This window comes from Crinia signifera, chromosome 4 (assembly GCF_055691185.1).
Source record: "Crinia signifera chromosome 4, ASM5569118v1, whole genome shotgun sequence".
NCBI classification, from domain to species: domain Eukaryota; kingdom Metazoa; phylum Chordata; class Amphibia; order Anura; family Myobatrachidae; genus Crinia; species Crinia signifera.
The window spans coordinates 337,073,422-337,361,779 of record NC_139220.1 but is presented as its reverse complement, the minus strand read 5'-3'; the positions used below and the strand labels follow the sequence as shown (position 1 = coordinate 337,361,779).

General features: G+C 50.0%; 5 protein-coding genes and 1 long non-coding RNA gene across 21 annotated transcripts in view; 2 read left to right on the top strand and 4 right to left on the bottom strand.

Annotated features, from left to right (window-relative positions):
- Positions 1-8,773: 8,773 nt before the first annotated feature.
- Positions 8,774-23,875, top strand: PPP1R35 (protein phosphatase 1 regulatory subunit 35). The gene is made up of 5 exons (XM_083180082.1): positions 8,774-8,934; positions 13,554-13,734; positions 13,877-14,087; positions 14,163-14,275; positions 23,604-23,875. Exons 2-5 carry the CDS (start codon positions 13,555-13,557, stop codon positions 23,775-23,777), a joined length of 678 nt encoding a protein of 225 aa, XP_083036208.1. The 5' UTR covers positions 8,774-8,934; position 13,554; the 3' UTR covers positions 23,778-23,875.
- A 4,672-nt stretch (positions 23,876-28,547) lies between these two features.
- Positions 28,548-32,232, top strand: LOC146072900 (uncharacterized). 6 transcript variants are annotated; one of them, XR_014473262.1, is made up of 4 exons: positions 28,548-28,653; positions 30,633-30,772; positions 31,934-32,026; positions 32,107-32,232. It is a non-coding gene; the product is annotated as an uncharacterized LOC146072900 (long non-coding RNA). The 6 variants fall into 6 exon arrangements; XR_014473261.1 differs by lacking the exon at positions 28,548-28,653 and adding an exon at positions 29,125-29,261; XR_014473264.1 differs by lacking the exon at positions 28,548-28,653 and adding an exon at positions 29,263-29,281.
- Positions 32,233-60,267: 28,035 nt separating this feature from the next.
- On the bottom strand, positions 60,268-74,506 carry MEPCE (methylphosphate capping enzyme). 2 transcript variants are annotated; one of them, XM_083185849.1, is made up of 5 exons: positions 74,405-74,506; positions 72,663-74,143; positions 71,324-71,542; positions 70,974-71,100; positions 60,268-60,512 (listed from the first exon to the last, which is right to left on the bottom strand). In XM_083185849.1, exons 2-5 carry the CDS (start codon positions 73,971-73,973, stop codon positions 60,421-60,423), a joined length of 1,749 nt encoding a protein of 582 aa, XP_083041975.1. In that variant the 5' UTR covers positions 73,974-74,143; positions 74,405-74,506; the 3' UTR covers positions 60,268-60,420. The 2 variants fall into 2 exon arrangements, with proteins under 2 accessions (XP_083041975.1, XP_083041974.1); XM_083185848.1 differs by lacking the exon at positions 74,405-74,506 and having other exon boundaries at positions 72,663-74,238.
- Positions 74,507-101,030: 26,524 nt separating this feature from the next.
- On the bottom strand, positions 101,031-185,766 carry TFR2 (transferrin receptor 2). Of its 3 annotated transcripts, none has more exons than XM_083185846.1 (19): positions 185,661-185,766; positions 173,226-173,266; positions 149,494-149,668; positions 148,555-148,741; positions 145,475-145,615; positions 145,286-145,397; positions 140,001-140,123; positions 139,849-139,926; positions 135,131-135,270; positions 125,621-125,796; positions 125,417-125,536; positions 118,967-119,049; positions 118,826-118,889; positions 112,081-112,148; positions 105,811-105,878; positions 103,940-104,024; positions 103,264-103,491; positions 101,937-102,077; positions 101,031-101,795 (listed from the first exon to the last, which is right to left on the bottom strand). In XM_083185846.1, the coding sequence occupies exons 2-19, from the start codon at positions 173,256-173,258 to the stop codon at positions 101,568-101,570; spliced, it is 2,250 nt and encodes a 749-aa protein (XP_083041972.1). In that variant the 5' UTR covers positions 173,259-173,266; positions 185,661-185,766; the 3' UTR covers positions 101,031-101,567. The 3 variants fall into 3 exon arrangements, with proteins under 3 accessions (XP_083041972.1, XP_083041971.1, XP_083041973.1); XM_083185845.1 differs by lacking the exon at positions 185,661-185,766 and adding an exon at positions 185,613-185,650; XM_083185847.1 differs by lacking the exon at positions 185,661-185,766 and adding an exon at positions 178,775-178,842.
- A 10,090-nt stretch (positions 185,767-195,856) lies between these two features.
- ACTL6B (actin like 6B) lies at positions 195,857-258,170 on the bottom strand. 3 transcript variants are annotated; one of them, XM_083185842.1, is made up of 14 exons: positions 258,039-258,170; positions 254,340-254,416; positions 243,720-243,882; positions 238,456-238,556; positions 228,175-228,272; positions 222,189-222,283; positions 222,009-222,115; positions 221,694-221,783; positions 206,321-206,382; positions 200,447-200,561; positions 199,189-199,269; positions 198,328-198,423; positions 197,558-197,661; positions 195,857-197,246 (listed from the first exon to the last, which is right to left on the bottom strand). In XM_083185842.1, exons 1-14 carry the CDS (start codon positions 258,061-258,063, stop codon positions 197,126-197,128), a joined length of 1,335 nt encoding a protein of 444 aa, XP_083041968.1. In that variant the 5' UTR covers positions 258,064-258,170; the 3' UTR covers positions 195,857-197,125. The 3 variants fall into 3 exon arrangements, with proteins under 3 accessions (XP_083041968.1, XP_083041969.1, XP_083041970.1); XM_083185843.1 differs by having other exon boundaries at positions 197,558-197,644; XM_083185844.1 differs by lacking the exons at positions 254,340-254,416; positions 258,039-258,170 and having other exon boundaries at positions 243,686-243,809.
- A 29,568-nt stretch (positions 258,171-287,738) lies between these two features.
- GIGYF1 (GRB10 interacting GYF protein 1) overlaps positions 287,739-288,358 on the bottom strand; it is a 53,818-nt gene continuing 53,198 nt past the window's right edge. For all 6 annotated transcript variants that reach the window (XM_083185836.1, XM_083185838.1, XM_083185840.1 and 3 more), the window contains one exon: positions 287,739-288,358. This exon is cut by the window's right edge and continues 2,811 nt beyond it. The gene's annotated coding sequence lies outside the window, so the exon portion shown is untranslated.

Genomic DNA, 288,358 nt, shown 5'->3' with positions numbered 1-288,358 from the left:
ATTACATCTGTATAACAGATGTTCCCAGACACTAATGCCCAACACATTACATCTGTATGGCAGGTGTTCCCAGACACTAAGGCCCAACACATTACATCTGTATAACAGGTGTTCCCAGACACTAAGGCCTAACACATTACATCTGTATGGCAGGTGTTCCCAGACACTAAGGCCCAAAACATTACATCTGTATAACAGGTGTTCCCAGACACTAAGGCCCAACACATTACATCTGTATAAAAGGTGTTCCCAGACACTAAGGCCCAACACATTACATCTCTATGGCAGGTGTTCCCAGACACTAAGGCCCAACACATTACATCTGTATAACAGGTGTTCCCAGACACTAAGGCACGACACATTACATCTGTATAACAGGTGTTCCCAGACACTAAGGCCCAACACAATACATCTGTATAACAGGTGTTCCCAGACACTAAGGCACAACACATTACATCTCTATGGCAGGTGTTCCCAGACACTAAGGCCCAACACATTACATCTGTATGGCAGGTGTTCCCAGATACTAAGGCCCGACACATTACATCTGTATGGCAGGTGTTCCCAGACACTAAGGCCCAACACATTACATCTGTATGGCAGGTGTTCCCAGACACTAAGGCCCAACACATTACATCTGTATAACAGGTGTTCCCAGACACTAAGGCCCGACACATTACATCTGTATAGCAGGTGTTCCCAGACACTAAGGCCCAACACATTACATCTGTATAACAGGTGTTCCCAGACACTAAGGACCGACACATTACATCTGTATAACAGGTGTTCCCAGACACTAAGGCCCAACACATTACATCTGTATAACAGGTGTTCCCAGACACTAAGGCCCGACACATTACATCTGTATAACAGGTGTTCCCAGACACTAAGGCCCAACACATTACATCTGTATGGCAGGTGTTCCCAGACACTAAGGCCTAACACATTACATCTGTATAACAGGTGTTCCCAGACACTAAGGCCCAACACAATACATCTGTATAACAGGTGTTCCCAGACACTAAGGCCCAACACATTACATCTGTATAACAGGTGTTCCCAGACACTAAGGCCCGACACATTACATCTGTATGGCAGGTGTTCCCAGACACTAAGGCCTAACACATTACATCTGTATAACAGGTGTTCCCAGACACTAAGGCCCAACACAATACATCTGTATAACAGGTGTTCCCAGACACTAAGGCCCAACACATTACATCTGTATAACAGGTGTTCCCAGACACTAAGGCCCAACACATTACATCTGTATAACAGGTGTTCCCAGACACTAAGGCCTAACACATTACATCTGTATGGCAGGTGTTCCCAGACACTAAGGCCCAACACATTACATCTGTATGGCAGGTGTTCCCAGACACTAAGGCCCGACACATTACATCTGTATAACAGGTGTTCCCAGACACTAAGGCCCAACACATTACATCTGTATAACAGGTGTTCCCAGACACTAAGGCCCGACACATTACATCTGTATGGCAGGTGTTCCCAGACACTAAGGCCTAACACATTACATCTGTATGGCAGGTGTTCCCAGACACTAAGGCCCAACACAATACATCTGTATAACAGGTGTTCCCAGACACTAAGGCCCAACACAATACATCTGTATAACAGGTGTTCCCAGACACTAAGGCCCAACACATTACATCTGTATAACAGGTGTTCCCAGACACTAAGGCCCGACACATTACATCTGTATGGCAGGTGTTCCCAGACACTAAGGCCCAACACATTACATCTGTATAACAGGTGTTCCCAGACACTAAGGCCCGACACATTACATCTGTATGGCAGGTGTTCCCAGACACTAAGGCCTAACACATTACATCTGTATGGCAGGTGTTCCCAGACACTAAGGCCCAACACAATACATCTGTATAACAGGTGTTCCCAGACACTAAGGCCCAACACAATACATCTGTATAACAGGTGTTCCCAGACACTAAGGCCCAACACATTACATCTGTATAACAGGTGTTCCCAGACACTAAGGCCCGACACATTACATCTGTAGGGCAGGTGTTCCCAGACACTAAGGCCCAACACATTACATCTGTATAACAGGTGTTCCCAGACACTAAGGCCCGACACATTACATCTGTATGGCAGGTGTTCCCAGACACTAAGGCCTAACACATTACATCTGTATGGCAGGTGTTCCCAGACACTAAGGCCCAACACAATACATCTGTATAACAGGTGTTCCCAGACACTAAGGCCCAACACAATACATCTGTATAACAGGTGTTCCCAGACACTAAGGCCCAACACAATACATCTGTATAACAGGTGTTTCCAGACACTAAGGCATAACACATTACATCTGTATGGCAGGTGTTCCCAGACACTAAGGCCCAACACATTACATCTGTATAACAGGTGTTCCCAGACACTAAGGCCCAACACATTACATCTGTATAACAGGTGTTCCCAGACACTAAGGCCCAACACATTACATCTGTATAACAGGTGTTCCCAGACACTAAGGCCCAACACAATACATCTGTATAACAGGTGTTTCCAGACACTAAGGCATAACACATTACATCTGTATGGCAGGTGTTCCCAGACACTAAGGCCCAACACAATACATCTGTATAACAGGTGTTCCCAGACACTAAGGCCCAACACATTACGTCTGTATAGCAGGTGTTCCCAGACACTAAGGCCCGACACATTACATCTGTATGGCAGGTGTTCCCAGACACTAAGGCCCAACACAATACATCTGTATAACAGGTGTTCCCAGACACTAAGGCCCAACACAATACATCTGTATAACAGGTGTTCCCAGACACTAAGGCCCAACACAATACATCTGTATAACAGGTGTTTCCAGACACTAAGGCATAACACATTACATCTGTATGGCAGGTGTTCCCAGACACTAAGGCCCAACACATTACATCTGTATAACAGGTGTTCCCAGACACTAAGGCACAACACATTACATCTGTATAACAGGTGTTCCCAGACACTAAGGCCCAACACATTACATCTGTATAACAGGTGTTCCCAGACACTAAGGCCCAACACATTACATCTGTATAACAGGTGTTCCCAGACACTAAGGCCCAACACAATACATCTGTATGGCAGGTGTTCCCAGACACTAAGGCCCAACACATTACATCTGTATAACAGGTGTTCCCAGACACTAAGGCCCAACACAATACATCTGTATAACAGGTGTTCCCAGACACTAAGGCCCAACACATTACATCTGTATAGCAGGTGTTCCCAGACACTAAGGCCCGACACATTACATCTGTATGGCAGGTGTTCCCAGACACTAAGGCCCAACACATTACATCTGTATAACAGGTGTTCCCAGACACTAAGGCCCAACACATTACATCTGTATAACAGGTGTTCCCAGACACTAAGGCCCAACACAATACATCTGTATGGCAGGTGTTCCCAGACACTAAGGCCCAACACATTACATCTGTATAGCAGGTGTTCCCAGACACTAAGGCCCGACACATTACATCTGTATGGCAGGTGTTCCCAGACACTAAGGCCCAACACATTACATCTGTATAACAGGTGTTCCCAGACACTAAGGCCCGACACATTACATCTGTATGGCAGGTGTTCCCAGACACTAAGGCCCGACACATTACATCTGTATGGCAGGTGTTCCCAGACACTAAGGCCCAACACATTACATCTGTATAACAGGTGTTGCCAGACACTAAGGCCCAACACATTACATCTGTATAACAGGTGTTCCCAGACACTAAGGCCCAACACATTACATCTGTATAACAGGTGTTCCCAGACACTAAGGCCCAACACATTACATCTGTATGGCAGGTGTTCCCAGAAACTAAGGCCCAACACAATACATCTGTATGGCAGGTGTTCCCAGACACTAAGGCCCAACACATTACATCTGTATAAAAGGTGTTCCCAGACACTAAGGCCCAACACATTACATCTGTATGGCAGGTGTTCCCAGATACTAAGGCCCGACACATTACATCTGTATGGCAGTTGTTCCCAGACACTAAGGCCCAACACATTACATCTGTATAAAAGGTGTTCCCAGACACTAAGGCCCAACACATTACATCTGTATGGCAGGTGTTCCCAGATACTAAGGCCCGACACATTACATCCGTATGGCAGTTGTTCCCAGACACTAAGGCCCAACACATTACATCTGTATATCAGGTGTTCCCAGACACTAAGGCCCAACACATTACATCTGTATATCAGGTGTTCCCAGACACTAAGGCCCAACACATTACATCTTTATGGCAGGTGTTCCCAGACACTAAGGCCCAAAACATTACATCTGTATAACAGGTGTTCCCAGACACTATGGCCCAACACATTACATCTGTATAACAGGTGTTCCCAGACACTAAGGCCCAACACATTACATCTGTATGGCAGGTGTTCCCAGACACTAAGGCCCAACACAATACATCTGTATGGCAGGTGTTCCCAGACACTAAGGCCCAACACATTACATCTGTATAAAAGGTGTTCCCAGACACTAAGGCCCAACACATTACATCTGTATGGCAGGTGTTCCCAGATACTAAGGCCCGACACATTACATCTGTATAGCAGTTGTTCCCAGACACTAAGGCCCAACACATTACATCTGTATAAAAGGTGTTCCCAGACACTAAGGCCCAACACATTACATCTGTATGGCAGGTGTTCCCAGATACTAAGGCCCGACACATTACATCTGTATGGCAGTTGTTCCCAGACACTAAGGCCCAACACATTACATCTGTATATCAGGTGTTCCCAGACACTAAGGCCCAACACATTACATCTGTATATCAGGTGTTCCCAGACACTAAGGCCCAACACATTACATCTTTATGGCAGGTGTTCCCAGACACTAAGGCCCAAAACATTACATCTGTATAACAGGTGTTCCCAGACACTAAGGCCCAACACATTACATCTGTATAACAGATGTTCCCAGACACTAATGCCCAACACATTACATCTGTATGGCAGGTGTTCCCAGACACTAAGGCCCAACACATTACATCTGTATGGCAGGTGTTCCCAGACACTAAGGTCCAACACATTACATTTGTATAACAGGTGTTCCCAGACACTAAGGCCTAACACATTACATCTGTATAACAGGCGTTCCCAGACACTAAGGCATAACACATTACATCTGTATAACAGATGTTCCCAGACACTAAGGCCCAACACATTACATCTGTATAACAGGTGTTCCCAGACACTAGGGCCCAACACATTACATATGTTATTTTGTAAGGGAAAAGGGAAGTGGTAGATGGATCAGTGCACAGGTAACAGTAGTGACTGGGTATGATAAAAAAACAGTATAATTCAGATAATTCACAATTCAGGAATGGTCAAGAGGTCTGTGAAACAGATTCTCACCAAATAAATCGCGTGGAGGTGCACCCTAGAGAGTAATTATATGCAAACGAGGAGGAGAAAAGACTCTCTCTTTTTTGGGGCACTCTTAAATTGTGATTACAAAACCGTAATCAATTGGAACTTTGGTAACAATATATTGTAAAATATATTCTATGGTATGAAACAACACAAGCTAATCGATGGTATGGAGTCTTACGCCAAATTACAGAAAAAATTACAGAAAAGTTCTGATGTGGGAACAGTGTCAGTTGTATGTGGATAAATGTAGGTACTAGTGACACGTGGGAGAGTGGGGTAGATGAGTCCCACCCAGGGTATGGTAGACTTAAAACTTAGCTTTTAATAGGTTTAATGTTTAAAATTTATACTAGACAAAAAACGTGAGAATTACGTTGACACACAAACATAGAACATATATAAATTCACACCGATATATCAGTGCCCACCGGGCATGGGTTCTCCTAGTTCAGTAACACACCACACTATAGGTAGGAGAGGGTAAATTGATGGATAGAAAAAGTTTCTCTGTATATGTCGACTCGAATAAACTATCCTGAGTATTATGCTTAGGTCTGTCCTAAAGCATCTGAGTCAACACATTGTATCCAAAAGGAACAGAAGGAACAGCGGCGCAACTCCGGACTAACAAAGATGAGTGAAATACACTCACAGTAAGGGCAGCAGAGAACTACATTGATTGGTCTATAAACTACATGTGACCCTACACAAGCTGATGATTGGTTAATGGATGGACATCAACAGGGTATATATATAGACCCAGAAGGACAAACGGCTTGTTCTCCTGATGAAGCATTTGTGAAACAGCTGTTGAGAATATGTTAGGCAGGGAGTAGGGATGTTTGGTGTATTATACTTGCAAATGTAAAACGAGTGCTATGTGTACATAGTTACATAGTTACATAGTAGGTAAGGCTGAAAAAAGACTTGCGTCCATCTAGTTCAACCTGGTATAGATATCCATTGCTGATTTGGTTGGTTCTGGTATTTTACAGACAAATTATATTTCTTATTTGTACCCATGGATGTTTTTCTCCAGTAAATGTTTGTCCAACTTTGCCTTGAACGCATTTAATGAGCCAGCCGTTACCACCTCTCTGGGAAGAGAGTTCCAGAGTTTGACTGTTCTGACCGTAAAGAAATTCTTTCTACTAGCTGAATGAAATATTTTTTCTTCTAATCTATACTCATGCCCTCGCGTCCTAGATTCCTTTCTAGTAGAAAATAGGGTGTGTGACAGTTCCTTATATTGGCCCTTGATATACTTGTACATGTTGAGCATGTCCCCCCTTAAACGTCTCTTTTCTAATGTAAATAGTCCCAAATTGCTTAATCTCTCCCCGTAGCTTAAATTCTCCATTCCCCTAATAAGCTTTGTTGCTCGCCTTTGGACTTTTTCTAATTCTATGATGTCCTTTTTATAGTGTGGGGCCCAGAACTGTACTCCGTACTCTAGGTGAGGTCTCACCAATGCTTTATATAGTGGCATAATTACCCTTGAGTCCCTAGTTTCCATTCCCCTCTTAATACATGCCAGAATTTTGTTCGCCTTTTTTGTAGCTACATTACAATGGGCACTACATCCTAGATTGCTGTCTATTTGGACTCCTAGATCCTTTTCAAGTATGGAATTACCCAGTTCCTCTCCACTAAGGTTGTAACTTGCACACTGGTTGTGTCTCCCAAGGTGCATAACCTTACATTTATCTACATTGAACCTCATCTTCCATTTTTTTGCCCACTCATCTAGAATTGCAAGATCATTTTGAAGCATGGTGACATCTTCTGGTGATTTGATGACTTTGCTAAGTTTTGTATCGTCCGCAAAGATGGATACATTGCTGAGTAACCCTATCCCAATATCGTTAATAAAAATGTTAAACAAAATGGGCCCCAAAACCGAACCCTGGGGCACTCCACTTAGTACCGGTATCATATCTGATACGGCACCATTCACAACCACTCTTTGTTCTCTATTACATAGCCAATTCCCTACCCATCTGCAGATATTTTCACCCAATCCTAGGTTCTCCATTTTATTAATCAATCTCTTGTGTGGGACAGTATCAAATGCTTTAGCAAAATCTAGGAAAATCACATCTACAGCATTTCCATTATCGAGGTTTTTGCTAACCTCTTCATAGTATGGTGGCCTCAACCCAGCTAGTGCTGTCTCAACTCTAAACACTGCAGACCCAGTGAGCAGGCTGCAGAGAGTACAAAATAAGAGAAGCACTATTAGAAATATATCTATCTCATAAGTATATGCTTAGTACTGCAGTAGAGAAACAAACTTGGGCAATTTCCAAAGTGGCCACTAGATGGCGATATAGGCCCTCTTTTCATGTTTGATCACACTGATACAGTGTATAAAACCAATTTAGGTACAAAATACATGAAATTTATGGCTGCAGTGAGACTTATGAATATAGAGGAGGAAGTAGGAGCCACGTATCTTTATGATAAAGAGTGTTGAACAAACATATAGACCAGAGATAAAAAGAAAGTAAAAAATAAAACTATTTTCAGATCAACACCTACACATGAAACATTCCCCATCCCCTGCTGCCTTGCCTATTTTAATCTATTAAGCACGATTTCTTCTCTTTCCAAAGCACAAGTGCTACAAGCACTTAATTAATGTTGTATGTCAAGTGTATGTGAACCTTTAAGTTCTCCAAAAATTTCACCGCTAGAGGGAGCATCTTACTCATGTAAATCCACCCAAGTGAGTGGACACAGGATTTGTGGAAACTTGTTTTAATAACGTTCAAATAAAGATTATTAAGTTTTAAAGTGTGTCAGATTATTTACAATTATATGGTGTGCATCCATAGAGCAAAACCTTTTCTCTTCTTCTGTTATGTACCTGACGTGATATTTGCCTGGATAGCACCCGCGCCGCTACAATAAGGCGACAACTTTGGAATCCCCATAACAAGTGATACACAGGGGACCATACAGAGTGCGGAAAATCCCTAACCCAGTTCCCCCATCCCTAACTTCCAAGTCCAGGAACAGAGCATTGTGTCCTACTGGAGAGGGGCATGCTGGGAGGTATGTACCCATACATAATACAGCTGCCATGGTGACAGACATTGCTGTATCCTATTCCCTGACACAGTGGCAAACAGGTACACATCAGCACACTAGTCCAGTCCCCAGCCGCCAATTTCCTTGACTCCGGACTCCGGAACAAAAAGAAGGCTACAGGGAAATGGCCGCCGCGCTGGAGACACGGCCGCCGGTAACAGTGCTGCCTCAGATAAGACGTATGCAGCGCGGTGATTGGTCGGTGGATCCCCAAGTTGTAAGGTAGGAGCTGCGCGTGCGCCGTGACGCATGGAGCAGCAGTATGGCCGCGGCGCGGCTGTGTAGGCGGAAGCTGCTGAAGCTGCTCTGCAGGAGTACAAAGATGGCGGCGCCGTAACCATGGATCCGCCCGCTGAGCGATCCCAGCGCTGTCACAGCAACGGCCCCGGGCAGCCAGGCGGAGGACGGGTGAGAATGGTGACCCCCCTTCCCCCCCAACCCTGATATGTGATAATAACTACCTCATTGGGTTACGACCTGCCCCTCTCCCCACCCCCGGGGGCTCACTCACCTGTCCCCCACCCCCACTGTCCCCAACCACCAGGTGCTCACCTGCCCCCCCCCTCCCCCAACACCACCCCCTCTGCCACCGGGTGCTCACTAACATACCCCCACGCCGTCTGCATACCTCCCAATATGACCAGGAGAGACACAATGCTCGCCTGGCCCTCACTCCCCCTCTGTCACCGGGCGCTCACCTGGCCCTCACTCCCCCCTGCCACTGGGCGCTCACCTGGCCCTCACTCCCCCTCTGTCACCGGGCGCTCACCTGGCCCTCACTCCCCCCTGCCACTGGGCGCTCACCTGGCCCTCACTCCCCCTCTGTCACTGGGTGCTTACCTGGCCCTCACTCCCCCTCTGTCACCGGGCGCTCACCTGGCCCTCACTCCTCCTCTGTCACCGGGCGCTCACCTGGCCCTCACTCCTCCTCTGTCACCGGGCGCTCACCTGGCCCTCACTCCTCCTCTGTCACCGGGCGCTCACCTGGCCCTCACTCCTCCTCTGTCACCGGGCGCTCACCTGGCCCTCACTCCCACATGTGACCGGGCGCTCACCTGGCCCTCCCTCCCCCCTGCCACTGGGCGCTCACCTGGCCCTCCCTCCCCCCTGCCACTGGGCGCTCACCTGGCCCTCACTCCCCCTCTGCCACCGGGTGCTCACTAACGTACCCCCACGCCGTCTGCATACCTCCCAATATGACCAGGAGAGACACAATGCTCGCCTGGTCCTCACTCCCCCTCTGTCACCGGGCGCTCACCTGGCCCTCACTCCTCCTCTGTCACCGGGCGCTCACCTGGCCCTCACTCCTCCTCTGTCACCGGGCGCTCACCTGGCCCTCACTCCTCCTCTGTCACCGGGCGCTCACCTGGCCCTCACTCCCCCCTGCCACTGGGCGCTCACCTGGCCCTCCCTCCCCCCTGCCACTGGGCGCTCACCTGGCCCTCACTCCCCCTCTGCCACCGGGTGCTCACTAACGTACCCCCACGCCGTCTGCATACCTCCCAATATGACCAGGAGAGACACAATGCTCGCCTGGCCCTCACTCCCCCTCTGTCACCGGGCGCTCACCTGGCCCTCACTCCCCCCTGCCACTGGGCGCTCACCTGGCCCTCCCTCCCCCTCTGTCACCGGGCGCTCACCTGGCCCTCCCTCCCCCATGCCACTGGGCGCTCACCTGGCCCTCCCTCCCCCCTGCCACTGGGCGCTCACCTGGCCCTCACTCCCCCTCTGTCATCGGGTGCTTACCTGGCCCTCACTCCCCCTCTGTCACTGGGCGCTCACCTGGCCCTCCCTCCCCCCTGCCACCGGGCGCTCACCTGGCCCTACCTCCCCCCTGCCACCGGGCGCTCACCTGGCCCTCCCTCCCCCCTGCCACTGGGCGCTCACCTGGCCCTCACTCCCCCTCTGTCACCGGGCACTCACTCCCCCTGTGTCACCGGGCGCTCACTCCCCCTCTGTCACCGGGCGCTCACTCCCCCTCTGTCACCGGGCGCTCACTCCCCCTCTGTCACCGGGCGCTCACTCCCCCTCTGTCACCGGGCGCTCACTCCCCCTCTGTCACCGGGCGCTCACTCCCCCTCTGTCACCGGGCGCTCACTCCCCCTCTGTCACCGGGCGCTCACTCCCCCTCTGTCACCGGGCGCTCACTCCCCCTCTGTCACCGGGCGCTCACTCCCCCTCTGTCACCGGGCGCTCACTCCCCCTCTGTCACCGGGCGCTCACTCCCCCTCTGTCACCGGGCGCTCACTCCCCCTCTGTCACCTGGCCCTCCCTCCCCCCTGCCACCGGGTGCTCACCTGGCCCTCACTCCCCCTCTGTCACCGGGTGCTCACCTGGCCCTCACTCCCCCTCTGTCACCGGGTGCTCACCTGGCCCTCACTCCCCCTCTGTCACCGGGCGCTCACCTGGCCCTCACTCCCCCTCTGTCACCGGGCGCTCACCTGGCCCTCCCTCCCCCTCTGCCACTGGGCGCTCACCTGGCCCTCCCTCCCCCCTGCCACTGGGCGCTCACCTGGCCCTCACTCCTCCTCTGTCACCGGGTGCTCACCTGGCCCTCACTCCCCCTCTGCCACCGGGTGCTCACTAACGTACCCCCACGCCGTCTGCATACCTCCCAATATGACCAGGAGAGACACAATGCTCGCCTGGCCCTCACTCCCCCTCTGTCACCGGGCGCTCACCTGGCCCTCACTCCCCCCTGCCACTGGGCGCTCACCTGGCCCTCCCTCCCCCTCTGTCACCGGGCGCTCACCTGGCCCTCACTCCCCCATGCCACTGGGCGCTCACCTGGCCCTCCCTCCCCCCTGCCACTGGGCGCTCACCTGGCCCTCACTCCCCCTCTGTCATCGGGTGCTTACCTGGCCCTCACTCCCCCTCTGTCACTGGGCGCTCACCTGGCCCTCCCTCCCCCCTGCCACCGGGCGCTCACCTGGCCCTACCTCCCCCCTGCCACCGGGCGCTCACCTGGCCCTCCCTCCCCCCTGCCACTGGGCGCTCACCTGGCCCTCACTCCCCCTCTGTCACCGGGCGCTCACTCCCCCTCTGTCACCGGGCGCTCACTCCCCCTCTGTCACCGGGCGCTCACTCCCCCTCTGTCACCGGGCGCTCACTCCCCCTCTGTCACCGGGCGCTCACTCCACCTCTGTCACCGGGCGCTCACTCCCCCTCTGTCACCGGGCGCTCACTCCCCCTCTGTCACCGGGCGCTCACTCCCCCTCTGTCACCGGGCGCTCACTCCCCCTCTGTCACCGGGCGCTCACTCCCCCTCTGTCACCGGGCGCTCACTCCCCCTCTGTCACCGGGCGCTCACTCCCCCTCTGTCACCGGGCGCTCACTCCCCCTCTGTCACCGGGCGCTCACTCCCCCTCTGTCACCGGGCGCTCACTCCCCCTCTGTCACCGGGCGCTCACTCCCCCTCTGTCACCTGGCCCTCCCTCCCCCCTGCCACCGGGTGCTCACCTGGCCCTCACTCCCCCCCTGCCACTGGGCACTCACCTGGCCCTCACTCCCCCTCTGTCACCGGGTGCTCACCTGGCCCTCACTCCCCCTCTGTCACCGGGTGCTCACCTGGCCCTCACTCCCCCTCTGTCACCGGGCGCTCACCTGGCCCTCACTCCCCCTCTGTCACCGGGCGCTCACCTGGCCCTCCCTCCCCCTCTGCCACTGGGCGCTCACCTGGCCCTCCCTCCCCCCTGCCACTGGGCGCTCACCTGGCCCTCACTCCTCCTCTGTCACCGGGTGCTCACCTGGCCCTCACTCCCCCTCTGCCACCGGGTGCTCACTAACGTACCCCCACGCCGTCTGCATACCTCCCAATATGACCAGGAGAGACACAATGCTCGCCTGGCCCTCACTCCCCCTCTGTCACCGGGCGCTCACCTGGCCCTCACTCCCCCCTGCCACTGGGCGCTCACCTGGCCCTCCCTCCCCCTCTGTCACCGGGCGCTCACCTGGCCCTCACTCCCCCATGCCACTGGGCGCTCACCTGGCCCTCCCTCCCCCCTGCCACTGGGCGCTCACCTGGCCCTCACTCCCCCTCTGTCATCGGGTGCTTACCTGGCCCTCACTCCCCCTCTGTCACTGGGCGCTCACCTGGCCCTCCCTCCCCCCTGCCACCGGGCGCTCACCTGGCCCTACCTCCCCCCTGCCACCGGGCGCTCACCTGGCCCTCCCTCCCCCCTGCCACTGGGCGCTCACCTGGCCCTCACTCCCCCTCTGTCACCGGGCGCTCACTCCCCCTCTGTCACCGGGCGCTCACTCCCCCTCTGTCACCGGGCGCTCACTCCCCCTCTGTCACCGGGCGCTCACTCCCCCTCTGTCACCGGGCGCTCACTCCCCCTCTGTCACCGGGCGCTCACTCCACCTCTGTCACCGGGCGCTCACTCCCCCTCTGTCACCGGGCGCTCACTCCCCCTCTGTCACCGGGCGCTCACTCCCCCTCTGTCACCGGGCGCTCACTCCCCCTCTGTCACCGGGCGCTCACTCCCCCTCTGTCACCTGGCCCTCCCTCCCCCCTGCCACCGGGTGCTCACCTGGCCCTCACTCCCCCCCTGCCACTGGGCACTCACCTGGCCCTCACTCCCCCTCTGTCACCGGGTGCTCACCTGGCCCTCACTCCCCCTCTGTCACCGGGTGCTCACCTGGCCCTCACTCCCCCCTGCCACCGGGTGCTCACCTGGCCCTCCCTCCCCCCTGCCACTGGGCGCTCACCTGGCCCTCACTCCCCCTCTGTCACCGGGTGCTCACCTGGCCCTCACTCCCCCTCTGTCACCGGGCGCTCACTCCCCCTCTGTCACCGGGCGCTCACCTGGCCCTCCCTCCCCCCTGCCACTGGGCGCTCACCTGGCCCTCACACCTGGACAGCTGGGGTCAGGGAATGATGGGGTAACGTACAAGCCAATGATGGGACAATGTAGAAGCCAATGGTTACTGCACTTTTTCTTTTGGCCTCACCCTGTATAACACAAGTATGTACTAAACTGTATATAAGTGATGTCTCTCAGCTTGCTGTCTCTTGTCTATTCCAGGATGTCTCAGGGCTGTGAGGAAGAGAGTGCTCTACCGGCTGACACTGCCCCCCTGCCATCCACTGTGGCCCCTGATCAGGCAGAGGCCCATCCGCTATTGGACATCTCCCTGACCCCTGACAAGGGTGGGGGCATCCTGCGCAGGCAGACCTCTGAGCGTAGCAGGAGGACCCACAGACAGGTGAGACAATCGGTATAACATGGGATTGGCTGGGCTGACTGTCCCTCATGTCTGCTATACGGACATGTACATTGTCCCTATCATGTATATTTATAGAGGTGTGAATCCACCCACAATGCCAGAATCTGGTGTCTGCCCTCAGGTGCGCTTTGATGTCGATGATAAGGCTCCAGGCCGACCAGAGACGGCACTTCCTGGCGGACTGGCAGCACCCAGAATGCACAGCAGCGCTGCACTCAGACAATGGGTGCAGAGAGAAGCCCGGCAGGAGTTTGATGCGGGGACTGCAGTGCAGAGCGAGCTGGGCCGATCATTCGCAGCGAGACGCAGTCTGGAGAACGAGGCAGCTAGAGGTAAGAGGTGGTGATGTCTCCTCGGGGCATATGGGAGGAAGCTGGATGTTTCCCTAACACAGCTTTGTGCTGCAGCACTCAACGTATCCAGGGTGCAGAATCTGTATCAGGGTCTGGTCAGCGTGGAGCCACCTACGGAACATCTGCAGAGACTGACTGCACAACAGAGAAGACTGGAGCATCAGGAGGTGAGGTCGCCATGTTCTACCGCCTGCTATTGGTGTGGCCTGGCATGTGTCCGCTACAGAACCATGTAGCCATATGGGAGTCCCAATAGTCTTATCTTGTATGTATATGGCGCCACAAGGGATCTGCAGTGCCATATTACAGAGTACATAACCCAAGCACATAACCATAGCTGCATCAGCAGGCGGCACTGACATAAGTATCAGGGGGCGGAGAACGAGGGATCCGCAGTGCCCCATTACACAATATATAACCCAGGTGACAGTGACTGACAGCTGTATACTATAGAGGACAAGTACAGGGTATATAACCATAGCTGCATCAGCAGAGGGCACTGACATAAGTATCAGGGGCAGAGAACAGGGGATCTGCAGCGCCCTATTACAGAGTATATAACCCAGGAGACAGTGACTTACAGCTGAATACAATAGAGGACAAGTACAGGGCACATAACCATAGCTGCATCAGCAGGCGGTACTGACATAAGTAGCAGGGGGCAGAGAACAAGGGATCCGCAGTGCCCTATTACAGAGTATATAACCCAGGAGACAGTGACTTACAGCTGAATACAATAGAGGACAAGTACAGGGCACATAACCATAGCTGCATCAGCAGGGGACACTGACATAAATATCAGGGGGCAGAGAACAAGGGATCCGCAGCGCCCTATTACACAGTATATAACACAGGAGACAGTGACTTACAGCTGTATACAATAGAGGACAAGTACAGGGCTCATAACCATAGCTGCATCAGCAGGGGATACTGACATAAGTATCAGAAGGCAGAGAACAAGGGATCCGCAGCGCCCTATTACATAGTATATAACCCAGGAGACAGTGACTTACAGCTGAATACAATAGAGGACAAGTACAGGGCACATAACCATAGCTGCATCAGCAGGCGGTACTGACATAAGTATCAGGGGGCAGAGAACAAGGGATCCGCAGCACCCTATTACTGAGTATATAACCCAGGAGACAGTGACTTACAATAGAGGACAAGTACAGGGCACATAACCATAGCTGCATCAGCGGAGGACACTGACATAAGTATCAGAAGGCAGAGAACAAGGGATCCGCAGCAAGTACAGGGCACATAACCATAGCTGCATCAGCGGAGGACACTGACATAAGTATCAGAAGGCAGAGAACAAGGGATCCGCAGCACCCTATTACACAGTATATAACACAGGAGACAGAGACTTACAGCTGTATACAATAGAGGACAAGTACAGGGCACATAACCATAGCTGCATCAGCAGGCGGTACTGACATAAGTATCCGCAGCACCCTATTACACAGTATATAACACAGGAGACCGTGACTTACAGCTGAATACAATAGAGGACAAGTACAGGGCACATAACCATAGCTGCATCAGCAGGCGGTACTGACATAAGTAGCAGGGGGCAGAGAACAAGGGATCCGCAGCGCCCTATTACAGAGTATATAACCCAGGAGACAGTGACTTACAGCTGTATACAATAGAGGACAAGTACAGGGCACATAACCATAGCTGCATCAGCAGAGGACACTGACATAAGTATCAGGGGGCGGAGAACAAGGAATCCGCAGCGCCCTATTACAGAGATATAACCCAGGAGACAGTGACTTACAGCTGAATACAATAGAGGACAAGTACAGGGCACATAACCATAGTTGCATCAGCAGAGGGCACTGACATAAATATCAGGGGGCAGAGAACAAGGGATCCGCAGCACTCTATTACAGAGTATATAACCCAGGAGACAGTGACTTACAGCTGTATACAATAGAGGACAAGTACTGGGCACATAACCATAGCTGCATCAGCAGGGGATACTGACATAAGTATCAGGAGGCAGAGAACAAGGGATCCGCAGCGCCCTATTACATAGTATATAACCCAGGAGACAGTGACTTACAGCTGAATACAATAGAGGACAGGTACAGGGCACATAACCATAGCTGCATCAGCAGGCGGTACTGACATAAGTATCAGGGGGCAGAGAACAAGGGATCCGCAGCGCCCTATTACACAGTATATAACCCAGGAGACAGTGACTTACAGCTGTATACAATAGAGGACAAGTACAGGGCACATAACCATAGCTGCATCAGCAGAGGACACTGACATAAGTATCAGGGGGGCAGAGAACAAGGGATCCGCAGCGTCCTATTACAGAGTATATAACCCAGGAGACAGTGACTTACAGCTGTATACAATAGAGGACAAGTACAGGGCACATAACCATAGCTGCATCAGCAGGCGGTACTGACATAAGTATCAGGGGGCAGAGAACAAGGGATCCGCAGCACCCTATTACTGAGTATATAACCCAGGAGACAGTGACTTACAGCTGAATACAATAGAGGACAAGTATAGGGCACATAACCATAGCTGCATCAGCAGAGGACACTGACATAAGTATCAGGGGCAGAGAACAAGGGATCCGCAGCACCCTATTACACAGTATATAACCCAGGAGACAGTGACTTGCAGCTGAATACAATAGAGGACAAGTACAGGGTACATAACCACAGCTGCATCAGCAGGCGGCACTGACATAAGTATCAGGGGGCAGAGAACAAGGGATCCGCAACACCCTATTACACAGTATATAACACAGGAGACAGAGACTTACAGCTGAATACAATAGAGGACAAGTACAGGGCACATAACCATAGCTGCATCAGCAGGCGGTACTGACATAAGTATCCGCAGCACCCTATTACACAGTATATAACACAGGAGACAGTGACTTACAGCTGAATACAATAGAGGACAAGTACAGGGCACATAACCATAGCTGCATCAGCAGGCGGTACTGACATAAATATCAGGGGGCAGAGAACAAGGGATCCGCAGCACTCTATTACAGAGTATATAACCCAGGAGACAGTGACTTACAGCTGAATACAATAGAGGACAAGTACAGGGCACATAACCATAGCTGCATCAGCAGAGGGCACTGACATAAGTATCAGGGGCAGAGAACAAGGGATCCGCAGCACCCTATTACACAGTATATAACACAGGAGACAGAGACTTACAGCTGAATACAATAGAGGACAAGTACAGGGCACATAACCATAGCTGCATCAGCAGGCGGTACTGACATAAGTATCCGCAGCACCCTATTACACAGTATATAACACAGGAGACACTGACTTACAGCTGAATACAATAGAGGACAAGTACAGGGCACATAACCATAGCTGCATCAGCAGGCGGTACTGACATAAGTAGCAGGGGGCAGAGAACAAGGGATCCGCAGCGCCCTATTACAGAGTATATATCCCAGGAGACAGTGACTTACAGCTGTATACAATAGAGGACAAGTACAGGGCACATAACCATAGCTGCATCAGCAGAGGGCACTGACATAAATATCAGGGGGCAGAGAACAAGGGATCCGCAGCACTCTATTACAGAGTATATAACCCAGGAGACAGTGACTTACAGCTGTATACAATAGAGGACAAGTACAGGGCACATAACCATAGCTGCATCAGCAGGCGGTACTGACATAAGTATCAGGAGGCAGAGAACAAGGGATCCGCAGCGCCCTATTACATAGTATATAACCCAGGAGACAGTGACTTACAGCTGAATACAATAGAGGACAGGTACAGGGCACATAACCATAGCTGCATCAGCAGGCGGTACTGCAGCAGGCGGTACTGACATAAGTATCAGGGGGCAGAGAACAAGGGATCCGCAGCGCCCTATTACACAGTATATAACCCAGGAGACAGTGACTTACAGCTGTATACAATAGAGGACAAGTACAGGGCACATAACCATAGCTGCATCAGCAGAGGACACTGCCATAAGTATCAGGGGGGCAGAGAACAAGGGATCCGCAGCGCCCTATTACACAGTATATAACCCAGGAGACAGTGACTTACAGCTGTATACAATAGAGGACAAGTACAGGGCACATAACCATAGCTGCATCAGCAGGCGGTACTGACATAAGTATCAGGGGGCAGAGAACAAGTGATCCGCAGCACCCTATTACAGAGTATATAACCCAGGAGACAGTGACTTACAGCTGTATACAATAGAGGACAAGTACAGGGCACATAACCATAGCTGCATCAGCAGAGGACACTGACATAAGTATCAGGGGGGCAGAGAACAAGGGATCCGCAGCGTCCTATTACAGAGTATATAACCCAGGAGACAGTGACTTACAGCTGTATACAATAGAGGACAAGTACAGGGCACATAACCATAGCTGCATCAGCAGGCGGTACTGACATAAGTATCAGGGGGCAGAGAACAAGGGATCCGCAGCACCCTATTACTGAGTATATAACCCAGGAGACAGTGACTTACAGCTGAATACAATAGAGGACAAGTACAGGGTACATAACCACAGCTACATCAGCAGGCGGCACTGACATAAGTATCAGGGGGCAGAGAACAAGGGATCCGCAACACCCTATTACACAGTATATAACACAGGAGACAGAGACTTACAGCTGAATACAATAGAGGACAAGTACAGGGCACATAACCATAGCTGCATCAGCAGGCGGTACTGACATAAGTATCCGCAGCACCCTATTACACAGTATATAACCCAGGAGACAGTGACTTACAGCTGAATACAATAGAGGACAAGTACAGGGCACATAACCATAGCTGCATCAGCAGGCGGTACTGACATAAGTAGCAGGGGGCAGAGAACAAGGGATCCGCAGCGCCCTATTACAGAGTATAGAACCCAGGAGACAGTGACTTACAGCTGTATACAATAGAGAACAAGTACAGGGCACATAACCATAGCTGCATCAGCAGAGGGCACTGACATAAATATCAGGGGGCAGAGAACAAGGGATCCGCAGCACTCTATTACAGAGTATATAACCCAGGAGACAGTGACTTACAGCTGTATACAATAGAGGACAAGTACAGGGTACATAACCACAGCTGCATCAGCAGGCGGCACTGACATAAGTATCAGGGGGCAGAGAACAAGGGATCCGCAACACCCTATTACACAGTATATAACACAGGAGACAGAGACTTACAGCTGAATACAATAGAGGACAAGTACAGGGCACATAACCATAGCTGCATCAGCAGGCGGTACTGACATAAGTAGCAGGGGGCGGAGAACAAGGGATCCGCAGCGCCCTATTACAGAGATATAACCCAGGAGACAGTGACTTACAGCTGAATACAATAGAGGACAAGTACAGGGCACATAACCATAGCTGCATCAGCAGAGGGCACTGACATAAATATCAGGGGGCAGAGAACAAGGGATCCGCAGCACTCTATTACAGAGTATATAACCCAGGAGACAGTGACTTACAGCTGTATACAATAGAGGACAAGTACAGGGCACATAACCATAGCTGCATCAGCAGGGGATACTGACATAAGTATCAGGGGGCAGAGAACAAGGGATCCGCAGCGCCCTATTACATAGTATATAACCCAGGAGACAGTGACTTACAGCTGAATACAATAGAGGACAGGTACAGGGCACATAACCATAGCTGCATCAGCAGGCGGTACTGCAGCAGGCGGTACTGACATAAGTATCAGGGGGCAGAGAACAAGGGATCCGCAGCGCCCTATTACACAGTATATAACCCAGGAGACAGTGACTTACAGCTGTATACAATAGAGGACAAGTACAGGGCACATAACCATAGCTGCATCAGCAGAGGACACTGCCATAAGTATCAGGGGGGCAGAGAACAAGGGATCCGCAGCGCCCTATTACACAGTATATAACCCAGGAGACAGTGACTTACAGCTGTATACAATAGAGGACAAGTACAGGGCACATAACCATAGCTGCATCAGCAGGCGGTACTGACATAAGTATCAGGGGGCAGAGAACAAGGGATCCGCAGCACCCTATTACTGAGTATATAACCCAGGAGACAGTGACTTACAGCTGAATACAATAGAGGACAAGTACAGGGTACATAACCACAGCTGCATCAGCAGGCGGCACTGACATAAGTATCAGGGGGCAGAGAACAAGGGATCCGCAACACCCTATTACACAGTATATAACACAGGAGACAGAGACTTACAGCTGAATACAATAGAGGACAAGTACAGGGCACATAACCATAGCTGCATCAGCAGGCGGTACTGACATAAGTATCCGCAGCACCCTATTACACAGTATATAACCCAGGAGACAGTGACTTACAGCTGAATACAATAGAGGACAAGTACAGGGCACATAACCATAGCTGCATCAGCAGGCGGTACTGACATAAGTAGCAGGGGGCAGAGAACAAGGGATCCGCAGCGCCCTATTACAGAGTATAGAACCCAGGAGACAGTGACTTACAGCTGTATACAATAGAGGACAAGTACAGGGTACATAACCACAGCTGCATCAGCAGGCGGCACTGACATAAGTATCAGGGGGCAGAGAACAAGGGATCCGCAACACCCTATTACACAGTATATAACACAGGAGACAGAGACTTACAGCTGAATACAATAGAGGACAAGTACAGGGCACATAACCATAGCTGCATCAGCAGGCGGTACTGACATAAGTAGCAGGGGGCGGAGAACAAGGGATCCGCAGCGCCCTATTACAGAGATATAACCCAGGAGACAGTGACTTACAGCTGAATACAATAGAGGACAAGTACAGGGCACATAACCATAGCTGCATCAGCAGAGGGCACTGACATAAATATCAGGGGGCAGAGAACAAGGGATCCGCAGCACTCTATTACAGAGTATATAACCCAGGAGACAGTGACTTACAGCTGTATACAATAGAGGACAAGTACAGGGCACATAACCATAGCTGCATCAGCAGGGGATACTGACATAAGTATCAGGGGGCAGAGAACAAGGGATCCGCAGCGCCCTATTTCACAGTATATAACCCAGGAGACAGTGACTTACAGCTGTATACAATAGAGGACAAGTACAGGGCACATAACCATATCTGTATCAGCAGGCGGCACTGACATAAGTATCAGGGGGCAGAGAACAAGGGATCCGCAGCACCCTATTACTGAGTATATAACCCAGGAGACAGTGACTTACAGCTGTATACAATAGAGGACAAGTACAGGGCACATAACCATAGCTGCATCAGCAGAGGACACTGCCATAAGTATCAGGGGGGCAGAGAACAAGGGATCCGCAGCGCCCTATTACACAGTATATAACCCAGGAGACAGTGACTTACAGCTGTATACTATAGAGGACAAGTACAGGGCACATAACCATAGCTGCATCAGCAGGCGGTACTGACATAAGTATCAGGGGGCAGAGAACAAGGGATCCGCAGCGCCCTATTACAGAGTATATAACCCAGGAGACAGTGACTTACAGCTGTATACAATAGAGGACAAGTACAGGGCACATAACCATAGCTGCATCAGCAGAGGACACTGACATAAGTATCAGGGGGGCAGAGAACAAGGGATCCGCAGTGCCCTATTACAGAGTATATAACCCAGGAGTCAGTGACTTACAGCTGTATACAATAGAGGACAAGTACAGGGCACATAACCATAGCTGCATCAGCAGGGGACACTGACATAAGTATCAGGGGGCAGAGAACAAGGGATCCGCAGCACCCTATTACAGAGTATATAACCCAGGAGACAGTGACTTACAGCTGTATACAATAGAGGACAAGTACAGGTCACATAACCATAGCTGCATCAGCAGAGGACACTGACATAAGTATCAGGGGGCAGAGAACAAGGGATCCGCAACACCCTATTACACAGTATATAACACAGGAGACAGAGACTTACAGCTGAATACAATAGAGGACAAGTACAGGGCACATAACCATAGCTGCATCAGCAGAGGACACTGACATAAGTATCAGGGGGCAGAGAACAAGGGATCCGCAACACCCTATTACACAGTATATAACCCAGGAGACAGTGACTTACAGCTGAATACAATAGAGGACAAGTACAGGGCACATAACCATAGCTGCATCAGCAGGTGGCACTGACATAAGTATCAGGGGGCAGAGAACAAGGGATCCGCAACACCCTATTACACAGTATATAACCCAGGAGACAGTGACTTACAGCTGAATACAATAGAGGACAAGTACAGGGCACATAACCATAGCTGCATCAGCAGGCGGCACTGACATAAGTATCAGGGGGCGGAGAACAAGGGATCCGCAGCACCCTATTACAGAGTATATAACCCAGGAGACAGTGACTTACAGCTGTATACAATAGAGGACAAGTACAGGGCACATAACCATAGCTGCATCAGCAGGGGACACTGACATAAGTATCAGGGGGCAGAGAACAAGGGATCCGCAGCACCCTATTACAGAGTATATAACCCAGGAGACAGTGACTTACAGCTGTATACAATAGAGGACAAGTACAGGTCACATAACCATAGCTGCATCAGCAGAGGACACTGACATAAGTATCAGGGGGCAGAGAACAAGGGATCCGCAACACCCTATTACACAGTATATAACACAGGAGACAGAGACTTACAGCTGAATACAATAGAGGACAAGTACAGGGCACATAACCATAGCTGCATCAGCAGAGGACACTGACATAAGTATCAGGGGGCAGAGAACAAGGGATCCGCAACACCCTATTACACAGTATATAACCCAGGAGACAGTGACTTACAGCTGAATACAATAGAGGACAAGTACAGGGCACATAACCATAGCTGCATCAGCAGGTGGCACTGACATAAGTATCAGGGGCAGAGAACAAGGGATCCGCAACACCCTATTACACAGTATATAACCCAGGAGACAGTGACTTACAGCTGAATACAATAGAGGACAAGTACAGGGCACATAACCATAGCTGCATCAGCAGGCGGCACTGACATAAGTATCAGGGGGCGGAGAACAAGGGATCCGCAGCACCCTATTACAGAGTATATAACCCAGGAGACAGTGACTTACAGCTGTATACAATAGAGGACAAGTACAGGGCACATAACCATAGCTGCATCAGCAGGGGACACTAACATAAGTATCCGGGCGGAGATGCGATGGAGGAGAGACAGGCAGAGATGTGTGGGGCAAGAGACGGGCGGAGATGCGATGGAGGAGAGACGGGCGGTGATGCGAGGGAGGAAAGACGGGCGGAGATGTGGGGGGGAGAGCAAGTAAAGGCTGTGGGGAAGATCTGCGTAGCATCAGCATAGAGGTGATATTGGAAGTGGAGCTCACTCAGAGAGAGAGAGAATAGGAGAGGAGCAGGGACTGAGTGTTGGGGGACCCCTGCAGTTGGGGGGAGGAGATGTATATCATTGTTGTGTAGGTTTGGGTGTCTCTGGAGCCAGCTGCATATCACACAGGCCTCATGTTCTCCTTCTCCACCGCAGGTGCCACAGATAGAGGGTCCTGACCTCTTCGCCTTCTCAGACCCCTGCCAAAGGTTCACAGAGACCCCGTACCTTGGTGTAGATGGACTGCCAGCATTTACCCTGGAGCCACGGACTCGACCACCACATTCAGTGTTTGACATGTTCCACAAGCTGGGGGAGTGGGCGTCTTAGCAACGGCCCCGGTATACACCCTTGTTGCTGCGCTTTCCTGTAAAGTTTTCTCTGAACTCTTGTTTTTTTACACAATAAATGTCCTAGGAGGAGTATAACCCGGAGAAAGTTTCATTCATGGTCGCTGTGCACAGTCCTGTCCGTGAGAGGGCGGAGCAGACGTGGGGTGTGGCCTATTCATTCATAGTCGCGGTGCACAGTTCTGTCCGTGAGAGGGCGGAGCAGACGGGGGTGTGGCCTATTCATAGTCGCGGTGCGCAGTTCTGTCTGTGAGAGGGCGGAGCATACGTGGGGTGTGGCCTATTCATTCATAGTCGCGGTGCACAGTCCTGTCCGTGAGAGGGCGTAGCAGACGGGGGGTGTGGCCTATTCATAGTCGCGGTGCACAGTCCTGTCCGTGAGAGGGCGGAGCAGACGTGTGGTGTGGCCTATTCATTCATAGTCACGGTGCACAGTCCTGTCTGTGAGAGGGCGGAGCAGACGGGGGTGTGGCCTATTCATAGTCGCGGTGCACAGTCCTGTCCGTGAGAGGGCGGGGCAGACGTGGGGTGTGGCTTATCCCAGATCTTGTGTGCATCACGTGTGTTGTCATCAGAGGACGTGCCATAGCACTTCAGGTACTGGGCTCTGTGTATTGGGATCACTGCTTCTTACTCTACCTGAGCAGCTACACCAAGGGGAACAGTGTCACATGATGTGCGAGCACGTGCACCTCATCCCGAGTGGGCTGGTGCTGTCATTCGCGTGTGGAAGGCCAGAAGATGTGGTGGGAGTGAGCGTGGTGACTGCACAGAACAGCCGACTCCGGAGGTGGGGGACAGGCGTGTCCGGGGGGTGCTTTATATGATCACTGTCCCCTAGTCAGAGAACATACCATGGGAGCATTTCTGGAAGTGTGTAAGCAGCGCAGCAAGCGCACGTGTACTGTATGTGCGCATGTTATCACTGACTGGCGCTATAAGGCATCCTCAGCGCCAGTCAGTACACGGGGGAACACGTAGCCAGTGATGAGAAGCCACACGAGGGTGGCGGGAAGTCCGAACCTCCCGGTGCTGGTGGGGGAAGGGGTTACAGCTGGTGTTTTGGCGTCAGGTGGCGGTATGGATGCTGATAGTGACGAGGGGGTGAGTTTCAGAGCAGGGATTATCAGGATGACGTGAGTGTGGCGTGTATGTGTGAGGGGTCCACACTATTCTGTGGTGGGGCGGTGAATGACATTAGGATCCCCATTAAGCATAGCCTGAAGGAAGGCGAAGCAGGTGGCATGAAGGCTGGGACCAGAGAGGTTGGGAATGGCCATGTGCAGGGACTATGCATTTATTTCTGTGCACACAAGGCGACGACATCAGGCCCTTCTGGACAACATGATGGGGATCTCATCCGGCTCAGCCCCTATACATGAGGTTCCAGCAATATGTTTGTGGGATGGGATATGTGTCACAGGAGCGGGACCTGCTGCCTGCGGGACACATTAGGGGGCACATAACAGAGCAGAGGGAATGTAACATTCTGCACATAGGTAACGGGACTCTTCCCAGCATAAAATACTGTACTCGGCTGTGGGAAGTTTAGAGGGCAGCCTTGTGACCCTGTAATCATCAGTACACACTCCTGGACAGTGGGTGGAGCTGGTGTCCCACTGGCCTGGGATGCACTGGCTGTAGTGCAAGCTACTGAGCAGCAGGTGGTGCTGGTGTCCTTCTGGCCTTTATTTATTTATTTATTTGCAGTTTCTTATATAGCGCAGCAGATTCCGTTACAGTGTCTTATATAGCACAGCAGATTCCGTTACAGTGTCTTATATAGCGCAGCAGATTCCGTTACAGTGTCTTATATAGCGCAGCAGATTCCGTTACAGTGTCTTATATAGCGCAGCAGATTCCGTTACAGTGTCTTATATAGCGCAGCAGATTCCGTTACAGCGTCTTATATAGCGCAGCAGATTCCGTTACAGCGTCTTATATAGCGCAGCAGATTCCGTTACAGTGTCTTATATAGCGCAGCAGATTCTGTTACAGTGTCTTATATAGCGCAGCAGATTCCGTTAGTGTCTTATATAGCGCAGCAGATTCCGTTACAGCGTCTTATATAGCGCAGCAGATTCCGTTACAGCGTCTTATATAGCGCAGCAGATTCCGTTACAGTGTCTTATATAGCGCAGCAGATTCCGTTACAGTGTCTTATATAGCGCAGCAGATTCCGTTACAGTGTCTTATATAGCGCAGCAGATTCCGTTACAGCGTCTTATATAGCGCAGCAGATTCCGTTACAGTGTCTTATATAGCGCAGCAGATTCCGTTACAGTGTCTTATATAGCGCAGCAGATTCCGTTACAGTGTCTTATATAGCGCAGCCGGCTCCGTTACAGTGTCTTATATAGCGCAGCAGATTCCGTTACAGTGTCTTATATAGCGCAGCAGATGCCGTTACAGCGTCTTATATAGCGCAGCAGATTCCGTTACAGCGTCTTATATAGCACAGCAGATTCCGTTACAGTGTCTTATATAGCGCAGCAGGTTCCGTTACAGTGTCATATATAGCGCAGCAGGCTCCGTTACAGTGTCTTATATAGCGCAGCAGATTCCGTTACAGTGTCTTATATAGCAGCAGATTCCGTTACAGCGTCTTATATAGCGCAGCAGATTCCGTTACAGTGTCTTATATAGCGCAGCAGGCTCCGTTACAGTGTCTTATATAGCGCAGCAGATTCCGTTACAGTGTCTTATATAGCGCAGCAGATTCCGTTACAGTGTCTTATATAGTGCAGCAGATTCCGTTACAGCGTCTTATATAGCGCAGCAGATTCCGTTACAGCGTCTTATATATCGCAGCAGATTCCGTTACAGTTTCTTATATAGCGCAGCTAGGGATGCCAATCCCGGGGCATTTTTTCAATCCCGGGATTGAAAAATGCTCAATCCCGGGATTCCCGGGATCCCGGGATTGGCATCCAAACCAAAAAGCCCATTATTAGCATTGGACCCACCCCGGCCGACCCGCACATCTACTTACATAAGGGAGCGGGCGGGCGGGCGGCCGGGAGTGGGTTTGGAGGTGCACGGTGCCTCCCGGCAAGTGCACCTCCATCGAAGACAGCAGGCAGGTGGGCGGAGGCAGGCGGGCGGCGGAGAAGAGGCGGGCAGGCGGAGGCAGGCCGGCGGGTAGGCGGGTGGTCACTGGTGACGTGTGGCCTACGCAGCGTGACCTCTACTGTCACGCTACGCAGGCCGCACGCCGGGTCAGTTTATGGGAACAGCCGGGCAGCGTCTGAGCGAGTGCTCAGACGCTGCCCAGGCAATTAGACTGCGCATGCGCAGTCTAATCCCGAAATCCCGGGATTGGATTCCCGGACTTTTTTAGGCCAAATCCCGGGATCCCGCCGATCCCGGGATTGGCCACACTACGCGCAGCAGATTCCGTTGTGCTTTACAATAGTAGACAGTGATAAAACAAACTGGGTAACAACAGACAGACTTGGAGGTAGGAGGGCCCTGCTGCAAGCTTACAATCTATAGGTATATAGGAGGGAAACACAAGGACAGGCACCAGTAATAGCATAGCAGTCCCACCAAGTTACAAGTCCAGAAGGGAAGCAATATAATACATAAGTGCCTCAGAGGGTTATGCGTGCAGAACTTAAATATGATAGGCTTGCCTGAAGAGGTGAGTTTTCAGGGAACGCTTGAAAGTTTGGCCTTTGATGTACAGTAGAGGTGGCCAACCAATCAGAGGCAATGAGAAAAAATATATATTAGTCAGGATGGGGGTGAGACAAGCACATTGAAATGCACAATTGATGTAATATTCCCAATATAAAACCTTTTCTGTAATTATTTTTATTAGTGGGACTTTATGAGATTATGTTGAGCACACAGTAGCGCCCAGGCAGAGGAGGCAAGCGGCAGTGCCGCGGGGGCCGGCACACAGCGGAGTAGCACCCAGTTGGAGGAGGAATGCAGTAGTGCCATGGGTGCGGGAGCCACATCTCATTAACCCCTTGAGTGGTATGCCCGGAAATTTTCCAGGCTCAGCTGTGCTGCTGCAGCGGGCTGTTCCAGAAAATTTTCGGGCATACCACAAATATGAAATAGGTGCGCACCACCTATTGAGCCCCCCGTTACATCCCCCCCCCCCCATCACCTGTGCTCTGGCGATCGTACACCAGAGCTCTTCTAACCCCTGCCGCTATGCCAGCTGCCTGCCGCCATTCATTTTGCAGCAATGACGTAGGCTCAGGGATGTTTGGGGGGACGCCTGTGTGATGACTGACAGCCGGCTGGGGCAGTGGCGGCAGGGGAGCTCAGGTGTACTAACGCCGGAGCGAAGGTGAGGGGGGGTAGGTTTTTCTGGGGCAGGATAAACCTGCCCTGGTAGGTTTGCCCTGCCCCAGCAAAACCCACCACTCAAGGGGTTAAGGAAACAGCCACATGCAGCTCATGCAGCTACTGGAATGGGAAGGTGGGCAAGTCTCCCACTTGCTTCCTGGCCTGTAATGTACTCGCAGGTGGCGCTGGTGTCCTCCTGGCCTGTAACGTACTGGCTGTAGTATAAGTTTCTGGGCGACAGGTGGCGCTGGTGTCCTCCAGGCCTGTAATGTACATGCTGTAGTACACGTCGCCGGGCGGTAGGTGGCGATGGTGTCCTCGTCTGTAGACACCCAGCGCGAATCAGCAGTACATGGTCCCGGGCGGCAGGTGGCGCTGGTGTCCTCTATTGCACTGATGAATGGGCTGCAGTACATGCTCTCAGGCGGCAGGTGGCGCTGGTGTCCTCCTAGCCTGTAACGTACTGGCTGTAGTATAAGTCTCTGGGCGACAGGTGGCGCTGGTGTCCTCCTGGCCTGTAATGTACATGCTGTAGTACACGTCGCCGGGCGGTAGGTGGCGATGGTGTCCTCGCCTGTAGACACCCAGCGCGAATCAGCAGTACATGGTCCCGGGCGGCAGGTGGCGCTGGTGTCCTCTATTGCACTGATGAATGGGCTGCAGTACATGCTCTCAGGCGGCAGGGGGCGCTGGTCCTGTCCACTAGTATACGGGCTGTAGTACACGATCTCAGGTGGCAGGTGGCGATGGTGTCCTCCAGGCCAGTGATGTATGGCTGTAGTACACGCTGCGGGCGGCAGGTGGTGCTGGTGTCCTACAGGCCAGTGATGTACATGCTGTAGTACAAGTTCCCGGGCAGCAGGTGGCGCTGGTGTCCTACCAGTGATTTATGGCCTGTAGTACAAGTTCCCGGGCAGCAGGTGGTGCTAGTGTCCTGACCAGTGATTTATGGCCTGTAGTACACGTCGCCGGGTGGTAGGTGGCGATGGTGTCCTCCTTGCTGGTAGACACCCGGCGCGAAGACACCAGCACCACCTTCTGACTGGGAGCGTGTACTGCATCACGTACATCAATGGCCGGGAGTATGAGGACACAAACTGCCGCTCGGATTTTTTCTGCCCCCCATACATCAGCAGCAGTACATGGTCCTGGGCGGCAGGTGACGCTGGTGTCCTCTAGGTCACGAATATGTGGGATGTAGTACAGGCTCCCGGGCGGCAGGTGGCGCTGGTGTCCTCCTGGCCTTTGATGTATGGCTGTAGTACACGCTGCGGGCAGCAGGTGGCGCTGGTGTCCTCCTGGCCTGTGATGTATGGCTGTAGAACAAGTTCCCGGGCGGCAGGTGGCGCTAGTGTCCTGACCAGTGATTTATGGCCTGTAGTACACGTTGCCGGGCAGCAGGTGGCGATGGTGTCCTCCTTGCCTGTAGACACCCGTGCGATGACACCAGCACCACCTGCTGACTGGGCGCGTGTACTGCATCACGTACATCATTCAATGGCCGGGAGTATGAGGACACAAACTGCCGCTCGGATATTTTCTGCCCCCCATACATTAGCAGTACATGGTCCCGGGCGGCAGGTGGCGCTGGTGTCCTCTAGGTCACGGATGTATGGGCTGTAGTACACAGTCCCGGGCGGCAGGTGGCGATGGTGTCCTCCTGGCCTGTGACGTATGGGCTGTAGTACACGCTGCGGGCGGCAGGTGGCGCTGGTGTCCTACAGGCCTGTGATGTATGGCCGTAGTACAAGTTCCCGGGCAGCAGGTGGCGCTAGTGTCCTGACCAGTGATTTATGGCCTGTAGTACAAGTTCCCGAGCAGCAGGTGGTGCTAGTGTCCTGACCAGTGATTTATGGCCTGTAGTACACGTCGCCGGCTGGTAGGTGGCGATGGTGTCCTCCTTGTCACGGATATATGGGATGTAGTACAGGCTCCCGGGCGGCAGGTGGCGCTGGTGTCCTCCTGGCCTGTGATGTATGGCTGTAGCACACGCTGCGGGCGGCAGGTGGCGCTGGTGTCCTACAGGCCAGTGATTTATTATGGCCTGTAGTACACGTCGCCGGGCGGCAGGTGGCGATGGTGTACTCCTTGCCTGTAGACACCCGAAGCAAAGACACCAACACCACCTGCTGACTGGGAGCGTGTACTGCATGACGTACATCGAAGGCCGGGAGTATAAGGACACAAACTGTCGCTCGGATTTTTTCTGCCCCCCATACATTAGCAGTACATGGCCCCGGGCGGCAGGTGACGCTGGTGTCCTCTAGGTCACGGATGTATGGGCTGTAGTACACAGTCCCAGGCGGCAGGTGGCGCTAATGTCCTACAGGTCTGTCACGTATGGCTGTAGTACACGCTGCGGGCGGCAGGTGGCGCTGGTGTCCTACAGGCCAGTGGTGTATGTGCTGCAGTATACGCTCTCGGGCGGCAGGTGGCGCTGGTGTACTCTAGCTCACGGATGTAGGGGCTGTAATACACGCTCCTGGGCGGCAGGTGGCGCTGGAGACCTGACGTTTTTCTCTCTTTATAGGTTCTGCCCTCAGTTATTATGGCGGCATAGCGCCGTGCGTCATGACGTAGCTACACGCGGCACAGAACGCTCTGGCGGGAAGAATGGATGTGGCCGAGTACCAGAGGCTACGGGGTGATCACGTGGAGAAGATCCGGGAGGTGAGACACGTGATGCAGCGCGAGGGAGGGCAGGCACTGGGCACCTCACACCTCCTGCTACCTCTGTGTGATATATACTGGTGTCCTGTGTCATACAGAATGTAGTGTGATATATATATATATATATATGTGTGTGTGTGTCCTGTGTGATATATGGTGTAATACTCTGTGTATACTTACGGATATAGGAGGTTATTCTGGTTTATGTGAATCCAGCTTTGCGATATGTTCAACCAGATGCTGCCCGCATTACTGCCCGCCCCCTCGCCCGCATTACTGCCCGCCCCCTCGCCCGCCCCCTCGCCCGCATTACTGCCCGCCCCCTCGCCCGCATTACTGCCCGCCCCCTCGCCCGCCAAGTTTCCCCGCACGCCCGCCAATGGATGTTTTGCAGCTTGCATGCAGGGAGGAAATCATTCGCTGGTCGCCGAAACCTCTGTGGTGCACACATATGCCAGTGCCCTGTGCGGGAAGCCTGCGGGCATCTGCAGTCAGTGACCCACCTGCGTCATGGGCGCAGTTACATGGGGACACCAATGAAATGCTGGGCATTCCCATGGGTGCAGCCCCACGCCCGCACATATAAGATTATGTGCAGTCGCTCCCCTCAGACGAGCTGTCGGTTACAATAAGGGCCATAATGTACAGGGCCCAGGGCCGGTTGTGTCCTTTATTCCCAGCACGGTTCCCATGGTAGATGTGGCGTCACCTGCGCAGGACTGTTGAGACACACACACACACACAGTTCTGGGCACCAGCTGCTGTGCGCGGCTTCGGCCATTTTACACTTATTACATGACTCCTGATCACGCACACACGGTATATGTGCAACTGCCCTCCCCACTGGCTGTGTGTGGGGTCAGGTGTGTGCCCACTATCAGCCTGCCCCTCCCTACTAGGTGAGGCCGTTGTCACCTGAGCCTCTGTCACCAGGTCACGTGATCTGCACAGCTCCTGAGGCTGTTACCCCATGCTGAGATATATATATATATATATATATATATATATATATATATATATATATATATATATACTGGGTCCGTAGGGAAGCGCTGCAGACCCCACATTAGTATAGCGAAACACCGAGATCCTGTGATTGGCTGCCGGTGTCACCTCATTATTCCACGACCTCACTTGCCGCGGTATTGTGTCTTTCATCAGGATCTACAGGAGGCCACAGAGCTCCTGCACCAGCTGAACCAGAACCTGGCGGTGTGGGGGGAGAGAACCGGAGACATGGACATCCTTGCACAGGTAGGTCTGCCCCTCCCCCTGCGGGGTGAGCCAGAGCGGCGTGTATGGGTGACTCTTACATCGATGTTTCCTCTCTCTAGGTTTGGACGCAGTTTCAGCAGCAGCTGGCTATGTTATCTGCAGCGTTGGAGGACTCAGCTGTGTGATACCCGCTGCTCGCAGCATTACTATGGCAATAAATGGTGACCCGGAGGTCTGTACGGAGAGGGGTGCCCTGTCTTTTGTGCTTATAATACACAGCTCAGACAGATTTCCCTGATTCTGTGTGACAGACGTGGGGCATAATAATCAGCAATAACACATAGCTGTTACCTGTACGTGGTGCACGGTGTCCTCTGTGTGACAGACGTGGTGCATAATAATCAGCAATAACACATAGCTGTTACCTGTACGAGGTGCACGGAGTCCTCTGTGTGACTGACGTGGGGCATAAAAATCAGCAATAACACATAGCTGTTACCTGTACGAGGTGCACGGAGTCCTCTGTGTGACAGACGTGGTGCATAATAATCAGCAATAACACATAGCTGTTACCTGTACGAGGTGCACGGAGTCCTCTGTGTGACAGTTGTGGGGCATAATAATCAGTAATAACACATAGCTGTTACCTGTACGAGGTGCACGGAGACCTCTGTGTGACTGACGTGGGGCATAATAATCAGCAATAACACATCGCTGTTACCTGTACGAGGTGCACGGAGTCCTCTGTGTGACAGATGTGGGGCATAATAATCAGCAATAACACATAGCTGTTACCTGTACAAGGTGCACGGAGTCCTCTGTGTGACTGACGTGGGGCATAATAATCAGCAATAACACATAGCTGTTACCTGTACGAGGTGCATGGAGTCCTCTGTGTGACTGACGTGGGGCATAATAATCAGCAATAACACATAGCTGTTACCTGTACGAGGTGCACGGAGTCCTCTGTGTGACTGACGTGGGGCATAATAATCAGCAATAACACATAGCTGTTACCTGTACGAGGTGCACGGAGTCCTCTGTGTGACTGACGTGGGGCATAATAATCAGCAATAACACATAGCTGTTACCTGTACGAGGTGCACGGAGTCCTCTGTGTGACTGACGTGGGGCAAAAAAATCAGCAATAACACATAGCTGTTACCTGTACGAGGTGCACGGAGTCCTCTGTGTGACAGACGTGGGGCATAATAATCAGCAATAACACATAGCTGTTACCTGTACGAGGTGCACGGTGTCCTCTGTGTGACAGACGTGGGGCATAATAATCAGCAATAACACATAGCTGTTACCTGTACAAGGTGCACGGAGTCCTCTGTGTGACTGACGTGGGGCATAATAATCAGCAATAACACATAGCTGTTACCTGTACGAGGTGCACGGAGTCCTCTGTGTGACAGACGTGGGGCATAATAATCAGCAATAACACATAGCTGTTACCTGTACGAGGTGCACGGAGTCCTCTGTGTGACTGACGTGGGGCATAATAATCAGCAATAACACATAGCTGTTACCTGTACGAGGTGCACGGAGTCCTCTGTGTGACTGACGTGGGGCATAATAATCAGCAATAACACATAGCTGTTACCTGTACGAGCTGCACGGAGTCCTCTGTGTGACTGACGTGGTGCATAATAATCAGCAATAACACATAGCTGTTACCTGTACGTGGTGCACGGAGTCCTCTGTGTGACAGACGTGGGGCATAATAATCAGCAATAACACATAGCTGTTACCTGTACGAGGTGCACGGAGTCCTCTGTGTGACAGACGTGGGGCATAATAATCAGCAATAACACATAGCTGTTACCTGTACGTGGTGCACGGAGTCCTCTGTGTGACAGACGTGGGGCATAATAATCAGCAATAACACATAGCTGTTACCTGTACGAGGTGCACGGAGTCCTCTGTGTGACAGACGTGGGGCATAATAATCAGTAATAACACATAGCTGTTACCTGTACGAGGTGGACGGAGTCCTCTGTGTGACTGACGTGGGGCATAATAATCAGCAATAACATAGCTGTTACCTTACGAGGTGCACGGTGTCCTCTGTGTGACAGACGTGGGGCATAATAATCAGCAATAACACATAGCTGTTACCTGTACGAGGTGCACGGAGTCCTCTGTGTGACTGACGTGGGGCATAATAATCAGCAATAACACATAGCTGTTACCTGTACGAGGTGCACGGAGTCCTCTGTGTGACAGACGTGGGGTATAATAATCAGCAATAACACATAGCTGTTACCTGTACGAGCTGCACGGAGTCCTCTGTGTGACAGACGTGGGGCATAATAATCAGCAATAACACATAGCTGTTACCTGTACGAGGTGCACGGAGTCCCCTGTGTGACAGACGTGGGGCATAATAATCAGCAATAACACATAGCTGTTACCTGTACGAGGTGCACGGAGTCCTCTGTGTGACTGACGTGGGGCATAATAATCAGCAATAACACATAGCTGTTACCTGTACGAGGTGCACGGAGTCCCCTGTGTGACAGACGTGGGGCATAATAATCAGCAATAACACATAGCTGTTACCTGTACGAGGTGCACGGAGTCCTCTGTGTGACTGACGTGGGGCATAATAATCAGCAATAACACATAGCTGTTACCTGTACGAGGTGCACGGAGTCCTCTGTGTGACAGACGTGGGGCATAATAATCAGCAATAACACATAGCTGTTACCTGTACGAGGTGCACGGAGTCCTCTGTGTGACTGACGTGGGGCATAATAATCAGCAATAACACATAGCTGTTACCTGTACGAGGTGCACGGAGTCCTCTGTGTGACTGACGTGGGGCATAATAATCAGCAATAACACATAGCTGTTACCTGTACGAGGTGCACGGAGTCCTCTGTGTGACTGACGTGGGGCATAAAAATCAGCAATAACACATAGCTGTTACCTGTACGAGGTGCACGGAGTCCTCTGTGTGACAGACGTGGGGCATAATAATCAGCAATAACACATAGCTGTTACCTGTACGAGCTGCACGGAGTCCTCTGTGTGACTGACGTGGGGCATAAAAATCAGCAATAACACATAGCTGTTACCTGTACGAGGTGCACGGAGTCCTCTGTGTGACTGACGTGGGGCATAATAATCAGCAATAACACATAGCTGTTACCTGTACGAGGTGCACGGAGTCCTCTGTGTGACTGACGTGGGGCATAATAATCAGCAATAACACATAGCTGTTACCTGTACGAGCTGCACGGAGTCCTCTGTGTGACAGACGTGGGGCATAATAATCAGCAATAACACATAGCTGTTACCTGTACGAGGTGCACGGAGTCCCCTGTGTGACAGACATGGGGCATAATAATCAGCAATAACACATAGCTGTTACCTGTACGAGGTGCACGGAGTCCTCTGTGTGACTGACGTGGGGCATAATAATCAGCAATAACACATAGCTGTTACCTGTACGAGGTGCACGGAGTCCTCTGTGTGACAGACGTGGGGCATAATAATCAGCAATAACACATAGCTGTTACCTGTACGAGGTGCACGGAGTCCTCTGTGTGACTGACGTGGGGCATAATAATCAGCAATAACACATAGCTGTTACCTGTACGAGGTGCACGGAGTCCTCTGTGTGACTGACGTGGGGCATAATAATCAGCAATAACACATAGCTGTTACCTGTACGAGGTGCACGGAGTCCTCTGTGTGACTGACGTGGGGCATAAAAATCAGCAATAACACATAGCTGTTACCTGTACGAGGTGCACGGAGTCCTCTGTGTGACAGACGTGGGGCATAATAATCAGCAATAACACATAGCTGTTACCTGTACGAGGTGCACGGAGTCCTCTGTGTGACTGACGTGGGGCATAAAAATCAGCAATAACACATAGCTGTTACCTGTACGAGGTGCACGGAGTCCTCTGTGTGACTGACGTGGTGCATAATAATCAGCAATAACACATAGCTGTTACCTGTACGAGGTGCACGGAGTCCTCTGTGTGACTGACGTGGGGCATAATAATCAGCAATAACACATAGCTGTTACCTGTACGAGGTGCACGGAGTCCTCTGTGTGACTGACGTGGGGCATAAAAATCAGCAATAACACATAGCTGTTACCTGTACGAGGTGCACGGAGTCCTCTGTGTGACAGACGTGGGGCATAATAATCAGCAATAACACATAGCTGTTACCTGTACGAGGTGCACGGAGTCCTCTGTGTGACTGACGTGGGGCATAATAATCAGCAATAACACATAGCTGTTACCTGTACGAGGTGCACGGAGTCCTCTGTGTGACTGACGTGGGGCATAATAATCAGCAATAACACATAGCTGTTACCTGTACGAGCTGCACGGAGTCCTCTGTGTGACTGACATGGGGCATAATAATCATCCTAACCCACCGCTCTATGCTCCTCACTCACTGTCTCCTCAGTGCCACCCCTGTCCGTCTGTCCCTCCCCTATAGAGTGTAAGCTCTCATCCTAACCCACCGCTCTATGCTCCTCGCTCACTGTCTCCTCTGTCACCCCTGTCTGTCTGTCCCACCCCTATAGAGTGTAAGCTCTCATCCTAACCCACCGGTCTATGCTCCTCGCTCACGGTCTCCTCTGTCACCCCTGTCTGTCTGTCCCTCCCCTATAGAGTGTAAGCTCTCATCCTAACCCACCGCTCTATGCTCCTCGCTCACTGTCTCCTCTGTGTCACCCCTGTCTGTCTGTCCCTCCCCAATAGTGTAAGCTCTCATCCTAACCCACCACTCTATGCTCCTCGCTCACTGTCTCCTCTGTATCACCCCCGTCTGTCCCTCCCCTATAGAGTGTAAGCTGTCACCCTAACCCACCGCTCTATGCTCCTCACTCACTGTCTCCTCTGTGTCACCGCTGTCTGTCTGTCCCTCCCCTATAGAGTGTAAGCTCTCATCCTAACCCACCACTCTATGCTCCTCACTCACTGTCTCCTCTGTCACCCCTGTCTGTCTGTCCCTCCCCTATACAGTGTAAGCTCTCATCCTAACCCACCACTCTATGCTCCTCACTCACTGTCTCCTCTGTGTCACCCCTGTCTGTCCCTATAGAGTGTAAGCTGTCATCCTAAACCACCGCTCTATGCTCCTCGCTCACTGTCCCCTCTGTGTCACCCCTGTCTGTCTGTCCCTCCCCTATAGAGTGTAAGCTGTCACCCTAACCCACCACTCTATGCTCCTCGCTCACTGTCTCCTCTGTGTCACCCCTGTCTGTCTGTCCCTCCCCTATAGAGTGTAAGCGCTCATCCTAACCCACCGCTCTATGCTCCTCGCTCACTGTCTCCTCTGTGTCACCGCTGTCTGTCTGTCCCTCCCCTATAGAGTGTAAGCTCTCATCCTAACCCCCTGCTCTATGCTCCTCGCTCACTGTCTCCTCTGTGTCACCCCTGTCTGTCTGTCCCTCCCCTATACAGTGTAAGCTCTCATCCTAACCCACCGCTCTATGCTCCTCGCTCACTGTCTCCTCTGTGTCACCGCTGTCTGTCTGTCCCTCCCCTATAGAGTGTAAGCTCTCATCCTAACCCACCGCTCTATGCTCCTCACTCACTGTCTCCTCTGTGTCACCCCTGTCTGTCCCTCCCCTATAGAGTGTAAGCTCTCATCCTAACCCACCGCTCTATGCTCCTCACTCACTGTCTCCTCTGTGTCACCCCTGTCTGTCTGTCCCTCCCCTATAGAGTGTAAGCTCTCATCCTAACCCACCGCTCTATGCTCCTCACTCACTGTCTCCTCTGTGTCACCCCTGTCTGTCCCTCCCCTATACAGTGTAAGCTGTCACCCTAACCCACCGCTCTATGCTCCTCACTCACTGTCTCCTCTGTGTCACCCCTGTCTGTCCCTCCCCTATAGAGTGTAAGCTCTCACCCTAACCCACCGCTCTATGCTCCTCACTCACTGTCTCCTCTGTGTCACCCCTGTCTGTCTGTCCCTCCCCTATAGAGTGTAAGCTGTGATCCTAACCCACCGCTCTATGCTCCTCGCTCACTGTCTCCTCTGTGTCACCCCTGTCTGTCTGTCCCTCCCCTATAGAGTGTAAGCTGTGATCCTAACCCACCGCTCTATGCTCCTCACTCACTGTCTCCTCTGTGTCACCCCTGTCTGTCCCTCCCCTATAGAGTGTAAGCTCTCACCCTAACCCACCGCTCTATACTCCTCACTCACTGCCTCCTCTGTGTCACCCCTGTCTGTCTGTCCCTCCCCTATAGAGTGTAAGCTGTCATCCTAACCCACCGCTCTATGTTCCTCACTCACTGTCTCCTCTGTGTCACCCCTGTCTGTCTGTCCCTCCCCTATAGAGTGTAAGCTGTCATCCTAACCCACCGCTCTATGTTCCTCACTCACTGTCTCCTCTGTGTCACCCCTGTCTGTCTGTCCCTCCCCTATACAGTGTAAGCTCTCTTTCTAACCCACCGCTCTATGCTCCTCGCTCACTGTCTCCTCTGTGTCACCGCTGTCTGTCTGTCCCTCCCCTATAGAGTGTAAGCTCTCATCCTAACCCACCGCTCTATGCTCCTCACTCACTGTCTCCTCTGTGTCACCCCTGTCTGTCCCTCCCCTATAGAGTGTAAGCTCTCACCCTAACCCACCGCTCTATGCTCCTCACTCACTGTCTCCTCTGTGTCACCCCTGTCTGTCCCTCCCCTATAGAGTGTAAGCTCTCACCCTAACCCACCGCTCTATGCTCCTCACTCACTGCCTCCTCTGTGTCACCGCTGTCTGTCTGTCCCTCCCCTATAGAGTGTAAGCTCTCATCCTAACCCACCGCTCTATGCTCCTCGCTCACTGTCTCCTCTGTGTCACCCCTGTCTGTCTGTCCCTCCCCTATAGAGTGTAAGCTGTGATCCTAACCCACCGCTCTATGCTCCTCACTCACTGTCTCCTCTGTGTCACCCCTGTCTGTCTGTCCCTCCCCTATAGTGTAAGCTGTCATCCTAACCCACCACTCTATGCTCCTCGCTCACTGTCTCCTCTGTGTCACCCCTGTCTGTCTGTCCCTCCCCTATAGAGTGTAAGCTCTCATCCTAACCCACCGCTCTATGCTCCTCGCTCACTGTCTCCTCTGTGTCACCCCTGTGTGTCTCTCCCCTATAGAGTGTAAGCTCTCATCCTAACCCACCGCTCTATGCTCCTCACTCACTGTCTCCTCTGTGTCACCCCTGTCTGTCTCTGCCCTATAGAGTGTAAGCTCTCATCCTAACCCACCGCTCTATGCTCCTCGCTCACTGTCTCCTCTGTGTCACCCCTGTCTGTCTGTCCCTCCCCTATAGAGTGTAAGCTGTCACCCTAACCCAACGCTCTATGCTCCTCGCTCACTGTCTCCTCTGTGTCACCCCTGTCTGTCTGTCCCTCCCCTATAGAGTGTAAGCTCTCACCCTAACCCACCGCTCTATGCTCCTCGCTCACTGTCTCCTCTGTGTCACCCCTGTCTGTCTGTCCCTCCCCTATAGTGTAAGCTCTCATCCTAACCCACCGCTCTATGCTCCTCACTCACTGTCTCCTCTGTGTCACCCCTGTCTGTCTGTCCCTCCCCTATAGAGTGTAAGCTCTCACCCTAACCCACCGCTCTATGCTCCTCACTCACTGCCTCCTCTGTGTCACCACTGTCTATCTGTCCCTCCCCTATAGAGTGTAAGCTGTCATCCTAACCCACCGCTCTATGTTCCTCACTCACTGTCTCCTCTGTGTCACCCCTGTCTGTCTGTCCCTCCCCTATAGAGTGTAAGCTCTCATCCTAACCCACCGCTCTATGCTCCTCACTCACTGTCTCCTCTGTGTCACCCCTGTCTGTCCCTCCCCTATACAGTGTAAGCTCTCATCCTAACCCACCGCTCTATGCTCCTCGCTCACTGTCTCCTCTGTGTCACCCCTGTCTGTCCCTATAGAGTGTAAGCTCTCATCCTAAACCACCGCTCTATGCTCCTCGCTCACTGTCCCCTCTGTGTCACCGCTGTCTGTCTGTCCCTCCCCTATAGAGTGTAAGCTGTCATCCTAACCCACCGCTCTATGCTCCTCACTCACTGTCTCCTCTGTGTCACCCCTGTCTGTCTGTCCCTCCCCTATAGAGTGTAAGCTGTCATCCTAACCCACCGCTCTATGCTCCTCGCTCACTGTCTCCTCTGTGTCACCCCTGTCTGTCCCTCCCTTATAGAGTGTAAGCTCTCATCCTAACCCACCGCTCTATGCTCCTCACTCACTGTCTCCTCTGTGTCACCCCTGTCTGTCTGTCCCTCCCCTATAGAGTGTAAGCTCTCATCCTAACCCACCGCTCTATGCTCCTCACTCACTGTCTCCTCTGTGTCACCCCTGTCTGTCTGTCCCTCCCCTATAGAGTGTAAGCTCTCATCCTAACCCACCGCTCTATGCTCCTCACTCACTGTCTCCTCTGTGTCACCCCTGTCTGTCTGTCCCTCCCCTATAGAGTGTAAGCTGTCACCCTAACCCACCGCTCTATGCTCCTCGCTCACTGTCTCCTCTGTGTCACCCCTGTCTGTCCCTCCCCTATAGAGTGTAAGCTGTCACCCTAACCCACCGCTCTATGCTCCTCGCTCACTGTCTCCTCTGTGTCACCGCTGTCTGTCTGTCCCTCCCCTATAGAGTGTAAGCTCTCATCCTAACCCACCGCTCTATGCTCCTCACTCACTGTCTCCTCTGTATCACCCCTGTCTGTCCCTCCACTATAGAGTGTAAGCTCTCATCCTAACCCACCGCTCTATGCTCCTCGCTCACTGTCTCCTCTGTGTCACCCCTGTCTGTCCCTCCCCTATAGAGTGTAAGCTCTCACCCTAACCCACCGCTCTATGCTCCTCACTCACTGTCTCCTCTGTGTCACCCCTGTCTGTCCCTCCCCTATAGAGTGTAAGCTCTCACCCTAACCCACCGCTCTATGCTCCTCACTCACTGTCTCCTCTGTGTCACCCCTGTCTGTCCCTCCCCTATAGAGTGTAAGCTCTCATCCTAACCCACCGCTCTATGCTCCTCACTCACTGTCTCCTCTGTGTCACCCCTGTCTGTCCCTCCCCTATAGAGTGTAAGCTGTCACCCTAACCCACCGCTCTATGCTCCTCGCTCACTGTCTCCTCTGTGTCACCGCTGTCTGTCTGTCCCTCCCCTATAGAGTGTAAGCTCTCATCCTAACCCACCGCTCTATGCTCCTCACTCACTGTCTCCTCTGTGTCACCCCTGTCTGTCCCTCCCCTATAGTGTAAGCTCTCATCCTAACCCACCGCTCTATGCTCCTCGCTCACTGTCTCCTCTGTATCACCCCTGTCTGTCCCTCCCCTATAGAGTGTAAGCTCTCACCCTAACCCACCGCTCTATGCTCCTCACTCACTGCCTCCTCTGTGTCACCACTGTCTATCTGTCCCTCCCCTATAGAGTGTAAGCTGTCATCCTAACCCACCGCTCTATGTTCCTCACTCACTGTCTCCTCTGTGTCACCCCTGTCTGTCTGTCCCTCCCCTATAGAGTGTAAGCTCTCATCCTAACCCACCGCTCTATGCTCCTCACTCACTGTCTCCTCTGTGTCACCTCTGTCTGTCCCTCCCCTATAGAGTGTAAGCTCTCATCCTAACCCACCGCTCTATGCTCCTCACTCACTGTCTCCTCTGTGTCACCCCTGTCTGTCCCTCCCCTATACAGTGTAAGCTCTCATCCTAACCCACCGCTCTATGCTCCTCGCTCACTGTCTCCTCTGTGTCACCCCTGTCTGTCCCTATAGAGTGTAAGCTCTCATCCTAAACCACCGCTCTATGCTCCTCGCTCACTGTCCCCTCTGTGTCACCGCTGTCTGTCTGTCCCTCCCCTATAGAGTGTAAGCTCTCATCCTAACCCACCGCTCTATGCTCCTCACTCACTGTCTCCTCTGTGTCACCCCTGTCTGTCTGTCCCTCCCCTATAGAGTGTAAGCTGTCATCCTAACCCACCGCTCTATGCTCCTCACTCACTGTCTCCTCTGTGTCACCCCTGTCTGTCTGTCCCTCCCCTATAGAGTGTAAGCTGTCATCCTAACCCACCGCTCTATGCTCCTCGCTCACTGTCTCCTCTGTGTCACCCCTGTCTGTCCCTCCCTTATAGAGTGTAAGCTGTCATCCTAACCCACCGCTCTATGCTCCTCACTCACTGTCTCCTCTGTGTCACCCCTGTCTGTCTGTCTGTCCCTCCCCTATAGAGTGTAAGCTCTCATCCTAACCCACCGCTCTATGCTCCTCACTCACTGTCTCCTCTGTGTCACCCCTGTCTGTCTGTCCCTCCCCTATAGAGTGTAAGCTCTCATCCTAACCCACCGCTCTATGCTCCTCGCTCACTGTCTCCTCTGTGTCACCCCTGTCTGTCTGTCCCTCCCCTATAGAGTGTAAGCTCTCATCCTAACCCACCGCTCTATGCTCCTCACTCACTGTCTCCTCTGTGTCACCCCTGTCTGTCTGTCCCTCCCCTATAGAGTGTAAGCTCTCATCCTAACCCACCGCTCTATGCTCCTCGCTCACTGTCTCCTCTGTGTCACCCCTGTCTGTCTGTCCCTCCCCTATAGAGTGTAAGCTGTGATCCTAACCCACCGCTCTATGCTCCTCGCTCACTGTCTCCTCTGTGTCACCCCTGTCTGTCCCTCCCCTATAGAGTGTAAGCTCTCATCCTAACCCACCGCTCTATGCTCCTCGCTCACTGTCTCCTCTGTGTCACCTCTGTCTGTCCCTCCCCTATAGAGTGTAAGCTCTCATCCTAACCCACCGCTCTATGCTCCTCACTCACTGTCTCCTCTGTGTCACCCCTGTGTGTCCCTCCCCTATAGAGTGTAAGCTGTGATCCTAAACCACCGCTCTATGCTCCTCGCTCACTGTCCCCTCTGTGTCACCCCTGTCTGTCTGTCCCTCCCCTATAGAGTGTAAGCTGTCATCCTAACCCACCACTCTATGCTCCTCGCTCACTGTCTCCTCTGTGTCACCCCTGTCTGTCTGTCCCTCCCCTATAGAGTGTAAGCTCTCATCCTAACCCACCTCGCTATGCTCCTCCCACACTGTCTCCTCTGTGTCACCCCTGTCTGTCTGTCCCTCCCCTATAGAGTGTAAGCTGTCACCCTAACCCACCGCTCTATGCTCCTCACTCACTGTCTCCTCTGTGTCACCCCTGTCTGTCCCTCCACTATATAGTGTAAGCTCTCATCCTAACCCACCGCTCTATGCTCCTCGCTCACTGTCTCCTCTGTGTCACCCCTGTCTGTCTGTCCCTCCACTATAGTGTAAGCTGTCACCCTAACCCACCGCTCTATGCTCCTCACTCACTGTCTCCTCTGTGTCACCCCTGTCTGTCCCTCCCCTATAGAGTGTAAGCTCTCATCCTAACCCACCGCTCTATGCTCCTCGCTCACTGTCTCCTCTGTATCACCCCTGTCTGTCCCTCCCCTATAGAGTGTAAGCTGTCATCCTAACCCACCGCTCTATGCTCCTCGCTCACTGTCTCCTCTGTGTCACCCCTGTCTGTCTGTCCCTCCCCTATAGAGTGTAAGCTCTCATCCTAACCCAACGCTCTATGCTCCTCACTCACTGTCTCCTCTGTGTCACCCCTGTCTGTCCCTCCCCTATAGTGTAAGCTCTCATCCTAACCCACCGCTCTATGCTCCTCGCTCACTGTCTCCTCTGTGTCACCCCTGTCTGTCCCTCCACTATAGAGTGTAAGCTGTCATCCTAACCCACCTCGCTATGCTCCTCGCACACTGTCTCCTCTGTGTCACCCCTGTCTGTCTGTCCCTCCCCTATAGAGTGTAAGCTGTCACCCTAACCCCCCGCTCTATGCTCCTCACTCACTGTCTCCTCTGTGTCACCCCTGTCTGTCTGTCCCTCCCCTATAGAGTGTAAGCTCTCATCCTAACCCACTGCTCTATGCTCCTCGCTCACTGTCTCCTCTGTATCACCCCTGTCTGTCCCTCCCCTATAGAGTGTAAGCTGTCACCCTAACCCACCGCTCTATGCTCCTCACTCACTGTCTCCTCTGTGTCACCCCTGTCTGTCCCTCCCCTATAGAGTGTAAGCTCTCATCCTAACCCACCACTCTATGCTCCTCGCTCACAGTCTCCTCTGTCACCCCTGTCTGTCTGTCCCTCCCCTATAGAGTGTAAGCTCTCATCCTAACCCACCGCTCTATGCTCCTCACTCACTGTCTCCTCTGTGTCACCCTGTCTGTCTGTCCCTATAGAGTGTAAGCTCTCATCTTATCCCACCGCTCTATGCTCCTCGCTGACTGCCTCCTCTGTCTCACCCCTGTCTGTCTGTCCCTCCCCAATGGTGTAAGCTCTCATCCTAACCCACCACTCTATGCTCCTCGCTCACTGTCTCCTCTGTATCACCCCTGTCTGTCCCTCCCCTATAGAGTGTAAGCTGTCACCCTAACCCACCACTCTATGCTCCTCGCTCACTGTCTCCTCTGTGTCACCCCTGTCTGTCCCTCCACTATAGAGTGTAAGCTGTCATCCTAACCCACCGCTCTATGCTCCTCGCTCACTGTCTCCTCTGTGTCACCCCTGTCTGTCCCTCCCCTATAGAGTGTAAGCTGTCACCCTAACCCACCACTCTATGCTCCTCGCTCACTGTCTCCTCTGTGTCACCCCTGTCTGTCCCTCCACTATAGAGTGTAAGCTGTCATCCTAAACCACCGCTCTATGCTCCTCGCTCACTGTCTCCTCTGTGTCACCCCTGTCTGTCCCTCCCCTATAGAGTGTAAGCTCTCATCCTAACCCACCGCTCTATGCTCCTCGCTCACTGTCTCCTCTGTGTCACCCCTGTCTGTCCCTCCCCTATAGAGTGTAAACTCTCATCCTAACCCACCGCTCTATGCTCCTCGCTCACTGTCTCCTCTGTGTCACCCCTGTCTGTCCCTCCACTATAGAGTGTAAGCTCTCATCCTAACCCACCGCTCTATGCTCCTCACTCACTGTCTCATCTGTGTCACCCCTGTCTGTCCCTCCCCTATAGAGTGTAAGCTGTCACCCTAACCCACCGCTCTATGCTCCTCACTCACTGTCTCCTCTGTGTCACCCCTGTCTGTCTGTCCCTCCCCTATAGAGTGTAAGCTCTCATCCTAACCCACCGCTCTATGCTCCTCGCTCACTGTCTCCTCTGTGTCACCCCTGTCTGTCCCTCCCCTATAGAGTGTAAGCTCTCATCCTAACCCACCGCTCTATGCTCCTCGCTCACTGTCTCCTCTGTGTCACCCCTGTCCGTCTGTCCCCTATAGAGTGTAAGCTCTCATCCTAACCCACCGCTCTATGCTCCTCACTCACTGTCTCCTCTGTGTCACCCCTGTCTGTCCCTCCACTATAGAGTGTAAGCTCTCATCCTAACCCACCGCTCTATGTTCCTCGCTTCCTCGCTCACTGTCTCCTCTGTGTCACCCCTGTCTGTCCCTCCACTATAGAGTGTAAGCTCTCTTCCTAACCCACCGCTCTATGCTCCTCACTCACTGTCTCCTCTGTGTTACCCCTGTCTGTCCCTCCACTATAGAGTGTAAGCTCTCATCCTAACCCACCGCTCTATGCTCCTCACTCACTGTCTCCTCTGTGTCACCCCTGTCTGTCCCTCCCCTATAGAGTGAAAGCTGTCACCCTAACCCACCGCTCTATGCTCCTCGCTCACTGTCTCCTCTGTATCACCCCTGTCTGTCCCTCCCCTATAGAGTGAAAGCTCTCATCCTAACCCACCGCTCTATGCTCCTCGCTCACTGTCTCCTCTGTGTCACCCGTCTGTCCCTCCCCTATAGAGTGTAAGCTGTCATCCTAAACCACCGCTCTATGCTCCTCACTCACTGTCTCCTCTGTGTTACCCCTGTCTGTCTGTCCCTCCCCTATAAAATGTAAGCTCTCATCCTAACCCAACGCTCTATGCTCCTCACTCACTGTCTCCTCTATGTCACCCCTGTCTGTCTGTCCCTCCCCTATAGAGTGTAAGCTGTCATCCTAACCCACCGCTCTATGCTCCTCGCTCACTGTCTCCTCTGTGTCACCCCTGTCTGTCCCTCCCCTATAGAGTGTAAGCTCTCATCCTAACCCACCGCTCTATGCTCCTCGCTCACTGTCTCCTCTGTGTCACCCCTGTCTGTCCCTCCCCTATAGAGTGTAAGCTCTCATCCTAACCCACCGCTCTATGCTCCTCACTCACTGTCTCCTCTGTGTCACCCCTGTCTGTCCCTCCCCTATAGAGTGTAAGCTGTCATCCTAACCCACCGCTCTATGCTCCTCGCTCACTGTCTCCTCTGTGTCACCCCTGTCTGTCTGTCCCTCCCCTATAGAGTGTAAGCTCTCATCCTAACCCACCACTCTATGCTCCTCGCTCACTGTCTCCTCTGTGTCACCCCTGTCTGTCTGTCCCTCCCCAATAGTGTAAGCTCTCATCCTAACCCACCACTCTATGCTCCTCACTCACTGTCTCCTCTGTGTCACCCTGTCTGTCTGTCCCTATAGAGTGTAAGCTCTCATCTTATCCCACCGCTCTATGCTCCTCGCTGACTGCCTCCTCTGTCTCACCCCTGTCTGTCTGTCCCTCCCCAATGGTGTAAGCTCTCATCCTAACCCACCACTCTATGCTCCTCGCTCACTGTCTCCTCTGTATCACCCCTGTCTGTCCCTCCCCTATAGAGTGTAAGCTGTCACCCTAACCCACCACTCTATGCTCCTCGCTCACTGTCTCCTCTGTGTCACCCCTGTCTGTCCCTCCACTATAGAGTGTAAGCTGTCATCCTAACCCACCGCTCTATGCTCCTCGCTCACTGTCTCCTCTGTGTCACCCCTGTCTGTCCCTCCCCTATAGAGTGTAAGCTGTCACCCTAACCCACCACTCTATGCTCCTCGCTCACTGTCTCCTCTGTGTCACCCCTGTCTGTCCCTCCACTATAGAGTGTAAGCTGTCATCCTAAACCACCGCTCTATGCTCCTCGCTCACTGTCTCCTCTGTGTCACCCCTGTCTGTCCCTCCCCTATAGAGTGTAAGCTCTCATCCTAACCCACCGCTCTATGCTCCTCGCTCACTGTCTCCTCTGTGTCACCCCTGTCTGTCCCTCCCCTATAGAGTGTAAACTCTCATCCTAACCCACCGCTCTATGCTCCTCGCTCACTGTCTCCTCTGTGTCACCCCTGTCTGTCCCTCCACTATAGAGTGTAAGCTCTCATCCTAACCCACCGCTCTATGCTCCTCACTCACTGTCTCATCTGTGTCACCCCTGTCTGTCCCTCCCCTATAGAGTGTAAGCTGTCACCCTAACCCACCGCTCTATGCTCCTCACTCACTGTCTCCTCTGTGTCACCCCTGTCTGTCTGTCCCTCCCCTATAGAGTGTAAGCTCTCATCCTAACCCACCGCTCTATGCTCCTCGCTCACTGTCTCCTCTGTGTCACCCCTGTCTGTCCCTCCCCTATAGAGTGTAAGCTCTCATCCTAACCCACCGCTCTATGCTCCTCGCTCACTGTCTCCTCTGTGTCACCCCTGTCCGTCTGTCCCCTATAGAGTGTAAGCTCTCATCCTAACCCACCGCTCTATGCTCCTCACTCACTGTCTCCTCTGTGTCACCCCTGTCTGTCCCTCCACTATAGAGTGTAAGCTCTCATCCTAACCCACCGCTCTATGTTCCTCGCTTCCTCGCTCACTGTCTCCTCTGTGTCACCCCTGTCTGTCCCTCCACTATAGAGTGTAAGCTCTCTTCCTAACCCACCGCTCTATGCTCCTCACTCACTGTCTCCTCTGTGTTACCCCTGTCTGTCCCTCCACTATAGAGTGTAAGCTCTCATCCTAACCCACCGCTCTATGCTCCTCACTCACTGTCTCCTCTGTGTCACCCCTGTCTGTCCCTCCCCTATAGAGTGAAAGCTGTCACCCTAACCCACCGCTCTATGCTCCTCGCTCACTGTCTCCTCTGTATCACCCCTGTCTGTCCCTCCCCTATAGAGTGAAAGCTCTCATCCTAACCCACCGCTCTATGCTCCTCGCTCACTGTCTCCTCTGTGTCACCCGTCTGTCCCTCCCCTATAGAGTGTAAGCTGTCATCCTAAACCACCGCTCTATGCTCCTCACTCACTGTCTCCTCTGTGTTACCCCTGTCTGTCTGTCCCTCCCCTATAAAATGTAAGCTCTCATCCTAACCCAACGCTCTATGCTCCTCACTCACTGTCTCCTCTATGTCACCCCTGTCTGTCTGTCCCTCCCCTATAGAGTGTAAGCTGTCATCCTAACCCACCGCTCTATGCTCCTCGCTCACTGTCTCCTCTGTGTCACCCCTGTCTGTCCCTCCCCTATAGAGTGTAAGCTCTCATCCTAACCCACCGCTCTATGCTCCTCGCTCACTGTCTCCTCTGTGTCACCCCTGTCTGTCTGTCCCTCCCCTATAGTGTAAGCTCTCATCCTAACCCACCGCTCTATGCTCCTCGCTCACTGTCTCCTCTGTGTCACCCGTCTGTCCCTCCCCTATAGAGTGTAAGCTGTCATCCTAAACCACCGCTCTATGCTCCTCAATCACTGTCTCCTCTGTGTTACCCCTGTCTGTCTGTCCCTCCCCTATAGAATGTAAGCTCTCATCCTAACCCAACGCTCTATGCTCCTCACTCACTGTCTCCTCTATGTCACCCCTGTCTGTCTGTCCCTCCCCTATAGAGTGTAAGCTGTCATCCTAACCCACCGCTCTATGCTCCTCGCTCACTGTCTCCTCTGTGTCACCCCTGTCTGTCCCTCCCCTATAGAGTGTAAGCTCTCATCCTAACCCACCGCTCTATGCTCCTCGCTCACTGTCTCCTCTGTGTCACCCCTGTCTGTCTGTCCCTCCCCTATAGTGTAAGCTCTCATCCTAACCCACCGCTCTATGCTCCTCGCTCACTGTCTCCTCTGTGTCACCCGTCTGTCCCTCCCCTATAGAGTGTAAGCTGTCATCCTAAACCACCGCTCTATGCTCCTCACTCACTGTCTCCTCTGTGTTACCCCTGTCTGTCTGTCCCTCCCCTATAGTGTAAGCTCTCATCCTAACCCACCGCTCTATGCTCCTCGCTCACTGTCTCCTCTGTATCACCCTTGTCTGTCCCTCCCCTATAGAGTGTAAGCTGTCACCCTAACCCACCGCTCTATGCTCCACACTCACTGTCTCCTCTGTGTCACCCCTGTCTGTCCCTCCCCTATAGAGTGTAAGCTCTCATCCTAACCCACCGCTCTATGCTCCTCGCTCACTGTCCCCTCTGTGTCACCCCTGTCTGTCTGTTCCTCCCCTATAGAGTGTAAGCTGTCACCCTAACCCACCGCTCTATGCTCCTCACTCACTGTCTCCTCTGTGTCACCCCTGTCTGTCTGTCCCTCCCCTATAGAGTGTAAGCTCTCATCCTAACCCACCGCTCTATGCTCCTCGCTCACTGTCTCCTCTGTATCACCCCTGTCCGTCTGTCCCCTATAGAGTGTAAGCTCTCATCCTAACCCACCGCTCTATGCTCCTCGCTCACTGTCTCCTCTGTATCACCCCTGTCCGTCTGTCCCCTATAGAGTGTAAGCTCTCATCCTAACCCACCGCTCTATGCTCCTCGCACACTGTCTCCTCTGTGTCACCCCTGTCTGTCTGTCTGTCCCTCCCCTATAGAGTGTAAGCTCTCATCCTAACCCACCTCGCTATGCTCCTCGCACACTGTCTCCTCTGTGTCACCCCTGTCTGTCCCTCCCCTATAGAGTGTAAGCTGTCACCCTAACCCCCCGCTCTATGCTCCTCGCTCACTGTCTCCTCTGTGTCACCCCTGTCTGTCCCTCCCCTATAGAGTGTAAGCTCTCATCCTAACCCACCGCTCTATGCTCCTCGCTCACTGTCTCCTCTGTGTCACCCCTGTCTGTCTGTCCCTCCCCTATAGAGTGTATGCTGTCATCCTAACCCACCGCTCTATGCTCCTCGCTCACTGTCACCCCTGTCTGTCCCTCCCCTATAGATTGTAAGCTCTCATCCTAACCCCCCGCTCTATGCTTACCGCTCACTGTCTCCCCTGTCTGTGTCTCCCCTATAGAGTTTAAGCTCTCATCCTAACCCACCGCTCGATGCTCCTCACTCACTGTCTCCTCTGTGTCACCCCTGTCTGTCTGTCCCTCTCCTATAGTGTAAGCTCTCATCCTAACTTACCGCTCTATGCTCCTCGCTCACTGTCTCCTCTGTCACCCCTGTCTGTCCCTCCCCTATAGAGTGTAAGCTGTCATCCTAACCCACCGCTCTATGCTCCTCGCTCACTGTCTCCTCTGTCACCCCTGTCTGTCCCTCCCCTATAGAGTGTAAGCTCTCATCCTAACCCACCGCTCTATGCTCCTCGCTCACTGTCTCCTCTGTGTCACCCCTGTCTGTCTGTCCCTCCCCTATAGAGTGTAAGCTCTCATCCTAACCCACCGCTCTATGCTCCTCGCTCACTGTCTCCTCTGTGTCACCCCTGTCTGTCCCTCCCCTATAGAGTGTAAGCTGTCACCCTAACCCACCGCTCTATGCTCCTCACTCACTGTCTCCTCTGTATAACCCCTGCCTGTCCCTCCCCTATAGAGTGTAAGCTGTCACCCTAACCCACCGCTCTATGTTCCTCACTCACTGTCTCCTCTGTGTCACCCCTGTCTGTCTGTCCCTCCCCTATAGAGTGTAAGCTGTCACCCTAACCCACCGCTCTATGCTCCTCGCTCACTGTCTCCTCTGTGTCACCCCTGTCTGTCTGTCCCTCCCCTATAGAGTGTAAGCTGTCATCCTAACCCACCGCTCTATGCTCCTCGCTCACTGTCTCCTCTGTGTCACCCCTGTCTGTCTGTCCCTCCCCTATAGAGTGTAAGCTCTCATCCTAACCCACCGCTCTATGCTCCTCGCTCACTGTCTCCTCTGTGTCACCCCTGTCTGTCTGTCCCTCCCCTATAGAGTGTAAGCTGTCACCCTAACCCACCGCTCTATGCTCCTCACTCACTGTCTCCTCTGTGTCACCCCTGTCTGTCTGTCCGTCCCTCCCCTATAGAGTGTAAGCTCTCATCCTAACCCACTGCTCTATGCTCCTCGCTCACTGTCTCCTCTGTCACCCCTGTCTGTCTGTCCCCTATAGAGTGTAAGCTCTCATCCTAACCCACCGCTCTATGCTCCTCGCTCACTGTCTCCTCTGTATCACCCCTGTCTGTCCCTCCCCTATAGAGTGTAAGCTGTCACCCTAACCCACCGCTCTATGCTCCTCGCTCACTGTCTCCTCTGTGTCACCCCTGTCTGTCTGTCCCTCCCCTGTAGAGTGTAAGCTCTCATCCTAACCCACCGCTCTATGCTCCTCGCTCACTGTCTCCTCTGTGTCACCCCTGTCTGTCCCTCCCCTATAGAGTGTAAGCTCTCATCCTAACCCACCGCTCTATGCTCCTCGCTCACTGTCTCCTCTTTCACCCCTGTCTGTCTGTCTGTCCCTCCCCTATAGAGTGTAAGCTCTCATCCTAACCCACCGCTCTATGCTCCTCGCTCACCCCTGTCTGTCTGTCTGTCCCTCCCCTATAGAGTGTAAGCTCTCATCCTAACCCACCGCTCTATGCTCCTCGCTCACTGTCTCCTCTGTATCACCCCTGTCTGTCCCTCCCCTATAGAGTGTAAGCTCTCATCCTAACCCACCGCTCTATGCTCCTCGCTCACTGTCTCCTCTTTCACCCCTGTCTGTCTGTCTGTCCCTCCCCTATAGAGTGTAAGCTCTCATCCTAACCCACCGCTCTATGCTCCTCGCTCACCCCTGTCTGTCTGTCTGTCCCTCCCCTATAGAGTGTAAGCTCTCATCCTAACCCACCGCTCTATGCTCCTCGCTCACTGTCTCCTCTGTATCACCCCTGTCCGTCTGTCCCCTATAGAGTGTAAGATCTCATCCTAACCCACCTCGCTATGCTCCTCGCACACTGTCTCCTCTGTTTCACCCCTGTCTGTCTGTCCGTCCCTCCCTCCCCTATAGAGTGTAAGCTCTCATCCTAACCCACCGCTCTATGCTCCTCACTCACTGTCTCCCCTCTGTGTCACCCGTCTGTCTGTCCCTCCCCTATAGAGTGTAAGCTGTCATTCTAACCCACCGCTCTATGCTCCTCACTCACTGTCTCCTCTGTGTCACCCCTTTCTGTCTGTCCCTCCCCTATAGAGTGTAAGCTGTCATCCTAACCCACCGCTCTATGCTCCTCACTCACTGTCTCCTCTGTGTCACCCCGTCTGTCTGTCCCTCCCCTATAGAGTGTAAGCTCTCATCCTAACCCACCGCTCTATGCTCCTCGCTCACTGTCTCCTCTGTATCACCCCTGTCTGTCCCTCCCCTATAGAGTGTAAGCTCTCATCCTAACCCACCGCTCTATGCTCCTCACTCACTGTCTCCTCTGTGTCACCCCTGTCTGTCTGTCCCTCCCCTATAGAGTGTAAGCTGTCATCCTAACTTACCGCTCTATGCTCCTCGCTCACTGTCTCCTCTGTCACCCCTGTCTGTCCCTCCCCTATAGAGTGTAAGCTGTCATCCTAACCCACCGCTCTATGCTCCTCGCTCACTGTCTCCTCTGTCACCCCTGTCTGTCCCTCCCCTATAGAGTGTAAGCTCTCATCCTAACCCACCGCTCTATGCTCCTCGCTCACTGTCTCCTCTGTGTCACCCCTGTCTGTCTGTCCCTCCCCTATAGAGTGTAAGCTCTCATCCTAACCCACCGCTCTATGCTCCTCGCTCACTGTCTCCTCTGTGTCACCCCTGTCTGTCCCTCCCCTATAGAGTGTAAGCTGTCACCCTAACCCACCGCTCTATGCTCCTCACTCACTGTCTCCTCTGTATAACCCCTGCCTGTCCCTCCCCTATAGAGTGTAAGCTGTCACCCTAACCCACCGCTCTATGTTCCTCACTCACTGTCTCCTCTGTGTCACCCCTGTCTGTCTGTCCCTCCCCTATAGAGTGTAAGCTGTCACCCTAACCCACCGCTCTATGCTCCTCGCTCACTGTCTCCTCTGTGTCACCCCTGTCTGTCTGTCCCTCCCCTATAGAGTGTAAGCTGTCATCCTAACCCACCGCTCTATGCTCCTCGCTCACTGTCTCCTCTGTGTCACCCCTGTCTGTCTGTCCCTCCCCTATAGAGTGTAAGCTCTCATCCTAACCCACCGCTCTATGCTCCTCGCTCACTGTCTCCTCTGTGTCACCCCTGTCTGTCTGTCCCTCCCCTATAGAGTGTAAGCTGTCACCCTAACCCACCGCTCTATGCTCCTCACTCACTGTCTCCTCTGTGTCACCCCTGTCTGTCTGTCCGTCCCTCCCCTATAGAGTGTAAGCTCTCATCCTAACCCACTGCTCTATGCTCCTCGCTCACTGTCTCCTCTGTCACCCCTGTCTGTCTGTCCCCTATAGAGTGTAAGCTCTCATCCTAACCCACCGCTCTATGCTCCTCGCTCACTGTCTCCTCTGTATCACCCCTGTCTGTCCCTCCCCTATAGAGTGTAAGCTGTCACCCTAACCCACCGCTCTATGCTCCTCGCTCACTGTCTCCTCTGTGTCACCCCTGTCTGTCTGTCCCTCCCCTGTAGAGTGTAAGCTCTCATCCTAACCCACCGCTCTATGCTCCTCGCTCACTGTCTCCTCTGTGTCACCCCTGTCTGTCCCTCCCCTATAGAGTGTAAGCTCTCATCCTAACCCACCGCTCTATGCTCCTCGCTCACTGTCTCCTCTTTCACCCCTGTCTGTCTGTCTGTCCCTCCCCTATAGAGTGTAAGCTCTCATCCTAACCCACCGCTCTATGCTCCTCGCTCACCCCTGTCTGTCTGTCTGTCCCTCCCCTATAGAGTGTAAGCTCTCATCCTAACCCACCGCTCTATGCTCCTCGCTCACTGTCTCCTCTGTATCACCCCTGTCTGTCCCTCCCCTATAGAGTGTAAGCTCTCATCCTAACCCACCGCTCTATGCTCCTCGCTCACTGTCTCCTCTTTCACCCCTGTCTGTCTGTCTGTCCCTCCCCTATAGAGTGTAAGCTCTCATCCTAACCCACCGCTCTATGCTCCTCGCTCACCCCTGTCTGTCTGTCTGTCCCTCCCCTATAGAGTGTAAGCTCTCATCCTAACCCACCGCTCTATGCTCCTCGCTCACTGTCTCCTCTGTATCACCCCTGTCCGTCTGTCCCCTATAGAGTGTAAGCTCTCATCCTAACCCACCTCGCTATGCTCCTCGCACACTGTCTCCTCTGTTTCACCCCTGTCTGTCTGTCCGTCCCTCCCTCCCCTATAGAGTGTAAGCTCTCATCCTAACCCACCGCTCTATGCTCCTCACTCACTGTCTCCCCTCTGTGTCACCCGTCTGTCTGTCCCTCCCCTATAGAGTGTAAGCTGTCATTCTAACCCACCGCTCTATGCTCCTCACTCACTGTCTCCTCTGTGTCACCCCTTTCTGTCTGTCCCTCCCCTATAGAGTGTAAGCTGTCATCCTAACCCACCGCTCTATGCTCCTCACTCACTGTCTCCTCTGTGTCACCCCGTCTGTCTGTCCCTCCCCTATAGAGTGTAAGCTCTCATCCTAACCCACCGCTCTATGCTCCTCGCTCACTGTCTCCTCTGTATCACCCCTGTCTGTCCCTCCCCTATAGAGTGTAAGCTCTCATCCTAACCCACCGCTCTATGCTCCTCGCTCACAGACAGGGGTGACACAGAGGAGACAGTGAGCGAGGAGTATAGAGCGGTGGGTTAGGATGAGAGCTTACACTCTATAGGGGAGGGACAGACAGGGGTGACACAGAGGAGACAGTGAGCGAGGAGTATAGAGTGGTGGGTTAGGATGAGAGCTTACACTCTATAGGGGAGGGACAGACAGACAGGGGTGACACAGAGGAGACAGTGAGCAAGGAGCATAGAGCGGTGGGTTAGGATGAGAGCTTACACTCTATAGGGGAGGGACAGACAGACGGGTGACACAGAGGAGACAGTGAGTGAGGAGCATAGAGCGGTGGGTTAGGATGAGAGCTTACACTCTATAGGGGAGGGACGGACAGACAGACAGGGGAGACACAGAGGAGACAGTGTGCGAGGAGCATAGAGCGGTGGGTTAGGATGAGAGCTTACACTCTATAGGGGACAGACGGACAGGGGTGATACAGAGGAGACAGTGAGTGAGGAGCATAGAGCGGTGGGTTAGGATGAGCGCTTACACTGTATAGGGGAGGGACAGACAGACAGGGGTGACACAGAGGAGACAGTGAGCGAGGAGCATAGAGTGGTGGGTTAGGATGACAGCTTACACTCTATAGGGCAGAGACACACAGGGGTGACACAGAGGGGAGACAGTGAGTGAGGAGCATAGAGCGGTGGGTTAGGATGAGAGCTTACACTCTATAGGGGAGGGACAGACAGGGGTGACACAGAGGAGACAGTGAGCGAGGAGCATAGAGCAGTGGGTTAGGATGAGAGCTTACACTCTATAGGGGAGGGACAGACAGACAGACAGGGGTGACACAGAGGAGACAGTGAGCGAGGAGCATAGAGCGGTGGGTTAGGGTGACAGCTTACACTCTATAGGGGAGAGACACACAGGGGTGACACAGAGGGGAGACAGTGAGTGAGGCGCATAGAGCGGTGGGTTAGGATGAGAGCTTACACTCTATAGGGGAGGGACAGACAGGGGTGATACAGAGGAGACAGTGAGCGAGGAGCATAGAGCGGTGGGTTAGGATGAGAGCTTACACTCTATAGGGGAGGGACAGACAGACAGACAGGGGTGACACAGAGGAGACAGTCTGTCTGTCCCTCCCCTATAGAGTGTAAGCTCTCATCCTAACCCACCGCTCTATGCTCCTCACTCACTGTCTACCCTCTGTGTCACCCCTGTGTGTCTCTCCCCTATAGAGTGTAAGCGGTCCTCCTAACCCACCACTCTATGCTCCTCGCTCACTGTCTCCTCTGTGTCACCCCTGTCTGTCTGTCCCTCCCCTATACAGTGTAAGCTCTCATCCTAACCCACCACTCTATGCTCCTCGCTCACTGTCTCCTCTGTATCACCCCTGTCCGTCTGTCCCCCATAGAGTGTAAGCTCTCATCCTAACCCACCTCGCTATGCTCCTCGCACACTGTCTCCTCTGTGTCACCCCTGTCTGTCTGTCCGTCCCTCCCCTATAGAGTGTAAGCTCTCATCCTAACCCACCGCTCTATGCTCCTCACTCACTGTCTCCTCTGTGTCACCCGTCTGTCTGTCCCTCCCCTATAGAGTGTAAGCTCTCATCCTAACCCACCGCTCTATGCTCCTCGCTCACTGTCTCCACTGTGTCACCCCTGTCTGTCTGTCTGTCCCTCCCCTATAGAGTGTAAGCTCTCATCCTAACCCCCCGCTCTATGCTCCTCACTCACTGTCTACCCTCTGTGTCACCCCTGTCTGTCCCTCCCCTATAGTGTAAGCTCTCATCCTAACCCACCGCTCTATGCTCCTCGCTCACTGTCTCCTCTGTCACCCCTGTCTGTCTGTCCCTCCCCTATAGTGTAAGCTCTCATCCTAACCCACCGCTCTATGCTCTGCACTCACTGTCTCCTCTGTGTCACCCCTGTCTGTCTCTCCCCTATAGAGTGTAAGCTGTCATCCTAACCCACCACTCTATGCTCCTCGCTCACTGTCTCCTCTGTGTCACCCCTGTCTGTCTGTCCCTCCCCTATACAGTGTAAGCTCTCATCCTAACCCACCGCTCTATGCTCCTCGCTCACTGTCTCCTCTGTATCACCCCTGTCTGTCCCTCCCCTATAGAGTGTAAGCTCTCATCCTAACCCACCGCTCTATGCTCCTCGCTCACTGTCTCCTCTGTATCACCCCTGTCTGTCCCTCCCCTATAGAGTGTAAGCTCTCATCCTAACCCACCGCTCTATGCTCCTCGCTCACTGTCTCCTCTGTGTCACCCCTTTCTGTCTGTCCCTCCCCTATAGAGTGTAAGCTCTCATCCTAACCCACCGCTCTATGCTCCTCACTCACTGTCTCCTCTGTGTCACCCCTGTCTGTCCCTCCCCTATAGAGTGTAAGCTCTCATCCTAACCCACCGCTCTATACTCCTCGCTCACTGTCTCCTCTGTGTTACCCCTGTCTGTCCTTTCCCTATAGAGTGTAAGCTGTCATCCTAACCCCCCGCTCTATGCTCCTCGCTCACTGTCTCCTGTGTCACCCCTGTCTGTCTGTCCCTCCCCTATAGAGTGTAAGCTGTCATCCTAACCCACCGCTCTATGCTCCTCGCTCACTGTCTCCTCTGTGTCACCCCTGTCCGTCTGTCCCCTATAGAGTGTAAGCTCTCATCCTAACCCACCGCTCTATGCTCCTCGCTCAGTCTCCTCTGTGTCACCCCTGTCTGTCTGTCCCTATAGAGTGTAAGCTCTCATCCTAACCCCCCGCTCTATGCTCCTCGCTGACTGCCTCCTCTGTGTCACCCCTGTCTGTCTGTCCCTCCCCTATAGAGTGTAAGCTGTCATCCTAACCCACCGCTCTATGCTCCTCGCTCACTGTCTCCTCTGTGTCACCCCTGTCCGTCTGTCCCCTATAGAGTGTAAGCTCTCATCCTAACCCACCTCGCTATGCTCCTCGCACACTGTCTCCTCTGTGTCACCCGTCTGTCTGTCCCTCCCCTATAGAGTGTAAGCTCTCATCCTAACCCACCGCTCTATGCTCCTCACTCACTGTCTCCTCTGTGTCACCCCTGTCTGTCCCTCCCCTATAGAGTGTAAGCTCTCATCCTAACCCACCGCTCTATGCTCCTCGCTGACTGTCTCCTCTGTGTCACCCTGTCTGTCTGTCCCTATAGAGTGTAAGCTGTCATCCTAACCCACCGCTCTATGCTCCTCACTCACTGTCTCCTCTGTGTCACCCCTGTCTGTCTGTCCCTCCCCTATAGAGTGTAAGCTGTCATCCTAACCCCCCGCTCTATGCTCCTCGCTCACTGTCTCCTCTGTGTCACCCCTGTCTGTCTGTCCCTCCCCTATAGAGTGTAAGCTCTCATCCTAACCCACCGCTCTATGCTCCTCGCTGACTGTCTCCTCTGTGTCACCCCTGTCTGTCTGTCCCTATAGAGTGTAAGCTCTCATCCTAACCCCCCGCTCTATGCTCCTCGCTGACTGCCTCCTCTGTGTCACCCCTGTCTGTCTGTCCCTCCCCTATAGAGTGTAAGCTGTCATCCTCACTGTCTCCTCTGTACATGGTGACACAATTGTGCTCCAGAAATACAGAACATTGCATTCTTGTGTTATACGTACTGGTAGAGCATATTGTCACTGTGCACCAGCCAGTAATATGCACAGCTCCCTGCAGTTGGATTGCTATAGGCCAGGCTTAATTCATAGACATGCCGTAATCACAGTTTTATATGGTCTTCCCCTCTGGGGGGAGTCATTGTGTCATAGGTCCTGCGTCACTACTGCAGTGTACAATGGACAGTCTGCGTAGCCATAGAGCATCCTCGCAGTGACCGTTCCTTGTTACACATAAGTGTATACCCCAGTGGGCGTCTTGTCGGAGGCATGTGTGTAGTACAAACATGAATTAGTCCTTCAGACAACACACTACTTACAGATACACGTTGCACATCAATAACAGCAAAGGATTGAAGGGCTCCCCCCCCCCCCACACACACCTTGTGTGCACACAGTCCTGCAACCTGTATTATACCACACCTCTGCCCCCGACTAGCCGCTTATAGGCCTAGGAAATGATCAGGCCTCAGTTGCAGACAGGAGACTGGACATACTGGGAATGCACTATAGCTGCAAGTGCTCCAGACTGTGGGGGTGATTCGGTTTAACTCCCAAATGTGCATAGTCGCCGAGCCCTACGCAAGCTTTGGGAATAGGGCTCAGCATAAAAGCACTGGGTGTTCCCAAGGGTATGCGGGCAGGCAGATACCTGCGGTTGGGCGGCTGACATCACTGACGTCTATTTAGGAAAGCAGGATAAATCATTCGATAAGCCGCGATCGTCTAATGACTTTCCCTGCTCGTGGAGGTGTGCGAGGGGATGTCACCGAGGAGGCCAGGCGGCGCCTCAGGCGCTCTATAAGCTGCGATCATCTAATGACTTTCCCTGCTAGTGGAGGTGTGTGAGGGGATGTCACCGAGGAGGACGGGCGGCGCCTCAGGCGCTCTATAAACTGCGATCATCTAATGACTTTCCCTGCTAGTGGAGGTGTGCGAGGGGATGTTACCGAGGAGGCCGGGCGGCGCCTCAGGCGCTCTATAAGCAGCGATCATCTAATGACTTTCCCTGCTAGTGGAGGTGTGTGAGGGGATGTCACCGAGGAGGCCGGGCGGCGCCTAAGGCGCTCTATAAGCTGCGATCATCTAATGACTTTCCCTGCTAGTGGAGGTGTGTGAGGGGATGTCACCGAGGAGGACGGGCGGCGCCTCAGGCGCTCTATAAGCAGCGATCATCTAATGACTTTCCCTGCTAGTGGAGGTGTGCGAGGGGATGTTACCGAGGAGGCCGGGCGGCGCCTCAGGCGCTCTATAAGCAGCGATCATCTAATGACTTTCCCTGCTAGTGGAGGTGTGCGAGGGGATGTTACGAGGAGGACGGGCGGCGCCTCAGGCGCTCTATAAGCAGCGATCATCTAATGACTTTCCCTGCTAGTGGAGGTGTGTGAGGGGATGTTACGAGGAGGACGGGCGGCGCCTCAGGCGCTCTATAAGCTGCGATCATCTAATGACTTTCCCTGCTAGTGGAGGTGTGTGAGTGGATGTCACCGAGGAGGCCGGGCGGCGCCTCAGGCGCTCTATAAGCTGCGATCATCTAATGACTTTCCCTGCTAGTGGAGGTGTGTGAGGGGATGTTACCGAGGAGGCCGGGCGGCGCCTCAGGCGCTCTATAAGCTGCGATCATCTAATGACTTTCCCTGCTAGTGGAGGTGTGTGAGGGGATGTTACGAGGAGGGCGGGCGGCGCCTCAGGCGCTCTATAAGCAGCGATCATCTAATGACTTTCCCTGCTAGTGGAGGTGTGTGAGGGGATGTCACCGAGGAGGCCGGGCGGCGCCTCAGGCGCTCTATAAGCTGCGATCATCTAATGACTTTCCCTGCTAGTGGAGGTGTGTGAGGGGATGTTACGAGGAGGGCGGGCGGCGCCTCAGGCGCTCTATAAGCAGCGATCATCTAATGACTTTCCCTGCTAGTGGAGGTGTGTGAGGGGATGTCACCGAGGAGGCCGGGCGGCGCCTCAGGCGCTCTATAAGCTGCCATGATTGTACCCGAATCAGAAGGGTTAGGGCAGTGGCACTGGGGAGCGCTAGGTAAACGCCACACACACAGAAAATCATTGAGACATAGCCAGCATCAAATAAGGTTATATTTTGCAAATGTACCTAAAACAGGCAAGGTTTGAACCCCAAGAAAAATGCACTTTTCTTAAAAAATAAACTATTTTCTCCCACCCACCAAAATAAAAAATAAAAAGAGGAGCTTAGAAAATCCCATTCTTCTCTTAACCCTGCGTGGAAGCGGCGCTGGGGTGTGTGGCTGGCGGCTCCACCCTGGTGCCGGACTTGTGGAAAGCATAGATGAATCTCTGGAACCCTGCAACGGGGGGAGACAAAAGAGCAGCCGTTAAATATCAGTGAAAGGTGTATCCGGAGGCAGGGTACACATGTCTGTACGCTTAGAGACACAAGATACAGTTAGGAGGAGAATATATATATATATATATATATATACATACATACACATACACAGAGCAGGCATAACTATACTTGCCTACCTGCCCCTCTCCAGGAGGACACAATGCTCTGTTCCTGGGCTTCCCTGGTAATGTAGGATTGCCAGCACCTGTGGGGACACTTTTCTTATCAGTTACCCAGCTCCCCACAGGTGCTGGCAATCATACATTATCCATACCTCCCAGCATGCCCCTCTCCAGGAGGACACAATGCTCTGTTCCTGGGCTTCCCTGGTAATGTATGATTGCCAGCACCTGTGGTGACACCTTTCTTATCAGTTACCCAGCTCCCCACAGGTGCTGGCAATCATACATTATCCATACCTCCCAGCATGCCCCTCTCCAGGAGGACACAATGCTCTGTTCCTGGGCTTCCCTGGTAATGTATGACTGCCAGCACCTGTGGTAACACCTTTCTTATCAGTTACCTAGCTCCCCACAGGTGCTGGTAATCCTACATTATCCATACCTCCCAGCATGCCCCTCTCCAGGAGGACACAATGCTCTGTTCCTGGGCTTCCCTGGTAATGTATGATTGCCAGCACCTGTGGTGACACCTTTCTTATCAGTTCCCTAGCTCCCACAGGTGCTGGCAATCATACATTATCCATACCTCCCAGCATGCCCCTCTCCAGGAGGACACAATGCTCTGTTCCTGGGCTTCCCTGGTAATGTATGATTGCCAGCACCTGTGGTGACACCTTTCTTATCAGTTACCTAGCTCCCCACAGGTGCTGGCAATCATACATTATCCATATCTCCCAGCATGCCCCTCTCCAGGAGGACACAATGCTCTGCTCCTGGGCTTCCCTGGTAATTTATGATTGATAAGAAAGGTGTCACCAGAGGTGCTGGCAGTTACCTAGCTCCCCACAGGTGCTAGCAATCATACATTACATGCACCTATGGTAGCTACACCCCTGTATATAACACATGTAACTGACAGGGAAGGTGGCCCCTCTCAGCTCTGGTCCCATAGCAGCTGCACCTATGGTAGCTACACCCGTGTATATAACACATGTAACTGACAGGGAAGGTGGCCCCTCTCGTCTCTGGGCCCCATAGCAGCTGCACTCTTTATATAAACACATGTAACTTACAGGGCAGAAATCGGCCCTGGCATTTTGAGCACACAGGCCCATGTGCAGTAGGCGGAACCCTTGGGCAGCAAAACTGGCGTGGCCTCATGGAAAGGAGGCATGATATCACACTGCCCATTACACATTATGGAACACACCGTAATGTCCATTACACAAAATGCTGCACACTATATTATTTACAGTTTCTTATATAGCGCATACATATTCCACAGCACTTTACAGGGTATAGATGAACATTCACACATGGTGGGGATAGAACCCACGACATCAGCGCTGTGAGACAGTAATGCTATAACCATTACACCGTCCGTACTGCCCCGTATATATAACACATGGTGGGGATAGAACCCATGACCTCAGTGCTGTGAGGCAGTAATGTAACCATTACACCATCCGTACTGCCCGTATATATAACACATGGTGGGGATAGAACCCATGACCTCAGCGCTGTGAGACAGTAATGCTATAACCATTACACCATCCGTACTGCCCCGTATATATAACACATGGTGGGGATAGAACCCATGACCTCAGCGCTGTGAGACAGTAATGCTATAACCATTACACCATCCGTACTGCCCCGTATATATAACACATGGTGGGGATAGAACCCATGACCTCAGTGCTGTGAGGCAGTAATGCTAACCATTACACCATTCGTACTGCCCCATATATATAACACATGGTGGGGATAGAACCCATGACCTCAGCGCTGTGAGACAGTAATGCTATAACCATTACACCATCTGTACTGCCCCGTATATATAACACATGGTGGGGATAGAACCCACGACATCAGCGCTGTGAGGCAGTAATGTAACCATTACACCATCCGTACTGCCCCGTATATATAACACATGGTGGGGATAGAACCCATGACCTCAGTGCTGTGAGGCAGTAATGTAACCATTACACCGTCCGTACTGCCCGTATATATAACACATGGTGGGGATAGAACCCATGACCTCAGCGCTGTGAGGCAGTAATGCTAACCATTACACCATCCGTACTGCCCCGTATATATAACACATGGTGGGGATAGAACCCATGACCTCAGCGCTGTGAGGCAGTAATGCTAACCATTACACCGTCCGTACTGCCCCGTATATATAACACATGGTGGGGATAGAACCCATGACCTCAGCGCTGTGAGGCAGTAATGCTAACCATTACACCATCCGTACTGCCCCGTATATATAACACATAGTGGGGATAGAACCCATGACCTCAGCGCTGTGAGGCAGTAATGTAACCATTACACCATCCGTACTGCCCCGTATATATAACACATGGTGGGGATAGAACCCATGACCTCAGCGCTGCGAGGCAGTAATGTAACCATTACACCATCCGTACTGCCCCGTATATATAACACATGGTGGGGATAGAACCCATGACCTCAGCGCTGCGAGGCAGTAATGTAACCATTACACCATCCGTACTGCCCCGTATATACTGTATAACACATGGTGGGGATAGAACCCATGATCTCAGCGCTGTGAGGCAGTAATGTAACCATTAGACCATCCGTACTGCCCTGTATATATAACACATGGTGGGAATAGAACCCATGACCTCAGTGCTGTGAGGTAGTAATGCTATAACCATTACACCATATGTGATGCCCATTACACAAAATGCTGCACACCATAATGCCCATTACACAAAATGCTGCACACCATGATGTCCATTACACAAAATGCTGCACACCATAATGCCCATTAAACAAAATGCTGCACACCGTGATGCCCATTACGCATTATTTGACACACCGTGATGCCCATTACACATTGTGCCACACACCGTAATGACTATTACACATTATGCCATTCCTTCGCCCTGTGAGAGCCATGTCCCCATTCCCCTGTGACAGAGAAAGGAGGAGAGGGGATGTGACAGCATAACAGGAATCACTGACAGGAGGGAAGGGGAAATATAGAGGGAATGAGAGAGAGGGTGAAGGAAGTGATCAAAGGGTTTAAAAGGGCTGTGACAGCCTAACAGCCATCGCTTTATACTTCATAATCCCATACCCCTTTGTCCCAGTAGAGGTAGCATTGAATAACCTTGCTGCTCCCTTCCAGATTCCCATTCAGCACAACCACCTTGAGTAGCTGCACATCTCCTGCACACTGCGCCTCCTCAGGTGCACTACCACACACTCAGCCGGGTCTCCCGCCGCAATAGTGCCGGTTATGGGTGATCTCAGGGCCCGGGACGTCAAAGGTCACCGCCTGGTCTCCAGAAGGTGAGGAGAAGCAGCTACCGCCTCGAGAGCAAGGGTCATACACACAGGGCAGAGACTGCTACCCTGGCTGAACTGGCACAAAATCAGCCCACAAGGCCATCGGCACACTGGCATTTGCCAGATGGCCAGTCCGGCCCTGACTGCACCTATGGTAGCTACACCCCTGTATATAACACATGTAACTGACAGGGAAGGTGGCCCCTCTCAGCTCTGGCCCCATAGCAGCTGCACTCCCTGCACCTATGGTAGCTACACCCCTGTATATAACACATGTAGCTGACAGGGAAGGTGGCCTCTCTCAGCTCAGGCCCCATAGCAGCTGCACTCCCTGCACCTATGGTAGCTACACCCCTGTATATAACACATGTAACTGTGACAGTGAAGGTGGCCACTCACAGCTCTGGGCCCATAGCAGCTGCACTCCCTGCACCTATGGTAGCTACACCCCTGTATATAACACATGTAACTGACAGGGAAGGTGGCCCCTCTCAGCTCTGGCCCCATAGCAGCTGCACTCCCTGCACCTATGGTAGCTACACCCCTGTATATAACACATGTAACTGTGACAGGGAAGGTGGCCACTCACAGCTCTGGGCCCATAGCAGCTGCACTCCCTGCACCTATGGTAGCTACACCCCTGTATATAACACATGTAACTGACAGGGAAGGTGGCACCTCTCAGCTCTGGCCCCATAGCAGCTGCACAGTGGCGTAACTATAGCACCGCAGCCCCCACGGTCGCAGGGGGGGGGGGGGCTGCAGTGCTATAGTAATCCCCCCGCCCCCCATCCCCCGCATGCTTACCTGTCCGCGCGTCCCGGCTCCCCTCCTGGCTTCAAGCAATGCTATGGAGACGGACCACGATAAAGCAGACTGTTCTCTGAAACTGTCTGCGGTATGGGGGCGGCCATTTTATTGTGGTCCGTCTGCATAGAATTTATTGAAGCCAGGAGGGGAGCTGGGACGCGCGGCCGAACAGGTAAGCATGCGGCACGCCGGGCGGGGGCGCCCCAAACAAAGCTATGCCGCTGCAGCTGCACCCCCTGTACTTATGGTAGCTACACCCCTGTATAGAACACATGTAACTGACAGGGAAGGTGGCCCCTCTCAGTTTTGAGCCCCATAGCAGCTGCACCCCCTGCACCTATGGAAGTTACACCCCTGTATATAACATGTAACTGACAGGGAAGGTGGCCCCTCTCAGCTCTGGGCCCCATAGCAGCTGCACTCCCTGCACCTATGGTAGTTACACCCTGTATATAACACATGTAACTGACAGGGAAGGTGGCTCCTCTCAGCTCTGGGCCTCATAGCAGCTGCACCCCCTGCACCTATGGTAGCTACACCCTGTATATAACACATGTAACTGACAGGGAAGGTGGCCCCTCTCAGCTCTGGCCCCATAGCAGCTGCACCCCCTGCACCTATGGTAGCTACACCCCTGTATATAACACATGTAACTGTGACAGGGAAGGTGGCCCCTCTCAGCTCTGGGCCCCATAGCAGCTGCACTCCCTGCACCTATGGTAGCTACACATCTGTATATAACACATGTAACTGTGACAGGGAAGGTGGCCCCTCTCAGCTCTGGGCCTCATAGCAGCTGCACCCCCTGCACCTATGGTAGCTACACCCTGTATATAACACATGTAACTGACAGGGAAGGTGGCCCCTCTCAGCTCTGGCCCCATAGCAGCTGCACCCCCTTCACCTATGGTAGCTACACCCTGTATATAACACATGTAACTGTGACAGGGAAGGTGGCCCCTCTCAGCTCTGGCACCATAGCAGCTGCACTCCCTGCACCTATGGTAGCTGCACCCTGTATATAACACATGTAACTGTGACAGGGAAGTGGCCCCTCTCAGCTCTGGGCCCCATAGCAGCTGCACCCCCTGCTCCTATGGTAGCTACACCCCTGTATATAACACATGTAACTGACAGGGAAGGTGGCCCCTCTCAGCTCTGGGCCCCATAGCAGCTGCACTCCCTGCACCTATGGTAGCTACACCTCTGTATATAACACATGTAACTGTGACAGGGAAGGTGGCCCCTCTCAGCTCTGGCACCATAGCAGCTGCACTCCCTGCACCTATGGTAGCTACACCCTGTATATAACCCATGTATCTGTGACAGGGAAGGTGGCCCCTCTCAGCTCTGGCCCCATAGCAGCTGCACCCCCTGCACGTATGGTAGCTACACCCCTGTATATAACCCATGTAACTGTGACAGGGAAGGTGGCCCCTCTCAGTTCTGGGCCCCATAGCAGCTGCACCCCCTGCACCTATGGTAGCCACGCCTCTGTATATAACACATGTAACTGTGACAGGGAAGGTGGCCCCTCTCTCTGGGCCCCATAGCAGCACTACTCCCTGCACCTATGGTAGTTACACCCCTGTATATAACACATGTAACTGTGACAGGGAAGGTGGCCCCTCTCAGCTCTGGGCCCCATAGCAGCTGCACTCCCTGCACCTATGGTAGCTACAACCTGTATATAACACATATAACTGTGACAGGGAAGGTGGCCCCTCTCAGCTCTGGGCCCCATAGCAGCTGCACCCCTGCACCTATGGTAGTTACACCCCTGTATATAACACATGTCACTGACAGGGAAGGTGTCCCCTCTCAGCTCTGGGCCCAATAGCAGCTGCACTCCCTGCACCTATGGCAGTTACACCCCTGTATATAACACATGTAACTGTGACAGGGAAGGTGGCCCCTCTCAGCTCCGGCACCATAGCAGCTGCAACCCCTGCTCCTATGGTAGCTACACCCCTGTATATAACAGATGTAACTGACAGGGAAGGTGGCCCCTCTCAGCTCTGGGCCCCATAGCAGCTGCACTCCCTGCACCTATGGTAGCTACATCTCTGTATATAACACATGTAACTGTGACAGGGAAGGTGGCCCCTCTCAGCTCTGGCACCATAGCAGCTACACTCCCTGCACCTATGGTAGCTACACCCCTGTATATAACCCATGTTACTGTGACAGGGAAGGTGGCCCCTATCAGTTCTGGCCCCATAGCAGCTGCACCCCCTGCACCTATGGTAGCCACGCCTCTGTATATAACACATGTAACTGTGACAGGGAAGGTGGCCCCTCTCAGCTCTGGGCCCCATAGCAGCTGCACATCCTGCACCTATGGTAGCTACACCCCTGTATATAACACATGTAACTGACAGGGAAGGTGGCCCCTCTCAGCTCTGGGCCCCATATCAGCTGCACTCCCTGCACCTATGGTAGTTACACCCTGTATATAACACATGTAACTGTGACAGGGAAGGTGGCCCCTTTCAGCTCTGGGCCCCATAGCAGCTGCACATCCTGCACCTATGGTAGTTACACCCTGTATATAACACATGTAACTGACAGGGAAGGTGGCTCCTCTCAGCTCTGGCCCCATAGCAGCTGCACCCCCTGCACCTATGGTAGTTACACCCCTGTATATAACACATGTAACTGTGACAGGGAAGGTGGCCCCTCTCAGCTCTGGGCCTCATAGCAGCTGCACTCCCTGCACCTATGGTAGCTACACCCTGTATATAACACATGTAACTGACAGGGAAGGTGACCCCGCTCAGCTCTGGCCCCATAGCAGCTGCACCCCCTGCACCTATGGTAGCTACACCCTGTATATAACACATGTAACTGACAGGGAAGGTGGCCCCTCTCAGCTCCGGCACCATAGCAGCTGCACCCCCTGCTCCTATGGTAGCTACACCCCTGTATATAACCCATGTTACTGTGACAGGGAAGGTGGCCCCTATCAGCTCTGGCCCCATAGCAGCTGCACCACCTGCACCTATGGTAGCCACGCCTCTGTATATAACACATGTAACTGTGACAGGGAAGGTGGCCCCTCTCAGCTCTGGGCCCCATAGCAGCTGCACATCCTGCACCTATGGTAGCTACACCCCTGTATATAACACATGTAACTGACAGGGAAGGTGGCCCCTCTCAGCTCTGGGCCCCATAGCAGCTGCACTCCCTGCACCTATGGTAGCTACATCTCTGTATATAACACATGTGACAGGGAAGGTGGCCCCTCTCAGCTCTGGCACCATAGCAGCTGCTCTCCCTGCACCTATGGTAGCTACACCCCTGTGTATAACCCATGTTACTGTGACAGGGAAGGTGGCCCCTATCAGCTCTGGCCCCATAGCAGCTGCACCCCCTGCACCTATGGTAGCCACGCCTCTGTATATAACACATGTAACTGTGACAGGGAAGGTGGCCCCTCTCTCTGGGCCCCATAGCAGCACTACTCCCTGCACCTATGGTAGTTACACCCCTGTATATAACACATGTAACTGTGACAGGGAAGGTGGCCCCTCAGCTCTGGGCCCCATAGCAGCTGCACTCCCTGCACCTATGGTAGCTACACCTCTGTATATAACACATGTAACTGTGACAGGGAAGGTGGCCCCTCTCAGCTCTGGGCCCCATAGCAGCTGCACTCCCTGCACCTATGGTAGCTACACCCCTGTATATAACACATGTAACTGACAGGGAAGGTGGCCCCTCTCAGCTCTGGGCCCCATAGCAGCTGCACATCCTGCACCTATGGTAGCTACACCCTGTATATAACACATGTAACTGACAGGGAAGGTGGCCCCTCTCAGCTCTGGCCCCATAGCAGCTGCACCTATGGTAGCTACACCCTGTATATAACACATGTAACTGTGACAGGGAAGGTGGCCCCTCTCAGCTCCGGCACCATAGCAGCTGCACCCCCTGCTCCTATGGTAGTTACACCCCTGTATATAACACATGTAACTGTGACAGGGAAGGTGGCCCCCTCTCAGCTCTGGCCCCATAGCAGCTGCACTCCCTGCACCTATGGTAGCTACACCCCTGTATATAACACATGTAACTGACAGGGAAGGTGGCCCCTCTCAGCTCTGGGCCCCATAGCAGCTGCACCCTTGGGTATAACATTAGAGTGTGTGGCCTTCTATAGCAATGCTGCACATAAAAGATATCTGGGTGTAATTTATGTGGTTACAGCTAGTCTGCATGTCCGAACATGTCCTGAGATAGGGACTGTAATACATAAACCATACAGCGGACTTGTATCACACTAGCATAGCAGAGCTGGGACTGGCAGATTATAGGGACAGTCCTGTTACTTCCATCCCTGACCACCAGGTGGAGCTGTTCCACTATAGCAGATACATTATATAAATATCTGAGGAATGAGAAACAGATGGGGCGGGAGATATACAGAGGGTTTACACACGGATATATAGCTGTCACGTGCACGCATTGCCTGAGCTAGAAGATCACCAACAATATGTCTGCCCCCGAGTTCTAGAGACAGCTATGCCAACAGTGTGAAATAGCAAATAAAGCATTTGTCCTACACCTTATGCCAAGAGTCTAGGCTTATTTATAGTAATCATCCCCGGAGGCACCTGCAGTCATCCTGCCCCAACAAGACACGCAGCCGGGGATAATTACTCTACTTCCACTGGGGTATTCTCCACAGCGGCCAAAATAAACACAGTCTGTCATATGTCAGAAATCCATCCTGGCCGCAAGTGTGCTATGCGCGCAAGGAGGTTACCCAGCGTGCACCTGTGCTATGCGCGCTAGGAGGTTACCCAGCGTGCACCTGTGCTATGCGCGCTAGGAGGTTACCCAGCGTGCACCTGTGCTATGCACGCTAGGAGGTTACCCAGCGTGCACCTGTGCTATGCACGCTAGGTTACCCAGCGTGCACCTGTGCTATGCGCGCTAGGAGGTTACCCAGCGTGCAAGTGTGCTATGCGCGCTAGGAGGTTACCCAGCGTGCAAGTGTGCTATGCGCGCTAGGAGGTTACCCAGCATGCAAGTGTGGTATGCGCGCTAGGTTACCCAGCAAACAAGAGTTATCTACACACACACACAGTAACAGATCCCAGCTCAACTGCCGACAGAGAACCCAAAATACGGGCACATACACAGACACTGGCATGGGGTGTGGACCAATAGATGTACAGTAAATGGATAGGGCAGGTAGCAGGTGGACCACACTAACCAGACAGAGATAAAATACTGAGATGGGCGTTCTATTGAAGGCGAGATGTTGCTCATAGCAACCAGATTATATCTATTCTCGTCTAGGTGCTAAACAAGAAGTAGAATCTGCCTGGGTGCGATGCCCAACATCCCGTATTATACCCCTTTCACACCCAAATCCCGGATCCGACCAGCATTTTGAACACCGATTCAAGACAGGTCGGATCTGGGATTTTCACTGCGGTGCCTACCCGCAGTGTAAACGGGGGGCGGTGCTTGGAGATGACAATATCCAAGCAGCGAGACAGCCGATCGTCGCACTGGGGGCAAGCCCAGCACCACAGTAAGCACCCCCCCCCCTCCACAAGGTAAATGGATGCTGCACACAGGAATCCATTCACCTCCTCCCTTCCCCCGCTGCTGTCTGCAGAGTACAGCAACCGAAGCTGTGTGCGTCCCCCACCCAACCTCCATACGGACCGCTGCGGACCGGAGATGGGTTTCCCCCATTGCTGTAAACAAGAGCCAGGTCGGATGACCCGGTGTACCCGTTTACACTGCCCTCTACCCAGATCCTGCCCATATTCTACCCTGGTCAGGACCTGGGTAGAAGTCCCGTGTAAAGGGACATGGGTTAACCCCTTTTACACCGCCACTGACCCGGGTCCATGATGGAAAAACCCAGGTTTTTCGGTGGTGTTAAAGGGGTATTAGTAAATTTACCCCTGAGTATCTGGAACCCACCTGCACCCAGAACCATGTGCGCTTCTCCATAAAGCATCAGTAAAACCTGAAGCAACCCATATCTCTCCAGCTAGTGTGACACTACAAATCCCAGCATGCCTTACCAGTTTAAGCATTAACTAGTAGCAAAACTGTTGACAGGGCATGATGGGATTTGTAGTTTAAGGCTGATATACAGATCATACACATATGAACTCTGGGATGGCCAGGCATATTAGGGTTACCTTTAGAGGAGCTGCACGGAGCAGCCAGCACCTCGTAGCTGGAGAAGCCCACTTCGGAAGACACAAGGTAGGTGGTGAACTGGTCTGGCTTCAGGGAAATCCTACAGTAGTTCTTATAGATGGACTCCTGCAATAGATGTGGTCATTAGAGATCATCTCCCTCCAAGCCATCCTCTGGGAACACAGACTATCATTACCGAGAAGATAACCTGTAATAGTGCAGCCGAGTGACCACTCACCAGGCCGCAACAGGCCCAGAAGGGAGCATGGTCCAACCTGGCTGCACTGAAGGATAACAGAACACAAGTCTCCCCCACCCCGCCACAGACCATTCAGCCCCCCCTACTTACCGTCAGCTTCTTCCTCTTGCCGTACGATGACCAAGACTGGGGCTCTAGGACCAGGATACCCCCTGGTGTCAGGTGTCTGTAGATTCTCTTGAACAATCTCTTCAGCCCGTCGTCGCCCCAGTTCAGGTGGACCCACTTGGTGACGCTGAGGCACAGGATGACATCATACTCCGGTTTCTGCACTTCCACTAGCTCGTCTCTGTCCACCACATAGTTACCCTGCGGAAGAGACCATATTAGTGAGGCTATAAGGCTACCCCTCTGCCCACTCACACAGATTCGCATTGATGATGCGGTACTTGTTTCCTAGCACGGCCACCACGATTTATATCGTGGTGGTCGTGTCGGGAAAAATCGCGTCGGGTGCATACCAAAACGCACACGACGCGATGTACCCGATTTCTCCATAGGCTTCAATGTTAAATTATTTTAACATTGAAACTGAGTACATTTAAAATAGAAAAAAAAAGGTAAATGGCCCAATATGGGCCATTTCTCATTGGCTATGGCCCCGGCATGTGTGTAAAAAATAATGGCCCCCCATTGTGGCCGCCGCCACCCCCACGATTGACGCGAACCCGAAGCGTGGCGAGCGCAGCGAGCCCGCGAGGGGCGGCGGTGCGCGTCCTCCGACCTTTTCATTCCCCTACTATCCACGTCGGCGTGTAGTTGAGAATATATAGTGTGGCGAGCGTAGCGAGCCACCGAGCCCGAAGAGTGGCGAGCGCAGCGAGCCCCGCGAGGGGACGCGGACACCTGTCAAGCCCGCGAGGGACTCCCCTCGTGGGCTTGACAGGTATCCGCTGCGCTCGCCACGCTTCGGGCTCGGTGGCTCGCTACACTTTATATTCTCAACTCCACGCCGACGTGGATAGTAGGGGAATGAAAAAGTCGGAGGACGCGCACCGCCGCCCCTCGCGGGCACGCTGCGCTCGCCACGCTTCGGGTTCGCGTTAAACGTGGGGGTGGCGGTCACAATGGGGGGCCATTATTTTTTACACACATATGCCGGGGCCATACCCAATAAGAAATGGTCCATATTGGGCCATATCCCATTTTTTCATATGTTAAATGCACTCATTTTCAATGCTAAAATATTTTAACATTGAAGCCTATGGACAAATCGGGTCCATCGCATAGGCTTCAATGTTAAGCTATTTTAACATTGAAGCCTATGGAGAAATCGGGGGCATCGCGTCGGACGCGCATAGGCTTCTATGTTAAAATATTTTAACATTGAAGCCTATGGGGAAATCGTGGGCATCGTGTGCCTTAAAGTTAAGGCACACGATGCCCGCGATTGTGGCCGTGCTAGGAAACAAGTAACGATGATGCTTACCTGTACAAAGACCACATTGTGTGGGAAGGCGTGCCTCTCTTCTTCATTCTCCTTTCCCACCTCTGGTGGCAGAATCGGTGCTGCTATAGGGCCTCGCGTGGCAGCTAGCCCAGCTGGGAAACTACAGCCTCCTCGTTTACAGGGCTCTGACAGGTAATGTCTAATGTTTTGCCGGGCAGCATTTATTAGAGACTTATCAATGTCCATTCCCACTATGCGCGAAGGGCCAAGTTTCTGCGCCACACACAGAGTCAGGTGTCCTACATTGCAGCCAATGTCCAGCACCGCCTTTCCTCTGAACCACTCTGGCCGCAGCGCCCGTAGACGCGGGTCCTCTGACTGGGCCGGGTTGCGGTACCCATAATAGCGACAGTAATTCCCAAATTGGAAGCGGTTTTTAGGCCTAGTCATCCCACCAGACTGGAATCCAGAACACTGCAGTTTAGAGGCCGCTGACCCACTGTGGATCTTACTGACGGCCACCACGCTCGCCAAGCTCTTGCCCTTCTCAGGGCTCCCTTGCCTGCCTTCCGATTTGCTGGATGTCCTCCTCCTCTTACGGTGCCTTGATGCACACGCGCCACCGGCGGATGCTGCTGAACCATCTAACCTTTCACTTTCTAAGGCGGGCAATGGCACAACTTCATCCCGACAATTAATGGCAGTGTTGAGCTCATAAGGCCGCAGCTCCTCGGGGACAGGCTCCACCTCTTGCACAGGAACAGAGGGTGCCTTGGCAGGCCCATCTGTTGAAGGGTGATGACGGTGTCGGTGTCTCTTCCGTCCACTTTTGAGTGGGGAAAGGAGGAGCTCCACATCGCCAAACCCGGTGTTTAGACTTAACGGGTCAGTGATGTCCTTGGGTATCAAGATCTCTACAGGATCGCGGCTCCTGGACGGGAGGGGGGAGGATTGGGGGGTCTCAGCATTGAGCGTGCGGTTCACATCCTCATCCAGCAGGCTATTCAGGTTAAGGGGGTCGAATATATTGCCCCCTAGGAGGAAGTTGGAGGGTAAGACAGGGTCACAATCAGAGTTGACCCGCCTCCTGCGCTTCAACGGCGCCGGGTGCTTGAAGCTCACATTAAAGCTGTTGCGCCTCTTTCCTTGGAATCCATTGCGTGAAACGCGTGGTGGGTGTTGATCTGCCCCCTCTGATGCAGCCCTGGGGTGTGGTTCCAGCTGCTGCGGGGGAGGAGGTGGCGGCGCAGGGGGTGGAGCCAGTGGAAGCTTGTCATCACCCTTGCTCCCGGCATCTGCGGCTTGCTGCAGGGTCTCAGAGGAGGACGCCATCTCTACCACAACCTGCATGGGTGCATCGGGGGACAACGTGCTGGGGGCCTGGGATACGTGTCAGACATTCCAAGCGTACCACACTCCTGAGAGGCAGACCTGGCAGGGTGGGGCTTACAGAGGCCACTCCCTACACCTGGAAGACACGCCCCCGAGAATCCCGATTTCAACCGTCAGATGGGCTGAGTCTGCGGAAGAGAATGAAGAAGTTAGTCCTGAGTGACAGTTGTGGGTGTGTAAGCTGTCACTAAGGGGCCGCCCGTGTCCTCCCCTCCCAACACCCTCTCACCAGTGGGGGGAAATGGCGGGGGAGCGCCGCCACTTATATCCCTCCACCAGCCCCGCCTTCGCAAGCCGGACGCGCCGAACAGCCAATCCCGGCCCGCCCTTCCCACCTCTGCCTTGCGCATGCGCGCCCACTATCTGGACACTCCCACAGCCCTGCACACCTGAAAGTCTAGCAGAGAGAGCGGCTCTATGTGTGACTGCGCGTCGTGCGCGCCAATATATAGGAGTCTTGCGCCCCGCCCCCTGTCCAGCCCCGCCCGCGGCCTCACAGTGGTGCACGCCCCCGGGCCTGGCTGGGACCTGACACGTGACGGTGATAGAAGTGGAGCATCATCCAATGGCGGCGTAAGATGGGAGGACCCGCCCAAGCCGCTCGTCCAATCACAGGAGTAAACAATGAGGAAGCTGTCCAGAGCGGCGCCTGAAAAGATATACACGGTAACTCTCACCGTCAGGCGCCTGCCGGTTACCGCTTGTCGGGAACGAAGTTGTACGTACATGTATAAGGCGGTGTCGGGCACGTACACGTTAGTCCAACACAAACACGCGCATACTGTTATAATCGTGCCAGGCATAGCAACGGGCACTATGTGTGTGAGTGGAGGCCTCAGTTGTGCCAGGAGCATGCCGGGATATGTAGTTTCCGTCCCCTCCCTCCCTCCGTACGTTCTGGTGTCGTCGCTGCTTTATCTTCATCACCGTCAGGGCTCGTAAAATGGCGTCGGCAGCGATAGCTCCCAGGCCCGGGTCGTAGAGACTGTGCGGTCCGGGATCTGCCCACTGCCCCCATATACACACGTATATACCCCCCACGCTGCCCTATGCTCCCATATACCACCTTGTGTCTGTGTGTCATATACCTCTCACTGCCCAGTACTCCTATATAACCCATGCCCATATATTCTATTCCCTTCACGCTGGCCAGTGCCCCCATATAACCCATTTCCGTGTTCTGTCCTCTCACGCTGCCCAATGCCTCTATATACCCCCGACCATGTGCTATATCCCCTGCTCAGTGCCACCATATACCAAACTGCCTGTGCATTACATACCCCTCACTAATCACTACCCAATGCCCCATATAACATCTGCCCATGTGGTGTTACCCCTCACTACCCAACGCCCCCCATAAACTCCTGCCTGTGTGTTACCTCCCCTCACACTGCCCCATATATACCCCCTGCCTTGTGTTATATCCCCGCACACTGCCCCATATATACCCCCTGCCTTCGTGTTATATCCCCGCACACTGCCCCATATATACCCCCTGCCTGTGTGTTATATATACCCTCACACTGCCCCATATATACCCCCTGCCTGTGTGTTATATATACCCTCACACTGCCCCATATAACATCAGCCCATGTGTTGTTACCCTCACTACCCAACGCCCCCCATAAACTCCTGCCTGTGTTATATCCCATCACACTGCCCCATATATCCCCTGCCTGTGTGTTACCTCCCCTCATACTGCCCCCATATATCCCCTGTCTGTGTGTTATATCCCTTCACACTCCCCCATATTCCCCCTGTCTGTGTGTTACTCCCCTCACACTACCCCCATATTCCATCTGCCTGTGTGTTATATCCCCTCAAACTGCCCCATATACCCCCTGTCTGTGTGTTACCTCCCCTCACACTGCCCCCATATACCCTCTGCCTGTGTGTTCTATCCCCTCACACTACCCCCATATCCCCTTACACTGCCTCATATACCCCCTGTCTGTGTGTTACCTCCCCTCACACCACCCCCATATACCCTCTACCTGTGTGTTCTATCCCCTCACACTACCCCCATATGCCCTCACATTGCCCCATATACCCCGTCTGTGTGTTACCTCCCCTCACTGCCCCCATATACCCCCTGTCTGTGTGTTACCTCCCCTCACACTGCCCCCATATACCCTCTGCCTGTGTGTTCTATCCCCTCACACTACCCCCATATGCCCTCACATTGCCCCATATACCCCGTCTGTGTGTTACCTCCCCTCACTGCCCCCATATACCCCCTGTCTGTGTGTTCCCTTCCCTCACACTGGGCCTTATTCTAGTTCATTCTTTCTGACGAAATCCTTCTTAGATGGACAAAACCTGTGCACTGCAGGTGGGGCAGATGTAACTTGTGCAGAGAGCATTAGATTTGGATGGGGTTTTACTTCAAAGTGAGATCTATATTGCAGTGTAAAAATAAAGCAGCCAGTATTTACCCTGCACAGAAACAAAATAACTCACCCAAATCTAATTGTATCTGCACATGTAACATCTGCCCCCTGCAGTGCAAATGGTTTTGTCCATCTAAGAAGGATTTTGTCAGAAAGAGTGAACTAGAATAAGGCCCATAGCCCCCATACATACTTGCCTACCTGATCCTCTCCATGCAGGAGAAAATGTTCTGTTCCTGGACTTCACTGGTAATGGATGACTGCCATCACCTGTGGGGAGCTAGGTAATTGAGAAGAAAGGTGTCACCACAGGTGCTGGCCATTATACATTACCAGGGAAGTCCAGGTACAGAGCATTTTCTCATGAAGAGGGTCAGGTAGGCAAGTATGCCCCCATATCCCCTCACACTGCCCCCATATACCCCCTGCCTTTGTGTTATATCTCCTCACACTGCCCCATATACCCTCTGTCTGTGTGTTATATCCCCTCACACTGCCCCCATATACCCTCTGCCTGTGTGTTATATCCCCTCACACTGCCCCCATATACCCCCTGCCTGTGTTATATCCCCTCACACTGCCCCCATATACCCTCTGCCTGTGTTATATCCCCTCACACTGCCCCCATATACCCTCTGCCTGTGTGTTATATCCCCTCACACTGCCCCCATATACCCCCTGCCTGTGTGTTATATCCCCTCACACTGCCCCCATATACCCCCTGCCTGTGTGTTATATCCCCTCACAGTGCCCCCATATACCCCCTGCCTGTGTGTTATATCCCCTCACAGTGCCCCCATATACCCCCTGCCTGTGTGTTATATCCCCTCACACTGCCCCCATATACCCTCTGCCTGTGTGTTATATCCCATCACACTGCCCCCATATACCCCCTGTCTGTGTGTTATATCCCCTCACACTGCCCCCATATACCCCCTGCCTGTGTGTTATATATATCCCCTCACACTGCCCCATATACCCTCTGCCTGTGTGTTATATCCCCTCACACTGCCCCATATACCCTCTGCCTGTGTGTTATATCCCCTAACACTGCCCCATATACCCCCTGCCTGTGTGTTATATCCCCTCACACTGCCCCATATACCCCCTGCCTGTGTGTTATATCCCCTCACACTGCCCCATATACCCTCTGCCTGTGTGTTATATCCCATCACACTGCCCCCATATACCCCGTCTGTGTGTTATATCCCATCACACTGCCCCCATATACCCCGTCTGTGTGTTATATCCCATCACACTGCCCCCATATACCCCCTGCCTGTGTGTTATATCCCCTCACACTGCCCCCATATACCCCCTGCCTGTGTGTTATATCCCCTCACACTGCCCCCATATACCCCCTGCCTGTGTGTTATATCCCCTCACACTGCCCCCTTATACCCTCTGCCTGTGTGTTATATCCCATCACACTGCCCCCATATACCCCCTGCCTGTGTGTTATATCCCCTCACACTGCCCCATATACCCTCTGCCTGTGTGTTATATCCCCTCACACTGCCCCATATACCCTCTGCCTGTGTGTTATATCCCCTCACACTGCCCCATATACCCCCTGCCTGTGTGTTATATCCCCTCACACTGCCCCATATACCCCCTGCCTGTGTGTTACATTCCCTCACACTGCCCCCATATACCCTCTGCCTGTGTGTTACATTCCCTCACACTGCCCCCATATACCCTCTGCCTGTGTGTTATATCCCCTCACACTACCTCTATATATCCCCTGTCTGTGTTCTATCCCCTCACACTGCCCCCATATACCCCCTGCCTGTGTATTATATCCCCTCACACTGCCCCATATACCCCCTGCATGTGTGTTACATCCCCTCACACTGCCCCCATATACCCTCTGCCTGTGTGTTATATCCCCTCACACTGCCCCCATATACCCCGTCTGTGTGTTATATCCCCTCACACTGCCCCCATATACCCCGTCTGTGTGTTATATCCCCTCACACTGCCCCCATATACCCCCTGCCTGTGTGTTATATTCCCTCACACTACCCCATATACCCCGTCTGTGTGTTATATCCCCTCACACTGCCCCTTATACCCCCTGCCTGTGTGTTATATCCCCTCACACTGCCCCCATATACCCCCTGCATGTGTGTTCTATCCCCTCACACTACCCCCATATACCCTCTGTCTGTGTGTTATATCCCCTCACACTGCCCCCATATACCCTCTGCCTGTGTGTTATATCCCCTCACACTACCCCATATACCCTCTGCCTGTGTGTTATATCCCCTCACACTGCCCCCATATACCCCCTGCATGTGTGTTCTATCCCCTCACACTACCCCCATATACCCTCTGCCTGTGTGTTCTATCCCCTCACACTGCCCCCATATACCCTCTGCCTGTGTGTTATATCCCCTCACACTACCCCCATATACCCTCTGCCTGTGTATTATATCCCCTCACACTACCCCCATATACCCTCTGCCTGTGTGTTCTATCCCCTCACACTACCCCCATATACCCTCTGCCTGTGTGTTATATTCCCTCATACTACCCCATATACCCTCTGCCTGTGTGTTATATCCCCTCACACTACCCCATATACCCTCTGCCTGTGTGTTATATCCCCTCACACTGCCCCATATACCCTCTGCCTGTGTGTTACATCCCCTCACGCTACCCCATATACCCTCTGCATGTGTGTTACATTCCCTCACACTGCCCCATATACCCCCTGCATGTGTGTTACATCCCCTCACACTGCCCCCATATACCCCCTGCCTGTGTGTTATATCCCCTCACACTGCCCCATATACCCTCTGCATGTGTGTTACATCCCCTCACACTACCCCATATACCCTCTGCCTGTGTGTTACATCCCCTCACACTGCCCCCATATACCCCCTGCCTGTGTTATATATATCCCCTCACACTACCCCATATACCCTCTGCTTGTGTGTTCTATCCCCTCACACTACCCCCATATACCCTCTGCCTGTGTGTTCTATCCCCTCACACTACCCCCATATACCCTCTGCCTGTGTGTTCTATCCCCTCACACTACCCCCATATACCCTCTGCCTGTGTGTTCTATCCCCTCACACTACCCCCATATACCCTCTGCATGTGTGTTCTATCCCCTCACACTACCCCCATATACTCTCTGCCTGTGTGTTCTATTCCCTCACACTACCCCCATATGCCTGTGTGTTCTATCCCCTCACACTGCCCCCATATACCCTCTGCCTGTGTGTTCTATCCCCTCACAATACCCCCATATACCCTAAGCCTGTGTGTTATATTCCCTCACACTACCCCCATATGCCTGTGTTATATATGCTGCCCACTTCCTCCATATACCATTCTGCCTGTGTATATGTCCTCAATGCCCCACTAGGGCGTGGCGAGAGAACAGAATAATGTGCAGCGAGCCAAGCGGGGGGACACGGTACACTGTTGACCCAATGCTTGTGTGGACCTTCCACCCCTGTCGACCCAATAACCGTAAACCTTGCTCCTGACTGCTATTCCTGTGTGCCATCTAAACCCAGCAGTGACCCCTAGGACCATAGAGTCACCAGGATAGAGTGTCGGTAGCCTATATACCAATGCTTCTCACCCCCAGCAGGTCATGTCTGAGGAAGCAGGTGGGAGAATTACTGACCCAGCAGTGACCCTCAGGACCATAGAGTCACCAGGATAGAGTGTCGGTAGCCTATATACCAATGCTTCTCACCCCCAGCAGGTCATGTCTGAGGAAGCAGGTGGGAGAATTACTGACCCAGCAGTGACCCTCAGGACCATAGAGTCACCAGGATAGAGTGTCGGTAGCCTATATACCAATGCTTCTCACCCCCAGCAGGTCATGTCTGAGGAAGCAGGTGGGAGAATTACTGACCCAGCAGTGACCCTCAGGACCATAGAGTCACCAGGATAGAGTGTCGGTAGCCTATATACCAATGCTTCTCACCCCCAGCAGGTCATGTCTGAGGAAGCAGGTGGGAGAATTACTGACCCAGCAGTGACCCTCAGGACCATAGAGTCACCAGGATAGCGTGTCGGTAGCCTATATACCAATGCTTCTCACCCCCAGCAGGTCATGTCTGAGGAAGCAGGTGGGAGAATTACTGACCCAGCAGTGACCCTCAGGACCATAGAGTCACCAGGATAGAGTGTCGGTAGCCTATATACCAATGCTTCTCACCCCCAGCAGGTCATGTCTGAGGAAGCAGGTGGGAGAATTACTGACCCAGCAGTGACCCTCAGGACCATAGAGTCACCAGGATAGAGTGTCGGTAGCCTATATACCAATGCTTCTCACCCCCCGCAGGTCATGTCTGAGGAAGCAGGTGGGAGAATTACTGACCCAGCAGTGACCCTCAGGACCATAGAGTCACCAGGATAGAGTGTCGGTAGCCTATATACCAATGCTTCTCACCCCCAGCAGGTCATGTCTGAGGAAGCAGGTGGGAGAATTACTGACCCAGCAGTGACCCTCAGGACCATAGAGTCACCAGGATAGAGTGTCGGTAGCCTATATACCAATGCTTCTCACCCCCAGCAGGTCATGTCTGAGGAAGCAGGTGGGAGAATTACTGACCCAGCAGTGACCCTCAGGACCATAGAGTCACCAGGATAGCGTGTCGGTAGCCTATATACCAATGCTTCTCACCCCCCGCAGGTCATGTCTGAGGAAGCAGGTGGGAGAATTACTGACCCAGCAGTGACCCTCAGGACCATAGAGTCACCAGGATAGAGTGTCGGTAGCCTATATACCAATGCTTCTCACCCCCAGCAGGTCATGTCTGAGGAAGCAGGTGGGAGAATTACTGACCCAGCAGTGACCCTCAGGACCATAGAGTCACCAGGATAGAGTGTCGGTAGCCTATATACCAATGCTTCTCACCCCCAGCAGGTCATGTCTGAGGAAGCAGGTGGGAGAATTACTGACCCAGCAGTGACCCTCAGGACCATAGAGTCACCAGGATAGAGTGTCGGTAGCCTATATACCAATGCTTCTCACCCCCAGCAGGTCATGTCTGAAGAAGCAGGTGGGAGAATTACTGACCCAGCAGTGACCCTCAGGACCATAGAGTCACCAGGATAGAGTGTCGGTAGCCTATATACCAATGCTTCTCACCCCCAGCAGGTCATGTCTGAGGAAGCAGGTGGGAGAATTACTGACCCAGCAGTGACCCCTAGGACCATAGAGTCACCAGGATAGAGTGTCGGTAGCCTATATACCAATGCTTCTCACCCCCAGCAGGTCATGTCTGAGGAAGCAGGTGGGAGAATTACTGACCCAGCAGTGACCCTCAGGACCATAGAGTCACCAGGATAGAGTGTCGGTAGCCTATATACCAATGCTTCTCACCCCCCGCAGGTCATGTCTGAGGAAGCAGGTGGGAGAATTACTGAATACTGACCCAGCAGTGACCCTCAGGACCATAGAGTCACCAGGATAGAGTGTCGGTAGCCTATATACCAATGCTTCTCACCCCCAGCAGGTCATGTCTGAGGAAGCAGGTGGGAGAATTACTAACCCAGTGCGATCACAGAATTCCAGAAAACATGAGCTGTTGGGGGCTCATTAGCTAGTACTCTATCAGGAATTGCTGTTCACGAGCAGGGCCCCACAGTTCTGACTGGATGTGTTATCCTCCGAACTGCACAAGGCCTCTGGATATACGTTCCATACACTGGGGAAGGTACAGTCTGAGAGGCATTGCTAATGCTAACCATTCCAAACAGGATTCTGTGTGGAGTTTGCATGTTCTCCCAGTGCTTGTGTCAGTCTGCTCTGGGTGATCTGGTCTCCCACACAACAAAGATGCAGGAAGGCATATTAACAACAAACCTAGCCCCAGTGCATATGTGTGATAGGGAATGTAGAGTGTAAGCTCCCCAGGGGCAGGGGCTGATGTGACTGAGCAGATACTCTCTGTACAGCGCTGCGGAATATGTGTGCGCTATATACGTGTCTTGGTAAATAAATACCAGCTTTGTGGCACTCTGTAACGGCATGCTGTTCTGTTCTGTATATTGTCCTGCTTCCTGCTATGAGGACATCTTGTGGCCACACCTGATATTACAGGGATTTGGCTCCCACATTTCTGTGCACATTGCAGAAAACAGGGATATGTACCACACTGGTATTCCCATACTCTCCCAGTTTAGCATATAGGAAGGGGTTAATAGGAGGCATGTATTCCAGTATTATTGCCCATAGATCATTTAGGGTCAATGCTTTTTACAAAGTGTTTATTCTAGTGAATATTTATTGACCCTATACTATCTTGACTTATATATTTGCGGTCTGCCATACACATTGTGGTATCTTACACCACAGTGTCTAATCACTGTCTCTTATTTATGAGTGAACTCTGATTGGTATATAAAATAATTATATATCTTACAAACAGTGATCGTTTATATTTCTTGTTGTGTACATGTTTTGTGTGTCGTGTTTCGTTATGACTAATTTGCCAAAATGAGTCTTTTTAAACATATATAATTAAATATTAAGTTTTAAATAAGTGTGCCCCTAGACAAAGAGAGTGCTTTCTTCTATACCTTCAATTACTCTCAGTGGAGCGCCTCCACATCATTTATCAGTGCCCGGGCACTCAAATGCTAATATTGTGGATTCATCACAATTTCTGTTGACGATTGATAATCCTAATCAAGTTGGTACTAGCGCATTTCAGCCCTCTGCTGATGCCAGACAGCCTGCTGCTACAGCCCTCTGCTGATGCCAGACAGCCTGCTCCCTCTGCTGATGCCAGACAGCCTGCTGTGTGCACTACGGCCCTCTCCTGGTACAAGACAGCCTGCTGCGTGCACTACAGCCCTCTCCTGGTACCAGACTGCCTGGTGCGTACACTACGGCCCTCTCCTGGTACCAGACTGCCTGGTGCGTACACTACGGCCCTCTCCTGGTACCAGACTGCCTGGTGCATACACTACGGCCCTCTCCTGGTACCAGACTGCCTGGTGCGTTGAATATTGTCTTCTCCCGCTGTAATCTAGGTGCATATACAACTGCTCTCTCCTGCTGTACCACAGGCACATTTCTTCTTCATCTATCCTGGTGACGCAGCTGACCTTGGGATGTAGTAGGGTCCGATAGGAGCCAGGCACCTATGCTAAACATTTGAAGAGAAGCCAGCTCCTCCCCACTGCATCCCATCATGCTTCAGTTCGTTTTAGGTGCCCACAGGAGTGGGTGCTATGCCGAACAGAATCCTCACACTGACAGCGCAGCAGGAGCGCGTCCTGTGTGCAGAGACACTGTCTGGTCTCTGCACAGCGCTTTCAGCTCTACAGTGGTAAAAGCTGCCTGGGCTCAGGGGGACTCCGGGTCCGGCTCCCCACAGGGGGGATCGTAAGTGAAGGATCTCTCAATATGGCGGCCACCATTTTCACGAGTTTGCAGGCTGGACTCCATGCAGGAGGGCACAGCCTGTTACAGGAGCCCGGACACGGGCGATCCCTGGCCGAGGGGGAGGCACTAGGGAAATGGTCTCTTCCTCTCACTGTTTGGCGCCTTTGGGAAGCACTGTGCTGCGGAGCTGAGGGCTATATTCCTGCAGAGTGACAAGCTTCTCCTGGGCATCGCTACCCCACTGACCAGGAGGGTCCACCGGCAGACAGAAAAATGCTCTGGTACTTTGACTCAGTACTGTTGCCTGACTTTTTGCACTGTGATAATTGTCATGACAGAAAGGCATTCTGCTGTTATGGGGGAGGGAGCAATGGCCTTGTTAAACCCCTGCAGATGGGATTGATTTAACACCTGAACAGATGGCTCAAGGGGATATTTGCCCTGTTTGTGAGGCTGTACCCAGGTGAGCACAGGCTCAGAGGGGGGGGGGGGGGGGGGATCAGCCAGAGCCTGTGTGGGCTGCTGCCTTAGGCAAGTCTGTCACTGCGTTAGTGCAAACCTTAAACAGGCAGATGGTTGACTTGGTGAGGTCCCCTAGACCATTGTCCTCCTCTCAGCAGTCCACTGGTTCCATACCCTTATCACAGGGGGAGCCGGCCCTCTGCAAGGTCATGCAGGACATTGCGCAGGGTATTCAGAATTTTACTGCTCTCATGGAGCAGTTTTCTAGAGAGCCTGGAGAGTCTTCTAGGCATTCTGTGACATCTCTACCTATTCTCAATGTGGATTCTGAGGAGGAGGGAGAGTTTGGCCCTGAAATGTACTGAAAGCGGAATTGGACGTTTCTGTACCAGGAATTGAAGGTCTTATTATGGCTGTAAAGCAGGCTTTACATTTATCTGAGGGAGATAAAGCTCCTGTTCAGGGAATTTTTAAGAGACAGCGAAGAGACTCAGTCACCTTTCCCTCGGATGAGGGCATGCAGGATTTGTTAGGAGGGGCTTGGAAGACGCCCGATAAAAAGATCCTATTACCCAAAAGGTACTTGAGTTTATAGCCTATGCCAGAGGGGCATATTAAGTTGTGGGAGAAGGTCCCCTTAGTAGATGCTCCAGTCGCAAGGCTGTCAAAGGCAACGGTTTTACCGGTGCAAGGTGGTGCTGCATATAAAGACCCGGTGGATAAAAAACTGGAAGGGTGCTTGAAAGAGACTTTTGGAGGTGTGCATGCTCGTAAAGTGTTGTGGCTCAAGGCCTGCGAGGCTGATATTGAGTCCAAGAAAGCCCTTGAGGCCTTGACTTTCAAAGGGGAATTGCTTCTTGGATCTGAATTGGAGGCAATTATTAAGCAGGCAACAGGTGGGAAGAGTACTTTTCTTCCTACGCCAGCAGCAAAACAGGGTTCATCCAGATTTGCGGCATTTCGTTCCTTTAAGCATTCCTTTCGGGTAGGGCCATCATCAAGGGGTCAGTCCGGTAGAGGACGGTTTGCTGCAGGAAAGGGTAAAGCTCCAAAATCCCGCTTCGGAGCCTTTACTAAGAAACAGGCTTCTAAGGGGGAGGAGAAGCCCTCAGCATGACGGGCCGGAGAATCCCCAATCTGCGATCAGAGTAGAAGGTCGCCTCTTGCAGTATCGGGACACTTGGACCTTGTTAGGTCAGGATCCTTGGGTCCTCAAGGTTGTGTCCCAGGGGTACAAGATAAACCTGAAGCGCGTTCCTCCAAAAAGGTTTTTACCTACTCCGTTGCCCAGAGAAACTCTCCTCAGATCTGCCCTTTTGGGGAGCGGTGAGATCTCTTCGGGAAAAGGGAGTGGTAGTTCCGCTACCGCAAGAGGAAAGGAAGAAGGGTTTTTATTCTATTATTTTGTTGGTACCAAAGCCGGACAATACATTCCGACCTATTCCAAATCTGAAGTCTCTAAATCTCCACTTATGGGTGGATCATTTCAAGATGGAGTCCCTGAAGATGGTGTTACTGAGCCTGGAAGCAGGGGAATTTCTGGCATCTATAGACATTCAAGACGCGTATTTACACGTTCCCATTTATGGAGAACATCAATCCTTACTGCGTTTTGCGATCAGAGATTTACACCTGCAGTTTCGGGCACTTCCCTTTGAGCTGGCCATGACCCCAAGGGTGTTCACAAAAATTATGGCAGCTACCCTTCGGATGCAGGGTATAGTGGTCATTCCATATTTGGACGATCTGCTATTCAAGGCAGAGTCGGTGGATAAATTGCAACAAAATCTATTAGTGGCCATTCAGATTTTACAGGACCACGGGTGGATCCTGAATTTGCAAAAGTCCCACTTCGAATCGACTCAGAGACTGCCGTTCCTGGGGGTTTTCCTGGATACTCATCTACATCGGGTATTCCTTCCGGAAGTAAAGGCCAAGGACATTTGTCAGCTGGTTTGGTCGATTCTGAGGTCACCGGGCCCATCAGTTTGGCATTGCCTAAAGTTATTGGGCAAGATGGTGGCAACTTTCGAGATGTTGCAGTTCGCAAGGTTCCACTCTAGTCCATTTCAATGGAACATTCTGGCATGTTGGTTAGGAGACACAAAGACCATGAAGTCAGAGAAAGTGATATTTTCCAGGGAAACCAGAATGGCTTTGCTTTGGTGGACGCATGTGGACTCGCTACAGTGGGGTCGCTCTCTCCAGTCGTGGGATTGGCTGGTGGTCACCACCGATGCCAGTCTCAAGGGCTGGGGAGCAGTAGTATTGGACTTGAGCTTGCAAGGCCTATGGTCAGTAGAGGAATCGGTGCTCTCGATCAATGTGCTGGAGTTGCGGGCTGTGTGGCAGACTCTGTCTCAGGCAGAAGGGAGACTGAGCGGTTTTTCTATTCGCATCCAGTCGGACAATGCCACGGCTGTGGCATATTTGAACCACCAAGGTGGCACGCGCAGTCAGTTGGCAATGATGGAGGTGTCCAGAATTTTTCAGTGGGTAGAGATTCCAGGAGTCCGGAATGTGGAGGCGGACTTTCTGAGCAAGGAGAAGCTTCTGGAAGGAGAATTGGCATTACATCCCCAAGTCTTTCAGGAGATTGTGGCTTGATGGGGGCTCCCGGATGTGGATTTGATGGCATCCAGACAAAATTGTCTAGTTCCCAAATTTTGTGCACAGACCAGGGATCCTCTGGCTTGGGCGGTGGATGCCATGATGATTCCTTGGCAGTTCGACTTGTTCTATGTGTTCCAACTGTTTCTGGTGAATGCAGGTGTGCTGTAGACGGTGTGATCACAGGGGATAGCCGTGATTCTGGTAGCTCCGGATTGGCCAAGGAGATCTTGGTATTCCAACATTCAGAGGTTGTCAACACAGTCGTGGCGTCTTCCTCTGCGTCCAAACCTCCTCCGTCAAGGTCCATTTTATCATCAGGACCTTGCTCGTCTGAGTTTGATGGCCTGGCTTTTGAGGCCGCTATCTTAAGGAAGAAGGGGTTTTCAGATGCGGTCATTTCAACCATGATCAGTGCTAGAAAACTGGTGTCTTCAAAGAATTATGAGATTTTGGAAGATCTACATTAGATTGTGTGAACGTCAGAGGGTTTAAGGTCTCTAGATTATTGGAATTTTTGCAAGATGGATTTTCATCGAGGCTGAGTCTTCAGTCCTTTAAAGGTCCAGGTTTCGGCCTTGTTGATTTACTTTCAAAAGAAAGTGGCTTCGATTCCGGGGGAACAGACTTTTTTGCAAGGGGTTACTAGATCAAAACCTGCTTATAAGCAGCTGGTGGAACTATGGGATTTATCCTTTGTGTTGTCGGTTTTACAGAAGCCTCCATATGAACCCTTAAGGTTGGCTGACCTGAAATTTCTGACTTGGAAATTTTTCTTTTTTGTTGGTAATTGCCTCAGCTAGGCGTGTTTCAGAATTAGGAGCATTGTCTTGTAAGTCTCCATTTTTTTAATGATGACAGGGCTGTGCTTAGAACAGTTCCTACGTTTTTGCCAAAAGTTGTTTCTTTGTTTCACTTAAAACAAGAAATTGTTCTTCTGGTGTTCAGTCCTCCGGAAGAGACCAGGAAAAGGGATAGACTGAAAAATTTGGATGTTGTGCGCACCTTGCGCACAGAGTGAAGAGTCTCCGAAGAACGGATTCTATATTGGTGCTGTATGATGTGCACAAAAAGGACTGGCCTGTTTCTAAACACACCATTGCTGGGTGGTTGAGGTCAGTAATTGCTTTTGCCTATACTAAGGTTGGCAGACCAGTGCCCTCCAGGATCAATGCTCATACCACCAGGTTGGTTGCTGTCTCCATGGAGCTACAGCTGAGCAAGTATGCAGGGCTGCCACTTGGTCATCTGTTCACACTTTCAAATGTTAGAGGTTTCATGAGTTCGCGCAGGAGGACGATTCATTCGGGCAAGCAGTGATGAGAACTGCAGACCTGAGCTCAAAGGACCAGCTCTTGAACGTCCCAAGGTTAGCTGCATCACCAGGATAGATGAAGAAGAAGAAGAAAAAGGGATTTTTGTGGGGGCGTGGCCACGGCGGAGATGTGAGCAGACGCAATCCACCACTGCTCCCCGCTCAAAATATCCTGGCTGCCGATCCTGAGATCGCACAGCGGTACATGGCCACCTGCGGTGGTGGGGGAGTCCTCCTGGTCATCTTGGATACCAGATATTGCTGCCCGCTGCTGTGGTGTCCGATCCGCCGCGCTCCGGGGAGAGGAACGGGTGCCGTCGCTCCAGCATCAAGGGGGCGCTGAACAACGGAGCTCCTACAGACTCCCATTCCGCCCGGCTCTTTACGCTGGTGGCTTCTCACGCTGCCGCTCCACACTCCTGCAGGGCCCCACTGCATCCTGCTACCCAGCATCGGAGTTGCTTAGGTGGGGGAGAGGCCATGGCTATCTTGGTTGGGGCGGCATCAGCCGGCACCGCTCCAGGCCTGTACTGACCGGCGGTGGGGTCCACCTGCACGCCGCTGTGGTGGAGGGGGAGTGTGACGGCTGTGCCCGTCCCCTACCAGTGCCCCTGCAGGAGATGCTGAGGTTGCAGAGGGCGGCCTGCCTATACTTATTACACCTCTGGCCTTTAACGTCTCTGGGCTAGTTCACACTCTGGTCATCTATTCCGATACGGACATGCCTGCAATAAAACTCAATTGCTGTCCTGATCCTGAACACCGCATCTGTGATGGGATTGGCTGGAAGACCCTTTTTCTTTCAATTCTGGAACAGATAAGATCCTGGCCTTGGCTTTCTAAATATTCTAGATGTCTGACTTTATTCTCGAATAACCGTAAACAAGTGTATTATGTTGGCCATTCTTTTTCGGGGCTCTGAAAATTGGCCGGATAAATTACTCATGTTTTCCTTTAATTTAGGATACTGTTTCTAATTACTTTTGCCCTTTTGTTATTTGTCTTAATGTTATGTGGTTGCACGCACTTTTATCTCTCCTTTTTCCTCTCTGCGGTTCGATTTTTCTAATCTAGTGCTACCCCTATGTTTTCATAATATTTGGTGATGACTATACAGGTAGTCGCCCCTGATCGTCCACGCGACTACTATCCGGCTAAGTTTGGGGGGGAAGGTTACTCTCTATAAGGGTAGGTATGAGTAGATTAGACTTAGTAAGTGTAGTTAGTGGGATAGGGGTTAATGGGTAAGGGCGCCAGGTATGCCTGGGTGGGGGTAGGTTATACAGGGTGGGGGGTTATGGGGAGGTCTGTTTTGGGCCTTTTGGGGAATTTATTTTGTTCGTATCAAGTAGGTTTATTTTGGGTCCTAGCATGTTCCTGGCAGATGGCAATTTATTGTTTATTTCTCCTAAACTTTGGGTTTGCAATATATTTTTAAATACTATTACTGTACAACTATGCTCCTATACCTCCTGTTGTCTTGGTTGCCTCGATGGCACCTTCAGGCAATTATGTTTTATATATATATATATATATATATATGCAAATCAGCACTTTCTCACTCATCCTACTTAATTCTACTACTCTTGCTCTATGTTCACTACGTCTATGTCGGGACTCTAGCTTGTTTTTCTCTGTTTGATAACCTAATAAAAATTACTTAATAAAAAAAAAAAGGGATTTTTGTAAGAACTTACCATTCGAATACCTTTCTCTGGTTCTATCCTGGTGAGGCAGCGATCCCTCCCTTACGCTCAGTAAGTAATACCGTTTTCATGGGTTGTCATGTTAATTGGTTATGTTAATTGATTGTGCATATAATTTTGTTCAGGCGATGTACTGTTATTGTATTCTAGTGTGCTCTGGAAGTTGAACAGAAGCATGATGGGATGCAGTGGGGAGGAGCTTGCCTCTCTTCAAATGTTTAGCATAGGTGCCTGGCTCCTGTCGGACCCTACTACACCCCAAGGTCAGCTGCATCACAAAGATAGAATCAGAGAAAGGGATTCGAATGGTAAATTCTTACAAAAATCCCTTTATGCTACTGCTCTCTCCTGCTGTAACCCAGGCACATATACTACTGCTCTCTCCTGGTGTAACCCAGGCACATACACTACCGCTCTCTCCCGCTGTAACCCAGGCACATATACTACTGCTCTCTACCAGTGTAACCCAGGCACATATACTACTGCTCTCTCCCAGTGTAACCCAGGCACATATACTACCGCTCTCTCCCAGTGTAACCCAGGCACATACACTACCGCTCTCTCCCGGGATAACCCAGGCACATATACTACTGCTCTCTCCTGCTGTAACCCAGGCACATATACTACTGCTCTCTCCCAGTGTAACCCAGGCACATATACTACCGCTCTCTCCCGGGATAACCCAGGCACATATACTACTGCTCTCTCCTAGTGTAACCCAGGCACATATACTACTGCTCTCTCCCAGTGTAACCCAGGCACATATACTACCGCTCTCTCCCGGGATAACCCAGGCACATATACTACTGCTCTCTTCTAGTGTAACCCAGGCACATATGCTACTGCTCTCTCCCAGTGTAACCCAGGCACATACACTACCGCTCTCTCCCGGGATAACCCAGGCACATATACTACTGCTCTCTCCTAGTGTAACCCAGGCACATATACTACTGCTCTCTCCCAGTGTAACCCAGGCACATATACTACCGCTCTCTCCCGGGATAACCCAGGCACATATACTACTGCTCTCTCCTGCTGTAACCCAGGCACATATACTACCGCTCTCTCCTGGTATAACCCAGGCACATATACTACCGCTCTCTCCTGCTGTAACCCAGGTACATATACTACTGCTCTCTCCCAGTGTAACCCAGGCACATATACTACTGCTCTCTCCCACTGTAACCCAGGCACATATGCTACTGCTCTCTCCCAGTGTAACCCAGGCACATATACTACCGCTCTCTCCCGATGTAACCCAGGCACATATACTATTGCTCTCTCCTGCTGTAACCCAGGCACATATACTACTGCTCTCTCCTGGTATAACCCAGGCACATATACTACTCTCTCCTGGTATAACCCAGGCACATATACTACTGCTCTCTCCTGCTGTAACCCAGGTACATATACTACTGCTCTCTCCCAGTGTAACCCAGGCACATGTACTACTGCTCTCTCCCACTGTAACCCAGGCACATATACTACTGCTCTCTCCTGCTGTAACCCAGGCACATATACTACTGCTCTCTCCTGCTGTAACCCAGGCACATATACTACTGCTCTCTCCTGCTGTAACCCAGGCACATATACTACTGCTCTCTCCCACTGTAACCCAGGCACATATACTACTGCTCTCTCCTGCTGTAACCCAGGCACATATGCTACTGCTCTCTCCTGGTATAACCCAGGCACATATACTACCGCTCTCTCCTGCTGTAACCCAGGCACATATACTACTGCTCTCTCCTGCTGTAACCCAGGCACATATACTACTGCTCTCTCCCTGTGTAACCCAGGCACATATACTACTGCTCTCTCCTGCTGTAACCCAGGCACATATACTACCTGCTCTCTCCCTGTGTAACCCAGGCACATATACTACTGCTCTCTCCTGCTGTAACCCAGGCACATATACTACTGCTCTCTCCTGTGTAACCCAGGCACATATACTACTGCTCTCTCCCAGTGTAACCCAGGCACATATACTACTGCCTCCCACTGTAACCCAGGCACATATACTACCGCCCTCTCCCGATGTAACCCAGGCACATATACTACCGCTCTCTCCCGATGTAACCCAGGCACATATACTACCGCTCTCTCCTGCTGTAACCCAGGCACATATACTACTGCTCTCTCCCAGTGTAACCCAGGCACATATACTACCGCTCTCTCCCGATGTAACCCAGGCACATATACTACTGCTCCCTCCTGCTGTAACCAGGCACATATACTACTGCTCTCTGCTGGTGTAACCCAGGCACATATACTACCGCTCTCTCCCGGTGTAACCCAGGCACATATACTACCGCTCTCTCCCAGTATAACCCAGGCACATATACTACTGCTCTCTCCCAGTGTAACCCAGGCACATACACTACCGCTCTCTCCCAGTGTAACCCAGGCACATATACTACTGCTCTCTCCTGCTGTAACCCAGGCACATATACTACTGCTCTCTCCTGTGTAACCCAGGCACATATACTACTGCTCTCTCCCGGTGTAACCCAGGCACATATACTACTGCTCTCTCCTGTGTAACCCAGGCACATATACTACTGCTCTCTCCCGGTGTAACCCAGGTACATACTACTGCTCTCTCCTGTGTAACCCAGGCACATATACTACTGCTCTCTCCCGGTGTAACCCAGGCACATTTACTACTGCTCTCTCCCGGTGTAACCCAGGCACATATACTACTGCTCTCTCCCAGTGTAACCCAGGCACATATACTACCGCTCTCTCCCGGTATAACCAAGGCACATATACTACTGCTCTCTCCCAGTGTAACCCAGGCACATATACTACTGCTCTCTCCCGGTGTAACCCAGGCACATATACTACCGCTCTCTCCCGGTGTAACCCAGGCACATATACTACTGCTCTCTCCTGCTGTAACCCAGGCACATATACTACTGCTCTCTCCCAGTGTAACCCAGGCACATATACTACCGCTCTCTCCTGCTGTAACCCAGGCACATATACTACTGCTCTCTCCCAGTGTAACCCAGGCACATATACTACCGCTCTCGCCCGGGATAACCCAGGCACATATACTACCGCTCTCTCCCGCTGTAACCCAGGCACATATACTACCGCTCTCTCCCGCTGTAACCCAGGCACATATACTACCGCTCTCTCCCGCTGTAACCCAGGCACATACTACTGCTCTCTCCTAGTGTACACCAGGCACATATACTACTGCTCTCTCCCACTGTAACCCAGGCACATATACTACCGCTCTCTCCCAGTGTAACCCAGACACATACACTACCGCTCTCTCCCGGTATAACCCAGGCACATATACTACCGCTCTCTCCCGATGTAACCCAGGCACATATACTACCGCTCTCTCCTGCTGTAACCCAGGCACATATACTACTGCTCTCTCCCAGTGTAACCCAGACACATACACTACCGCTCTCTCCCGGTATAACCCAGGCACATATACTACCGCTCTCTCCCGATGTAACCCAGGCACATATACTACCGCTCTCTCCTGCTGTAACCCAGGCACATATACTACTGCTCTCTCCCAGTGTAACCCAGGCACATATACTACCGCTCTCTCCCGATGTAACCCAGGCACATATACTACTGCTCCCTCCTGCTGTAACCAGGCACATATACTACTGCTCTCTGCTGGTGTAACCCAGGCACATATACTACCGCTCTCTCCCGGTGTAACCCAGGCACATATACTACCGCTCTCTCCCAGTATAACCCAGGCACATATACTACTGCTCTCTCCCAGTGTAACCCAGGCACATACACTACCGCTCTCTCCCAGTGTAACCCAGGCACATATACTACTGCTCTCTCCTGCTGTAACCCAGGCACATATACTACTGCTCTCTCCTGTGTAACCCAGGCACATATACTACTGCTCTCTCCCGGTGTAACCCAGGCACATATACTACTGCTCTCTCCTGTGTAACCCAGGCACATATACTACTGCTCTCTCCCGGTGTAACCCAGGTACATACTACTGCTCTCTCCTGTGTAACCCAGGCACATATACTACTGCTCTCTCCCGGTGTAACCCAGGCACATATACTACTGCTCTCTCCCAGTGTAACCCAGGCACATATACTACCGCTCTCTCCCGGTATAACCAAGGCACATATACTACCGCTCTCTCCCAGTGTAACCCAGGCACATATACTACTGCTCTCTCCCGGTGTAACCCAGGCACATATACTACCGCTCTCTCCCGGTGTAACCCAGGCACATATACTACTGCTCTCTCCTGCTGTAACCCAGGCACATATACTACTGCTCTCTCCCAGTGTAACCCAGGCACATATACTACCGCTCTCTCCTGCTGTAACCCAGGCACATATACTACCGCTCTCTCCCAGTGTAACCCAGGCACATATACTACCGCTCTCGCCCGGGATAACCCAGGCACATATACTACCGCTCTCTCCCGCTGTAACCCAGGCACATATACTACCGCTCTCTCCCGCTGTAACCCAGGCACATATACTACCGCTCTCTCCCGCTGTAACCCAGGCACATACTACTGCTCTCTCCTAGTGTACACCAGGCACATATACTACTGCTCTCTCCCACTGTAACCCAGGCACATATACTACTGCTCTCTCCCAGTGTAACCCAGACACATACACTACCGCTCTCTCCCGGTATAACCCAGGCACATATACTACTGCTCTCTCCTAGTGTACACCAGGCACATATACTACCGCTCTCTCCCAGTATAACCCAGGCACCTATACTACTGCTCTCTCCTGCTGTAACCCAGGCACATATACCACCGCTCTCTCCTAGTGTACACCAGGCACATATACTACTGCTCTCTCCCAGTGTAACCCAGGCACATATACTACTGCTCTCTCCCAGTGTAACCCAGGCACATATACTACCGCTCTCTCCCGGTATAACCCAGGCAAATATACTACTGCTCTCTCCCGCTGTAACCCAGGCACATATACTACTGCTCTCTCCCGGTGTAACCCAGGCACATATACTACCGCTCTCTCCTAGTGTACACCAGGCACATATACTACTGCTCTCTCCCAGTGTAACCCAGGCACATACACTACCGCTCTATCCTAGTGTACACCAGGCACATATACTACTGCTCTCTCCCAGTGTAACCCAGGCACATACACTACCACTCTCTCCCGGTATAACCAAGGCACATATACTACTGCTCTCTCCCAGTGTAACCCAGGCACATATACTACCGCTCTCGCCCGGGATAACCCAGGCACATTTACTACCGCTCTCTCCCGCTGTAACCCAGGCACATATACTACTGCTCTCTCCTGGTGTAACCCAGGCACATACACTACCGCTCTCTCCCGTTATAACCCAGGCACATATACTACTGCTCTCTCCTAGTGTACACCAGGCACATATACTACCGCTCTCTCCCGGTATAACCCAGGCACATATACTACTGCTCTCTCCTAGTTTACACCAGGCACATATACTACCGCTCTCTCCCGCTGTAACCCAGGCACATATACTACTGCTCTCTCCTGCTGTAACCCAGGCACATATACTACTGCTCTCTCCTGCTGTAACCCAGGCACATATACTACTGCTCTCTCCTGCTGTAACCCAGGCTCATATACTACTGCTCTCTCCCGATGTAACCCAGACACATATACTACTGCTCTCTCCTGCTGTAACCCAGGCTCATATACTACCGCTCTCTCCCGCTGTAACCCAGGCACATATACTACTGCTCTCTCCTGCTGTAACCCAGGCACATATACTACTGCTCTCTCCTAGTGAACACCAGGCACATATACTACCGCTCTCCCGCTGTAACCCAGGCACATATACTACTGCTCTCTCCTGGTGTAACCCAGGCACATATACTACCGCTCTCTCCTAGTCTACACCAGGCACATATACTACTGCTCTCTCCTGCTGTAACCCAGGCACATATACTACTGCTCTTTCCTGCAGTAACCCAGGTACATATACTACTGCTTTCTCTAGGTGTAACCCAGGCACATATACTACCACTCTCGCCCGGGATAACCCAGGCACATATACTACCACTCTCTCCCGCTGTAACCTTGGCACATATACTACCGCTCTCTCCCGGTATAACCCAGGCACATACACTACCGCTCTCTCCCGCTGTAACCCAGGCACATATACTACCGCTCTCTCCCACTGTAACCTTGGCACATGTACTACCGCTCTCTCCTGGTATAACCCAGGCACATATACTACTGCTCTCTCCTGCTGTAACCCAGGCACATATACTACCGCTCTCTCCTAGTGCATACCAGGCACATATACTACTGCTCTCTCCTGCTGTAACCCAGGCACATACACTACCGCTCTCTCCCGCTGTAACCCAGGCACATATACTACCGCTCTCTCCCGCTGTAACCTAGGCACATATACTACTGCTCTCTCCCAGTGTAACCCAGGCACATATACTACTGCTCTCTCCCAGTGTAACCCAGGCACATATACTACCGCTCTCTCCCGGTATAACCCAGGCACATATACTACTGCTCTCTCCCGCTGTAACCCAGGCACATATACTACTGCTCTCTCCCGGTGTAACCCAGGCACATATACTACCGCTCTCTCCTAGTGTACACCAGGCACATATACTACTGCTCTCTCCCAGTGTAACCCAGGCACATACACTACCGCTCTATCCTAGTGTACACCAGGCACATATACTACTGCTCTCTCCCAGTGTAACCCAGGCACATACACTACCGCTCTCTCCCGGTATATCCAAGGCACATATACTACTGCTCTCTCCCAGTGTAACCCAGGCACATATACTACCGCTCTCGCCCGGGATAACCCAGGCACATATACTACCGCTCTCTCCCGCTGTAACCCAGGCACATATACTACTGCTCTCTCCTGGTGTAACCCAGGCACATACACTACCGCTCTCTCCCGTTATAACCCAGGCACATATACTACTGCTCTCTCCTAGTGTACACCAGGCACATATACTACCGCTCTCTCCCGGTATAACCCAGGCACATATACTACTGCTCTCTCCAAGTTTACACCAGGCACATATACTACCGCTCTCTCCCGCTGTAACCCAGGCACATATACTACTGCTCTCTCCTGCTGTAACCCAGGCACATATACTACTGCTCTCTCCTAGTGAACACCAGGCACATATACTACCGCTCTCCCGCTGTAACCCAGGCACATATACTACTGCTCTCTCCTGGTGTAACCCAGGCACATATACTACCGCTCTCTCCTAGTCTACACCAGGCACATATACTACTGCTCTCTCCTGCTGTAACCCAGGCACATATACTACTGCTCTTTCCTGCAGTAACCCAGGTACATATACTACTGCTTTCTCTAGGTGTAACCCAGGCACATATACTACCACTCTCGCCCGGGATAACCCAGGCACATATACTACCACTCTCTCCCGCTGTAACCTTGGCACATATACTACCGCTCTCTCCCGGTATAACCCAGGCACATACACTACCACTCTCTCCCGCTGTAACCCAGGCACATATACTACCGCTCTCTCCCACTGTAACCTTGGCACATGTACTACCGCTCTCTCCTGGTATAACCCAGGCACATATACTACTGCTCTCTCCTGCTGTAACCCAGGCACATATACTACCGCTCTCTCCTAGTGCATACCAGGCACATTTACTACTGCTCTCTCCTGCTGTAACCCAGGCACATACACTACCGCTCTCTCCCGCTGTAACCCAGGCACATATACTACTGCTCTCTCCCGCTGTAACCTAGGCACATATACTACTGCTCTCTCCCAGTGTAACCCAGGCACATACACTACCGCTCTCTCCTAGTGTACACCAGGCACATATACTACTGCTCTCTCTAGGTGTAACCCAGTCACATATACTACTGCTCTCTCCTGCAGTAACCCAGGCACATATACTACCGCTCTCCCCTGCTGTAACCCAGGCACATATACTACTGCTCTCTCCCGGTGTAACCCAGGCACATATACTACTGCTCTCTCCCGGTGTAACCCAGGCACACGTACTACTGCTCTCTCCTGGTGTAACCCAAGCACATATACTACTGCTCTCTCCTGGTGTAACCCAGGCACATATACTACTGCTCCCTCGTGCTGTAACCCAGGCACATGTACTACTGCTCCCTCCTGCTGTAACCCGGGCACATGTACTACTGCTCTCTCCTGCTGTAACCCAGGCACATATACTACTGCTCTCTCCTGCTGTAACCCAGGCACATATACTACTGCTCTCTCCTGCTGTAACCCAGGCACATATACTACTGCTCTCTCCTGCTGTAACCCAGGCACATATACTACCGCTCTTTTCCGCTGTAACCCAGGCACATATACTACCGCTCTCTCCCGCTGTAACCCAGGCACATGTACTACCGCTCTCTCCCGCTGTAACCCAGGCACATATACTACCGCTCTCTCCCGGTGTAACCCAGGCACATATACTACCGCTCTCTCCCGGTGTAACCAGGCACATATACTACCGTTCTCTCTCCCGCTGTAACCTAGGCACATATACTACCGCTCTCTCCCGCTGTAACCTAGGCACATACACTACTGCTCTCTCCAGGTATAACCCAGGCACATATACTACTGCTCTCTCCTGGTGTAACCCAGGCACATATACTACTGCTCTCTCCTGCTGTAACCCAGGCACATATACTACCGCTCTCTCCCGCTGTAACCTAGGAACATATAGTACTGCTCTCTCCCAGTGTAACCCAGGCACATACACTACTGCTCTCTCCAGGTATAACCCAGGCACATATACTACCACTCTCTCCCAGGAACATATACTACCGCTTTCTCCCGCTGTAACCTAGGCACATATACTACTGCTCTCTCCCAGGAACATATACTACCGCTCTCTCCCGCTGTAACCTAGGCACATATACTACTGCTCTCTCCCAGTGTAACTCAGGCACATATACTACCGCTCTCTCCCGGTATAACCCAGGCACATATACTACCGCTCTCTCCCGCTGTAACCTAGGAACATATAGTACTGCTCTCTCCCAGTGTAACCCAGGCACATACACTACTGCTCTCTCCAGGTATAACCCAGGCACATATACTACCGCTCTCTCCCAGGAACATATACTACCGCTTTCTCCCGCTGTAACCTAGGCACATATACTACTGCTCTCTCCCAGGAACATATACTACCGCTCTCTCCCGCTGTAACCTAGGCACATATACTACTGCTCTCTCCCAGTGTAACTCAGGCACATATACTACCGCTCTCTCCCGGTATAACCCAGGCACATATACTACCGCTCTCTCCCGCTGTAACCTAGGAACATATACTACTGCTCTCTCCCAGTATAACCCAGGCACATATACTACCGCTCTCTCCCAGGCACATTTACTACTGCTCTCTCCCGCTGTAACCCAGGCACATATACTACTGCTCTCTCCTGCTGTAACCCAGGCACATTTACTACTGCTCTCTCCTGCTGTAACCCAGGCACATATACTACTGTTCTCTCCCGCTGTAACCCAAGCACATATACTACCGCTCTCTCCCGGTGTAACCCAGGCACATATACTACCGCTCTCTCCCGCTGTAACCTAGGCACATATACTACTGCTCTCTCCCAGTGTAACCCAGGCACATATACTACCGCTCTCTCCCGGTATAACCCAGGCACATATACTACCGCTCTCTCCCGCTGTAACCTAGGAACATATTCTACTGCTCTCTCCCAGTATAACCCAGGCACATATACTACCGCTCTCTCCCAGGCACATATACTACTGCTCTCTCCCGCTGTAACCCAGGCACATATACTACTGCTCTCTCCTGCTGTAATCCAGGCACATATACTACTGCTCTCTCCTGCTGTAATCCAGGCACATATACTACTGCTCTCTCCCGGTGTAACCCAGGCACATATACTACTGCTCTCTCCCGGTGTAACCAGGCACATGTACTACCGCTCTCTCCCGGTATACCCCAAGCACATATAATACCGCTCTCTCCCGGTATAACCCAGGCACATATACTACCGCTCTCTCCCGCTGTAACCTAGGCACATATACTACTGCTCTCTCCCGCTGTAACCCAGGCACATATACTACTGCTCTCTCCTGCTGTAACCCAGGCACATATACTACTGCTCTCTCCCGCTGTAACCCAGGCACATATACTACTGCTCTCTCCTGCTGTAACCCAGGCACATTTACTACTGCTCTCTCCTGCTGTAACCCAGGCACATATACTACTGTTCTCTCCCGCTGTAACCCAGGCACATACAGTATACTACTGCTCCCTCCTGCTGCAACCCAGGCACATATACTACTGCTCTCTCCTGCTGTAACCCAGGCACATATACTACTGCTCTCTCCTGCTGTAACCCAGGCACATATACTACTGCTCTCTCCTGCTGTAACCCAGGCACATATACTACCGCTCTCTCCCGATGTAACCCAGGCACATATACTACCGCTCTCTCCCAGTGTAACCCAGGCACATATACTACTGCTCTCTCCTGCTGTAACCCAGGCACATATACTACCGCTCTCTCCTGGTGTAACCCAGGCACATCTACTACCGCTCTCTCCCGGTGTAACCCAGGCACATATACTACCGCTCTCTCCCGTTGTAACCCAGGCACATATAATACCGCTCTCTCCCGTTGTAACCCAGGCACATATAATACCGCTCTCTCCTGGTGTAACCCAGTCACATATACTACTGCTCTCTCCCGATGTAACCCAGGCACATATAATACCGCTCTCTCCTGGTGTAACCCAGGCACATATACTACTGCTCTCTCCCAGTGTAACCCAGGCACATATACTACCGCTCTCTCCCAGTGTAACCCAAGCACATATACTACCGCTCTCTCCCGGTGTAACCCAGGCACATATACTACCGCTCTCTCCCGGTGTAACCCAGGCACATATACTACTGCTCTCTCCCGGTGTAACCCAGGCACATATACTACTGTTCTCTCCCCGGTGTAACCCAGGCACATATACTACCGCTCTCTCCCGTTGTAACCCAGGCACATATACTACTGCTCTCTCCCGGTGTAACCCAGGCACATATACTACCGCTCTCTCCCGTTGTAACCCAGGCACATATACTGCCTGGTAAACATTTTAATACAGGCTGGATTACAGCAATTTTTGTTGTGTAAAAATGGAGATCTCAAAATGCCTTAGCTTTCAGAATCATCTTTTAATTCAAAACTTAGTTTTCAGGTACAAAAATATGATGGAGACATTCCCAGTCTGTATATAGCCATTTGTGGTGCATATCTTGCCTTTCCTGATTATACAACAACATACAGTTCTACTGAGCACTGTCAGTGATAAACCGTGATATAGATCTAATGTCCTATATTTAGGACCCACAGTGTGCGCACATCTAACAAGTGGCCATTGGAGTTAGTAGAAGCAGCGAATTAGCCCCAAACGACGCCGGCTGGTGAAGTTCTAACAGTAATTTATAACGAGCACTGTCGCTGATAGGAATTACTTCATCATATCCTGGCCCTTGTTATACAGTGGACCAGATGTGACCAGGCGCGTTTCACAATAAAGCGTTAATACAACATTTATAGCGAGCTCGGTCAGGGATGATTTCACATAGAGACATAGAAGCCATCTGACTAATGAAAGGGGCATTGGAAGTGTCCGAAGGAGATCATTCACCCCCAGCCATTGGACGGAGGCTTGCTGTATATCAATATGGTTTAGAAGCCTCTGTGAATGTCCCACACCTCCCCGCTCAAGGCGTTCGCAGCCCCAACCAGCGTCCACGTGAAGAGGGCAATTTGCTTGCGTAGTTCTGCATCGTTAATTGTTTCCTGATTAAGGTGGTCGATCAGGGCCTGTAGAGTATGTGGTCCTCTGCCTACAAGGATGTGACGGTAGGGGTAACTGATAGCAGAGACGTACTGGGAGAGAAAGTAGAACTCCACCTACGGAAGAGGGAGACAATGACAACTACAGACCATGATTTGTCCGTTATTAGGAAGACGACGCTCTAGCAACAGAGAGAAAATAGCACACAGAGCATGGAAGGTCGTCGTAAGCAAACAGTGGTAACCGGCCATTCTCACCCTCATAATCCGCACATTGAAAAACTGGATCAGCTTCTCGCTGTGGAGGTCTGATTGCGAGATGGCCTTCTTCAGTCTCTCCGTCGCTCTCACATAGTCACCCCGGGCAGAGTTCAGCCACTGCAAGGTGAGTCCCCGGGACTGAGACACAGAAGCATTAGTACAGTTAGAGAACTTTCCTAATTCCACCTTCTACGTCTACGCAATTGGAGCTTCATTCTGTAGTCACACATCTTTATTTGAGTAAGGATTTATTGTGCCATGTTTTATGTTACTAGTACTCTACCCTGTCTTCTTCATCAGTGTTTGCATTCTGTTTGAGTCGTCAGCCAAAGCCCACACACTCTGCTGGAACCTGAATGTCAGCTTGACCACACACCCTTAGCTGGAATGCTCAGTTGCAATCATTACCCTCACATACAGTCCTCATCCCCGATTGACCGTTACCCTCAGCTAAAGTCATTAACACCCAGCTTGAACCCTCACTGAATATCTCACCTTCAGCTTGAACTCTCAGTTGCTACCTGAAGCCTTGCTTGGAGCTCTTATTCGCAGATGGAACTCTACCCTCACCTGTAGACTTCGCCTTCAGCTTGAACCCTCAGTTGCTACCTGAAGCCTCACTTAGAGCTCTTATTCGCAGACGGAATTCTACTCTCACCGGTAGACTTCACCTTCAGCTTGAACCCTCGGTTGCAAACCGAAGCCTTGCTTGGAGCTCTTATTCCCAGATGGAACTCTACCCACAGCTGGAGCCCTCATATTTAGCTTGAACCCTTTGTTGCAACCCTTACCCTCAGCAGTAGACTTCATCTTCAGCTTGAACCCTCGGTTGCTAACCGAAGCCTTGCTTGGAGCTCTTATTCCCAGATGGAACTCTACCCACAGCTGGAGCCCTCACATTTAGCTTGAACTCTGTTGCAACCCTTACCCTCATCTGTAGACTTCACCTTGAACTCTCATATGCAACAATTACCCTCATCTGGATCCCCCTAACAACGCTTACCCTCAGCTGGAGCCTTCACCCACATCTTGAACACTCACTGGAACCCTTACCCTCAACTGACTGTAAACTTCACCTTCAGCTTGAATCCTTAGTTGTAACCCTTATGCTCACCTCAAGCCCTTATCCCCAGACAGAACCTTTACCCTCAACTGGAGCCCTCATCCCAATCTTGAACCCTGAGCTGGAGCCATCATCTAGATTCCTCATGTTTAGCTGGAGCCCACACTGTTAGATTGAGACCTCGCCTTCTGATGGAACCATTACCACCAACTTGCTACCTTACAACCAATGCAAGCAGTTACCTGATGCTGGAGGCCTTACCTTCAGCTTGTTATTGTACATTTTCAGTCGCACCAGATGATTAAGTAAGACATTACTGTATGCTGACAAGTCCAAAGGCAGAATATGATCATGAGAAAGTCTGATCAAGGAAAACCCAGCTACTTCTGCCAGGCTGAGAGCCACTGCTGGTAGCCGGCCATTCACAAGAGTATTCAGATTCTCATATGTATCCAGCTTAGTGTCCAAGTATTGGTATGTCCTGGAGTCCTGAAATCAATTGCATAAGTGTGATGCAGGAGAACAATGTTACTTTCTCTGGGATACAATACTGTATATACAGGAGTACTTACATAGGCCTCTATGGAAACAGGATAGGTTGGTGCAGTGTATGGTATAATGTAGTGACACGTGTGTGTGTGTGTGTGTGTGGGGACAGTACAGAGATACAGGACAGGATGGAGGTGTAGTGACAGAGCTGTGTGTGTTTGTGGGGTCAGTACAGGAATAGTAGAGAGATTCAGGGCAGGGAGGTGGTGTAGTGACAGATCTGTGTGTGTGTGGGGACAGTACAGGAATAGTAGAGAGATACAGGACAGGAATGAGGAGTAGTGACAGCTGTGTGTGTGTGTGGGGGGGGGGGTCTGTAAAGAAGTAGCAGAGAGATACAGGAATGGTACTATTATGTAATATATAATAAACTATGTAGTGTATTTACCCCAACAAATGAGAACTCCAGTGCAGGAACTCCGGCAAATGCATTGAAAGCGAATGCGCCGCTGTCCACGACAAGAGGAGCCATACTAAGGACATAAGAGGGGCCCAATTAATAAAGATTTCATATACAAAGGTGGAACGTGAACAACCACCCAGGATCGCACTGTAATGTGTGATCCTATCAGACCGTAGAATACCACACACAGTGCTGCAGCGAGTACCACACACAGTGCTGCAGCGAGTACCACACACAGTGCTGCAGCGAGTACCACACACAGTGCTGCAGAGAGTACCACACACAGTGCGGCAGAGAGTACCACACACAGGGCGGCAGAGAGTACCACACACACAATGCTGCAGAGAGCATCAGACACAGTGCACAGTGCTGCAGAGGGCGTCAGACACAGTGCTGCAGAGAGCGTCAGACACAGTGCTGCAGAGAGCGGGAGACACAGTGCTGCAGAGGGCGTCAGACACCGTGCTGCAGAGGGCGTCAGACACCGTGCTGCAGAGGGCGTCAGACACCGTGCTGCAGAGGGCGTCAGACACAGTGCTGCAGAGGGCGTCAGACACAGTGCTGCAGAGGGCGTCAGACACAGTGCTGCAGAGGGCGTCAGACACAGTGCTGCAGAGTGCGTCAGGCACAGTGCTGCAGAGTGCGTCAGGCACAGTGCTGCAGAGTGCGTCAGGCACAGTGCTGCAGAGTGCGTCAGGCACAGTGCTGCAGGCCCTCTGCAGACAGGCACAGTGCTGCAGGCCCTCTGCAGACAGGCACAGTGCTGCAGAGAGCAGCAGACACAGTGCTGCAGAGAGCAGCAGACACAGTGCTGCAGACAGGGCAGTCTTAACAGCAGTGTGAGCCCCTGGGCAAAGCAATGCACTGGGGCCCTTAGCATTCCCCAGCCCTAGGAGGGGAGAATGGGTATCAGCAGCAGCTTTGATGTCCCACGGGTGGCAGGGGGTGCTCTATCTTCCATTTAACATGTAGGACCTGGAGCAGTAACTTCCGCACAGGTGGTGGGAGGGAGAACACTAATGTGTGGAAGGGGGCACTGAGCTGAATGAAGGGTCCCTTGTAAATGACTTCCAGGGAGGTAGGGGGTGTTTTATACACAGGGGACGGTTGGATAATAGAGTGGGCTTAATATTCGTCATTTTCCGGTGGAAGGGCAGCTTGTTTGACTGCAGATATCGCCATTATCTGGAAATAGATTTCTTAGCCTTCAGTAGTATAAAAACCTAGAGTCCCAACTTTCAGGAGGTGCTGGGAACTTGGGGATCAGAGATCAGGACTGAGCCAGAGCAATCCATTGACAAACATATAACACTGTACACCAGATGTTTGGAGCTGGAGCAGGGACCGGCTGCTGGAAGGCTGATATCTCAGGTTCTGGGCATGATAGAGACAAGCTGCTAGTGCCGACATAAAGGGGAGATGATGTCATCTCCAAGCGGTGGCTTGGGAACCGCCTGCGCCTGGTGGGGGGGTGCTGGTGTAAAAGGGACCAAATGCTCGGTCGCACACGGCTTGAAGCTGGGTCCAAAACCCCGGGTGCGACTCTGCGTTTTGGTATAAGGGGTATTATAGTGCTTTCACATCACAAATACTGGGTCGGACCCGGGGTTATTTGTGCGGGATATTAGTACCATTGCCATTGTGAGATCCGCTCCTTACAGGTCTGCTAATCAGGACTTTCCGTAGTGATCAGGAATATTGGGCGTTACGGTAACCCCTACCTTACATAACCAGTCAGTGCCAGCGTGAATGGGCTATCATATTACTCTGGCAATGTGTCCTATATACTGTCAGCAGGATATATGGTGTACTGTGTGCTTGGTGCAGTGGGGTCTGGTAGGTGATTGGTTACTTACACGTCTGTCTGATATGTAGATTTCATATAATCATAGATGGTCTCCTGACTGCGGCAAGGATTGTCTACCTGTGAGCAGGGGACAGATACGTCAGCTATACAGACATGGGTCCTATAGAGAAAGTGACATATACTGTGAACAGAGACATACAGAGAGAGGTGGGGGGTGGGTACTGTGTACAGAGACATACAGAGAGGGGCGGGGGCGGGCACTGTGTACAGAGAGAGGTGGGGGCGGGTACTGTGTACAGAGACATACAGAGAGGGGCGGGGGCGGGCACTGTGTACAGAGACATACAGAGAGAGGTGGGGGCGGGTACTGTGTACAGAGACATACAGAGAGAGGCAGGGGGCGGGTACTGTGTACAGAGAGAGGTGGGGGCGGGTACTGTGTACAGAGACATACAGAGAGAGGTGGGGGCGGGTACTGACCGGACTGCGCTTCGCATATTTGATGAGAACGGTAACGGTTGCATTAACGGTATTTATTCTTATTGTATTGATTGGCTGATTGTGTCTTGTATCTGTTTTCTTTCCCCCTAGCTGAGCCTGTTTAGTATTCATTGTTAGTATATTGTATCACTTGTTATACCTGTTTATTCTTATTTCTGTAACCCCCTTTTGTCCATTAGGGACTTAAATACAACCTTTTTACGGAGTTCTTATCTCCTTATTTCTATACAGTGGTCGTGTCTGTTTATTCGCATAATAGCGACAAGGTATATTACGGACACTGTCCGATAAGGTATATTCGCAGATTAGAGACAAAGTACTGCGAATCTCTGATTAAGGTATTGGTTCTTGGTGTACATAATACAATAAAAGGTACGCTACGCTGCGCTACGCTTTGTTCGCACGTAGTTAGGTATAAAGGGTACGTTGGTTGCGGACTTATTACGTAACCAGCGCTTTTCACTTATTGTCTCTCTGGTCATATTTAATCGCCATTAACAGTACAGAGACATAAAGAGAGAGGTGGGGGCGGGTACTGTGTACAGAGACATACAGAGAGAGGCGGGGGTGGGTACTGCGTACAGAGACATACAGAGAGAGGTGGGGGCGGGTACTGTGTACAGAGAGAGGTGGGGGCGGGTACTGTGTACAGAGAGAGGTGGGGGCGGGTACTGTGTACAGAGACATACAGAGAGAGGTGGGGGCGGGTACTGTGTACAGAGAGAGGTGGGGGCGGGTACTGTGTACAGAGACATACAGAGAGAGGCGGGGGGTGGGTACTGTGTAGAGAGACATACAGAGAGAGGTTGGGAGAGAGGTGGGGGGTGGGTACTGTGTACAGAGAGAGGCGGGGGGCGGGTACTGTGTACAGAGAGAGGCGGGGGGTGGGTACTGTGTACAGAGACATACAGAGAGAGGTGGGGGCGGGTACTGTGTACAGAGACATACAGAGAGAGGTGGGGCGGGTACTGTGTACAGACACATACACAGAGAGGCGGGGGGTGGGTACTGTGTACAGAGACATAGAGAGGCGGGGGGGCGGGTACTGTGTACAGAGACATACAGAGAGAGGTGGGGGCGGGTACTGTGTACAGATACATGCAAAGAGAGGTGGGGGCGGGTACTGTGTACAGATACATGCAGAGAGAGGTGGGGGCGGGTACTGTGTACAGAGAGAGGTGGGGACGGGTACTGTGTACAGAGACATACAGAGAGAGGTGGGGGCGGGTACTGTGTACAGAGACATACAGAGAGAGGTGGGGGCGGGTACTGTGTACAGAGAGAGGTGGGGGCGGGTACTGTGTACAGAGAGAGGTGGGGGCGGGTACTGTGTACAGAGACATACAGAGAGAGGTGGGGGCAGGTACTATGTACAGAGACATACAGAGAGAGGTGGGGGAGGGTACTGTGTACAGAGACATACAGAGAGAGGTGGGGGCGGGTACTGTGTACAGAGACATACAGAGAGAGGTGGGGGGTGGGTACTGTGTACAGAGACTTACAGAGAGAGGCGGGTACTATGTATAGAGACATACAGAGAGAGGTGGGGGCGGGTACTGTGTACAGAGAGAGGTGGGGGCGGGTACTGTGTACAGAGAGAGGCGGGGGGCGGGTACTGTGTACAGAGACATACAGAGAGATGCGGGTACTATGTACAGAGACATACAGAGAGAGGTGGGGGCAGGTACTGTGTACAGAGACATACAGAGAGAGGTGGGGGCGGGTACTGTGTACAGAGACATACAGAGAGAGGTGGGGCGGGTACTGTGTACAGAGAGAGGTGGGGGCGGGTACTGTGTACAGAGACATACAGAGAGAGGTGGGGGCGGGTACTGTGTACAGAGAGGTGGGGGCGGGTACTGTGTACAGAGACATACAGAGAGAGGTGAGGGCGGGTACTATGTACAGAGAGAGGTGGGGGCGGGTACTGTGTACAGAGACATACAGAGAGAGGTGGGGGCGGGTACTATGTACAGAGACATACAGAGAGCGGTGGGGGCGGGTACTGTGTACAGAGACATACAGAAAGAGGCGGGGGGCGGGTACTGTGTACAGAGACATTGAGAGGCGGGGGGTGGGTACTGTGTACAGAGACATACAGAGAGAGGTGGGGGGTGGGTACTGTGTGCAGAGAGAGGTGGGGGCGGGTACTGTGTACAGAGACATACAGAGAGAGGTGGGGGCGGGTACTATGTACAGAGACATACAGAGAGAGGTGGGGGCAGGTACTGTGTACAGAGACATACAGAGAGGCGGGGGCGGGTAATGTGTACAGAGACATACAGAGAGAGGCGGGGGGTGGGTACTGTGTACAGAGACATACAGAGAGAGAGGTGGGGGTGGGTACTGTGTACAGAGAGAGGCGGGGGGCGGGTACTGTGTACAGAGACATACAGAGAGAGAGGCGGGGGGCGGGTAACTGTGTACAGAGACATACAGAGAGAGGTGGGGGATGGGTACTGTGTACAGAGAGGGGTGGGGGCGGGGTACTGTGTAAAGAGAGAGGCGGGTACTTTGTACAGAGACATACAGAGAGAGGCGGGTACTATGTACAGAGACATACAGAGAGAGGCGGGGCGGGTACTGTGTACAGAGACATACAGAGAGAGGCGGGTACTATGTACAGAGACATACAGAGAGAGGCGGGGGCGGGTACTTTGTACAGAGACATACAGAGAGAGGCGGGTACTATGTACAGAGACATACAGAGAGAGGTAGGGGTGGGTACTGTGTACAGAGACATACAGAAAGAGGTGTGAGGCGGGTACTGTTGTACAGAGACATAGAGAAGTGAGGGGCGGGCACTGTGTACAGAGACATACAGAGAGAGGTGGGGGCGGTACTGTGTACAGAGACATACAGAGAGAGGTGGTGGCGGGTACTGTTTTACAGAGACATACAGAGAGAGTGGGGGGGCGGGCACTGTGTACAGAGACATACAGAGAGAGGTGGGGCGGGTACTGTGTACAGAGACATACAGAGAGAGGTGGGGGCGGGTACTGTGTACAGAGACATACAGAGAGAGGTGTGGGGCAGGTACTGTGTACAGAGACATACAGAGAGAGGTGGGGGCGGGTACTGTGTACAGAGACATACAGAGAGAGGTGTGGGGCGGGTACTGTGTACAGAGACATACAGAGAGAGGCGGGGGTACTGTGTACAGAGACATACAGAGAGAGAGAGGTGGGGGCGGGTACTGTGTACAGAGAGAGTGGGGGGGCAGGACAGAGAGGTGGGGGCGGGTACTGTGTACAGAGACATACAGAGAGAGGTGGGGGCGGGTACTGTGTACAGAGAGAGGTGGGGGCGGGTACTGTGTACAGAGACATACAGAGAGAGGTGGGGCGGGTACGGTGTACAGAGAGAGGTGGGGGCGGGTACTGTGTACAGAGACATACAGAGAGAGGTGGGGGCGGGTACTGTGTACAGAGAGTGGTGGGGTAGGTACTGTGTACAGACACATACAAAGAGAGGTGGGGGCGGGTACTGTGTACAGAGACATACAGAGAGAGGTGGGGGCGTGTACTGTTTACAGAGACATACAGAGAGAGGTGGGGTGGGTACTGTGTACAGAGACATACAGAGAGAGGTGGGGTGGGTACTGTGTACAGAGACATACAGAGAGGTGGGGGGCAGGGTACTGTGTACAGAGACATACAGAGAGAGGTGGGGGCGGGTACTCTGTACAGAGACATACAGAGAGAGGTGGGGGCGGGTACTGTGTACAGAGAGAGGTGGGGGCGGGTACTGTGTACAGAGACATACAGAGAAAGGTGGGGGCGGGTACTGTGTACAGAGACATACAGCGAGAGGTGTGGGGCGGGTACTGTGTACAGAGAGAGGCGGGGGGGGGGTGGTACTGTGTACAGAGACCTACAGAGAGAGAGAGAGAGGTGGGGGGCGGGTACTGTGTACAGAGAGAGGTGGGGGGCAGGACAAAGGTGGGGGCGGGTACTGTGTACAGAGACACACAGAGAGAGGCGGGCGGGGGGTTTCTGTAATACAGATACATACAGAGAGAGGCAGAGGGCAGGTACTGTGTTCAGAGACATACAGAGAGAGGTGGGGGCAGGTACTGTGTACAGAGACATACAGAGAGAGGTGGGTACTGTGTACAGAGAGAGGCGGGGGTAGGTACTGTGTACAGAGACATACAGAGAGAGGTGGGGGCGGGTACTGTGTACAGAGACATACAGAGAGAGAGGTGGGGGTGTGTACTGTGTACAGAGACATACAGAGAGAGGTGGGGGCGGGTACTGTGTACAGAGGGAGGCAGGGGGCAGGTACTGTGTACAGAGACATACAGAGAGAGGTGGGGGTGGGTACTGTGTACAGAGACATACAGAGAGAGGTGGGGGCGGGTACTGTGTACAGAGACATACAGAGAGAGGTGGGGGCGGGCACTGTGTACAGAGAGAGGTGGGGCGGGTACTGTGTACAGAGACATACAGAGAGAGGTGGGGGCAGGTACTGTGTACAGAGACATATAGAGAGAGGTGGGGGCAGGTACTGTGTACAGAGACATATAGAGAGAGGTGGGGGCAGGTACTGTGTACAGAGACATACAGAGAGAGGTGGGGGCAGGTACTGTGTACAGAGACATACAGAGAGAGGTGGGGGCAGGTACTGTGTAAAGAGACATACAGAGAGAGGAGGGGGCAGGTACTGTGTACAGAGACATACAGAGAGAGGTGGGGGCGGGCACTGTGTACAGAGAGAGGTGGGGCTGGTACTGTGTACAGAGACATACAGAGAGAGGTGGGGGCAGGTACTGTGTACAGAGACATACAGAGAGAGGTGGGGGCAGATACTGTGTACAGAGACATACAGAGAGAGGTGGGGGGTGGGTACTGTGTACAGAGACATACAGAGAGAGGTGGGGGCGGGCACTGTGTACAGAGACATACAGAGAGCGGTGGGGGCAGGTACTGTGTACAGAGACATACAGAGAGAGGTGGGGGCGGGCACTGTGTACAGAGACATACAGAGAGCGGTGGGGGCGGGCACTGTGTACAGACAGAGGTGGGGGCAGATACTGTGTACAGAGACATACAGAGAGAGGTGGGGGCAGATACTGTGTACAGAGACATACAGAGAGAGGTGGGGGCGGGCACTGTGTACAGAGAGAGGTGGGGGCAGGTACTGTGTACAGAGACATACAGAGAGAGGTGGGGGCAGGTACTGTGTACAGAGACATACAGAGAGAGGTGGGGGCAGATACTGTGTACAGAGACATACAGAGAGAGGTGGGGGCAGGTACTGTGTACAGAGACATACAGAGAGAGGTGGGGGCGGGCACTGTGTACAGAGAGAGGTGGGGCGGGTACTGTGTACAGAGACATACAGAGAGAGGTGGGGGCAGGTACTGTGTACAGAGACATACAGAGAGAGGTGGGGGCGTGTACTGTGTACAGAGACATACAGAGAGAGGTGGGGGCAGGTACTGTGTACAGAGACATACAGAGAGAGGTGGGGGCGGGTACTGTGTACAGAGAGAGGTGGGGCGGGTACTGTGTACAGAGACATACAGAGAGAGGTGGGGCGGGTACTGTGTACAGAGACATACAGAGAGAGGTGGGGGCAGCTACTGTGTCCCTCTGTACATGTACATATAGGAGCCCATTTGGGCAGGATCTTACCACCCAAGAATGCATTTCAATATGAGATCCTATCGGCGGGATATATGAATTGGCACATGCAGGGGCAGAGCCTCCCCATTGTGAGAAGGGGCGGATATAATATACAGGGGGTGGAGCCTGTATACAGACCTATAGTGAGAAGGAGCCCAATACAGTGTATACAGGGGGCAGATACTCACCTGCTTTATTATATTTTCAATTAGGTTCTTGAACAGAGGGCTGGATTTTGCTGCAAATTTTTCATCACCTGGAAAAGAGATGAATATATAAACAAAATACACCACTGTCCCGGCCTATGAGATGATGTCCCTGTACCACTATCCCGACTAGGAGATGATGTCACTGCACCACTATCCCTGCCCAGGAGATAATTCCGGGCCACTATTCCGGGACAAGAGATGATGTCACTGCACCACTATCCCGGCCTAGGAGATAATGTCACTGCACCACTATCCCAGCCCTGGAAATTATGTCACTATACCAATATCACAGCCCAGGAGAAAATGACACTACATCACTATCCTAGCCCTGAAGAAGAAGATACTACAACACTATCCCAGCCCAATAGAAGATGACACTACAGCACTATCCCAGCCCAGGAAAAGATGACACTACGGCACTATGACTTCCCCTGAGAGGATGACACTACACCACTATCCCATACCAGGAGAACATGACACTATACCACAATCCAAGCCCAGGAGAAGATAACACTACACCACTATCCCAGCCCAGGAGAAGATGACATTACACCACTATTGGTGTAATGGGCTGGTCAGTGCTGGCGTAGCTGAAGTCTGTAGTCTCGCAGCTTGACTCCGGGTGATGGCATTCGCAAAGGCGGTGACAATTCCTCCACCAAGGTCATTTCCCAAGACCACATCTGTTGGGATGCCACCCATCACGGCAACCTCCCGCAGTTCTCGTCCAGCTCCCCAGTCCAGGTAGACTCTGGCCATGGGCACTTCACGCTCTTGCCCATCTGCCACGGTAACTCTGGCCGTGTGACCCTGCAGTACAGCAGCAGGATCAATAAGGTGGGGGCTCACAATGGTGATTGAGGCCCCAGAGTCTCTTAGGCCCTCGCCCTGCAGGGGCCCCACTTGGACCGTCTCGGTAGGCACGTCTTCCTGGGTTAGGCAAGCAAGCCGGGCGCCAGCACTTGGATTTGGTGCACAAGTCTGGGGTGCTGGGGGTGCAGGACAGTTCATCCTTAGATGTTCGATCTTCCCACAGCCATAGCACTTCTTGTCCAGCCATGGCTCCGGTGGCCTCTAATAAGTGGCAGGGGTGCTGCGGGGCGGTGGCTGGCCAAAAGTACCCGGGCTGGATGATGCTTGCTTTGGGTGGTGATGAGCCGAGGAGGGTTGTCCCCTGAAAGTACAGTCTTTTGGGGCTAGCTGCTCGTGGGTGCTGCTAGGATTCTTTGGCAAGTCCCGAAACTTTTTCCTGTAGGACTCAGGAGTTATGAAAAAATGTTTGAGGAGGGCCTTGGTGACATCATAGTTCCCACAGTCCTCATTGGCCACTCCTCGATAGGCCTCCAAGGCCTCTCCATGCAGGGTGGGCACCAGGTGTTGTACCCACTCCTGTTTGGGCAAATCATGGAGTTTACAAGTCCTCTCAAAAACTTGCAAATGTCCATCAATGTCCCCATCGCTGTCTGCAAACTTGGCAAACTGGATGCGTCCCGTCCTGGGGGCAGCAGCGGGCAATGGTTCTCAGGGTACCACATCCGAATGATGAGCATGCGTTCTGGCTCCATTGCCCTTTCCCCAAGCTCCGCTAGCCGATCTGCCAGGCTATCAGTTCCGCCGTTTTTTTTTTCTCAGTACGGATCTCACCATAGACAAATAGAAACCATCTTTAAAAAAAATTGCCGAATTATTTTAGATGATCCAATTTTGGGGACAGTAATGCCCGAAAAAAACAAGGTTTATATATAGAAGGGCGCCCTCCCTAAAAAATCTTCTTGTCAAAAGTGCCCTACCAGACAAACAAGGTGGTAGTGAGAGGAATAAGGGATTCCATAGATGTGGATCATGCCTTATGTGTAAAATCACTAGTAAAAATCCGTACGAAAGAAAAACTACATTGTTCGAAGTAAATGGAACTCAATACAAAATCAATCAATTTATAACTTGCCACTCGCGTAACGTCATATATCTTTTAGAGTGTGAATGTAATCTCATATACATTGGAAAAACGACCTTAAACTCAGGTCAGCGGAGCACGTATATAACGTACGGAAAGGTCTCATGACACACCCACTTTCGGAACATTTTGCAAAAAAACATCAAAAATGTGAAGGGGCCATTAAAAGATTTTTAGGTATACAACAAGTGACAAACAATTGGAAAAATAGAGACTTAGAAATTAAATTGGCTCAGAACGAAATGAAATGGATTTCCCTTTCTCCTAATGGCCACAATGCAGACTTTGAGTTCAAATGGTTTTTAGAAGACTAATATTTATTAGTTTTTATGGATTACTTCTTTTAAAATACTGCTTTTTAACATTATTCGTATGAATTTTATTTATATTTTGTCCTTTCTTTCTCTTTTTTATATTCATGGATATTCATCTATACTTCTTAAAGAAATCAGGGGGGCTGGCATTCCCGGTACTTAGGGATGGACATTACCGGAATACAAAGTACGGTATAGACGGTAAGAGGAATGTCAGTCCCCTCTGAAATAAATATCTATACAAAGAATTTAGCTGGAAATATAAAGGAAGATTTGCCAGTAAGTTTGCCCTGACTAAAGATGGCCGAAAAATCTTCGATTTGGAATGCCAGAGTGAATGCTGAGCAAGTCCCGGCCAAAAATGGATAATTATCATATCCCGGCGAATTAATTAAGAAGTTCCATATACTTAAGGTGCCTTTTCAGATCGCTTCGCAAATAACAGAAACCGGAAGCGGAAGTGACGTGACGCCATTTGGAACGCAAACCGGAAGTGCCGTGTGTAACGCACGGCACTTCCGGCCCGCGAAAATCGCGGAAAAATGATTGGCTGTTGAGCCAGCTTGAACCCAGGAAGTAGGTATAAAAATAGCTCCTGGGCTCATAGTAATTATACCCAGCTTGAAAAAGAAGACATCATTAGAGTCTTCGAAACGCGTTGCTGATGACCACAAGCCACTGTACTTTCTAATCAAAGCACCTTGGCACCAGACACTTTACTGCAACTGCACTTTATTGGAGACGCACAAAGCACTTTATTTGGACTCTGGAGGCAATCGGACGTAAGCTCACTGCAGTGGTGCCGCAGACTTGTTCCATCCTAAGTATAGCCCACCGCAGTGCATCTACATGGTGAGATACCCATTTATTGCCAGACTGTTTTACATCATCTGAGACCAGAGTGACTTCACGTTTCCATAGAAGTATTGCATCATTGATGTATTTTCTTTCCCCCCCCTGGACTTTTAATGCTTTTATGTGTATATTGTATCACAATAAATCCTGTTGAAAAATTGGATTTGTGTTCAGTAACATCTTTCAGGCTTAGTGCGCCACACTCCAAATAACCTTGCTGTTTAGAATTCTATCCGTGGGAGGTGGTGTACCCCCACACTATATTGGAGTAGGCTGCACTAAAACCTGATCTATTGCGCTCTACCAACCACAACACTTTTTTTCTTTGAGGCTATCCGTTCCGCCCACCAGGGGACAGGGGGGTCCTGGCCATGCTAGGGAATGGTGGGAAATGTGGCTGCCACCAGAGAGGGCGGGGCTTAGGGGTCTCACCAGGTCCACATGAAAGTCCTCTGCGGGGCGATCGCTGTCATCGTTTCTTCTTTCTCCTGATTCGATTCCGCCCAGCTCTCGAGTGCCACCCTCATGTCGCTCACGGTTGCTTTATAAGGGATCTCCACACCCTTTTCCTGGCACACAATCTCGAGGTCATCCTTCGACATTCCATTGAAGTCTGCCATCTTGCGTGTTCTCCTTGGCGCAGTTACTCCTCCCTGAGTAACTCGGCTTCTCCAATCGGGTGACTGAAAAGCCATCTGGGATATCCCACCGCTTGCCAACCAATTTCTGTGACCGGACGCCTACCCTTACACTCTGGCTGCACCCTTGGTCTCATAGGGGATTCCCTGTTACCATCAGCAACTGCCCGTTACTGACTCCACCCACTACACAGTGGGCGGGTTTATCGCTGCCAACACCAGACTCCTCCTACGTGGCGTCTGGAACACGGATACTGACTCAGGCCCAAACGCTTGCACCTGAGTACTACCTGCTGTAGGGTGTGCGCCGACACGCTGCTGACACACCCCTGACTGGCGTCGCTTGGTTCTCCACTGGTCATGGACCAGGCCTCTGCTTTAGTAGCTGGCAGGGTGGAGACTGGGAGGACGCTGGATACTGGTACCCAGAACAGCCGGAGAATGGAATTATAGCAATAATTCTGTTGGTCGCAAGATGAAAGTAGTCGTCTTGAGCTAATAGATGGTTTATTTGCTCAAAGTAGAAGCTCTTAAAAGAGCCCTCTCCTAGGTCCCTAGGAGGTACAGCATACAGGTAATGTTACACCATTCAGATCAGGTAGATTGTACCTTTAACTCAGGGCTGAGCTGCTGAGCCCTCCTTTTATGCTAGTCCAGCACACAGTACGACAGGGGGTAAGCCCACCCTGTGGTCTTTAACCAATCAACTTAAGTGCATGAGACGTGCATGCACTGGGCACAGGCACGGTCAGCATTGTACCCTATGGACAGAGGGAAGTGGTTACTCCTCTGAGCCACAGCCCAGCTGGGGGGCCAGATACCACCCAGGTGCCGGGCTGTCTGGCTAGGGGGGAAGTTTCCCTCCAAAACGTACTTCTAGGATTTGGTCTGGAGAACAGCTGAACAGCTCTGGCCCAGACGTGAGCTCCAGAGATGGGCAGCCCGGATCCCCTGCCCGGGTCTCCTGCCTGCCGACGGAGAGCCCCATGGAGCTCCAAGGAACCACTCAGCTTGTTGGAAAGCTGCAGCTCCAAGCCTGGAGGCTGCCTGGGAAAGTATTCCGTTTTTGGGTTATAGTTTGGAGGTGGCCCCCTCTCCACCCCCCCGGCGCCCGGGGCAGTGCGACACAGTCACCGCATTCTGCCTCCAGCGCGCCAGAGGTTAACAGCGTGTTTCGCCGTAGCCGCCGGAACTGACCCGCCGGCGGCAGCGTGGGTGAGTCCCGGGTCCCCCTGGCAGCCACCGCACGCCGGGGACCAGGGAATCCAGACTCCCAGCGCCAGACGACTCTTGCCGGGGAAGGGGGGCACAGAGGGTGTCCGCGGCCGTCGGTAGGGTACCGGGGCCGCAGCGCCCAACACAGATAAAGCAGTAGTAAGTCCTTTTGAATTTGGCACCAAGTGCCGTTGTTTGTCCGGCGGCCGGGATGTCCATCCTAACAGGCTGATTGTTACATCACAGGCGCCACGTAGCCCTGGTGCGATATCCGGGCTGGAGCGGATGTGACAGGAGGTGTGTGAGGCACCTCCTGTATTACCCTCAGGCATGCCTAGCGTTTCCACCGGACACTTCCAGCATTCTGCTAGGCACACGGCATTTCCCCAGACCCTCCCAGTGTTTCCCCCAGACACTACCAGCGTTTCCCCCAGACCCTCCCAGTGTTTCCCCCGGACCCTCCCAGCGTTTCCCCCGGACCCTCCCAGCGTTTCCCCTGGACCCTCCCAGCGTTTCCCAGGGTTTCTCCCGGACACTCCCAGCGTTTCCCCCGGACACTCCCAGGGTTTCTCCCGGACACTCCCAGCGTTTCCCAGGGTTTCTCCCGGACCCTCCCAGCGTTTCCCCCGGACCCTCCCAGCGTTTCCCAGGGTTTCTCCCGGACCCTCCCAGCGTTTCCCAGCGTTTCCCCCGGACACTCCCAGGGTTTCTCCCGGACACTCCCAGAGTTTCTCCCGGACACTCCCAGCAGTATCCCCGGACACTCCCAGCGTTTCCCCCTGGACACTCCCAGCGTTATCCCCGGACACTCCCAGCGTTATCCCCGGACACTCCCAGCGTTTCCCCCTGGAAACTCCCAGCGTTTCCCCCTGGACACTCCCAGCGTTATCCCCGGACACTCCCAGCGTTATCCCCGGACACTCCCAGCGTTATCCCCCGGACACTCCCAGCGTTATCCCTGGACACTCTCAGCGTTTCCACCGGACACTTCCAGCGTTATCCCCGGACACTCCCAGCGTTTCCACCGGACACTTCCAGCGTTATCCCCGGACACTCCCAGCGTTATCCCCGGACACTCCCAGCGGTTTCCTAGGCACACTGCATTTCCCTGGATACTCCCAGCGGTTTCCTAGGCACACTGCATTTCCCTGGACACTCCCAGCGGTTTCCTAGGCACACTGCATCTCCCTGGATACTCCCAACGGTTTCCTAGGCACACTGCATTTCCCTGGACACTCCCAGCGGTTTCCTAGGCACCCTGCATTTCCCCAGACCCTCCCAGCGTTTCCCCGGACCCTCCCAGCGTTTCCCCGGACCCTCCCAGGGTTTCCCCCGGATACTCCCAGGGTTTCTCCCGGACACTCCCAGAGTTTCCCCCGGACACTCCCAGCAGTATCCCCGGACACTCCCAGCGTTTCCCCCAGACCCTCCCAGCGTTTTGGCCCAGACACTCCCAGGGTTTCTCCCGGACACTCCCAGAGTTTCTCCCCGGACACTCCCAGCAGTATCCCCGGACACTCCCAGCGTTTACCCCTGGACACTCCCAGCGTTATCCCCGGACACTCCCAGCGTTTCCACCGGACACTCCCAGCGTTATCCCCGGACACTCCCAGCGTTATCCCCGGACACTCCCAGCGTTTCCACCGGACACTCCCAGCGTTTCCACCGGACACTCCCAGCGTTATCCCTTAGCCTCAGTGACAGACTTGTATGTGGAATTCCCTGCCGACTTCTAGGAGCAGAATTACCAAGAACTGGGGTGTCCAGACTCATATAGGCAGCGACTTTGAGGTGCAGCATGCTGAGGTACCCCTGGAAGATACAGACCGTGTGATTACTGGATTGTATGAGGCAGTAGCAGGGAATTGTACAATAGGTCCGTCCGTTACCTCCAGCCATTCTGTAGCTCCAATACTTCCGAAATCTCCCCCGTCCCAGCTCACAAACAAAATGCTGCGCCGTGGCTGAAAACCTGAAACACACACACAAGTTTCTGTGTCCTGTGCCGGTACAGACAACCCAGGGGCTCATTCACTAACACTGCACTACAGTATAGGGAAGGGTTATTTACATTGCCGTGTGCATTCCTCCCACAGGAGCTAGGTGGGAGATGCTCAGTGATAATCAGTAAGTACTCTCACTGTGGAACTGACACCCCCCCCCCCCCCCCCCAACACACACACACACACACAGCTCTGTCACTCTGCTGTTCCTGTACTGACCCCCACCCAAACACACACAGCTCTGTCACTCTGCTATTCCTGTACTGCCCCCCACCCAAACACACACAGCTCTGAGACTGTCACACTGTGGTTCCTGTACTGACCCCCACCCCAAACACTCACAGCTCTGTCACTCTGCTGTTCCTGTTGTTGCCAGATAGGTAATTGTTTGCATAAATTATAACTTAGAATCAGAGATATTGTTTTCATTAAACATATTATTGATGAAAGGTGATTTTAACCTTAGTGAAGAGTCTAGATAGAAAGATATAGTATAGTGAGGAATAGATATGAATGTATTAGGTAGTGTTTGAATATGTCTGTACTGTATATAGATGCACATTTGTGTCTTACTGCAAGGTTATGGATTATTATGTAGGTATATGTCTACTGTATGCCTGATTTACAGCAAATAAATAATTAGAACCTGGTAGAATAAAGTCAACAGGTCATCTGGTTGTTAGGCCACATAATATGCAAACAGATCCTGGTATGTGCAGGGGGATGTTTAGATACAACGTTACAGATCACAATCAAAGATCTGCATACCTTAAGAAGTGTAGAAGCCAGCTGACCTACTGTACTGTCCAGTTATAGGGCAGGCCAGAGGCAATGACAACATGATAACAAACTACTACCAACAGGTTATAATTGTTCATGCCAATACCCTAGGCAAAACAGATCATTGTCACATCAACACAACCAAAGGGAAGCCTCTGAAGATTAAAGAAATACTACGTTTTATGATCTTAAATACCCTACATGCTCACTACCTTGGGGCAGAATGAGCAGGGCATGTTTTATGACACTGTGGAATCTGGCAAACCCTATAATTATCTCCCACACTGGGCACAATGGGAATAGGCCAGTTTGAATGGGCAAAATATGGGATAAAAGGAATGAGCTTATGGGTAGAAGTCAGTCAGCAGAGGGACATCAGGAGGAGAGACATCAGGAGGAGAGGAGAAGGATGAGAGTAAGAAGGGGAAGATGAATAAAGCTTGGTGGAGATGTCATACCTAAGGAATGGAACAATGAACTTGCAAGTATTCAATTAGTGTTAGTAATTGTCTAAGTTTGTTAATTTGTTTTATGTTCAATATTTTATAAGGAAGTATAAATATAATTATAATTAGCATATATATCACTACTGTGCACAACTTATTCTGTATGATTTGTGTTTTTCCTGTAAATAAAATATCTTTAATCAGAGCGGCAAAACCAAGTTTGAACTCACTTTGGAATCATAATTTCATAATTCCTATATATGAGAATTGCATGTATGTACCAGCAGCCTAGGTTGTAAGTCTGACGCAATATATTTGCAGATATATAGGATAAATGTGTATTATAGAGTATACATAATTTATTATTATTGAAGAGTCCCCTTTTCAATAATTGGCACCCCAGGTATTAATATAATATAAGATTCCCAGTCCACATTTGGCATTGCAGTGTGCATCTCATCACTGCAATTATGCAGAACTATTTTATTCCAACATTTACCTTTCATCACAAGATCAGTTCAAAAATTCCATCAACCCTTTCACCACAGCGACTATTGTTTGTCTTTCAGAATCAGTGTACACACCTGTTGCAGTGTGCATCTCATCGCTGCAATTATGCAGAACTATTTTATTCCAACATTTACCTTTCATCACAAGATCAGTTCACATATCTGGTGTATATAATATATTGTCACAATAAACCTTGTAAATATTTTAATTCTTTTAAATGTTTTAATTAATATTTATACTTCCTTCGAAACTTCAAACAAATTAAATATCTAATAAGGATGGTGTACCCCTTATAACTAATTGGGCAAAATTGTAAATTGGGATGAATTAACTCTCTTAATACAGACATCAAGTCTAAGAGAATTACTTATAGGAAAAAAAAAAAAAAAAGGGATCATTTGCATTTGCAGTATATGCACATGGCTGCATATTACATGATACTGGATGAATTAGATATGTACAAAGCCATTCCTAAATGATATTTAATATCTGTTTGAAGCAAAATTATATTCATTTATTGTATTGTTAGGATGTTGCCATAAACACAACAAATAATTTTAATAGCATTGTTTGTCACAATATAAGGTTAAATAGCGAAAGCCTTCAGATGGGTTTAGATGGTGCAAGATTATTTTAGTTTTAAGTTATATCAAATAGTTATTAAAGCATATAGGAACATGTTAGGATAGGGTGGAGACCTGACCCTGTATGGTAAGTTATTCAGTGAGGAAATAATGTAGGAGTAGATCTTATCTACCCCAGACATTTGTATACCACTGCCCGAAGACAATTAAGGCCTATTATCAACAAGGAAGGAATTAAAGAAAAAAATACTTTGTTTTATATACCTGCTGTATTCAACATCATAGCCTGTTTGGGCAAAGCAACAAAGATGGCATAAAGACATGGACACTTGTTATGACTGCGACATTGGATAAACGTAAAAGACGCACAAGTATAAGACTGTATAACAACCATTATTGAGGGTCACCGCAAGAACAGAGTGTCGCAAACTGTGGTGAAGAAGCAAATCAAAACCACAGCACTCAAAGTACACCGCCCTCTGCACCAAACATCAAAATGACAAGCAAAGTGGCAGCTTCAATGAAGAATTCTACTTCTATTGCCTCCATACTGCAAATGTAAGGCGTCTCCAATGACAAGCAAACCACGCAGATGACAGTCCTCTTACAGCAAATCGCTGAAGACAACAGTACTATCAAACATATCTACAACCGAGTTACTTTATGGCATGGTATCTAAATGTCTGTAGTGAAATACTGTAGTTTTCCTCAGTAATGCTGAATAACCACCTCAGTGATGGTCCCATTAAGCTAGAATAAAGTAATATAAGGTTAGGTTAGCTAAATATACTTTAGAGGTTTTCTTTTAAATGTACAATTACATTGGTGATCATGGTTATACTTATGGTTAAAATTGTGGTTGAAGGTAATAAATTGATTAAATGTTTTAAAAGGTATTACAAACAATTACGTTAGTTTACTGTGTGACCAATCAAAATAACTTCTCATGGTCACAAGCGGGGGACTGTTGCCAGATAGGTAATTGTTTGCATAAATTATAACTTAGAATCAGAGATATTGTTTTCATTAAACATATTATTGATGAAAGGTGATTTTAACCTTAGTGAAGAGTCTAGATAGAAAGATATAGTATAGTGAGGAATAGATATGAATGTATTAGGTAGTGTTTGAATATGTCTGTACTGTATATAGATGCACATTTGTGTCTTACTGCAAGGTTATGGATTATTATGTAGGTATATGTCTACTGTATGCCTGATTTACAGCAAATAAATAATTAGAACCTGGTAGAATAAAGTCAACAGGTCATCTGGTTGTTAGGCCACATAATATGCAAACAGATCCTGGTATGTGCAGGGGGATGTTTAGATACAACGTTACAGATCACAATCAAAGATCTGCATACCTTAAGAAGTGTAGAAGCCAGCTGACCTACTGTACTGTCCAGTTATAGGGCAGGCCAGAGGCAATGACAACATGATAACAAACTACTACCAACAGGTTATAATTGTTCATGCCAATACCCTAGGCAAAACAGATCATTGTCACATCAACACAACCAAAGGGAAGCCTCTGAAGATTAAAGAAATACTACGTTTTATGATCTTAAATACCCTACATGCTCACTACCTTGGGGCAGAATGAGCAGGGCATGTTTTATGACACTGTGGAATCTGGCAAACCCTATAATTATCTCCCACACTGGGCACAATGGGAATAGGCCAGTTTGAATGGGCAAAATATGGGATAAAAGGAATGAGCTTATGGGTAGAAGTCAGTCAGCAGAGGGACATCAGGAGGAGAGACATCAGGAGGAGAGGAGAAGGATGAGAGTAAGAAGGGGAAGATGAATAAAGCTTGGTGGAGATGTCATACCTAAGGAATGGAACAATGAACTTGCAAGTATTCAATTAGTGTTAGTAATTGTCTAAGTTTGTTAATTTGTTTTATGTTCAATGTTTTATAAGGAAGTATAAATATAATTATAATTAGCATATATATCACTACTGTGCACAACTTATTCTGTATGATTTGTGTTTTTCCTGTAAATAAAATATCTTTAATCAGAGCGGCAAAACCAAGTTTGAACTCACTTTGGAATCATAATTTCATAATTCCTATATATGAGAATTGCATGTATGTACCAGCAGCCTAGGTTGTAAGTCTGACGCAATATATTTGCAGATATATAGGATAAATGTGTATTATAGAGTATACATAATTTATTATTATTGAAGAGTCCCCTTTTCAATAATTGGCACCCCAGGTATTAATATAATATAAGATTCCCAGTCCACACTGTACTGATCCCCACCCCACACACACACAGCTCTGTCACACTGTGGTTCCTGTACTGACCCCCACCCCAAACACTCACAGCTCTGTCACTCTGCTGTTCCTGTACTGATCCCCACCCCACACACACACAGCTCTGTCACACTGTGGTTCCTGTACTGACCCCCACCCCAAACACACACAGCTCTGTCACTCTGCTATTCCCTGTACTGCCCCCCACCCAAACACTCACAGCTCTGTCACACTGTGGTTCCTGTACTGACCCCCACCCCAAACACACACAGCTCTGTCACTCTGCTGTTCCTGTACTGACCCCCCACCCCAAACACACACCGCTCTGTCACTCTGCTGTTCCTGTACTGACCCCCACCCCAAACACTCACAGCTCTGTCACTCTGCTGTTCCTGTACTGACCCCCACCCCACACACACAGCTGTCACTCTGCTGTTCCTGTACTGATCCCCACCCCAAAAACACACAGCTCTGTCACCCTGCTGTTCCTGTACTGACCCCCACCCCAAACACACACAGCTCTGTCACTCTGCTGTTCCTGTACTGACCCCCACCCCAAACACACACAGCTCTGTTACTCTGCTGTTCCTGTACTGACCCCCACCCCACACACACAGCTGTCTTACTGCTATTCCTGTACTGACCCCCACCCCAAACACACACAGCTCTGTCACTCTGCTGTTCCTGTACTGACCCCCACCCCAAACACACACAGCTCTGTCACTCTGCTGTTCCTGTACTGACCCCCACCCCAAACACACACAGCTCTGTCACTACTCCTCCATCCTGTCCTGTATCTCTCTACTATTCCTTTACTGATCCCACACATAGCTCTGTCACTACACCTCCATCCTGTCCTGCATCTCTGCTATTCCTGTACTGACCACACACACACACACACACACACACACACACACACACAGCTCTGTCACTACACCTCCATCCTGTCCTGTATCCCCCTGCTATTCCTGTACTGACCCCCCCCCACCACACACACACACACACAACTGTCACTACACCTCCATCCTGTCCTGTATCTCTCTACTATTCCTGTACTCTCCCCACACACACACAGCTCTGTCACTACACCTCCATCCTGTCCTGTATCTCTACTATTCCTGTACTGTCCACACACAGCTCTGTCACTACACCTCCATCCTGTCCTGTATCTCTCTACTATTCCTGTACTGACCCCATACACACATCTCTGTCACTACACCTCCATCCTGTCCTGTGTCTCTCTACTATTCCTTTACTGTCCCCCCCACACACACAGGTCTGTCACTACACCTCCATCCTGTCCTGTATCTCTCTACTATTCCTGTACTGACCCCCCACCCACACACACAGCTCTGTCACTACACCTCCATCATGTCCAGTATCTCTCTACTATTCCTGTACTGACCCCACACACACAGCACTGTCACTACACCTCCATCATGTCCAGTATCTCTCTACTATTCCTGTACTGACCCCACACACACAGCTCTGTCACTACACCTCCATCCTGTCCTGTATCTCTCTAATATTCCTTACTGTCCCCACATACACATCTCTGTCAAAACACCTCCATCCTGTCCTGTATCTCTCTCTGCTATTCCTGTACTGAGCCCACACATACACAGCACTGTCACTACACCTCCATCCTGCCCTGTATCTCTCTACTATTCCTGTACTGCCCCCCCCCCCCCACACACACACACACACATACATACACAGCACTGTCACTACACCTTTTATACATTTACCATTGTAGACCATCATGGACATTGTACGTGCCAGCTCCAGTAGGATTGCAGTTCCGACCCCAGATTTTGCAGCGCCGGGACCCCAGGAATCTCGTTGTGCCCCCACAATAATATAGTGCTCTGCAAAGATAGAGGCAGCGTAGGGATTACAGGAGAGCACATATCTGGGGGAACACTCAGGGATCAGTAGGGATTGAGGCTTACCAGGTTCGAAGTGTCCCGTTATACTGCCGAACACGTTATGGAGCTCCACACTGCGCGGCACGTTCCTCACTTCCAGCTCAACCTTCAGATCTGGGGTCTTCAGGTCGGGGCCCAAGCCATAAGAAGGGAACGAGGGGCCCCTCCACTCTGAGGAACATTCTGTGCCCGAGAGTTTACTGCAGCAGATAACATAAGTGTCTTATTCTGGTGGATTTAGGGGTGAGGGCGCCACCTAGGCATAAGTGTACCCCCCTCCACACACACACACACACACGTACACCCCCCAGTGTGTGCTTGTCCTACCCATTTACACTCTATTCAGAATGACGTACAGGGGGTATGCAGACCTGATCGCTGGGCTGCTTGCAGATAATCCCGCCCTGTGCCAGCTTGCAGTAAGCTTGTGAAAATATCACGGTTCTGCAATTAGCTGCACACCCGACAACCGCACACCATGGAATGATTTCCCAGTGTGTGGGCCGATTTGGGATGATTTCACCCGATACCGAAGGTCCCGTTCGCATCGGGTCGGACCCTACAGATTGCTGCAGGTTCAATCTATCAGTTCGGACCCATCAGCCAGTGGTGTAACTATGGGGCCGCAGACCCTGCGGTGTCTTGCAGGAGCCAGCGGAGTCTGTGGCAGGTGCACAGTGCACAGTGAAAGCATTCCACCTGTCAGTGCTATGTAAGTTCCCCGCTAGCAGCCGCAGCACTTCTCCCTATGGTGGCAGCTGTCACACAGCCACGGGCGCTCAGTGCCGTGCTGGGCTGCTGTGGCGGTGACTGAATCTGGCTGTGAGTGGGAGGCTGCAGACAGGGTCCCAGCCGGGGCTGCTAGCATGGACTTCCCCTCCCTCGTCTGCCCGCCCCATTGCCCGTCACTGCCTGCCGCCTGCCACCCACCGTATCTCCCACCTGCAGCCTATTGGAAGAGGTTAGAAAATACTTGGTATTTTTTATGATTTATATGTAATTTTTATTGAAGTATGATACAGTGATGTAGGGGGGACAGGGGGACCGAGTGGTGCAGGGGGGACATAGAATTGCAAAAAACTGGAGATGGATGATGACCTGAGGGCAGAGACTCAATCATTTATACACAACTCGATAAAATTCATACTTCAGCACAATTATTTTTTGTTTCTTGACACATTTTATTTACAGGTAATGGGTACCGCCATGGGGACCAGATTTGCGCCCAGCTATGCCAACCTATACATGGGGGACTTTGAGGAACTCCATGTGTGGGGAGGCGGCTCAGGTGCGAGCCTGGTCTTCTATGGCAGGTACATTGATGACTTATTTATAATTTGGGATGGGGATTTACACTCAGCACAGTTCTTTGCTAATTCACTTAACACTAATTCTTATAATTTACAGTTCACCTTTACTTCCCACCCTTCACACATTACATTCTTGAATGTGGATCTAAAAATTATAAACAATCAAATTGTCACAACGAATCACATCAAAGAAGTGGGAACTAATGCATACTTGCATTTTAAAAGCCAGCATCATCCACCTTGGAAAAAGAATATTCCTAAGGGGCAATACATTCGCCTCCGTAGGAATTGCTCAACCATAGAACACTTCAAGGAACAAGCCACTGAGATGACCAAGTCATTCATAAGCAGAGGCTACCCTCAGGGCCTCCTGGATAATGCCTTAAAGGAAGTCCTAGAAATTGACAGAAGGGACTTATTATTCAAAAAACCCAAGATCACCCTAAAACACGACCTCAGGATAAGGAAATAGTGTATGTTGCCAAATACAATAGCTACTGCCTTGAAATAAAAAAGATAATCAAGAAAAACTTTAACATCCTGAAACTGGATCCCTGTTTAGCAGAAAGCCTCCCTCCGAAACCCAGTTTTGTTTTAAAAAAAAGTACATCCTTGAAACAACTGCTGGCCTCTAGCCATTTGAAAATAGAACATAGGGAAAAGACGACAGGATCAACTTGGTTAACTATCAAGCCGAAAGGTTGTTACAAATGTGGTGGCACAAAATGCCTAACCTGACCCCATATAAGAACTACAAATAACTTATCAATACCAACTACAGGAAAAATGCACAATCTAGCGACATTTGTAAATTGCAACACTACTTATGTAATTTATGTTCTATCCTGCGACTGTGAAAAACTGTATGTTGGACGTACAGTACTATTGGAAAATTATGAGCACGTTTCCTAGAACACAGACGCAACATACTTAACAAACCTATGACACATAGCATCTCTAGACCAGGGATGCCGACCCTCCCGGAATTTGCGGGAGTCTCCCGAAAATCGGGTCCTTCCTCCCGGCCCCCGGAAGGGTGGGCAACCCTCCCGGAATCAGGGGGACCCCCACTGAGCCCCCCGATCGCGGCATTTATATGCCGCAATCCGCGGGTCTCAGGGGAGGGGGCGGAGCTAAAACGGCACAATCGTGACGTTTTAGCCCCGCCCCCTCCATGGATAGCAGTTATTTCTGCTATTTGCTGTAATGGGGGCGGGGCTTAATGACGTCACAGTTAAGCCCCGCCCCCAAAACTCGTATTGCGAGATTCCTCTCCGGGCTTCTCCCGGAGAGGATTTTTTTAAAGTCGGCAACCCTGGTATAAATACCAGGTCAGTGACCAGTCTCCCACCATCCATGTTACCTTTGAGAAAGCTTTTTATAGCGAAACGCGTTAAAAAGGTGGACACCAACTCTACAGCAGAAGCGGACTACAAGCTCCAGCAATCACTTGTGATTCTCCATCTGCCCGAACCAGCCTGAACGGACCGGATATACCATCAGTTTGTTATACCGACACCCAGTGGCAAGCCCCACTTTTCCAAGTGGACTCTCCATTATAGGGGGCTTTGGACAGCAAAAGGGAAATTCCTAATTCCATCAGGATCCATTCCTCCCTAAAATCAAGCAAGGTCGACGGTTACTATAATTCACTCTGTTTACAGAGGCGGTCCTAATATTAATCTATCAGGCACCCTAGGAACGGACAGATTATTGAGCCTATCCGAGTTCTGCTTTTCTGCTTAATGCATTCTTTTAAATAATTCATTGTACCGTGTGTGGCCATGTGGCCTATTCAATTGTTATATTTTGCAATTTAAATTCTTACTATAAATTGTGAAGTCAATCCAACCAGTTTACAAGTTTTTATTTAGCGCTGCATACCCTGTTCCCTGGGGGAATGGAGGTGTGACGGGGAGATTAGGATGGAGTGAGAGGTGACGTGGATAGAGAAGTGCAGCAGAGACAGGTGGTCATGGAGGTGCAGGGAAGGAGGGAGTGAGAGGAGATGGAGAGGTGCAGAAAGGGGGAAGTGAGAGGTGCAGGGGTGACAGGATGGAAAGGTGGCGGCAGTGGTGTAACTATGGTGATGCAGGGGCCACTCCCATACTTACCCGTCCAGAGTCTCCGGTCCCTCTGCTGCTTCAACGGGCAGCTGTGAGTCCTCGGCGGATAGCGGGCAGGCTGTGGCGTCTCCTCGTGGTTCTGATGCGTCCACCGCCAGCTCCGGGTACGGGCGCCACCATTTTGCCTGAGTCTATGCAGGGAGTTCAATTCCCTGCTCTCCTGTGACCTCTGGTGGCCGTTGGAGCTAATTGCAGCCCTGCAGGAGGTATAAAACTCCTGGACCTGGAGCTTCCTGTTGCTGGAACAACTTACCAGGATCCCTTGAGCATCCTCACAGCAGGTTCACGTCAGCCTCGCTCCCTGGGTTTTTGCCCCGTCTCCAGCAGCGGGTCCTGAGCCTCAGTTTACGCCAAGTGAGCCGTCTTCACTTTTGCTGAGAAGTGCTACCTGTCGTTTCATTATTTACCCAGTGGGTCATCTTCAGTTTGCAAGTCCGTATCTTCTATGCTACTCGCCAGTTGGGCCATAATAGTTTCTCGTTAAATGACCAGTGCGCTGTTCCACTTATTTCAAGTGTGTGTTACAGCCAAAGCTGTAGGTTTACTGTTGCCCCGAATCCTTAAGGTACCTCTGTCGGAGGGCCACTACCTGCCGGGCAGAAGCCACAAAGTCCAAATCCCCTTGCGGGGGTCCCTGGCGAAAACCGCTCCTCCGATTGGAAGTTGAGCCAACACCTTTAGGGTTCCGTCTATGAGTAGGCAATACATTCGGCCAGCTACTTTTACACCAGCCAATCGTCCAGTACCTGATCAGTCACCCAGAGCGGACCCACAAGCCCAGGCAGTGACACACTGCAAATACAGAGGATGCGGCCGCGCTCATCATGACAGGGCCCTGCCACTGCCTGCCATCTGTAAAGCTATACACAGTCTATTGCAGGGCTGGGCAATTGCGGCCCTCCAGATGTTGAGGAACTACACAACCCAGCATGCCTTGCATCAGTTTCAGCATGGCCACATAGCAAAACTAATGCAAAGCATCCTGGGATGTGTAGTTCCTCAACATCTGGAGGGCCGCAATTGCCCAGCCCTGGTCTATTGGCTGCAGCCACATAGACAACTTGCCTGTGTACCTTCCTCAAGGAGATGGAATCCCCATAATGCAGACTGTGAATAAAGGTGGCACTTCTCAAACTCAAGTCCTGAAGTGTCGTCTCTATTGTGTGTGTATGTATGTATGTATGTATGTATGTATGCAGGGCTATTTTTCAGCCGGAACGCCGTTCCTGAAGCTCAAATTAAAAATGACGTCATCAGGAACGGCGTTCCGGAACCTGTTCCAGGCCGCCCAGCACTCGCATCGCCTGCCCGCTCCCCTGCCCGCTAATAATGGAATCCACTATTGTCCAGGTCCAGCAGAGAGACGTGCAGCAGTAACATTCACGTCTCACGCTGGACCGCTAGCCAATGGGTGCTTGCGGTCCAGCAGCCAATCAACTGGTGGCTGCTGGACCGCAAGCGCCTATTGGCTAGCAGTTCAGCGGGAGATATGAATTTTAGCAGCAGCACGTCTCGCTCCTGGAGTCCGGGGAGCAGCTCGCGGGGCCGGGGCAGCCATGTGTCAACGCCACAAGGCTGAAGTGAGAACTGCTCTCCGGGCGGCCGGCCGCCCGCTCGCCCACCCACATGCGGTAGCACCTGAGCAGTGCTTGGTGCTGTGGCTGCCGCTGCCAGAGGGGCTGCGGCGCTGTAAAGTACAAATGCCGGCGCCATCTATACACGGCGGGACGGAGCGTGCGGACCGTGATCGGACGCAGGAACTCACTGGCTGCTAGCGAGACGTCACCTGGAGGAGGTCGGCGCCCAGGAGGTCACTTGGGGTGAGTGAAGATGCTCCCGAGGCTGAGGGCTTGGGTATGTGGGGTGCCTGCTGCTACAGAGGGCTCGGGAGGAGTAATGCTGCAGCTAAGTGCTGCTGCTGAGGGCTGGCAGCAACCCACCTCCATAGCCTCCCCCCCCCCCCACTAAAATTAAAGTTTACAGCCGCACAGTGGATGGATGAAGTGGGGGTGGAGGATGATCTATAATAAAATGTAGGTCTCTGTGTTTGTGAGGATGCATAATTTTTTAAGTCATTGAGGGGAAAGGTGTGTGTGTGTACTCATATAGGGCCTAATTCAACATTAATCGGCCACCATATGTAATATGTAAATGTATGCTGGGGGGTCATGTACATATGTGCTGGGGAGGGGGGTCAAGTAAATGTATGTTGGGGGTGTCATGTAAATATATGCTGGTGAGGGGCATTGAGCATGTAGGTAAGTGGCACTTATGTGTCAAATATGTAATGGGCATCTCTGTGTGTGGCATATGTTTAATGGGCATCTCTGTGTGTGGCATATGTATAACGGGCATCTCGGTGTGTGGCATATGTATAATGGGCATCTCTGTGTGTGGCATATGTATAATGGGCATCTCTGTGTGCGGCATATGTATAATGGGCATCTCGGTGTGTGGCATATGTATAATGGGCATCTCTGTGTGTGGCATATGTATAATGGGCATCTCGGTGTGTGGCATATTTATAATGGGCATCTCGGTGTGTGGCATATGTATAATGGAGCATAACGGTGTGTGGTATATGTATAATGGTGCATCACGGTGTGGCATATGTATAATGGAGCATCACGGTGTGTGGCATATGTATAATGGTGCATCACGGTGTGTGGCATATGTATAATGGGCATCACGGTGTGTGGCATATGTATAATGGAGCATCACGGTGTGTGGCATATGTATAATGGGCATCTCTGTGTGTGGCATATGTATAATGGGCATCTCTGTGTGTGGCATATGTATAATGGGCATCTCGGTGTGTGGCATATTTATAATGGGCATCTCGGTGTGTGGCATATGTATAATGGAGCATCACGGTGTGTGGCATATGTATAATGGAGCATCACGGTGTGTGGCATATGTATAATGAGCATCACTGTGTGTGGCATATGTATAATGGAGCATCACGGTGTGGCATATGTATAATGGAGCATCACGGTGTGTGGTATATGTATAATGGGCATCACGGTGTGTGGCATATGTATAATGGAGCATCATGGTGTGTGGCATATGTATAATGGGCATCACGGTGTGTGGTATAGGTATAATGGAGCATCACGGTGTGTGGTATATGTGTAATGGAGCATCTCTGTGTGTGGCATATGTATAATGGAGCATCACGGTGTGCTCGCATATGTATAATGGAGCATTACGGTGTGTGGCATATGTGTAATGGAGCATCTCTGTGTGTGGCATATGTATAATGGAGCATCACGGTGTGCTCGCATATGTATAATGGAGCATCTCTGTGTGTGGCATATGTATAATGGAGCATCACGGTGTGTGGCATATGTATAATGGAGCATCACAGTGTGGGGCATATGTATAATGGGAATCTCTGTGTGTGGCATATGCATAATAAGCGTGACGGCGTGAGGAATTATATTTTCTTCTTTTTTTATGTAATGCCCCGCCCCTTTGTAGCTCCTCCCACATCACCGCCCACTTTCTGCCCCCCGCCCACAGTTCCTGAACCTATTTTCCTACAAAAATAGCACTGTATGTATGTATATGTGTATATGTATATATATATATATGTGTATATGTATATATATATGTGTATATATATATATATATATATATATATATATATATATATATATATATAAAATGGCAGTTGTAAGTTGGCGCCCCTTATTGAGACCTTTAGTAATTGGGTCTGTATAGCCTTAACTCAGATTTCAAAACAATAAAAGTCCAAAATTCATACAAATTTATTAAAATGTCTCTTGTTCCACACAACAGTGGTGGTTGTTTCAGACCATAAAAAGTTCAGTGGTATAATTCATAACAGCACATAGACGATCCCAAAGCGTTTTGTGCCTACACAGGACTTCATCAGGGGTTCACTATAAACAGAGAGTTATCAGAGTGATCTCTAAAAAATGGCACATCTTTTCCACCAGGCACCTCTGAACTTTAAAGGACTTAGTGCTTAACGTCTTGTCGGAGTTATCCTATTCAAGAAAACTGTGGAAATTGTATCTATGCCTCTTGGTATGTCAATGGTTCAAATTATCTTCAAACCTCATGGAAACCTGAATTTTTCCTTTTTTCTTTTTTTCTTTTTATTCTTCTTATCACCTGTTCTTCCATCTTCCCGGAATGTAACAAATTGTCAATCAATATATTTTGACAATTTTGGCCAATCAAATGTTAATTTTAATAATATCTCTAAAAGTAAAGTCCTTTTTATGTTGTTATTAAAGTAATAGATGTACGAATTGTTATGTATATTTTTAAGAATATATGTATGTTTATGTTTATAGCGAACCCCTGATGAAGTCCCGTGTAGGGACGAAACGCGTTGGATCGTCTATGTGCTGTTATGAATTATACCACTGAACTTTTTATGGTCTGAAACAACCACCACTGTTGTGTGGAACAAGAGACATTTTAATAAATTTGTATGAATTTTGGACTTTACTTTTATTGTTTTGAAATCTGAGTTAAGGCTATACAGACCCAATTACTAAAGGTCTCAATAAGGGGCGCCAACTTACAACTGCCATCCACATTCTCCTTGTCCCCATCCAACAGGGGTCCGTGTAAGTCCGGAAGCCCAAACACAGTTATCACTAATTAAGTGGCGCGAAACAAGAGTCTGTTCTGTATATCTATATTATTGTTATTATTATTTTTTGTCTTACCAAAAATAGCATGGGGGTAGGGGGACACAAACATTTTTGGCAGGGGGGGCTAAATTAATAGTTGTGCCACTGCCACCAGTGATCCATAGGTGTCTGCCAGCAGTGAATCACCACTAGCACACACCTATGTGCAGGGGCTGGCAGCGCAGGGTCCAGGCAGTTGGTAGTGGCGGGAAGCGGTAGAGGGCACGAAGCAGCTGCTGAATTAAAAAAATATATTTTCAAAAGGCTGGCCGGCCGCTGATTGGCCGAGAGGATTCTCTCAGTCAATAACCGGCCATCCAGTCTTTTGAAAATATTATTTTAAATTCAGCAGCTGCTTTGTGCCCCGCCGCCCGGCACCCCGCTACAGCTCCCGGCAGCTACCAGGTGTCCAGACCCCGCTGCCCACCCCCATGGTGTAGTTTGCAGTTATTGGTAAATTTTGGGCTCACAGGAGCCACGCCAGTCATGTACCTAATGGGAAATTCACCACTGTCTGCATGTAAATAACTTGTGGATTTCAGGTATCTATGCGTGGCTGCCACATGCTGCGAACAGCTAACACGCTACCGGGCACAGCTGCCACATGCCGGGAACAGCCAACATGCTACCGGGCACAGCTGCCACACATCGGGAACAACTTATACACTACTGGGCACAGCTGCCTTACACCGGGAACAACCTACACGATACCAGGCACAGCTGTCACACACCGGGAACAGCCAACGCGCTACTGGGCACAGCTGCCACACACCAGGAACAGCCAACGTGCTACTGGGCACAGCTGCCACACTCCGGGAACAGAAAACGCGCTACTGGGCACAGCTGCCATACAGCAGGAACAGGCAACACACTACTGGGCACAGCTGCCACACACCGGGAACAGCCAACACACTACCGGGTACAGCTGCCACACACCAGGAACAGCCAACACACTACCGGGCACAGCTGCCACACACCAGGAACAGCCAACACACTACTGGGCACAGCTCCCACACACCAGGAACAGCCAACACACTACCGGGCACAGCTCCCACACACCAGGAACAGGCAACACACTACTGGGCACAGATGCCACACGCCGGGAATAGCCAACACACTACCGGGCACAGCTGCCACATGCAGGGTACAACATATACACTACTGGGCACAGCTGCCACACACTGGGAACAACCTATACACTACCGGGCACAGCTGCCACACACTGGGAACAACCTATACACTACCGGGCACAGCTGCCACACACTGGGAACAACCTATACACTACCGGGCACAGCTGCCACATGCAGGGAACAATTAGGCATGGCGGTAGAAGCTGTATCAGTACACATAACACCCCATCATTCTGTAGTATATAGAGATAAATGTTACTGGTCAGCGCTGTATGACTGTGTATTACCACGTTGCTACCTGAGTAATGTCTGTGCAGCATTTCTTGTGATTGGCTGGGCTGGGATTTTTGGAAGGCCAGATGATTTGAAGGGGGGAAACTGGGTGTGATTGAAGGATGGGAAACCCGGAGTGTTTGGATCTCCAGTGCCGAGATGAACCTGGAAACAGAAAGGGAATCATGTAAGATCACCCAGCCAGTCAGGTACCAGACGGACAGAAAGGACAGGGCATTGGCAAACGCAGGATTTCTAGGGGGGGTTTACAAATGCAGCACACAAATTACCACTCTGTGGAACAATGGAGCAAGAGCGGGAGTCTGGGGCGCGCTAGAACTACACTGGTCTTTTATACACTGGAAACTGTATGGAATACAGAACTAATATATAACACTATATATGTCTAATTATATACTATATTATAGGCCATATTAAACTTTTAAATAATATAATTAAGTAGTCAGGAGAAGGGTAAACATCTCATAATTAATAAACACTCAAACATAATAAAACCAGTATTGCACTTTCAAAGCACACATTCTCCCACCTCATGGTAAGGCTCCTGTGTCTTCTTCCTGGCAGCTGTTCTCTGGTCCAGTGCACTGATTGAGGACTCAGATGCACACACACAGCAAACTTGGTAGAAGAAACTGCTGTCCCTTACACTACATGATGTGGTGGCAGCTCCAGTAATCATAGTATATTCCATTGCTATTGTCATAATATGAACCACTTGCCAAGAGGAGGGGGTTTCTGTGCAACAGGAAACCCCCCCTGCATTTGCCTATGCAAAGATGAGACCAACAGCACAAGAAGGAGCGGGCCAGGCTGGAGCAGGACAGGAGGGGCAGGACGGGGAAAAGCTAGACCAGCAGCGGCAGGACAGGCTGGGGCAGGACAGGCTGGGGCAGGACAAGAGGGGCAGGATAGAGAGGGGCAGGACAGGCTGGAGCAGGACAAGAGAGGTGGGACAGGTAGGAGCAGGACAGGAGGGGCAGGACAGGGAAAATCTAGACCAGCAGCGGCAGGACAGAGAGGGGCAGGACAGGAGGGGCAGGACAGGCTGGAGCGGGACAAGAGAGGTGGGACTGGCATAAGCAGGACATATGGGGCAGGACAGGGAAAAGCTAGACCAGTAGCGGCAGGGCAGAAAGGGGCAGAACAGGAGGGGCAGGACAGAGAGGGGCAGGACAGGCTGGAGCGGGACAAGATAGGTGGGACAGGTAGGAGCAGGACAGGAGGGCAGCACAGGCTGGAGCAGGACAAGAGAGGTGGTACAGGTAGGAGCAGGACAGGAGGGCCAGGACAGGGAAAAGCTAGACCAGCAGCAGTAGGACAGAGAGGGGCAGGACAGGCTGGAGCAGGACAAGAGAGGTGGGACTGGTAGGAGCAGGACAGGAGGGGCAGAACAGGCAGCAAAGTGCTAAGCAGGCCAGGAAGAAGAGTGATAAGTAGGACAGGCAGGAGAAGGTCAGGCAAAAGAGCGATAAGTAGGACAGGCAGGAGAAGGTCAGGCAAAAGAGCGATAAGTAGGACAGGCAGGAGCAGGACAGGCAGGAGCAGGTCAGGCAGAAGAGCGATAAGCAGGACAGACAGGAGCCGGTCAGGCAGAAGAGCGATAAGCAGGACAGGCAGGCCAGGCAGAAGAGCGATAAGCAGGACAGGCAGAAGAGCGATAAGCAGGACAGGCAGGAGCAGGTCAGGCAGAAGAGCGATAAGCAGGACAGGCAGGAGCCGGTCAGGCAGAAGAGCGATAAGCAGGACAGGCAGGCCAGGCAGAAGAGCGATAAGCAGGACAGGCAGAAGAGCGATAAGCAGGACAGGCAGGAGCAGGTCAGGCAGAAGAGCGATAAGCAGGACAGGCAGGAGCCGGTCAGGCAGAAGAGCGATAAGCAGGACAGGCAGGCCAGGCAGAAGAGCGATAAGCAGGACAGGCAGAAGAGCGATAAGCAGGACAGGCAGGCCAGGCAGAAGAGCGATAAGCAGGACAGGCAGGAGCAGGCCAGGCAGAAGAGCGATAAGCAGGGCAGGCAGGAGCAGGACAGGCAGAAGAGCGATAAGCAGGGCAGGCAGGAGGACGGCAGGCAGAAGAGCGATAAGCAGGGCAGCCAGGAGCCGGGCAGGCAGAAGAGCGATAAGCAGGGCAGGCAGGGCAGGTAGAAGAGCGATAAGCAGGACAGGCAGGAGCAGGGCAGGCAGAAGAGCGATAATCAGGGCAGGCAGAAGTAGGACAGGCAGGAGCAGGTCAGGCAGAAGAGCGATAAGCAGGGCAGGCAGGAGCAGGTCAGGCAGAAGAGCGATAAGCAGGAAAGGCAGGAGCAGGGCAGTCAGAAGAACGATAAGCAGGGCAGGCAGGAGCAGGGCAGGCAGAAGAGCGATAAGCAGAACAGGCAGGAGCAGGGCAGGCAGAAGAGCGATAAGCAGGGCAGGCAGAAGAGCGATAAGCAGGACAGGCTGGAGCGGGACAAGATAGGTGGGACAGGTAGGAGCAGGACAGGAGGGCAGCACAGGCTGGAGCAGGACAAGAGAGGTGGTACAGGTAGGAGCAGGACAGGAGGGCCAGGACAGGGAAAAGCTAGACCAGCAGCAGTAGGACAGATAGGGGCAGGACAGGCTGGAGCAGGACAAGAGAGGTGGGACTGGTAGGAGCAGGACAGGAGGGGCAGAACAGGCAGCAAAGTGCTAAGCAGGCCAGGAAGAAGAGTGATAAGTAGGACAGGCAGGAGAAGGTCAGGCAAAAGAGCGATAAGTAGGACAGGCAGGAGAAGGTCAGGCAAAAGAGCGATAAGTAGGACAGGCAGGAGCAGGTCAGGCAGAAGAGCGATAAGCAGGACAGGCAGGAGCCGGTCAGGCAGAAGAGCGATAAGCAGGACAGGCAGGCCAGGCAGAAGAGCGATAAGCAGGACAGGCAGGAGCAGGCCAGGCAGAAGAGCGATAAGCAGGGCAGGCAGGAGCAGGACAGGCAGAAGAGCGATAAGCAGGGCAGGCAGGAGGAGGGCAGGCAGAAGAGCGATAAGCAGGGCAGCCAGGAGCCGGGCAGGCAGAAGAGCGATAAGCAGGGCAGGCAGGGCAGATAGAAGAGCGATAAGCAGGACAGGCAGGAGCAGGGCAGGCAGAAGAGCGATAATCAGGGCAGGCAGAAGTAGGACAGGCAGGAGCAGGTCAGGCAGAAGAGCGATAAGCAGGGCAGGCAGGAGCAGGTCAGGCAGAAGAGCGATAAGAAGGATAGGCAGGAGCAGGGCAGGTAGAAGAACGATAAGCAGGACAGGCAGGAGCAGGTCAGGCAGAAGAGCAATAAGCAGGTCAGGCAGAAGAGCGATAAGCAGGACAGGCAGGTGCAGGTCAGGCAGAAGAGCGATAAGCAGGACAGGCAGGAGCAGGTCAGGCAGAAGAGCGATAAGCAGGACAGGCAGGAGCAGGGCAGACAGAAGAGCGATAAGCAGGACAGGCAGGAGCAGGGCAGACAGAAGAGCGATAAGCAGGACAGGCAGGAGCAGGGCAGGTAGAAGAGCGATAAGCAGAACAGGCAGGAGCAGGGCAGGAGGAGAGCGATAAGCAGGGCAGGCAGGAGCAGGGCAGGCAGAAGAGCAATAAGCAGGGCAGGCAGGAGCAGGGCAGGCAGAAGAGCGATAAGCAGGGCAGGCAGGAGGAGGGCAGGCAGAAGAGCGATAATCAGGGCAGGCAGGAGCAGGTCAGGCAGAAGAGCGATAGGCCGGTTTCACACACTCCGGCTCCTGCCGGACAGCGAAAACACGTACGGCCAGGAAGCCGTGCAGCACACACTAGTTTATCATGGAGGGGATGGCCACAGCCCGGCAGCCGTCCCTTCCAGTGGCGGGATCCGGCTGCAGCCGTGCGGCCGGGCCGTGGCCGTCCCGTGTGAATGGACACAATAGTGTCCATTCACAACTAATGTGTGCGGCACGGCTCCCTGGCCGTGCGGGATTTCACCGTCCGGCAGGAGCCGGAGTGTGTGAAACCGGCCATAAGCAGGACAGGCAGGAGGAGGTCAGGGAGAAGAGTGATAAGCAGGACAGGCAGGAGCAGGTCAGATAGAAGAACGATAAGCAGGATAGGCAGGGCAGGTAGAAGAGCGATAAGCAGGGCAGGCAGGAGCAGGTCAGGCAGAAGAGCGATAAGCAGGGCAGGCAGGAGCAGGTCAGGCAGAAGAGCGATAAGCAGGGCAGGCAGGAGCAGGTCAGGCAGAAGAGCGATAAGCAGGGCAGGCAGGAGCAGGGCAGGTAGAAGAGCGATAAGCAGGGCAGGCAGGAGCAGGGCAGGTAGAAGAGCGATAAGCAGGGCAGGCAGGAGCAGGGCAGGTAGAAGAGGGATAAGCAGGGCAGGCAGGAGCAGGGCAGGCAGAAGAGCGATAAGCAGGGCAGGCAGGAGCAGGGCAGGCAGAAGAGCGATAAGCAGGGCAGGCAGGAGCAGGTCAGGCAGAAGAGCGATAAGCAGGGCAGGCAGGAGCAGGGCAGGTAGAAGAGGGATAACCAGGACAGGCAGGAGCAGGACACTTCATCAACATCAGAACATGAATGGTTACTACTCATCAGTTTGTACGTATGTGAATATGAGATGAGCATTGTGGGCTGCCCGTGTCGGGGGTAACACGTTGCTATGAGGATAACCGCTCTGCATGATGTAACAGGAGAGTTGACACAAGGGAGATGCTCTGCAGTAAGTAGCAGGAGACTGAGAACTGGGTAGATACTCTGCAGGTCTGTTCTGCATATTACTTACGTGTCCATATACAGCAGTGTCAAATGTGTCAGGAAATATTAGGACCCCCACAGCTCCGGCCATCTCTGCGTTGTACACCTGCAGATGTAGAGAGTTAGTACATATGGCTCCGCAGAGGTGTATACCTGGTTCTGCAGCGCTGCAGAGCTCACCTTCTCCGCATAGGTAATATGGCCGGTACGCACGATGACCAGGGAACCAGTGGCATTTATTTTCCAGATCGTCAGCATCTGGAAGTCTTCCATCCGGCCATAATTCACATATACCAGCCCTGCCTGCAATACAGAGAGATGTGTGTGTATAGAGAGGTACACCAGCCCTGCCTGCAATACAGAGAGATGTGTGTGTGTATAGAGAGGTACACCAGCCCTGCCTGCAGTACAGAGAGATGTGTGTGTATAGAGAGGTACTCCAGCCCTGCCTGCAGTACAGAGAGATGTGTGTATAGAGAGGTGCACCAGCCCTGCCTGCAATACAGAGAGATGTGTGTGTATAGAGAGGTACACCAGCCCTGCCTGCAATACAGAGAGATGTGTGTGTATAGAGAGGTACACCAGCCCTGCCTGCAGTACAGAGAGATGTGTCTGTATAGAGAGGTACACCAGCCCTGCCTGCAGTAGAGAGAGATGTGTGTGTATAGAGAGGTACACCAGCCCTGCCTGCAATACAGAGAGATGTGTGTGTATAGAGAGGTACACCAGCCCTGCCTGCAGTACAGAGAGATGTGTGTGTATAGAGAGGTACACCAGCTCTGCCTGCAGTACAGAGAGATGTGTGTGCATAGAGAGGTACACCAGCCCTGCCTGCAATACAGAGAGATGTGTGTGTATAGAGAGGTACACCAGCCCTGCCTGCAGTACAGAGAGATGTGTGTGTATAGAGAGGTACACCAGCCCTGCCTGCAGTACAGAGAGATGTGTCTGTATAGAGAGGTATACCAGCCCTGCCTGCAGTACAGAGAGATGTGTGTATAGAGAGGTACACCAGCCCTGCCTGCAGTACAGAGAGATGTGTGTGTATAGAGAGGTACACCAGCCCTGCCTGCAGTACAGAGAGATGTGTGTATAGAGAGGTACACCAGCCCTGCCTGCAGTACAGAGAGATGTGTGTGTATAGAGAGGTACTCCAGCCCTGCCTGCAGTACAGAGAGATGTGTGTATAGAGAGGTGCACCAGCCCTGCCTGCAATACAGAGAGATGTGTGTGTATAGAGAGGTACACCAGCCCTGCCTGCAATACAGAGAGATGTGTGTGTATAGAGAGGTACACCAGCCCTGCCTGCAGTACAGAGAGATGTGTCTGTATAGAGAGGTACACCAGCCCTGCCTGCAGTAGAGAGAGATGTGTGTGTATAGAGAGGTACACCAGCCCTGCCTGCAATACAGAGAGATGTGTGTGTATAGAGAGGTACACCAGCCCTGCCTGCAGTACAGAGAGATGTGTGTGTATAGAGAGGTACACCAGCTCTGCCTGCAGTACAGAGAGATGTGTGTGCATAGAGAGGTACACCAGCCCTGCCTGCAATACAGAGAGATGTGTGTGTATAGAGAGGTACACCAGCCCTGCCTGCAGTACAGAGAGATGTGTGTGTATAGAGAGGTACACCAGCCCTGCCTGCAGTACAGAGAGATGTGTCTGTATAGAGAGGTATACCAGCCCTGCCTGCAGTACAGAGAGATGTGTGTATAGAGAGGTACACCAGCCCTGCCTGCAGTACAGAGAGATGTGTGTGTATAGAGAGGTACACCAGCCCTGCCTGCAGTACAGAGAGATGTGTGTATAGAGAGGTACACCAGCCCTGCCTGCAGTACAGAGAGATGTGTGTGTGTGTGTATAGAGAGGTACACCAGCCCTGCCTGCAGTACAGAGAGATGTGTGTGTGTATAGAGAGGTGCACCAGCCCTGCCTGCAGTACAGAGAGATGTGTGTGTGTGTATAGAGAGGTACACCAGCCCTGCCTGCAGTACAGAGAGATGTGTGTGTATAGAGAGGTACACCAGCCCTGCCTGCAGTACAGAGAGATGTGTGTGTATAGAGAGGTGCACCAGCCCTGCCTGCAATACAGAGAGATGTGTGTGTATAGAGAGGTACACCAGCCCTGCCTGCAGTACAGAGAGATGTGTGTGTATAGAGAGGTACACCAGCCCTGCCTGCAGTACAGAGAGATGTGTGTGTGTGTGTGTATAGAGAGGTGCACCAGCCCTGCCTGCAATACAGAGAGATGTGTGTGTATAGAGAGGTACACCAGCCCTGCCTGCAGTACAGAGAGATGTGTGTGTATAGAGAGATACACCAGCCCTGCCTGCAATACAGAGAGATGTGTGTATAGAGAGGTACACCAGCCCTGCCTGCAGTACAGAGAGATGTGTGTGTATAGAGAGGTGCACCAGCCCTGCCTGCAGTACAGAGAGATGTGTGTGTGTGTATAGAGAGGTACACCAGCCCTGCCTGCAATACAGAGAGATGTGTGTGTATAGAGAGGTACACCAGCCCTGCCTGCAGTACAGAGAGATGTGTGTGTATAGAGAGGTACACCAGCCCTGCCTGCAATACAGAGAGATATGTGTATAGAGAGGTACACCAGCCCTGCCTGCAGTACAGAGAGATGTGTGTGTATAGAGAGGTACACCAGCCCTGCCTGCAGTACAGAGAGATGTGTGTGTATAGAGAGGTACACCAGCCCTGCCTGCAGTACAGAGAGATGTGTGTGTATAGAGAGGTACACCAGCCCTGCCTGCAGTACAGAGAGATGTGTGTGTATAGAGAGGTGCACTAGCCCTGCCTGCAATACAGAGAGATGTGTGTGTATAGAGAGGTACACCAGCCCTGCCTGCAGTACAGAGAGATGTGTGTGTATAGAGAGGTACACCAGCCCTGCCTGCAGTACAGAGAGATGTGTGTGTGTATAAAGAGGTACACAAGCCCTGCCTGCAGTACAGAGAGATGTGTGTGTATAGAGAGGTACACCAGCCCTGCCTGCAGTACAGAGATGTGTGTATAGAGAGGTACACCAGCCCTGCCTGCAGTACAGAGAGATGTGTGTGTATAGAGAGGTACACCAGCCCTGCCTGCAATACAGAGAGATGTGTGTGTATAGAGAGGTACACCAGCCCTGCCTGCAATACAGAGATGTGTGTGTATAGAGAGGTACACCAGCCCTGCCTGCAGTACAGAGAGATGTGTGTGTATAGAGAGGTACACCAGCCCTGCCTGCAGTACAGAGAGAGATGTGTGTGTATAGAGAGGTACACCAGCCCTGCCTGCAGTACAGAGAGATGTGTGTGTATAGAGAGGTACACCAGCCCTGCCTGCAGTACAGAGAGATGTGTGTGTATAGAGAGGTTCACCAGCCCTGCCTGCAGTACAGAGAGATGTGTGTGTATAGAGAGGTACACCAGCCCTGCCTGCAGTACAGAGAGATGTGTGTGTGTGTATAGAGAGGTACACCAGCCCTGCCTGCAGTACAGAGAGATGTGTGTGTGTATAGAGAGGTACACCAGCCCTGCCTGCAGTACAGAGAGATGTGTGTGTATAGAGAGGTGCACCAGCCCTGCCTGCAGTACAGAGAGATGTGTGTGTGTGTGTATAGAGAGGTACACCAGCCCTGCCTGCAGTACAGAGAGATGTGTGTGTATAGAGAGGTACACCAGCCCTGCCTGCAGTACAGAGAGATGTGTGTGTATAGAGAGGTACACCAGCCCTGCCTGCAGTACAGAGAGATGTGTGTGTATAGAGAGGTGCACCAGCCCTGCCTGCAGTACAGAGAGATGTGTGTGTATAGAGAGGTGCACCAGCCCTGCCTGCAGTACAGAGAGATGTGTGTGTATAGAGAGGTACACCAGCCCTGCCTGCAATACAGAGAGATGTGTGTATAGAGAGGTACACCAGCCCTGCCTGAAGTACAGAGAGATGTGTGTGTATAGAGAGGTTCACCAGCCCTGCCTGCAGTACAGAGAGATGTGTGTATAGAGAGGTACACGAGCCCTGCCTGCAGTACAGAGATGTGTGTGTATAGAGAGGTACACCAGCCCTGCCTGCAGTACAGAGAGATGTGTGTGTATAGAGAGGTACACCAGCTCTGCCTGCAGTACAGAGAGATGTGTGTGTATAGAGAGGTATACCAGCCCTGCCTGCAGTACAGAGAGATGTGTGTGTATAGAGAGGTACACCAGCCCTGCCTGCAGTACAGAGAGATGTGTGTGTGTATAGAGAGGTATACCAGCCCTGCCTGCAGTACAGAGAGATGTGTGTGTATAGAGAGGTACACCAGCCCTGCCTGCAGTACAGAGAGATGTGTGTGTATAGAGGTACACCAGCCCTGCCTGCAGTACAGAGAGATGTGTGTGTATAGAGAGGTGCACCAGCCCTGCCTGCAATACAGAGAGATGTGTGTATAGAGAGGTACACCAGCCCTGCCTGCAGTACAGAGAGATGTGTGTGTATAGAGAGGTACACCAGCCCTGCCTGCAGTACAGAGAGATGTGTGTGTATAGAGAGGTACACCAGCCCTGCCTGCAGTACAGAGAGATGTGTGTGTATAGAGAGGTACACCAGCCCTGCCTGCAGTACAGAGAGATGTGTGTGTATAGAGAGGTGCACCAGCCCTGCCTGCAATACAGAGAGATGTGTGTGTATAGAGAGGTACACCAGCCCTGCCTGCAGTACAGAGAGATGTGTGTGTATAGAGAGGTACACCAGCCCTGCCTGCAGTACAGAGATGTGTATATAGAGAGGTACACCAGCCCTGCCTGCAGTACAGAGAGATGTGTGTATAGAGAGGTACACCAGCCCTGCCTGCAGTACAGAGAGATGTGTGTGTATAGAGAGGTACACCAGCCCTGCCTGCAGTACAGAGAGATGTGTGTGTATAGAGAGGTACACCAGCCCTGCCTGCAATACAGAGAGATATGTGTGTATAGAGAGGTACACCAGCCCTGCCTGCAATACAGAGAGATGTGTGTGTATAGAGAGGTACACCGCCCCTGCATGCAATACAGAGAGATGTGTGTGTATAGAGAGGTACACCAGCCCTGCCTGCAGTACAGAGAGATGTGTGTGTATAGAGAGGTACACCAGCCCTGCCTGCAGTACAGAGAGATGTGTGTGTATAGAGAGGTACACCAGCCCTGCCTGCAATACAGAGAGATGTGTGTGTATAGAGAGGTACACCAGCCCTGCCTGCAGTACAGAGAGATGTGTGTGTATAGAGAGGTGCACCAGCCCTGCCTGCAATACAGAGAGATGTGTGTGTATAGAGAGGTACACCAGCCCTGCCTGCAGTACAGAGATGTGTGTATAGAGAGGTACACCAGCCCTGCCTGCAATACAGAGAGATGTGTGTGTATAGAGAGGTACACCAGCCCTGCCTGCAGTACAGAGAGATGTGTGTGTATAGAGAGGTACACCAGCCCTGCCCCAGGATAATCTGTGGCACTCACCTGTACTCGCCCCACGGCGCTGTATGGGCAGTATATGTCCTGGTCATCTATAGCAATTTCCTCTATAGTCGTACTGTTAACGTCAACTATCTTCAGAGTATTGGGGCGAGTACTGAGGATGAGATGGAGACAGCTGGTTAACACAGGGGGCACAATGTGGGTGCCTGGGCGAATGGGGCGAATCATTACCTGAGAGGAAACTGCAGCTCGGCGTAGTGACTCTCCACCCAGGTGTTATCCATATTATAGCCCCTAAAGGCCTGGAGGATCATGTCTGCAATATCATTGTTCTCCCGCGATCCCGAGGGATGAGGAACTCGTGCCAGTCTCCTGTCCAACACAAGTATGTAACGTTATACACTTCTCCTTACACCCTGCAGCGGGAGGGGCGGGCTCATAGCTTCCTTCTGTCTGTGTCACCCTGCAGGGGGTGGGGCGGACTCATAGCTCCCTTCTGTCTGTGTCACCCTGCAGGGGAGGGGCGGGCTCATAGCTCCCTTCTGTCTGTGTCACCCTGCAGGGGGAGGGGCGGGCTCATAGCTCCCTTCTGTCTGTGTCACCCTGCAGGGGGAGGGACGGGCTCATGGCTTTCTTCTGTCTGTGTCACCCTGCAGGGGGAGGGGCGGGCTCATAGCTCCCTTCTGTCTGTGCCACCCTGCAGGGGGAGGGGCGGGCTCATGGCTCCCTTCTGTCTGTGTCACCCTGCAGGGGGAGGGGCAGGCTCATGGCTCCCTTCTGTCTGTGTCACCCTGCAGGGGGAGGGACGGGGTCATGGCTCCCTTCTGTCTGTGTCACCCTGCAGGGGGAGAGGCAAGCTCATAGCTCCCTTCTGTCTGTGTCATCCTGCAGGGGGAGGGGCAGGTTCATAGCTCCCATCTGTCTGTGTCACGTTGCAGGGGGAGGGGCAGGCTCATAGCTCCCTTCTGTAGGTGTCACCCTGCAGGGGGAGGGGCAGGCTCATGGCTCCCTTCTGTCTGGGTCACCCTGCAGGGGGAGTGGTGGGCTCATAGCTCCCTTCTGTCTGGGTCACCCTGCAGGGGGAGGGGTGGGCTCATAGCTCCCTTCTGTCTGTGTCACCTTGAAGGGGGAGGGGCAGGCTCATAGCTCCCTTCTGTCTGTGCCACCCTGCAGGGGGAGGGGCAGGCTCATAGCTCCCATCTGTCTGTGTCACGTTGCAGGGGGAGGGGCAGGCTCATAGCTCCCTTCTGTAGGTGTCACCCTGCAGGGGGAGGGGCAGGCTCATGGCTCCCTTCTGTCTGTGTCACCCCGCAGGGGGAGGGGCGGGCTCATAGCTCCCTTCTGTCTGGGTCACCCTGCAGGGGGAGGGGTGGGCTCATAGCTCCCTTCTGTCTGTCTGTGTCACCCTGAAGGGGCAGGCTCAGGCTCATAGCTCCCTTCTGTCTGGGTCACCCTGCAGGGGGAGGGGCGGGCTCATAGCTCCCTTCTGTCTGTGTCACCCTGCAGGAGGAGGGACGGGCTCATGGCTCCCTTCTGTCTGTGTCACCCTGCAGGGGGAGGGGCAGGCTCATACAGTAGCTTTCTTCTGTCTGTCACCCTGCAGGGGGAGGGGCAGGCTCATAGCTCCCTTCTGTCTGTGCCACCCTGCAGGGGAGGGGCAGGCTCATAGCTCCCTTCTGTCTGTGTCACCCTGCAGGGGAGGGGCGGACTCATAGCTCCCTTCTGCCTGTGTCACCCTGCAGGGGGAGGGGCGGGCTCATAGCTCCCTTCTGTCTGTGTCACCCTGCAGGGGGAGGGACGGGCTCATAGCTCCCTTCTGTCTGTGTCACCCTGCAGGGGGAGGGGCGGGCTCCTAGCTCCCTTCTGTCTGTGTCACCCTGCAGGGGGAGGGGCAGGCTCACAGCTCCCTTCTGTCTGTGTTACCCTGCAGGGGCAGGCTCATAGCTCCCTTCTGTCTGTGTCACCCTGCAGGGGGAGGGGCGAGCTACTAGCTCCCTTCTGTCTGTGTCACCCTGCAGGGGGAGGGGCAGGCTCATAGCTCCCTCCTGTCTGTGTCACCCTGCAGGGGGGGAGGGGCGGGCTTATAGCTCCCTTCTGTCTGTGTCAACCTGCAGCATGCCTCCCAACTTTTGGCTTGAAGAAATAGGGACACTCGCGCGGCGAAGGAGCGCCCGAAGAGGGGGCGGAGCGTATGCAAATGAGAGCGCGGCTTATGCTAATTATCCGCGACCTCATTTTCATACGAGAATAGACGCTGTGCGCATGCGCACAGCGTCTATTCTACTAGATTGGGGGGTCTCACAACTGCCACCCCCCGCAGCGGGACAATGCCTGCCGCGGGTGGGACAGAGGGACAGGACCCGAAAATCGGGACTGTCCCTCTAAAATCGTGACAGTTGGGAGGTATGCTGCAGGGGGAGGGGCGGGCTCATAGCTCCCTTCTGTCTGTGTCACCCTGCAGTGGGAGGGTCAGGCTCATAGCTCCATTCTGTCTGTGCCACCCTGCAGGGGGAGGGGCAGGCTCATAGCTCCCTTCTGTCTGTGCCACCCTGCAGGGGGAGGGGCAGGCTCATAGCTCCTATCTGTCTGTGTCACTGTATCACCCTGCAGGGGGAGGGGCAGGCTCATAGCTCCCTTCTGTCTGTGTCACCCTGCAGGCGGAGGGGCGGGCTCATAGCTCCCTTCTGTCTGTGTTACCCTGCAGGTGCAGGCTCATAGCTCCCTTCTGTCTGTGTCACCCTGCAGGGGGAGGGGCGGGCTCATAGCTCCCTTCTGTCTGTGTCACCCTGCAGTGGGAGGGTCAGGCTCATAGCTCCCTTCTGTCGGTGTCACCCTGCAGGGGGAGGGGCAGGCTCATAGCTCCCATCTGTCTGTGTCACCCTGCAGGGGAGGGGCAGGCTCATAGCTCCCTTCTGTCTGTGCCACCCTGCAGGGGGAGGGGCAGGCTCATAGCTCCCTTCTGTCTGTGCCACCCTGCAGGGGGAGGGGCAGGCTCATAGCTCCCTTCTGTCTGTGTCACCCTGCAGGGGGAGGGGCAGGCTCATAGCTCCCTTCTGTCTGTGTTACCCTGCAGGGGCAGGCTCATAGCTTCCTTCTGTCTGTGCACCCTGCAGGGGGAGGGGCGGGCTCATAGCTGCCTTCTGTCTGTGTCACCCTGCAGGGGGAGGGGCGGGCTCATAGCTGCCTTCTGTCTGTGTCACCCTGCAGGGGGAGGGGCAGGCTCATATCACCCCTCTGTCTGTGTCACCCTGCAGGGGGAGTGGCAGGCTCGTAGTAGACAGCACAGAGTGGTACGGGATGGTTCCTGTCACCTGATTGTGCTCTTCATCTGTTCTCCACCCTTCAGGTATTTGGTGAATATTTCTTTCAGCTCTGACCAGTCCATACCCGTTGGTTCAAATGGTTCTAGATCAAACGTGTCCCCTGTGGATGGGTTATCGCCGTTGGTGTCACACGTGGAGCAGGTCCTGCGAGTGGTCACAAACCCAAGGATGAATGCTGGGGGGGAGAATGACACAAACTATGATGTTCTCCCACCGGTGGTGTTTGGCCGTGTCCGGGTGAGGCATGGCTACAGGTTCCACCATACGCAGCTCGCAGGAGAGAACATACAAACCCCACACAGATAGGGCCATAGTGGGAATCAAACCCAGGACCTCAGTGCTTTGAGGCAACCATGCTGACCACTGCCCCAACCATGCTGACCATAAATGAAAGCTCATCACAGTAATGCAAATATAGGTTATAATAAATGTTACTAGATTTCCCTGTGACCTTCATTATAAGCTACTGCTATGTATCTAATGGTCCCTGTGAATTTACAGAAGGAAAGGAAAGGTATTAATCCTCCCGCTGGTTAGAGCAATCCCAGCTGGTGGTATAAATAGTGCATTGCCCATACTCAGTCCCCAGTGTATGGCAGTACAAGCAGGGCCCTCTGTCCTCATCCTCTCCTAGGACTGTGCACCTCTGCCACAGCAAATATCAGGTCCAGTATAAGAGTGATAATAAAAAGGGGAGACGGATAGCTAAACGAGTGCATGCTGGTGGAAATCTTCACCTCACAAGTAGGTGGGTTAGGCACTACAGTAATTTATAAATGTTCCTTTTCGGATGGGAGAAATGGCTTACCTGGAGCCACTTTTTACAATATCCCTCATCCCACCACCTGCACCAGAGTACATTGTAAGAACGACGGCCCACATTGTACAAATCACGCAGTAATCACCAGTATACTGTAGTGTACTCACCAACACATACCGCAACCGTCACGCCGATGAGGATTTTTTGGCACTGGGGTGAAATCCAGTGTTTGGAGACCTTTGCATTTGGCCTCTTTTCCACATCAGGTGGATCTTCTATATGAAGCTCGGCCTCATCCTCATCCTCCACCCCATGGTGTATGGAGTAATTGCTCTGCGGAGCCTGTAGTGTGGCAGGAACAAATAAATATATATATATATATAAGAACAGGTTACCCCAACCGCGCTTCAATATATGTATGGCAGCAATTCTGGGGGGCCCTCTGTTAGGCAGGACCCAGGATAGAGATAGAAAGAAAAGGGGGGTTCCCAGAATGCGCCCTTCCAAAATACGGGATAATAATTGTTTTGTCCAACAACTAACGTAATTAACAATGCCGGTACAAAAGAGTAATTCTTTAACAATAAAAAGATTTAACGATGAAACGTTTTATTTATTAAAAGGTTGTCTTCTCAGTGAGGATGTTATCCCAACGCGTTTCGTCAACAAATTGACTTCATCAGGGGCATTTTGACAGCAGCACAAAACATAGGAATTTCACACTGTAAATTACAATAGAACTGTGTCACATAATGATAAAAATACATAATAAAAATGCAAGACATGATGAGGATGGAGAACAGAATCAAAAGAGGGAGAGATGATGGAGATGTGATAGAACGAAGGTCACTCTTAATCATTAATTTTTGGAGGAGAGGTGCAATCAGTAAACAGAGATTGATTAGTTAATTAGAAAACCCGTGAAAAATATCTAGACTTGTCTGTGAATATCCGATCACCGATTTTACGACTTCAAAGGTTATCATACCCGATAAAGGGTCCTTAAATGGGAAACACATATAGCGGTCTGTTTCTTACAAGTTGAAGATATTTTCAACGATAAAATCTGAATAAAAGATAATATTCCATGTTGTAATCTGTCTATACTTCCAAATGGAGAACAGAGGGATGAAGGGCTAATAGAGGTTACATACCATAAAATAATGCCAAGAGTGAGTATTTAATGTGGAAATACAGTCTACTGATTATTCCCGTATGTAGCTTCTGAGGGAGACTGAATAACCTCAGCACCACAATTTGAGGAATTGACACCAACAGATATTTTCTAAAAATATATACAGAGAACTTCAATGAAAATACATCTATTTATCTATGTGACAGTGATTTAGCACCAATAGGAGTAGAACAGGAGTACTTACATATAGATAGTCAAACCGGATGTGCTCTCCTGGATTCCAAACACTGAATGAAATCCTAGGACCAGTTCAGTTCTTATATAGGGGACTACTGATTACGTCACTTCCTGTTAGTCTGATTTCTATTAAGTGGAATACTAAAATAAGTAACCTTTAAAAAGGTTGCTAATAAATGGGGAGAGCTTTATCAAGTGTGCGCTATGCACTGGAGTGCTTTTATAGACTCCCGCTGTGTCTAGAAAAAGTGTGTGACTTATTAAACGCCGTGGAACGCATAGCTACAGCGTAATGCGTTCCAAACGGCGGCCATTTTGCTTGTATCTATTTCCTGTTAGACCACCTCGTACTGCTGCTTCTTATTTCTACATCTATCAATTAAACCTTTGAAAGTATGCCACTTTTTAAAGATCGATCTAAAAGATCTTATAATATGAAGAACATGTTTGCGGAGGGTGAACATGAGATAGACATGGAGGATGATGGAGATGATTACTATGGCTACCTAAACACATTGGAGAAACTAGCAACAAAAGAATTGAAAGGCTGGTATGACATATTTACTCTTGAAAAATACCTTGAAGTAGGCAGAATACCCAGAGGGTTGAGGCTACAAAAAACGCCCACCTATGGAAGTGACAACCCAGCCTTTTTGAAGTTATGGAACTCGGCCCTTGATGAATGTTCAGCTAAATTGATGACCACTCTGGTCAATGAGAGGAAGAAAGAACTCACCTCACTCGAAAGTGAAATGGGAAAAATTGAAGAGCTCCTGTCCAAATTTGATGAAAGCGAAGAGTTTAAAAAAGATATTATTGATATGCAAACCAAATTGGACACCCTGGAGAAAGACATAATCCAAAGAAAACAAAAGAAATTTCTGAGAGATAAAAAAGATTACATCACTGGCAATGTCCGCATTTGGCCCAATGAGACCAGAAATCAAGAAATACCCATAAGGAGAAATAGACCAGATTATGGTAACATCCCCATCTGGGATAAACATCGAAGACATTCATACCGATCCATAGATCGAGAAAATAACGCATACCACTCTCAGTACAATTATTCAAACGGTCAAAACAACCAAAGAAACAGATATGGCCCGCAAATAGGGTCACGAAGACAGGACCATAGAGATTATGGTAACGAAGATAACTATAGGAAAACATTTAGAAGAAGAAGAACACCATCCCATAACTATGAAAGAGAAAATAGAAACCACTACAGAAGAAATGAAAGAGGTAGAATTCCCTCATATAATGCACATCATCAATTCGGACGTGGTGAAGTGTTCCGGTCACCATCTCCTCACCTACGCCAACAACAGAATTTTTTGGACGAAGGACGAAACACAGATCATCCCCACCACACAGTGAGGGAAGAACTCCACACTCGACTCGACTCACCCCATGGTCTCAAAAGAAGACTAAACGGGGATGTCGAGGCTCCGGAAGGAGCAAACAACTCTCCGAAGAAGAAAAGAAGTGTACAAGTTCCTGCATCCCAGGGTCTGGAATCATCAACATCTCAAAGAAAGAATTATCTGCAACAGAAAATGCGATATTGAGTAAAGGCCTCAAATTTGCCCCAGACAGTCATGTAAACAACTTTGACTTATTCATTGATTTAAACAAGTACATCCGGAACCTCACAGTACAGAGACATTTTCTAAGACATCAACCGAATCCAACAACTTCAATAAAAGATAAACCTTTGGTAGCCCCACCATCCAAGTTTTATCCAGTAGAATCCAGAGGCAGCCACCTAGATCTATTCTTTGAGGCAGTCAGTGAGGACTTCAGAACCATCAAAGCAAAGAAACATTTTTCAAGAAACATCAATTCCCAAGAGAATAAAGCTCTACGCACACTAGGGAAAGACGATAACATCATTATAAAATCTGCGGATAAAGGCGGAGCAGTGGTCTTACAAGACAGGAACAACTATCTGTTAGAAGCCAACAAAATCCTCACTGACGAAACAACCTATGGAAAATTAGAATCTAACCCCACTTCAGAATTCCAGCCGGAACTAACAAATTTATTAACATCAGGCTTACAAAATGGGGTCATCTGTAGAGAGGAATTCGACTACATGAATATTAAATATCCGATTGTGCCAATTTTCTACCATATTCCAAAGGTACACAAGAACCAGTCCGAACCACCAGGGAGACCAATAATTGCGGGCATTGACTCCCTGACCTCAAATTTGTCACACTACCTAGATTTGAAGTTACAACCATATGTACTACAAAATGATTCCCATCTGAATGATAGCACCTCAGTGTTGAAATTACTTAAAGGGAAGATCTGGTCGGCGGAATATTGCTGGTTAACAGTAGATGTCCAAGGGCTATACTCGTCGATACCCCACACCAAAGGCCTCCAGTCAGTGGAAAGAATTCTCCAAGGTGACCCAGAGAAATCCGAATCCGAAACCAAATTTCTCGTTGATAGTATCAAATTCATCCTCAACCACAATTTCTTCGAATTTAATAATGATTATTACCTCCAACAACAAGGTACAGCCATGGGGACGAAATTTGCCCCGGCGTATGCCAACCTCCATATGAGAACCTGGGAGGAGAAGTTTATCTATGGTTCACGTTTTGAGGATAAGATAATAATATACAAAAGATACATTGACGACCTCTTATTTATCTGACGGGGAGATGAAACCAGTATCAAAGAGTTCATTTCCTACATCCACGACAACGATCTGAATTTAAAATTTACCTACAAGTCTGATCCTAACAAGATTGAGTTTTTAGACCTCGAACTAGAAGGAAAACCAAACCAAGAAATAACCACCCGAACACACTTCAAAATGGTAGACGCCAATAGTTACATACCGGCAAATAGCTGCCACTATCCAGCGTGGAAGAACGGTGTTCCATTTGCCCAGTTCTTGAGGATTAAACGGAATTGTAGCAATGAAAACGAATACTGGTCCCAATCACAACTCTTAGTAGATCGGTTCTTAGAAAGAGGATATGGTGTAGAACAGATCGAAGAAGCCCGCATAAAGGCAAACCGTGAAGAAAGAAATAACCTGCTACAAAGACCTGAAAAACCTAAGATTGAATTCAAATGTAGACCATTCATTACACAATTCAATTGTGAGAATCGCCTAATTAAGAAGATCCTGGAAAATCACTGGAACACCCTCTTGCGTGACCCGGTATTGGGACAACATCTCCCTCCAAAACCCCAAATTGTGTTTCGTCGAGCAAAAAACTTGAAATCAATTCTGGCACCTAGCAGATTGAAACCTGTCATCACTTCAGTTCCTAAAAATACACATTTTTTGACAAAAAAGCCAGGGACCACTCCGTGTAACAAATGTATTTGTTGCCAATATATGGATAAAAAACAATTCAACCACATCTTAGATAGTGGAAAAATTTACAACATCAAAGAAGCTGTAACTTGTAACTCAGACCACGTGGTGTACATGATTACATGTAGCTGTAATCTAAACTACATTGGGAAAACTATAAGACAAACCAAGCTGCGTATCCAAGAGCACATGAGAAATGTAAAAAACAAGGTAAAGATACACAGTGTCCCAAGACACTACGCTGAAAAACATAACTCCACCATAACCAAGGACAACTTTAGATTCACTATCTTAGAACAAGTGCCTGCTAACCCCAGAGGAGGCAATAGGGACAAGGAACTTATCAAAAAGGAAAGTTACTGGATATATACCATGAACTCTCTGTCTCCTAAAGGATTAAATGAAGGAGTGGACATAGTGGCATTTCTTTGAATCTGTTACCACTCTTTATATACCACGAATTCTTAGTCTCTAAAAGGACCGAATGAAGAAGTGGACATAGTGGTATCTCTTTCAATTTGATACAGAACTTCCTTTTTTCTATACCACTTCTTTTTCTATACCACTCCTATTTTCTTCTACCTGGGGGCCAGCCAATTAGGGTCACTATGTACCCCTTTCCATCTTTATTTCTCCTATGGAGTACTGTACCCTTTCAGGGCATGCCTATAGATCTTTTTTCATGGTATACCAATATATTAACACCACACTAATAATATATATTAATCTAATTGCTTGCAAATTCACCTTGCTATAAGAAAATATTGTTAGCTGAAAAATATATTGAAACGACTGTATAGTGGATCAATTTGTGTATATTTATATAAACTGAGGTTTAATTAAAATTTGATGTACCCCATTGGGTTCAGGCATTTGGTATTCCCCACTACTGATATACTTTTTATGATGTATGTACATCCTATCCTGAAAAACGAATTGGTTACCATTGACTTAATACAACTGTGTAAATACTTTCCAAATAATTGTAACCCCATCCCAAAAAAATCTGTAAATGTGACAGTGAAGTACGGCAAGGGGGTATCTGGATCAATAAAAGGGCATATGTGTATATGCTTCTTATTACTAATATTATACATACACGAAGTCACCACACGTATGCACTATATTTATTTTTAATTAATCAATCCAATTAATTTATTATATATATTTCTCATTATATATTATATATATATATATCCCATTTATCTCCTATATAAATTATATGTACCTCACAAATCATAATTATGGTAATAAATATAGAAGCCCACTCAGATAATGGCCAGATAGATAATTATATATCAGGCCAGTCACATTCATTGCACGTTAGCTAAGTAAGATGTACATAGGCAAATTGGAACGCATTTTGCGCTCCATACACCCGGAAGACCGTCTGTTAAATAAGCACTGACACACTGTGGAACTTAAATCACATGGAGCAGTTCCCCTCCAACGTAGAGGACAAGCACGACGACTGCACCCCTCACTGTGCCCCTGACGTCTGTTAACTAAAGACGCGCATACAGGAAGCAAAATGGCCGCCGTTTGGAACGCATTACGCTGTAGCTATTTAATAAGTTTAATAAGTCACACACTTTTTCTAGACACAGCGGGAGTCTATAAAAGCACTCCAGTGCATAGCGCACACTTGATAAAGCTCTCCCCATTTATTAGCAACCTTTTTAAAGGTTACTTATTTTAGTATTCCACTTAATAGAAATCAGACTAACAGGAAGTGACGTAATCAGTAGTCCCCTATATAGGAACTGAACTGGTCCTAGGATTTCATTCAGTGTTTGGAATCCAGGAGAGCACATCCGGTTTGACTATCTATATGTAAGTACTCCTGTTCTACCCCTATTGGTGCTAAATCACTGTCACATAGATAAATAGATGTATTTTCATTGAAGTTCTCTGTATATATTTTTAGAAAATATCTGTTGGTGTCAATTCCTCAAATTGTGGTGCTGAGGTTATTCAGTCTCCCTCAGAAGCTACATACGGGAATATCAGTGGACTGTATTTCCACATTAAATACTCACTCTTGGCATTATTTTATGGTATGTAACCTCTATTAGCCCTTCATCCCTCTTTTCTCCATTTGGAAGTATAGACAGATTACAACATGGAATATTATCTTTTATTCAGATTTTATCGTTGAAAATATCTTCAACTTGTAAGAAACAGACCGCTATATGTGTTTCCCATTTAAGGACCCTTTATCGGGTATGATAACCTTTGAAGTCGTAAAATCGGTGATCGGATATTCACAGACAAGTCTAGATATTTTTCACGGGTTGCACCTTTCCTCCAAAAATTAATGATTAAGAGTGACCTTCGTTCTATCACATCTCCATCATCTCTCCCTCTTTTGATTCTGTTCTCCATCCTCATCATGTCTTGCATTTTTATTATGTATTTTTATCATTATGTGACACAGTTCTATTGTAATTTACAGTGTGAAATTCCTATGTTTTGTGCTGCTGTCAAAATGCCCCTGATGAAGTCAATTTGTTGACGAAACGCGTTGGGATAACATCCTCACTGAGAAGACAACCTTTTAATAAATAAAACGTTTCATCGTTAAATCTTTTTATTGTTAAAGAATTACTCTTTTGTACCGGCATTGTTAATTACGTTAGTTGTTGGACAAAACAATTATTATCCCGTATTTTGGAAGGGCGCATTCTGGGAACCCCCCCTTTTCTTATATATATATATATATATATATATATATATATATATATATATATATATATACACACATATATACATACACACAAGAGTGATTTATTAACCACCTAACAAACCTCTATACCTACTGTCCAATGTAAGTGAGCAGCTGAGACCACGGGAGGGCAGCTGAGACAACGGGGAGGGCAGTGGAGACCACAGAGAGTGTAGCTGTGTCCAAGAGGGTGGGCAGCTGAGACCACGGGGAGGGCAGCTGAGACCACAGAGAGGGCAACTGGGACAAGGCAGAGCAGCTGAGATCACGGGGAGGGCAGCTGAGACCACAAGGGATGACAACTGGGACCACGAGAGAGGGCAGCTGGGACCACAAGGGAGGGCAGCTGAGACCACGGGGAGGGCAGCTGAGACCACGGGGAGGGCAGCTGAGACCACGGGGAGGGCAGCTGAGACCACGGGGAGGGCAGCTGAGACCACGGGGAGGGCAGCTGAGACCACGGGGAGGGCAGCTGAGACCACGAGGGAGAGCAAATGGGACCATGAGTAAGGGCAGCTGAGTCCAAGAGGGAGGGCAGCTGAGTCCAAGAGGGAGGGCAGCTGAGTCCAAAGGGGAGGGCAGCTGAGTCCACAAGGGAGGGCAGCTGAGTCCACGAGGGAGGGCAGCTGAGTCCACGAGGGAGGGCAGCTGAGACCATGAGGGAGGGCAACAGAGACCACGAGGGAGGGCAACAGAGACCACGAGGGAGGGCAGCTGAGACCACGTGGGGGGGCAGCTGAGACCACAAGGGAGGGAAACTAAGACCACGAGGGGTGGGTAGCTGAGACCACAAGGGAGGGCAGCTGAGACCACAAGGGAGGGCAGCTGAGACCACGAGGGACGGCAAATGGGACCATGAGTAAGGGCAGCTGAGTCCAAGAGGGAGGGCAGCTGAGTCCAAGAGGGAGGGCAGCTGAGTTCAAAAGGGAGGGCAGCTGATTCCACGAGGGAGGGCAGCTGAGTCCACGAGGGAGGGCAGCTGAGACCATGAGGGAGGGCAACAGAGACCACGAGGGAGGGCAGCTGAGACCACGTGGGGGGGCAGCTGAGACCACAAGGGAGGGAAACTGAGACCACGAGGGGTGGGTAGCTGAGACCACAAGGGAGGGCAGCTGAGACCACAAGGGAGGGCAGCTGAGACCACAAGGGAGGGCAGCTGAGACCACAAGGGAGGGCAGCTGAGACCACGGGGAGGGCAGCTGAGACCACGGGGAGGGCAGTTGAGACCACGGGGAGGGCAGCTGAGAACACGAGGGAGAGCAAATGGGACCATGAGGTAGGGCAGCTGAGAGCTTTGGGGGAGGGCAGCTGCGACCACTTGGAGAGCAGCTGAGACCTTAGCGGAGAGCAGCCTTGACTATGAGGGAGGGAAGCTGAGAACATGAGGGAGGGAAGCTGAGAACATGAGGGAGGGAAGCTGAGAACATGAGGAAGGGCAGCTGAGACCTTGGGGGGAGAGCAGCTAAGACTACAGGGAAAGACAGCTGAGACCATGAGGGAGGGCAGCTGAGACCACAAGGGAGGGCAGCTGAGACCACAAGGGAGGGCAGCTGAGACCACGGGGAGGGCAGCTGAGACCACGGGGAGGGCAGCTGAGACCACGGGGAGGGGAGCTGAGACCACGGGGAGGGCAGCTGAGACCACGAGGGAGAGCAAATGGGACCATAAGGTAGGGCAGCTGAGAGCTTTGGGGGAGGGCAGCTGCGACCACTTGGAGAGCAGCTGAGACCTTAGGGGAGAGCAGCCTTGACTATGAGGGAGGGAAGCTGAGAACATGAGGGAGGGAAGCTGAGAACATGAGGAAGGGCAGCTGAGACCTTGGGTGGAGAGCAGCTAAGACTACAGGGAAAGACAGCTGAGACCATGGGGAGGGCACCTGAGAGCTTGGGGGAAGGCAGCTGAGACTATGAGGGACGACAGCTGAGACCACTAGAGAGGGCAGCTGAGACCATGAGGAAGGACAACTGAGACCACGAGGGAGGGCAGCTGAGACCACAAGCGAAGGCAGCTGAGACCATGAGGGAGGGCAACTGAGACCACAAGCGAAGGCAGCTGAGACCATGAGGGAGGGCAACTGAGACCATGAGGAAGGGAAACTGAGACCATGAGGAAGGGCAACTGAGACCATGAGTAAGGGCAACTGAGTCCAAGAGGGAGGGCAGCTGAGACCACGAGGGAGTGCAGCTGAGACCACGAGGGAGGGCAGCTGAGACCACGAGGGAGGGCAGCTGAGACCACGTGGGAGGGCAGCTGAGACCACGAGGGAGGGCAGCTGAGACCTTGGGGGGAGAGCAGCTAAGACTACAGGGAAAGACAGCTGAGACCATGAGGGAGGGCAGCTGAGACCACAAGGGAGGGCAGCTGAGACCACAAGGGAGGGCAGCTGAGACCACGGGGAGGGCAGCTGAGACCACGGGGAGGGGAGCTGAGACCACGGGGAGGGCAGCTGAGACCACGAGGGAGAGCAAATGGGACCATAAGGTAGGGCAGCTGAGAGCTTTGGGGGAGGGCAGCTGCGACCACTTGGAGAGCAGCTGAGACCTTAGGGGAGAGCAGCCTTGACTATGAGGGAGGGAAGCTGAGAACATGAGGGAGGGAAGCTGAGAACATGAGGAAGGGCAGCTGAGACCTTGGGTGGAGAGCAGCTAAGACTACAGGGAAAGACAGCTGAGACCATGGGGAGGGCACCTGAGAGCTTGGGGGAAGGCAGCTGAGACTATGAGGGACGACAGCTGAGACCACTAGAGAGGGCAGCTGAGACCATGAGGAAGGACAACTGAGACCACGAGGGAGGGCAGCTGAGACCACAAGCGAAGGCAGCTGAGACCATGAGGGAGGGCAACTGAGACCACAAGCGAAGGCAGCTGAGACCATGAGGGAGGGCAACTGAGACCATGAGGAAGGGAAACTGAGACCATGAGGAAGGGCAACTGAGACCATGAGTAAGGGCAACTGAGTCCAAGAGGGAGGGCAGCTGAGACCACGAGGGAGTGCAGCTGAGACCACGAGGGAGGGCAGCTGAGACCACGAGGGAGGGCAGCTGAGACCACGTGGGAGGGCAGCTGAGACCACGAGGGAGGGCAACTGAGACCACGAGGGAGGGCAGATGAGACCACAAGCGAGGGCAGCTGAGACCATGAGGGAGGGCAGCTGAGACCACGAGGGAGGGCAACTAAGACCACGAGGGAGGGTAGCTGAGACCACGAGGGAGGGTAGCTGAGACCACAAGGGAGGGCAACAGACCACGAGGGAGGGCAACTGGGACCACGAAACTGGCGTTATTATCACAGGGCCAAATTAAAGATTGTTGGCCAGATCACATTTCCCTTTATATTATTATATTTGGCCAGGGACTTAGGGGTTCATTCTGTTTGGTACAACTGCGCATGTGTATCTTTCGCAATGCGCATGTGCGGCGATCTCACACCGCTCACGGACGGGTCTCTCCGTGCAAAAAAACTTGTCCGCAAGAGTACGGTTATTGTGGGTGGCATGTGGGCGTTTTTATGGGAGCGGCCGGAATAATGAGGAAAACTGGGCGTAACCATGGGCGTACACGGGGGTGTGCACACAAAATGCAAGGTGCCACAACAGCCTCGATCGGCGAACGCACCGTGCATTTTGGCCCAAAAACAGTGGGGGTGTCCGTGATGTGGCTACCCGGCCGTGGGGGGGGGGCAGGGAGGGTGCGTGCGGTGTGTTTGCCCGGCCGTGGGGGGGGGGGGCGGGGTGTGTGTCCGCGATGTGGCTACCCGGCCGCCGGGGGGGGGGGAGGGGTGCGCGATGTGGCCACTGTGCTGCTGGGGGGGAGGGAGAGAGTGTTCACTCACCGAACACCTGCTCCTGCTCCTTCCTCCGGCTCTCTGTCCTGCTCCTCTGCTGCTGCTGATGCGGTGGTAGAGCTTTCCAGCTCACTGCCGCCCTCCTAGACCTGCCTAGTGGTGGCACCGGCCCTGAGCGTACCCTCAAGTGTACGCCACTCCCCATTGTCGGTGTCTGTGACCGTCCGTGTGCGGCTGTTCTGTGGGCGGATTTACACTCACCGTGAGCGTACGGTGTGACGGACCATACGCACATTTCACCGTACCAAACAGAATAACCCCCTTACTCTTTTTGCTACTTTCCCATGTTTGTCCCCAAGCGCCTGGTCCTTCTCTCCCCATCATTCTTGTGTTTCCTGTTATTGTGTGAATGTGGCCCCTAGTAACCATTTAGATTCTACGTATCATTTATGTCGCCCCTTCTGGAAGACAATGACACGCAGTACTCACACCTTAGTACATAGAGTGCAGAGAGGGCACGAGAAGAGTCAGAGTGACAGGCAGTACTCACACCTTAGTACATAGAATGCAGAGAGGGCACGAGGAGAGTCAAAGTGACACACAGTACATAGAGTGGAGAGAGGGCACGAGAAGAGTCAGAGTGACACGCAGTACTCACACCTTAGTACATAGAGTGCAGAGAGGGCACGAGGAGAGTTAGAGTGACACACAGTACATAGAGTGCAGAGAGGGCATGAGGAGAGTCAGAGTGACACACAGTACTCACACCTTTGTACATAGAGTGCAGAGAGGGCATGAGGAGAGTCAGAGTGACACACAGTACTCACACCTTTGTACATAGAGAGCAGAGAGGGCACGAGGAGAGTCAGAGTGACACGCAGTACTCACACCTTAGTACATAGAGTGCAGAGAGGGCATGAGGAGAGTCAGAGTGACACACAGTACTGACACCTAAGTACATAGAGTGCAGAGAGGGCACGAGGAGAGTCAGAGTGACACGCAGTACTCACACCTTAGTACATAGAGCGCAGAGAGGGCACAAGGAGAGTCAGAGTGACACGCAGTACTCACACCTTAGTACATAGAGTGCAGAGAGGGCACGAGGAGAGTCAGTGACACTCAGTACTCACACCTTAGTACATAGAGTGCAGAGAGGGCATGAGGAGAGTCAGAGTGACACACAGTACTCACACCTAAGTACATAGAGTGCAGAGAGGGCATGAGGAGAGTCACAGTGACACGCAGTACTCACACCTTAGTACATAGAGTGCAGAGAGGGCACGAGGAGAGTCAGAGTGACACACAGTACTCACACCTTAGTACATAGAGTGCAGAGAGGGCACGAGGAGAGTCAGAGTGACACACAGTACATAGAGTGCAGAGAGGGCATGAGGAGAGTCAGAGTGACACACAGTACATAGAGTGCAGAGAGGGCATGAGGAGAGTCAGAGTGACACACAGTACATAGAGTGCAGAGAGGGCATGAGGAGAGTCAGAGTGACACGCAGTACTCACACCTTTGTACATAGAGTGCAGAGAGGGCACGAGGAGAGTCAGAGTGACACACAGTACATAGAGTGCAGAGAGGGCATGAGGAGAGTCAGAGTGACACACAGTACATAGAGTGCAGAGAGGGCATGAGGAGAGTCAGAGTGACACACAGTACATAGAGTGCAGAGAGGGCACGAGGAGAGTCAGAGTGACACGCAGTACTCACACCTTAGTACATAGAGTGCAGAGAGGGCACGAGGAGAGTCAGAGTGACACACAGTACATAGAGTGCAGAGAGGGCATGAGGAGAGTCAGAGTGACACACAGTACATAGAGTGCAGAGAGGGCACGAGGAGAGTCAGAGTGACACGCAGTACTCACACCTTAGTACATAGAGTGCAGAGAGGGCACGAGGAGAGTCAGAGTGACACACAGTACTCACACCTTAGTACATAGAGTGCAGAGAGGGCACGAGAAGAGTCAGAGTGACACACAGTACTCACACCTAAGTACATAGAGTGCAGAGAGGGCATGAGGAGAGTCAGAGTGACACACAGTTCTCACACCTTAGTACATAGAGTGCAGAGAGGGCACGAGGAGAGTCAGAGTGACACACAGTACTCACACCTAAGTACATAGAGTGCAGAGAGGGCATGAGGAGAGTCAGAGTGACACACAGTTCTCACACCTTAGTACATAGAGTGCAGAGAGGGCATGAGGAGATGAATAGTGAGGTTTTTACAAGCGCTAAGGAGAGGGAGGAGGGTGGGTACCGTAGATATGCAGAGTGCAGAAGCAGGTAAAGAGGAGTAGATGAAATGAAATGAAATAAAAATAAAAGTAAATTGAAAAAAATAAATAAAATAAAAAATATAAATAAATAAAAAGTAATAAAAAAATAAAAACAAATTGACGCGCCCAAATTGATGTTTACACTCCTTATTGGAGTTTGTGGAAGCAGTCCAGTAGTAAGGAGAGAGCTAGGCTGGCTTACCCTGCACTAAGTATGTACTGCCGCAAGACGCAGGCTGAGTACCTTTCTGGCGGGGTTCCCGAGTTTTTTTTCACAAGTGACGTCACCTGCCGGCTTTTACCTTGCGCTTGCAGCGGCGCTGGCGGGGGCTTGCTCTGTGTCTCCGTCTGGGGGCTTCTTAGTTCACCCAACGCATTTCACACAACGGTGCTTTTTCAAGGATGTTTGTGGCTTCATTTTTTTTTTTTTTTATATAGGACAATCTTTATTGATAAAAACGGAAGTCTAAAAACGGAAGTTAAGTATAACCAGCTGGAACCTCATGGTCTTCTTGGGCTATTCCTTTAGCTGTTGGCTGGCATTTGGTCTTTGATTTTTTTAAAAACAATGAAAAATAAATATATATAAAAATAAATACAAATAAAAATAAACTAAGAATAGATAGAGGCATAATCAAGAGAAGAGAAGGAAAAAAAATATATAAGGAAAAATAAAATAAAATCAATAAAATAAAAAAATAAAAATAAACACAAATAAATATAAAAATAAAAATATAAAAATAAAAAGACAAAAATAAATAAAAATAGACAAGATGTGAAGTATAAGTAAATGGGGAAGAAGGTACCCAATTGAGATGACGGGGGGCGGTAGGGGCAGGGATTCAGAGGAATGCTTTAAGCTCAATGTCAATGTTGAGGCCTTTCGGAATGAGAGTATCTAGTGTGTATATCCACTTAGTCTCGATTTTTTTCAAATTGGACACTGTGGGCGAGATTTATTGTGTTTACCGTTTTTCCGAAAATGCGATTTTTTCTCAAATCGCCCTTTATCGCCGTTTTTTAAAATTGCATTTTTTTCCAAAAAGAGAATATTTAATGAGGTGTGTATTCCGGCATGAAAAATGCGAGTAAGTGCAATGTAGGGCGATTTTCGGGATGAAAAGTGCGATTTTTTTAGTCATGAAAAGGTGCGATTTTTTGTCAAATGTGCGATTTTGTGATTGAAAAAATAAAATAAAATGGCGTGAGGTCCCCCCTCCTGTACATAACCGGTGTAAAAGTGAGGTGTTTGTGGATGTGTGTGTATTAAAGTTATACTTTTCTGTGTGTGTGCTTTATTTTAACATTCTTTTTACAGGTGGACTACAGGTTCCAGCGGGACCATTAATGCCCCGCATGCTGGGACTTGTGGTTCTCCAAGTCCCAGCCTGCGGGGGAGGTCTGCTGGCACTTGCAGTTCTCCTGTATTAAGCAATGTTAGGAATGAGAATTTAACCCTATCAGGCCGGCGTCCAATGGCCAGGGACGCCGGTGACAGCCCCGGGCTCCAGCCCTGGACGGTTGAAGCCTGGGGGGGACCCCTTTATTGGGGGGGGTCCCCACTCCTCCAGGTACCCCGTCCAAGGCTGACCAGCCACGGTGCTCATGGTACGGCCGGGGGACCTTGTGTAAAAAGTGTCCCCCAGCTGTGGCATGACACTGCGGGCTGTTGGAGCCCGATGCTGGTTACAAAATATGGGGGACCCCCAGATTTTTTGTCCCCCGTATTTTTGGAACCAGGACCGGTCCAAGAGTCCGTGGCTGGTTTCAGAAATACGGGGGACCCCTACGCTTTTTGTCCCCCGTATTTTTGGAACCAGGTCCGGCTCAATGAGCCCGGGGCTGGTTATGTAGAGGAGGGGGGACCTCACGCCATTTTTTTTTTTTACTTTTACACATATTTTAACAAAGAACCATACACAGATCACAATGACATGGTTCTGACAAAATCGCCATGTTTCTGACCAAACCGCCAGTCAGGATCAGGTCTATTTTTTTTTGGAACTTTAGACCATTTTTTGTGGCGATTTCCAAATTCTCATTAAAAATGCGATTTGTATCTTTTTCAATGGGGAAAACATCTGGATGCGAATTCCGGAGTTAAAAAAAATCGCACTTTTAGAAAGTGCGATTTCGCGGCAAAAAGTGCGATTTATGCCGCAAATCGCCACCCATTAAAAAATCGATTTGGGAAAAAAATGAAAAAACGGCCGTTTTTGCGATAAAAATCACCAAAAACCCACCATCGATCTCTAATAAATGTCACCCACTGTCTCCTCCTCTCCAATGGGGTTCCACATGTTGGATGCCCATAAAGGTGAGGCCTTTGGGATCTTTGTTGTGTTTTTCAGAGAAGTGTGCTGATACACTGTGGGTTTGCAATCCTCTTTTGATGTTGTAGAGGTGTTCAGCGATCCATATTTTGATTTTTCTTTTTGTCTGCCCCACATACTGGTAGCCGCATGGGCATTCAAGAAGGTATATTGCTCCTTCTGTTTCGCAAGACATGTTTTCCTTTATTTGGAATGTTTTTTTGTTTTGATTGGATGCGAATGGTTTTGTTCCAGTTTTTTTATTTCTGCATCCTTTACATTTTGTGCAGTGAAAGAATCCACTGTTTGTTTTCTTGCTTTTTGGTTCTTGTAGTGGTAAAAAGCTTTTGGTCAGTTTCTGTCTCAAATTAGTGGCTTTGCGGTAGATTATTTTTGGTTTCGGGGGAAGTATTTGTTTCAGATCTTCATCCAGTAGCAGTATGTGCCAATGTTTATTTAAGATTTCTTCTACTTGTTCATGATTACTATTGAATTGGGTGATGAAAGTGATTGGCATTTCTGTTTTTGGTTTTGTAGAGTAATTGATAAGATCTTTTCTTTTTATGGTTGTGATTTTGATGATTTGATCGGTCAGGAAGGGTTCTTTGTATCCTTTTTCAAGGAATTTTTTCTTCAGGTCTTCGCTTTGTTCTTTGAATACTGTGTCTTCTGTGCAGTTTCTTTTGATTCTCCTGAATTGTCCTCCCAGTATGTTTTTAACCCATTGACGATGGTGATTGCTATTGAAAGCTAGCATATTGTTGCCGTTGCATTCTTTTATGTGTGTCCTTGTGTGGATTTTGTTATTTTTTGTGTATATTTCTAGGTCTAGGAATGTGACCATGTTTTTACTGAAGTTGGTGCTGAATTCCAGATTGAGTGAGTTCTTGTTCATATGTGTGATTAATTCTTCTAGACTTGTTTGTGGGCCATCCCAGATAAAAAATATGTCGTCAATATATCTTTTCCAACAGACAATGTTTTTCAGATGATCATTGTTGGACCAGATCTTGTTGAAGTCAATAAAGTCAATATTGTATAATGGAACATTCTACAATCAAGGGTGGGAAGACAACAAGATCTGGTCCAACAATGATCATCTGAAAAACATTGTCTGTTGGAAAAGATATATTGACGACATATTTTTTATCTGGGATGGCCCACAAACAAGTCTAGAAGAATTAATCACACATATGAACAAGAACTCACTCAATCTGGAATTCAGCACCAACGTCAGTAAAAACATGGTCACATTCCTAGACCTAGAAATATACACAAAAATAACAAAATCCACACAAGGACACACATAAAAGAATGCAACGGCAACAATATGCTAGCTTTCAATAGCAATCACCATCGTCAATGGGTTAAAAACATACCGGGAGGACAATTCAGGAGAATCAAAAGAAACTGCACAGAAGACACAGTATTCAAAGAACAAAGCGAAGACCTGAAGAAAAAATTCCTTGAAAAAGGATACAAAGAACCCTTCCTGACCGATCAAATAGTCAAAATCACAACCATAGAAGAAAGGATCTTATCAATTACTCTACAAAACCAAAAACAGAAATGCCAATCACTTTCATCACCCAATTCAATAGTAATCATGAACAAGTAGAAGAAATCTTAAATAAACATTGGCACATACTGCTACTGGATGAAGATCTGAAACAAATACTTCCCCCGAAACCAAAAATAATCTACCGCAAAGCCACTAATTTGAGACAGAAACTGACCAAAAGCTTTTTACCACTACAAGAACCAAAAAGCAAGAAAACAAATAGTGGATTCTTTCACTGCACAAAATGTAAAGGATGCAGAAATCAAAAAACTGGAACAAAACCAACCAGAACATTCGCATCCAATCAAAACAAAAAAACATTCCAAATAAAGGAAAACATGTCTTGCGAAACAAAAGGAGCAATATACCTTCTTGAATGCCCATGCGGCTACCAGTATGTGGGGCAGACAAAAAGAAAAATCGGTACTTGTTTCCTAGCACGGCCACAATCTTTGAGATCGTGTATCTTTAAGTTAAGGTACACGATCCCCGCGATGGACCCGATTTCCTTTGAAATCAGGTCCATTTTGCCGGCAAAGGAAAAATCGGGGGCATCGCGTCGGTCGGGACCATTAACATTGGTCCCGACGCGACCGACGCGATGCCCCCGATTTTGCCATAGGCTTCAATGTTAAAATATTTTTTAACATTGAAATCGGGAGCATCGCGTCGGTCTTGTGCCATTATAATGGCACAAGATGAGATGGACTTGATTAAGTCCATCACACATAGGAAAAAATGTGAAAAATGTGAAATGGGCCAATATGACCCATTTCACATTATATATGGCCCCGTCGTCACCCCACGATAGACGCCAACCCGAAGAGTGGCGAGCGCAGCGAGCCCACGAGGGGCGGCAGTGCGCGCCCTCCGACCTTTTCATTCACAGGTATACGCATCCCCTCGTGGGGCGCGCTGCGCTCGCCAAGCTTCGGGCACGGTGGCTCGCTGCGCTCGCCACACTATATATTCTCAACTCCACACCGACGTGGATAGTAGGGGAATGAAAAGGTCGGAGGACGCGTACCGCCGCCCCTCGCAGGCTCGCTGCACTCGCCACGCTTCGGGTTGGCGTCTATCGTGGGGTGGGGTTTACGTTGTCAAATTTGGGGGTCTAGGGAATATTTTACATTGAATCCAATGTAAAATCGGGTCCCAGGGACCCTATTCACATTTGATTCAATTAATAAATCGGGTCGGTCGCGTCGATCGCATCGCATGCGACCAAATCGCATGCGATGCGATCAACGCGATTTTTCCGACACGACCTCCCCGATGGAAATCGGTGTGGCCGTGCTAGGAAACAAGTAACGAAAAATCTAAATACGGATCGCTGAACACCTCTACAACATCAAAAGAGGATTGCAAACCCACAGTGTATCAGCACACTTCTCTGAAAAACACAACAAAGATCCCAAAGGCCTCACCTTTATGGGCATCCAACATGTGGAACCCCATTGGAGAGGAGGAGACACAGTGTCCAATTTGAAAACAATCGAGACTAAGTAGATATACACACTAGATACTCTCATACCGAAAGGCCTCAACATTGACATTGAACTTAAAGCATTCCTCTGAATCCCTGCCCCTACCGCCCCCCGTCATCTCAATTGGGTACCTTCTTCCCCCTTTACTTATACTTCACATCTTGTCTATTTTTATTTATTTTTGTCTTTTTATTTTTATATTTTTATTTTTATATTTATTTGTGTTTATTTTTATTTTTTTATTTTATTGATTTTATTTTATTTTTCCTTATATATTTTTTTTCCTTCTCTTCTCTTGATTATGCCTCTATCTATTCTTAGTTTATTTTTATTTGTATTTATTTTTATATATATTTATTTTTCATTGTTTTTAAAAAAAATCAAAGACCAAATGCCAGCCAACAGCTAAAGGAATAGCCCAAGAAGACCATGAGGTTCCAGCTGGTTATACTTAACTTCCGTTTTTAGACTTCCGTTTTTATCAATAAAGATTGTCCTATATAAAAAAAAAAAAAAATGAAGCCACAAACATCCTTGAAAAAGCATCGTTGTGTGAAATGCGTTGGGTGAACTAAGAAGCCCCCAGACGGAGACACAGAGCAAGCCCCCGCCAGCGCCGCTGCAAGCGCAAGGTAAAAGCTGGCAGGTGACGTCACTTGTGAAAAAAAACTCCGGAACCCCGCCAGAAAGGTACTCAGCCTGCGTCTTGCGGCAGTACATACTAAGTGCAGGGTAAGCCAGCCTAGCTCTCTCCTTACTACTGGACTGCTTCCACAAACTCCAATAAGGAGTGTAAACATCAATTTGGTCGCGTCAATTTGTTTTTATTTTTTTTATTACTTTTTATTTATTTATATTTTTTATTTTTATTTATATATATATATATATATATATATATATATATATATATATATATATAGATGGAAGAAGAAAAACCGCACACCACTTACATAGATAGTGGGCGGGTGCTAGATCCCATATAAATCAATTACATCAGGTTTGTATTTCCCTTGAGAGGAAAAGAAATCTGCACACCACAATGCATAAAACGCTTTCAATGCATCTTTATAAAAAAATACTCTGCATGAGAGGTTGTAAACACATGGCTATATATTGCATGAAAAAACTGGGGTACTTATCCAAACCGGGTAGGTGACAGAGTGCCCGTGGATCCCCATTCTGGTCCCTTCACCATCAAGCTCAACAGGCTGTTTCGGTGGAACAACCACCTTCGTCAGGAGCACAATTACTACTGAATATATAGATGGCTTGTATTCAGTAGTAATTGTGCTCCTGACGAAGGTGGTTGTTCCACCGAAACAGCCTGTTGAGCTTGATGGTGAAGGGACCAGAATGGGGATCCACGGGCACTCTGTCACCTACCCGGTTTGGATAAGTACCCCAGTTTTTTCATGCAATATATAGCCATGTGTTTACAACCTCTCATGCAGAGTATTTTTTTATAAAGATGCATTGAAAGCGTTTTATGCATTGTGGTGTGCAGATTTCTTTTCCTCTCAAGGGAAATACAAACCTGATATATATATATATATATATATATATATATATACAGTATATATTTTTTTCAATTTACTTTTATTTTTATTTCATTTCATTTCATCTACTCCTCTTTACCTGCTTCTGCACTCTGCATATCTACGGTACCCACCCTCCTCCCTCTCCTTAGCGCTTGTAAAAACCTCACTATTCATCTTCCAAATTATATAAAGCTGCTTGTACCCTCCAGCGCAAATCCTTTTAAAAGGAATTTATTCCTTTTTCTCTGCATCCAAGGGCATGAGGAGAGTCAGAGTGACACGCAGTACTCACACCTTAGTACATAGAGCGCAGAGAGGGCACGAGGAGAGTCAGAGTGACACGCAGTACTCACACCTTAGTACATAGAGTGCAGAGAGGGCACGAGGAGAGTCAGTGACACACAGTACTCACACCTTAGTACATAGAGCGCAGAGAGGGCACGAGGAGAGTCAGTGACACACAGTACTCACACCTTAGTACATAGAGTGCAGAGAGGGCACGAGGAGAGTCAGAGTGACACGCAGTACTCACATCTAACTACATAGAGTGCAGAGAGGGCATGAGGAGAGTCAGAGTGACACACAGTACTCACACCTTAGTACATAGAGTGCAGAGAGGGCACGAGGAGAGTCAGAGTGACACACAGTACATAGAGTGCAGAGAGGGCATGAGGAGAGTCAGAGTGACACGCAGTACTCACACCTTAGTACATAGAGTGCAGAGAGGGCACGAGGAGAGTCAGAGTGACACACAGTACATAGAGTGCAGAGAGGGCATGAGGAGAGTCAGAGTGACACGCAGTACTCACACCTTTGTACATAGAGAGCAGAGAGGGCACGAGGAGAGTCAGAGTGACACACAGTACTCACACCTAAGTACATAGAGTGCAGAAAGGGCACGAGGAGAGTCAGAGTGACACACAGTACTCACACCTTAGTACATAGAGTGCAGAGAGGGCATGAGGAGAGTCAGAGTGACACACAGTACTCACACTTTAGTACATAGAGTGCAGAGAGGGCATGAGGAGTGTCAGAGTGACACGCAGTACATAGAGTGGAGAGAGGGCACGAGGAGAGTCAGAGTGACACACAGTACATAGAGTGCAGAGAGGGCACGAGGAGAGTCAGAGTGACACGCAGTACTCACACCTTAGTACATAGAGTGCAGAGAGGGCACGAGGAGAGTCAGAGTGACACGCAGTACTCACATCTAACTACATAGAGTGCAGAGAGGGCACGAGGAGAGTCAGAGTGACACACAGTACTCACACCTTAGTACATAGAGCGCAGAGAGGGCACGAGGAGAGTCAGAGTGACACGCAGTACTCACACCTTAGTACATAGAGCGCAGAGAGGGCACGAGGAGAGTCAGAGTGACACGCAGTACTCACACCTTAGTACATAGAGCGCAGAGAGGGCACGAGGAGAGTCAGAGTGACACACAGTACTCACACCTTAGTACATAGAGCGCAGAGAGGGCACGAGGAGAGTCAGAGTGACACGCAGTACTCACACCTTAGTACATAGAGTGCAGAGAGGGCACGAGGAGAGTCAGAGTGACACGCAGTACTCACATCTAACTACATAGAGTGCAGAGAGGGCATGAGGAGAGTCAGAGTGACACGCAGTACTGACACCTTAGTACATAGAGTGCAGAGAGGGCACGAGGAGAGTCAGAGTGACACACAGTACTCACACCTTAGTACATAGAGTGCAGAGAGGGCACGAGGAGAGTCAGAGTGACACGCAGTACATAGAGTGCAGAGAGGGCACGAGGAGAGTCAGAGTGACACACAGTACATAGAGTGCAGAGAGGGCACGAGGAGAGTCAGAGTGACACGCAGTACTCACACCTTAGTACATAGAGTGCAGAGAGGGCACGAGGAGAGTCAGAGTGACACGCAGTACATAGAGTGCAGAGAGGGCATGAGGAGAGTCAGAGTGACACGCAGTACTCACACCTTAGTACATAGAGCGCAGAGAGGGCACGAGGAGAGTCAGAGTGACACGCAGTACATAGAGTGCAGAGAGGGCATGAGGAGAGTCAGAGTGACACGCAGTACATAGAGTGCAGAGAGGGCACGAGGAGAGTCAGTGACACTCAGTACTCACACCTTAGTACATAGAGTGCAGAGAGGGCACGAGGAGAGTCAGAGTGACACGCAGTACTCACACCTTAGTACATAGAGTGCAGAGAGGGCACGAGGAGAGTCAGAGTGACACACAGTACATAGAGTGCAGAGAGGGCACGAGGAGAGTCAGAGTGACACGCAGTACTCACACCTTAGTACATAGAGTGCAGAGAGGGCATGAGGAGAGTCAGAGTGACACGCAGTACTCACACCTTAGTACATAGAGTGCAGAGAGGGCACGAGGAGAGTCAGAGTGACACGCAGTACATAGAGTGCAGAGAGGGCATGAGGAGAGTCAGAGTGACACACAGTACTCACACCTTAGTACATAGAGTGCAGAGAGGGCACGAGGAGAGTCAGAGTGACACACAGTACTCACACCTTAGTACATAGAGTGCAGAGAGGGCACGAGGAGAGTCAGAGTGACACGCAGTACATAGAGTGCAGAGAGGGCATGAGGAGAGTCAGAGTGACACACAGTACTCACACCTTTGTACATAGAGTGCAGAGAGGGCACGAGGAGAGTCAGAGTGACACTCAGTACTCACACCTTAGTACATAGAGTGCAGAGAGGGCACGAGGAGAGTCAGAGTGACACGCAGTACATAGAGTGCAGAGAGGGCATGAGGAGAGTCAGAGTGACACGCAGTACATAGAGTGCAGAGAGGGCACGAGGAGAGTCAGTGACACTCAGTACTCACACCTTAGTACATAGAGTGCAGAGAGGGCACGAGGAGAGTCAGAGTGACACGCAGTACTCACACCTTAGTACATAGAGTGCAGAGAGGGCACGAGGAGAGTCAGAGTGACACACAGTACATAGAGTGCAGAGAGGGCACGAGGAGAGTCAGAGTGACACGCAGTACTCACACCTTAGTACATAGAGTGCAGAGAGGGCACGAGGAGAGTCAGAGTGACACGCAGTACATAGAGTGCAGAGAGGGCATGAGGAGAGTCAGAGTGACACACAGTACTCACACCTTAGTACATAGAGTGCAGAGAGGGCATGAGGAGAGTCAGAGTGACACACAGTACTCACACCTTAGTACATAGAGTGCAGAGAGGGCATGAGGAGAGTCAGAGTGACACGCAGTACTCACACCTTAGTACATAGAGTGCAGAGAGGGCACGAGGAGAGTCAGAGTGACACACAGTACATAGAGTGCAGAGAGGGCACGAGGAGAGTCAGAGTGACACACAGTACATAGAGTGCAGAGAGGGCATGAGGAGAGTCAGAGTGACACACAGTACTCACACCTTAGTACATAGAGTGCAGAGAGGGCACGAGGGGAGTTAGAGTGACACACAGTACATAGAGTGCAGAGAGGGCATGAGGAGAGTCAGTGACACACAGTACTCACGGCTGCCTGGAAGAGCTGTCTGACTGCCTCCATCTCCTGACCTGCAAACAGTGAGGGCGAGATGTCAGATATCTGTGTTACATACATAGCACACGCCCAAACCACGGACTCCACACATGTAGTACTGGCCCATGTCATAAAAACCTGCTCTGTTATATGTGTACATTACTGCTGGTATTATACAGGGGTACTGGTTATTAATATGCAGGGGTACCGGTGTCACTGGTTACTAATATGCAGGGGTACCGGTGTCACTGGTTACTATTATACAGGGGTACCGGTGTCACTGGTTACTATTATACAGGGGTACCGGTGTCACTGGTTACTATTATACAGGGGTACCGGTGTCACTGGTTACTATTATACAGGGGTACCGGTGTCACTGGTTACTATTATACAGGGGTACCGGTGTCACTGGTTACTATTATACAGGGGTACCGGTGTCACTGGTTACTATTATACAGGGGTACCGGTGTCACTGGTTACTATTATACAGGGGTACCGGTGTCACTGGTTACTATTATACAGGGGTACCGGTGTCACTGGTTACTATTATACAGGGGTACCGGTGTCACTGGTTACTATTATACAGGGGTACCGCTGTCACTGGTTACTATTATACAGGGGTACCGGTGTCACTGGTTACTATTATACAGGGGTACCGCTGTCACTGGTTACTATTATACAGGGGTACCGGTGTCACTGGTTACTATTATACAGGGGTACCGGTGTCACTGGTTACTATTATACAGGGGTACCGCTGTCACTGGTTACTATTATACAGGGGTACCGGTGTCACTGGTTACTATTATACAGGGGTACCGGTGTCACTGGTTACTATTATACAGGGGTACCGGTGTCACTGGTTACTTTTATACAGGGGTACCGGTGTCACTGGTTACTATTATACATGGGGTACCGGTGTCACTGGTTACTATTATAAAGGGGTACCGGTGTCACTGGTTACTATTATAAAGGGGTACCGGTGTCACTGGTTACTATTATACAGGGGTACCGGTGTCACTGGTTACTATTATACAGGGGTACCGGTGTCACTGGTTACTATTATACAGGGGTACCGGTGTCACTGGTTACTATTATGCAGGGGTACCGGTGTCACTGGTTACTATTATGCAGGGGTACCGGTGTCACTGGTTACAATTATGCAGGGGTACCGGTGTCACTGGTTACTATTATGCAGGGGTACCGGTGTCACTGGTTACTATTATGCAGGGGTACCGATGTCACTGGTTACTATTATACAGGGGTATTATACAGGGGTACCGGTGTTACTGGTTACTATTATACAGGGGTACCGGTGTCACTGGTTACTATTATACAGGGGTACCGGTGTTACTGGTTACTTTTATACAGGGGTACCGGTGTTACTGGTTACTATTATACAGGGGTACCGGTGTTACTGGTTACTATTATACAGGGGTACCGATGTCACTGGTTACTATTATACAGGGGTACCGGTGTCACTGGTTACTATTATACAGGGGTACCGGTGTCACTGGTTACTTTTATACAGGGGTACCGGTGTCACTGGTTACTATTATACATGGGGTACCGGTGTCACTGGTTACTATTATAAAGGGGTACCGGTGTCACTGGTTACTATTATAAAGGGGTACCGGTGTCACTGGTTACTATTATACAGGGGTACCGGTGTCACTGGTTACTATTATACAGGGGTACCGGTGTCACTGGTTACTATTATACAGGGGTACCGGTGTCACTGGTTACTTTTATACAGGGGTACCGGTGTCACTGGTTACTATTATACATGGGGTACCGGTGTCACTGGTTACTATTATAAAGGGGTACCGGTGTCACTGGTTACTATTATAAAGGGGTACCGGTGTCACTGGTTACTATTATACAGGGGTACCGGTGTCACTGGTTACTATTATACAGGGGTACCGGTGTCACTGGTTACTATTATACAGGGGTACCGGTGTCACTGGTTACTATTATGCAGGGGTACCGGTGTCACTGGTTACTATTATGCAGGGGTACCGGTGTCACTGGTTACAATTATGCAGGGGTACCGGTGTCACTGGTTACTATTATGCAGGGGTACCGGTGTCACTGGTTACTATTATACAGGGGTACCGGTGTCACTGGTTACTATTATACAGGGGTACCGGTGTCACTGGTTACTATTATACAGGGGTACCGGTGTCACTGGTTACTATTATACAGGGGTACCGGTGTCACTGGTTACTATTATACAGGGGTACCGGTGTTACTGGTTACTATTATACAGGGGTACCGGTGTCACTGGTTACTATTATACAGGGGTACCGGTGTCACTGGTTACTATTATACAGGGGTACCGGTGTTACTGGTTACTATTATACAGGGGTACCGGTGTTACTGGTTACTATTATACAGGGGTACCGATGTCACTGGTTACTATTATACAGGGGTACCGGTGTCACTGGTTAGTATTATACAGGGGTACCGGTGTCATTGGTTACTTTTATACAGGGGTACCGGTGTCACTGGTTACTTTTATACAGGGGTACCGGTGTCACTGGTTACTATTATACAGGGGTACCGGTGTCACTGGTTACTATTATACAGGGGTACCGGTGTCACTGGTTACTATTATACAGGGGTACCGGTGTCACTGGTTACTATTATACAGGGGTACCGGTGTCACTGGTTATTATTATACAGGGGTACCGGTGTCACTGGTTACTATTATACAGGGGTACCGGTGTCACTGGTTACTATTATACAGGGGTACAGGTGTCACTGGTTACTATTATACAGGGATACAGCTATATAGATACTATTATACAGGGATACAGCTATATAGATACTATTATACAGGGATACAGCTATATAGATACTATTATACAGGGATACAGCTATATAGATACTATTATACAGGGATACAGCTATATGGATACTATTATACAGGGATACAGCTATATGGATACTATTATACAGGGATACAGCTATATGGATACTATTATACAGGGATACAGCTATATAGATACTATTATACAGGGATACAGCTATATAGATACTATTATACAGGGATACAGCTATATGGATACTATTATACAGGGATACAGCTATATAGATACTATTATACAGGGATACAGCTATATAGATACTATTATACAGGGGTACCGGTGTCACTGGTTACTATTATACAGGGGTACCGGTGTCACTGGTTACTATTATACAGGGGTACCGCTGTCACTGGTTACTATTATACAGGGGTACCGGTGTCACTGGTTACTATTATACAGGGGTACCGCTGTCACTGGTTACTATTATACAGGGGTACCGGTGTCACTGGTTACTATTATACAGGGGTACCGCTGTCACTGGTTACTATTATACAGGGGTACCGGTGTCACTGGTTACTATTATACAGGGGTACCGGTGTCACTGGTTACTATTATACAGGGGTACCGGTGTCACTGGTTACTTTTATACAGGGGTACCGGTGTCACTGGTTACTATTATACATGGGGTACCGGTGTCACTGGTTACTATTATAAAGGGGTACCGGTGTCACTGGTTACTATTATAAAGGGGTACCGGTGTCACTGGTTACTATTATACAGGGGTACCGGTGTCACTGGTTACTATTATACAGGGGTACCGGTGTCACTGGTTACTATTATACAGGGGTACCGGTGTCACTGGTTACTATTATACAGGGGTACCGGTGTCACTGGTTACTATTATGCAGGGGTACCGGTGTCACTGGTTACTATTATGCAGGGGTACCGGTGTCACTGGTTACAATTATGCAGGGGTACCGGTGTCACTGGTTACTATTATGCAGGGGTACCGGTGTCACTGGTTACTATTATGCAGGGGTACCGATGTCACTGGTTACTATTATACAGGGGTATTATACAGGGGTACCGGTGTTACTGGTTACTATTATACAGGGGTACCGGTGTCACTGGTTACTATTATACAGGGGTACCGGTGTTACTGGTTACTATTATACAGGGGTACCGGTGTTACTGGTTACTATTATACAGGGGTACCGGTGTTACTGGTTACTATTATACAGGGGTACCGATGTCACTGGTTACTATTATACAGGGGTACCGGTGTCACTGGTTAGTATTATACAGGGGTACCGGTGTCATTGGTTACTTTTATACAGGGGTACCGGTGTCACTGGTTACTATTATACAGGGGTACCGGTGTCACTGGTTACTATTATACAGGGGTACCGGTGTCACTGGTTACTATTATACAGGGGTACCGGTGTCACTGGTTACTATTATACAGGGGTACCGGTGTCACTGGTTATTATTATACAGGGGTACCGGTGTCACTGGTTACTATTATACAGGGGTACCGGTGTCACTGGTTACTATTATACAGGGGTACAGGTGTCACTGGTTACTATTATACAGGGATACAGCTATATAGATACTATTATACAGGGATACAGCTATATAGATACTATTATACAGGGATACAGCTATATAGATACTATTATACAGGGATACAGCTATATAGATACTATTATACAGGGATACAGCTATATAGATACTATTATACAGGGATACAGCTATATGGATACTATTATACAGGGATACAGCTATATAGATACTATTATACAGGGATACAGCTATATGGATACTATTATACAGGGATACAGCTATATAGATACTATTATACAGGGATACAGCTATATAGATACTATTATACAGGGATACAGCTATATAGATACTATTATACAGGGATACAGCTATATAGATACTATTATACAGGGATACAGCTATATAGATACTATTATACAGGGGTACAGCTATATAGATACTATTATACAGGGGTACAGCTATATAGATATTATTATACAGGGGTACAGCTATATGGATACTATTATACAGGGATACAGCTATATGGATACTATTATACAGGGATACAGCTATATGGATACTATTATACAGGGATACAGCTATATAGATACTATTATACAGGGATACAGCTATATGGATACTATTATACAGGGATACAGCTATATAGATACTATTATACAGGGATACAGCTATATAGATACTATTATAAGCAGCCAGGGAGCTCTGTGTCTTAGAATCTGCCGGCTCAGCACTTACAGAATGGGGAAATAATGGATACCCCCCCCCCCCTCCCCTTTCTCTGTATGAGCCGGGGAGTTTCTGTACTGCCACAGATTTCCTGGAAACAGTGAGGTGCACCCGCGTGCTTATCTGACGCTGCACATGTGTGATCCAGAGCATGTCCGTGTGACGGGCGTTATCATATACATACTGTATACACAGGAGTCTGAGAACAGATATGTCCACATCTCACCTTTCCTGGTATTAACATTATATATACAGTATATATATACAGCACTATTTTTCTGGAAAAATAGGTTCAGGAACTCCAGGTCTGGGGGTCGATCAATTAAATAAAAAAAACATATATAATAGAGAGAGGGAGGGAGAGAAAGATGGATATATTGTATTTAGAAACTAAGGCACTCACAGGTGACTTTAAAATAAAACTTATCTTATGAAAAGTACATTTACAGTTGCTGATGATGTCATATTTAATTAGAGGTTCAGGAACTGAGTTCCTGCTGGTTCCTGCTGAAAAATAGCACTGTAAAAAAATAAATATATATATATATATATATTAGTTGTGCTCATAAATAAATGATAACTCGCAAACTTTTCTTTCACTCATGGTTAGTGGTTGGGTGAAGCCATACTCACAACAGACACTACCCAGATGACCCTGATCAAAAGTTTACACACCCTGCAGATTTTGGCCTGATAACATGCACAAAAGTTGACACAAACGGGTGTGAATGGCTACTAAAGGTAACCATCCTCACCTGTGATCTGTTTGCTTGTAATCAGTGTGTGTGTATAAAAGGTCAGTGAGTTTCTGGTCTCCTAAGACCCTTGCATCTTTCATCCAGTGATGCACTGACATGTCTGGATTTTGAGTCATGGGGAAAGCAAAAGAACTGTCAAAGGATCTGCTGGAAAAGGTAATCATGTTCAGATAGACCAACAACAATTTCAGCCACAACTTCCAGGAAAATTGTTTGGGATGCAAAGAAAAATCCACAAATAACTTCAGCTGCAATATGGGACTCTGAATAAAAGTGGTCTGGTTGTTTCAAGATGCACAATAAGGAGGCATTTGAAAAAAAATGGCCTGCATGGTCGAGTGGCCAGAAGAAAGCCTTCACTACGCAAATGCCACAAAGTATCCCGCTTACAATACTCCAAACAGCACAGAGACAAGCCTCAGAACTTCTGGAACAAAGTCATTTGGAGTGATGAGATCAAAATTTAACTTTTTGGCCACAACCATAATCGTTACATTGGGAGAGGAGTCAACAAGGCCTATGATGAAAGGTACACCATTCCTACTGTGAAACACGAAGGTGGATCGCTGATGTTTTGGGGATGTGTGAGCTACAAAGGCACCGGAAACTTGGTCAAAATTGATGGCAAGATGAATGAGAAAATACTGATCAGCCCAGAAGCTGCGCATGGGACGTACTTGGACGTTCCAACATGACAATGATCCAAAACACAAGACCAAGTCTACCTGTCATTGGCTACAGCAGAATAAAGTGAAGGTTCTGGAGTGGCCATCTCAGTCTCCTGACCTCAATATCATCGAGCCACTCTGGGGAGATCCCAAACGTGCAGTTCATGCCAGAAAGCCCAAGAACTTACAGGAACTGGAGGCTGTTTGCCAAGAAGAACGGGCGGCTTTACCATCTGAGAAATAAAGAGCCTCATTCACAACTACCACAAAATACTTCAAGCTGTCATTGATGTTAAAGGGGGCAATACAAAGTATTAAGAACTGGGATATGTAAACTTTTGATCAGGGTTATTTGGGTAGTTTTTGTTGTCATTATGAGCAAACACAGTTGTCTGACAATAAATGGCGTCACCCAACCACTAACTGAAAGAAAAGTGTGTGAGTTATCATTCATATTCTCGGACAAATGGCCAGAAAATCACAAATTCTGCTAGGGTATGCAGGGGCAAACGCAGGATTTCTATTGGGGGGTTTCCAAATGTGTTGACACAAATGAAATTAATAATCAATAAATAAAATAAATAAAAAATATCCAGATTATCAAATATATAGAAAAAGAAGGCACGACATTCTAGTAGTAGTAGTAGTTTGTTTATTTATAAGGCGCCACAAAGTGTCCGCAACGCCGTACATACAAACAAAAACAAATGACAAGGTAACGTACAGGGTGTGTTGATAAAATACAGTATAAATAGGGGTATAGCTTGTAGAACTTAAATCAGCATCAGTTCTGCAGTAGGTGTGGAAATTGTCTAGGAGACTGAAGATGAAGTAGAGGAAGGGAAGAACAGGGCAGGAGCACAGGTGAGGTAAAGAGGTAGGGTGAGTACGTGAGGCAGGAGGGCCCTGCTCATAAGAGTTAACATACTAAAAATAGGTGGGTGGACGAACGAAATACAACAGGATAAGTAGGAATGGATGGGAACAGATGGAGGGGAAGGGTACGCAGGATAGGAGGAGCGAAAGAGGTTAGGAGGAGGAGGGATAGGCCACTAAGAAGAAGTGGGTTTTGTGGGAGCGCTTGAAGGAGGTAAGGGAATCAGAAAGTCTGATAGGTGGCGGGAGGTTGTTCCAGTGCAGGGGGGCAGCGAGAGAGAAGTCTTGGACACGGATGCTACACTAAAGTTCAAAGTTGTACTTTACTGCTACATTGTACTTCAATAGCCACAATACCATTTGACCTTCTCCCATCACATAGGCTGCTGGAGTTAGTCTCCCCCCTTCTCCTTCTCCGCTGGGGACCCATGTGCTCATACAGGAAACATCAGTTCAGCCCAATGGTTTAATGCAGACTGACTGTTTAGGAGCTGTTGTGAGGAAGCGCTGTCTGACAAAGGCTTGGTGTCCCCCGAGGCTGCCCTGTGCAGGCAGAATACGGCACCCGGAGGAATACCTCGGAGGTGGACCTGAAGGCTCCTCAGACTCTGGAGTGCCGGACAGGAGCATCAGCATGTGACAGCGCGTAAAGACAGAGCGGAGGCACGGCTCCCTGCACACCATTCTTCCCCCCTGCTGCTGGGTGCCCGCATCTACCCTCTGCCGTCTGTCCGCTGTCACAGATGATGCCGATGAGCGAAACTTGCTGAGGTCCCGCAGTGCGCAAATGAGGCTCCAATCCTGGCTGCAGCACTCACTGTCGCTGTGACCTGTCAGGGGGGGTTTCTGGGTACTCAGACTCCCCCACCCCCCCTGCGTGCGCCACTGGTATGTAAACTTATGAGCACAACTCATATATATATATATATCAATATCAATCAAAGCTGCGGCACTCCAAGGGAACTTAGTAAAATGTTGTATTGCAACCGGAGGACACCGGGGAGTTGTCCATTTACTGTGAGTGCCGGAGCATTTTCTCCCACTGATCCCTTCGCAATGTGACTGACTGTTTGTGGTAACCGGACGTTTTCTGGGAGTGTCAGGAAAAATGCAGGCGCGCCCAGGCGTTATCAGGAAGGGTCTGTGATATCAGCGCCGGCCTTGACCAGCCTGTTTCTGTCGCACAGTGGTGGAAGGGTTGGAGTTCCTCACATTTGCACAGACTGGGGAATCATCCGATGGTGAATGAACTGCGTATGGTTTGCAGATAATAGCGAATAGTGATCCATTCACAATTCTCCTGCAGATTTGCACGGGGCATTTTCTTTCTGTCTGGGCAGCAGCTACCTACTGGCAATCGTCCCCTGCAAATTTACAGATGGGTGTAAAGTTGAGGTCTGAATTAGGCTCAATGGGGTTTATTCTAGTTCATTCTTTCTGACAAAATCCTTAGATGGACAAAACCATGTGCACTGCAGGGGGGCAGATGTAACATGTGCAGAGAGAATTAGATTTGGGTGAGTAATTTTGTTTCTGTGCAGGGAAAATACTGACTGCATGATTTTACACTTCAATATAGATCTCACTTTGAAGAAAAACCCCACCCAAATCTAATTCTCTCTGCACAAATTACATCTGCCCCACCCGCAGTGCACATGGTTTTGTCCATCTAAGAAGGATTTTGTCAGAAAGAATGGACTAGAATAACCCCCAATATTTGGGTTGTCCACATGGATTGTCCACAAGTCAGCGCTTGGGGGGTGGTCAACTCCGTATCACGCCAAAGTTGGGTATGTTGTAAGATTATAGTCAGGTGTATGATTAACCAATTATACCAAACAGGCTATAAAGATCATCATTTTCATATGCAGGTTGAAACACACTCATTAACTGAAACAGAAACAGCTGTGTAGGAGGCTTAAAACTGGGTAAGGAACAGCCAAGATCTGCTACAAAGGTGAGGTTGTAGAAGACAGTTTTATGTCCCACCATGGCTAGACTGAGCACAGCAACAAGACTCAAGGTAGTTATACTGCATCAGCAAGGTCTCTCCAAGGTAAAGATTTCAAAGCAGACTGGGGTTCAAGATGTGCTGTTCAGGCTTGTTTGATGAAGCACAAAGAAACGGACGACGTTGAGGATGGCCTGCCAAGGAAACTCATGGCAACAGATGATAGACACGTAATGCTTACGGAATTGTAAGATGCCCAGCAGTGCCATCAGCTCAGAATTGTCAAAAAGCAGTAGGACTAATACACACTGATCTACTGTTCGGAGAAGTATGGCCAGAAGCTGTCTTCATGAAACAGGGCCAAGCAAATCAACTATGCAGGAAAACCAAGGAACTGGTGTGCAGAGGAACAATGGCATCAGGTCCTCAGGACTGAGGAGTCTCTATGGGAGATATGTGGATGTAAGTGATGACAGCTTGTCCTTCAGAGGGTTGAGGTTCCTTGCAAGTTTGGGGATGTAATTCAGCAATCTGAGTGGGGGATTTGGTCAGGAGTAACAGAGTCCTCAGTGCAGAGAGGTACAGGCAGGTACTTATCCATCATGTAATACCATCAGGGAGGTGTCGTATTGTGTCCAGAATTACTCTGCAGCAGGACAATGACCCCAAACATCCAGCCAATGTCAGTAAGAACTGTCTTCAGTGTACAGAAGAACAAGGAGTCCTGGAAGTGATGATCTGAGTCTCTACAGAGCTCTGACCCCAACACGTGGAGTCTGCCTGGGATCTGAGCAAGCGACACCACAGAAGGTCTGCGGTTAGTTCTCCAAGGAACCTCCCTGCCGAATACTTCAGATCTGTGTACAGTTACCTTTAAGGCCTGATGCTGGTGTGAAGGCAAAGCCTGGTCACTGCAGATTCAGATTTCTCTTCTGTTCATTATCTTTGCATTTTTATTCTGCAGCATGACAGAGCTGGGTCCAACAATGGGCCCCTCCCGTCTTCTTTACCCAAGTCCCATGTGCTGACCACCACCACTGATCATAGCCGCAAGCCACGCATCCAGCCCTTTATGGCCCACTCTGCACCGTCCAACTATCCATTAGGGCAAATGTGCAAGGTCTGAGATGGCCACGTCCGGCTCCTGTGCATTCCCAGGTACACCCACCGCATTTCCCCAACCTCCTGCCCCAATCACAGTGGTGCCTTTGTGTGTTCATTGTGTGTTACGTAGGGGTGGAGCAATGTTTTGTACATGTGCAATTGCTACTAATCGCTCATCTATGTGAACGTTGCCATTGGGTGCATGTAACCCTCCATCCACCCCAGAATCCTGCTTCCACTTCTTACCCCGGAACCATAGTGTCCGATCACATTACTCTTCAGGTGGTAAGTACAGCAAAAAAAAAACATGCAAGTGGGTAACACCACTGCAGGTGGGGCAGATGTAACATGGACAGAGAGACCTGGGTAACACCATGCTGCACTGCAGCTGGGGCAGATGTAACATGGACAGAGAGACCTGGGTAGCACCATGCTGCACTGCAGCTGGGGCAGATGTAACATGGACAGAGAGACCTGTAACACAGGGTTGCCGACTTTTACATTCTCCTCTCCGGGAGAACCCCGGAGAGGAGACTGTCAGCATCACTTCTGGGGGCGGGGCATCATCAGTCCCTGCCCCCAGTGATGCAAATCACGCAAAATGCGGGTCTCCAATGAGGGGCGGAGCTAAATATGACCGATTTGCATATTTAGCCCGCCCCTTCCGCCGAAAAGCAGCGGATCGCGGCAATTCAAGCTTCTTTTGCACCCAGGTACATGAGGGGGAGGGGGAAGGGGACCGCCGGAATCCGGGAGGGTTGCCCACCTTTCCGGGGGGGCCGGGAGGGGGACCCGATTTTCGGTATCCTCCCGGCCGTTCCGGGAGGGTTGGCAACCCTGCTGTAACATGGACAGAGAGACCTGGGGAACACCATGCTGCACAGCAGGGGACAGATGTAACATGGACAGAGAGACCTGTAACATGGACAGAGAGACCTGGGTAACACCATGCTGCACAGCAGGGGACAGATGTAACATGGACAGAGAGACCTGTAACATGGACAGAGAGACCTGGGTAACACCATGCTGCACAGCAGGGGACAGATGTAACATGGACAGAGAGACCTGGGTAACACCATGCTGCACTGCAGCTGGGGCAGATGTAACCTGGGTAACACACACATTGCGAGTGGCACTATTGCTATATGTATAACCTGTGTAGAGAGTAGCCTAGACAATGTCAGTTTCTGTTACTGCAATACACAGAGGTACTAGATGTGGCTAACGAGGAGGGTGTGCCCGGCCGTTGCCCCAGCACCGCGTGGCTGACACAGATTAGGCGTTTACCAGGCGTGTTATGTATAGATGCCCTGTAACTAATGTCATATGACGATACCACACCGTGAGTTCATTCACTACTACACTAAAAACAGGAGTTCATCATCTTTGTATTGATTCATAATAATCACAATGCCACCGCGTTACCGCCACATCATTTACAGTGTGCAGGAATAAGGCCCAAGGCTGCAGCAGACACAGAACCCCTCCTAATAATATTGCCTTACATGGTAGAGGGCTATGGAATCAAAATAGATAGAAGTTGTCAACTGCGCCATGCCATATGTCTGTAATGGCTCTGTCACAAGATACACTACCAATCAAAAGTGTGGGGTCACTGAGGAATGTCCTTATTCTGGAAAGAAGAGCACTGTGTTTTTCCATGAAGATAACATGAAATGAATCAGAAATACGCTGTACACATTGTTACTGTGGTAAATGACTGAACTGGCGGCACACGTCTGGTTTATAAAGGAATTCTACATAGGTGCAGGGAGGCCCATTTCCAGCAGCCTGCCCTCCAATGTTCTAATAGTACACAGGACCTTATTCAGATCTGTTCACATGGCCGCGTGTGCATGCGCTAGGTGCGTGTACCCACGGCGAACAAACTGATGTATATCCAGGCATACACACACGTATGTACAGACCTCCTGTCACGGCTACAGACATGTCACCTACGCACAGGTATAACTCACCTCAGCGGCACTGTCCTCAGCATTTGCAAAGAAAACCCCAAATGCTTAAATAAAGCAAAGTTCACTCCACACCAGCCCACAGCTCCGTGTGCTGTGCAAACACAGACAGCCGCCTGTCTGCCGGCCGGCCTGCCCCCACCATCCACCCCTGACAGGCAGGCGCCATGTGGGACGCTGGAACAGGATATCAGCAGAAATATAAACCTTTCCTAATTAGCCCACCCCAGAATGGTCCTACTGTGGCACCAGTACCAGAGGCTTTCCCCTTATGTACAGTAGGCCCGGAGTAGGCCTGCAGGGGATGCCACGGAGCAAAGGTCTGCGTTTGCCATTGCTCAGGAGGGACTCTGCGCCATGTCCCACTTTAATGCGCACAGTCGCAGTACAGATTTAGACGCACGGTAGCAGAAATGGGAATATATATATACATACATACATACCCCAGGTGGTGACTGAGAGGTAACAAGAGACGCAGAGAAATCGGTTACATGCAGAGAGGCAGATTCACGTACAGGGAGGCCATATTGTGAGGCGGTAGCACAGCATCTACAGATGTAAACAGCGTGCATCTCCGCATCCTTGCGCAGTCAGACGCCCAGATGTACGCCAGGGACGAGCGTTGCAGCAGCATACAGGCTCGGACCCATATACACTGCAGCAAATAACACGTATTTCTGTAAGTATAGTCCAAATGTTGTCTGGGTGGTGATAGGGCGGGGTCGGACCAGTAGGCCCCACCCTCTCATGGCAAGAGGCTGCAATTCACAGATTTAAATTAAGGGTGGCCATCGGTGCAGTCGCCATCGATGGTTTCCATAGATGGCAATACTGCAACCAGCCATCGATAGTAATAAACGATGTGATTGATGACTATCGTTAGTTTTACCTATCCATGGTCATCCATTTTCTTTCACTGACTGGCCCCTGGACCAATCAGAGCATGAGGGTGGGGCTTCACGGGTGTCTGGGGTGGAACTCTACTCCGTGTCCCTGCACTTGGGGAATAAAAAAAACTAAAGCAAAACATCGATTTTGCTGTGCCATCGATGGAGAGAAACCAACTGGTTCTGCCCCATCGATGGCAGAAGTATTCAACCTTGGCCATTAACCATCGATGATTTAAAATCATCAATGGTCGATGGCCATCCCTAATTTAAATAGGGGACAAGACTAAAATGTCGGACACTTGTGATGACGTCATCACAAGTTGGAGCTGCAGATTCATTCATCCCTGCAGGGGAGACATGGGGAGGCTGAACCACAGGGGAGGTGGCTACTTAAAGACAGAGGGAGATGGGAGGGTATTGCTGAGACACACAGGGAAAGGCTGGGCCACAAGGGGAGTGTTAGGCTGAAAGACACTGGGGAATGGAGGGCTGAGAGACACAGGGGGAGGCTGAGAAACACAGGGGAACGGGGGGACTAAGAGACACAGGGGGAGGCTGAGAGACACAGGGGAACGGGGGGACAGAGACACAGGGGGAGGCTGAGAGACATGGGAATGGGGGGACTGAGAGACACAGTAGGAGGCTGAGAGACGAAGGGGAATGGGGGGACAGAGACACAGGGGGAGGCTGAGAGACATGGGAATGGGGGGACTGAGACACAGTAGGAGGCTGAGAGACGGAGGGGAATGGGGGGACAGAGACACAGTAGGAGGCTGAGAGACGGAGGGGAATGGGGGGGCTGAGAGACACAGTGGGAGACTGAGCAACCATATTGCCAGTGATTGGAGTGTGCATCGGCGATAAATTGCCGGCTGCGCGCTCCCGTTTTTAGCCCCCCTTATGATCGCAAGCTCCTGTGCCCAGCTGTTTCCCTCTGCAGCTCCCCCGGCAGAGGTTCCCTTTCACCAGCGATCATCTCTGGAGACAAAAGGAGGACACTGAGCAATATATAGCCCCTGTGTGAAGACAGCTTAAGAGACACGGAAATAAGGAGGCTGAGAGACACAGGGGAATAGGGAGGCTGAGAGACACAGGGGAATAGGGAGGCTGAGAGACACAGGGGAATAGGGAGGCTGAGAGACACAGGGGAATAGGGAGGCTGAGAGACACAGGGGAATAGGGAGGCTGAGAGACACAGGGGAATAGGGAGGCTGAGAGACACAGGGGAATAGGGAGGCTGAGAGACACAGGGGAATAGGGAGGCTGAGAGACACAGGGGAATAGGGAGGCTGAGAGACACAGGGGAATGGGGAGGTTGAGAGCCAAAGAGATTTGAGCAACTGAGAGACACAGGGGTAGACTAAAAGATACAGGGGAATGGGGAGGCTGAGAGACAAAGGAGTTTCGGAGATTAAGGCCCTTATTCTGTTCACTCGCAAAGACATACTCCTTTTCAAATGGACAAAACCATGTGCACTGCAGGTGGGGCAGATGTAACATGTACAAAGAGAGTTACATTTGGCTGAGTTATTTTGTCTCTGTGCAGGGAAAATACTGACTGCTTTATTATTACTCTGCAATATAGATCTCACTTTGAGGAAAATCTAATTCTCTCTGCACATGTTACATCTGCCCCACCTGCAGTGCAGCATGGTTTTGTCCATATGAGAAGGAATTTGCCTTTGCCGATTTCATAATGGCCGCCTGATGAGATGACCGCCAGGCAATGAGCTGGTCATCTATGTGTGTCAGGCTTGTTTAGCTTATCAAGCTGCTGAATGCCTTGTAGCACAATATGCACACCTGCTGCTGGTCACATATTATAGGTCTAGCCCACCCTTCCCCTATGCACACCTGCTGCTGGTCACACATTATAGGTCTATCCCACCCTTCCCCTATGCACACCTGCTGCTGGTCACACATTATACGTCTATCCCACCCTTCCCCTATGCACACCTGCTGAAGGTCACACATTATAGGTCTAGCCCACCCTTCCCCTATGCACACCTGCTGACGGTCACACATTATAGGTCTATCCCACCCTTCCCCTATGCACACCTGCTGCTGGTCACACATTATAGGTCTATCCCACCCTTCCCCTACGCACACCTGCTGACAGTCACACATTATAGGTCTATCCCACCCTTCCCCTATGCACACCTGCTGAAGGTCACACATTATAGGTCTATCCCACCCTTCCCCTATGCACACCTGCTGCTGGTCACATATTATAGGTCTATCCCACCCTTCCCCTATGCACACCTGCTGACAGTCACACATTATAGGTCTATCCCACACTTCCCCTATGCACACCTGCTGACAGTCACACATTATAGGTCTAGCCCACCCTTCCCCTATGCACACCTGCTGCTGGTCACATATTATAGGTCTATCCCACCATTCCTCTATGCTCACCTGCTGCTGGTCACATATTATAGGTCTATCCCACCCTTCCCCTATGCACACCTGCTGCTGGTCACACATTATAGGTCTACCCCACCCTTCCCTATGCACACCTGCTGCTGGTCACACATTATAGGTCTATCCCACCCTTCCCCTATGCACACCTGCTGACAGTCACACATTATAGGTCTATCCCACACTTCCCCTATGCACACCTGCTGACAGTCACACATTATAGGTCTAGCCCACCCTTCCCCTATGCACACCTGCTGCTGGTCACATATTATAGGTCTATCCCACCATTCCTCTATGCTCACCTGCTGCTGGTCACATATTATAGGTCTATCCCACCCTTCCCCTATGCACACCTGCTGCTGGTCACACATTATAGGTCTACCCCACCCTTCCCTATGCACATCTGCTGCTGGTCACACATTATAGGTCTATCCCACCCTTCCCCTATGCACACCTGCTGAAGGTCACACATTATAGGTCTATCCCACCCTTCCCCTATGCACACCTGCTGACGGTCACACATTATAGGTCTATCCCACCCTTCCCCTATGCACACCTGCTGCTGGTCACATATTATAGGTCTATCCCACCCTTCCCCTATGCACACCTGCTGCTGGTCACGGATTCAGTATTGAATCCCGGCGGTCGGGATCCCGGCGTTCAGAATCCCAACGCCGGAATCCCGACAGCCGAAATGCCGACAAGGGGGGGACGTGGATCGCCCCCCCTTGCGGGCTCACTGCGCTCGCCACGCAGCGGGCCCGGTGCCTCGCTACGCTCGGCACACTATTTTATTCTCCCTCCAGGGGTGTCGTGGCCACCCCAGGAGGGAGAAAGTGTCGGCATTTCGGCGGTCGGGATTCCGGCGTCGGGATTCTGAACGCCGGGATCCCGACCGCCGGGATCTTAACTGCATCCCGCTGGTCACATATTATAGGTCTATCCCACCCTTCCTCTATGCACACCTGCTGAAAGGTCACACATTATAGGTCTATCCCACCCTTCCTCTATGCTCACCTGCTGTAGGTCACACATTATAGGTCTATCCCACCCTTCCTCTATGCACACCTGCTGAAGGTCACACATTATAGGTCTATCCCACCCTTCCCCTTTGCACACCTGATGAAGGTCACACATTATAGGTCTATCCCACCCTTCCTCTATGCACACCTGCTGACGGTCACAAATAATAGGTCTATCCCACCCTTCCTCTATGCACACCTGCTGTAGGCCACACATTATAGGTCTAGCCCACCCTTCCCCTATGCACACTTGCTGAAGGTCACACTTTATGGGTCTATCCCATCCTTCCTCTATGCACACTTGCTGAAGGTCACACATTATGGGTCTATCCCACCCTTCGCCTATGCACACCTGCTGACAGTCACACTTTATGGGTCTATCCCACCCTTCCTCTATGCACACCTGCTGACGGTCACAAATAATAGGTCTATCCCACCCTTCCTATATACACACCTGCTGAAGGTCACACATTATAGGTCTATCCCACCCTTCCTCTATGCACACCTGCTGACGGTCACACATTATAGGTCTATCCCACCCTTCCTCTATGCACACCAGCTGTAGGCCACACATTATAGGTCAATCCCACCCTTCCCCTATGCACACCTGCTGAAGGTCACACATTATAGGTCTATCCCACCCTTCCCCTATGCACACCTGCTGAAGGTCACACATTATAGGTCTATCCCACCCTTCCTCTATGCACACCTGCTGACGGTCACACATTATGGGTCTATCCCACCCTTCCTCTATGCACACCTGCTGTAGGCCACACATTATAGGTCTATCCCACCCTTCCTCTATGCACACCTGCTGTAGGCCACACATTATAGGTCTATCCCACCCTTCCTCTATGCACACTTGCTGAAGGTCACACTTTATGGGTCTATCCCACCCTTCCTCTATGCACACCTGCTGAAAGGTCACACATTATAGGTCTATCCCACCGTTCCCTTATGCACACCTGCTGAAAGGTCACACATTATAGGTCTATCCCACCCTTCCTCTATGCTCACCTGCTGTAGGTCACACATTATAGGTCTATCCCACCCTTCCTCTATGCACACCTGCTGAAGGTCACACATTATAGGTCTATCCCACCCTTCCCCTTTGCACACCTGATGAAGGTCACACATTATAGGTCTATCCCACCCTTCCTCTATGCACACCTGCTGACGGTCACAAATAATAGGTCTATCCCACCCTTCCTCTATGCACACCTGCTGTAGGCCACACATTATAGGTCTATCCCACCCTTCCCCTATGCACACTTGCTGAAGGTCACACATTATGGGTCTATCCCACCCTTCGCCTATGCACACCTGCTGAAGGTTACACATGATAGGTCTATCCCACCCTTCCTCTATGCACACCTGCTGACGGTCACAAATAATAGGTCTATCCCACCCTTCCTATATACACACCTGCTGAAGGTCACACATTATAGTTCTATCCCACCCTTCCTCTATGCACACCTGCTGACGGTCACACATTATAGGTCTATCCCACCCTTCCTCTATGCACACCAGCTGTAGGCCACACATTATAGGTCTATCCCACCCTTCCCCTATGCACACCTGCTGAAGGTCACACATTATGGGGGAAATTTACTAAACGAAATTTGTAAAAAAAAATAGGTGTATTTGTATCCAGAAATACACTTATTTTTGACATTTACTATCCCGAAAATACGGCAATTCGTATTCGTATTGATGTGCTATCAATACGAATACGAATTGCCGTATTTTCGGGATTGTAAATGTCAAAAATAAGTGTATTTCTGGATACAAATACACCTATTTTTTACAAATTTCGTTTAGTAAATTTCCCCCAATGGGTCTATCCCACCCTTCCTCTATGCACACCTGCTGTAGGCCACACATTATAGGTCTATCCCACCCTTCCTCTATGCACACCTGCTGTGGGCCACACATTATAGGTCTATCCCACCCTTCCCCTATGCACACTTGCTGAAGGTCACACTTTATGGGTCTATCCCATCCTTCCCCTATGCACACTTGCTGAAGGTCACACATTATGGGTCTATCCCACCCTTCCTCTATGCACACCTGCAGACGATCACAAATAATAGGTCTATCCCACCGTTCCCCTATGCACACCTGCTGAAGGTCACACATTATAGGTCTATCCCACCCTTCCTCTATGCACACTTGCTGTAGGTCACACATTATAGGTCTGTCCCACCCTTCCCCTATGCACTCCTGCTGAAGGTCACACATTATAGGTCTATCCCACTCTTCCCCTATGCACACCTGCTGAAGGTCACACATTATAGGTCTATCCCACCCTTCCTCTATGCACAGCTGCTGACGGTCACACATTATAGGTCTATCCCACCCTTCCCCTATGCACACCTGCTGAAGGTCACACATTATAGGTCTATCCCACCCTTCCTCTATGCACAGCTGCTGACGGTCACACATTATAGGTCTATCCCACCCTTCCCCTATGCACACCTGCTGAAGGTCACACATTATAGGTCTATCCCACCCTTCCTCTATGCACAGCTGCTGACGGTCACACATTATAGGTCTATCCCACCCTTCCCCTATGCACACTTGCTGAAGGTCACACTTTATGGGTCTATCCCATCCTTCCCCTATGCACACCTGCTGACGGTCACACATTATAGGTCTATCCCACCCTTCCCCTATGCACACCTGCTGAAGGTCACACATTATAGGTCTAGCCCAACCTTCCCCTATGCACACTTGCTGAAGGTCACACTTTATGGGTCTATCCCATCCTTCCCCTATGCACACTTGCTGAAGGTCACACATTATAGGTCTATCCCACCCTTCCTCTATGCACACTTGCTGTAGGTCACACATTATAGGTCTATCCCACCCTTCCACTATGCACACCTGCTGAAGGTCACACATTATAGGTCTATCCCACTCTTCCCCTATGCACACCTGCTGAAGGTCACACATTATAGGTCTATCCCACCCTTCCTCTATGCACAGCTGCTGACGGTCACACATTATAGGTCTATCCCACCCTTCCTCTATGCACACCTGCTGACGGTCACACATTATAGGTCTATCCCACCCTTCCCCTATGCACACCTGCTGAAGGTCACACATTATAGGTCTAGCCCAACCTTCCCCTATGCACACTTGCTGAAGGTCACACTTTATGGGTCTATCCCATCCTTCCCCTATGCACACCTGCTGACGGTCACACATTATAGGTCTATCCCACCGTTCCCCTACGCACACCTGATGAAGGTCACCTGTTATATATCTATCCCACCCTTCCCCTACGCACACCTGCTGAAGGTCACACATCATAGGTCTATCCCACCCTTCCTCTATGCACACATGCTGAAGGTCACTCATTATAGGTCTATCCCACCCTTCCCCTATGCAAACCTGCTGAAGGTCACTCATTATAGGTCTATCCCACCAATCCTCTATGCACACCTGCTGTAGGTCACACATTATAGGTCTATCCCACCCTTCCCCTATGCAAACCTGCTGAAGGTCACTTGTTATATACCTATCCCACCCTTCCCCTTTGCACTCCTGCTGAAGGTCACACATTACAGGTCTATCCCACCCTTCCCCTATGCACACCTGCTGAAGGTCACACATGATAGGTCTATCCTACCCTTCCTCTATGCACACCTGCTGAAGGTTACACATTATAGGTCAATCCCAGCCTTCCCCTATGCACACCTGCTGAAGGTCACACATTATAGGTCTATCCCACCCTTCCCCTATGCACACCTGCTGAAGGTCACACATTATAGGTCTATCCCACACTTCCCCTATGCACACCTGCTGAAGGTCACACATTATAGGTCTATCCCACACTTCCTATATGCACACCTGCTGTAGGCCACACATTATAGGTCTATCCCACCGTTCCCCTATGCAAACCTGATGAATGTCACCTGTTATATATCTATCCCACCCTTCCCCTATGCACACCTGCTGAAGGTCACACATCACAGGTCTATCCCACCCTTCCCCTATGCACACCTGCTGAAGTTCACACATTGTAGGTCTATCCCACCCTTCCCCTATGCACACCTGCTGAAGGTCACACATTATAGGTCTATCCCACCCTTCCTCTATGCACACCTGCTGAAGGTTACACATTATAGGTCAATCCCAGCCTTCCCCTATGCACACCTGATGAAGGTCACCTGTTATATATCTATCCCACCCTTCCCCTATGCACTCCTGCTGAAGGTCACACATTATAGGTCTATCCCACCCTTCCTCTATGCACACCTGCTGTAGGTCACACATTATAGGTCTATCCCACCCTTCCCCCTATGTACACCTGCTGACGGTCACACATTATAGGTCTATCCCACCCTTCCCCTATGCACACCTGCTGAAGGTCACCTGTTATATATCTATCCCACCCTTCCCCTATGCACTCCTGCTGAAGGTCACACATTACAGGTCTATCCCACTCTTCCTCTATGCACACCTGCTGAAGGTCACACATTATAGGTCTAACCCACCCTTCCCCTATGCACACCTGCTGTAGGCCACACATTATGGGTCTATCTCACCCTTCCTCTATGCACACCTGCTGAAGGTCACACATTATAGGTCTATCCCACCCTTCTTCTATGCACACCTGCTGTAGGCCACACATTATGGGTCTATCCCATCCCACCCTTCCCCTATGCACATTTGCTGAAGGTCACACATTATAGGTCTATCCCACCCTTCCCCTATGCACACCTGATGAAGGTCTCCTGTTATATAACTATCCCACCCTTCCCCTATGCACACCTGCTGAAGTTCACACATTATAGGTCTATCCCACCCTTCCACTATGCACACCTGCTGAAGGTTACACATTATAGGTCTATCCCACCCTTCCCCTATGCACACCTGCCGAAGGTCACCTGTTATATATCTATCCCACTCTTCCCCTATGCACACCTGCTGAAGGTCACACATCATAGGTCTAACCCACCCTTCCCCTATGCACACCTACTGTAGGCCACACAATATAGGTCTATCCCACCCTTCCTCTATGCACACCTGCTGAAGGTTACACATTATAGGTCTATCTCACCCTTCCCCTATGCATACCTGCTGAAGGTTACAAATGATAGTTCTATCCCACCCTTCCTCTATGCACACCTGCTGAAAGGTCACACAATATAGGTCTATCCCACCCTTCCTCTATGCACACCTGCTGAAGGTCACACATTATAGGTCTATCCCACCCTTCCTCTATGCACACCTGCTGTAGGCCACACATTATAGTTCTAGCCCACCCTTCCTCTATGCACACTTGCTGAAAGTCACACATTATAGGTCTATCCCACCCTTCCCCTATGCACACCTGCTGAAAGTCACACATTATAGGTCTATCCCACCCTTCCCCTATGCACACCTGCTGAAGGTCACACATTATAGTTCTAGCCCACCCTTCCCCTATGCACACCTGCTGAAGGTCACACATTATAGGTCTAGCCCACCCTTCCTCTATGCACACCTGCTGACAGTCACACATTATAGGTCTATCCCACCCTTCCCCTATGCACACCTGCTGAAGGTCACACATTATCGGTCTATCCCACCCTTCCTCTATGCACACCTGCTGACAGTCATACATTATAGGTCTATCCCACCCTTCCCCTATGCACACCTGCTGACAGTCACAAATTATAGGTCTATCCCACCCTTCCCCTATGCACACCTGCTGAAGGTCACCTGTTATATATCTATCCCACCCTTCCCTTATATGCACACCTGCTGAAGGTCTCTTATTATGGGTTTGTCTATTCCACCTTCGCCTATGCACTCCTGCTGAAGGTCTCCCATTATGAGTCGGTCCACCTTGCCGTTCCCCAAAAAAAACACACAGCACCAGGTTGCAATATTAGTTTAATGGCAGAAGACACAGAGAATCCTCATACACCCATTTCCAATGTGTGCTGGTGGGAAATAGGTATTCTGTACTGTAGGTGGGAAATACGAAGAAGCCTCCTGTAAAGGATGAGTGTGAATATAATGGATCTGGAAGGAAAAGGGGTCTAACTCGTGATTGGGCAAAGGATTTTTTTATAATATATATATGTATCCGCATAGGCGGCACTCAGGGACGGTATAAGTGGTCAAACCATCAAAGGTGTATTGTGCAAAAGAGACAACATTTCGGGGATGACCCCCTTTCTCAAGCCAAAACAAACAATGTTTGTTTTGGCTTGTGAAAGGGGGTCATCCCCGAAACTTGCCTCTGAGTCTCTGAGTGCCGTCTATTCGGATACATATTCATAGGCTACACAGGCTTTTGGGAAGGCACCTGGGCCTCAGACTACATTACAGCAACCTCGAGTGCCAGCTCCCTCGGATTATATATATATATATATATATAGATAGATAGATAGATAGATAGATGAACAGCAAAAGAGGACTAATAGAGAGTAGTCTACTAGTCATAACATTTGCAGCATAAGCAGATTGAATATTGCTACGTATTACACCCCGACATCTAGCACCACAGCAGCGAGATGGTTGATCAATGACATACAGTTAAATGTCAGTTTGGCATAGAGCTATGTGTAATAGCTGCTGGCAAATATTGGATTATGCCACAGTTGTATATAAGAAATATACAATATCAATGCCTAACAGTTCAGATGTACCTTGCAAAGGTCATAGTGACATCACAAAGGTCATACTGACATCACAAAGGTCAGGAAGATAAACAATTGTCTCCTCAGGTGAACAGAGCTAAGTACTGTAGGGTATCCCAGCACCATATAAATAACTATTGATGATAATAAGAAGGAGTTGGAGAGGTTTCAGATAGTAACATTCTCCAGTAAGAAGATTGCAAAAGAGGAAAAGAGATAGGAAAAGCGCTGATGCTGGCCAGAGAAGCAGGGACTACAAGGCCGTCTGCCACTGATAGGGTGTGTAGTGATAGGGTGGCTTTATACATGGGACAAGACAAGGTCTGCACAACACAATGGATGGCAAGGAAAGCACTGGGTTTGTTCTGACCAAGGGACGGATATCTGGCCCAGCAACGGACGTCAGCGGACCTATACATTACATGAACTATGGACATCTGGGCCACAGATGGGTGTGACGGTCCTGGTGCCAGTCTTGGCCTCAGGAGATTGGGGTGTAGTCAGGACAGCAATGGACTGGGAATGGTAATGGAGAGGGCATCAGGGACACTTCCGCTCCACGCACTGTTTTCCTCCTTCCTCATATTCCTGCTTGGAGATCCACATCTGCTGGAACGTTCCCTAGGAGAGGACAGAGGAACCTGTCTATACACCACAGGTGACAGGTATTGTGTATCGGAGTGTCTGCGTGTACCGGGCTATGGCTCCCCAGCACCACTACACTGCTGTCCCCACTCAATATGGAACATACCTAACCAGGACTGGGAACCAATTACTCAGGGGACAGAGCACATGCGTGTTGTTGGCGTGCAGATGATACATTTGTTTAATTTCTGTGTCTATAAATGGTGCATGACTTCATCACGCATGCACACATGCTAACAAACACACACAACTGCATGATTATATAGATATGAATAGATGTAACATACCAGGGAGGCCAGAATAGAACCTCCAATCCAGGAGCTGAAACGGCGCTCAATGGTGCTATTACTGGCGATGAGCTTGAGACGCATACTCTACGGCAGAACAGAGACTGTGACAGGGCAAGGTTAGGATGAAAGGAGGGAGAGAGAAGGAAAACGGGCAGAGGGGTGCAGGAGAGAGTATGAAATTGCACAGTGATGGAGAGAGACGTGGAGAAGAGAGTAGGAGAAGGTATAGAGAGGTGGAGAAGAGAGTAGGAGAATTCTCACAGTGGAGAAGAGAGGTGGAGAAGAGAGTAGGAGAATGCTCAGAGAGGAGGAGAGACGTGGAGGAGAGAGTAGAAGAATGCTCAGAGAGGTGGAAGAGAGAGAAAGAGAATGCTCAAAGCAGTGGAGGAGAGAGTAGGAGAATGCTCAGAGAGGTGGAGGAGAGAGTAGGAGAATTCTCACAGTGGAGGAGAGAGGTGGAGAAGAGAGTAGGAGAATGCTCAGAGAGGAGGAGGAGAGACGTGGAGGAGAGAGTAGAAGAATGCTCAGAGAGGTGGAAGAGAGAGAAAGAGAATGCTCAAAGCAGTGGAGGAGAGAGTAGGAGAATGCTCAGAGAGGTGGAGGAGAGAGTAGGAGAATTCTCACAGTGGAAGAGAGAGGTGGAGAAGAGAGTAGGAGAATGCTCAGAGAGGAGGAGGAGAGACGTGGAGGAGAGAGTAGGAGAATGCTCAGAGAGGTGGAGGAGAGAGAGTATGAGAATGCTCAGAGAGACATCACTGGGGTCTCACCGGTGGGGTCTTCTGGGACAGTTCACGATTCAGCCGGTCGTTAAACCCTTGGAGCAGAGTGTTACCACCTGTGACAATGACGCTTCCGTACAGGCCCTGTAAGGACAGACATAGGATAACCAGTCATAAAGTACAGCGAGCCCTGTGACTGGTTATAATGGCTGGTACTGCCTCTACCCTGCCAACTGCTCCACAGTTACCGCGGGTTACATATTCATCTCTCCCACATTATCGTCCTCTGTGCTGCTGTCCCTCCGGAACAAGGGGGGAGATGGATCAAGCCTTGGATGAAGCTATAATGGAGACATTGCCAAAGCAACCAATCAGCTGCTGCCATTCATCTGGTCTCAATAGCTGATGTCCTTAGGGCCACTTCCTGTTAGTTTTATTACAGGGCCCAATGCAAGATAGGTCTATCCAGCAGACGCACCTGGCCTGTTACCACCATCTCAGGACAGACACAGCAGAAATCCTGAAAACCTGATCTGTTAGGAACACTCGCGGTAGACGTTGAGAACCACTGATCTCGGATACCCACCAACTTACCCAATTATGTAATCAGAACCCTGTCATCCTCACCACATTGTGCCTCGTCACATCCTTTTCATGCTGGGCAAAAAGCACAAATGCAAAGCACAGCATGCCAGTTACTTCATTTCTGCTGTGACTGACAGCCATGCATCTTGGTGTAATTGAACAACTAGAGCAGAGTATTTCTGTAGAAGTGTCCTGGGGTGTATGGGAGCGCCTGGGGGCTGACTCCCCGGGGGACTCCGTAATGTCATGCACAAGTGGGCAGAAAGCAGGATATATATATATATATATATCAGGTGACCGCGCCATTGATACCAATATACGTACAGGCCGGATGTCTATGTCACACATCCCAATGCTGCTGGTGACAACATGTCCCACGCCCAGCATCGTATTACCCGACAGACCCTAGAAAGAGAAAGAGAAGTAGAATTTACACAGCGCCCCCCACAGGACAGAGTCACAGGTATCAGCTCTCCCATACACCCTGGTAATATACACTGTAGGTGGAGGGAGCCATAGTGTTTGTATCTCCCCACAGCGCTCACTAAATATAGACTTACTTACTTCCATAGGGACTGGCTGTGAATGGCTTTCCCCCTGTGTGCACGGCTATGTACATATCCGCAGCTGTACACAGGGGCGGGGAGACACCATGGTGGGGCGGCATTTACCTAATCGCTGTGCTCCCAATATTCGCAGCCCAGCAAACAGGTCTGAATGTCACAGAGCAATTCAGATTCTCACTGTACAAACGCAGTAACACAAAGGAGCCGATTCTGGTTGCCACGGCCCCTTGCGCGTTCTCACAGGGGTGCAATGTTGCAGCCGCATTATGCCAGTGGCCGCGGCAAATTATCTGCCGGCTGCTCGCACACACAGCACTGCGAGAGCTTGCCAAACCATTCAATGTCCCCGCACACAAGGCTGCCGATGGATGTTTATGCCAATCATCCATTCGTATGGAGGGGGGAGCGGGCATTCATGCGGGTGGCGCATAGATGACACGCTCGCAGCTTTGTGTGTCAACCAGAATCAGAGCCCAAAGTGCGGATTATCCTAGCTCGTATGATTATCACTCGCACACTCCGCGTACACATGGGATTCAGTAATAATGTATAGCCAGATATACAGAGGGAGGGAGGGGGGGGGGTTATACAGTAGAGATATGTGTAATAGTAGGGTATACAGGAATAACCGTATATACGCGGGGGCTTATAGTAGGATATGCAGTCATATGGTGAAATCCCGCCCTCTGGTGTAAGCCCCACCCCTCAGTTGAGATTAAAGGCAGCATGATGTACAAGTAAACAGCACCTGCCGGAACGACCGGGCAGGTACAGAGGGTCTCAATGGCAATGACCTGAAGTGCAGGTAGGAGGAAGGTATCGGCCATTACGTAGTATAAAGTACACACATTATATATATATATATATATGGGATTTATATACATTAGACCCGGACCGCGGGGTATTACAGTAAAAGGGCAGAGATCCCTTGTCCCCAACATACTGCACAGTCCTAGAACTGTCCCCAGAAATCCTCCCGATGGCTGGACAGTAACGTGTCTCTAAAGCTGAGATACCTTTACATTGGATGGGTCAAACAGTCCCTCTGGTATGCGCAGTCTCTCTGCACCGTAGTCCGTGTTGTACCCGTTGGGCATCTCATGATGGACCGTTGGCATCTGAGCAGCCACTCTGCCGGGGGAGAAGACATTCAGTCCTATAGCATGTTCCCAGTGTATACAGTGCCCCAGATAAATGGGGGTACACCTAGTACAGCGATATACCCCATCCCGGGGTGATGGTGGGGCACCCAGTACAGCGATATACCCCATCCCGGGGTGATGGCGGGGCACCCAGTACAGCGAAATACCCCATCCCGGGGTGATGGCGGGGCACCCAGTACAGCGAAATACCCCATCCCGGGGTGATGGCGGGGCACCCAGATCTGTGTGACTGCAGCAGGATAGGGGACACCGCAGGTGCGCTGATAGTGATGGCGGCTATGTAGTGCTGCGTGTAGGCGGGGATCTGTGTGACTCCGGCAGGATAGGGGACACCGCAGGTGCGCTGATAGTGATGGCGGCTATGTAGTGCTGCGCGTAGGCGGGGATCTGTGTGACTGCGGCAGGATAGGGGACACCGCAGGTGCGCTGATAGTGATGGCGGCTATGTAGTGCTGCATGTAGGCGGGGATCTGTGTGACTGCGGCAGGATAGGGGACACCGCAGGTGTGCGCTGATAGTGATGGCGGCTATGTAGTCTGCGTGTAGGCGGGGATCTGTGTGACTGCGGCAGGATAGGGGACACCGCAGGTGAGCTGATAGTGACGGCGGCTATGTAGTGCTGCGTGTAGGCGGGGATCTGTGTGACTGCGGCAGGATAGGGGACACCGCAGGTGCGCTGATAGTGATGGCGGCTATGTAGTGCTGCGTGTAGGTGGTGATCTGTGTGACTGCGGCAGGATAGGGGACACCGCAGGTGCGCTGATAGTGATGGCGGCTATGTAGTGCTGCGTGTAGGCGGGGATCTGTGCGACTGCGGCAGGATAGGGGACACCGCAGGTGCGTCGATAGTGATGGCGGCTATGTAGTGCTGCATGTAGGCGGGGATCTGTGTGACTCCGGCAGGATAGGGGACACCGCAGGTGCGCTGATAGTGATGGCGGCTATGTAGTGCTGCGTGCAGGCGGGGATCTGTGTGACTGCGGTAGGATATTGGACACCGCAGGTGCGCTGATATTGATGGCGGCTATGTAGTGCTGCGTGTAGGTGGGGATCTGTGTGACTGCGGCAGGATAGGGGACACCGCAGGTGCGCTGATAGTGATGGCGGCTATGTAGTGCTGCGTGTAGGCGGGGATCTGTGTGACTGCGGTAGGATAGGGGACACCGCAGGTGCGCTGATAGTGATGGCAGCTATGTAGTGCTGCGTGTAGGCTGAGGTCTGTGTGACTGCGGCAGGATAGGGGACACCGCAGGTGCGCTGATAGTGATGGCGGCTATGTAGTGCTGCGTGTAGGCGGGGATCTGTGTGACTGCGGTAGGATAGGGGACACCGCAGGTGCGCTGATAGTGATGGCGGCTATGTAGTGCTGCGTGTAGGCGGGGATCTGTGTGACTGCGGCAGGATAGGGGACACCGCAGGTGCGCTGATAGTGACGGCGGCTATGTAGTGCTGCGTGTAGGCGGAGGTCTGTGTGACTGCGGCAGGATAGGGGACACCGCAGGTGCGCTGATAGTGATGGCGGCTATGTAGTGCTGCGTGTAGGCGGGGATCTGTGTGACTCTGGCAGGATAGGGGACACCGCAGGTGCACTGATAGTGATGGCGGCTATGTAGTGCTGGTGTAGGCGGGGATCTGTATGACTGCGGTAGAATAGGGGACACCGCAGGTGCACTGATAGTGATGGCGGCTATGTAGTGCTGCGTGTAGGCGGGGATCTGTGTGACTGCGGCAGGATAGGGGACACCGCAGGTGCGCTGATAGTGAAGGCGGCTATGTAGTGCTGCGTGTAGGCGGGGATCTGTGTGACTGCGGCAGGATAGGGGACACCGCAGGTGCGCTGATAGTGATGGCAGCTATGTAGTGCTGCGTGTAGGCGGGATCTGTGTGACTGCGGCAGGATAGGGGACACCGCAGGTGCGCTGATATTGATGGCGGCTATGTAGTGCTGCATGTAGGCGGGGATCTGTGTGACTGCGGTAGGATATTGGACACCGCAGGTGCGCTGATAGTGATGGCGGCTATGTAGTGCTGCGTGTAGGCGGGATCTGTGTGACTGCGGCAGGATAGGGGACACCGCAGGTGCGCTGATAGTGATGGCGGCTATGTAGTGCTGCGTGTAGGCGGGGATCTGTGTGACTGCGGCAGGATAGGGGACACCGCAGGTGCGCTGATAGTGATGGCGGCTATGTAGTGCTGTGTGTAGGTGGGGATCTGTGTGACTGCTGTAGGATAGGGGACACCGCAGGTGAGCTGATAGTGACGGCGGCTATGTAGTACTGCGTGTAGGCGGGGATCTGTGTGACTGCGGTAGGATAGGGGACACCGCAGGTGAGCTGATAGTGACGGCGGCTATGTAGTACTGCGTGTAGGCGGGGATCTGTGTGACTGCAGCAGGATAGGGGACACCGCAGGTGCGCTGATAGTGATGGCGGCTATGTAGTGCTGCATGTAGGCGGGGATCTGTGTGACTGCAGCAGGATAGGGGACACCGCAGGTGCGCTGATAGTGATGGCGGCTATGTAGTGCTGCGTGTAGGCGGGAATCTGTGTGACTGCGGTAGGATAGGGGACACCGCAGGTGCGCTGATAGTGATGGCGGCTATGTAGTGCTGCGTGTAGGCGGAGGTCTGTGTGACTGCGGTAGGATAGGGGACACCGCAGGTGCACTGATAGTGATGGCGGCTATGTAGTGCTGCGTGTAGGCGGGGATCTGTGTGACTGCGGCAGGATAGGGGACACCGCAGGTGCGCTGATAGTGACGGCGGCTATGTAGTGCTGCGTGTAGGCGGAGATCTGTGTGACTGCGGCAGGATAGGGGACACCGCAGGTGCGCTGATAGTGATGGCGGCTATGTAGTGCTGCGTGTAGGCGGGAATCTGTGTGACTGAGGTAGGATAGGGGACACCGCAGGTGCACTGATAGTGATGGCGGCTATGTAGTGCTGCTTGTAGGCGGGGATCTGTGTGACTGCGGCAGGATAGGGGACACCGCAGGTGCGCTGATAGTGACGGCGGCTATGTAGTGCTGCGTGTAGGCGGGGATCTGTGTGACTGCGGCAGGATAGGGGACACCGCAGGTGCGCTGATAGTGATGGCAGCTATGTAGTGCTGCGTGTAGGCGGGATCTGTGTGACTGCGGCAGGATAGGGGACACCGCAGGTGCGCTGATAGTGATGGCGGCTATGTAGTGCTGCGTGTACGCGGGATCTGTGTGACTGCGGTAGGATAGGGGACACCGCAGGTGCACTGATAGTGATGGCGGCTATGTAGTACTGCGTGTAGGCGGGGATCTGTGTGACTGCGGTAGGATAGGGGACACCGCAGGTGCACTGATAGTGATGGCGGCTATGTAGTGCTGCGTGTAGGCGGGGATCTGTGTGACTGCGGCAGGATAGGGGACACCGCAGGTGCGCTGATAGTGACGGCGGCTATGTAGTGCTGCGTGTAGGCGGAGATCTGTGTGACTGCGGCAGGATAGGGGACACCGCAGGTGCGCTGATAGTGATGGCGGCTATGTAGTGCTGCGTGTAGGCGGGAATCTGTGTGACTGAGGTAGGATAGGGGACACCGCAGGTGCACTGATAGTGATGGCGGCTATGTAGTGCTGCTTGTAGGCGGGGATCTGTGTGACTGCGGCAGGATAGGGGACACCGCAGGTGCGCTGATAGTGACGGCGTCTATGTAGTGCTGCGTGTAGGCGGGGATCTGTGTGACTGCGGCAGGATAGGGGACACCGCAGGTGCGCTGATAGTGATGGCAGCTATGTAGTGCTGCGTGTAGGCGGGATCTGTGTGACTGCGGCAGGATAGGGGACACCGCAGGTGCGCTGATAGTGATGGCGGCTATGTAGTGCTGCGTGTACGCGGGATCTGTGTGACTGCGGTAGGATAGGGGACACCGCAGGTGCACTGATAGTGATGGCGGCTATGTAGTACTGCGTGTAGGCGGGGATCTGTGTGACTGCGGTAGGATAGGGGACACCGCAGGTGCACTGATAGTGATGGCGGCTATGTAGTGCTGCATGTAGGCGGGGATCTGTGTGACTGCGGCAGGATAGGTGACACCGCAGGTGCGCTGATAGTGACGGCGGCTATGTAGTGCTGTGTGTAGGTGGGGATCTGTGTGACTGCGGCAGGATAGGGGACACCGCAGGTGCGCTGATAGTGATGGCGGCTATGTAGTGCTGCGTGTAGGCGGGGATCTGTGTGACTGCGGCAGGATAGGGGACACCGTAGGTGCGCTGATAGTGATGGCGGCTATGTAGTGCTGCGTGTAGGCGGGGATCTGTGTGACTGCGGCAGGATAGGGGACACCGCAGGTGCGCTGATAGTGATGGCGGCTATGTAGTGCTGCGTGTAGGCGGGGATCTGTGTGACTGCGGCAGGATAGGGGACACCGCAGGTGCGCTGATAGTGATGGCGGCTATGTAGTGCTGCGTGTAGGTGGGGATCCGTGTGACTGCGGCAGGATAGGGGACACCGCAGGTGCGCTGATAGTGAAGGCGGCTATGTAGTGCTGCGTGTAGGCGGGGATCTGTGTGACTGCGGCAGGATAGGGGACACCGCAGGTGTGCTGATAGTGATGGCGGCTATGTAGTGCTGCGTGTAGGCGGGGATCTGTGTGACTGCGGCAGGATAGGGGACACCGCAGGTGCGTTGATAGTTATGGCAGCTATGTAGTGCTGCGTGTAGGCGGGGATCTGTGTGACTGCGGTAGGATAGGGGACACGCAGGTGCGTTGATAGTGATGGCGGCTATGTAGTGCTGCGTGTAGGCGGGGATCTGTGTGACTGCGGCAGGATAGGGGACACGCAGGTGCGTTGATAGTGATGGCGGCTATGTAGTGCTGCGTGTAGGCGGGGATCTGTGTGACTGCGGCAGGATAGGGGACACCGCAGGTGCGCTGATAGTGATGGCAGCTATGTAGTGCTGCGTGTAGGCGGGGATCTGTGTGACTGCGGTAGGATATTGGACACCGCAGGTGCGCTGATAGTGACGGCGGCTATGTAGTGCTGCGTGTAGGCGGAGATCTGTGTGACTGCGGCAGGATAGGGGACACCGCAGGTGCGCTGATAGTGATGGCGGCTATGTAGTGCTGCGTGTAGGTGGGGATCCGTGTGACTGCGGCAGGATAGGGGACACCGCAGGTGCGCTGATAGTGAAGGCGGCTATGTAGTGCTGCGTGTAGGCGGGGATCTGTGTGACTGCGGCAGGATAGGGGACACCGCAGGTGCGTTGATAGTGATGGCAGCTATGTAGTGCTGCGTGTAGGTGGGGATCTGTGTGACTGCAGCAGGATAGGGGACACCGCAGGTGCGTTGATAGTGATGGCGGCTATGTAGTGCTGCGTGTAGGCGGAGATCTGTGTGACTGCGGCAGGATAGGGGACACCGCAGGTGCGCTGATAGTGATGGCGGCTATGTAGTGCTGCGTGTAGGTGGGGATCCGTGTGACTGCGGCAGGATAGGGGACACCGCAGGTGCACTGATAGTGATGGCGGCTATGTAGTGCTGCATGTAGGCGGGGATCTGTGTGACTGCGGCAGGATAGGGGACACCGCAGGTGCACTGATAGTGATGGCGGCTATGTAGTGCTGCGTGTAGGCGGGGATCTGTGTGACTGCGGCAGGATAGGGGACACCGCAGGTGCGTTGATAGTGATGGCGGCTATGTAGTGCTGCGTGTACGCGGGGTGCAGATGGCGGTGGTATAGGCATGTGCCTGGACTTACTGTTCATCATACGGAGAGTCGGACACTTGCAGGACGGAGGCCTGGAAATCCTGGATCACCTCCTGGGGGAAGAAGAGAGATTTAGGTGATCACATTCCTGTCGTTACCCTATAGGTCACCATCTATAGGACCTAAGCTCTGTCCCCGCTCTGTGAGAGCCCTTCCAGTGTGATATGGTGGATTACATCACAACCTCTGGCCTACCCTATGGCACCATGATGTCTCCACAGAGACCAATCTCACCCTGTATGCCGGGACTATGGACCTTATTCTGGTCCATTCACAGTTGGCCTCCTTGCGGCACTGAGTGGGAGACCTGCGGTGCTGAGTGGGAGACCTGCGGCTCTGAGTGGGAGACCTGCGGCGCTGAGTGGGAGACCTGCGGCGCTGAGTGGGAGACCTGCGGCGCTGAGTGGGAGACCTGCGGCTCTGAGTGGGAGACCTGCGGCTCTGAGTGGGAGACCTGCGGCGCTGAGTGGGAGACCTGCGGCGCTGAGTGGGAGACCTGCGGCACTGAGTGAGAGACCTGCGGCACTGAGTGAGAGACCTGCGGCACAAACCAGTGTGATTTTGCAGTGTAAATGATTGCCGCTTTAAAAAACGAGATTTCTTACCAAATCTCTCACTTTCTGAATCTCTCATCCTATTAAATATCACCTATTATGTCAGGATGTCTTAGAGTGGCTCATTAATATACTTTAGCATAGTAAAAAACCAGGGGCAAATGCAGGATTTTCTGAAGGGGGTTTCCAGAGGGGCGGAGCAAAGCACGGAGATGGACACTTAGGTGACCGTTCACTTTGATAAAGCTGTACCTTGTTACAGCGAAACGCGTCAGTCGTAAGGCACCATTGGTGACCTCTTTGCTACTCTCACCACCATCAGGTTCCAGACCAGCTGCCACCGGAGTTCAATTACCTCTCAAATGTATCCGCAATACTATGGAAATTCCACAGCACTCCATCTGAAGACACCTGCAGTATTTGCTTTCCTCAACAAGGATTAAAAATCTTCACTTGGACTTTGCTTTGCGGTAACTATACAACTTACCCTAAAGTTAATAGACTTTCACTTTATCCGGAACTTCTCCAAAAATCATTTGGCGGTGTACTAAGAATGGACCGGTATACTCAGTAGCTATAATAGGTGCCAGTGCTATATTGTTATTTTATTGTGCTTTTATGAACCATCATTTTTTATGTCTTATTAAATTCTTTAAATTTACATTGTTTAGCGCTACTTTCTTCTTTTTTTGTACTTTTCCTTGCTGAAGAGATTCTCACCCCCTTCTCTAGTAGCAGCTTCACAACACACCCCATCACAAGCGCCTAATTGGTTGTTATCACGACCATTTTTCTTACTTAGGTGACCCAGTATATGCCGGGTCAGTTAAAGTATTATAGATAGACCAAATGTATATAAATAATAATAAAATATATATATATATATATATATATATATATACACATACACATAATTTATATAAATAATATATATATATATATATATTCTGTGCTGGCTCCGGCACTCTGCTGTCCCCCTGGACTCACTTGCTCTGGTGCCTTCAGGTGTAGCCGCTTGGGTCCACTAGCATACAACAAAGATATTGCGAGCGGCACTCAGAGACTGGATACACGAAGTAACACTGCAAATATGTGTTTAATGCAAACTTCAACGTTTCGGGGCGCTGGTCCCCTTCGTCAGGATAAACACAAGGTGTCACACACAAGATATTTATAGAAAAGACTTACCCCCCTTCTAATCACTGCTGCCCCTCCCGCTGCTCTGGGTCACCTGGCAGTGCAGCACGATGTCCATTCCCCCGTACTGCAGTTTCCTGTTTCCGGAGGAAACGTGTCATCCTCTCCCTGCCGGTTCCCATGGCAACGTTCGGGTTAACAATCTGAAATAACCACATAATAAACATTAAAACCGCAATTATATGCTGTGTCATTATTCATTGTTTACAAAGTGCTTAATGTAAGTGATTTGTTGCATCAGTGCTCATGTTTTTACAAAAAGAGGCTGTACTGCTTAAGCCTGGACGACGGCTGAAGTAGCCGATATTGTGCTGAAACAAAACTATCGGTCAGTGTATACATATATATGAAGTTACATTTTGCTTCCCTCATGGTTCCCCTGTTTGGGCTATTCAGTCCCAAATTGGAATATGGTGGGGCCCATCCCACCCGCAACTATTGTGCTGGAGGCATGGTCGACATGCTGTGTCGCCACTCCCCTCCTACACTTGGTGGTTTTCTTTTGTCTACCCCGATTATTTTAAGGGACACACTGTTTATGATCACTGGTGACCAGCTGGCATTTACAAGTGGGGGGACCTGTCAGGGTGAGCATAGAAAGATGGTAATTAGATGAAATTAATCAACCCCAAGTGCTCATTGAGTCCCTTGGGGCGCATGGTACCCAATCTGTAAATCCATCGGGTTTCCTTGTGACACCTTGTGTTTATCCTGACGAAGGGGACCAGCGCCCCGAAACGTTGAAGTTTGCATTAAACACATATTTGCAGTGTTACTTCGTGTATCCAGTCTCTGAGTGCCGCTCGCAATATCTTTGTTGTATGCTAGTGGACCCAAGCGGCTACACCTGAAGGCACCAGAGCAAGTGAGTCCAGGGGGACAGCAGAGTGCCGGAGCCAGCACAGAATATATTGAATCCGGAGTGACCGCATTGGCCGCCGGGATACTCAAGGCACCTGCAACGTTATTCACCGGTGATATACCCCGCACTTCTTCATCAGTGATCATTGTTTTTAAACCCAGAGCACGCCAGCACGAAGCACTTTATGCACAGTAAGCACCAGCACTTTTTTGGCGTTTCAAGTTTGCAACCCGTGGTCCCACTGTCGACACAGTAGGTCGACAATATGGCAGAGAGCCAAGATTTCACTGCTTTTGTGATACAATGTGACACAGCGGATACATTGAGCCTTTCAGACATAGATGCGGACTCAATCCTGCACAAGGAGCCGGTCTTCCAGGACACTACCGACTTGACCCATGATGACCTATTTAAGGAACTGTACAAACTGAAAAAACGCGAGCTTGACTTCCTCTACCACAGTCGGACTCTATCCGATTACTATAGGGCTAAACAGATCCCCAGGGGGTTCAGGATCCGAAACATGCCCACCATCGGCAGATATAACATGCAGTTCTGCAAAAGGTGGATAGCAGTTTTAAATAAATGTTCGATGGACCTGATCCTCCTGGTGGTAGAGGAGTCCACAAAAGAATGTAATGCGGTCAAGGAACAAATACAAAAGTTTATGGATGAGCGGAAGGATGTCTGCTCTAGCACTACCAATCCGGGATGGCTAGAGAAGATGGAGCGACAGGTAGACCAATATAGGATCGAACTGCTACGGTACAAACGAGAGAAGCTCGGGAAGGTCCAGCAAGATTACCTACAGCATAAGGTCTACACCTGGCTCAATAACTCTCAACAGCCTCCCAGGAGAGAGCAGGTGCCTCGTTATCGTCGCCGTACTCACCAACCTGACATTGCCAGTACCTCGGCAAGTGAAACCGATGACGTCGGAGCAGGACCTACACCCTTAACATCACAGATGACCCCTTTAGGGGTAAAGACCCGGGCAGGCCAGCAGGCCCGGGGAAGAGGCCGAAGCGCACCCGTCGTGGCGGGCAGAGGTGGAGGCAGGAAAGGAGCAAAGCCTCCCAAGGGGAAATAAGCGTAATATTTAATTTATCCTCAAAGCCACTCACACCCACTGAACATGAGGTCCTAAGCAAAGGACTCTCCTTTATCCCCACACAGCAGGTGGATGAGTTTCAGTGGGCAATCGACACATACAAACTACAGAGGGGCCTGAAGATCAAGGAACACTTTTCCAAAAACCCTCCGACCAAGCAAGGAGAAGAACTGCCACCCAGGATACAAAAACTGGGTCCCAAATCACGCTTTGTCCCAATTTCCAATAATGCCTCGATCAAAACCTTCCACCGACTGGTGGAAAAAGAGGGACATCCACCCTACCCTAAGACTCACCATAATTTGACGTACCAGCAAAACCAAGCCCTGAAAGACCTGAGCAAAAGGCAGGACATTATTATACGGGGAGCCGACAAGGGCGGCTCCATCGTCATACAGGACACCGCTGACTATGTAGAGGAATGTCACCGTCTCCTAGGAGATGAGTCAACATATGAGAAACTCAGTGGGGACCCCACGGATGGGTACCAGAAGTCACTGGCGACTATATTGCAGGAGGCCGTCAAGGAGGGTGTGATATCACCCACGATTCACAATAAATTGTACACTGAGCATCCAACAGTGCCTATTTTTTACTCAATACCCAAGATACACAAGCACGCAACGCGGCCTCCTGGTCGACCAATCATATCGGCCAGGGGGTCGCTTTGCGAACCGGTAGCCATATTCTTGGACACATATTTCCAGCCGTGCATCCAGCACACGCCCACCCATCTACGGGACTCTTCCATGCTATTACAAAAATTGACCACCATGCCTGAAGCACCGGTGGACCTCACCATGGCTACCATTGACGTCACTAGCCTGTACACCTGCATCCCACATAGGGAGGGTGTGCAGGCTATGAGACGCCTCATCACGGGGAACCCCCACTACAGGGGCCCAGATGTGGAGTTTGTGTTACAATTGCTTGAATTTACGTTATCTCATAATTATTTTTCATTTGACAGCATGTTCTGGAGGCAGAGGACAGGTTGTGCGATGGGGTCTTCGGTGGCTCCCACGTTTGCGAACACCTACATGTGGGAGACCGAGCGCAACCTGTTCTTTGTCCTCCAGGAAACGGTCCAGCATGTATGGTTATATTTTCGTTTCATCGACGACATTTTGATTTTGTGGCAGGGCCCAGTAGAAAGCCTGGTTAGCACAGTCGAGGCCCACAATAGATCAGCCAGTCCCATTAAACTCACCATGCTGCATGACCAAAACGAGATCTGCTTTCTCGATATCAAGATCACAAAAAAAGAGAAAGAATTGACCACTAGCTTATACACTAAGCCAACTGACCGAAACACCATGCTTAGGCATGAGAGTTTCCACCCCAGGGCAACAGTGAAGGGGTTACCCATGTCTCAGTTTATACGGGTGTGTCGGACCAACAGTGAGGCATCAGAAAGGGAACACCAACTGGATGCCATGACCCTGAAATTCCAACAGAGGGGATACCCCCCCGGGGAGCTTGTAAAAGCACGGCAGCGGGCCAGTGCAAGACCACGAGCAGAATTACTAATTCCCAAAAAAATTGAGAAATCAGAGCCTCCTTATCCATGGGTGAACCAATTTAATATAAACAGCAGACACACATCTAAAAGGGCCAAAGAACTATGGCCAATCATCACCACAGATAGGGATTTAAAAGAGCTAGCCAGTAAACGCCTAATGCCCAGTTATTCCAGGGGCAAAAATATACGGGATCTAGTGGTCAAAACAGACTTATCTAAATTCAAGAAACCCAAACCCACCCATTTTTTGCAAAGGGGCAATGGATGCTTCAAGTGTATCAACTGCACGACTTGCAGTTACATGGAGACTGGGGATTCTATCAGACACCCCTACACGGGGATAAGGTTTAAAATTAACTGGCCCCTCACATGCACCAGTCGCTTTGTGGTCTATGTTATTTTGTGTCCATGCGGACTTTACTACGTTGGCAAAACGGAATGCCAATTTAAGGTCCGCATGGCACAGCATAGACAAGCAATTAGGGCAGCACTCAGTGCTGGCGCTGGCGAGCAACCGGTAGCCAAGCACTTCGTGGTGGCCAAACATAGCATGGCCATGTTAAAATACAAGATAATTGACCATGTCCCCCCAAGCCTGAGAAGGGGTGACAGGGGAAAAGCCCTATTGCGTTTGGAAACCCGATGGATTTACAGATTGGGTACCATGCGCCCCAAGGGACTCAATGAGCACTTGGGGTTGATTAATTTCATCTAATTACCATCTTTCTATGCTCACCCTGACAGGTCCCCCCACTTGTAAATGCCAGCTGGTCACCAGTGATCATAAACAGTGTGTCCCTTAAAATAATCGGGGTAGACAAAAGAAAACCACCAAGTGTAGGAGGGGAGTGGCGACACAGCATGTCGACCATGCCTCCAGCACAATAGTTGCGGGTGGGATGGGCCCCACCATATTCCAATTTGGGACTGAATAGCCCTAACAGGGGAACCATGAGGGAAGCAAAATGTAACTTCATATATATGTATACACTGACCGATAGTTTTGTTTCAGCACAATATCGGCTACTTCAGCCGTCGTCCAGGCTTAAGCAGTACAGCCTCTTTTTGTAAAAACATGAGCACTGATGCAACAAATCACTTACATTAAGCACTTTGTAAACAATGAATAATGACACAGCATATAATTGAGGATGACACGTTTCCTCCGGAAACAGGAAACTACAGTACGGGGGAATGGACATCGTGCTGCACTGCCAGGTGAACCAGAGCAGCAGGAGGGGCAGCAGTGATTAGAAGGGGGGTAAGTCTTTTCTATAAATATCTTGTGTGTGACACCTTGTGTTTATCCTGACGAAGGGGACCAGCACCCCGAAACGTTGAAGTTTGCATTAAACACATATTTGCAGTGTTACTTCGTGTATCCAGTCTCTGAGTGCCGCTCGCAATATCTTTGTTGTATATATATATATATATATATATATATATATATATATATATATACATACATATACACACACACACACATATACATACATACATATATATACATGTATACGTGTCAACAGCAGTGTAGACCATTGGGCATAGAAATGTATTGGGGCCCCTACCAATCCTCCAGCGGTAGGGGTGGGGGAAACTTTGATGTCCCGCGGGTGGTAGGGGGTATTATATCAACCGCTCAGCATGTAGGGCCTGGATCAGTAATTTCCACTAATTACCCCTTTACTGCACAGATGGTGGGAGATGGGGTGGGAGAAGGGGGCATTGGGCTGAATGAAGGGGCCCTGATACATAACTTCCAGGGTGGTAGAGGATGTTTGATATGCAGAGGAGGGGTGTATAGTAATATTATTCATAATTTTCTGGTGGGAGGACAGCTTGCTTGACTGCAGATATCTCCAGTTCCTGGAAATAGATTTCTTAGATTTTAATGGATTCAAAAACTAGAGAATCCGACCTACCAAATGGTATTGGGGACTAGGGGATCAGAGTTCAGGAGGCGGAGCAATCTGCCAACGAGTATATAAAACTACATACCAGGTGTGTGGAGCTGGAGCAGAAACCAGCTGCTGGAAGGCTGATATATCTGGTTCTGGGAGAAGTAGAGACAAGCTGCTAGTGTCCATCAAAGAGGGAGAGTCCTAACTTTTGGAATATACCCTCAGAAAAACTCTAACTCAGATAGAACCTGAAATATCTGACTGGGAAGAGCAATTAACAGGCATGAATGGGGACCACTGCTTTGAAGTCAGATATCTCCGGTTCCCAAGGGCCGATTTTTAAAATTCTTGTACCCATAGAAAGAGGGGACCCTCAGCTTTCTGCCTATGGCCCTTAGACTCCTGGGGGGGGTGTTTCTGGGAACTCAGAACCCCCCCCCCCCTGCGTGCGCTACTGAAAACAGTACAAGCTTGTCCTAGTGCAAAGTGACTGACTTTGGCGGGAGAAAAAATCCCTGATAATTGACCCATTTTCATGGTCACAATGGTGAATATTGTGTGTTTTCTCCTGAACGTGTTTATAATAGAAGAAGCACAAATACTCTAAATGGAATTTCAGTGACAATGTGTGAAATATAACACTGCATAATGGCCCTTAATCAGACCTGATCGCAGTACAAATTTGTTCTCAAAATGTGCAAAAAAAATGTTAAAGAGTTAAGAGTTAAATTTGGCTGTCCGGTGACTTCCGGTACTCGGCGGGAGAAGACGCCGAGCATCAAAGCTTCGTGGAACTCAGCTGCGACGTAACAACAAGCGGCTGCAGCAACATCGAGCCCAGCACCTCAGCCCCAAGCAATACAGCCGCAAACACCAACTAGCAGCTGTCCCAGAATTGGATGCTATCTCCATTATAACAACAGCAGGAGATACACCGATCTGGAGTAGAGGTAGGGTCATACAGGGAAAGCAAACTGGACACACTCTTTTTTAACAAAACCACTAATTATTCCCCAAAAGGGTGTAAACATTTTTACATACTAACCCCTTTGTTTTACAGGTACCACTCAAAGCTAATACGTCCCATTTCCCTTCCTTATCAACACCCTGCACATTAACTGTTTCCCTTCTTTTCTTTTTTCTGTACCAAGCGCTCTTCAAAAACCCTTTGGCAATTTCATATTAAAAAGAGCTGCTCTTCTTAGCGCAGTAACCATCACCCCAATCCAAACTATCCAAAATACTGGTACTGCAGCTCCAACATGAATCCTTATATTTCTATACATCGTCAATTCTGTCCGGAGAGATTAAAAATAGATAATATCTTCTCAAATGATGCAATAATAATCGACAAACCTCCAGAAGAGGAAGGCTTTTGCAACCAATTTCTAAAATTGGAAAAACACTATATCCAAGAGGCCAAACAGTGGTGGGAGATCACCTCAATGAAAAAATATTTAGAAAACAATATGATCCCAAGAGGATTAAGAATTAAAAAAACTGCTACATTTATACCATCAATCCCCACATTCTATGAAAAATGGAACAAAATCCTTGACACCTGTTCAGAAAATCTTATGCGATTAATCGTTGAAGACAGAGAGACTTCATTATGCGCCAATAATGAGCATATCAAAACATATGAAAAAAGGTCTGAAAGCCTACACACAATGCAGGATTTCCAAAACCTAATTAAAATGACAAATGACAAAGTAGCCAAATTAGAAGAAGACATAATAGCACAAAAACAACGAAAATTCAAGAGAGACATAGAGGAAAAAGAAAAATACACCTTACATAAAAACGAAAAAAGAACAAACCAGAACAACAAACAGGAAAGAAATCAAAAGTTCCAATCAGAGAACAAACGCACAAACAATTCCAAACCACCACTAATAAAGAATATCCCATATCAGAAAGAACAAAGAAGATACCAACCATACAACAAAAGCAATTTCATCTATGAAAACACTGTACATATGTCATACCAGCAAGGACAAAGCTCAATCTTACGGGAAGAACAGGATAGCAGAAAAACACTACTAGAAACAATACAGAGAAAGAACTTAGAATATTACCAACCACAAAAACAAACAAGAAAAAGACAACAACGAGAAATATCTGTAGAAGACGACTCCGATTCAGACACCAGCATCAATGATTTTTTAGGGCAGATACATGGAGAGACCAGACCCCCAGAGACAAAAACCACACAATACCACAAGAAACAAAGAAAAACTACAGAAAACGAGGAAAGAGAGGAGGAAAAAGATCAAAACATAAACCAATAGACAATTCAACCATCAACGAATAAAAAATCACAATATTTAATTTAACCAACAGAACGCTCACAGATACCCAAACAAAAATTTTACAAAAAGGATTAAAATTCGCGCCAGAAGCAAGAATCAATAAATTTGATCTCTACATGGATGTCCAAAAATATATAAGAAAACTCTGCATAAATTTTTTTTTCATAAACACTGTCACTATTCCGAATCTAACTGAACCAGAGTATGAACATACAAACTATAAACCAACTTCTATATTTAATCCAGCCCACATCAAGGGCCCCCACCTCAATACTTTCCAAAAACTTTTAGAGAAAGAAATAGAACTCATACCAGAAAATCAAAAATACAGACACAACCTATCGAAAGAAGAAAAAAACAGCGTTAAAAGAACTAAAACAAGACAAAAACCTGGTGATTAAACCCGCCGACAAAGGCGGAGGCGTGGTTTTAATGACTTTAGAAATGTACAAAAAAGAAGCAAATAACTTATTGTCAGATACGGACACTTATGAAGTATTGACTCAAGATCCAACAGAAATTTTTGCAAAAGAGCTCTCAGAACATCTAGAAGAAGGCCTAGAAATGAACATCTTAACAAAAAAAGAATTTGATTACATACTTCAGGAACACCCAAAGATACCAACATTTTACTTTCTACCGAAAGTCCATAAAAATCTTACTAACCCGCCAGGAAGACCAATAATCTCAGGTTTAAACTCCATCACTGCAAATCTTTCAAAATACACAGATTTCTCCCTGCAAGAACTCGTCACTCAACAGAAAAGTTATTTAAAGGACACAACAAGTATACTACAAATCTTAGACCAGACTCAATGGAAACAAGAATATATCATGTGCACAGCGGATGTAAAATCCCTATATACGTGCATTGCACATGATATAGGCTGCGAACATACACGACATTATCTCTCGTCTAATTCGAACCTAAAAAATGCACAGATAAATTTCATAATGGCAAATATTCATTTCATTCTTTCGCACAACTATTTTTGGCATGACGGTACATTTTACTTACAGAAACGTGGCACAGCCATGGGGACCTCCCTAGCCCCAAGCTATGCAAACTTATTTGTAGCAAAATGGGAAGACGATAACATCTGGCACGAAAACGAACACAGTAAACATCTTGTAAATTGGCACCGCTACATAGATTATGTGTTCTTTATATGGAAGGGCACAGAAGAACAGCTACAACTCTTCACCACATATATCAATTCCAACCAGCTAAACCTGGAATTCACAACCACTCACAGCAAGCAACAAGTAATATACCTCGACTTAGAAATATTTACAGAAAATGACCAATTCAAAACAAGAACACATATTAAAGAAGTCAGTGGTAATAACATCCTCCCATCCACAAGTAACCACCACAACAAATGAATCACAAATATCCCAGCAGGTCAGTTCAGAAGAATTAAAAGAAATTGCACAGATGAACACGTATTCCAAGTTCAAAGCCATGAAATGAAAAATAACTTCCTCAAGAAAGGATACAAAGAAGATCTACTGGACAAACAACTGGAGGACACAAAAAGACTAGATAGGAAAGACCTATTAACATATAGAAATAAAGAAAAAACCTCAGACCAATACAATTTTGCCTTTTTCACACAATACAACAGCAATGTTAAAACAATAGAAACTATGATTCAGAAACACTGGCATGTACTGAGACTTGACGAAACCCTTCTTCCATCATTACCATCAAAACCAAAAATAATTTACAGAAAAGCAAAAAACATCCAACAACATCTGGTAAGCAGTTTCACTAGAACAAATCAGGACTCTGACACCACGCAAAGAAAAGGTTTCTATAATTGCCTCGACTGTAAAGCTTGTAAGAACAACAAGAGCTCTACAAAACCAGCAATGGAATTTAAATCCAATCAAACTGGAAAAGAGTTCAAAATTAAACAACATTTATCATGCAATACAGAAGGAGCAATTTACTTGTTAGAATGCCAATGTGGCCTACAGTATATAGGTCAAACAAAAAGAAGAGCAAAAATCAGGTTTGCGGAACATATATATAATATCTTAAAAGGCATGACTACCCATAGTGTCTCCAATCACTTCCTTAAGTTCCATAATAAAAATCCAGCCGGTTTAAAATGTACAGTAATACAACAAATTTAAAAAAAACTGGAGAGGAGGCGACATTGTAAAAGAATTGAAGAAAGCGGAAACTAAATGGATCTATACCATGAGAACCCTAGAACCACTGGGACTCAATATTGATATAGAACTAAACGCCTTCCTTTGAGTGGTACCTATGAGTGGTAGCCAACACGACAATCCCTAAATTTTTAGACCAAATCCTTATTTTTAATCAAATAAAAAACAACAAACATGGCCACCAAAAGTAACATGCGCTTCCCACCTTTTTTAACAACACTTCCGGAAATTTACTTCCGTTTTTATCAATAAAGTTTTCACTATAAATACCCCACACAGTTGGGATACAGACCATCCTTGAAAAAGTGCGCTAGCCGCACGAAACGCGTTGGACTGAAGAGACCACACCAGCCTGCCCACCCGACACCTGACCTGAAACACTCGCTCGCGGCCGCAGTGTCACTTCCGGCGACTTCCGGCACTCGGCGGGAGAAGACGCCGGGCACCAGCCGCGAAACAACAACGAGCGGCTGCCGCAGCATTGGAAGCCCGGCACCCCAACTTCCAGCAACACAGCCGCAAACACCAACTAGCGGCTGTCCGGTGACTTCCGGTACTCGGCGGGAGAAGATGCCGAGCATCAAAGCTTCATGGAACTCAGCTGCGACGTAACAACAAGCGGCTGCAGCAACATCGAGCCCGGCACCTCAGCCCCAAGCAATACAGCCGCAAACACCAACTAGCAGCTGTCCCAGAATTGGATGCTATCTCCATTATAACAACAGCAGGAGATACACCGATCTGGAGTAGAGGTAGGGTCATACAGGGAAAGCAAACTGGACACACTCTTTTTTAACAAAACCACTAATTATTCCCCAAAAGGGTGTAAACATTTTTACATACTAACCCCTTTGTTTTACAGGTACCACTCAAAGCTAATACGTCCCATTTCCCTTCCTTATCAACACCCTGCACATTAACTGTTTCCCTTCTTTTCTTTTTTCTGTACCAAGCGCTCTTCAAAAACCCTTTGGAGTGTGTTGAAACTGAAATCTGAATTGCAGTGTAAAAATAATGCAGCCGGTATTTACCTTGCACAGAAACAAAATAACTCAACACAAATATAAAGGTGGTCATACATCTACAGATCGATTGTCAGATTGGGCCGGTTGGAACAAATACCTGGTAATATCTGAATGACAGTTTTTGGCAGTTTTCCATCATTTCAAAGCAAATGGTCAACTGTCATTTGCTCTCATCCATTACTAGGATTTTGTTCCAACCAGACCAATCTGACAATAGATCTGTAGATGTATGGCCAGCTTAACTCTCTCTGCACATGTTACATCTGCCCCACCTGCAGTCCAGCATTTTTAGCCCATTTTGAGAACAAATTTGTACTGCGATCGGGTCTGATTATGGGCCATTATGCAGTGTTATATTTCACACAGTGTCACTGAAATACATGAAATTGGATTTATGCTGCTCTCTTTGCAGTGCATATATAAAGATAGACAATCCTGCGTACATGAATAAGAAATAACTGTTGCAGTCTGTTATTGAAAAAACAGTAACTGTTACAATAAGTATTACACATAATAGTGTAAACCGTCTAATGTATCATTTTACATATCACTTCTGTTTATTGGCATCCCCTATGCTGGGAACATGATTGGGCTGCATTACAGCATATAATTATGCCAAAGATAAGCCAATATATTAACAGTTAAAGTGCATTATGCTGTAATAAGTGTAATAAGCATTGCTGATCAATCCTGCCTAGAAATGAACACAGTGATTGGCATATATGTACTGCTGGACACCACTCATAGAATGATTAACCTGTTATTTTTGAATCAATGTTCTTGATTTTATTTTTCTAAACATTAGATGTATTTGTTTATTACATCATAATGCACTTCAACGTATTTAACTGTTAATATATTGGCTTATCTTTGCATAATGATATGCTGTAATGCAGCCCTTTCATGTTCCCAGCATAGGGGATGTTTTTCAGATCAAGTCATGTTTAAAATAAACTGCCACATTTCTATTAAGGGCAAACAAAAAGGGATTTACCCTGTTTTTTTTTTTTCAAAACAAGTTTCTATTCGTGATCACATCAATTTCAGAGCATCCTCCCCCCCCCCCCCCCCCCCCCCCAAAAAAAAAAAAACCAAACACACGTTCCGGGGAAAACACCATATTCACAATTGAAGCCATTAAAATGGGTTAATTAAACATAGAAACATAGAAACATAGAAACATAGAATTTGACGGCAGATAAGAACCACTTGGCCCATCTAGTCTGCCCCTTTTTTAAACATGTTACCTCAAACCATATTTGATCCTTATTTTTTTGTAAGGATATCAATATGCTTATCCCAAGCATGTTTACATTGTTCTACTGTATTTGCCTCTACCACCTCTGATGGGAGGCTATTCCACTTATCTACTACTCTTTCTGTGAAGTAATTCTTCCTCAAATTTCCCCTGAATCTTCCTCCCTCTAGTTTCAGTGCATGTCCTCGTGTTCTGCTGCTCCTCTTCCTGTGAAGAATGTCTCCCACCTGTACCTTCCTCCCTCTAGTGTCAGTGCATGTCCTCGTGTTCTGCTGCTCCTCTTCCTGTGAAGAATGTCTCCCACCTGTACCTTCCTCCCTCTAGTGTCAGTGCATGTCCTCGTGTTCTGCTGCTCCTCTTCCTGTGAAGAATGTCTCCCACCTGTACCTTCCTCCCTCTAGTGTCAGTGCATGTCCTCGTGTTCTGTTGCTCCTCTTCCTGTGAAGAATGTCTCCCACCTGTACCTTCCTCCCCCTAGTGTCAGTGCATGTCCTCGTGTTCTGTTGCTCCTCTTCCTGTGAAGAATGTCTCCCACCTGTACCTTGTTAAAACCCTTGATATATTTGAAAGTTTCTATCATGTCCACCCTTTCCCTTCTCTGCTCTAAAGTATACATATTAAGATCTTTTAGTCTTTCCTGGTACGTTTTGTGATGTAGGCCATGCACCATTTTAGTTGCCCTTCTTTGTACAGTATCTAATGTATTTATATCCTTCTGGAGATATGGCCTCCAGAACTGAACACAATACTCTAGGTGAGGTCGTACCAATGACCTATACAGTGGCATTATTACTTCTTTCTTTCTACTGCTGATACCTCTCCCCATGCAGCCAAGCATCTGACTTGCCTTCTTCATTGCTTTGTTACATTGCCTACCTGCCTTTAAGTCCCCTGAAATAGTGATTTTTTTTAGGGAATAGGGATTTTTTCTCCCGCCAAAGTCTGTCACTTTGCACTAGGACAAGCTCGTACTCTCTTTTACTAAGCTAAAGTATATTAATGAGCCACTCTACATCATTTAAACTAGATCGGAGCATCTTCACAGTTTTTGTCTTTTTCACCAAAAAAGTGAAACTTCAGGCCTCTTGCCAGAACAGAAGATGTTGACTCAGATCAAAAAGATTTTGCACGTTTCTTATTCAGGTCAAATCACAACTTTCCCACACTAGCCGATTTTGAATTTCTCAATTTTGTTTTTTTTCACTCCGCCCTACTGTACATGGTATTATCATCTGAGGATTACAACACAAAGTGAGGGTAATGCTGGACATTATCAGTTTTTCAGTGTTTAATGTAATATTGTGTATGTGTTGAATATATGCTTTCATTAAAGGATATCATAATTATTTTTATTATCATGAAACAATGAATCCTCCCAGTGCGCTCTCTCACTGATTCTCTTCTGCACACAATGCGGCCCAGCTCCCATACACACACTCACATTACTCATGTAGTTCTGCCAGGATTTGGTGACCGCGGGCAGCTTGTCTTTCCTCCTCCAGTTTGGGGGAGACCCCTCACGCACGGGTTCCTGGAGGAAAGAGAGGAGAGACAAGCGGTACACCACATTATACCCATCTGTATTATTATCACACAGCAGTGGGTACTATATATTCTATACACCAGAAAACACCAACACGTCACAGACATTTCTATATATTACATTGGGAGCTGTCATACATTCTGTGGTCAGCAGTGGGAGAGAGCCCCTAGTGGCCAGATGCCGGCACTACTCCTGACCCTTTCTCGTGATTACCTTTGATGCGATCATGTATGGGGGGACGATTTCCACCCCCATCTCCTGGAACAGCTCCCTGCACTGCATAGTGATGAAGTCTCCGGCCAGGGGGGACTTTACTATACCTACAATACAGAGACAGGCTTTGTATGACAGGTAGGTGGGAGAGGCCCGGGGTACAGACGTGATGTGACTTACCTTGCTGCAGAACGTACCCATCATGCACTGGGAGAGCGGTTGTGTGGGTGGCTCCGCTGTCTAACACTAGGCCTGTAGATCGCCCATTAGCAAAACTCCAGAGAACGAGGGGTTAAGGAAAGTGATTGTAACTTTATAACCTGTGCAAACTCTGCAGAGCGTTGCACCGACCAATCCTGTACACCACTAACCCATCACCCCATGCAACCTGGCCAGCGGCGAGCGGTGGGGGGAGGCAGGTGAGGCACAGCCTTTCCTGTCATAATAAGGTATACGCAGGAGTTCCGAATGTATAAAGTATGTCAATAATACAAAGAATATATAAAAAAATCTTATTTTTATTATTCTAATCATTTTTATAGTCAAAACTTTGAAGTAGTCTATGGCAGATGAGGCAGTGCTTCACTTGCAGTGCCTCACCAGCAGTGCCTCACCTCCAGTGCCCAGTGCCTCACCTCCAGTGCCTCACCAGGCTGCCTTTTCAGCACATCTCTTATTAAAACTCAGCGAATCTCCAGCAGAGTATACTGTATACTGCTGCACATGTGTATAATGCTGACATGTACCCCATGGCTCATACAGTATATTGTGTGCAAATCTGTCTCTGGTACTTGCCAGGGACTCCTCAGTTATTTACCTCACCAGTCCCTGAACCTGGCACATCATCGCCCCATACATCCCTATGCACCATCGCCCCATGCATCCCTGCACACCATCGCCCCATGCATCCCCGCGCACCATTGCCCCATACATCCCTGCGCACCATCGCCCCATGCATCCCTGCGCACCATCGCCCCATACATCCCTGCGCATCATCGCCCCATACATCCCTGCGCACCGTCTCCCCATACATCCCTGCGCCCCATGCATCCCTGCGCACCATCGCCCCATGCATCCCTGCGCACCATCGCCCCATGCATCCCTGCGCACCATCGCCCCATGCATCCCTGCGCACCATCGCCCCATACATCCCTGCGCACCATCGCCCCATACATCCCTGCGCACCATCGCCCCATACATCCCTGCGCATCATCGCCCCATACATCCCTGCGCACCGTCTCCCCATACATCCCTGCGCCCCATGCATCCCTGCGCACCATCGCCCCATGCATCCCTGCGCACCATCGCCACATGCATCCCTGCGCATCATCGCCCCATGCATCCCTGCACACCATCGCCCCATACATCCCTGCGCACCATCGCCCCATACATCCCTGCGCACCATCGCCCCATACATCCCTGCGCACCATCTCCTCATACATCCCTGCGCACCATCGCCCCATGCATCCCTGCACACCATCGCCCCATGCATCCCTGCACACCATCTCCCCATACATCCCTGCGCACCATCGCCCAATGCATCCCCGCGCACCGTCGCCCCATGCATCCCCGCGCACCATCGCCCCATACATCCCTGCGCACCATCGCCCCATGCATCCCTGCGCACCATCGCCCCATGCATCCCTGCGCACCATCGCCCCATGCATCCCTGCGCACCATCGCCCCATGCATCCCTGCGCACCATCGCCCCATGCATCCCTGCGCACCATCGCCCCATGCATCCCTGCGCACCATCGGCCCATGCATCCCTGCCCACCATCGCCCCATGCATCCCTGCGCACCATCGCCCCATACATCCCTGCGCACCATCGCCCCATGCATCCCTGCACACCATCGCCCCATGCATCCCTGCACACCATCACCTCATGCATCCCTGCGCTCCATCGCCCCATGCATCCCTGCGCACCATCTCCCCATGCATCCCTGCGCAGCATCGCCCCATACATCCCTGCGCACCATCGCCCCATGCATCCCTGCGCACCATCGCCCCATGCATCCCTGCACACCATCTCCCCATACATCCCTGCGCAGCATCGCCCCATACATCCCTGCGCACCATCGCCCCATGCATCCCTGCACACCATCTCCCCATACATCCCTGCACACCATCACCCCATGCATCCCTGCGCACCATCGCCCTATACATCCCTGCGCACCATCGCCCCATGCATCCCTGCACACCATCTCCCCATACATCCCTGCACACCATCACCCCATGCATCCCTGCGCACCATCGCCCTATACATCCCTATGCACCATCGCCCCAATCTGGAAAAATATACTTTGAGGGTAAGACCCCTGAGGGGGCCCCGGGTCCAAAAGAGGGGTCTGACCACTACAAAGTGGGTCAGGGATGCAAGATATGGCAGAGTTGCATAACATAGAGAGGGTAGAGGACAAGGACAACCAGATATGTGTATGCTGGGCACATCATGGTGACGGAGATATGTGTATGCCAGGCACATCATGGTCACCGAGATATGTGTATGCTGGGCACATCATGGTCACCGAGATATGTGTATGCTGGGCACATCATGGTCACCGAGATATGTGTATGCCGGGCACATCATGGTCACGGAGATATGTGTATGCTGGGCACATCATGGTCACCGAGATATGTGTATGCTGGGCACATCATGGTCACCGAGATATGTGTATGCCGGGCACATCATGGTCACGGAGATATGTGTATGCCGGGCACATCATGGTCACGGAGATATGTGTATGCCGGGCACATCATGGTCACGGAGATATGTGTATGCTGGGCACATCATGGTCACGGAGATATGTGTATGCCGGGCACATCATGGTCACGGAGATATGTGTATGCCGGGCACATCATGGTCACCGAGATATGTGTATGCTGGGCACATCATGGTCACGGAGATATGTGTATGCTGGGCACATCATGGTCACGGAGATATGTGTATGCTGGGCACACCATGGTCACGGAGATATGTGTATGCTGGGCACACCATGGTCACGGAGATATGTGTATGCTGGGCACATCATGGTCACGGAGATATGTGTATGCTGGGCACATCATGGTCACCGAGATATGTGTATGCTGGGCACATCATGGTCAGGGAGATATGTGTATGCTGGGCACATCATGGTCACGGAGACAGGTGTATGCCGGGCACATCATGGTCACGGAGATATGTGTATGCTGGGCACACCATGGTCACCGAGATATGTGTATGCCGGGCACATCATGGTCACGGAGATATGTGTATGCCGGGCACATCATGGTCACGGAGATATGTGTATGCTGGGCACATCATGGTCACGGAGATATGTGTATGCCGGGCACATCATGGTCACGGAGATATGTGTATGCTGGGCACATCATGGTCACCGAGATATGTGTATGCTGGGCACATCATGGTCACGGAGATATGTGTATGCTGGGCACATCATGGTCACCGAGATATGTGTATGCTGGGCACACCATGGTCACGGAGATATGTGTATGCTGGGCACGCCATGGTCACGGAGATATGTGTATGCTGGGCACATCATGGTCACGGAGATATGTGTATGCTGGGCACATCATGGTCACGGAGATATGTGTATGCTGGGCACATCATGGTCAGGGAGATATGTGTATGCCGGGCACATCATGGTCACGGAGACAGGTGTATGCCGGGCACATCATGGTCACGGAGATATGTGTATGCCGGGCACACCATGGTCACCGAGATATGTGTATGCCGGGCACATCATGGTCACGGAGATATGTGTATGCCGGGCACATCATGGTCACTGAGATATGTGTATGCTGGGCACATCATGGTCACGGAGATATGTGTATGCCGGGCACATCATGGTCACGGAGATATGTGTATGCTGGGCACATCATGGTCACCGAGATATGTGTATGCTGGGCACATCATGGTCACGGAGATATGTGTATGCTGGGCACATCATGGTCACCGAGATATGTGTATGCTGGGCACACCATGGTCACGGAGATATGTGTATGCTGGGCACACCATGGTCACGGAGATATGTGTATGCTGGGCACATCATGGTCACGGAGATATGTGTATGCTGGGCACATCATGGTCACCGAGATATGTGTATGCTGGGCACATCATGGTCAGGGAGATATGTGTATGCTGGGCACATCATGGGCATGGAGACAGGTGTATGCCGGGCACAGAGACACGTGTATGCCGGGCACATCATGGGCATGGAGACAGGTGTATGCTGGGCACACCATGGGCACGGAGACAGGTGTATGCCGGGCACACTATGGGCATGGAGACAGGTGTATGCTGGGCACATCATGGTCAGGGAGATATGTGTATGCCGGGCACATCATGGTCACGGAGATATGTGTATGCTGGGCACATCATGGTCAGGGAGATATGTGTATGCTGGGCACATCATGGACACGGAGACAGGTGTATGCCGGGCACATCATGGTCACGGAGATATGTGTATGCTGGGCACATCATGGTCACGGAGATATGTGTATGCTGGGCACAGAGACACGTGTATGCCGGGCACATCATGGGCATGGAGACAGGTGTATGCCGGGCACATCATGGTCACGGAGATATGTGTATGCTGGGCACATCATGGTCAGGGAGATATGTGTATGCTGGGCACATCATGGACACGGAGACAGGTGTATGCCGGGCACATCATGGTCACGGAGATATGTGTATGCCGGGCACATCATGGTCACGGAGATATGTGTATGCTGGGCACACCATGGTCACCGAGATATGTGTATGCCGGGCACATCATGGTCACGGAGATATGTGTATGCCGGGCACATCATGGTCACGGAGATATGTGTATGCTGGGCACATCATGGTCACGGAGATATGTGTATGCTGGGCACACCATGGGCATGGAGACAGGTGTATGCCGGGCACATCATGGTCACCGAGATATGTGTATGCTGGGCACATCATGGTCACGGAGATATGTGTATGCTGGGCACATCATGGGCATGGAGACAGGTGTATGCCGGGCACAGAGACACGTGTATGCTGGGCACATCATGGGCATGGAGACAGGTGTATGCTGGGCACACCATGGGCACGGAGACAGGTGTATGCTGGGCACACTATGGGCACGGAGACAGGTGTGTGCCGGACCCACCACGGGCACGGAGACAGGTGTGTGCCGGACCCACCACGGGCACGGAGACAGGTGTGTGCCGGACCCACCGCGGGCACGGAGACAGGTGTAAGCCGGGCACACTATTAGCACAGAGACAGGTGTATGCTGGGCACATCATGGGCACGGAGACATGTGTGTGCCGGACCCACCACGGGCACGGAGACATGTGTGTGCCGGACCCACCACGGGCACGGAGACAGGTGTATGCCGGGCACACTATGGTAACACAAAATGATACTTCTTCCTACTTCTGCTTCCAGTCACCATGTCAGTAAATAGTACCGCCACCCCACTGAGCGGCTCGGCCACAAGAGACCAGAATGAGAGACTCCTTTTTGGGTCTGTGAAGAGCCTCCAGGGTTCCTCTTTAGTCTCATGGAGAAAAAGATGCCAACCTCAACCATGGTGAGAAAGACTGAATGCCATAAATTGCGCACGTTCTCATAGCCCATTATATATTAATTGTGGCTAATCGTATAGGATCACCATCGCCCCAGACACCCTGGCATGCCATCGCCCCAGACACCCTGGCACACCATCGCCCCCCAAATAAACCCACACACCATGAATGCCATCGCTCTATACACCCTGGCTTGCCATTGCCCTCCAAGCACATCTGAGGAACACCCTGTACATGCCGGCACACCATCACACCATCACACCACACAACCTGTCACACCATTGCCCCATACATCCTGGCACACCATCACACCACACAACCTGTCACACCATCACACCACACAACCTGTCACACCATCACACCACACAACCTGTCACACCATTGCCCCATACATCCTGGCACACCAGCACCCCATACATCCTGGCACACCAGCACCCCATACATCCTGGCACACCAGCACCCCATACATCCTGGCACACCAGCACCCCAGCACCCCATACATCCTGGCATGCCATCAACCCTACACCCTGGCACACCATTGCCCTATATACACTGGCAATCCATCTCCTCATCCACCCCATGCACTATCACAATTCGGAAGGATACGCAGTGAGCACCGCTGTCTTACATAGAAAGAAGGCCGGGATATTGTAGTGTTCAAACATCAACTCCGTCAGCTTCTCCCGCTTTGCTCTGGCGTTCCACTGAGAGACATGAGGGGAAGAAATACATGAGACTCTCCCCCTGCAGGGTGACACGGTGACACAGTGACACAGACAGAAGGGAGCAATAAGCCTGCCCCTCCCCCTGCAGGGTGACACAGTGACACAGACAGAAGGGAGCAATAAGCCTGCCCCTCCCCCTGCAGGGTGACACAGACAGAAGGGAGCTATGAGCCTGCCCCTCCTCCTGCAGGGTGACACGGACAGAAGGGAGCAATGAGCCTGCCCCTCCACCTGCAGGGTGACACAGACAGAAGGGAGCTATGAGCCCGCCACTCCCCCCGCAGGGTGACACAGACAGTAGGGAGCTATGAGCCTCCCCCTGCAGGGTGACACAGACAGAAGGGAGCTATGAGACAGCCCCTCCCCCTGCAGGGTGACACAGACAGAAGGGAGCAATAAGCCTGCCCCTCCCCCTGCAGGGTGACACAGACAGAAGGGAGCTATGAGCCTGCCCCTCCCCCTGCAGGGTGACAGACAGAAGGGAGCTATAAGCCTGCCCCTCCCCCTGCAGGGTGACACAGACAGAAGGGAGCTATAAGCCTGCCCCTCCCCCTGCAGGGTGACACAGACAGAAGGGAGCTATGAGCCTGCCCCTCCTCCTGCAGGGTGACACGGACAGAAGGGAGCAATGAGCCTGCCCCTCCCCCTGCAGGGTGACACAGACAGAAGGGAGCTATGAGCCCGCCCCTCCCCCCGCAGGGTGACACAGACAGTAGGGAGCTATGAGCCTGCCCCTCCCCCTGCAGGGTGACACAGACAGAAGGGAGCTATGAGACAGCCCCTCCCCCTGCAGGGTGACACAGTGACACAGACAGAAGGGAGCAATAAGCCTGCCCCTCCCCCTGCAGGGTGACACAGACAGAAGGGAGCTATGAGCCTGCCCCTCCTCCTGCAGGGTGACACGGACAGAAGGGAGCAATGAGCCTGCCCCTCCACCTGCAGGGTGACACAGACAGAAGGGAGCTATGAGCCCGCCACTCCCCCCGCAGGGTGACACAGACAGTAGGGAGCTATGAGCCTCCCCCTGCAGGGTGACACAGACAGAAGGGAGCTATGAGACAGCCCCTCCCCCTGCAGGGTGACACAGACAGAAGGGAGCAATAAGCCTGCCCCTCCCCCTGCAGGGTGACACAGACAGAAGGGAGCTATGAGCCTGCCCCTCCCCCTGCAGGGTGACAGACAGAAGGGAGCTATAAGCCTGCCCCTCCCCCTGCAGGGTGACACAGACAGAAGGGAGCTATAAGCCTGCCCCTCCCCCTGCAGGGTGACACAGACAGAAGGGAGCTATGAGCCTGCCCCTCCTCCTGCAGGGTGACACGGACAGAAGGGAGCAATGAGCCTGCCCCTCCCCCTGCAGGGTGACACAGACAGAAGGGAGCTATGAGCCCGCCCCTCCCCCCGCAGGGTGACACAGACAGTAGGGAGCTATGAGCCTGCCCCTCCCCCTGCAGGGTGACACAGACAGAAGGGAGCTATGAGACAGCCCCTCCCCCTGCAGGGTGACACAGACAGAAGGGAGCAATAAGCCTGCCCCTCCCCCTGCAGGGTGACACAGACAGAAGGGAGCTATGAGCCTGCCCCTCCCCCTGCAGGGTGACTGAAGGGTTAAAATTTTGAACCCATGTAGCATATAAGAATTTGCACGTAGAACTGTTCTCATTATGGTTTTTCTATGGCTACATTACAAGGTCATACTGTAAGCCTAAGCGTGTCTTATCTAAGTTTCTACTACTCCCCCTTTTGTGGTTTCGTATGCAGCGTGCACCTGCATAAACTCCCTTATAATGAAAACCCCCCTCTCTCACCCATTCTCTTGTGTATAATATCTTGTATGTCTCCTGTTTAATCTGCCCAGCAACTGTTAAACAGCCAATAACAAAGTACCATACATTTGTCCACACCCATGTATCATGTCTTTTAACCTACTGTTAAACTCTTAATAAACCAGAATGTTTCTTGACTCGCCACCGTGTGTTTGGTGTGTAGGGTTAAATCACATTCTCACTGGTACCTAAGGGGCCACCAGGTCGAGGGGCTACACATTTATCCTTACAATTTGAGGGCTTCGTCTGGGATTCAGCCGGCCGTCCCCTCCACGGGATTGCGGCCACCTGCTGAATTTGAGAATCTGAACTCACTCCGTGTTCCGGGAACACGTGACAAGGTAATATTTAAGTCCGGGACTTAATATTACGTAATTGTATGTAAGGAAATTTATGACGCCATAAATGTATCAGGGATACAAGGACCAGGGGTCCACGTCATAAAAAAGGACCTGGGGTCCACGTAAAGGTAATTCAAGTCCGGGACTTGAGATTACGAAACAGGTATCCGGGATACCGCAATTGAACCAGGGGTTCACAGAGAAAGCCTCCTCGATCTGATCGCCTAAATATATGTATGTACATGTTTGTCTGTTAATGTTGCAACTGTGTATTTGTTTAAAACACTCAGTACACGGGTGGTAAGTGCACGTAAGCTGAAGTGTTCTGTCTGCCTTACTGTATGTTTTGTATTAAGGATACTCAGTGGACGGTTGGTAAGTGTGCGGCCGCTGAGTGTCATTACTGTGTAGAGCGATTATAAGTAGATTTGCAAAGTGATTTGGCTACTGAATGTCATTTTGTTTAAAGTGATTCTAAGTACAATTGCGACTTGACTTGTGACAGATATTATTGTGACCATATTGACTGACATACTGTTATATTATGGGATTACATTAGAGTAAAGAAACAGAATATTCCCCGCTTTTACCAGGAGAGACATGTAAAGAATATGTTGCCCGTGTCTCCCCCACAAATTACTATTTCATTAACCCTTGGGTAGACAATTTAGCGGGATAGATAGGATAATTAAAAATTGTCCCAAACCAATGATAACACCAATAGGATGCATAACATATTTAAAGAAAGCATGCAAAGGACGCAGCTTTACCCAAGAAGGCATAGATGCTATGTGGGATCAACTTGCTGCACATATGAATGAAGTGTTTAAAGCACGCTCATCTCTCCCCATAGCTGTAAGTTGAAAGCAGAAAGTGTCAGAAATAGTGACAAATTTCTGGAAAAGATTCAAGAAGTGCGGGACCGAGGAAGCAGGTCTGCCGCTTCTGCATAATGATAATTTACTTGTTTCTACTTTCATTAATAATCTGCTGCCGACTGTTTCAACTTGGACCTCTGACACAGTGAAGGATTTTGAAAAACATTTGTATGAAAAGGAAGCAGCAGGTTGTTTTGAAGTTAAAAGAAACACTGTCACACCATCACATACCCCGTTCATACGCTTCCAAAATCAAAACAATCCTAGGAGACAGAATAAATCATTCCGTTCTCCTAGAGACAGACTACCTCAGAGGGCTCCTGCGGGACCCCCACCCAACAGGCAGACAAGCTGCTATAATTGTAAAAGGGATAGCCATTGGGCTAGAGACTGTCCGTTCCCTTCAAACAAACCCCGACAGGTCAGTAACCCCATGCAGCCCAGCCAACCCAGACCTAGAGACAACCCCAGATTTCAGATTGACTGGCAGGGACAGACCTAAAAGGGCCATGACATAGGAAAACATGAATTTACTGTAATACCTGACTGCCCAATCAATTTGCTAGGCAGAGATCTTCTCTCTGTGCTAGAAATCACAATTAGTCCATCAGAAGCAGGAAAGGAAATTGATGTTTCATCACCACACTTGCTCATGACTGACAGTTCTGACCCAAACACAGAATTAGACACTGTAAATCCTCAGACATGGTCAACAGGACCTCAGAGCAATAAACCAATTAATTGTTCCCATTGCACCCATTGTACCTGATTTAAACTCACTCATCTCAGCCATCCTTGTAAATGCCGCCTACTTCTCAGTAACCGATTTGAAAAATATATTTTTTAGCATACCTGTGGACACCCAGACACAACTGTTATTTGCATTTTCTTTTGAGGCCAGCAGTTAACATGATGCAGACTGCCACAGGAGTATATTGACTCCCCTGTTGTGTGCAGCATCGTGCTCCAAGCCATATTAACCCCCTGGCACCCCCCCCTATGGTTCAGTCCTGCTACAGTATGCAGATGATCTGCTTATCTGTAGTTCAACAAAGGAGGCATGCCGAGAGGATGGTATATCACTGTTAAACTGGCTCTGTGAATGTGGGCACAAAGTGTCAAAAAGCAAAAATGCAATGGTGCAAAAAGAATGTTGATTATTTAGGTTTTGTCTTGAAAAAGGGAGAGAGGAAAGTCAGCCCACAACGCATACAGTCTGTACTGGGTCTGGTCCGCCCAAACACTATTATTGCAGACAGTGGATTTCTGACTGTTCCTACTATGATAACATTTTGAGACAAGCCACACTCAATGACAAACCTAAACAGATACAATGGTCACAAGAAATGTTAAATGCATATGAAAGCCTTAAAAATGTATGTTAATGAAAAGTCCAGCATTGACCCTCCCAAACTATGTACAACCATTTCATTTATATGCAAGGGACAAAATGTAAAACCATGGCGGGTGTGCTGACACAAGAACATGGAGGTAAGCTGCGCCCCGTGGCATTCTTTTCCAAAGTGATGCCGGTGTCGGTCCAAGGTATGCCTGCCTGTCTTCGGGCACTGGCGGCCTGTGCAATGGTAGCTGAGATGGCAACCACACTCACCCTAGGCTCACCCACTGTTCTCCATACCACACATAATGTTGTAGCATTACTTAAAGGGCTACACACACAACACATGTCAGCCCAGCGTCTTAGTGGAGATGAGGTCCTGTTGCTAGGAAGCCCCTCACTCACCATTAAGTATGCAAACGCATCCTCAGGCCCCGCACCCATTCTAAATGCACTTTTAGGACTAAAGGGCTCCCAGGATGAAATTCCTGACGATCATGACTGTTCTGCATCAATAGAGTCAGAGACCTCCCCTAGACTTGACATTTCCCCTGTACCAATACCAGGTTCTGACCATGTATTTGTGGATGGTTCTTGTAGTAGACCCAATGACTCGACATATCAGGCAGGCTACGCAGTGGTACGCCTCCCAAATGACATTTTAGAAGCGAGACCCATTCCATATCAATCAGCACAAGCTGCAGAACTCATAGCGCTCACAAGAGCTTGCCAAATGTAGAAAGATAAACCTGATCACTGAACTACAAAGCTCAGCATCACAAAAAGACTTGGATGACTGGTTATTTCCAATATTGCAGAAAAATCCTATAACAGGATTGATCTGCAAAGAGGGGAGACCATGCATACCACAATCAAGCGCCCCATTGTTCATTGCTCACTACCATGGGGTAGGACATCATAGCAAAAACACCACAGCCATGCTTTTAAACAAAGATTTTTATATCACAGATGCTAAAACATTGGTAGATTAGTACATTAGCAGATGTATTACCTGTCTGCGCAACAACCCTAATAACCCAATGAAAGCAAAGCATCAACACCCGGAGTACCCAACTACTCCTTTCACACATTTGCAAATTGATTTTACACACATACCTAACAAAGGTACAAAACAGGAGTATGCTTTGGTTATAGTGGATATGTTTCCACGATGGCCAGAGGCATTCCCCACAAAAGCAGAAGATGCTAAAACTGTAGCAAGAATTCTAACACAAGAAATCATCCCTAGATGGGGATGCCCGCTCCAAATAGATAGCGACAAAGGCACTGCCTTTACAGCAAAAAAAAAAAAAATCACACAAGCTTTAGTGAAAGCATTTCAAATAGAGAGGAAATTTCACATTCCCTATCATTCTCAAAGTTCAGGGATAGTGGAGAAAAGGAATAGGACTTTAAAGGACAAACTTAGGAAAGCAACAGGAGGAACATTTAATAAATGGAAACAAACCCTCCCCATAGTCCTAGCAGAAATTAGAATGACCCCCCCAAAAGACTCTGGGTTATTCACCCTTTGAAATTTTAATAGGAAGACCTTTCCCCACGCCCTGGGCTAAGAAACCATTAGTAGTCCAGGAGGGAGACCTAGAACAGATTAGAGAAGAGTATGTTAGGTCCCTCATCACCAGACTTAGTGAAATTGAACATGGTGTTATTTGTAAAAATCTTTTTAATCCACAGGAATCAACACATCCTTTCCAGGTCGGAGACAAGGTCGTTGTGAAGGTACTCCCTAGGAACAAAGGTCCAGGAGATTTCACCCACGGTCCAGAGACAGAGATCGTAGCAGTAACCAGGACGGCTGTCCTTACAGAAGAGAGTCCAGTGTGGATACACGCATCCAGGGTAAAGAGAATCCCGAGTAACGTCCCGGATAGAGAACAGATCAAGGCGAGGTACTAATGGGGGCAGACAGCCCTAACCTCCTACATGATGGAGAAGACGACTCACCAGCAGATGAGGTCATTCTAGAATTCTGGACGATGGTGGATAACGTATATTATTCTATTGATTCTTGTTTGCCAGATACCTTTGCACAAAAACTGAAGTGGACATGACTGAAAAGGCAGGCGTATACATTTTCTGGTACAATTCTTTCAGCACCGAGGTAGCCGCCTACCAGATAGACTTTTGCACCATTAACCCCTGTGTCTCCAAACGATGGACATAGGGATGTAATAAGAATGGTCACCCAAATGGTATAGAACAGGCCCTTGTTCAATTAGCAATCTATATATTGATTATTCTTACTATTATCTGTATTGTCGTTTTTTGTATTATACTATGTTGTAGAAAACTTGCTACCAAAGGTATTATGTATGAATCCATTGCCCCTGCACACGCAAATTCCCCTGAAGGCTACAAACAATATCTTGCTAAGCACAGAAATAAGGAATTCCGTAAGAAGAATCATATCATCTAAATTCATGATTCTAAGAGGGGATTGAAGGGTTAAAATTTTGAACCCATGTAGCATATAAGAATTTGCACGTAGAACTGTTCTCATTATGGTTTTTCTATGGCTACATTACAAGGTCATACTGTAAGCCTAAGCGTGTCTTATCTAAGTTTCTACTACTCCCCCTTTTGTGGTTTCGTATGCAGCGTGCACCTGCATAAACTCCCTTATAATGAAAACCCCCCTCTCTCACCCATTCTCTTGTGTATAATATCTTGTATGTCTCCTGTTTAATCTGCCCAGCAACTGTTAAACAGCCAATAACAAAGTACCATACATTTGTCCACACCCATGTATCATGTCTTTTAACCTACTGTTAAACTCTTAATAAACCAGAATGTTTCTTGACTCGCCACCGTGTGTTTGGTGTGTAGGGTTAAATCACATTCTCACTGGTACCTAAGGGGCCACCAGGTCGAGGGGCTACACATTTATCCTTACAGTGACAGACAGAAGGGAGCTATAAGCCTGCCCCTCCCCCTGCAGAGTGACACAGACAGAAGGGAGCTATAAGCCTGCCCCTCCCCCTGCAGGGTGACACAGACAGAAGGGAGCTATGAGCCTGCCCCTCCCCCTGCAGGGTGACACAGACAGAAGGGAGCTATAAGCCTGCCCCTCCCCCTGCAGGGTGACACAGACAGAAGGAAGCTATGAGCCGACCCCTCCCCCCGCAGGGTGACACAGACAGAAGGGAGCTATGAGCCCGCCCCTCCCCCCGCAGGGTGACACAGACAGAAGGGAGCTATGAGCCCGCCCCTCCCCCCCGCAGGGTGACACAGACAGAAGGGAGCTATGAGCCCACCCCTCCCCCTGCAGGGTGGCACAGACAGAAGGGAGCTATGAGCCCGCCCCTCCCCCCCCATGCAGGGTGACACAGACAGAAGGGAGCTATGAGCCCGCCCCTCCCCCTGCAGGGTGACACAGACAGAAGCCCGCCCCTCCCCCCCCGCAGGGTGACACAGACAGAAGGGAGCTATGAGCCCGCCCCTCCCTAGGGTTACCACCCGTCCGGGATTACTCCGGACAGTCCGGTAATTAAGCCAGATGTCCGGAGTCCGGACGGGTGGCGTTCCCGGACTATACAATGTCCGGGAACCGTGCTGCCACTGCCACTAGTGAGTGACTACTAGAGCGCGAGGTGAGGAGATGCGCCGGGAGTTGACAAGGGGAGAGATAGCCGCTGTATGTGCAGACCTGTCTGCTCGTTGGCTATTTCAAATCTCGCAGTTCAGCAGCCAATCAGGAGTGGTGGATCCTGATTGGCTGCCAGACCGCGAGATTTGAAATAGCCGGGCGGGGATGGTGCGTGCGGGACATGTGTGGTACCTGTGGGAGCAGGCGCGCTGCTACATGCTACATGAGACACAGAACAGTAAGTCTAACTGCTGCTGCTGCGCGTACGAAGCGCCCTGTCAGTGCTCCTGGCGGGGCAGCACCTCATCCCCGGGACCTCGAGCCTCCGCTACCTTTCAAGCAGTTTTCTGTTGTTGTTTTTTTTAATCAGTCAGTGTCAGAAAGCTGTGTCAGGTAGCAGTGTCAGTCAGCGTCAGGGAGCAGTTAGAGAGATGTGTCAGGGAGCATTGTCAGTGAGCTGTGCCAGAGAGTTGTGTCAGGGTCAGTGTTAGAGAGCAGTGTCAGGGGTCAATGTCAAGGATTCCGATGACATTTTAATTATAAGGTTGGCTGACATCAGGCTGGATGCTGCATGTCCAGCCATTCTAGTGTGCTTCCACTGCCTACCTAACATTAAAAGTGCCCCCCCCCCCCCCATGGCTGCTGCTGTGTGGCAGACTGGCACTGGCTATCTGAGGAGCCCTAAGTTGCCCCCTGCTGCTTTACTGCTTGGCCTGTTGTCCAGACTGAGTGACACTGACACCGACACCATACCAGCTGTCCCAGAGACCCAAGTCCCAGTCAGTGTCTGTCTGACAGACTACCGAGGCACCCTCCACTGCCCACCCCAGCCCCACCACTGTGTATTGCAGGCCAGTGCTGTCTCCAGCCCTGTGTGGGCTGCCTGTGGCTGTGGCTGCCCCCCTGCCTTAGCAGGCCGTAAGGTCCCCTCCTACCCTCAACAGGGACCCTCTCTTCTTCTCCTGCTGATCTGACTGATAGAGCATGCAACCCCTGGCATAGAGCATGAAACCCGTAGCAAAAAGCATGTAGGTAAGCGGCACTTATGTGGCATAATATGTAATAGGCATTACGGCATGTGGTATTATATGTAATGGGCATTACAGTGTGTGGCATAATGTGGAATGGGAATTACAGTGTTTGGTATAACGTGTAATGGGCATTATAGTATGTTGCATAATATGAATTGGGCATTGCGGTGTCGCATAACATGTAATGGGTATCATGGCATGTGGTATAATATGTAATGGGTGTGTGACTTGTAACAAGCATTACGGTGTAAATTTTCGGCGCGCACTATCCCTGTTGTCCTTAGTTTTAAAAAAATGTTGAGCCCTGGCATAACTTGTAATGGGCATCATGGCCTCTGGTGCGCACTGTTGTCCTTCTTTTATGAAAAATTGTTGAGCCCTGGCATAATGTGTAATAGGCACTATGGCATGTGGTATAATATGGATGTGTGACGTGTAATAGGCATTATGGGGCAAATTTTTGGTGCGCGCCTTCGGCGCGCGCTGTCCATTTTCTCCCTATTTATAAAAAAAATTGTCCACTCATCGCATAACGTGTAATGGGCATCACGGTGTGTGCCATAATATATAATGGGCATCAGTGTGTGGCATAACGTGTAATGGGCATTACAGTGTGTAACGTGTATGTGGTATTACTGTGTGCGAAATCAAGAATAGATTTGAAGCAAATGTAAAAAAAATAAGGCGGGTCAAGGGGTGGGGCTGGGGCCGGGTCAATGGGTGGGCTGTGGGTGTGTCAAGGGGCGGGTCACTGTCCGGGAATAGCTCAACACAAAGGTGCAGGGTGACACAGACAGAAGGGAGCTATGAGCCGGCCCCTCCCCCCGCAGGGTGACACAGACAGAAGGGAGCTATGAGCCCGCCCCTCCCCCCGCAGGGTGACACAGACAGACGGGAGCTATGAGCCCGCCCTTCCCCCGCAGGGTGACAGACAGTAGGGAGCTATGAGCCTGCCCCTCCCCCTGCAGGGTGACACAGACAGAAGGAAGCTATGAGCCTGCCCCTCCCCCTGCAGGGTGACACAGACAGAAGGAAGCTATGAGCCGGCCCCTCCCCACGCAGGGTGACACAGACAGAAGGGAGCTCTGAGCCCGCCCCTCCCCCTGCAGGGTGACACAGACATATGGAGCTTTTACTCACGGGTGCCTCTGACATGAGGACGGGGTGTAAGGCTGGGTCTGACTTCAGGTGCTTGTTGAACGTGTGGTCCAGAATTGCTTGGAAAGAATCCCAATCTTCAACTGTTAATTCACAAATCAGGAGACACACAGGTGAGAAGAGCTGGGGTCACCATGCAGCAGGTAATATGAGGGCACATGGAAGTGGGGCACAAGGAGATGCACAGAACTACCCACCCCATTGTATAACAGACATGGTGCTGGTGCGTGTGTGTGTGTGTGTGTGTGGGGGGGTCCTGCTTCTGTACTAGAGATAACTGGAAGCAGTGGCGCCTCCAGAAATACAACCTAACAGCGCCACCCATAGGCCCGCCTCCTGGTGCATGTGTGTGGGGGGGGCCTGTTGCTTCTGTTCTAGAGATAGGGGGTTGGATCCAGATGGATGGATTCAGAGAAAGGGAGTTGAACAGTAAATTCTTACAAAAATCACCTTTTCTGTTTCGTCTATCCTGGAAACACAGCTCAACCATGGGACGTTCAAGAACCGGTCCTCTGGGAGGGTAGGCTCAGGCACGCAGTTCTTATCACTGCTCGTCCAAATGAAGAGTCCTCCAATGCAAACTCATGGAATCTGTAGAATTTGGTTAAATTCAAGTGGCATACCTGGTCCAACCTGCATACTTGCTCCGCAGTAGCCCCGTGACGCACAGCCCAAGAGGCAGCAATTGACCTGGTGGTATGAGCATTAATCCTGGAGGGCACTGGTCTGCCAACTTTATTGTAGGCAAAGGCAATAACTTACCTTAACCCTTGAGCAATGGTCAGCTTTGAAGCTGGCCAGCCTCTCTTATGTACATCATACAAAACCAACAGTAAGTTTTACGAAACGCCTTTACTCTGTCCACATAAATGCACAAGATGCGAACAACATCCAGTTTCTTTCATTTGTCCCTGTTCCTGACCTCCTCAGTAGGACTAAACACCGGAATCACAATTTCCTGGTTTAAATGAAAAGAGAAAATTACCTTAGGCAAAAACTTAGGAACTGTTCTCAACACAGCCCTATCATCATGGAACACCAAAAACGGAGACTTGCAAGACAAGGGCAGGCCCCTAATTCATATACACACCTTGCAGACGCTATGGCCATGAAAAAGTTAATATCCAAGTAAGAAACTTTAGGTCAGCTGACCTTTATGGTTCAAATGGTGGTTTCTGAAGAACAGACAACACCAGAGATAAATCCCAAGGGGCCACTGGTTGTCTATACGGAGATTTAAGATGGGTAACCCCTTGGAGTAAGGTTTGCACCTCCGGTAACAAGGCTACTTTCGGTACTTATGTAGTATCTGGGCTGCCGATTTTTTGATTGTATGCCTTAAGTTAAGGCATACAATCAGATGCGATGCGATGCGATATCGCATCGCATCGCATACGACCATGCGATGCGATGCGATGGACCCGATTTTTCCATAGGATTCAATGTTAAAATGGACTCTGTCCATTTTAACATAGAATTCAATGGGAAAAGGGGTCCTTTTCATACCCCTACTATCCAAGTGGGCATGGAGTTGGATATAAACCTGTGGCGAGCGTAGCGAGCCACCGAGCCCGAAGCGTGGCGAGCGAAGCGAGCCCCGCGAGGGGACGGTATTCTGTGTCCCCTCGCGGGGCTCGCTACGCTCGCCACGCTTCGGGCTCGGTGGCTCGCTACGCTCGCCACAGGTTTATATCCAACTCCATGCCCACTTGGATAGTAGGGGTATGAAAAGGACCCCTTTTCCCATTGAATTCTATGTTAAAATGGACAGAGTCCATTTTAACATTGAATCCTATGGAAAAATCGGGTCCATCGCATCGCATCGCATCGCATGCGATATGGTCGGGTGCGATGCGATGCGATGGACCCGATTTCAAAATCGGCAGCCCAGTTACTACATAAGTACCCTACTTTCTTTTGAAAGAAAATGGACAAGGCTGACAACTGCACCTTAAATGATTGAAGGTTTAATCCCGAGGATAATCAATCTTGAAGGAAATCCATATGTCTGGAGACTTTAAATCTAAACTTGTGAACTTTCTGTCTCTCACGCCATCTAATGTACGTCTTCCAAACCCTATAATAATTAGCTGCAGAAACCGTTTTCCTTGCACTAATCATGGTTCGGATAACCGCGTCTCAAAAACACTTCTTTTTTAAGATGGAGGTTTCAAGAGCCAGGCCATCAAATTGAGTCGAGCTAGGTGCTGATGAAGGAAGGGCCCTTGCTTGAGAAGGTCTGGCCGAAGTGGAAGACGCCACAACGCTGTCAACAAGCTCAGAATGCTGGAATACCAAGATCTCCTTGGCCCATCCGGAGCGAGCATGGGAAATGGCGGAAAGACATACGCCATGTTGAAATTCCAGGGCCGCGCACAGAACCTGGACACCTGGCAATTGTACCTGGACGCCATTAAGTCCACTTTCTGGTAGTCCCCAAAGAGCCACTATTTCCTGGAATACCTCTGGGTGTAACGCTCATTCTCCTTCCAGGAGATTCGCTCTGCTGAGGAAATCTGCTTCCACATTCCGAATTCCCGGAATGAAAACAGCAGATAAGGCCGGTACATTGGCCTCTGCCCACTGGAAGATCCGAGACACTTCCTTCATCGACATCCTGCTGCGAGTGCCCCCTTGATGGTTCAGATAAGCCAAAGCCGTGGCATTGTCTGACTGGATCCGAATACCTTGCACAGGTAGTGCATCTACCAGTGGGACTTTTCCCACAATTTGATATGCTCTTCAGGCATGGGGTACAGGCTCAAAAACCTTTTAGGCATAAGTAGCCTTTTATCCGGCGTCTTCATCAGAAGGAAAAGTGATTGCGTCCCTGTTGGGGAGCCTTATCCACCTCAGATAAATGTAATGCCTGTTTTTTACAGCCAAAATTAAATCAACACCAGGGACAAAGGATTCAAGCTCTTCCCTCTGATCCCACTACATGTCTTCCACACACTCCCCATCATCCTCAGAGTCTATTTTAGGGATAGGTGGGGTGGATAAAGGGTGTCTGGGTGAAACCTCAGACTCCTTAGTAAACTGCTCCATAAAAGCATTAATCTTGTGTACACTGTGAGCAGTGTCCTGCATGGCCTGTATAAATGCAGGGTCCCCCTGAGAAGGAGGAATTAACCCATCTGAAGGTTGTGAGGATGACAATGGCCTGGGAGATCTCACCAACTCATCTCTGTTCAAAGCCTGTACCAAGGCAGACACAGACCTTCCCAGATCAGCTGCCCACGCAGGCTCCGGTTGCTCAGCCCTCTGGGCTTGCACCCCACTGGGCACAGATTCGCATGTAGGGCATATATCCCCATGGTCCATATTTTCAGGGGTTAATTTAAGCCCGCAAAATTTGCAGTTAATTAACATTTCCGATGCTCCTTCCCCCAACACAGCAGCATTACACCTTTCAGTGCACTAAGTCAGGCGTTTGTACCAAGCCAATATATATCAGTGTACTTTTCTGTCTGCCCCTCTGTGGTCACTGGGGATGGCTTCGCCTCAGAAGAAACTTGTCACTCTGTCCACAGTAAAGAATCTCCTTCCAGCTCCGCACAGTGTGAGATGAAAGGGCGCCAGGGCAGAGTGAAGGAAGAGACCAAAGTCCCTGCTACAGCAGGGTGGGAGGCTCTTTGTCACATTTTCCCCCCTGTAAGCTGCTCCTACTGAATGTTCCTTCTATTTCCTCTGTCTCCCCTTCAGTGGGGACCACTTGGAATCGCCCAGCTGCGTTGAGCTCCTGTAACAGGCTGCAATCTCCTCAGAGTTCAGCCTGCAAACCCTTTCAAGATGGCGACTGCCATCGTGGGGTGCCCGTCACCCATGATCCCCCCCCCCCTATGCAGGGAGCCGGCTCCGGGGTCCAGGAAACCTCACTTGTGAGGAGGTTTAAGTGCTGTGTTGAGAGACCAGACAGCGTCTCTCAGCACACAGGGAGCTGACAGGAGGCACTTATGTCAGCCCCTGCGGCGCTGTCAGTGTGAGGTAACTTCCCCTGGAAGCCTCACCCTGCATCCTGCAATCGTAATATTAATTAAAAAACACCCTAGCTACTCTATTGTATGGCTGCAGGAGCAGCCCTTCAGCACAGCACCCACTCCGGTGGGCACCTACAACGAACTGAGGAATGCTGGGATGCAGAAGGGAGGAGCCTGCCTCTCAAAGCTTTAGCATAGGTGCCTGGCTCCTGCGGACCCTCCTACATCCCCATGGTTGAGCTGTGTCACCAGGATGGATGAAAGAGAAAACTGAAAGCAGTGGGGCCTCCAGAAATACAACCTAACAGCGCCGCCCACACGCCTGCCTCCTGGTGCTGGTGCATGTGTGTGTGTGTGTGTGTGTGTGGGGGGGTCCTGCTGCTTCTGTACTAGAGATAACTGGAAGCAGGGGGGCCTCCAGAAATACAACCTAACAGCGTCACCCACACGCCTGCCTCCTGGTGCTGGTGCATGTGTGTGTGTGTGTGTGTGTGGGGGGGGGTCCTGCTGCTTCTGTACTAGAGATAACTGGAAGCAGGGGGGCCTCCAGAATAAAACCAAACAGCGCCACCCACACGTCTGCCTCCTGGTGCTGGGATACAATGGCTGCCCCTGATGGGATGGGTAATGCTTGATGATGAATTCTGTAGAGATGTCCCTGCAGGGTCCAGGCAGTACCAGTAGAAGGTGGCCCTGCAGGGCATACATGAGTTATAGTAATCTGTGTAAGCAGACATATACGTGTATGTGTCTCTTCTATATATATATATATATATATATATATATATATATATATATATATATATATATATATATATATATATATGTGCGCTCCATTTAGTTTACATTGTATCCTAATTTAATTAGCGTGATGGTAACGCGACTTGCGCTTACATTCTTTTCACGTGGTCAGAGATCCATCTGTGGCTGTAGTAAGCTTCAAATTCCTCTTATAAAATCCAGCCCCTTCTTTAAGAGACCACATGACTGCAGTTACCTTTGGTCACCTATGGGCGGCAGTTCTGCCCAATGAGCTGAAAGGACAAAGCTTCCGTACCCTTACTGCAGAGACCCGGCTCTGGACTGACCAATATGGCAGGAAGAACGGTCTTACACACTACCCTCAGTAGATGCTCTCACCAATGACAATGGAAGATTATGGGTAATGGTTGCAGCATAGCTGTAAAGCACAAGATGGCATGTGGTGGGCAGAGATCTGGTACACAACAGACACAGCTTGGCGGAGAGTCGGCACATCAGTCTCACTCATGCCATTCTTCAGAGGGGAGGTGACCTCGGTAAGTGGTCGCGGGACATGGAGGCAGGTTGTGTCTATATAATACACCCGACTCAGCTTGCGGTCCTTTTCCAGATCCGATGACAGAGAATCATCAGGAGAAAAAACACTGAGGGTGGTGGGGAAGTCGGCCTGGTGGGAGAAGAGAGACATCATATGAGACAAGACAGAAGACTGAGAAGAAGTACAGCTACATGTTGATGGAGCACAGGTGCAGGGTGATGGAGGCATAGTGATGGAGGCATAGTGATGGAGCACAGGTGCAGGGTGATGGAGGCATAGTGATGGAGCACAGGTGCAGGGTGATGGAGGCATAGTGATGGAGGCATAGTGATGGAGCACAGGTGCAGGGTGATGGAGGCATAGTGATGGAGCACAGGTGCAGGGTGATGGAGGCATAGTGATGGTGCACAGGTACAGGGTGATGGAGGCATAGTGATGGAGCACAGGTGCATGGCGATGGATGTAATGATGGAGCACAGGTACAGGATGATGGAGGCATAGTGATGGGGTGCATAGTGATGGAGGCATAGTGATGGAGCACAGGTACAGGGTAATGGAGGCATAGTGATGGAGCACAGCTACAGGGTGATGGAGGCATAGTGATGGTGCACAGGTACAGGGTGATGGAGGCATAGTGATGGAGCACAGCTACAGGGTGAGGGAGGCATAGTGATGGAGCACAGGTGCAGGGTGATGAAGGCATATGATGCAGCACAGGTACAGGGTGATGGAGGCATAGTGATGGAGCACAGGTGCAGGGTGAGGGAGGCATAGTGATGGAGCACAGCTACAGGGTGAGGGAGGCATAGTGATGGAGCACGGGTGCAGGGTGATGGAGGCATAGTGATGGAGCACAGGTGCATGGTGATGGATGTAATGATGGAGCACAGGTACAGGATGATGGAGGCATAGTGATGGGGTACAGGGTGATGGAGGCATAGTGATGGAGGCATAGTGATGGTGCACAGGTACAGGGTGATGGAGGCATAGTGATGGAGCACAGCTACAGGGTGAGGGAGCCATAGTGATGGAGCACAGCTACATGGTGAGGGAGGCATAGTGATGGAGCACAGCTACAGGGTGACGGAGCACAGGTACAGGGTGATGGAGCACAGCTACAGGGTGAGGGAGGCATAGTGATGGAGCACAGGTGCAGGGTGAGGGAGCCATAGTGATGAGCACAGGTACAGGGTGATGGAGGCATAGTGATGGAGCACAGCTGCAGGGTGAGGGAGGCATAGTGATCGAGCACAGCTGCAGGGTGAGGGAGGCATAGTGATGGTGCACAGGTACAGGGTAAGGGAGGCATAGTGATGGAGCACAGCTACAGGGTGAGGGAGCCATAGTGTTGGAGCACAGCTACAGGGTGAGGGAGGCATAGTGATGAGCACAGGTACAGGGTGAGGGAGGCATAGTGATGAGCACAGGTACAGGGTGATGGAGGCATAGTGATGGAGCACAGGTACAAGGTGAGGGAGGCATAGTGATGGTGCACAGGTACAGGGTGATGGAGGCATAGTGATGGAGCACAGGTACAGGGTGATGGACACATAGTGATGGTGCACAGGTACAGGGTGAGGGAGGCATAGTGATGGTGCACAGGTACAGGGTGAGGGAGGCATAGTGATGAGCACAGGTACAGGGTGAGGGAGGCATAGTGATGAGCACAGGTACAGGGTGATGGATGTAATGATGGAGCACAGGTACAGGATGATGAAGGCATAGTGATGAGCACAGCTACAGGGTGAGGGAGGCATAGTGATGAGTACAGGTACAGGGTGAGGAAGGCATAGTGATGGAGCACAGGTACAGGGTGAGGGAGGCATAGTGATGGAGCACAGGTACAGGGTGAGGGAGGCATAGTGATGGAGCACAGGTACAGGGTGAGGAAGGCATAGTGATGAGTACAGGTACAGGGTGAGGGAGGCATAGTGATGGAGCACAGGTACAGGGTGAGGAAGGCATAGTGATGGAGCACAGGTACAGGGTGATGGAGGCATAGTGATGGAGCACAGGTGCAGGGTGATGGAGGCATAGTGAGGGAGCACAGGTGCAGGGTGATGGACACATAGTGATGGAGCACAGCTACAGTGTGATGGAGGCATAGTGATGGAGGCATAGTGATGGAGCACAGGTACAGGGTGATGGAGGCATAGTGATGGAGCACAGCTACAGTGTGAGGGAGGCATAGTGATGGTGCACAGGTACAGGGTGAGGGAGGCATAGTGATGGGGTACAGGGTGATGGAGGCATAGTGATGAGCACAGGTACAGGGTGAGGGAGGCATAGTGATGGAGCACAGGTACAGTGTGATGGAGGCATAGTGATGGAGCACAGGTACAGGGTGATGGAGCCATAGTGATGGAGCACAGGTACAGTGTGATGGAGGCATAGTGATGGAGCACAGGTGCAGGGTGATGGAGGCATAGTGATGGAGCACAGGTGCAGGGTGAGGGAGGCATAGTGATGGAGCACAGCTACAGGGTGATGGAGGCATAGTGATGGTGCACAGGTACAGGATGATGGAGGCATAGTGATGGAGCACAGGTACAGGGTGATGGAGGCATAGTGATGGAGCACAGGTACAGGGTGAGGGAGGCATAGTGATGGAGCACAGGTGCAGGGTGATGGAGGCATAGTGATGGAGCACAGGTACAGGGTGAGGGAGGCATAGTGATGGAGCACAGGTACAGGGTGAGGGAGGCATAGTGATGAGCACAGGTACAGGGTGATGGAGGCATAGTGATGGAGCACAGGTACAGGGTGAGGGAGGCATAGTGATGGAGCACAGGTGCAGGGTGATGGAGGCATAGTGATGGAGCACAGGTACAGGGTGAGGGAGGCATAGTGATGGAGCACAGGTACAGGGTGAGGGAGGCATAGTGATGAGCACAGGTACAGGGTGATGGAGGCATAGTGATGGAGCACAGGTGCAGGGTGATGGAGGCATAGTGATGGAGCACAGGTGCAGGGTGATGGAGGCATAGTGATGGAGCACAGCTACAGGGTGAGGGAGGCATAGTGATGGAGCACAGGTGCAGGGTGATGGAGGCATAGTGATGGAGCACAGGTACAGGGTGAGGGAGGCATAGTGATGGAGCACAGGTACAGGGTGAGGGAGGCATAGTGATGAGCACAGGTACAGGGTGATGGAGGCATAGTGATGGAGCACAGGTGCAGGGTGATGGAGGCATAGTGATGGAGCACAGGTACAGGGTGAGGGAGGCATAGTGATGGAGCACAGGTACAGGGTGAGGGAGGCATAGTGATGAGCACAGGTACAATGTGATGGAGGCATAGTGATGAGCACAGGTACAGGGTGAGGGAGGCATAGTGATGGAGCACAGATACAGGGTGATGGAGGCATAGTGATGGAGCACAGGTACAGGGTGAGGGAGGCATAGTGATGAGCACAGGTACAGGGTGAGGGAGGCATAGTGATGAGCACAGGTGCAGGGTGATGGAGGCATAGTGATGGAGCACAGCTACAGGGTGATGGAGGCATAGTGATGGAGCACAGGTACAGGGTGAGGGAGGCATAGTGATGGAGCACAGGTGCAGGGTGATGGAGGCATAGTGATGGAGCACAGGTACAGGGTGAGGGAGGCATAGTGATGAGCACAGGTACAGGGTGATGGAGGCATAGTGATGGAGCACAGGTGCATGGTGATGGAGGCATAGTGATGGAGCACAGGTACAGGGTGAGGGAGGCATAGTGATGGAGCACAGGTACAGGGTGAGGGAGGCATAGTGATGAGCACAGGTACAGGGTGATGGAGGCATAGTGATGGAGCACAGCTACAGGGTGAGGGAGGCATAGTGATGGAGCACAGCTACAGGGTAAGGGAGGCATAGTGATGAGCACAGGTACAGGGTGAGGGAGGCATAGTGATGAGCACAGCTACAGGGTGAGGGAGGCATAGTGATGAGCACAGGTACAGGGTGAGGGAGGCATAGTGATGGAGCACAGGTGCAGGGTGATGGACACATAGTGATGGTGCACAGGTACAGGGTGAGGGAGGCATAGTGATGGAGCACAGGTACAGGGTGAGGGAGGCACAGTGATGAGTACAGGTACAGGGTGAGGGAGGCATAGTGATGAGTACAGCTACAGGGTGAGGGAGGCATAGTGATGAGTACAGCTACAGGGTGAGGGAGGCATAGTGATGAGCACAGGTACAGGGTGATGGAGGCATAGTGATGGGGTACAGGGTGAGGGAGGCATAGTGATGAGCACAGGTACAGGGTGATGGAGGCATAGTGATGAGCACAGGTACAGGGTGATGAGCCATAGTGATGGAGCACAGGTGCAGGGTGAGGGAGGCATAGTGATGGAGCACAGCTACAGGGTGAGGGAGGCATAGTGATGGAGCACAGGTACAGGGTGATGGAGGCATAGTGATGGAGCACAGGTACAGGGTGAGGGAGGCATAGTGATGGAGCACAGGTACAGGGTGAGGGAGCCATAGTGATGAGCACAGGTACAGGGTGATGGAGGCATAGTGATGGAGCACAGGTGCAGGGTGATGGAGGCATAGTGATGGGGTACAGGGTGATGGAGGCATAGTGATGAGCACAGGTACAGGGTGATGGAGGCATAGTGATGGAGCACAGCTACAGGGTGAGGGAGGCATAGTGATGGAGCACAGGTACAGGGTGAGGGAGGCATAGTGATGGAGCACAGCTACAGGGTGAGGGAGGCATAGTGATGGAGCACAGGTACAGGGTGAGGGAGGCATAGTGATGAGCACAGGTACAGGGTGATGGAGGCATAGTGATGGTGCACAGGTGCAGGGTGATGGAGGCATAGTGATGGAGCACAGATACAGGGTGATGGAGGCATAGTGATGGAGCACAGGTACAGGGTGAGGGAGGCATAGTGATGAGCACAGGTACAGGGTGAGGGAGGCATAGTGATGAGCACAGGTGCAGGGTGATGGAGGCATAGTGATGGAGCACAGCTACAGGGTGATGGAGGCATAGTGATGGAGCACAGGTACAGGGTGAGGGAGGCATAGTGATGGAGCACAGGTGCAGGGTGATGGAGGCATAGTGATGGAGCACAGGTACAGGGTGAGGGAGGCATAGTGATGAGCACAGGTACAGGGTGATGGAGGCATAGTGATGGAGCACAGGTGCAGGGTGATGGAGGCATAGTGATGGAGCACAGGTACAGGGTGAGGGAGGCATAGTGATGGAGCACAGGTACAGGGTGAGGGAGGCATAGTGATGAGCACAGGTACAGGGTGATGGAGGCATAGTGATGGAGCACAGCTACAGGGTGAGGGAGGCATAGTGATGGAGCACAGCTACAGGGTAAGGGAGGCATAGTGATGAGCACAGGTACAGGGTGAGGGAGGCATAGTGATGAGCACAGCTACAGGGTGAGGGAGGCATAGTGATGAGCACAGGTACAGGGTGAGGGAGGCATAGTGATGGAGCACAGGTGCAGGGTGATGGACACATAGTGATGGTGCACAGGTACAGGGTGAGGGAGGCATAGTGATGGAGCACAGGTACAGGGTGAGGGAGGCACAGTGATGAGTACAGGTACAGGGTGAGGGAGGCATAGTGATGAGTACAGCTACAGGGTGAGGGAGGCATAGTGATGAGTACAGCTACAGGGTGAGGGAGGCATAGTGATGAGCACAGGTACAGGGTGATGGAGGCATAGTGATGGGGTACAGGGTGAGGGAGGCATAGTGATGAGCACAGGTACAGGGTGATGGAGGCATAGTGATGAGCACAGGTACAGGGTGATGAGCCATAGTGATGGAGCACAGGTGCAGGGTGAGGGAGGCATAGTGATGGAGCACAGCTACAGGGTGAGGGAGGCATAGTGATGGAGCACAGGTACAGGGTGATGGAGGCATAGTGATGGAGCACAGGTACAGGGTGAGGGAGGCATAGTGATGAGCACAGCTACAGGGTGATGGAGGCATAGTGATGAGCACAGGTGCAGGGTGAGGGAGGCATAGTGATGGAGCACAGGTACAGGGTGAGGGAGGCATAGTGATGGAGCACAGGTACAGGGTGAGGGAGCCATAGTGATGAGCACAGGTACAGGGTGATGGAGGCATAGTGATGGAGCACAGGTGCAGGGTGATGGAGGCATAGTGATGGGGTACAGGGTGATGGAGGCATAGTGATGAGCACAGGTACAGGGTGATGGATGCATAGTGATGAAGCACAGCTACAGGGTGAGGGAGGCATAGTGATGGAGCACAGGTACAGGGTGAGGGAGGCATAGTGATGGAGCACAGGTACAGGGTGAGGGAGGCATAGTGATGAGCACAGCTACAGGGTGAGGGAGGCATAGTGATGAGCACAGGTACAGGGTGAGGGAGGCATAGTGATGGAGCACAGGTACAGGGTTAGGGAGGCACAGTGATGAGTACAGGTACAGGGTGAGGGAGGCATAGTGATGAGTACAGCTACAGGGTGAGGGAGGCATAGTGATGAGTACAGCTACAGGGTGAGGGAGGCATAGTGATGAGCACAGGTACAGGGTGAGGGAGGCATAGTGATGAGCACAGGTACAGGGTGAGGGAGGCATAGTGATGGTGCACAGGTACAGGGTGAGGGAGGCATAGTGATGGAGCACAGGTACAGGGCGATGGAGGCATAGTGATGGAGCACAGGTACAGGGCGATGGAGGCATAGTGATGGAGCACAGGTACAGGGCGAGGGAGGCATAGTGATGGAGTACAGCTACAGGGTGAGGGAGGCATAGTGATGAGCACAGGTAAAGGGTGATGGAGGCATAGTGATGGAGCACAGCTACAGGGTGAGGGAGGCATAGTGATGGAGCACAGGTACAGGGTGAGGGAGGCATAGTGATGAGCACAGGTAAAGGGTGATGGAGGCATAGTGATGGAGCACAGGTACAGGGTGATGGATGCATAGTGATGGAGCACAGGTACAGGGTGAGGGAGGCATAGTGATGGAGCACAGGTACAGGGTGAGGGAGGCATAGTGATGGAGCACAGGTACAGGGTGAGGGAGGCATAGTGATGAGCACAGGTAAAGGGTGATGGAGGCATAGTGATGGAGCACAGGTACAGGGTGATGGATGCATAGTGATGGAGCACAGGTACAGGGTGAGGGAGGCATAGTGATGGAGCACAGGTACAGGGCGAGGGAGGCATAGTGATGGAGCACAGGTACAGGGTGAGGGAGGCATAGTGATGGTGCACAGGTACAGTGTGATGGAGGCATAGTGATGAGTACAGGTACAGGGTGAGGGAGGCATAGTGATGAGTACAGGTACAGGGTGAGGGAGGCATAGTGATGGTGCACAGGTACAGTGTGATGGAGGCATAGTGATGGTGCACAGGTACAGTGTGATGGAGGCATAGTGATGGTGCACAGGTACAGTGTGATGGAGGCATAGTGATGGTGCACAGGTACAGTGTGATGGAGGCATAGTGATGGAGCACAGCTATAGGGTGAGGGAGGCATAGTGATGGAGCACAGGTACAGGGTGATGGAGGCATAGTGATGGAGCACAGCTACAGGGTGAGGGAGGCATAGTGATGAGCACAGATACAGGGTGATGGAGGCATAGTGATGGAGCACAGCTACAGGGTGAGGGAGGCATAGTGATGGAGCACAGGTACAGGGTGATGGAGGCATAGTGATGGAGCACAGGTACAGGGTGATGGACAAATAGTGATGGTGCACAGCTACAGTGTGATGGAGGCATAGTGATGGAGCACAGGTACAGGGTGATGGAGGCATAGTGATGGAGCACAGCTACAGGGTGAGGGAGCCATAGTGATGGAGCACAGCTACAAGGTGAGGGAGGCATAGTGATGAGCACAGGTACAGGGTGAGGGAGGCATAGTGATGGAGCACAGCTACAAGGTGAGGGAGGCATAGTGATGAGCACAGGTACAGGGTGATGGAGGCATAGTGATGGAGCACAGCTACAAGGTGAGGGAGGCATAGTGATGAGCACAGGTACAGGGTGAGGGAGGCATAGTGATGAGTAGGAGATGATGGATGGGCGCATGATGGCTTAAAGGTAGGAGATGATGGATGGGCGCATGATGGCATACAGGTAAGAGATGATGGATGGGCGCATGATGGCTTACAGGTAGGAGATGATGGATGGGCGCATGATGGCTTAAAGGTAGGAGATGATGGATGGGCGCATGATGGCTTACAGGTAGGAGATGATGGATGGGCGCATGATGGCTTACAGGTAGGATATGGTGGATGGGCGCATGATGGCTTAAAGGTAGGAGATGATGGATGGGCGCATGATGGCTTACAGGTAGGAGATGATGGATGGGCGCATGGTGGCTTACAGGTAGAAGATGATGGATGGGCGCATGATGGCTTACAGGTAGGATATGATGGATGGGCGCATGATGGCTTAAAGGTAGGAGATGATGGATGGACGCATGACGGCTTACAGGTAGGAGAAGATGGATGGGCGCATGATGGCTTACAGGTAGGAGATGATGGATGGGCGCATGATGGCTTACAGGTAGGATATGGTGGATGGGCGCATGATGGCTTAAAGGTAGGAGATGATGGATGGGCGCATGATGGCTTACAGGTAGGAGATGATGGATGGGCGCATGGTGGCTTACAGGTAGAAGATGATGGATGGGCGCATGATGGCTTACAGGTAGGATATGATGGATGGGCGCATGATGGCTTAAAGGTAGGAGATGATGGATGGGCGCATGATGGCTTAAAGGTAGGAGATGATGGATGGGCGCATGATGGCTTACAGGTAGGAGATGATGGATGGACGCATGATGACTTACAGGTAAGAGATGATGGATGGACGCATGATGGCTTACAGGTAGGAGATGATGGATGGGCGCATGAAGGCTTACAGGTAGGATATGGTGGATGGGCGCATGATGGCTTAAAGGTAGGAGATGATGGATGGGCGCATGATGGCTTACAGGTAGGATATGATGGATGGGCGCATGATGGCTTAAAGGTAGGAGATGATGGATGGGCGCATGATGGCTTACAGGTAGGAGATGATGGATGGGCGCATGATGGCTTACAGGTAGGAGATGACATGCACTAGGTCGACTTTTACAAAAGCATGACATGGAAAAGGTCAACACATGAGTTTGAGAAAGGTTGACATGAGTTTGGTGTCAATGACAGCACCTGAGCACATTGACCCTGAATTACTCGGCACACTTTACCGTTCCATAAAAATAAAAAAAATCACGAAAAACCTATGTTGACCCTTTCATGTGTTGACTATTGCCATTTAACCTTTTGTCAATGTTGACGTAATGCACGTCGAGCTTTTGTCAACGTCATCAATATCAACCTAAATGACTAGAAGTGTGTTTTTTACCCCAGGCCATACATGTTTACAGTAGTGTGTGTTTCCGGTGTGAGGGAAACTTTTCCAGGCAGTTGGAGGTGTCAGCTGCTCTGTAGCCATTGTTCTGTGCAGGCGTTGGTGAATCAGGTCTGAGCTCACAGAATTTCACAGAGGACAAACTGTTTGTGCAGGCTCTGTAACTGGATATCGCAAGCTGTACCAAAGGCAATGCCGGTATACCGCACTGTTTCCAGAAGAGAGTCATCAACTAAACAATAGTGTTGGCGAAAGTGGTTGTGTCGGAGAAAGAAGGCCACTGAGGATGATTGTGGCAAGAATGAGAAGATGCTGCAAAAGTTGCTGTGCGGAATTCACTGTTCCACCCTCCCTTGTCTACAAAAACAGTGAGGAGGGAACTCCCCAAGTATAATATATTCATGGGCAAACTGCAGTTGCCAAACCACTGCTTATCGCGGCAAATGCCAGGAAATGAGGACTGATGTAACAATCGTGGCCTGCCTAGTTTTGGAAGACTTTCATCTTATTGGATGAATTGTCCTTCACCCTGGTCACAACCAAAGGACCCCAAAAACATGTACAATCAGGACAGGACTGGTGGCAAGAGTGAAGCACGGTGGGAGTCAGGAATGATTTGGGCAGCCATATCATGGAATTCTCCCAACACCATTTTCACCATGCTTGGCTCAGAAACTGCCATGTAGTATGTAGACATTTTGGCCGACCAGGTCTATACCATGTTGCAAACATGGTTTCCGGCAGGTGACACCTGGTACCAAGATGATCAGGTCCAGATTCATACAGCTTCATACATGTCCAATCATGGTTTTCTGAGCATGCATACGAGATCTCATCTTCCATGGCCTCCCCAATCATACAACCTCAATATCATAGAGCCCCTGTGGTCGGTTTTGGAGAACATGGTTTGGTCATGTTATCCCGCTTCAACATCACTCCAGCAACAAGAACAAGTTTTGGCTGAAGAATGGTTTCCATCTTTGACCATCTAGGACTTTGTCCATTCCAAAGAGAATGCAAACTGTCTTGCATGCCAACGGCGGTCCTACACCTTATCAAGAAATAACTTATTTTTCCCCTAGGTGTTTCCATATTTTTGTCTAAACCTTGTATAAGGCTGTATAGTGTGAGAAATGGAGGTAGCAGAAAGGACTGATGGACAGAGAGTAAAGCAGAAACGGGAAGTGATATGATGGGGACATTGGACAGTGTAATACTGTACATGAATCAGAGCATAAAGTACCTTGGGACAATCTTCGCCAGCATAACCAGCACGGACTGAATATGATCCGATATCAAAGACAAGAGCACCAACCTCATCTAAGAGAGAGACAGAGTTCGGTTAGATTGGATAATGTAGACTTTTGGAAAACAATAAGAAATGTAAATACTGACTATCGGGGGGGATGGATGAGGTGTAGTGGGGACAGGTATAATAGTGAGTAGTGGGGGATGGATGAGGTGTAGTGGGGACAGGTATAATAGTGAGTAGTGGGGGATGGATGAGGTGTAGTGGGGACAGGTATAATAGTGAGTAGCGGGGGATGGATGAGGTGTAGTGGGGACAGGTATAATAGTGAGTAGCGGGGGATGGATGAGGTGTAGTGGGGACCGGTATAATAATGAGTAGTGGGGGAAGGATGAGGTGTAGTGGGGACAGGTATAATAGTGAGTAGTGGGGGATGGATGAGGTGTAGTGGGGACAGGTATAATAGTGAGTAGTGGGGGATGGATGAGGTGTAGTGGGGACAGGTATAATAGTGAGTAGCGGGGGATGGATGAGGTGTAGTGGGGACAGGTATAATAGTGAGTAGCGGAGGATGGATGAGGTGTAGTGGGGACAGGTATAATAATGAGTAGCGGGGGATGGATGAGGTAGTGGGGACAGGTATAATAGTGAGTAGCGGAGGATGGATGAGGTGTAGTGGGGACAGGTATAATAATGAGTAGCGCAGGGGATGGATGAGGTGTAGTGGGGACAGGTATAATAGTGAGTAGTGGGGGATGGATGAGGTGTAGTGGGGACAGGTATAATAGTGAGTAGCGGGGGAAGGATGAGGTGTAGCGGGACAGGTATAATAGTGAGTAGCGGGGGATGGATGAGGTGTAGTGGGGACAGGTATAATAGTGAGTAGTGGGGGATGGATGAGGTGTAGCGGGGACAGGTATAATAGTGAGTAGCAGGGAGGGGGGAGGATGAGGTGTAGTGGGGACAGGTATAATAGTGAGTAGCGGAGGATGGATGAGGTGTAGCGGGGACAGGTATAATAGTGAGTAGTGGGGGATGGATGAGGTGTAGTGGGGACAGGTATAATAGTGAGTAGCAGGGAGGGGGGATGGATGAGGTGTAGTGGGGACAGGTATAATAGTGAGTAGTGGGGGATGGATGAGGTGTAGTGGGGACAGATATAATAGTGAGTAGCGGGGGGGATGGATGAGGTGTAGTGGGGACAGGTATAATAGTGAGTAGCAGGGAATGGATGAGGTATAGTGGGGACAGGTATAATAGTGAGTAGTGGGGGATGGATGAGGTGTAGTGGGGACAGGTATAATAGTGAGTAGTGGGGGATGGATGAGGTGTAGTGGGGACAGGTATAATAGTGAGTAGTGGGGGATGGATGAGGTGTAGTGGGGACAGGTATAATAGTGAGTAGCGGGGGGGATGGATGAGGTGTAGTGGGGACAGGAATAATAGTGAGTATAGGGGGATGGATGAGGTGTAGCGGGAACAGGTATAATAGTGAATAGCAGGGGATGGATGAGGTGTAGTGGGGACAGCTATAATAGTGAGTAGCGGGGGGGGGTGGATGAGGTGTAGTGGGGACAGGAATAATAGTGAGTATAGGGGGATGGATGAGGTGTAGTGGGGACAGGTATAATAGTGAGTAGCGGAGGATGGATGAGGTGTAGCGGGGACAGGTATAATAGTGAGTAGTGGGGGATGGATGAGGTGTAGTGGGGACAGGTATAATAGTGAGTAGCAGGGAGGGGGGATGGATGAGGTGTAGTGGGGACAGGTATAATAGTGAGTAGTGGGGGATGGATGAGGTGTAGTGGGGACAGATATAATAGTGAGTAGCGGGGGGGATGGATGAGGTGTAGTGGGGACAGGTATAATAGTGAGTAGCAGGGAATGGATGAGGTATAGTGGGGACAGGTATAATAGTGAGTAGTGGGGGATGGATGAGGTGTAGTGGGGACAGGTATAATAGTGAGTAGTGGGGGATGGATGAGGTGTAGTGGGGACAGGTATAATAGTGAGTAGTGGGGGATGGATGAGGTGTAGTGGGGACAGGTATAATAGTGAGTAGCGGGGGGGGGGAGGATGAGGTGTAGTGGGGACAGATATAATAGTGAGTAGCGGGGGGGATGGATGAGGTGTAGTGGGGACAGGTATAATAGTGAGTAGCAGGGAATGGATGAGGTATAGTGGGGACAGGTATAATAGTGAGTAGCGGGGGGGGTGGATGAGGTGTAGTGGGGACAGGAATAATAGTGAGTATAGGGGGATGGATGAGGTGTAGCGGGAACAGGTATAATAGTGAATAGCAGGGGATGGATGAGGTGTAGTGGGGACAGCTATAATAGTGAGTAGTGGGGGATGGATGAGGTGTAGTGGGGACAGGTATAATAGTGAGTAGCGGGGGATGGATGAGGTGTAGCGGGGACAGGTATAATAGTGAGTATCGGGGGATGGATGAGGTGTAGTGGGGACAGGTATAATAGTGAGTAGCGGGGGATGGATGAGGTGTAGTGGGGACAGGTATAATAGTGAGTAGTGGGGGAAGGATGAGGTGTAGCGGGGACAGGTATAATAGTGAGTAGCGGGTGATGGATGAGGTGTAGTGGGGACAGGTATAATAATGAGTAGCAGGGGATGGATGAGGTGTAGCAGGGACAGGTATAATAGTGAGTAGTGGGGGAAGGATGAGGTGTAGCGGGGACAGGTATAATAGTGAGTAGCGGGGGGTGGATGAGGTGTAGTGGGGACAGGTATAATAGTGAGTAGTGGGGGATGGATGAGGTGTAGTGGGGACAGGTATAATAGTGAGTAGTGGGGGATGGATGAGGTGTAGTGGGGACAGGTATAATAGTGAGTATCGGGGGATGGATGAGGTGTAGCGGAGGCAGGTATAATAGTGAGTAGTGGGGGATGGATGAGGTGTAGTAGGGACAGGTATAATAGTGAGTAGTGGGGGATGGATGAGGTGTAGTGGGGACAGGTATAATAGTGAGTAGCGGGGGATGGATGAGGTGTAGTGGGGACAGGTATAATAGTGAGTAGTGGGGGAAGGATGAGGTGTAGCGGGGACAGGTATAATAGTGAGTAGCGGGGGATGGATGAGGTGTAGTGGGGACGGGTATAATAGTGAGTAGCGGGGGATGGATGAGGTGTAGTGGGGACAGGTATAATAGGGAGTATCGGGGGATGGATGAGGTGTAGTGGGGACAGGTATAATAGTGAGTAGCGGGGGATGGATGAGGTGTAGTGGGGACAGGTATAATAGTGAGTAGTGGGGGAAGGATGAGGTGTAGCGGGGACAGGTATAATAGTGAGTAGCGGGGGATGGATGAGGTGTAGCGGGGACAGGTATAATAGTGAGTATCGGGGGATGGATGAGGTGTAGTGGGGACAGGTATAATAGTGAGTATCGGGGGATGGATGAGGTGTAGTGGGGACAGGTATAATAGTGAGTAGTGGGGGAAGGATGAGGTGTAGCGGGGACAGGTATAATAGTGAGTAGCGGAGGATGGATGAGGTGTAGTGGGGACAGGTATAATAGTGAGTAGCGCAGGGGATGGATGAGGCAGACATGGAGGGTACAATGTAAGGCTGGTGATCATACAGCAGCTATATGGGCAGCTGCAGGGAAATGACACAGACATGTAGAGCTGACAGCATACACAGATGGAATAGCAGAGGATGCAGTGCAGCAATTACCTCCCCCATACACTCCTCCACTCATCCTGTCCGTACACCTGAGGACACACTAGCCGTACACTGGGGGCACAGACAGACAGCCTGGCCTCACTTCTAGCCATCAGCAAATCACAGCACAAGAAACTCACACAGACGTGTTCTCATTGGATAATGCTCACATCACTCACAGATACATTGTGTGAGCTAACGTTCACGTATAAGATTACAGGAGCTCTTAAAGGGACAGATGTCTTATTATATACCAACACTAATCACTCCGCTCTGTATAATAATACAGAGTACACGCTGATACCGGTCACACCGCACTGTATAATAATACCGAGTACACGCTGACACCGGTCACACCGCACTGTATAATAATACTGAGTACACGCTGATACCGGTCACACCGCTCTGTATAATAATACTGAGTATACGCTGATACCGGTCACACCGCTCTGTATAATAATACTGAGTATACGCTGATACCGGTCACACCGCACTGTATAATAATACTGAGTATACGCTGATACCGGTCACACCGCTCTGTATAATAATACTGAGTATACGCTGATACCGGTCACACCGCTCTGTATAATAATACTGAGTATACGCTGATACCGGTCACACCGCTCTGTATAATAATACTGAGTATACGCTGATACCGGTCACACCGCACTGTATAATAATACTGAGTACACGCTGATACCAGTCACACCGCCCTGTATAATAATACTGAGTATACGCTGATACCGGTCACACTGCACTGTATAATAATACTGAGTACACGCGGATACCGGTCACACCGCTCTGTATAATAATACTGAGTATACGCTGATATCGGTCACACCGCACTGTATAATAATACTGAGTATATGCTGATACCGGTCACACCGCACTGTGTAATAATACTGAGTATACGCTGATACCGGTCACACCGCACTGTATAATACTGAGTATACGCTGATACCAGTCACACCGCACTGTATAATAATACTGAGTATAAGCTGATACCGGTCACACCGCTCTGTATAATAATACTGAGTATACACTGACACCGCACACACCGCTCTGTATAATAATACAGAGTACACGCTGACACCGGGCACACCGTACTGTATAATAATACCGAGTACACGCTGACACCGGTCACACCGTACTGTATAATAATACCGAGTATACGCTGATACCGGTCACACCGCTCTGTATAATAATACCGAGTATACGCTGATAGCGGTCACACCGCACTGTATAATAATACCGAGTATACGCTGATACCGGTCACACCGCACTGTATAATAATACTGAGTATACGCTGATACCGGTCACACCGCACTGTATAATAATACTGAGTATACGCTGATACCGGTCACACCGCACTGTATAATAATACTGAGTACACGCTGATACCGGTCACACCGCACTGTATAATAATACTGAGTATACGCTGATACCGGTCACACCGCACTCTATAATAATACTGAGTATACGCTGATTCCGGTCACACCGCTCTGTATAATAATACTGAGTGTACGCTGATTACGGTCACACCGCTCTGTATAATAATACTGAGTGTACGCTGGTACCGGCCACACCACACTGTATAATAATACTGAGTATTCGCTGATACCGGTCACACTGCACTGTATAATAATACTGAGTACACGCTGATACCGGTCACACCACACTGTATAATAATACCGAGTATACGCTGATACCGGTCACACCGCTCTGTATAATAATACTGAGTACACGCTGATACCGGTCACACCGCTCTGTATAATAATACTGAGTATATGCTGATACCGGTCACACAGCTCTATATAATAATACTGAGTATACGCTGATTCCGGTCACACCGCACTGTATAATAATACGGTACTTATGTAATATCTGGGCTCCCGTTTTTCTTATGAGACCGCATCCCCTCGCGGGGCTCGCTGCGCTCGCCACGCTTCGGGCACGGTGGCTCGCTGCGCTCGCCACACTATATAAAATCAACTCCATGCGTAATTGGATAGTAGGGGTATGAAAAAATTAGGTGCATTTAACATGGGAGCCCAGATAATACATAAGTACCAATAATACTGAGTACACGCTGATACCGGTCACACAGCTCTGTATAATAATACTGAGTACACGCTGATACCGGTCACACAGCTCTGTATAATAATACTGAGTATATGCTGATACCGGTCACACCGAGTATAATAATACTGAGTACACGCTGACACCGGTCACACCGCTCTGTATAATAATACTGAGTACCCGCTGATACCGGTCACACCGCACTGTATAATAATACTGAGTATACGCTAATACCGGTCACACCGCTCTGTATAATAATACTGAGTATACGCTAATACCGGTCACACCGCTCTGTATAATAATACTGAGTACACGCTGATACCGGTCACATCGCTCTGTATAATAATACTGAGTATACGCTGATACCGGTCACACCGCTCTGTATAATAATACTGAGTATACGCTGATACCGGTCACATCGCACTGTACAATAATACTGAGTACACGCTGATACCGGTCACACCGCTCTGTATAATAATACTGAGTACAGGCTGATACCGGTCACACTGAGTATAATAATACTGAGTATACGCTGATACCGGTCACACCGCTCTGTATAATAGTGTACCTTCTAGGAATTTCAAAGGGCAGGGCGCTGCTGCACGGGGGCAGCATAAGGGGGTGGATGTCACAAAAAGGAGCAGGCCCGGCCTCCCATAAAAAGTCACACCTGAAAGATACCAGGGATGCACTAAATGCCCTGGAGGGGGTCAGATGGGAAGACGGCATGATATTAGTAACTGTCGATGTTAAATCCCTGTATACGATAATAGAGCATCAGAAAGGGATTGAAGCACTGGCCACGGCACTCAGTAGTAGTGACCTGGACGTCACACTACAAACATTTTTAATTAATGGTGTACGTTTCATTTTAGAGAATAATTATTTTGCTTTTAATGGAAGCTTTTATCTTCAGAATGTTGGCACCGCTATGGGCACCAGGTTCGCCCCCAGTTATGCAAACATCTTTATTGGGCAGTGGGAGGAGGATGTCATCTGCAACCACTGTCCCTTTGGGGCGAACCTGGTGCTATGGAAAAGATATATAGATGATGTCATTTTTATTTGGAATGGTGGGGAAGAACTTTTAAATGAGTTTTTTTTATCTATTTAAATACCAACCAATTAAATATTGAGTTTTCATTTGAATCCAGTAAAAGTTCTATTAATTTCCTGGACATATCGGTATATGTGGAAAACTGTTGTTTACTTACAAAAAATTATAGTAAGCCAACGGATTCTACTGCTTACATCCAGGCAAATAGTTGTCATCACCCTGACTGGCTGCGGTCAATTCCTGAAGGCCAGTTCAGGAGGCTAAGAAGAAACTGTAGCACTGTAAACACATATAAAGAACAGGCCGCAATAATGGAAAATAAATTTAAGTCCTCTGGATACGATGAGAATAGACTAAAATTTATTAATACTAAAATTACAGATTTGGACAGAGAAAGTTTACTAAAACCTAAAGAGAAATTATCTGATGAGGGTAACGCATGATTTGAATGGTCATTTGTGACCACATATAGCAGTCAAACTAGACTGCTGGAGAGGTCACTTAAGAAACATTGGGGGGTGCTACAAAAGGACCCCGTGATAGGAAAACTATTACCGGAGCAACCCAAATGTATATATAAAAGAGCACCAACAATTAGGACTAGTTTAGTCAAAAGTGCCGCACCCCCAGCGAAGCCTATGACAACCATCAAGTCAAAAGGCTTCTTTAGGTGTGGGCTGTGCCTTGGATGTAGGGGGATACCAGGGGATTCCTCAAAGATCAATGAAGTGACCATTAATAACAATATTTTCAAAATAAGGGACTTTGTCACTTGCAATAGTAGCAATGTAGTGTATGCCATAGGCTGCAAGTGCGACCTCTGGTATATAGGACGGACGTCCAGACCACTTAAAACTCGGATCAGCGAACACCTTAGGAACATAAAGAAAGGTGTAACAACACATGCGCTGTCCGAGCATTTCAGGGTTAAACACAATAGCTGCCCCTCTGGGATAAAATGTTTCTGTGGTCTAAGGCAAGTGAGGACGAATTGGAGACAGCGGGGTCTGGCCAGGAGACTGGCCAGAGCAGAAATGCAGACCTTTTATGATTTAAACACACTGATCCCCGCTGGCCTCAATGCGGACTTCGAAATTAAATGGTTTCTATGAAATAAATGTCCTATTGTGATTTATATATGTCCGGAGTTCTATTGTTTATTTTGCTTTATTCTATTTACCGTGTGATGTATAGGAATATCAACTACGAGATCCCGGCAGGCGTTACCTAGCAACTGATTTGTATACCAAATGCGGCTAGAAGGTGACGGAATGTTGATAGATATCACCTTCAATATTATTGGGAGACGGGGAAACCGGTAGTGACGTATCGGCACCCCTGGACCTATTAGAACGAAGAACAGGAGACGCCGCATAGAGAGTATTGAAGAACACGCCTGGCCGGATGTGACGGAACGGCTCCCAGCGTGCTGCTGCGTCAGACGCTGTGGTAGCCATGGAAACCCTGGAAGCCGGAAAAACGGCCAGACAGGAAGCCCACGCCGCAGCAGGGGACTATGGGACTTGTAGGCTCATGATTCTAATTAGGAGTCCAGCTGCGGCGCGGGAATTGGATGGTATTTAAATGGCTCATGTGCACTCAGAAGGACACCTTGAAAAAGTCCTCATAAGAGGAAGAAACCTGTTGGTGATCTGCACAAGAGTTATCCTATCAGTAAGGAGGGACCGGAAGAGACCCATGGTGATGAGCCCAGCAGCTGTTTGCGTTGGAGTTTGACTCTCACATGCTTTTGTGGAACTGCTTAACTGCAAGTTCCCATTGGATCTGGTAATTATCCTCCTCTACTGTGCTCAAGGATTTAACAGTTTTTAAGTGTTGAAGCACTTTATATGTGTGCTTGTACTGGTTTTATTATGTACATATGTCATTCATGAATGATGTTTTTTATATGTATTAAATGAAGTTTTTAAACGTACTTCACCATTATACATTATTCTTTATCCTCATATGTCACCCACTGCATGGGAGGGAACCTGAGACCATCTGAGAATATTCCAAGCGCCGGCTAAGTCATATTCCACTTTTTTATGTTGGTGGACCCAGCCGCCTCCGTCACAAAAGCGGGCAGGCCCGGCCCCTCCGAAGTCTCTGCACTGCCAGGGAAGTGCCGGGCATCACCATCTACAGTGGCGTTGGACTTCCCCGTGCACACCGGCGGGGTCGGAGGCAGGCTCTTTTATCGTGGCGCTGCTAGATGGGCAGTGCGCATTTTGCCCTTTAAAAATTGGGCAGAGCGCGGCGCCCCACGTTAAAAAAGCCTACAGAGTATACACTGATAACAGCAGGTATTACAATGGGGTTTAGGGGGTTGGAGTAGATGGGTCACCAAACCGTTCAAAGCTTTATTTTCCAGGTTACCTTGGTCCCTCCTTCCGCCCCCAACCATAGGCTAGCCATTTTCTGTGAAGAATCCCCAGGCAGGAGAGAGGAGAACTAAGGGTGGGACACACAAGGTGAACTCTCGCTGTGTAAAAGAAACCTAGTGACCAATAAGAAATATCTGTAGAAGCCAGGTGCATCAGGGTGGGGGCCCTGTGGACCCTTTAAACTTTGGGGGGGGGGGGGAGCATTAACAAAAGGTTTGTCTACCATAACTCTTATTTTCTTCTTCAGAGGCTACACAGGTATAGCATTGGGATGTCCCAAAGTAGTTTCCCATAGGGGAGGGGAAGCGTCTGAGTGGTATGGAGGACCTGATGTCCAAAGGCAGCATCTTGAGAGGCAACGGTATCAAAGGAGTACAACCTAAGGAAGGTGCGGATGGAAGGCCATGTGGGTGCTGTGCAAAATTGTATAGCAACACGTCGAGCCACCCATGATGGACCCACAGAGCGAGTAGAATGAGCTGTGACCACATTCGGAACAGGAAGCTCAGCTTGCATATATACCTGCGAAATAGTCATGCAAAGCCACTGAGCCAAAATCTGATTGTTTGCAGGCCAATGTCCTCTGGTGATATCCATACAACACTAAGGGCATCAGTTAAAAGGAAAGAGCTAGTTCAATCCACATAGATAGGAACAACAGGGAGCACATCAAGAGACCTCCTATGGACAGGTCTGTTGATTCGAAGGCCGGAACAACAATCTCATTAATATGGAAACTGGAGACAAACTTTAGGAAGGTAGCCACGCAGACAGCCATAACTGGGTGGAAAATGAAGAAGGGGGAGCAACACGAGAGTCAGACAGTCTGCAGGCAAAAACGATAACAAGGAGAAAGAACTTCTTTGCAGCCAGCCACCTAGTTCAAAGGTTCAAACGGAGGGGCCAGTAATGCCCAGAGAACCATGGACAAATCCCACAAAGCCATTAGGGAGGTGGAATGTGGAGAATTCCTTTAAGGGAAGTCAAGCCGGGGAGCAACTTTCTGCTGGAACCAAACAAACAAAGCAGAGACTTGAACCTTGAGGGACGGCAGGAAAAGGCCTAGGACAATTCCAGCCTGAAGGCAGGCAAGCACCGACGCAACTCTGATTATAGCCCCTGGGAGAACACCACTGAAAGTGAGTGTGTCGAATCTTCCAGGTGATAAACCAGCCCTGTGCTTGCAGGAAGGCAATGGACAGATGAAGATGGTGTTGTAGCACCTCCAGAGAATGTGCCAGAATCAGAAGTCCATCTAGGTATGGAAAGATTCTGACCCCTTTACACCTGAGCTGAGACGCAATTATTTTGGTAAAGACATGAGGTAGCCATAGGACAGCGACTGAAATTTAGATCGCTGCCAAAGGAAAGCAAACCTGAGGAATTGCTGATGGTTGGGTGTGAAATGAAGATGCCATCAAATCTCCAGGTTCCAATGCCAGCACAATGGAGTGTAGAGTTTCCATGAGAAACCTAGAAACAAGGATAAACTTGTTGAGTGTCTTGATATTTTGAATGGGCCAATTGGAACCATTCAGAGTCCAGACAAGGAAAGAGTAAAAACTGGTCCTCTGCAATACCGGAGGAACTGGTATTATTACCACAAACTGTAGCAGAGATTGAATAGTACCTGGAGAGCTAAAGCCTGGATCTGATGGAAGACCCATAGAAATGAATTGTAGAAGAGGATGCCTCAGAAAGGAGTGTACCTGTGAGAGCCAATTTCTTGTGCCTAGGCGTGAGCGGTAGTATGACGCTAGGACTTTTCTAACTAAAGTTGGCCTCCCACTGGAGAAGGTCCAGTCCATCAGGAGGGGGATTCGTCATCAGGTAGACCAAGTTTGTTTAGCACATGGTTTGGCAGACTTGTGAGAACCAGGCTACTTGGGAAAGGACCCTGGGGACAAAAGAACCAAAAGGAGGACATCCAAGGCCATGGAGGAGCCACTGAAAGCAAAAAAGGCAGATTTAGCAGCTGCAACAATAGCCACAATCTTGCGCTGAACAGAACTTGACCTGAAAAGGGGAGAGATTCCATCCCCTTTTGGAGTCCACTGTACAGGATCATAGTCAGATGAGTCATCAGATGTCCTCAGAAGTCGCAGATGCTTTAGAAGCGAGGACTGTGGTATCCAAAGTTGGGAAAATTGCTTCATGGAAGCATCTGAAGACAGGTTATCTTCGAGTACATCCACCCAGCCCTCAATAGTCTTAGCTACCCAGGGTGAAGCCATAGCTTTGCGTGTAATAGTGCCAGCAAGCGAGTAAACGGACTTGAGAAAAGTTTCTATTTTCAGGTCTGTGGAGTGCTTGGGAGAAGACAAGGAAGTTATAGGCAGCATTGAGCTACTGATCGGGCAGACCACGTAACTTTCTTACCTTCCATAGTTTACTCTACAGCTGGGAGAGGTAAATGAACCACTTGCCAGGCATAATGCAACCATCCCGCATGAGTTGGGTAAGCTGATCCGACTGAAGGAATTTAGATTTAACAACATTTTGACGTTAAAACACAGAAGCCAGATGGTTCCTCATCATCCTTCAACTGCAGAATCATCTTGACCAGCCGCACCAGGGTGGGAACATTCACAGTAGAACGTCGTTCCTCCTCCACCAAGGTAGACTCAGGATGAAATGTAATAGTATGAGAGAATCATAAAGTGAGAGATTTGGTAAGAAATCTCCAGGTTTTTTAAAGCGGCAACCATTTACCCTGCAAAATCAGTGTGATTTTCTTACCAAACCCCTCACTTTCTGAATCTCTCATCCTCCCCCTCAGAGTTTGTATTATCTACCTCCTCAGACACAGCGTATACTGTAAGGATGCCACAGCCGGTCTATGGCAGCCAACGGTCTGTCGCCTTGTAACAAGGAAAAAAAAGGGCTGAGATTACCTGAAGGATAAAAAAGGAGCAGACTAGATGGGCCAAATGGTTCTTATCTGCTGTCAAATTCTATGTTTCCATGTAACATTTGCTGAAAGGCGGCAAATGTGTGAGCCAAATTCTGAACTGAAATCATGAGAAGTGATGCACTGACTGCGCCATGACATGCCATAAGTTAGTCAGCCAAGGTGGTTCCTGCACCTTTTCTGGTGGAGCGGGCTTTTGTGATATAACACTTTGCACACAGACTGTCCTGCATAGGATCCTGAGAGCATAAGCCCAGCGATCTGCGTGTAATCGGTACAGGAGCCAGCGTCTGCGTGTAATCGGTACAGGAGCCAGTGTCTGCGTGTAATCGGTACAGGAGCCAGTGTCTGTGTGTAATCGGTACAGGAGCCAGTGTCTGCGTGTAATCGGTACAGGAGCCAGTGTCTGCGTGTAATCGGTACAGGAGCCAGCGTCTGCGTGTAATCGGTACAGGAGCCAGTGTCTGCGTGTAATCGGTACAGGAGCCAGTGTCTGCGTGTAATCGGTACAGGAGCCAGTGTCTGCGTGTAATCGGTACAGGAGCCAGTGTCTGCGTGTAATCGGTACAGGAGCCAGCGATCTGCGTGTAATCGGTACAGGAGCCAGCGATCTGCGTGTAATCGGTACAGGAGCCAGCGTCTGCGTGTAATCAGTACAGGAGCCAGCGTCTGCGTGTAATCGTTACAGGAGCCAGTGTCTGCGTGTAATCGGTACAGCAATAACAGTACTGATTCGGACGCCGGGGGTATGCTCAACATTTTCCTTTTCACTTGTGTACACTTTGCGAACTACAGTGCCTAAAGACATTCCAGGAATTAGCCTATAGATCTCTATAGATTACGTGAGTAATCCATGACAAGCGCAATGAATTAACCCTTTGAGTGTCAACATCTCTGAGAGATGTGCAAAAGATCCGCAAAAAATGCCAGTGTCGCTCACATTTGTTATATAAATTCAAATAAAAAAATGTGTAAAAAAAATATTTCCTATATAAGGTAACATTACCGGTCATTATGATGAATAAAGGGGATTTTTGTAAGAACTTACCGTTCGAACCCCTTTCTCTGAGTCCAGTCCGGTGACACAGCTAACCTTGGGATGTAGAGGGGTCCGCCAGGAGCCAGGCACCTATGCTTCAAACTTTGGGAGCAGGCTCCTCCCTTCTGCATCCCATCATGCCTCAGTTCGACTTCAAAAGCACACTAGGATACGCACACTAGGATACATAACTCAGAACAATGCCTGAACATCTTTTATATATATATATATATATATATATATATATATATATATATATATATATATATATATATGCATATATCTTTTAAGGCAACATAACATTAACCATAACATGGCAACACATGAACGGTACACTTAACTGAGCGTAAGGGAGGGATCGCTGTGTCACCGGACTGGACTCAGAGAAAGGGGTTTGAACGGTAAGTTCTTACAAAAATCCCCTTTTCTCTTTCGTCCAGTCCGGTGACACAGCTAACCTTGGGACGTTCACGAGCCGGTCCTTTGGGAGGGTACGCTCAGACCAGCAGTTCTCATCACTGCCTGTCCGAATGAAGCGTCCTCCGACGCGAACTCATGGAACCTGTAAAATTTGGTAAAGGTATGAACAGAGGACCAGGTGGCAGCCCTACACAACTGCTCCGCCGTAGCCCCATGGCGCACCGCCCAGGAAGAAGCAACCGACCTGGTAGTGTGTGCATTAATACGAGATGGAACAGGTCTACCCGCTTTACAGTAGGCAAAGGCAATAGTAGATCTCAACCAACGTGCGATGGTCTGCTTGGAAGCAGGCCACCCAATCTTATGCACATCATATAGCACCAAGAGTAAATCCGATTTGCGAATGTCCTTTACCCTCTCAATGTATATCCGCAAGGCGCGAACAACATCCAATCTCTTCATTTTGTCCCTATTTTTAAACCCTTCTGGGGGAACAAAAACTGGAAGTACAATATCCTGATTCAAATGAAAAGACGTCACTACCTTAGGTAGGAATTTTGGAACTGTGCGTAACACAGCCCTGTCATCATGAAAAATTAAAAACGGCGACTTACATGATAAGGCACCCAACTCTGACACACGTCTGGCTGATGCAATAGCCAATAAAAAAGTAAGTTTCCATGTCACATACTTCAATTCCGCAGACCTAAGCGGTTCAAACGGAGGATTCTGTAGTATGGATAGAACCAAAGACAAATCCCAAGGTGCCACCGGCTGCTTATAAGGTGGTTTGAGCCTAGCAACTCCTTGTAAAAACGTCTGAACCTCCGGCAACAAAGCTACCCTTTTTTGAAAAAATATGGATAATGCCGACAGCTGTACCTTTAATGATTGCAGACTAAGGCCTGAAGAAAAACCATCCTGCAAGAAATTCAACAGTCTAGATAAATTGAATCTGGAAGTGTGCAGCTTCTGCCTCTCACACCATCTAATGTAAATTTTCCAGACCCTATGGTAGTTAGCCGCAGACACTGGCTTGTGGGCCCTCAACATGGTCTGTATAACTTCATCAGAAAACCCCTTTTTCTTCAATAAGGAGGTTTCATAAGCCACGCCGTCAAACTTAGACGAGCTGGGTCCTCGTGAAGGAACGGACCTTGCAACAACAGGTCCTGCCGCAGAGGAAGTTTCCAGGACTCCTTCGACAACCTCAGAACAGTGGAGTACCAGGACCTCCTGGGCCAGTCTGGAGCAATCAGAATTGCTCGTACCTTTTGGTCCCTTATCTTCCTCAAGACTCTCGACAGCATGGGCAAAGGTGGAAAGATGTACACCATCTGGAACTCCCAAGGAACTGTCATGGCGTCCACCGCCCAAGCAGCAGGATCCCTTACTCGGGAGCAAAACGTCTGAACCTGACGGTTCGATCTCGTTGCCATAAGGTCTATGTCTGGGAGACCCCAACGACTGACAATCTCCTGAAAAACTTCCCGATGCAGAGACCACTCTCCCTCCTGGAGGGATTCTCTGCTGAGATAATCCGCCTCCACATTTTTGACTCCCGGTATAAAAATGGCTGATAACGCTGGAACATTGATCTCCGCCCAGCTGAAAATCTTGGAGACCTCGGCCATCGCCATCCTGCTGCGAGTCCCGCCTTGATGGTTCAAATAGGCCACCGTCGTGGCATTGTCCGACTGAATTTTCAGTGGAGACCCTCTGAGAAACGTCTCCGCCTGCAGTAAGGCATTCAGTACTGCCCTCAGTTCTAGAATGTTTATGGGCAATTTTGTCTCCTCTACTGACCAAAGTCCCTGTAATCTTAAATGAAGGGTCACTGCCCCCCAGCCCTTCAGACTGGCGTCGGTCGTTATGACCAGCCAATCCCAAGACCTGAGAGATTTTCCCAGTTGTAAATTCTCCACATCCGTCCACCACAAGAGAGACCTCCTGGACTCCGTGGACAGGTAAAGAATCTCCATTTTCATCCTCTTGGCATCTCCTGACCAACAAGCTAGGATGTTCCACTGAAAAATTCTGGAGTGGAACCTGGCAAACTGCAAGGTTTCGAAGGTTGCCACCATCTTCCCTAGCAGTCTCACTCCCTGCCACACCGATGGTGCCGGAGCCTGGAGGATTTCCAAAACCATCAGCTGAATTTCCAGCGCTTTGGATTCTGGGAGAAACACCCTGTGAAGATGTGTGTCTATGATCACCCCCAAAAATCTCAGATTTTGCGTTGGTGTCAAGTGGGACTTGGGTAGATTTAAAATCCAACCCTGATCTCTCAAAAACTGTGTCGCCCTCTCCAGGTGGACCTTCAACTTCTCTGCCGATTCCGCCTTGAAAAGCAGATCGTCCAGGTAAGGGATAACAGTTATCCCCCCCAACCTGAGAGCTGCCGCCATAATGGACATCACTTTGGTGAATACTCTCGGAGCCGTGGCTAGTCCAAAGGGAAGTGCCTGGAACTGCCAATGCTTTTCTCCTATTGCAAACCTCAGCAAAGACTGGAATTCCCTGTGAATGGGAACATGGAGATAGGCATCTTGAATGTCTACTGATGCTAAGAACTCCCCTGGTTCTATACTCAGCAGCACTGACCGTAGAGATTCCATGCTAAAGTGATCCACCCAGAGATGAGCATTCAAAGATTTTAAGTTTAGAATGGGTCTGAAAGACCCGTCTGGCTTGGGAACCAAAAAGAGTATCGAATAAAACCCTTTTCTTCTCTCCCCTAGGGGCACTGGAATAACTACCCCCTTCTCCTCTAGAGATATGGCTGCTGCCAAAAGAGAAGCTCTGAGAGAGGCTGTTCTTGGTAAGGGCGTTGGAAGGAATCTGTGAGGGGGCGGCCCCCTTAGTTTTATCCGATATCCTTCTGAAACAATGGAAAGCACCCACGGATCCTCCGTGGCTACCTTCCAACTGTCCTGAAACTGCAGGAGTCGACCCCCTACACTGATTCCAGAACAGGGAGTCTCCGCCCCGTCATGCCGAGGGTTTGTCCTCCCCCTTGGCAACGTGCTTCTTATTAAAGGCGCCAAACCTGGACTTGGGAGCCCTACCTCTGCCGGCTTGAAATCTTCCCCGGCCTGACTGCCCTCTGCCAGATGCTCCGCCCCTAAAGGTGGGACGAAAGGACTGTTTGACACTCCAAACTTCGACCCAGTAGGCTTTGAAGTAGTAGGAAGAAAGGTGCTCTTACCACCCGTTGCCTGTTTGATTATCTCATCCAACTCTGAGCCAAACAACAACTCCCCTTTAAAGGAAATATTCTCTAAGGACTTCTTGGACTCACTATCTGCGTCCCAAGCTTTTAACCAGAGAGCCCTTCTGGCCGTGACAGACGTGACCGAGACTTTTGACGCCATCTTGGCGCCCTCCTCGCTGGCCTCACCAATGTACTCACAGGCACACTTTAACTTTTCAACCATGGCCAAAGCTTCTGCATCAAGCTGCAAATGACTCTCCAATGACTCAGTCCACTTGATCATGGCCTTAGCCACCCAAGCTGAGGCAATGATGGGCCTCATAGTGAAACCCACTCCCTCAAAGATTGCCTTTAAACAGCCTTCTACCTTTTTGTCTACTGGATCTTTAAAGGCCGCGCCACCCTGAACTGGTAGTGCCGTGGCTTTTGACAATCTGGCCACGGAGGAGTCTACCAACGGAACTTTCTCTCACACCTTAACATGATTCTCAGGCATGGGATACATGTTTGCATATTTTTTAGCCATTAATAGCCTCTTATCCGGGGCCTTGCCAGCCTCACCCAGCAGAGCCACCATGCCCTCATCGGATGGGAAAGAAACTGGCTCCTTTTTACTCCGCTTAAACACACACTGTACAGGTAACCCCAATGCCTGTTTGACGGCCCAAATGAGGTCCTCAATACCAGAGGCTGAGAAATCTGCTTCCTCCCCCTGTGACCAAGTTAAATCCTCTTCCTCCACATCATCATCAGTATATACAGGAGGAACCACTGGGGACCCTTGCCGTAGCATAAACTCATCAGAAACCTTTGTGAATTGCTCCAAAAGGGAAGACATTTTATGCACCCCCTGAGCAGTATCCTGCATAGTCTGCAGCAACATGGGGTCTCCCTGTGAAAGGGGAAGAGATCCCTGAGATGAGGGAATAGGACCTGGTGATCCCACCAACGATCCTCTCTGCCTGTTTAAAGCCTCTGCCACAGCCCAGGCCGGCTCAGCCTCCCTGGGACTTGTGGTGCGAGTACCACAGGGGACAGCTTCACAGGAAGGGCACAATTCCCCCTGGTCCAACTGTTCAACCGACATATTTACATTACATTTCTTGCAATGATAAAACATCTCAAGCGCTCCCTCCCCAGCAACAGAACTGCACTCGTCCGCCATGTTAATAAAAGTATTAAACACTGCACAACGTTCAGGCAAAGTCACAGAGCAATGCACCCAGTGTACTTATCTGTGTTCCTGTTGCTATCGATATAGTGGAGGAAGCGTTCTCCAGAGAGACTTCTGAGTAGGCTCTGTCTTTCTCAGCTCCGCAGCAAGCACAGAGTAATGGCGCCAGAAACGAGTGGAAGATCCAAATCTTCCTATCAGTGAGGGAAGTCGCGCTTTTGGTGCCAAATCCCCTTCAGGCGCATCCACCCTGTCTCTCTCTCATCTCCAGTGACTCCCCCTCTAGGGATCACTTGGAGTTGCCCAGAAACGCTGGGCGTCCTGTAAGGAGCCTCAACTCCCCTGGGGGATTTCAGCTCCCAAACCAGTAAAGATGGCGTCTGCCATCGCTGGAGGACCCTTCCCCAAGATCCCCTTCTAGCAAGGCGCTGGATGGGGTCCCCCGTGGCCCAGGACCAGTCTCCGTCTGAGCGGAGCTCAGCGCTGTGCAGAGCGCACATTCTCCCTGAATGTACCTCTCTGCACACAGGACGCTGACAGGACGCGCTTCTGTCCGTGTCCTGCTGCGCTCTCAGCATGTAATGACTTCCACAGAAGTCTCATGCTGGCAAAACCTGCATCTATAAGTTAAGAAAATAATAAAACCTAACTAAAAACCAAAGAATAAAAGTGTGGCTGCACGCAGCCACTCAGCATTGCACCCACTCCTGTGGGCACCTAAACGAAACTGAGGCATGATGGGATGCAGAAGGGAGGAGCCTGCTCCCAAAGTTTGAAGCATAGGTGCCTGGCTCCTGGTGGACCCCTCTACATCCCAAGGTTAGCTGTGTCACCGGACTGGACGAAAGAGAAAAAAAGTTTGCTAAAAAACAGCAATGCAGTTGAAGTGACTAAGCTCTGGCGAAACGCGCATTGTGCATCTCCTGGGGATCCCATTGTGAACAAGCAGGACTCCAACCAACACAACCTGCCACTTTCCTCTTCGAGTCTGACCTGGTTTATTTGATTCCTATGCATGGAAGGCTTAATGAGCGTCTTATGAGGATGGGAATTTGAGATACTGACTACACAGCTGAATGGCCCCTTGTAACTAGTGAGTGGGTTAGACTTCGCTCACTGCATAGTCAGCAAAAACTTAGCTGGACCACAGCCAAATGTGCCATTTGCACCAATACACACACATATATATATAACATATTACATGTCATCACTGGTTTCACTAATGCGGCAAAATCCGTGACATCATGAAGAGATTACTTTGCTGTTCCCAACCTTTTTTCTCTCCGCTACCCTTGATTAGCCTTTTCATTTAGGAGTACCCCTCCACTTACATTTGAAATATCCACAGTACTTACTAGAGATGTGCAGGCTCTGATTTCAAAGCAGGATCTTATTGGCTATCAACTGTCATGTGATTAGGGATAGCCAATAAGATCCTGCTTTGAAATCAGAGCCTGCACATCTCTAGTACTTACAAGTGGAGTGAAAGTGAGGGGTATATGTAATCGTAGAGAGATGTTGTTGAATCTTCTCGACAAATGGTGAACTAGAATAGTGAGGACGGAAGAACGGAGAAACGTCAGTGACACGCGGAAGTCGACGACTGGTGAACCGCACGCGTCACTTCCGCTTCCGGCAATAACAGAAAACCGGAAGTAAACGATCGCGTGGTACAGTTTCCCGCGATCGTAATCATGTGACTTTTGAGCAAGCTGAAAACCCGGCAAGAAGGGGGCATTATTTAGATAGGAAAAATCCCGGATTATCTCAATAGGATGAGTCCCTGTCTGGCATTAGGTTGTCCCAGATAGGGGTATATATACGGGTTCATACACCATTCCTCCTTAAGCCTTGATAAAGAAACCAGGAGTGTTTCGAAACGCGTTGGCGGAGGACAAGGAGGACTGCTGTACTTACCCGAGTGACCAGCTACCAGGGACGCCTGTTTGGTTGATAACATCTGCTTATTTGTCTACTGTATGTTTAGTAGACCACTTCACTCGGTGAGAGTCAGCATTTACATCTTTGTTTTTACTTGTGTTTTTAATGGAATAAAAGCGGTACTTTCACTATACCAGCTTTCTTTCATTTTATATGCGAATATTGGAATTTACTGGAGAATAATCGATTGGTGGTGACGTGACCGCTCCCCCATATGCGAATATTAGTCTACCCTAAAAAGTAGACTTTCCCACACGGTACAAGTCCCTACCTATGGAGTGTTGCCTTATAAGCTATACATTGGTTTTTTGACTGTATTACACTATTGTGCTCTCTCTCTTTATCTTAAGGTAAAACATTGAGGAGAGACCAGAGAGAAAAAGATTATTATCTGCGCCAAGGGGTTTGTCAGTAATTTCTTTTTTTGTTGAAATTGTATCTTTGTAAGGTTGGTGAAGCCTACCACTGATTTAAACCCACCGGCAGCAAATAGCGCAGGGACCTTTCCAATTACCCCAATTGTAGAATAGTGAGAAACAGCCCTCTCGGGTGTAAGAATTTCCGTATACGTAATGTATTATATATACATATACTAGGTGATTCATTGCGCGCTCTTCACACCGGCGTAAGGGGCTGCGTCCCCTTAATTTGTGAACATTTGTATATGAGAAAGATGGTTAGAATTGTATGAAAGATGCCCTGTATTGCAACTTGAGTTATAGGTGAAATGTGTTAAATAGAGAGCATATGATTGGGAAGGGGGCAGTGGCGGTTTCAGGGGGGGGGGATGGGGGGGGGGCACCTGGGCACATGCCCTCCCTGTCATTTCATTTTGTAGCTTTCCAACGAGCCCAGCCCCGTGTCTCTAGCCCCCCGGGAACCGGAGATATCGCCTGGCAAAGCTGTAATGTTTTTCCCCATAGGATAATATGGGACCTGTCAATTCCGACCCCCACCCGGTTCCAACGGCTGTCAGTTCCCCCCCTGGCATCATAGAAGCTTGTGGTTGATCTCACTCAATTCCAAATCGCTGGGCCTTCAATATGATACCAGGCTGGTCCATATTGGTCAATCGGTTCCAGAGATATTGCATGTAAACCGATTTTTTTATTTTTGAAATGTAATTTCATGGCTGTTCATGTTTTTTGAGGGCAGATTACTCTGGAACCAAACGTTCTAGTTTCACTTGACCAAAATCATTCAAAGCCCACTCAAAAGTTCTTCAATATGATACTTGTCTCATGTAAATGGGTCAGTTGGTTCCGGAGATTAAGCCGTAGCCGATTAAATGAGATAGCTGGTTAAAGGGGGGGGGGTTCTCTCCCACTCACACCAGAAAATGCAGGGACTAGGCTGTGTAAAAGGGACCAACCTGGGAATGCATTTTCTGGTGTGAGAGGAGGTACTGTATTATTTCAAATAGCTGGGACCTGCAGTGCTCTAAATACAGCCAGGCTCTGCCACTGTCAGTGGCTATCAGTTCTGCCTGGTGGTGGCTGTTCCCCATTTACTACGAGCATGTATTCCCCCTTGGCAATGAGCATGTAATCCCACATGGTAACGAGCATGGAACCTCTGGCAATGAGCATGGAACCCTTGGCAATGAGCATTTTGACGGTTCAGGAGAGCAGGAAGCTGGGTAGTGATAGGGGTGTGTGGGCATACGGGGGACTATAGAGGAGGGGGGTGGGGGACACTGTGCAGCTTCTGCCAGTGGGTGAGGTTCCAGCGTGGCAGTACAGGAGTACAGGACAGTGCCCCTGAGTCTGTGTCTCCTCCTACTGGGTGGGAGTTAGGGTGCATGAGAGCCGGAGGCTGGGTGGTAAAGCATGATAGGGGAATGTGGGCAACACAGGGTGAGCGGGTCCCCACTGGCGGAAGTTACGGGGCATCGATGGCAAAAGTATTCAACATCGGCCATAAACCATCGATGATTTGAAATCATTGATGGTCGATGGGCATCCCTAGAACTGGAGGAGGGTGGGGGACAGTATGCAGCTCCCGGCAGTGGGTGAGCGTCTCCTCCCACTGGGAGGGAGTGAGGATGCATGAGAGCAGGAGGCTGTATAATAGTGGTATGTGGTCAAGACATTGATAAAAGTTGTGGCGCTGGTTGGGGACACTTCTGGCAGTGGGGGAACCTGCAGCATCTGCTTGTGGCGGTGCAGGATCCCCCATTCTCAGGGGGGTATGTGAAATGCGGGAGCGGGGTCGCGGGGGTCCACTGGGGGTTGGAATTGCCGGAAGGGGGTCAGGGGGGTCTGCAAATTCCGGGAGGGTGCAGGGGTCCGCAAATCGCGGGAGGGGGCGTGGGTCCGCAAATCGCGAAAGGGGGGCTTAAATCTCGGGGGGGGGGGGCGTGGGGGTGCCGTGCATCGTGGGAGGGGGGACGCGGGGGTGCCGTGAATTGCGGGAGGCGGGGGGGGGGTCTGCGAATAGCGGGAGGGGGCGCCACAAATCGTGGGGGGGGGGGTGTGCCGCGAATCGCAGAAGGGGGTCGGGGGGTGTCGCGAATCGCGGGAGTCGCGGGGGCATGTGTGTGCGCCGCGAATTGTGGGAGGAGGTCGCGGATGGCGGGAGGGGGGCATAGGGGGCCTGTGAATCACGGGAGGGGGGACCGGGGGGAGGGTGTGTGTGTGCTGGCAGAGGGGGGGTGCGGGCAGACCTGCCGCTCACCTGGAGTAGCAGTGTCTTTGCCTGGAAACATGGGGATGCAGAGGATGTCTGGCACTGTGGGCTGGTTCTCTGTCTATATGAGTGTGTGTGAGCGGAGTCAGAGGCTCTGATAGGCTATTAGCCTATGACTCCACCCAGCATTATAGACACACTCACACATTGAGTGACAGATGTAGCCAAATATATAAGATATATATATCGCGGGAGTGTGTGTGTGCCGCGAATCGTGGGAGGGGGTCGCGAATGTCGGGAAAGGGGTCATGGGGGCCCGTGAATCGCGGGAGCGGGGGACCGGGGGGAGGGTGTGTGTGTGCTGGCAGAGAGGGGGGGGGGGGGGTGCGGGCAGCCCTGCCCATCACCTGGAGTAGCAGTGTCTTTGCCTGGCAGCATGGGGAGGCAGAGGGTGTCTGGCACTGTGGGCTGGTTCTCTGTCACTATGTGAGTGTGTGGGCGGAGTCAGAGGCTTTGATAGGCTATTAGCCTATGACTCCACCTAGCGTTATAGACACTCACACATTGAGTGACAGATGTAGCCAAATATATATGATACCCAATAATCCTCCACGCGCTATGTAAACCAATCCAATTGAGAATCAACGAAATGCCTGCCTTACCACAATATCCCCAGAGGGTTAAGGGACAGAAAGAACAAAAGAATATACAATTGTGGTGTGGCGCCTAGAATTGATAAATAAAGTCCATATATATGGTGATCCCAAAGTACAGTGAAGCAGACCAGAAAGTTTCATCCAATTTCTTGTTTATTTATTTCCTTCAAATTTGCAAAACCGTGAGAAATGTGCCAACGCGTTTCGTCTAAAGCGACTTCATCAGGGCTTCTCTTCATTTAATCCAGGTTATAGGTTCATTGTACTAACTCTATATAGTTTATAATATCTAAATTGGAATGTTGTAACTATGGGAAAACCATTAGTTAGATGTTTATATTCGGACCAATAGGGAATGGGAGGATATGACATCATAACAGGATATGACATCATTACAGGTTCCCCTATATATACCCACAGGGCTCAGGACACTCAGTCTGCTGTCCTTTCCTTTTGGAGATAGAACTCAAATAGAGAGGTAAATATATATACTTGACTGGTATCCTATGGTTCAATATTAATTTGTATATATAAGTAAATGTATGAGTAGACCCTTTTTATACAACACAAAAAAAAATAGTTTAGTTATAAAAGGACTACAAGTATTACCTTCTTATATGTGCACTATACTGGGAAGGAAAACTTTTTCCTAGAATTTTATTGGTATGTATTTATTTATTTTTTTTACAACAATTATCACTAACTTTATGTGCACATTCAATATTGTATGGAAATAACCAATCATATGTATTTTAGGTGTTCACACACTTGTATACTACTAAGCGTATTAAACGCTCTTATCCCATTCTATAGAGCTAAAACGAGAAGTGGTATGTATTCAATTACAGGATAATTTCTCTCACCTTATATTAAAAGTATATTTTTTTTATTATCATTGTCACTGAGAACTATATCACTTTATAGGTATATCGATACTTAGAAGAACTGTTTTTCTTCCCTTTCTCCTGATACTAATTGGAGATAAGATTTTCTTTTTGAAAAAAGGTATATGGATTACCTAATATATATTTTGATCACAGGGTTAATTCAATTGTTCTTTCTCACCACCACCTTTTTCTACCCTTGTTCTATTTTTCTTGTCCTTTTATTGGTTTTTATAATGGGTCTGTCAGTGAAGCCTTTTTATGTATGTATTTTATGTAAATGTATGTATTATGTTTTGTTTGTCACGATTATTGAAACTGAATACTTGTATTTTAGAATTGTGATTATAACCCTGGTGAAGTCGCTTTAGACGAAACGCGTTGGGACATTTCTCACGGTTTTGCCGGTGACAAATTTGAAGGAAATAAATAATCAAGAAATTGGATGAAACTTTCTAGTCTGCTTCACTGAACTTTGGGATCACCATATATATGGACTTTATTTATCAATTCTAGGCGCCACACCACACCACAATTGTATAATATATATATATATATATATATATATATATATATATATATATATATATATATATATATATATATATATATATATATATATATATATATAGTAGAGCAGATGGCTGGCACTCCAGTTTCAAGGAAGTATTGCCCAGGTGCCTTTCCAGAGAGTTTGCAGCAAACACCCGATACAAGCAGAGGAGGATGGACGGCACTCACAAGGACTTTCATGCTTCAATAAATACAGCACACTTTGGGTTTGTTTGCCAACATTTCAAATCTATTAACAGATTTTGTGTCAGGGACACAGATAACTACAATAGTGCTTACCTTTATACCAACATAGACAGTGAAACGCTCCATTGCACCCGCCGCCATCAGCGTTTAGTCCCCTCCTGATGACGTAATCACAGTCTCAACGATGTGACTCAGTGGAACGCAGAAGTGCGGAAGTGTGCACTCCACCAGTGGCCGCTTATTCCACAGAGATCTTAATGACAATCACCGGAGTTGGGAGAGTCATAGGGGTGAAATACACTGCCCAATGCAGGCGGATCTGTATGGAATAAAAAATTAAGTGAATACCTCATATACAACATGAAAAAGACACATATATACAAAACATCAAGAGATTGCAGTGAATCAATAATGTCACAATTCTAATGAAACTGATTCAGATCTTAATGCTATGAATAAGAAGAGCAAATCTATAATGCATATTTACATACAATGAATGAAGAGAGAAAAAAGTATATGATTTAAAAAAAAAAAAAGGGGGAGCCACTACAGAAAAATAGTTTTCTTTTTGTTATGAAAAATGAATATATAGGTTGTTTCTCCATAAAATATAATTTCTAGGAAATTTTTTAGATATTTATGGTCTCTCCAGAAAAAAATCATGTGTCCTAATAAAAGGAACTCCACGATGAATGTGCATTGAGGCCCCTCGGTGACACTGTGTCAAATCGCGCTATCCAAAGTGCTTCTTTCTGTAGAAGTAGTTTTGCTCGATCGCCGGCTCTTCTGGGCATTTCCACATGATCAATGATCTTAGATCTCAATTGGGCAAGTGAATGTCTGGCTGATTTGAAGTGTTTGGCGACGGGTTGGTCAACGTCTTTACCATCAAGGATCTGGCGAATAGCATGTCGATTCTGATTGGCCCTCTCCCTGAAGGTGCAGACAGTCTTGCCTATATAGGCTAGTCCGCATGGACATTTGATAATATAGATCACAAACTTGCTCAAACAATTAAGAACATATTTGATGGCCACTTTATGGCCCGAGTGAGGATGTGTGATAAAAGGCCCTGTTTCCATATGGCTGCATATTGTGCATCCAACGCACTTATAGCAGCCATTCTTTTTGGTCATAAAGTGTGGATTGATGGAAGGTTCTGATGTTACATCATTTCGGACAAGCCAATCTTTAATATTTTTTCCACGTCGTTGACAATTAAGTACTCGTTTTGATTTAAAGATTGGAAGGTTGGGATCAGTTGAGACAATCGGCCACATTTTTTTGATGGTCTTGGACACCACATCACTTGCTGTGGTATGATTATTAATGAAGGGTACAATCTCTTGTGTCTTCTTGGGTTTGGTTATAAGACATTCTGGTACTTGTGTATTTTGGTGGCGCCCATCGCATCGCATACCATAAGGCATACGATGGTATACGATGCGACGAGATATCGCGCGATATTGTACAATTTTAAAATTGTATATGGCATACAATGCCATACAATGCGATGCGATTAAACATTGTATAAGCACCCTAATGGGTGCTTACAATGTTAAATACACCCCCACGCCACCCCCCACTATAAACGTGTACGCGTCCTCCGACCTTTTCATACCCCCACTATCCATGTCGGCGTGGAGTTGAGAATAGAAAGTGTGGCGAGCGCAGCGAGCCCCGCGAGGGGACGCGGATACCTGTGAAGCCTGCGAGGGGACTCCGATACCTGTGAAGGCATCCGCGTCCGCTCGCCACGCTTCGGGCTTGGTGGCTCGCCACACTTTCTATTCTCAACTCCACGCCGACGTGGATAGTGGGGGTATGAAAAGGTCGGAGGACGCGTACCGCCGCCCCTCGCGGGCTCGCCACGCTTCGGGTCCACGTTTATAGTGGGGGGGTGGCGTGGGGGTGCATTTAACATTGTAAGCACCCATTACGGTGCTTAAAAGCACCCTTTAGGGTGCTTATACAATCTTTCATCGTATAGGGGCCAAAAATCGCGCCGCATGGCATGCGATGCGATTAAAACATTGCGCAATGGAAATCGGGGGGCGCCGCTATAATACACAAGTACCGACAATCTTCCCGAGAGATGTTGAGTGCCTTGTTTTTGGCAATTAATAATTATTTGTTGGAATAGCCCTTTTGTAAGAATTTAGTTAATTAATGACCTATTTGAATTTCTGCTTCTTTATTGCTAGTAATCCGTCTTATTGTCAAAAATTTAGAGAATGGTAGTCCTCTTTTCATGGCATTTGGATGGTGACTATTATAATGCAACAGGGTGTTCATGTCCGTGGGTTTAACGTATATGCCAGTTCTTAATTGGGCATCTTCTTTAGTTTTAAGGACATCTAAAAAGTGAATTTGGTCTTTGTCACATTCATAGGTGAATTTTATCGTAGGATCCATCAGATTGATTTTGTCCATTTCCTCCTCAAATTCAATTTGCGTCCCTTGCCAAAATATGATGATGTCATCGATGTTGTACATTAGGGTTTTGTAAAAATAAATGATTTTCTACCACGAACATGTGGGCATTCGCAAACACCGGAGAGGCGTTGCTTCCCATTGCACACCCTATTTTTTGTATAAAGAATTCGCCATTGAAATAAAAGAAATTTCTCGTCAATGTTTTTTCAAGCAGAAAAATCAAAAAGTCAATTGCAGGGCCTTTATAGTTGCTGTTGTTCATCAATAAAGTCTTAACAGATTCCAACCCCTCCTTGTGCGGTATATTGGTGTAAAGGCTTGTAACATCTACACAACACATCAGCACGTCGGGAGGAATTGGTCCTAATTGCTGCAGATTGAGTAAAAGATCTGTGGTATCTTTTAGAAGTGCTTTCGGCTTGTATGGCAGGTTGCAGCCAATGATCTATGTATTTAGTGATGACACTATACAGGGAGTCTCTGGCTGAAATTATAGGGCGTCCTGGTGGACAAGTCCTGCTTTTATGTATTTTGGGCAAGCTATAAATTAAAGGTATTTTTGGGAACTTTTGTACCAATGCATCTCTGGTGGTTTTATCAATGATTTTATCCAGATATGCTTGCTCCAATATTCCATCTATTTCAGCCTTAAAAGTAGTGGATTGGTCACCGGTCATTTTCTCATATACTTCAGCATTGTTCAATTGCTTGTAGATTTCTGCAATGTAATAGTCAGTATTTTGAAGGACGATCGCCCCGCCCTTATCGGCTGAACGTATAGTGACTGCCTTGTTCTCACTCAATGATTTGAGTGCTTGAAACTCTTCTTTGTTAAGATTATTCATCACTGGACTTGCATCTTTGGCTTCTTCTAAAACTGTCGACTCCAGAAGTCGACTGTAGCATTTGAGTGAAGGATTGAATGACTGCGGTTCAAATGATGACTTGGGTCTGAACGAGTGTGTGTTAGGTGTATCATCATTGCTTGGATGATTCATAAAGAACTCTTTGAGTTTAAAATTGCGGAGATGTCGACTTGTGTCGATTTCCCAATCTGTTTTCTTAAAGTGATTGGTCGGGACAAAGGATAAGTCACGATTTAAAATTCTCCTCAGCATCAGATAAAACATGGTTGGAAAGATTGACTATCAGGTTTACTTTTTGTACTTGCGACTTCTGGCTCTGCCTGCCTCTGCGGTACCTCTGGCGCCTGTACGGGTTGTTACCCCTAAAAGGGGGTCTTGTGGTTGATCTGCTGCTGGTACCTTCACTCTGTGTGATTGTTGGAATTTTCTTTGAGGCAATTGTCGCCCTGAAGCCCATGGATAAACTAGCTGTTCTTGGTAATCCCTGTCGACAGTTGATAATTTATTCTTCTTGTATTTTATCAGCTCTTTCTTGTAATTTTCCACACAGGTTTTTAGTTTTGTGAGCCAATCAATGTCAAGGGTGAGTATGGCCGTTTGTTCCAACTTCGGTATCTTGGTTTTAGCTTCTTCCATAATACGTGTGGATTCTTCCACTACCAAGAGGATAAGGTCACTTGAGCATTTGTTTAAAATCGCTACCCAGCGCCTACAATAGTCTGTATTGTTTCTGCCTATAGTGGGAGTGTTTTTAATCCTAAACCCTCTGGGGATTTTATGCTCACGATGATAGTCAGAAAGGCTTATCCTGTGTAGCAAAGTCAATTTCCTTTTTCTTCATTTTGTACAATAAATTATACAGCACTTCACCTGTATTCACTTAATTTTTTATCCCATACAGACCCGCCTGCATTGCGCAGTGTATTTCACCCCTATGACTCCCCCAACTCTGGTGATTGTCACTAAGATCTCTATGTGGAATAAGCGGCCCCTGTTGGAGCACACACTTCTGCACTTCTGCGTTCCAGTGAGTCACATCGTTGAAGCAGTGATGACGTCATCAGGAGGGGACTACACGCTGACGGCGGCGGGTGCAATGGAGCGTTCCACTGTCTATGTTGGTATAAAGGTAAGCACTTTTGTAGTTATCTGTGTCCCTGACGAAAAATCGGTCAATAGATTTGAAACGTTGGCAAACAAACCTAAAGTGTGCTGTATTTATGGGTGTGGTATAATACTCCGACAGTCATTAGTGAGACGTCGGAATCCCGACTGCACAGCGTGGAGAGCGCAATGAAGCCCCTTGCAGGCTCGCTGCGGACACCAGTACGTACCTGGATGTTGTCGATAAGGTCTCTCCCGTTCAGTATTTCCCGCTCAGACCGAACTCCCAATGTAGGAGGGTGACATGTGCAAATATAGAAAAACATTTAATTTGTATTGCAGACAAAATTGCAAGGTCAAGGTAACCCTACGCGTGTCATTTCTTATCCCATGAATTCCAGGCTTCATCAGGGGAGCAGCCTACACGGTTTACACTGGCATATGGTTGCACTATATTTTACAGAGTTTATTGCTACACATATTTTGCCAATGACCTTGTCCATAGTAGTTCCTGACCGTCCAGTATCAAATGACAGGTATACTATTCTAGAAATGTATTTTATTGGTTCCAACAGGCACTTTTACATTCTTTATTAGGTTTGATATGACACCCTAAATTGTTACTTTTTTATTATTATATTGTATCTGTGAGCACGTTTCTGTGGATATTGGCACATTGGATACAGCCCGTGAAAACCTCTAGCCCATTTACCATATTTCAATGGGTGAATAGGTTTAATAATGTGTTTGAACATGTTATAGGCATTGCACGGTCAGACAATTACAGGGCGCATGAATGATGCTGCACTGATATTTGGAGTCCGTTAATGGGACACTTACCCATCCAGCGCCACAGAAATTGGCCTGATGCACACAGCCCATAAAAGGTGACTTTTCTGTAGCATTTCCCAATACCCAAAGAGTGTGTGTGTGGGGGCTTAGTCGCATTGTCGACCACACTTAGGTCGACGGTCATTAGGTCAACACCGTTGGGCCGACAGAAGGGAAGGTCAACAGGTATCTAGGTCGACATAGGTGAAGGTCAACATCGGACAAGGTCGAAATGTGTTTAGGTCAACATAGCGTTAAGTCGACATGGTTTTTTTTACTGTTTTTTTTGAGAAGACATGTGCCGACAGGCGGTATTTCATGCCCTACCATCCACTAGGGCGTGGTGGGAGAATAATATAGTGTGCCGAGTGAAGCGAGGGGCTGCGGTTGACTTCCAACTGTGTCCATGTCAACTGTGGCGACATTCGGGTAAATAAACAGTAAAAAAAATAAAAAACATGTCGACCTAACCCATGTTAACCTAGACACCTGTCGACCCAACGGTGTCGACCTTAGTGTGGTCAATAAACCGATCCACACCCGTGGGGGGCATAGCCCATTAACACGAGGAAGCACATTCCTTAGCTCCCAAAATTTTGTGCACTTGGTTTGCATATGCTGGGGAGAGACTACAATAATGTCCCTATAGATTGTATACTTGCAGCAGGGCCCTCCTACCGCCAAGTCGGTCTGTTACCCAGATTGTTTTATCACTGTCTCCTATTGTAAAGCGCAACGGAATCTGCTGCGTTATATAATACACTGTAACGGAATCTGCTGCGCTATATAAGACGCTGTAACGGAATATGCTGCGCTATATAATACACTGTAACGGAACCTGCTGCGCTATATAAGACGCTGTAACGGAATCTGCTGCGTTAGATAAGACGCTGTAACGGAATCTGCTGCGCTATATAAGACGCTGTAACAGAATCTGCTGAGCTATATAAGACACTGTAACGGAATCTGCTGCACTGTATAATACACTGTAACGGAGCCTGCTGCGCTATATAAGACGCTGTAACGGAATCTGCTGCGCTATATAAGACACTGTAACGGAATCTGCTGCACTATATAATACACTGTAACGGAGCCTGCTGCGCTATATAAGACGCTGTAACGGAATCTGCTGCGCCATATAAGACGCTGTAACGGAATCTGCTGCGCCATATAAGACACTGTAACGGAACCTGCTGCGCTATATAATACACTGTAACGGAACCTGCTGCGCTATATAAGACGCTGTAACGGAACCTGCTGCGTTATATAAGACGCTGTAACGGAACCTGCTGCGCTATATAAGACGCTGTAACGGAATCTGCTGCGCTATATAAGACGCTGTACCGGAATCTGCTGCGCTATATAAGACTCTGTACCGGAATCTGCTGCGCTATATAAGACGCTGTAACGGAATCTGCTGCGCTGTATAAGACACTGTAACGGAATCTTCTGCGCTATATTAGACGCTGTAACAGAATCTGCTGCGCTATATAATACACTGTAACGGAACCTGCTGCGCTATATAAGACGCTGTAACGGAATCTGCTGCGTTAGATAAGACGCTGTAACGGAATCTGCTGCGCTATATAAGACGCTGTAACGGAATCTGCTGCGCTATATAATACACTGTAACGGAATCTGCTGCGTTATATAATACACTGTAACGGAACCTGCTGCGCTATATAAGACGCTGTAACGGAATCTGCTGCGCTATATAAGACACTAACGGAATCTGCTGCGTTAGATAAGACGCTGTAACGGAATCTGCTGCGCTATATAATACACTGTAACAGAATCTGCTGCGTTATATAATACACTGTAACGGAACCTGCTGCGCTATATAAGACGCTGTAACGGAATCTGCTGCACTATATAAGACACTAACGGAATCTGCTGCGTTAGATAAGACGCTGTATCGGAATCTGCTGCGCTATATAAGACGCTGTAACGGAATCTGCTGCGCCATATAAGACGCTGTAACGGAATCTGCTGCGCTATATAAGACACTGTAACGGAACCTGCTGCGCTATATAATACACTGTAACGGAACCTGCTGCGCTATATAAGACGCTGTAACGGAATCTGCTGCGTTATATAAGACGCTGTAACGGAACCTGCTGCGCTATATAAGACGCTGTAACGGAATCTGCTGCGCTATATAAGACGCTGTACCGGAATCTGCTGCGCTATATAAGACTCTGTAACGGAATCTGCTGCGCTATATAAGACGCTGTAACGGAATCTGCTGCGCTGTATAAGACACTGTAACGGAATCTTCTGCGCTATATTAGACGCTGTAACAGAATCTGCTGCGCTATATAATACACTGTAACGGAACCTGCTGCGCTATATAAGACGCTGTAACGGAATCTGCTGCGTTAGATAAGACGCTGTAACGGAATCTGCTGCGCTATATAAGACGCTGTAACGGAATCTGCTGCGCTATATAATACACTGTAACGGAATCTGCTGCGTTATATAATACACTGTAACGGAACCTGCTGCGCTATATAAGACGCTGTAACGGAATCTGCTGCGCTATATAAGACACTAACGGAATCTGCTGCGTTAGATAAGACGCTGTAACGGAATCTGCTGCGCTATATAAGACGCTGTAACGGAATCTGCTGCGCCATATAAGACGCTGTAACGGAATCTGCTGCGCTATATAAGACACTGTAACGGAACCTGCTGCGCTATATAAGACGCTGTAACGGAATCTGCTGCGCTATATAATACACTGTAACGGAACCTGCTGCGCTATATAAGACGCTGTAACGGAATCTGCTGCGTTAGATAAGACGCTGTAATGGAATCTGCTGCGCTATATAAGACGCTGTAACGGAATCTGCTGCGCTATATAATACACTGTAACGGAATCTGCTGCGTTATATAATACACTGTAACGGAACCTGCTGCGCTATATAAGACGCTGTAACGGAATCTGCTGCGCTATATAAGACACTAACGGAATCTGCTGCGTTAGATAAGACGCTGTAACGGAATCTGCTGCGCTATATAAGACGCTGTAACGGAATCTGCTGCGCCATATAAGACGCTGTAACGGAATCTGCTGCACTATATAAGACGCTGTAACGGAATCTGCTGCGCTATATAAGACACTAACGGAATCTGCGGCGCCATGTAAGACGCAGTAACGGAATCTGCGGCGCCATATAAGACGCTGTAACGGAAGCTGCCGCGATATATATGACGCTGTAACGGAAGCTGCTGCGCTATATAAGACACTGTAAATAAATAAATATAATACCCCAATGTCTTCTGACTGTACATTCTCCGGCTCTCAGTAAAACAGACACAGGCAGTTCAGCACAAAGAAGCTCTTTATTAATCATAGTGGTAGCTGCTCCATCATCTACACCAATACAACAGCGCCCTCTCATGGGCAGGGTGGTGAATATGGTATAACCTGCCCTTGGCATCATCACTTGTGTGAGACAGGAAGGCAGCCATGTTTTGCGAAGGTACCAAAAGCAAATGAGTCAGTAATGGCTTCATACATAAAACGGTCTCAGTGAGAGCTGGGTAATAAGTCCTTGGTTCTGGCTGCCCATTGGTCAGTTCAGGCCATCTCACCGCTTCATTCTGCCCATTACATTGCCTCGACCGCTTTGGCCCCCCATGCTATTACAGATTAAACAGGGCAGAGAGCAATCTACATTACATTTTTTCGGAAGACAATTGACCCAGAGAACATATTGGGGGGCACTGCAGAAAACTGTTGCTAGAGCAACTACACAGGGTGCTGTAACCAACAGCAACTGCATTAACACTTATAGTCTATGAGATAGGGAACAGTTGCTATGGATTATAGTATATTTTCTCACGAATGCCCCTCTGATTAAGGACTTGGTGCATGTTTCTCAGGGTCCTGTCTGGGATTGGATAAGATTATGTATTTATATTACTGAACCAACCCAGTATA

Bases quoted from the DNA above. Each gene is read 5' to 3' on its own strand.
- PPP1R35 (XM_083180082.1), top strand. From the start codon at position 13,555: ATGTCTCAGGGCTGTGAGGAAGAGAGTGCTCTACCGGCTGACACTGCC. The intron at 14,088-14,162 runs GTAAGAGGTGGT...TTTGTGCTGCAG, and splicing joins GGAGAACGAGGCAGCTAGAG to CACTCAACGTATCCAGGGTG. The intron at 14,276-23,603 runs GTGAGGTCGCCA...TCTCCACCGCAG, and splicing joins GAAGACTGGAGCATCAGGAG to GTGCCACAGATAGAGGGTCC.
- MEPCE (XM_083185849.1), bottom strand. From the start codon at position 73,973: ATGCAGGTTGTGGTAGAGATGGCGTCCTCCTCTGAGACCCTGCAGCAA. The intron at 71,543-72,662 runs GTAAGCATCATC...TCTCTTCCGCAG, and splicing joins ACAATGTGGTCTTTGTACAG to GGTAACTATGTGGTGGACAG. The intron at 71,101-71,323 runs GTAAGTAGGGGG...CATCTATTGCAG, and splicing joins GCAAGAGGAAGAAGCTGACG to GAGTCCATCTATAAGAACTA.
- TFR2 (XM_083185845.1), bottom strand. From the start codon at position 185,634: ATGTCTGTAGCCGTGACAGGAG. The intron at 148,742-149,493 runs GTGAGTACACTA...TCTCCCCCCCAG, and splicing joins GACGGTTGCGGTATGTGTTG to CATTCATCCTTGGGTTTGTG. The intron at 102,078-103,263 runs GTAAGGCCTCCA...TCTGTGTCTCAG, and splicing joins TGTACAATAACAAGCTGAAG to TCCCGGGGACTCACCTTGCA.
- ACTL6B (XM_083185842.1), bottom strand. From the start codon at position 258,063: ATGAGTGGAGGAGTGTATGGGGGAG. The intron at 222,284-228,174 runs GTATCCTTCCGA...CGTTCTCTGGAG, and splicing joins AAGACAGCGGTGCTCACTGC to TTTTGCTAATGGGCGATCTA. The intron at 197,247-197,557 runs GTATGTTACATC...GTCCTCTCCTAG, and splicing joins GTTCTATTCTGGCCTCCCTG to GGAACGTTCCAGCAGATGTG.